The sequence below is a fragment of the Symphalangus syndactylus genome, chromosome 17, assembly GCF_028878055.3.
Source record: "Symphalangus syndactylus isolate Jambi chromosome 17, NHGRI_mSymSyn1-v2.1_pri, whole genome shotgun sequence".
NCBI lineage: Eukaryota > Metazoa > Chordata > Mammalia > Primates > Hylobatidae > Symphalangus > Symphalangus syndactylus.
This window is the reverse complement of record NC_072439.2, coordinates 76,140,173-76,428,530: the sequence shown is the minus strand read 5'-3', so window position 1 is coordinate 76,428,530 and position 288,358 is coordinate 76,140,173. Positions and strand designations below refer to the sequence as shown.

The 288,358-nt window shown below is 35.6% G+C and overlaps 1 long non-coding RNA gene across 1 annotated transcript; it reads right to left on the bottom strand.

Moving 5' to 3' along the window:
* Window positions 1–127,089: 127,089 nt before the first annotated feature.
* Window positions 127,090–286,757, bottom strand: LOC134733094 (uncharacterized). Its single transcript, XR_010116657.1, has 3 exons — window positions 286,658–286,757; window positions 168,621–168,689; window positions 127,090–127,804 (listed from the first exon to the last, which is right to left on the bottom strand). It is a non-coding gene; the product is annotated as an uncharacterized lncRNA (long non-coding RNA).
* Between the last annotated feature and the right edge of the window lie 1,601 nt (window positions 286,758–288,358).

Sequence of the window (288,358 nt, the reverse complement as noted above, 5' to 3'; positions counted from 1 at the left end):
GAATGCTTTCTATAACCATTTGACTTAGTCCTCAATTATAAACAGCATTTCTTGAAACTGGGCTTTTGCTGATTATCGGCTGTAAATGACAGACAGATTTAATATGTCCCACTGACAGCAAGACTGAAAAGAGGAAACCTGTTCTCCAGTGAAATGTGAGAATGCCTACCCATATTTAAATAGGCTTCTCAATCTAAGCCCAGGGATAAGTTAATGAAATATGTGAGTCTACCACCAACCAGTATTATCTTAAGAAATGAATCCTGGGCTTGTTCCATTAATGAATAAGTAATACTGATTATTTTAATCAGGTAAAACATTAGAAGCACATATAATTAACATATATACAATATTGTACCCATACAATTTCTAACCTTATGCAATATAACCTCTGATGAACCCTCTAAAAAAAAATGGTTGTAAAATATGTGCCTATATATCTAAAAGAACTAGCCTAAAAAAAATAGTTGGAAGGTATAACTAGGTGATATATTGAAAAAAAGTTTCCAGGATTGGTTTGGATTTGGATAGATGCATCTTAAATCTTTTTGTCTAGGCAGCAATCATATATAAAAGCCGATTGACTAATAAGGGCCATTTCCAGTTTTTTACCTTAAAAATTGTCACATGTTTATCTCAATAGATGCAGAAAAGGCCTTTGACAAAATTCAACAACTCTTCATGCTAAAAACTCTCCATAAATGAGGTATTGATGGGACATATCACAAAATAATAAGAGCTATCTATAACAAACCCACAGCCAATATCATACTGAATGGGCAAAAACTGGAAAAGCACTCCCTTTGAAAACTGGCACAAGATAGGGATGCCCTCTCTCACCACTCCTATTCAACATAGTGTTAGAAGTTCCGGCCAGGGCAATCAGGCAGGAGAAGGAAATAAAGGATATTCAATTAGGAAAAGAGGAAGTCAAATTGTCCCTGTTTGCAGATGACATGATTGTATATTTAGAAAACCCCATCGTCTCAGCTCAAAATCTCCTTAAGCTGATAAGCAACTTCAGCAAAGTCTCAGGATACAAAATCAATGTACAAAAATCACAAGCATTCCTATACACCAATAACAGACAAACAGAGAGCCAAATCATGAGTGAACTCCCATTCACAATTGCTTCAAAGAGAATAAAATACCCAGGAATGCAACTTACAAGGGATGTGAAGGACCTCTTCAAGGAGAACTACAAACCACTGCTCAATGAAATAAAAGAGGATACAAACAAATGGAAGAACATTCCATGCTCATGGGTAGCAAGAATCAAAATCGTGAAAATGGCCATACTGCCAAGGTAATATATAGATTCAATGCCATCCCCATCAAGCTACCAATGACTTTCTTCACAGAATTGGAAAAAACTACTTTAAAGTTCATATGGAACCGAAAAAGAGCCCGCATCGCCAAGTCAATCCTAAGCCAAAAGAACAAAGCTGGGGGCGTCACACTACCTGACTTCAAACTATACTACAAGGCTACAGTAAACAAAACAGCATGGAACTGGTATCAAAACAGAGATATAGACCAATGGAACAGAACAGAGCCCTCAGAAATAATGCCACATATCTACAACTATCTGATCTTTGACAAACTTGACAAAAATAAGAAATGGGGAAAGGATTCCCTATCTAATAAATGGTGCTGGGAAAACTGGCTAGCCATATGTAGAAAGCTGAAAATAGATCCCTTCCTTACACCTTATACAAAAATTAATTCAAGATGGATTAAAGACTTAAATGCTAGACCTAAAACCATAAAAACCCTAGAAGAACACCTAGGCAATACCATTCAGGACATAGGCATGGGCAAGGACTTCATGTCTAAAACGCCAAAGGCAATGGCAACAAAAGCTAAAATTGACAAATGGGATCTCATTAAACTAAAGAGCTTCTGCACAGCAAAAGAAACTACCATCAGAGTGAACAGGCAACCTACAGAATGGGAGAAAATTTTTGCAATCTACTCATCTGACAAAGGGCTAATATCCAGAATCTACAATGAACTCAAACAAATTTACAAGAAAAAAACAACCCCATCAAAAAGTAGGTGAACGATATGAACAGATAATTCTCAAAAGAAGACATTTATGCAGCCAACAAACACATGAAAAAATGCTCATCATCACTGGCCATCAGAGAAATGCAAATCAAAACCACAATGAGATATCATCTCATACCAGTTAGAATGGCAATCATTAAAAAGTCAGGAAACAACAGGTGCTATAGAGGATGTGGAGAAATAGGAACACTTTTACACTGTTGGTGGGACTGTAAACTAGTTCAACCATTGTGGAAGTCAGTGTGGTGATTCCTCAGGGATCTAGAACTAGAAATACCATTTGACCTACCAATCCCATTACTGGGTATATACCCAAAGGAATATAAATCATGCTGCCATAAAGACACATGCACACATATGTTTACTGCGGCACTATTCACAATAGCAAAGACTTGGAACCAAGCCAAACGTCCAACAACGATAGACTGGATTAAGAAAATGTGGCACATATACACCATGGAATACTATGCAGCCATAAAAAAGGATGAGTTCATGTCCTTTGTAGGGACATGGATGAAGCTGGAAACCATCATTCTCAGCAAACTATCGCAAGGACAACAAACCAAACACCACATGTTCTCACTCATAGGTGGGAATTGAACAATGAGAACACATGGACACAGGAAGGGGAACATCACATGCTGGGGCCTGTTGTAGAGGGGAGGGATAGCATTAGCAGATACACCTAATGTGAATGACGAGTTAATGGGTGCAGCACACCTGCACCTGTAACTAACCTGCACGACAACATGTACCCTAAAACTTAAAGTATAATTAAAAATAAATAAATAGAAAGAAAGAAATACACCAAAATATTAAAGATAAAAATTGTCATTGTTCTGAAATTAAAGGAATATCTTCTTTTACATGAAATACTGCTGGGTTAAGAGGAGAAGTGAGGCCAAGCGCGGTAGCTCATGCCTGTAATCCCAGCACTTTGGGAGGCCAAGGCGGGTTGGATCATGAAGTCAGGAGATTGAGACCATCCTGGCTACAATGGTGAAACCCCATCTCTACTAAATGTACAAAAATTAGCCGGGCCTGGTGGCGGGCGCCTGAACTCCCAGCTACTTGGGAGGCTGAGGCAGGAGAATGGCGTGAACCCAGGAGGTGGAGCTTGCAGTGAGCCGAGATCACGCCACTGCACTCCAGCCTGGGTGACAGAGCAAGACTCTGTCTCAAAAAAAAAAAAAAAAGAGGAGAAGTGAGACTGTTAATAGGGAACATATGAGTAGACCTTTCTTGAAATTATTATCATAGCATTAGGATACGTTAATAAGAGAAGCCAGACATACCCTTATTTATCCCATTAGAAATTATTAAATAATCTATCAAGATACCACTCAGACAAATCTAGGTTCTCAAGGTAGTTTTAAGATTATATTGAGAATCAATAACTCATCCAGTCTAGCTAATAATGAGTTTATGTTTGGGGACAAGGGTGAGACAGAAGTCAATCAGATCTGCAAAAGAAATTCATATGTTAGGCCAGGGCGCGGTGGCGCACTCCTGTAATCCCAGCACTTTGGGAGGCCGAGGTGGGCAGATCACAAGGTCAGGAGTTTGAGACAAGTCTGTGAAACCCCATCTCTACTAAAAACACAAAAATTAGCCAGGTGTGGTGGCATGCGCCTGTAGTCCCTGCTACTAGGGAGGCTGAGGCAAGAGAATCGCTTGAACCCAGGAGGCAGAGGTTGCAGTGAGCTGAGATCACACCACTGCACTCCAGCTTGGGCAACAAAGAGAGACTTTCTCAAAAACAAACAAAAATTCATATGTTTACCTTGAAATGTTCCATGCACTATAATAAAATACAGAGATACGGAAACCTCATGCAGAATATTAGCCTGAGAATCCAATGCTTGTGATTTACCAACAAACAAAATACATAGTCTGGACAGAATATCTAGTAAACTAAATGGTCTATAATTTGAGGAGAATAAAGATTGCCATTGAAGAATAGAAAGGACTAAAGTCTGATTTTAATCTGAAATGAACACACTTTGGAAGTTTACCCTTAAAGAGTAAAGAAATTAGAAAAGGCCAGAGCCAAGTATTTGAAATAAAATCCTTGTACTTTCCTGGAGATGGAAAATCTAGGCATTCTACTTACTTAAATATATGTGGAAGTGTAGGTAGGAAGCATAATTCTCCTGTTATTATGGAGTTAGTAAATACAAACAGGCTCCTCTCATAAGAACAGCTTTTACCTGCACGGAGGTGGGTGGAGGGATAGAAAATTTTGTATAAAATTTGATACAAGCTCACTCAAATGGCCTTTTCAAAATGTGGCTTCCAATGTTGTCTCTATAATCCAGTGACAGGTTTCTCATTAGTTTGACCAGTCTGAATCATCAAGGTGACTTGGGGAATAATATGTGCTGAATAAGGGAAAAGGCTATCTCTTTACTTCTGGAAGTGTAGTATATGGATTTGAAACCAGAGCTCCTACAGCCAGTTTTCCCCCAAGAGGAAAACATGGGGACATAGACATGAGAATTTCAGAGGAAAGGAGCCAGAACTTTTATAAATTGCATTGAAAAATCACCCTATCACTGGAATTTTCTTTGATATAGCTGTGTTGGATTTCCATTGCTGCATAACAAATTACCACAAATAGTGGCTTCAAACAAAACCGATTTATAAGCTCACAGTTCTGTAGATCAAAAATTCAGTGTAAACATCATACTCAGTAAATAGCAAGGCTGAAATCAAGGCTCTCGCTACGCTGTTATTCTCTGTAAACTCTAGGAAAAAATGCATTTCATCAACAAGAAGTTCATTCTTGTTGCTGGCAGGATTCAGCTCCTTGTGGTTGTAGGAAACAGGTCCCTATTTCCTTGCTGGCTATCAGCTAGGAATTTCTCTCAGCTCACAGAGGCTGCCTGCATTCTTTGCCAGATGGCCCCCTCCATCTTCAAGAGGGCAGTTTTGCCTGAAATCTTTCTTGTCCCTCATCACTAACTTCCTCGTCTGCAATCAGGCAGAGAAAAAATTTTTAAAGGCTCATATGAGGGTCGGAGGCAGTGGCTCATGCCTGTAATCCCAGTACTTTGGGAGGCCGAGGCGGGTGGACCACCTGAGGTCTGGAGTTCGAGACCAGCCTGGCCAACATGGAGAAATCCCGTCTCTACTAAAAATACAAAATTAGCCGGATGTGGTGGTGCACGCCTGTAATCCCAGCTACTCCAGAGGCTGAGAGAGGAGAATGGCGTGAACTCGGGAGGCGGAGCTTGCAGTGAGCCGAGATCACGCCACTGCACTCCAGCCTGGGCGACAGAACAAGACTCCGTCTCAAAAAAAAAAAAAAAAAAAGAAAAAAGAAAAAAAAAAAAAATGAAGGCTCATATGACTAGTTGACTACAGTCCAGATAGTCTCCCTATTTTAAGGTCAACTGATTTGAGATCTTACTTATATCTGCAAAATCTTTTCACAGCAGTACCTAGATTCCAGTTTAACCAATTAACTAGGAGACAATATACACCAAGGACTAAGAATCACAGAATATCTTCTTAGAATTCTGCCTACCATATAAGCCAGTACATTCACTTCAATTTTCAAATCAGTGTGAATCACATTCTCTGCCATTTATAAACAAAAGCCTTATAAATGATATACACCTTGAATGGACGGACACACACAATGTAGTCACATTCTATTTGTGAGAACACTGATTCATTACAAAAAGGAACAAATTTCCACCATACGGCCCTCCAACATCTGAGAAAGAACAGTAGCCAGTCCATCTTAACATTTCTGAATATTCACATTCTTTTTCCAAAACTAGCTACTGAAAAGTTCCAGGAGGTAAATATGGTTGCTAGTGTCTAGTAGTTTCTGCAAATAATATTAAAGCTTACCAGAATTGCTAATATATCAAGATTTTTATCTATGATATCTGTCTCCAGTCTATAAACATTTTTTTGATCTCTCTGATAAATTAGGTTTATGAAAGATGATTTGTAGAAACTAAAGCCTAGCCACTCTTCTATATGTTCTATATTATTTCCAGTGATCAAGCCATATCACCTTAAGAATACAAATTTTGATAATATTAACTTTAGAAAGCCAGAATCATCTTCTTGGAGTTGTTTTTCAGTGTTAGGCCTTCTTTAATTAAAGAAATTTGTCACTACAAAAAATTCATTACTATATCATCTGCCAGTTCCTGTGTAAAGCTCTCTATGAGAAATTACTTTGAGAATTAAGAGCTAGCAGTGGATATATTTTTATATTATAGCAATGAACATGATGAAAGACACAAAGTACTCTTTCTTACTTTGACTGCAAGGAAGTTCAGAGCCAAATTCAACTATCAACTATAATGAATAAGTCTGACCTTGGGACAGCAAGTTTGTATTTTTCTTTTACCGTGTCTGTATTTCTATTCTACTAATATTCCTTGTTCTTGACACTGTGTCCAAAGTTATCTCAAATCTTGTGGCAAATGAGGCTATATTTAAATAAAGGAATAAATACCTATATACATCAAGCATCATATGATGTTGTACCTATATTATGAATGCCTGAATTTTGTTTGGGGAATATAAAATAATTTGAATCATGTTGGGTTGAGAAGTAAAGATTAAGGACTAGGTCTTCTCCACTATAATGAGAAAAATATTCCAAAAGATCTGATTCAAAGAATGTACTTTATTTAAAAACTAAAATCATTCCTAGGCAAAACCCACTGGAATGAAAATTTAATCATGGAAAATTCCTTTCCTCTTCAATATTTCTAAGATGCCTCATTTAAAGTTCAAATTTTAACTCCTTTAAATTCCTAGGTCTAAACACAAGAAAATTGGACAAAATGCTATTAATTCAAGGAAACCTGAAAAGGTCATTGTAAAACGAATTCATATGTAAGGTAAGTCAAAAACCCTATTTCTCTTGACCAACATAGATCTATATTGAAGGACAAATTTACAAACAAACATAAACTATCTTTATAGCATTTGACTCATAAAATTTATAAACTTGAGTTTCAACATTTACAAAATATAATTTTATAATTACGAGTTCACAAACATAATGGTCCCTAAAGAATTACTGAAATTTCTCAGAAGATCAGCTTTACAGATTTAAATTTATCATAATCTGCATAAAATGTTTATCTAAAAAATGGAATAAATGATATATCACTCATTAATTCCTTAGTTCTCCAATGGATCAAGCATGCAAACTTCAAAGAAACAAACATATTGGCAAGCAATAAACTATGCATGTAAAATAACTTAAATAATATTCTGTTTGATTGAGGGGAGTTTCCCAATGGAAAGTCTCATTACTTTGCTAAATTGAGCTAAATTCTCATTTTGTCTCTTCCATTTACCATACCCATAGCTTCCCATTGACAGGTAAGGGGAGGTAGAGACGTAGGTAGAAAAGAGACAGGAAATAACATGAGTCAAACCATACAAACTAGTTATAATCACTGATTTATCTATATCTTTCCAAATGGCAATTGTTGGCAAATTGTCTATGGCTCCTTAGATTATGGATAATTTAAAATTATTAGAATGTTAAGCTAGAGATTTTTCTTATATTGATAGTAAAAGAAAGTGATGAAATGGAATGCAGCCAGCTTCCCACTAAATATTAGTATGTTTATGGAACTATCCATGTTTATAAAACTATTTATGTCTATAAATACATACTTCTTCATATTCCCTTACCAGATACATGATTTGCAAATATTTTCCCTTGTTAAGTGAGCTTTTTCTGTGTGTGAGCTTTGGACTTTCAATTTTGATGTCCTTTTTTTTTATTTTTTTTAATTATACTTTAAGTTCTAGGGTACATGTGCACAACGTACAGGTTTGTTACATATGTATACATGTGCCATGTTGGTGTGCTGCACTCATTAACTCATCATTCACATTAGGTATATCTCCTAATGCTATCCCTCCCCCCTCCCCCCACCCCACAACAGGCCCCAGTGTGTGATGTTCCCCACCCTGTGTCCAAGTGTTGTCATTGTTCAATTCCCACCTATGAGAGAACATGCGGTGTTTGGTTTTTTGTCCTTGTGATAGTTTGTTGAGAATGATGGTTTCCAGCTTCATCCATGTCCCTACAAAGGACATGAACTCATCCTTTTTTATGGCTACATAGTATTCCATGGTATATATGTGCCACATTTTCTTAATACAGTCTATCATTGTTGGACATTTGGGTTGGTTCCAAGTCTTTGCTATTGTGAATAGTGCCACAATAAACATAAGTGTGCATGTGTCTTTCTAGCAGCATGATTTATATTCCTCTGGGTATATACCCAGTAATGGGATTGCTGGGTCAAATGGTATTTCTAGTTCTAGATCCCTGAGGAATCTCCACACTGACTTCCACAATGGTTGAACTGGTTTACAGTCCCACCAACAGTGTAAAAGTGTTCCTATTTCTCCACATCCTCTCCAGCACCTGTTGTTTCCTGACTTTTTAATGATGGCCATTCTAACTGGTGTGAGATGGTATCTCATTGTGGTTTTGATTTGCATTTCTCTGATGGCCAGTGATGATGAGCATTTTTTCATGTGTCTGTTGGCTGCATAAATGTCTTCTTTTGAGAAGTGTCTGTTCATATCGTTCATCCACTTTTTGATGGGGTTGTTTTTTTCTTGTAAATTTGTTTGAGTTCTTGACAAACCTGACAAAAACGAGAAATGGGGAAAGGATTCCCTATTTAATAAATGGTATTGGGAAAACTGGCTAGCCATATGTAGAAAGCTGAAACTGGACCCCTTCCTTACACCTTATACAAAAATTAGTTCAACATGGATTAAAGGCTTAAATGTTAGACCTAAAACTATAAAAACCCTAGAAGAAAACCTAGGCAATACCATTCAGGACATAGGCATGGGCAAGGACTTCATGTCTAAAACACCAAAAGCAATGGCAACAAAAGCCAGAATTGACAAATGGGATCTAATTAAACTAAAGAGCTTCTACACAGCAAAAGAAACTACCATCAGGGTGAACAGGCAACCTACAGAATGGGAGAAAATTTTTGCAATCTATTCGTCTGACAAAGGGCTAATATCCAGAATCTAAGTGAGCTTTTTTACTTTCATGATACTGTTCTTTAGAGGACAAAATTTTAATTTTGATATTGTACAATATATCTATTCTTTCTTTTGTTGTTTGTGCTTTTGGTATCAAATTTAGGAAACTACTGTAGATCCCAAAATCATGACGATTCCTACTGTTACATTTTCTTTCAAATGTTTTATGGTTCCAGCTCTTAAATTTAGGCCCGTAATACATTTTGAGTTAATTTTTGTGTATGGTATGAGGTAGAGATCAATCTTCATTCTTCTGCACATGGATATTTAGTTGCCATTTTTTGAAAAGGCTATTCTTTCCCTATTAAACATTATTTTTTGAAAAGGCTATTCTTTCCCTATTAAACATTATTTTCATTTCTGTCAAAAGACGATTGATTGTGTATGTGAGGGTTTTATAACAAAATTTTTATTGTTGTTTTACATGTGTTTACATTAAGCTTTTACTAATACAAATTATTTCAGATAGCAAGCACTTCCTTTGGCTAAATTTAATTCTGTATTGAATTTATTTGTTGATTGAGTAGGGAGAAATTATAAAAGTGGAAATGGGGATTAAACAGAATTTGGGAACAGGAGTATTGTAATGAAAAGAACACCAAAGTAGGGATCATGAGACCTGAATTCTAGACTTTTTGCCAATACCTATATGCATCACCCTGGGAAATTACTTAAAACTGGATCACATATCCAACGCTCATCTTACCCAACACTGATAATTTAATAGACCCAGAACTGGAATTTTTAAAGGAATATTTCTTTCATGGGGAATGTGTCCTGGAATATATTGGAACTGTGTAATGATAAGTTATATGCATAGACTTAGATATGTCACAGGACAAATTATGCTCTTCAGAAGATAACTATCACAGATTCTCGAATAGCATCCATTTTATTATAATGAGAACAAACTGATTCTTACTAGGGGCTACGGTCTGTATGGTATTTGTACATTCTCCCCATGTCTGCGTGGATTTTTTCTAAGTACTATGATTTCTTCCCAAATCTTAAAGATGTGCATGTTAGGTTAATTGGCATGTCTAAGTTGCCCTAGTATGAGTGAGTGGGGTGTGTGTGTGAGTGTGCCCTGTGACAGAATGGCATCCTGTCCAGATCTGGTTCCTGCCTAGGACCCTGAGCTGCTGGAATAAACAACAGCCACCCATGACCCCGAACTGTAATAATTGGGTAAATAATGATTTTGCTTGTTTTTATTAATCTTTCTTAAATGTATGTATAGCTCACATTTATTTTATTGTTTAATATTAGAAGTGCTTAGAGATTTTATTTAGAATTTGGTGATGTTTTTGTGACCAAAATTATGCTGCAGGAACTTAAATCTTGTTTATATCAATTAGTGTATGGTTAAATTGACTTCTTTATACATTATTTCCATTAAAGTCACAGTTTTTAAGAACCTATCAATTATGTTAAGAGAGGACTTACTGTTCTATGATATGAATTGTTCTGATATTATCCAATTAATCCATGGGGTATGAATTGATAATATTTTCCCATACCTTGGGAAGTTTTTTATCTATTTTCCATCACATGGTATGTATCTGCCTGTATATATCTTTCTAAACTTGTCTCATTTATCCTCCAGCATTAGTTATTTTGTTATTATGAACAAATTTATTTGTATGAATTTATAATTAATAATTCAAAATTAAATTAAATTCAGTATTAATTTAAATACCAAATTAAAATACATTAATTTAAAATATTAAAATAAATATGTTGCTTGTAATAAGCTTTCTTCCTTCGAGTGAACATTTGTCATCAATTATAATAGAAACCCCTTGTCATACTGATATACCATAGAATACTGTCTGATTATAATCTTTTTTAAAGTCTATATTTGAAATTGCAGAAAACAGGAAGCTATAAGCAATTATTTCTTTCTGTAGTTTGTTCTTTCAAGGTCCTACTGTTGTAGTGAGTTGATAGCACTGGAACACTTTATCATATCACCAGAAAAAAAGAGAGACAGAGGGAAGTAACAGGACAAAATAACAACAACAAAAATCCCTAAATATTAGTGAGTGAGTGACCTTCACCTTAAAGCTTCCGTATCTCCTAGCCTATTCCATTAGAATAAATATTGTTAGGATCACATAGCCCATGTCTTCTGACTTTCTGAACTGATAGATAAAGTAGATTCTCCTTTTCTCCAGCAAGTTTGTACGGTAAAGCACTTAGCATTCAGTCCAGCATAGAGCATGCACAGACTGAAAAAATGTTCCTACCCTAACAGGCCAGAGTTTGTACTTCCCTAGCATTTCAGAATGTTGTTTCAGGTATCACAGGGTGAAGCAAAAGAAAAAGTAAAATTCTTAGAGCAGAGTAGAGTGTAAAAATGTCTGTAAGGTTAAAAATAAATATTTTAGTGGGAAACTCGGTCCCCTGTCTTGGTTTCTATGCTGAGCACTGTACCTTAACGAGGTTATAAAATCTAAATGATAATCTGGTGTAGCTAAAAATCCCACTAAGCTATTAAAACATGTTCAGACCATGCATTTATAGGTGATGATGATTTCTGAGAAGATTAAGATCGTCTAATTATATACTTCACTAATAAGTCTTTCAGAGGCATCTATGATCTGAAATAAGATGACGACCCACTTATTATCATGTCTGTGGTCAGAATAACATTACGTATCCTAAACTCTCATGATTCCCAGGAAAGTAGTCAGCCCAAATGGCGCAGCATTTTCTTGTTCTTCAAAAACTTAAATATTGCTGCTCCTCACCTCACTCATCATATCTCTTCATATTATTCATGTATTAGAAAAAATATTTTCACTCTGGATAACATAGTGAGACTCCATCTCTACAAAAAAAAACAAAAAAGCCAGGCATGGTAGCATGTGCCTGTCATCCTAGCTACTCAAGAGGCTAAGGTGGAAGGATCACTTGAGCCCAGCAGGCCGAAGCTACAATGAGCCAAGATCACACCACTGCACTCCAGCTTGGGCAACAAAGTGAGACCCTGTCTCTAAAAATAATTAAATTACATTAAATTAAAAGATTAAAAGCCTTAAAAAATCTTATCAATTCCCCAAATCCAAAAGTCCCACTGCCTCCAGGAAATCCTCTGTATTGACAGAGACTTATTTTTAATACTTTCTATTTCAAACTTACTTTCTGCTACAATATTTTTCAGCTCTTTGTTTTCTTTCCCAAGGGCAGTGTGAACTCTGAACGCTGAGGCAGAATCTTATGTAGCATAACATCATCTCTTAATCTTTTCCCTTATAGGAAGCATCCACATAAATCAATCATAAACTACAAAATACTAGGCCAAGGGAATACATTATAATGACAGTTATGCATTGCATAACGATGTTTTGGTAAACGATGGACCACATATACGAGAGTGGTCTCGTAAGATCATAATACCATATTTTACTGTATATTTCCTATGTTTAGATACACAAATAATTACCATTGTGTTACAATTGTCTACTGTATTGAGTACAGTATAGTAACATGCTTACAGGCTGACAGCCTAGGAGCAACAGCCTATATCATAGCCTAGCTGTGTAGTAGGCAATACCATCTAAGTTTGGGTAAGTACACTCTATGATGTTCACATAATAACAAAATTGCCTTATGACATATTTCTTAGAATGTTTCTCAGTCATTAAGTGATGTATGATCATACATTAGATTTTAATGAACTTTTTTTGTACCTGCTGATTGAGAGCAGGTACAGAGTCTCACTCTTCAATGTATCCCCAGTGCTTGAAACTTTGTAATTGCCCATTTATGTCATGATAATGGATGGATAGATTAATAAATAAATGATGCTAAGAGAGAATGAGAAAATAAAAATAAAAAAGATTATTCTTTTATTGTAATATCTGATACTAAGCCACCATTGCCTATTGATTAAAACAACAAAAAAGAAATTATTTGAACAAATGTTTAACCATAGAAGATATATGGATCACAAATAAGCACATAAGAAAGATCAACACCATTAGTGAATAAAGACATAAAAATTAAATAACAATGAGATATCACTACATACTTAGCAGATTGACCAGAATTAAAAAGACGGTCTATACCAAGTGTCGTTGGGGTTATAGAGGAAGTGGAACTCTCATACACTGCTGATGGGAATGAAAATGGTACAACTACCTTGGAAAACAGTTTGGCAGTTTCTTAAAAAGTAATAACCCAGACATTCTATTCCTATGTGTTTATTTAAGAGAAATAAACATGCATGTCTATACAAACACTTGTACACAAATGTTAAAAGCATCTTTTTTGTAATTGCAAAAATCTGAAAACAATCCAAATGTCCGACACATGAATGAATAAACAAATGGTGATATACCCTTCCAATGGAACACTACTCAACAATAAAAAAGGAACAATCTCTTGAACTTGCTACAACATGGATGGATGCTGGGCAAAAGAAGTCAGACTAAAGAGTACATACTGAGTGATTCCATTCATATAAAATTCTTATCTAGAGTGACAGAACTAATCAACAGTACAAGTTACCAGATCAGTAGTAACCTGGGATTAGAAAGGTGAGTGAGAAAATGGAATGAAAACAAGTCATGAAGAAATTTTTGTGGGTAATGAATATCTTATTATGTTGTAATGATGAATTCACAAATGTACACATCAAAACTTCTCAAATTGCACAATTTAAATATGTAGTTTATTGTATATCAATTTTACCTAAATAAAAATATTCAAAAAGATAGGCTAATGAATTCTTGAAATAATTTATCAGTCTACATTATTTGGTGAAAATGATCTATAAAGAGATATCATTTCAGATTTTTAATTAGCTCGTAACACCCCTTCCCTTCTCTGGCATCTGCTCAACAATTTTCAGTGCTAGGTGTTAGGTTCATATGAGATATAATTTGATATAATAATTACAAGATATTTATAAATATATTTTAAACAATTTTATACTATTTTGAAATATAATTATAAAATTATCAAATATTAAATATTGTTTATGATTATGAATTATAATATAAATATATATTACATGAATAATGTAAATATATAAAGAATCACTCATATTGTTGAAACTCTCTAAGGTCCCTTCCCTGCACTTAAAATATAATCCAAATTCTTTACTAAGGTTTTGAAATCTCCCTTCATGACTGTTTGTTTAATGTCTTAACACTTTTTTTTTTTTTTATTATACTTTAAGTTTTAGGGTACATGTGCACAATGTGCAGGTTTGTTACATATGTATCCATGTGCCATGTTGGTGTGCTGCACCCATTAACTCGTCATTTAGCATTAGGTATATCTCCTAATGCTGTCCCTCTCCCCTCCCCCCTCCCCCCACCCCACAACAGTCCCCGGTCTTAACACTCTTAACAGTGGATCACGATGCTGCAGTCAGATTGGCATTCTTTTGTTCCTCCTACAATGCTAAGCTCCATTATCCAACAGGACCATCGCACTTGCTGAGCCTTTGTTAGAATCCCTCTCCCTGAGCTCATCATCTCAATTTCTACCTCCTCAGGGAAGCCATCACTTATAATACAATCCAAATAGTCAGTCATACTCCTTCTAAGTCACTCTATATCACATAAATCCATTTTATTTCCTTCATTGCCCTTATTTCTAAATTTGTCCTATTTATTTATTTGTTTGCTTACTGTATATTATCTGACTTCCATCACTGGAATGTAACTACAATGTGGCCATGAACTTTGTGTTAACCTTTTTAACCACCAAGCTTAGAACATGCATGAAACACAGAAATATACAGAAATACAAAAAATACATTTTTTGTTTTTCTGAAATAAAGGAAAAGCTAAGTACTACAGTATATTCTGTGTGGTAAGCAAGCCTGGTTGCTAATAGGTAGGTTGTTTTCTCATGGCTGTCCCATGGAGAGCATTATACTGATTTTAAACGGTTAGCTTTGGAAGAATAGTTCCATCATAATTTTTGCCATTAAAATAGATTGATTCTAAGATTACAATGAGTAGATGTCAACATATTTCACATGAAATATAAAATTAAGTAAATTGAATTTTAGCCCATGTATTTTCAAAGCAGTACTATTTTTAAAACTTGAATTATTTACTAATTTATTTCCATAGTCTTACAGTTCTACGCTAAAAAAAAAAAAAGAAAAAAACTGTGGCAAAAAATCTACAAACTATGGAACTTCCACTTTCAGCCATTTGGTAGATTAAATAACCCTGAGGCACTTCCTCAGTAGAACTAGATCTTGCAGCAAATATATATCTTTTTTTCAGATCAACGCTTTCAGAATAATTAAAAGAAATCTTCAAATAGCCAAATAAACCAACAAGTAAGTAAACAAACACAGTAACTAGTCTGAAAAGACAAGAGGGAGAATTGAACCTGACACTTCCAGCAATGGCTATGCGAGAGAAAAAATTAAATCTGACCTTCCCAGAAACTACCTGGGACCCTAAAAGGGGAATAAGTTTCCCTAAGATCAGTAATTCCCCAAAAGTCTAAGCAGAAAAAAATATACAATCTTCTCAAAAAAAAAAAAAAAAAAGCATCTTAAAATGAGGGCCTTAATCCCTTTTCCACAGATTAAAATTAACCACATATGAATTCATATAGAATGCTTAGAAACACCACAAAAATGAGACCTCATAAGTTAGCAGAAACAACAAAATAATATTTTATACCAGCAAGGGAATTATATAGAATTACTGATAGATACATAAAACTATGTTTACATAAATATAATGTTATAAATAAGAACTAGCAACATTTTGTTATCAAAAATTACCAGGAAGAATTGAATCAAATTAAATATCAAACTGAGTAATAAAATATAATTGGTCAAATTAGAAATATATGGCTAAACACCATCTTAGAATTTTTTTTTTTTTTTTTGAGATGGAGTTTCGTTCTTATTGCCCAGGATGGAACGCAATGGTGTGGTCTTGGCTCACTGCAACCTCCGCCTCCCAGATTCAAGTGATTCTCCTGCCTCAGCCTTCAAGTAGCTGGGACTATAGGCATGTGCCACCACACCCAACTCATTTTTGTTTTAGTAGAAATGGGGTTTCACCATATTGGCCAGGCTGGTCTCGAACTCCTGACCTTATGATCCTCCTGCCTTGGCCTCCCAAAGTGCTGGGATTACAGGCATGAGCCACTGTGCCCGGCCCACCACCTTAGATTTAACTAAATTAAGAATAAAATAAGTGGATGATAAAGAAATTACTCATAATGTTACAAAGGAAGTAAATGTGATGCAGAATTTATGGAGTACTAAATATTTGCAGGATTGAATGTAAAGGTCCATTATTGATCTACATGGACTCACAGGAGAAGAGATTTAAGAAAAGGCAGTATTTAAATAACTATTCAGCTTTGAGTTTCCAAAACTGATGAAAAGAAATTTATATATATATATATATATACACACATACGCACACACATTCATACATATATAAATATATATACATATATGAAGCACAATAGATTCTAAATGAAATTTTAAAAATAAATAGGAGTCTACAGCAAAACAAGGAAACTAGAGAATCTCAAAAACAAAGAATATTTATAAGCCATCAAAAAGAAAAGACAGATCTATTGTAGTTTGCTAATTACCTTGCAGACTTCTTAATGGCAACTATGAAAGCCAGAAAAGAGTAGAATATTATCTTCAAAATCCTGAGAGGAAATGTCTCTCCACTTAGAATCACAGAACTAGTAAAATTATCTTTCAAGAATTAGGGTAAAATTAAAACAGTGTCAGATAAAATCTATGAGAGTTTACCACCAACATGTGATTATAAACTGCCATGTCAGGTAAAAAATACGGAAACATTAACTAAATAATCCTACCCAAAACTATATTTTTCTAGTATTAAACTTAATGATTTCTTCTCAGGAAAATAACATTATATATTACACAATACATTTATTTATTTATTTATTTATTTATTTATTTTTTTTTTTTTTTTTTTTTTTTTTTTTTTTTTTTTTTGAGACAGAGTCTCGCTGTCGCCCAGGCTGGAGTGCAGTGGTGCGATCTCGGCTCACTACAGGCTCCGCCTCCCAAGGGTTCACGCCATTCTCCTGCCTCAGCCTCCCGAGTAGCTGGGATTACAGGCGCGCGCCACCTCACCCGGCTAATTTTTTGTATTTTTTTTTAGTAGAGACGGGGTTTCACTGTGTTAGCCAGGATGGTCTCGATCTCCTGACCTCGTGATCCGCCCACCTCGGCCTCCCAAAGTGCTGGGATTACAGGCGTGAGCCACCGTGCCCGGCCAATACATTTATTTTTATCGGTTTTGTATTTATTGGTATTTATTATTTTTTTGAGACAGAGTCTTGCTCTGTCACCAGGCTGGAGTGCAGTGGCACGATCTTGGCTCACTGCAACCTCTGCCTCCCAGGTTCAAGCAATTCTCCTGGCTCAGCCTCCTGAGTAGCAGGGACTACGGGTACGTGCCACCACACCCAGCTAATTTTTTTGTATTTTAGTAGAGACGGGGTTTTACCATGTTGGCCAGGATAGTCTCAATCTCCTGACTTCATGATTCACCCACTTCAGCCTCCCAAAGCGCTGGGATTACAGGCATGAGCCACCGCATCCAGCCATTTATTGGTATTTATTTTATGGGTATATAAGAGCTTTAAGCTTTGGAAATGTATATTTGTTTCAAGTTTTTACATACTTATTTTTAATAAGAAAAATATAAGTGAAAACTAGGGGCCATGATGCATTGTATTTAAGGGAGTCACTGAAACAATTTAAAAATGATAAACACTGAACTTGAAAATCCCTCATACCTGCCTCAGTTCTAATATTACAATTTCCTTTCTATATCAATCATATTACGTGTCATTACCTTGTCAGCTTCAACATACCCTTGTATCTTGCTGTCATTAAGTCTGTTTATTGTGTGTGAAAAAAGAAGCACCCTTCAATCTTTCAGGAATCTGAACTAATGTGACTTATTGGAAGGCTTCAAATTTATCTCCGTTAGGTTTTCTAAGGGATATTACACTTCTGCAAGCATAACAATTTACTTTTAACAGAATTTTCCAGGCATAGGAAACGCTTAAGTGATTATGCCTTTTATGTTGTATACAAAGTTAAAAACTCCATATAAGCTTGTTTTTTGATCATCTTTCTAAGAAAATATCATATTTTGACTTTTCTCTCTGTCCTATTATCTTCCCAGAAGAGGCAATGATTGTTCCATAGTATAAACTCTTTAAGAATAAGTAAAATTATGGCATTGCTATCATCAAGATGCTTTATTTTCTATGTGTATTTTTTACTGCAAAGCCAGAGCCATACAAAATATTTTCCAAGTTTGTTCAATTACATATTTGCCAAACAACTGGCAAATGAGAAATGCTTTTACATTTTAAAATATTTTATATTTTACAATATTTCTTTTTGTATGAGTCTACTTGATTAGAAGATTTGCCTTGTTCTTTTTCTGCTTAAAACCAGCTGCCTTGAATTTTACACTTGTTGAACCAGAATTAAGCAAGACTTGCTAAGAACGGCTATTTTTATAACCCTCAAAAATCAAAGGATGCATGAACCATGTTGAGGAGTTAAACTTTAAAACACATTCAGAATATTATTTTTAATGAACTGGCATGTTTATTATTTTTCTCAGATATCTTTATATTTCAAATGAAACCAGTTACAAAATACACAATTATTTTTCAGGAAATTAAAGCAAAGAAATGCATACAACATGGTTTAACAATCCTAGATCAGTAACAGAAAAAATATATCTGTACTTCTACTCTGCCATTAAATAAGTAGGGCTTTTTTTTTTTTTTTTTTAGATAACTACACCTGCCTGATCCCTAATTTTTTTCAAAGATAAAATAAAGGAGGTGAGAAAAAGGTAAGGTAATTAATAAATGATAGCAGTATCAGTCAAGAATGTTTTTAACCATAGGTATTTGAAAATTAAACTGATAATTACTTAAACAACCAAGGTGTTTATTTTTCCCACGTAAGTCTAGCACTCATACAACAAGAAATGTGAATTATGTACATCAATAGACACCCAGGTGCTATCACATGTCTACTCTTCAAATTTGGCCAGTGGATTTTAGTCTTCCTTGATGCAAGAAAGCCACCATAGATCCAAGCATTATGCATATAATTGAGTAAATAACAAGTCACAGATGTCTACTTTATAATATTAATTTATTATATTATAAGTAATAATAAGAAGAGATATTATTTTGTACTGAAGCCTCCCACCACACTCTTCCTATAAGATACTTCCCATTCCACCTCACTATCCAGAATTAGGTAACATATCCAAACTAATTTAAAAGTAAGGTCGATTAAAAGGGCAATGTGATTATCGGGATTGGGTTAAACCAGTGTTTCTTACTGGAGATCTCAGGAGCATTTTAGCCTGGAAAAATCTTTGTTATGCAGCATCATTCTGTATATTCCAGGACATATAGCATCCATAGCCCAGGATCACTGAATGTCAATAGTATCTCTTAGCCCTTTGACAGTCCAAAATCTGCTCAAATATTTCTAAATGCCCACTAGAGGGATATTACTTTTGCAGGCTATGATTCATTGGATGAAACTGGGCATATTTTCACCCTGAAAAACCTGAAATTTTATTGCAAATTAAGAAGTGATATATGGTAGGAAACTGCATTGCTTACAATAAATTCTAAGTTCCTTTTCAGTTTTAATGTCTGTAGTTCTATGAAGATGCCTTAGGTTTAGACAAACTCATTTGATCATAAAAATATTTTGATATTCCAGCATTGTATGCTCCCTACCAATCCAATAATATACTGTTTAATATAAGCTTATGTATTTCTTTCAGTACAACACTGTTACACTCATCTAGTGACATAAAATTTAAAATATTCAGACATTTTGACATTCTTTTTGGGAAATTAGTGTTTTGTGTCATATTGAACAGAGAGAGAGACTCAAAAGGACAACAGAAAGCAGAAGAGTTACTGGTTATATAAAAAATGATCTTATGCTCAGGAGAAAGATGAGAATGAAAGAATCTGAACTCCTGTACTTACCCTGTATACTAAAATATCTACTATTTCATTTGCCATTGGTGGTTCTAAGTATGCTGCCTATTTTGTATTAAGTATAATGAAATTAAAATGTTCTCATTACATAAAATTCTAACAAACTCTCGACACATGATAACAGAGGTCTTATTCACACCTTTATGTCAAATGAAGAATGTAGCAAACAATGGTCAGTTAATGTTTATTGAATAAATACATTTCTGCTTTTGAATCTTATACCTAAGTGACATGGCAGCAAGAGGAAGAAAACAGACAATAAAATCCCTTTCTTTCTTAATAATATTTTGTATCACATTCTTATGTACTTAAAATTATAAATATATTCAAGCATTAAGCAAGTTAGACAATAAATTCCTTGCTTCTAATCTAGAAGTGGTGGTTTTAAAACTTTAGAGCCCTTGGAATTTTATAGAGGTGCCTCAAGATTTGGGAAAGGGCTTATTGGCAGCTACATGGAAGAAAGAATATTAATGGGCAGCACTTATCCTTTTACACCTGCTATAAACATGCATTCTATTTTAATATAGTTTATTTGTGTTCTGTGTAAAATTTATCATAAAAACACACTAAAAATACTTTGTGAAATACTAGTTAACAAAAATGGATAGGTGGTAGATTACTGCTCCATTCTCATGTATAAAGAGTCTCTTCGAAGTTTGCTCAAAGAAGTCTGCTTTCCAAAGAATATTAACAACTTCCCCAAAGCAAAAGTTACCTTGATGACATCCAGCAAAAATGAAGGCCCTAGAATCTTTTCTTCATTACATCAGTAACAATGCCCCCGAGGTACAAATTCAAACTGCCCTCAAAGTGAAGACTTTTTATTCAACATTCATTTTGACATTGTTCCAGGTACTAGGAAAAGAAATACCTAAGACATGATTTCTTCTCTCAAAGAGTTTACCAGAAATTACATAATAGATATGCAAAGATACATATCCATTATTATATCTGTATTTCTATCCTCGTCTTAGAGAATCAGGTCCATCTATGACCCTCTTAGGAACAGTCCAACATAACATAGGCTTCATTTTTTCAGCCGTAGTTACTAAACTAAAAACAGATGGCTTATACAAATTCAGCCATTTGTATTCTCTCTGTGTAGAATTTGGAATTAGGTCTCTAATTCTGACTCAATGTGGCATGAAGAGGAAGGGATAGGAAAATGTATGGCAAAAGAGAGTTAGAGTTGGCATTTGTGCAAGATAAAGTCACATGGCTGAAATTACAAAGGGAAAGGGTCTGAGGGTCTTGCAAAGATAACCTATTTGCAGAGGTGTATGGAAGACTTGTGGAAAGAAAGACACTAGCAGAAAAGAATATATGACCCTGAAGTCAGAGAGAAGAAACTACAGCTTTCCAGTTCCAATGTTAATTCTGGCAAATGGATTCTTTGATATTCCTCAGGATCCTTATAATGAACTCCCTTTACATTGTAGTTAGAGTGCATATGAGTGCCCCCTTTCTTCAGCTAAATGATCTGTGACTAGAAGAGGGAGAGTGGCATGCAAATTACATATGTACACACTCTCTATAAACCATGCAAATGTCATTATTGTTATCCATGCCACATTAACTTTTAAACTTTCCTCCCTATCTTCCATTGTTTATTCCCTGTATCCCTTGCCTCTTACTCCTCTCCCCAACATATTACTAATGATCAGTTGTATTCCTTTTCTTCCTTCTTCAATTCCACTCGCTAAATTGCAGTAACTATTTTTATCGTGCCTAAAGGCAATTCAAAGATATGTTGCAAAAGCCTTTTCATCATACTCTGAATTGAATTGTTTAGGCATATTTTTTGCCAGGAAGAAACAAAATAAAATTTGTATTAGCTTTCTGGTCATAGATCCTGAATACTGGAGTTGGAAAATTTCTTGGTAGTAAAATAAAGACCAAAAGATGAACAATTTATTTTCCAAAAAGCATTTAAGAAAACATTCCTTCATGATGCTTCCAGATAAATTGTGTTTTAGGAAAGATGCAACAACACCCTATAGTCCACTTCTACCAAGTAAAACATTTGAAAGTTTGACATGAATTAAGAAAAGTGAATGCAGTAAACTCTCCATGTCATAAAACAGGTTTTCATACACTCAAGCTGCATGGACTTAGCATTCAGTTCTAAATGAACCAAAGTTAAGCAATAATAATTAAAGCCAAGAACATCCTGGTGAATAGTGATTTAATACCTGATGGCCCTAAGAGCAGTACTGGAAGAACAGTGCCTACTGAGTCTTAATCCACAAGAGATATCATGAAATTAGACTTCTACTTTGATCACAGACTTAAAGTGGTGCAGAGGAATTAATTATCATTTATTATTTTACTGGTTGATATTTATATTCCGTATGTTGAATCTCAATAAAGGTATGAGTTCATATGGGTCCCTACAAATAGAACCATCTATACCAATAATTTTATTATCAAGTTGAATTCAGGAACAAAATGAAGTAAAATATGAAAGCTTGTTTAAAAGTGACAATAATGATTGCAATATTTTACACAGCATTTTTACATATATACTTCCTCCTAACAAGCATATGAAATATAAACAACACATAGCCAAATTTGTTATTGATTTCTTATGTGTCAGGATATACTTCATCTATTTTAAAGATGTAAATTCTGAAACATGAATGGGCTTAGTAATTTGTCCTAGTATAGAGGTTTCCAAACATTCTTTTTTGGTGGTACCCTTAGTATCTCAGAAATATATCCATAGTGGCCCGAGGCCAAAAGACTTAAAATACAGCTTCCAGAACAGCAGCATGAGGAGCTCTTCACACTCTCATCCCAATGGCACAACCATAACAACCGAAAAATTACAAAAAAAATAGCCAAAGTTTATGGAAATTGTTTCAAGTTTGTATAATAAAATGGAAATATTTATTTTAAAAAAATCTACTAAATCTCAGTAAGAACAGAGACTAATGCACTTGAGCCATAATTTGTTCTTTCTCTTCCCTCCTCTGAGCTCACTATGCGTGATCCCAAAATTTACATGGAAACCCAAATGTTAAAACAATCATAAACAAGAAGAGCAAAGCCGGAGGCGTTCCATTACTTGATTTCAAAATCCATTCTGCAACCCATAGGTTAAGGAGTCATTTCAAGTCTTATTGTTTAAGAAATACATTTTGTAAGGGTACAGCTGCCATAGATAGTGATTCCTCTGATTGAGCTGGGTGAAGGAAATTGAAAACTTTCTGTACAATATTCACCGTTCAAGATGCCATTAAGAACATTCATGGGAGGAGGTCAACATATCAATATTAACAGGAGTTTTGAAGAAGTAGATTTCAACTCTCAAGGATGACTGGGAGTGTTTCAAGACTTCAGAGGAAGAAGTAACTGCAGATGTGGTAAAAGTAGCAAGAGAAATTGAATTAGAAATAGGGTCTGAAGATATGACTGAATTGCTGCAATCTTACAATCAAACTTGAACTGAGGAGGAGCTGCATCTTATGAATGAGCAAAGAAAGTGATTTCACGAGATGAAACGTACTACTTCTGAAGATGTCATGAACAGTGTTGAAATAACAAGAGAGGATTTAGAATATTACATGAACTTACTTTTTAAAGCAGCAGACAGGTGTCAGAGGATTGACTCCAGTATTTAGAGAAATTTTACTATGGGTAAAATGCTATCCAACAGCATCACATGTTACAGAGAAATCTTTTGTAAAAGGAAGAGTAAATTGATGTGGTAAACTTTACTGTTGTCTTATTTTAAGAAATTGCCACAGCCACCCCAGTCTTCAGCAACTATGACTCTGGTTAGTCAGCAGCCATCAACCTTCAGCCAAGACTCTCCACCAACAAAAATTAGGACTTGCTGAAGGGTCAGATGATTGTTAGCATTTTTTAGCAATTCAGTTTTTTTTTGTGGGTTTTTTTTTTTAATTTTTTTTTTTTTTTTTTTTTTTTGAGACAGAGTCTCACTCTGTCACCCAGGCCAGAGTGCAGTGGCGCGAGCTCGGACCACTGCAACCTCTGCCTCCCGGGTTCAAGCGATTCTCTTGCCTCAGTCTCCCAAGTATCTGGGATTACAGGTGCACGTCATCACACCTGGCTAATTTTTGCATTTTTAGTAGAAATGGGGTTTCACCATGTTGGACAGGCTGATCTCGAACTCCTGACCCCTGGTGATCCACACACCTCAGCCTCCCAATGTGCTGGGATTACAGGCGTAAGCCATTGCACCTGGCCTAACAATAAAGTATTTTTAAATTAAAATATATACATTGTTTATTTAGATAAAATGGTACTGCACAGTCAGTAGATGGGTATATAGCATAACATAACTTTTATATGCACTGGGAAAGCAGAAAATTCATGGAAAGGAAAGTCATACAAGCAAAGTCAATTTTAACTATTCACCTTGATGAAAAGGGGCAGTGATGAGAAACATGAAATAATTTCCAAAGCCCTTCTGCTTACGATTGTCATGCCATACGTTCACACACATACATACACGCTACCCATTTAGAGCATCAATTACGGCATATTTTTAAAAAATTATTTGTACTAAAAGTGGATATTTACATTAAATATTCTACTCTGCAAATCTATTCCATATCCAAAATGGTAGGAGTGGAGTTCTCCTACTCCACCCTTTTATTAACAAATTACAGAACACACAAAATTAAATAAAAGGCTCACAGGCATCATTCAGTTCTTTGTCACTTGCATTTCATAAAAATGCCATTTCCATTAAAATGGCATTGCATAAAAATAGAATTTGCTGGGGGTATTTTTCAGCAGATTAGCTTCCTAATTACAGTTTGCGTAGGTTAATGTTAAATTAGTTTCTGTTCCCTAAGCACATATCAGCTGATAGCAGAGAGAAGCAGACTTGCAACTTTCTAGGTAATGGAAAGAGACCACCTACAATTTAAGATATGCTTAATTTAATCCAGACAGGTGTATCCAGTGTATCCAGACAGGTAAATGTTAATTAATGATACTCATAACACTTTTAAAATGTTGATAAAATTCTTGACAGAAAAATCCTACAAATTAAGTATGAAAGGGAAAATATCACTATCTAAAAATCATACACTGGAAAATAAAATTCTTTACAGTATATAATCATCCTACTTTAATCATAAAAAATTGTTGCTTATAGTTTTGTTCACCATTTTCTAGACAATCAAAACAAATGATAAACTGATCTGTTTAAATAATTTAATGAAATCACATCTTGATATTTACCAGTCATTTTTGGATGCACAATGCCTTACAGTTCTGTCATGACTTCTAATATCATATATTAAATATTTACAAGGATGACAAAGCAACCACATTTTGACTTAGTTATCTAAATAAATTCTTTGAAGATAAAGGTTAGATTCAAGATCTTTTTTTTACAAGATCAAGGATCTACAAAAATATTTTATGCATGCAAAGGTACAGTAGTAGTTGATGACCAAGAAATATTGATTAGTTGATGTGAGTAGTATCAATAATGAGTAGCTTTACTCTTGCTCTGACTTTAGAACATTCTTTCCTAACATTTAAGTTTTCCTAAACTGTATTTTCCTGACTTCAAAATACTAAAATTAAAACTCAATTCAACACCCACCAATTGAATACCGACTATGTGCAAAGCATTGAAAGATTCTGGGCCTTGTAGAGGGTATCAAGATAAGATGGAGCAACTCTCCTCTCACCATTTCCCAACACTCAAGAAGTTCACGACTAATTAGAAGAGCACTTCTCAAACTATAATATAGAGGAGAACTACCTGGAGATTTTCATCTAGGGTATGGCCTGGAATTCTACATTTCTAACAAGCTCCCCAATGATGTTCATACAGCCGATTCCCAGACTATTCTGAAGAGGCAAGGGATTCAGAGATTGAATGGGATAACAGAAAAGGAAAATGGAAGATGATCCATGACAAGCAGAAGTGACCCATTGCTCAAACTGGTAAAAAAGGTGAAGCACGGGGTGGAAGGGGATTTAGGCAGTAGTTCATGGAACAATTGGTATTCTTCTGGCTCTTGATGGCTGAGGGCTATTTCAATTAACAGAGATGATAGAAAAGGGCAATCCAGGCATAGCAAAAAGACTAACAGAAATATATCTAGGCTCTTGAGCATAGAAAAATATCTAGACAGAGTGAGCTTATGCCCTGTGCATATAAAAGTTATCTTCATGAGAGAGAAATAAAACAGGTTCGTAATTAATAAAAAATAAACATTATACTTACTGTTTTTATTCATGTTAAAAATCACACGGTCTATTATTGACTTGCCATATATAAAGAGTTCTCATATCTGCTATTATCAGAATGTTCCTGTAACAACTCTATTACATAAATTTTTGTTTTTGCTGATGTAGTAACCTATTTACAGACAAAGATTCTGAAGATAACATTTAATTGTCTTGACCAAAATTAAACAGCTACTAAGTGTTATATTCAAACTCCAAAATTAATTTTTTGGCACCACAAAATACCATCTCTAGTAACCATTTATAGTTTAAGAACAAAAGCATACTTTAACATCTACCAAGGCAAGTCTTTCCTTATCATTGCTCTTTATCTTAAAAGAAGACTTTATATAATAAGTTATGCTTCTAGTCTCTCCCTTAAAACAATACAATTGCTATTTTTATTTAACTGCATTAAATTTATAAATTAATTTGTATCACTACAATATATAGTCCTCCCACAGAAAGGTAAAATGTCTCTTCATTTTTTCAAATATTTACTGCAATTTCTCGGTTTTCTAAATTTTTATTGAGAAGAAGAATAACAGCCAATAGAAAGATACTGCTTTCTATATGCCAGATACTGTTATAAGAACTTAGTGTATATTAACTCATTTAAAGCTCACAACAACTATATGAGATAGGTTTAATTAATCTTTACACTATTTCTCATATTTACTCTGCCTTATGTGACTTATTGAATGTTTATATTTTTTATATTATTTTAATATTAAGAATTTATAATGATAATTCTAATAATAATAGCTAACATTTACAAACTGCTTACTATCAGGTAACTGCTTTATGTTATTAAATTTATCTTCATAATCATCCATTGAGGTGGTAACTATAATTAGGTCTGTTTTACATCTGAAAAGACTGAGATAAAGATAAGCTAAATGGTTTATCCAAGACAACAGATTTTACATATGGTGAAGCCAGGACTTAGTGGCAGGGACTGGCTAATACCAGCTTATAAAAGCCAACAGCTAAATTTTCAGGAATTTTGCAAATTACTAAACACATCTATAACTAAAATTACATAAGATGTAAAATTATGTATTAGTCTGTTCTCACACTGCTAATAAAGACATACCTGAGACTGGGTAATTTATAAAGAAAAAGTGGTTTAATGAAATGACTGTTTCACATAGCTGGGGAGGCCTCACAATCATGGTGAAAGGCAGAGTAGCAAAGGCACGTCTTACATGGCGGCAAGCAAAAGAGCTTGTGCAGGGGAACTTCCCATTATAAAACCATCAGATATCAGGAGACTTACTTACTACCATGAGAACAGTATGGGGGAAACTGCCCCCACCATTCAATTATCTCCACCTGGCCCTGCCCTTGACACATGAGGATTATTACAATTCAAGGTGAGATTTGGGTGGGGATACAGCCAAACCATATCAAATTATATTAACATAAATAAAATTAAAGAAATTGTATTAGAAACAAATGTAATAAATACTCAAAACCCATCACTTCCTAATTATTTTATTGCACTTGTCTATTTATTTTTGCCCCCTTCTCACCATAAGGCCAGTTGTTAACATTTACCAGGACACCACTATGTATGGCTAGCTAATTCTATTTTATTAGTTAGATACATTTTTTTTCTTGGATCCCCTAGTATATTGTAAGCGAATCGCCTCTAAATCCAATAGGCCAAAACACACATTACAAATAATAAACAAGTAAACATTTGATATACTAATGTGTTGAGTGCAAAAGATAAAAACATATTATGGTAAGAGGGATAGAGTGCATTGGGTAGGGTTGTGAGTCACTTTTGAATTCAAGGTGTTAAGGGAAGCATAGATACCTGAAGAAGATAAGAACACAATCCATAAATATGGGAGGAACAGTGAATTATAGGATTAGAAATTACAAAAGGCTCGAGAAAGGAGGGTTCCAGTGATTTCTAGGATCAGGAAGACTAACCAAGTTTGTGATAAAGAAATGAGAAAAGTTGATGGAGAGGATTAGGAGATAAAGTCAGAGGAATGGCAGCTATTCCATTGTACAAGCATTGTAGGACAGTGTGAGGAATGTGGCTTTCATTCTGGGTGGGACTGGAAGCCATAAGAGAGACTGGAGCAGAAAAGTGACATGACCTGATGTAATGACTAAAAAAATTTCTCTTTAGCTTTATTAGATCCTATTTGTCAATTTTTGGTTTTGTTGCAATTTCTTTTGTTGTCTTCATCATGAAATCTTTGCCCATCCCTATGTCCTAAGTGGTACTGCTTAGGTTGTTTTCCAGGGCTTTTATAGTTTGGGGTTTTACAATTAAGTCTTAAATCCATCTTGAGTTGATTCTGGCATATGACATAAGGAAGAGGTCCAGTTTCAGTCTTTTGCAAATGGCTAGCCAGTTATCCCAGCACCATTTATTGAATAGAGAATTCTTTCCCCATTGCTTGATTTTCCCAGGTTTGTCGAAGATCACATTGTTGTAGGTGTGCAGCCTTATTTCTGGTTCTCTATTCTGCTCCATTGTTCTGTGTGTCTGTTTTTGTACCAATACCATGCTGTTTTGGTTACTGTAGCCCTATAGTATAGTTTGAAGTGGGTAGCATGATGCCTCCAGCAGCCAATAATCATGTGAAAAAAAATCTCAACATACGAAAAAAGCTCAACATCACCAATCATTACAGAAATGCAAATCAAAACCACAATGAGATCCCATCTCACACCAGTCAGACTGGCTATTAAAAAGTCGAAGAATAACAGATGTTTCACCTCTTTTGAAAATGAAAATAAATAAATAACAGATGCTGCCAAGGTTGTGGAGAAAAAGGAACATGTATACAGTGTTGGTGGGAGTGTAAATTAGTTCAACCATTGCAGAAGATAGTGTGGCAATTTCTCAAAGACTTAAAGACAGAAATACCATTTAATCCAGCAATCCCATTATAGGGTATATGCCCAAAGGAATATATATCATTCTATCAGAAAGACACATGCATGCATATGTTCATTGCAGCACTATACACAATAGCAAAGACATGGAATCAACCTAAATGCCCATCAATGACAGACGGGATAAAGAAAATATGGCACATATACTCCATGGAATACTATACAGCCATAAAAAATAAACAAGATCATATCCTTTGCAGGAAAATGGATGGAAGCTAGAGGCCATTATCTTTAGCAAACTAACACAGGAACAGAAAACCAAATACTGCATATTCTCACTTATACATGGGAGATAAATGATGATAATACATGGACATACAGAGGGGAACAACACACACGGGGGCCTATGGAAGGGTGGGGGTGGGAGGAGGGAGAAGATCAGGAAAAATAACTAATGGGTACTAGGCTTAATACATGTGTGATGAATAATCGGTACAATAAACCCCCATGACATAAGTTTACCTATGTAACAAACCTGCAAATGTACCCCTGAACTTATAATAAAAGTTAAATAAAAGTAAACGGATAAAATAAAACACAGGCCAAAAAGCCAATGACTTCAGTGTAGGAGGATGGAGCCAAGTCAAAGGCCAGGTTATAACATCGTCACCAAACCCTCAGATTAGGTGTTCATTCTGCGCATTTCCATAAATGGCTGTCATTAAAAAAAATTTCTCTAGCTGCTCCATGAAAATAAACAGAAAAAGGGCATAGTCAGAAAATGGAAGAGAAGTTTGGAATCAACTGTGGCTTAAACATAGTGAGAGCAGTTGGTGGTAAGAATTGGTAGAGTTTTAGATACATTTTGGATAAATTTTTCAGAATTTGACAACAGATTGCTTGTAGATTGTGGGAGAAAGAGAAGAATCAAGATGATGATGAGATTTGGGCCTGGACAAAGGGAGGATGCAGCTGCCATTTACCAAGAGGCAAAGAACTGAAGGAAGACCAAGGAACATAGAAATCCTGTGTTCAGTTTTGGATCACATGAGATGTCTATTAGGCACTTATGTCAATTGATAGCTTATTTTAGGGAAGTTTTGGGGAGAGATCTGAGCATAGGATATACATTTGGGACCATTCAGGGAATAGCAGTTTTTTAAAACCATGACACTAGGCAAGCTTAACCAGAAAAGTGAGTGCAGATGAATAAAGATCCCTAAAAATAAGAACCAAGTCATTCCCAGTATCTAAAAGGTAAAGAGATGAGAGGAACCAGACAAGAAGATGAATGAGGACATAAGCAGAAAATCTACTTTATCACAGTGGCCAGGTGACAAGAAAACCCTTGTCTTTGTTTTTCCTCATTTTAATGAGAGTTCATCAAGTGTATTGTTGTTAAATATAATATAGCTCATTGGTTGGCATCAGGCTCCTTAATACTGTAAGGATGTCAACTTCCATTCACAGTTTTGTAATAATTTTGATCAGAACACTCTTCTGAATTTTAAAGGAACCACACATTTAATCAAAAACTGCCTGTCATATGTCATAGGACACAATCATAAAGGATAGTTTCTCTTCAATGAACTGTCAAATTAGTCCTAGAAAAAGTATTAGAAAACATGAAACACTGATTAACCTGATTATAGTTTACTTAAATAAGTATGGAAAAATTCATGAATCTCAGCAAGGATGTCTAAAATAACCAAAAAGTTTGAGTATTTTAAAGAAAGTCAATTATATTCCTTCTGATTACATGCAATTACTCAAATTAGCTTGAAAAAATTAAATTCAATTTTGTAAAGAGGTTAACAGACACTTATGGGAATAATTTCAATGAATAAAGGAGTTAAACTTATAAAAGGTATATTTGTAAACTCACATTTTGCAAGGGTTTATGGTTACTTATTCTTTTAATAATCTTGAATACCCATTCAGTCATGTTTAAATAGTCTGCAATTTGTTGATCAAGTAAAGAAAATGTTTATTATTTACTCCACCTGAATCTACAAATTCTAAAAGCATGAAGTATAAGGGTTCAATAATTGTATAAGTAAAACTATTTTAAATTTTAAGATTTTAATATTAGAGAGAAAAATGTGAATCTAGTATATACAAGGAAGTAAGGAGGGTGTGTCATTTTAACACAAAAAAGATTGGCTGAAATGCCAAACCTTTTTTAATAAGTAATCTGCACATGAGGGAATAAGAAAAAAGTTGAATCCTATATATTCCCTAAATGTGATGCATAGAAAACTAATAAAAGTTAAATTAAAAATTAAATGAACATAAATGTTTCTTTTAAAACTTTCCCTAATATAATCTCTAAAACCTAAGCTATTTTAAATAGCCTGCATATTATACACTCTGTAGCTCTGAAAAAATAGATTCTCATTTTCACTTTAAATTGCATGCACAGTGTGATAAATAATAGTAGTAAAGCAAGATGAAAAATTATCAAGTTGAACTAACATTTTCTTTTGTAAAAGTTATTTATTTTCTTCTCATTCTTCTCTTATATGTTGCAGGGCAAGGTTCCAGAAATTCCAAATGGTTAAAAATACATATACATTACACACACATACACACACACACACACGCACAAAGTTCTATTAATTTCTTACTCTATCTACCTAAAATCTATTTATCTATTATCTATCTATCTATAACAACTATATTAGTGAACTAAAGTTTTTATAGTATTTGATACTTCTCATAGTTTTTAAATTAGGTTTATTTCTTTGTAAATTATTCTGATATTTTAATTATATACAGTTTTTAAATAAAGCATACTAAAACTACAAAAAAGTGGTTATGTTTAATTTTGGCATTCTCACCGGTGGTACAATTTCAATTAATCCTGAATTTTTATTTAAATGGACACTGGGCTTCCTTCTACCCCTATCTCTCTCTATCTCCTCTTTAAGGTCAATAACTCTAAGACTTGCCCTTTTGAGCCTACTTCCTAGGTCCTGTAGGCACACTTCATTGTTTTTTATTCTTTTTTCTTTTGTCTCCTCTGATTTTGTATTTTCAAATAGTGTGTCTTCAAGCTCACTAATTCTTTATTCTGCTGGATCAATTATGCTGTATGCATTCTTCAGTATGTCAATTGCATTTTTCAACTGAAAAATTTCTGCTTGATTCTTTTAAATTATTTCCATCTCTTTCTTAAGTATATTTGATAAGATGCTGATTTCCTTCTCTGTATTATCTTAAATGTCTTTGAGTTTCCTCAAAACAGGTATTTTGAATTCTCTGTCTGAAAGGTCACATATCTCTGTCTCTTCCAAATTAGCTACTGGTGACTTAAATAGTTTTTTTGGTGAAGTCATATTTTCAGACGGTCTTGATGTTTGTGGATGTTCATTAGTGACAAAGCATCAAACAATAAGGTATTTATTAATATTATAGTCTTCACAGTCTGGACTTGGTTGTTTCCATCTTTTTGGGAAGGCTTTCCAGGTATTCTAAGGGTCTTGACCACTGTACTCTAAGTTTTTGGTCACTGCCATCACATCTGCATTAGGGGCCACCACAAGCCTAGTAATGCTGTAGCTCTTGCAGACTTATAGTACCACCTTGGTGGTCTTGGATAAGTTGCAGAAGAATTCCCTGGATTGCCAGGCAGAGACTCTTGTTTTCTTCTGTTACTTTCTCTCAAATAGTCTCTCTGTGCTGAGATGCCTGGAGCTGGGGGAGGGGTAAAACAAGCACCCTGTGGCCACCACAACTGGGACTGCACTGGGTCATATCTGAAACCAGCATGTTATTGGGTTTCACCAAGGCCTGTGGTAACCACTGCCTGGCTATCACCTAAGTTCACTCAAAGACCAAGGGTTCTATCATCAGCAGATGGCAAAGCCAGCCAGGCTTGTGTCCTTCCCTTCATTGTGTCAAATTTCTCATAGCCTACATGAATGCAGAGATGCTGTCCAGAAGCCATAGCCAGTAGCTGGAAACCTCGGGAAACTCCCTCATGTTCTATCTACTGCAGCTGAGCTGGCACCCAAGCCACAAGACAAAGTCTTTCCCGCACTTTTCGTTTTTGTGACTGAGCTGGTATCCAAGTTGCAAGACAAAGTCCTCTTCACTCTTCCCTCTTCTCTCCAGGCAGAGGGAAGGTGTCTCTCCCAGAGCTGTGGGCTGTGCTGCCTTTGGTTGGGGGTGAGTTGTACAAGCACTCTCCCCACGGCCACCACTGCCACAAGTGTGCGGTGAGTACTGCCTGGCTACCACTTATGTTCACGCAGGGTACAAGGGCTCTTCAGTTAGCTTGTAGTGAATGCTGCTAGGTCTGGGGCACTGCCTTTCAGGGCAGTTGTCCCCACCTCCGGCTCAGGGCAGGTCCAGAAATGCAATCAAAGAGCCAAGGCCTGGAATCGGGGACCCAATAAGTCCACTAGTTTTCTACCCCACTGTGGCCAAGCTGGTATCTGAGCTGTAAGACAGTGTCCTATTCACATTTCCCTCTGCTTTTCTAAAGTCTCTCCCTGTAGCTACCAACACTGGAAAAGTGGTAGGTCACACCTGAAGCCAGCACTTCTCAGAGTCTCACTCAAGGATCATGGCGAGTAGCCAGCAAACAATGAATGCTGCCAGAACTGGATTCTTCCCTTTAAGGTAGCAGGTCCCCTTCTGGCCCAGTGTGTGTCCAGAAATGTTGTCCAGGATCTATAGGGCCTGGAATGGGGGTATCACATTTCTGATTGGAGTTCTATCCTTTTGTGATTGAGCTACTATCCAAGTTGCAAAACCAAGTCTTCTTAACTCTTCCCTCTCCTCTGCAGGCAGAGGGAAGGTGTCTTTCTCAGAGCTGCGAGCTACGCTGCCTTGGGTTGGGGGTGAGTTAGTACAAGAACTCTCTTGGCCACCCCAGCTGATGTCTCACTAGGTCATGTGGCCCCCAAGTCTACTGGCTTCAAGCCCAACATAGCATCAGCACTTGCCCAGGAATTATAGCACTTGCAGCTTAGACTACCTTTTGAGTTTATTTTGGACCCCAGAGCACTTTAGCCTGTGGTAGTGAGGCTTGCTGGGACTTACGTTCCAGTTGCTGGGATGGGTGATACCCCTCTGGCTGGGTGCTGGTGTAATTGCTCCCTCCACAGGCATCAGCTGAGTTCTGCCCAGTGTTTCTTCCTGCTGTGACAGGGCACCACTGGGTTCCCAATGCAAAGTCTCGCAATTAGTACACTCTCCCTCCTCCAAGCACACAGATTCTGTCTCCACGCAACACAGCCACTGTTGAGGCTGGGGAGGAAGGGTGGTGTCACCAATTCAAGATGCTCTTTCCCACCCTCTTCAGTGTATCTTTCAGCAATATGAAGTTAAAACCAAGAACTGTGAGTGCTCATCTGATTTTTAGTTCTTATGAAGGTATTTATTTGTGTGTATAGTTATTAAATTTGGTGTTCCTGTGGGGAGGACAATCAGTGGAGGCTTCTATTTGACCATCTTGCTCCTCCTTCTCCTAATTTTCTAAGCAGCATGTCACTACTATGTATTTTTAAGTCTTTAGAGAAGCAATCTTGAACATGGCACAAAATATCCAAAAGCAAAGGCTGTCGTTGTAGTTTGGACTTCTGAATTTTAAAGAAAATAAAGAAAATGAGATAAACTATAAAAATGCCACTTCTTTTCCATAAAATGGTGGTGAAGTAATTTGTAAAACTATAATTATTTGGATAAAATCAAAAGTTCCTTTTGGAATTTTTGTTTTCAGATAAATGCCAAAACAAAACCAAAAAGTAATAAAAAACAAAGATACTTAAAGTAGTGCCATTCTATGTGGGAGTAAGCTTCATTGTGACAAGAGACACTGCAACATGCTTGAGGAATGAAATAAGAAAAGTCACAGATCAAAAGATTGTCAAAAGCAGTAGTCATGACGGAGCACTCAACATTGATGAGATTATCTAGCTCTTGGGACCTGGAATTTGAAAAGAAAATGTATTTCCTTTCAAATGTTCAGGTACTTTCAAAAGTGAATATTAACTTAAAGGCTAAATATATATTGTAAATTACATAATCAAAGGTATATTTAAATCTACTGAGAAGAAACAAAACCAAGTTTCAACAACATTTTGAGAAATTGTCAAAGAAATTGCTAAAAAGTGTTTTTTAATTATGAACTCATTTTTTTTTTTTTTACAAAATACCTGGTTATATTCTTAAGTTCCTAGTGTGTGTCAAAAATAAAAACACATTTTGATATGAAGAAAAACACAATACCAACTGATGAAGTCAAATGATATGCCTACAGCTAAAGACCATACTCTGAAGATTGGGCACCCTCAATTTTCATGCTTTTCAAAGAATGTATATATATATATATATACACACACACACACACACAGTCTCACACACACACACACACACACATGCCATGGAAAACTACTGAGCCATAAAAAGAGTAAAATAATGCTTTTGCAGCAACTTGGATGGAACTGGAGACCAATATCCTAAGTAACTCAGGTAGGGAAAACTAAACATCACATATTCTCACTTATAAGTGGGAGCTGAGCTATGGGTACACAAAGGCATATGGAGTAGTATAATGTACACTGGTGACTCTTAAGGGGGAAGGGTGAGAAAGGGGTGAGGAATGAAAGATTAACTATTGGGTACAATGGATACTATTCAGGTGACAGGTACATTAAAAGCCCAGACTTCACCAGAATACAACTCACCCATGTAACCAAAACCACTTGTCCCCTTGAAGCTATTGATATGAAAAATGCATTATAAATGTTAGATAATTTAAAAAATAGGAGAATGTTGATTTGTGTACTTAGGTGGCATACACACTTTTGCAAAGCTGAAAAATGTGAGCATATCATGAGAGTTTATAATGTGTTTATCGGGGAACCTGCCCCGATAGTCACGTTGGTTCTTTTCTATTTTCCCTAAGTGTCGGCCGGTTTGAGAAATAATGGGACAGAGAACAAAAGAGACAAATTTTAAAGCTGGGCGTCCGGGAGAGACATCACATGTGGGTAGGTTCTGTGATACCCCCACAAGCCGCAAAACCAGCAAGTTTTTATTAGGGACTTTCAAAAGGGGAGGGAGTGTGCGAATAGGTGTGGGTCACAGAGATCACGTACTTCACAAGGTAGTAGACTATCACAAGGCAAATGGAGGCAGGATAAGATCACAGGACCACAGGACCGGGGCAAAATTAAAATTGCTAATGAAGTTTGGGCACCATTGTCATTGATAACATCTTATCAGGAGACAGGGTTTGGGAGCAACCAGTCTGACCAAAATTATTAGGCTGGAATTTCCTCTTCCTAATAAGCCTGGGAGAGCTATGGGAGACTGGGGTCTATTTCACCCCTACAATTTCGACCATAGAAGACGGCCACACCCAAGGATGCCAGTTCAGAGATCCACCTTCAGGGGCGTATTCTCTTTCCCAAGGATGTTCCTTGCTGATAAAAAGAATTCAGCAATATTTCTCCCATTTGCTTTTGAAAGAAGAGAAATATGGCTCTGTTCCCCCCGGCTCACCGGCGGTCAGAGTTTAAGGTTATCTCTCTTGTTCCCTAAACATTGCTGTTATCTGGTTCTTTTTTCAAGGTGCCCATATTTCATATTGTTCAAACACACATGCTCTACAATTTGTGTGGTTAATGAAATTATCACAGGGTCCTGAGGTGACATACATCCTCCTTGGCTTACCAGATGACAGGATTAAGAGATTAAAGTAAAGACAGGCATAGGAAATCACAAGGGTATTGATTGGGGAAGTGATAAGTGTCCATGAAATCTTCACAATTTATGTTTAGAGATTGCAGTAAAGACAGGCATAAGAAATTATAAAAGTATTAATTTGGGTAACTAATAAATGTCCATGAAATCTTCACAATCCATGTTCTTCTGCCATGGCTTCAGCCAGTCCCTCCGTTTGGGGTCCCTGACTTCCCCCAACATGTGTTAAATTTTCTTTTCCTTTTTGTTGTTAGTTTGTTCCTCTAACCATCTGATTTACATCAACAAGCCAATCCATAAACTTCATATTTTTTTCTGTTGTGATAAAATTAGATGTATTTATTTTTAAATTTATACATTTACTCATTTTATGAAGTTATTTTGTATATGTTTATTAATAAGATCCTAATATACGGTTTTCTGCATTTTGATTTTCTTACACAAAAATGCCACATGGAAGTCTCCTATATCAATAATTAAGGCTATATTTCCTATTTCTGTGGCTATATGTTAAATTGTGTAGTGTATTCATTATTCTGTCACCCACTTCCATCAATACATTTACTATGCTTCCAAATTTTGCCATTAAAAACACTGCCACGATAACCATCAGTATACATATATAATACATGTACTTACTGCTTTTTCTCTGTGTGATAGAGTTCCTAAGGTGCAATTGTGAGACATAAGTTTATATCTTTTTTATTTTAATAATTACTTTCAGAACACTTTCTCAATAATTGTTAAAATTCACATTTCTCGAACTGCTGTGTGAGAATCTACTTTTCCCACCTTTTGATGACATATGCTATTCTGTCTTTTTGGAATATCTGCCACCACATAGTCATGTGACATCAACCTCACTTCATTCAGATTTCTACTGAAATGTGCCCTCATCTGTGAGACCTTCCTTTACCAATTTATCATAAATATCCATTCATCCCTCCAATAATTCTCTATTACCCCACCTTGCTTTATTTTTCATAGCATGAAATAATGACCTGATAGTTTATTAGTTAAATATGTGTTTATAAATATATTATCTGTGTTCAAGTCGGCATCTGCTTGTCCCTCATATAAGAGAGAATTCCGTCCCAAGTAAAGACATAAGGGAGTTTATTCAGATCTGGTCCTTGATCATGGGTTCCCTGAATCCTTCTATTTTGTTCCTTTATCTCATGATCCTGGAAAGTTATATAAATGCTAGAGTAGTGATGGCAGCAGTGGCCCAACTGGAGCAGCTGCTGAGAAGACACCAGCTGCAGCAGGGAGGCGCAGCCAGGGCAGCATGCTCCACGGAGCAGGCAGAAGTTCCACCTTCCGAGGTGCTGCTGTAGCTGTCCAAGCCGTGACTGTGAACCCAGGCATCTCTGCACTCTCAGGGCCCAGGAAGCCTGGCCCCCTGACCCACAGGCTCAGAAGTGCCTGCTCCCACTGCCTGACCTCTCCCTGCCCCCAGCACCCACTCTGATCTTGGAGCAAAGTTGAGACTGAGCTCAGGTGCTACTGCAACCCAGCAGAGTGTGTGTAGGCTGAAGGCAGTGCTGATATGCCAGCCCCCTGTCATCAGCCAGGCACCCTCCAGACTTTGGACACCGACAAGCATGGACAAACTTTGGACACTGACAAGCATGGGAGGGAGGCCAAGTGGGATGCTAAGGGCAGCCTAGCACAGGCCTCTAGGTGCCCCTCCACACAGCCTGGGTGACAGCAGAAGGCATACAGGCTCCTGGCTGGAAAGGGGTGGGTCCCTGGTGAACCCCACCTTCAAGCCAGGGATGGCCTGAAGCCTGGGGGCCAGGCTAATGGACCAGAATAAGAACTTATGGTGCTGTTTTCAGTTCTGTCCATGGCCACCCATGAACCAATCAGCACGTACTTCCTCCTCTCTGAAGCCCATAAAAACCCTAGACCCAGCCAGCCTCACACAGATGTTGGAACTACCAGCTACGAAAAGGAGCTACCTATTCCAGGGTCTCCTCTCTGCTGAGAGCTGAACACTCGTCAGGATAACCTAACTGTGGAGAGAAAGCTACTCCCTATGAGCCTCCTCTCTGCTGAGAGCCAAACATTTGTTGGGACAACCGGCCTACAGAGAGGAGCTACCAACGGCGGGTCTCCTCTGAGCTGTTCTGTCACTCAGTAAAGATCCTCCTTACCTTGCTCACCCTCCACTTGTCTGCATACCTCATTGTTCCTGGATGCAGGATGAGAACTCAGGACCCACTGAATGGTAGGGCTAAAAGAGCTGTAACACAAATGAGGCTAAAACACACCCCTTGCTCGCAACGTTGTGGGCTACAAGGAGAGAACAGAGAAGGAGAGAATAGCTGTGGCCCTTCAAGGAGCCCAGACCTAGGAGGTCCCCAAGCCAGGGCTGTGACACCCTCTCACTGGGGCTCTGTGATTCCTGCTGTCTCCAAGCTTTTGGGCACCACCACTTTCCCCAGTACCAGCCATGGAAGCTGCTTGTGGTACACCTGGTCCAGCCACAGCCTTGCAGGGAAGCAGAGCATGTGCTGGTGCCTGGAGCAGTCCACCCCACTGTAGCCAGCATGCCTAGCTGTATGCAGTGGGCAGCCCACACGCACACTTGCTCACACACCCCTCACTGCTCCAAGCCTGGCTTGCCCTTGGCAGGCATGAGATTCAGGCCAGCAGCAGAAGCCAACACCAACCTTCCAGCCAAGTGGGCAGAACGAGCCCAGTGGACATGAGTAAAAACTCAGGCAAAGGTGCCACTGGCAACAGAGGTTTCTGCTGTTATAGGAACACCCCAAAGATCCCATGACAGTAGCAATATTCAACAGAAATAAAATGTGAGCCACAGATGTAACCCCCATACATAATTTAATGTTGGAGTCATCAGACATGGAATATAAAATGTTTAACATGTTTATAGAAATTGTATATAAAAAGAGATTAAAATCTATATTGAATCAGTATAACTGTAAGAAGACCAAGCAGAAATTCCAAAATTAAAGATAAAATAATTAAATTTTAAACTCCTTAAGTTTCCATACCAGTTTAGACATCATTGAAGAGGGAAACAGTGAACTATAAAATATATATAAATATAATATCCACAGTGTAGTGCACAGAAAGACAAGGACATGGAATATGCAGAATGGAAGTTCAGACTTAGAGGGTGAAGAAAGAAAGTCAAATAAAGTTCTACTGGAATGACAGACAAGTGAGAGACAGACAACGTCAGAAGAGACAAGCAATGAGAATTTGTCAGAACTTATCAAAGATACCAGTGCAAAGTTTGGGAAGCTCAATGAAGCCTAGCAGCGTAATTAAACAGAAATTCATATCTAGACACAGCGCGGTAACAACAAAAACAAAGATATTATCTGCAGAACAAAAAGAAAGACATTATCTTAAAACAGCCAAAGAGAAAAGTAGATAAACTTTAAATAAATGGCAATTAAGGTAATAAATAGCTGACTTCTCCAGGGCAACAAAAATTGACCAACGTTTGTGATTTGCTGGGAGAAAATAACTGTCAACTTAGAATACATGACAAACAAATTTAAACTAAATATATAGAGGGTCGGTATACAATAATAATCGATACAATCTACCAATGGAATATAACAATTCTAAACTTTTGTGAACTTACTAATATAATATAGCCAGCCGGTAATACCCCAATGGCAAATTAACAAAACATTTTCACAGGCTTATCATACAAGAGGAATGTGTAATGAAAATATGCATAATGGAAAAGTACTCAAACGTTTCAGTGATTATTGAAATGTAAATAAAAATCAAATGGCATAAATGAAGAAGTGTGATTACATCAAATACCGGTAATAACATGAAACAATCATAACACTGGTGATGTGGAATGCAAATTTGTACAACCACTTCAGAAAAAAATTTGGCATCCTACATGTAAAGTTGAAGATAAGCATAAAGTATAATTGGGCAATTTAACACAGCCTTTAAACTGGTGATTTCAGGGAAAGCACATACCTTAGATAACTGTTACACCTGTTTACTAAGAAAAAGCTCTGCAAAGTGTGTTCCATAAACTCACATTATCAGCATCACCTAATAGCTGGTTAGAAATTCAAATTCTCAGGCCCAGCGCCAGACCTAAATCAGTATCTCCAGGAATCTGACTTTTACCAAGCTCTCTAAGTCATTCTTATGCAAGGTAGTGTGTGTAAAGCAGTAAGAGACATACAATTGATCCTCATTATTCATAGCCTGTCCTTGTGAATTCACCTACTCACTAAAATTTTTTGTAACACCAAATGATGCTCTTTTGCCATTATTCACAGATGTGTGCATGTGCAGAGTGGCAAAAATTCAAGTTCTCCCACAAGAGCTGAACAAAGAGATGCTCTGCCTTCTTAATTCAGCTCTCATATTATAAACAAGTGTCCTTTTGTAGTCTATTTATTGCTACATTTTTTGCATTTTTTTTCTTTTTGGTGATCTTGCTCTCTAACATTGCCCCCAAGCATAGTGCTGAAGTGCTGTCTAGTATTTCTAGATGCAAGACGGCTCTGATGTTCCTCATGGAGAAAATGCATGTTAGATAAGCTTCATTCAGGCATGAATTACAATGCTGTCGACCATGAGTTCAGTGTTAATGAATCAACAATATTCATTATTAATTAAAGACTCTTTAAACAGAAACACACATAAAACAAGGTTATGGATTGACTGATGTATAAAAATGTTGTGACTAGAGGTTTGCATGAAGTGAATGCTGTATTTCTTCTAGGCACAGTGATTTACTATTCACAGATTCAGTGTTCTCTTTGACTTCATAGAACATAACTATTGTGAATAGTAAGAATTGACTGTATAAAAGAATGTTCACAGAAGCACTGTCATATTAGAAACACAAAATGAAAAAATACCAAATGTTATTGACAGAATAAAAAGTAACTCAATAATCGTGTATTCGCATGATGAAACATAATACAGCTGTAAAAAGTAACTACAGCTACAATGATATGAATGACATAGTAACATAATGTTGAGTGAAAAAACAAGTCCCAGGAGAGGACTTTAAATATGATGTTAAGTCCAAAAGTGTGCAAAACTAAACAATATATTGTTTAAGGACACAAACATGTGTCAAATGATGATGGTTAAAAGCAAGGAAATTATAAATGCCGAACTTGGATTAGAGTCACTGCAGAGCCAAAAGAAGGCAGACAGATAGATATGATAGAGGTTAGTAAGCATTTACACAGATACAAGTTGAAAAGTAGGTACAGTATTCAGGATATTATTAAAATATGAGAAAAAAGAATGGATAGCTAGCTAGCCAAGAGGTATACATGATAAATGATAACTGTGTCACGAATCAATACTTTTGATGAATCTAATTATATATACCAGGGTTTTTTAAAAAGTAACAGCAATGATATAATTATTAAATTCAGTTCATTATTCATTTTTATAAATATATTTCCTTATTCACTAAGTACATGATAAAAATTTTTAAAATAACTTATAGAAATTTATAACATTTTGTTTGGAATGCAAATCTGAGAATTATTAACTTGAGGTAAATGTTACTTAATAAAGACCTTTGATGAAAGATGACAATAAATATATACTAATATCATTAAAGAATGTTTATTTTGTGAGGTAAAGTTTATACAACTCCTATACATATATTGTCTCACATAAATCTATTCTAAAATGTTATTACTTATAGATGAAGAAAAATCTTTAAGGTGTTACAAAAAAGTCAAAGTGCATAGTTGTAGGACTTCAGATTCCAAATCTAGTGTTCTTTCAATTATACAACTACAGCTATTATAATCCCTAATGTTTGTATATTTAAGTAATGGTTTACAAAATATTTTGGAATACATTGAATAGACACTTGATTTTATATGACCTAACAATATAAAGCTCACATAGAATTAATACTGGCTATGATAAAAACCAAAAACAATATATGCAAATTGTTCATATAAAATGGCTGAACTAATTCCAAAGATTACCATTTTCCCATTCATTGACTAAAGCCTTACCACAATGAAGCCGCCAATGTTCCCACACTTATACTTCCTGTTTTAAATATTTTTAAATCATCAAAGATTTCATTTAGCCATGAAACTTCAATCTAGTGAAGAGCACTTTGAGTGATCTTCACAATTGGTCAATTACCAAGAGTGAACCTTCAATGCTAAGTGTTTCATATGTGGTATAAATCTAAGACCAGCTTCAAAAACCAAAGTGGCTATCAACTTGATCAAATAATTAGATGACAATTTTCTAGTTCATCATGAATCAAAATGCAAATCTATTGCTTTGAAGACACTCAGCATGACCAGACCACTATACTTGAATAAAAATAAAGGAAATTTTTATTTCTGCTTAAATTAAAACAACGTAAAGAGCTATCTACTATTTCCAATTCTTCATTTTCTAGGAGGTTGTCTGTGGACATTGGAATTTACTATGCTAAATATATTGTTCTCAGTAAAAGCCTCAATAAATTGCTGAAAACATTGGAACATAAAATCAAACTCAGTAGACTTACTGAAAATATTTTTGTCCTTCACTTAACATGGTTATACAATGTGTCAATTATCTAGTCACTTAGAATTCTCGGGAAGAAAGAAACAACTTTCTCTATAGTGAATCACTTGGCTTTCATAATACTCAGAGAATATTTGCATAATAACACTGCTACAGCTGCAAGGTTAAATCCATTAATTTATTGGGAACAGAACAGTCTTTTCTGGTTGGCTGTTGCAAAAATTGCTTTTTGCACTTGTCTTTTTTACCATCAAGTATTTGCTGTGAGCACACAATTACTGCAGCAAAGCCTATGTTGCCAAGCGAGGAACCTTATTTAACATGGAAAGTGGTGAACACTTCACTTTCTGAAAATGAAAAAAATTACTCTTGAAAAGCTTCCTAATTAACATTTTCTCTTCACCAGTTGTTTCATAGGATAAAGTAAAGGGTGACAATTCAGATGAAGGTTAACTAGATGAACCCATTTCTGCAGCAGCTCTCAAGTGCAAATGTCATCCCTAAATAGTCACATTTCAAAACTAGGAATAATCTCAAAGCTCCTTTAAGTGTGTTTCCCACTAAACTGGTAAATTTAAAAGTGAAATACTTATTTCCAAAAGTTGCTAAAGGAACAAACCATCTCTTGAGGTTCATATTTATATACTCAATAATTGCCATTTAATATAAAGCAAATATATATTTCTATTAATTCACAGCAGAAACCATTAAAACAAGAAAAGGTTAGGTTAGACCAAAAGTTACATCACATCTTGAAAACTAGTGGCATTCAGTCAAATATCAATAATGTATATAACCTATAACTAAGGTGAGAAACATTTTCTTATCTAAGACTACCGAATAGCAGAAAACAGAAGTTGAGAACACTCAATTTTTTAAAAAAGTAGAAAATTTATAAATTGTTTCACTGGTTTAAAAATAAATAAAGTCAGTTATAAGCCTAAATAACATATTTAAGCATTTTATGAAGGTCATTGAGTAGATTCTGGGATGAGAAGACAAAGTCAGAAAAAAACATACAAAGAGTGAAGGGAGAAAAGAAGTAAAAAGGCAGGGAAAATGATAGTGTAAAAATAGACCCTGTTTCCTCATCAGCTTCAATAATTTGCCTCTTCCCGCACCAGCTTTAGGCCCAATAAAAGGATGGATACATATGTAACAAACCTGCACATTGTGCACATGTACCCTAAAACCTAAAGTATAATAAAAACAAAACAAAACAAAAAACTTTAAAAGCAGACTGCATATTCTTTTTTATAACCTGCTGTTAAAATCAACAATATGTTGTATATGTTTTCTCATTTTATTAAGCAATTTTAATAAATGTTATAATATTTAAAAAAAAGGAATTATTTCCACCAAAAGCTAAAATTCAACAAATATTTTCAGTATTATGTGGAAAACCCTTTTCAAAATACAGACTACATAAAGATAGGTGGAAAAAAAAAAAAAGAAAGAGTGGTTGAGTAGAAATGGAACATCATGCCTTGAAACAAAGAAGCTCCGTTTCATAATATTTGTAGGTTTTCAATACATACAATGACAAGACATATATGGCTTGGAATGGCTGTCTCCTCACCTTTTAGACATGCTGATATGGTTTGGATCTGCGTCCCCACTAAATCTCAGGTTGAAATATAATCTACAGCGTTGGAAGTGGGGTCTGGTGGGAGGTGTTTGGATCATGGGCGGTGTATCCCTCATGACTGGCTTAATGCTATCCCCCTTGGTGATGAGTGAGTTCACGCGAGATTTGGTTGTTTAAAAGTGTGTGGCACCTCATTCCTCACTCTCTCTTCCTCCTGCTTTTGCCTATGACATGTCTGTTCCCGCTTCTCCTTCCACTATGAGTTAAAGCTCCCTGAGACCTCCCCAGAACCCAAGCAGATGCCAGCACAATGCTTGTTCAGCCTACAGAGCTGTAAGTGAATTAAACCTCTTCTCGTCATAAACTGTCCAAATTAACATATTTATAGCAATGCAAGAATTACCTAACACAGCTGCCAAATTTTTTATTTTTTATTAATACATAACATTTGTTCAAATTTATGTGGTACATGTGATATTTTGATACATGCATACATTGTGTAATGATCAAATAAGGGTATTTAGCCTATCTGTCACTTTGAGGATTTATCATTTCTTTGTGTTGGGGACATTTTAAATCTTCTCCTCAAGCTATTTTGAAATACAGAGTATACTGTTTTTAAGCATAGTCACCCTATTGTGCTAGCCAATGCTGTAACTTATTCCTTCTATCTAACTGTATCTTTGTACTTATTAACCAAGCTTTCTTCATCCTCTCACCCCCCAAACACACTCCCTTCCCAGCCTTTGGTAACTATCATTCTACTCTCTACCTCCATGAGATCAGCTTTTAGTTCTTACATATGAGTGAGAATTTGTAATATTTGTTTTTCTGTGCCTTCCTTATTTCACTTAACACAATGATCTACATTTCCATCCATGTTGCTGCAAATTACAAGACTTCATTCTTTTTTTATGGCTGAACAGTATTCCATTGTGCACACATACCACATCATCTTTATCCATTCATTAAGCCTGCCAATTATCTATTATTACTTCAAGGCCCATAGCAAATGTATTTCCATGTATGAGGCTGTCCCAGATTCTCAGTCTAAAATACATGTTTCTGCTTCCAAGTTCCTATGTATTTATTCTTCTTTATAAAATTTAATTTTTATTATAGTTACATCATGAGTTCCTTGAAAAAAAGAAATGCTATCAGTTACCTGTTAGTCCCAACACCTTGCCCAATGTCTTGCATAAAGTGAGCTTGTAAAAGATATTTAGTGAATACCTTTTGAATAAGTTGAAATTATTCCAGCTGAAAGTATTCCATTGGCCTAATTCTCACACTTGAAAATGTATCTTTTCTTTATTTTCTCTATTTCTTTCTTTAACAACACATCGCATAAACTTAGATGGAACTTCCCTTATGTAGGCTTTAATCAACAGAGCAGCCAAAGGGATTTTGTGAAAATATACATCAGAATGAGACATGCCTCTGTGTACAACCCCACGACAGTTTCCCCTTTCACTCAGAGTACAAGCCACAATCTTTATAATGGCCTAGGATTTCCATGACCTTGCTGACTTTCTTTGCTTTCACTCTCTTCCTTACCCCTTCATTTGAGTTACAGTGACCTCCTCACCACTTCTCAAACACACTAGGCTTCTCTCACTTTAGGAACCTTGCACTTGCTGTCCTCAAGGCCTGGAATACTCTTCTCTTTAATAATCACATGGTTTACTCCCTGAGCACCTTCAGATCTTTATTCAAAAATCACTTCCCTTAGACCTTTCTTAGCCTATCTTCTATAAAACTGTGCTCCCTGACACTTCCTATTCTACTTCTCATTAGAAAGTATTTCAGCCTAACATATAATACACACATCCCATTTTCATCATAACCATCACCATATAGATATTATCTTATACTACATTAATTTATTTACTTATCTTGCTAGAACATAAGCTCCAGAAGGTCAGGAATTTTTATCTGATTTGCTCAATGTTCTATTTCCATATGATAGAATAGAGCCTGACCCCATAACAGGCCCTCAATAAACATGTACTGAATGTTGATTAGATCAGTACAATTTTCTACACATCTTTTGGCAAAGTGAGTGCTTCTGAGTAGATAAAAAATTCTTATTGGTATTTGTAGCCAAATACAAATTTGTTTCACTTTTAAACTTTTTACAAAAATAAATAGCTATATTCCAAATATGAAGTATAGAGAACCAAAGTTTAGCTATTGTCCCAATGTGGGAAAGAAAAAAACTAAACATTGAAATGCATTGTGCTAGGGCAGCAAAATCACACAAGGGCAGAGGAAATGTGAATCATAGGTGTCTCTTGCCTTACCTTAATCAGTTAAGGATGTTTAGCATATTCTTAGTTTAGAATTTAGGCAATGTATATCCACACATTACATTACTCAGAAATACTTACCTAGGATTATAGAACAACTTGAAACAATGCCATCATCACCACTGTCATCATCATCACAGCAGTTAACATTTCTTGAACTAGACACTTCACTAAGAACCTTGTAGGAATTATTTCATTTGACCATCAAAGAACCTTATTTGGTCAGAAATGCTGAAATCTTCATTTTCACATATGTGGACATTGAGCTTCAAGTTTGCAGCGCCAAAAGCAGAAATGCTGGGCTTCAAACCCAGGTTCCTATAACTCCAAAATCTATGCTAGGAACCTCTGACAAGTGTAAATGTTTTAACCTAAAGAATAGAAGGTGAGGGGGTAAAGGGACATGAAATCTGTTTACTCATATTCAATGGATTTTTCCTGGATAGTATTTTTGACATATTTTCATATGTTTTCATTAGTCTTCAAATTCGTCACATCATTGTGCCTAATGTTTGAAAGAATATGATTTGGGGAAACTGTGTTAAGGACAGAAACAGTTCCTCCTGTTCTCTCCCTCACCACATATTTTCAGTGGTCCTAACTAAGCCCCAAGAGTGCAGGGGTTGTGTCTATCTTTCCCACATTGTTTTTTCTAATATCTGTGAGAATACTTCATACAAAGTAGGTAATTAATAATTTTTATAAAAATGATTTCACTAGGACCCCAACAATGGACATTACCAAGAGATAGCATTTCACTTAATATAAGTTACAGAACTTCCTTGCACTCTGACCGTCATTGGAATAAACTACCTCATAAGTGTGGAAATTCCCCTCATTAACGGTATATAAACAATATGTGGTTGAGTGTATTAGTCCATTCTTGCATGGCTATCAGGAAATACCTGAGACTGGGTAATTTATAAAGAAAAGAGGTTTAATTGGTTCACGGTACCACAGGCTGTACAGAAAGCATGATGCTGGCATCTGCTCAGCTTCTGGGGAGGTCTCAGAAGTTACAATCATGGCAGAAAGCAGAGGGGAAGCAGCCACATTTTACACGGCCGAAGCAGGATAAAGGGTGAGAGAGGGAGGTGCTATATGCTTTTAAACCACCAGATCTCACTATTGTGATGACAGTACAAAGGTGGATGGTGTTAAACAGTGAAAAACCACTCGCATGATCTAGTCACCTCCCACCAAGCCCCACCTCCAGCATTGAGAATTACATTTCAACATGAGATTTGGGCAGGGACACAGATTCAAACCATATAAGGTGTTAGAAAGTATCAGTTCACTGCTAAACAAAGGGACAAAATGACTTTAAAGTTAAGCAGAATATATTATGTTGAATTATATGAAATTATTATTTCATATAATTATTCATTATTTTTAAAGATAAAAATCAATAATTTCCTACAGTTCAATTCACAGAAAAATCAAGATTGAAAAGACTTGATGATAACTCATTATCTCTTTTTAAATGGATGTCTTGCCTCTTGAGCTTACCAAAGAGGACTTTCAACACTACCAGGAACCTTTTTAGTACTTAATAAATTTGTGTTGATTATTGAGTCTGGGAAGAAAAAAATAAACAAATTACAAACACAAAGAAATAAACTAAAAAATAAGTAATAGGAAAGACAAATTTATCAATGGAAAAAGAAAAGTACAGCCAACAATAAAACTCTTGTGGTTTTCATTCTAAACTCAGCTGCAAAAATGTAGCTAAAAAGGTAATTAAACACTTCAAAACAATAATGGGTGTATGTGAAGGATGTCCACTCCTACCACTTCTATTCAAAATAATACAATAAGTCCTAGCCAGAGCAACTAGGAGAAAAAAAATAAATAAAAGGTACCTAAATTGAAAAAGAAGAAATAAATTCATCTCTGTTTGTGATGATATGATCTTATATGTACAAAACTCTTAAGTTTCCACAAAAAAACTGTTAGAAATAATAAGGAAATTTAGCAAAGTTGCAGGATACAAAATTGACACACAAAAATAAGTTCCATTTCTACACTGACAATGAAAAATCTGAAAAATAAATCAAGAAAACAATTTCATTAACAATCAATCAAAAAGAATAAAACACTTAGAATTAAACTTAACCAAGGAGATAACAAAGAACACATACCCTAAAAGATAGAAAACATTGTTGAAAGAAATTAAAGAAGACACAAATAAGTGAAAGGACATTTGTGTTCATGGATTGGAAGGCATTATATTGTTAAATATTCATACTATCTAAAGCTACCTACAGATTCAATTCACTATCAAAAATCACAATGGCATTTTCTGCAAAAATAGAAAAAAAATCCTACAATTCATATGTAATCTCAAGGGACCCAAATAACTGAAACAATCTTGAAAAAGAACAAAATTAGAAGCATTACACTTCCTAATTACAAAATACAGCAGAAAGCTACAGTCCTCAAAACAATGTGGTACTGGCATAAAGACAGAAATATAGACCAATGAAACAGAATAAAGAACCTAGATATAAACCTTCACATATATGGTCAAATTATCTTTGACAACAGTACCAAGACCACATGAAGAGGAAAAAGTCTCTTCAACAAATGGTGCTGGGAAAACTGGATAGCCACATGTAACAGAATGAAGTTGACCCTTACATGATATCATATTAAAAAAATTGGACTCTAAATGGATTAAGACCTAAATATAAGAGTGAATAGGCAACCTACAGAATGGGAGAAAATTTTTGCAATCTACTCATCTGACAAAGGGCTAATATCCAGAATCTACAATGAACTCAAACAAATTTACAAGAAAAAAACAAACAACCCCATCAAAAAGTGGGTGAACGATATGAACAGATACTTCTCAAAAGAAGACATTTATGCAGCCAAAAGACACATGAAAAAATGCTCATCATCACTGGCCATCAGAGAAATGCTAATCAAAACCACAATGAGATACCATCTCACACCAGTTAGAATGGCCATCATTAAAAAGTCAGGAAACAACAGGTGCTGGAGAGGATGTGGAGAAACAGGAACACTTTTAGACTGTTGGTGGGACTGTAAACTAGTTCAACCATTGTGGAAGTCAGTGTGGCGATTCCTCAGGGATCTAGAACTAGAAATACCATTTGACCCAGCCATCCCATTACTGGGTATATACCTAAAGGATTATAAATCATGCTGCTATAAAGACACATGCACACATATGTTTATTGCAGCACTATTCACAATAGCAAAGACTTGGAACCAACCCAAATGTCCAACAATGATAGGCTGGATTAAGAAAATGTGGCACATATACACCATGGAATACTATGCAGCCATAAAAAATGATGAGTTCACGTCCTTTGTAAGGACATGGATGAAGCTGGAAACCATCATTCTCAACAAACTATCACAAGGACAAAAAACCAAACACTGCATGTTCTCACTCATAGGTGGGAATTGAACAATGAGAACACATGGCCACAGGAAGGGGAACATCACACACCAGGGCCTGTTGTGGAGTGGGGGGAGGGGGGAGGAATAGCATTTGGAGATATACCTAATGTTAAATGACGAGTTACTGGGTGCAGCACACCAACATGGCACATGTATACATATGTTACTAACCTGCACGTTGTGCACGTGTACCCTAAAACTTAAAGTACAATAAAAAATAAAAGACCTCAAATTATAAGATTCCCAGAGGAAAACATAGAAAGCAAAAATAGACAAATCAGACTACATCAAATTTAAAACTTCTGGGCATTGAAGGACACAATCAAGGGAGTGAAAGGCAATGTATGGAAAGGGGAAGTATCTGCAAATCATATATATATAATAAGAGGCTAACATCCAGAATATACAATGAACTTCTATAACTCAACAACTACAAAAAGTAGCCCAATTTAAAAATGCCCAAAGGAATTAAACAGACAAAAGAAGACATACAAATAACCAGCAAGAATATGAAAAGATGCCAAACATTACTAATCATTACAGAAATGCAAATCAAAACCATAAGAAGATATCACCTCACACCTACTAGAGTAACCACTGCAAAAATAAGAACACAACAAGTTTTGCAAGGATGTAGAGAGAATGAAACCCTGGTGCATTGCTGGCAGGATTATAAAATGGTGCAGCCGCTATCATAAAAAATATAAAGATTTCTCAAAAAAGTAAAAGTAGAATTCTCACTGAGTACCCCCATTTTTCTAAGAAAAATAGAATGAGTTACTATTTTTAAAAAAATAAAACATTGTTATTTTCTCTTCTTTTTTCCAATTCCTCCTGTTCTCCACTTCCTACTTATTCCTTTAGAAATACAATTATAACCTTTAACCTCCCCTTCACCAGACACTTCCTATAGGACAAGTTCATCTAATTATGAGCTTAGAAGCTCCAGAGCAGAACTCTCACCCACCAGGAGATTGCCTCAAGAGATAACAGTCAATTTACAACCCAAAGTATGCCTACTATAAAACTCTCACTCACCAGGAGACGGCTTTGAGAGGCAACATTACAACTCAAAGCCTTGCTATTAAAAAAAAAAAAAAAAAAAAAAAAAAAAAACAAACAAAAAAAAAAAAAAAACTCTCTCCCATCTGGAGAGTTTTCAGCCACCTCTACCTCATTTCTGCCCATGAAAATGCCAACTCAACTGCGTGGTAGATAAGGCAAAAAGCTAGCATGTGGACCTTCCACCTGCTCACTTCCTCCCCTGTGTATCATTCATGATAAGACCCCTTTAAAAGTGCCCCCTTTCTGCTCCAAAATCAAAGCAGTGCCCTGAAAGCAGGAAACCCTTGCTTCTTCCCTCAGCTAGCTTTGGAATAAAAAGTCCTTTTCTTTATACCAGATCTCGCTCTTGTTAATTGGACTCCTCAAGCAGCAAGCAAATAAACCTGCATTTCGCTTACAGAATTACCAAATGATCCACCAATCTTACTTCTGGGTATACATACAAAAGAACTGAAAGTAGGATCTTGAAGATATACTTGTTCAATGCAGCATTATTCACAGTAGCCAAGAGGTAGAAGCAACTCAAATGTCCATCAATGGATGAATGGATAAAGAAAATGTGGTAAATATATTCAATGAAATATTATTTAGCCTTAAGAAAGAAGGCTATCTTGTCATATGCTACAACATAAATAAACCTTCAGGACACTATGTTAGATGAAACAAACCAGTCAAAAAAAGACAAATACTGTATGATTCTACTTACATAAACTGTCCAATATAGTCAAACTCATAGAAACAAAAGGAGAATGGTGGTTTCCAGGGGCTGGAGGTTGTAAAAAATGAAAGTTGTTGTTCAATGGGCCCAGAGTTTCAGTTTTGAAATATAAAAAATTCTAGAGTTTTGTTGAACAACAATGTGAATATACTTAACACTACTGAAATGTAGACTTAAAAATGGTAAAGATGGTAAATTTTATGTTATGCATATTTTACCACCACTAAAAAAGTATTTAAAAGTGGATAGCTGTAGCTATGCAGTGGCACAAATTTGTATCCACAAATGAATATTTGTTCTTTCAATGGCTGGTTGCATGCACTGTTTTCATGTTGGTATGTTTAAATAAAACAGAAACTATGCCCAAATAAAATTATGTAGTGATAATCGAAGCCTAAGTTTTAAACCACACTTCAAGGAAAATCATCTGTATAAAAATTGACTTCTTAAAAATTATAATAAATTTTATGCTAAGATACAGCTATTTTTAAATTAGAGAAGATAATATAGTTGTTTTAGAAATAACAATTCAACAAATGTAAGTAATTCATACAATTCGTGCTTGGTGTTTGCAATAGCTGAAGAAATAATTTTGGTTTGTGCTGTTATCTATGGCAACTGTAGTATATTTATGATTACTGCACAGGCCTAGCTTAATGAGAATATTAATTATCAAAATCTATTTTTGACTTAATAGAAATATCTGATACATGCTATTTTATGCTTCTATGATAAGTATATCCAGATACAAGTAAGTGTGTATTATGTTTTTTCCAGTTTATAGACATGGATTAACTACACCCCAAAAAATGATATGTTGACATCCTAATCCTAGGTACCTATGAATGTGACCTTATTTGGAAATAGAGTCTTTGTAGGTGTAATCAGAATAAGACAAGGTCATACTGGATTAGGGTGGATGGACCATACATCCAATGACTGTTGTCCTTATAAGAAAATAAAATTCAGACACAGAAAGAATGGAGAATGCTACGTGAAAACTGAGTAAGAGAATAGGGTAATGCATATACAAGTCAGCAACACCAAGGATTACTGGTAAGTACAAGAAACTAGGAGAGAGGCATGAAACAGATTATTTTTCAGAGCCTCCAGAAGGAACCAACCCTGCCAACAACTTTTAGATATGTAGCCTCCAGACTGGGAGAAAATAAATTTCTGTTTTAGCCAATTCGTGATATTTGTTATAGCATCCATAGGAAACTAATACAAAACACACGTGTGCATATATGAGGAAGCAAAATTTTCATGAAGGAACATCAGATTGCAGTTTTGCAGTGCAAACCTGGATTCAAATCTTGCCCCAGTGATTACTTGCAGTGTTATTCTGAACACTTATTCTCTCTGACATCCATTTTCTCCTGTGAAACTTCAGTAATTGCATTGTCACAATTCAATAAATAAATTACAATAACATGTAATGACCAGAACCTGCCACATGATAACAGCACTACAAATAATAAAGGTAGTAACACTTAACATCAGAGTTGAGGTTGCATGCAGCACACTCGATAGCACCAAACAAACTGTCTTTCCTAAAGTAAATCAACAGCTTGACACAGAGCCAGGCCCAGAACCCAAGTACCTGATTCCATGTACAATGTGTTACCTCTACATTAGAAATCTAGGATTTCTCTAATTTATTCCCTATTTTTCTTAGGGCTGTTTGGTTTTTCCCCCTACTGTTGGCAGAAAATCTCTACGTAATGCTCATAATAATTCCAAGGAAATGTTCTTCTCTTAATTTGTGGCTCAAACAGGTATAATTTGTTCTTTCTCAAGTCTGCTGAGAAGTACTGCATCAATGGTCAGGACATGGACACAATTTCCAGAAGACTGAGTTTAGAGTCTACCTTGAAATGAAAAATGGATCTGATATTTAGAAAATGAAAAATAGCAAGCTAGCCTGTGGCTAAGCAACTAAATGTTCCACTCTGGCACAAGTTGCTTGGTATGCTGAAAATCCTTCCATCTTAAGATTTGAAAGACAGAATGAAGACCTAAGGGACTTTGTTGGTTCCAGTGATCTATCAAGTAACTTCAGGAAACCTGCAAAATTTGGATCATTTGGCATGTATAATGCTGGACACATTCAAACCAGTGAGATAGTAAATCAACATTCCCTTTAAATTATGAGACAAAGTAGCAAGCACAGGAGCACAGCACTTGCCAGAATAAGAGCACCCACCAGAATTATCATTTGCACAAAATACCAGAAACTAAATGTTCAGACCATTAAACTGCCCATCACAACACTCTGACTGGATAATCACAAAAACATATGTAGGTATGTATACATTTAAAAACACATAATGTATTTAACTGATGCCACCAAGAAAGCACTCTATTTTTAATACAATGTCAAAGAATGAAATATTTATGACAACATCAATTGATGCCAGTAGTGAAATCAGTCATTAAAAAGTCATTAATTGCTTATTGGTATGTGACCCAATGCTTCTAAAAACCCCATAAAAAGATTCTCATAGTTCATGATTTATGCATTAGTAAAGTATTACAGTCAATGTGAGACTATTTGTTTAGCCCAAATCTGGCTATCCTTCATGCAATATGTCAGATCGCTATAAGAATATGTAATAGAAGGCCATTAATTGTTCAGTATTAAAATGCTTTAGAATTATGAAGAAGCAATATCATTTACCAATTGTTTCAAGCTTAAATTGTACATGTATTTTCATTTAATTAAAACTACTATTTTTGATTTTGATATTTTCTCAGCAGTGGTATACTTCTTGCTTGTCATATTGCAGAGGGGTTGGCAGAATTGCAGTTGGCCAAGAAATACAGTTGAATAGCCAGGCATGGTGGCTCACGCCTGTAATCCCCACACATTGGGAGGCCGAGGCTGGTGGATCACCTGAGGTCAGGAGTTCAAGACCAGCCTGACCAACATGGTGAAACCTCCCTCTCTACTAAAAATACAAAAATTAGCTGGGCATGGTGGCACATGCTTGTAATCCTAGCTACTCGGGAGGCTGAGGCAGGAGAATCACTTGGACCCAGGAGGCGGAGGTTGCAGTGAGCCAAGATCACACCACTGCACTCCAGCCTGGGTGACAGAGCAAAACTCTGTCTCAAAAAAAAAAGAAAAAAAAAGAAATCCAGTGAATATAGTAAACGAAAGTCTCTATTACTGACATAGTTTGGATATTTGTCCCCTACAAAATTTATGTCAAAATTTGATCCCCAATGCTAAAGATGGGGCCTAGTGGGAGGTGTTTAAGTCATGAGAGCAGATACCTCATGAATGGCTTGGAGATACTATCTCAGGATTGAGTGAATTCTCACTCTTAGTCCTCTCAAGATCTGATTGTTAAAGAGTTTTGAACCTCTCTCCCCTCTGTCTTGCTCCTTCTGTCACCCTGTGACAAGCCATCTCCCCTTCCCCTTTCTGCCATGACTAGAAGCTGTCTGAGTCCATCTCCATAAGCAGATAGCACTGCCATACTTCTTGTACAGCCTGCAGAATTGGAAGCCAAATAAACCTCTTTTTCTTATAAATTACCCAGCCTCAGGTATTTCCTTTATAGCAATGCAAATAGACTAAGACAATTATTATTTTCACAGCTGGGTACATATTACCTTTAAACACTCATATCTACAAATATTTTAAACTCATTTTATGTTATTTTTGTCATCCACTTTTCAAAAGAAACTGAGATAATATCAACGGACAAAACATAGTTTTCTCCAATTATTCACTAGTATATTTATATAAATATTTAATTTTCCCTTTTTCAAGTAAATTTGTTTTTAAACGCCAATGGAATATATTTTTAAACAATACTCATCTACATTAAAATAGAATATAATGCTTTGTAAACAAATGTTACATTATCTAATACTAAAATTCCCTACAAAAAAATAGATAAATAATACCTAATATGGTTTTACACTAAAAACCTCTCTGCTTTGTTTGATAGATGAATGTCATCTATGTAAAATAAGTAAGATTTCAATACATAATAAATACAGACCCACTGATAACATCATGAAGACTGTGCTCTGCACAATTTCAGGAGGTGTCACTGACTTCCTGGCTTTTATGAATAGCCCAGTTATTATGGTAGCACAGAGCATACCCAACATAGCCATATGCATTGGCCGTAAATAGGCACCACAGCAAGTAATCCAAGTATAACAAGAATATCATAGACAAGCTACATTTTCTATGAAAGGAACTTATGTGCACATGATAAAATTAGGATTGTTTGTTTTCATGCAGATCATCTCATCATGTTAAAGTTTTTATTTCTCTATTCCTAACTTTTCTTTCAACAAGGATGCTTTTATTAACTCTGATCAAGTTATCTTGCCTTACTTATCTCCCTGTTGGGGCAAATTTTCCTTTGCATCTCAACAGACTTCAGAACACAAACGAAAAATAGTTGATGCTGTTAATAACCATGAGTCAGCTACGAAAGCTTAAATTATGTTTTTAGTTTTCTGAATAAATAGGAAAGCAAGTTTTTGATTAAGTTGTTCAAAAGTTTCCCCTATGAGTTCTCATACAGGAGACACTCTAATTTTAATAATATCCTTAATAAATTTTATGTAATGAATATAGAAGCAAAATTTCATACTGCTTATACTCTCCAAGTTGTAATAAGATCAAAGAGTTCAGTAAAAGTACTTCTAAAAGAAAACAGCTTTATCTGAGCTAAAGTTTATAACAATATTAGCTACAAAATAATAATAATTGATAGCATATATTTTACAAGGGCCTGTGCTAGGAGATTTAGATAAATTTTTTTTTATTTTCAAAATAACTTCGTAATGTTGTTTTATTTTTATCCCACAGTAGAGATGAGGAAACCGAAACTGAGGCTATCTCTGAGGTTGAGCTATATAGCTTATGTCATCCTAATCACTATGTCTTCATTACTTCTCAACTTCATCCTAATCACTATGTCTTCACTACTTCTCAACCTTGGAAGAAGTGCAAAATACCATCAAGAAAAATCAGAACATGCAGTATTTTGCTTTCTGTTTCCGAGATGTTTCTCTTAAGATCATGGCCTCTAGGTGCATCTGTGTTTCTGCAAAAGACATGATTTCACTTTTACAGCGCGTGTGTGTGTGCGTGCGCGCGTGTGTATACGACATTTTCTTTATCCGTGGACACAGAGTGTGGAATAGTATTCATTGGAGACTTCTAAGGCTGGAAGGATGGGAAGGGAGTGAGGGTAAAGAAATTACTTAATGGGTACAATGTTCCATATTTGGGTGATGGTTACACTAAAAGCCCAGACTTCACCACTACACAACATACCCAGGTAACAAAACTACACTTAAATTTATACAAATTACAAAAAAGAAAAAAGGAAGAAAGAAGAAAGAAGAAGAAGAAGAAGCATCAGTGTCATTTGCAAGAACTATACATGCACCCAATATTCAGATATGTCCTTTTTAAGTAGTGTTCCTCCTTCTAAGTAACTATAGTAAAAAGTTATTAAAGAATGTTTTATCCCTTGGGTGTATCAGGTAAGAAAACTGATTGAATCAGAACTAAGAGCCTGGAATAATTAATAAACTGCATATCCTTCAAACAATTCTTCTTTAATATTAATTATAAAAACTATTCAAAATACTGGGCAGTTATGAGTTGAGTAATAATATTTTCTAAGAATGGAAGCCAATATTCTGTTATTGATGAAAAATAACATCAAGTGGATAGACTCTGGGGTTGACATTAAAGCCTTTCAGTCAAAACCCATCTGGCCAAGATTTCCTCAGAAATAATTACAGGCGTATTCCAATCCCAAACAAATGAACAATTTAGTTGCCAAAGACCTTAATGAAGCTGAACTTTTAATTTAAGCATTTTAATCGAGAGTAAGGCCTCTATATACATAGTGGCTATACTTTTCCCTATTAACCATCAATAATGATGTACCATTTTTTACCTTGTACGTAAGTGTTTCAATATGGATTTTCTTGGCAGTTCTCAATAATGCTTTCCTATTAATAACCCTGAAAGAAATAACAGACTCAAACATAATGTATCTTTTAGGACAAACTAATTATATTTGTAAAAGGTACTCTGGGTCAATGGCTTTTATTTAGCACAAAATATTATTGCCCTTCCTCCAAAAATGAATGTACTTTCACAGCTTTAATAAGGCAAAAATTATGTTCTTGTTGTTTATTTAAAAAGTACAATGTATTCCTTTTCAAAAAGAACTTCCCAGAAGAAAATTACTATTCAAGATAAATTTATCATGATAAAGGCATAAAGAATAAGTCCAATAATTAACTTTCAAAATTGTACACAACATTTTTGATAAATCATCCTTTCATATCCTCAGAGATGCAGCATATTGTTATTATATGAAAACGGGACTCAAGATCTTTCAAAAGTGAGGTTCAAAATCAACCTACAAATTTTTAAGAAATATTATGATTGTGAACAAATCACTTTATATCTTGGTGATTTAACTTTCTGTATCTAATGAATAACCTGTGCAAATAATAACTTTCCAATGTAAAGATAACCAATCATACGGTATCTGAAAATTCTGTCATGAAAAAACTTAATATTTTAACACTGAATAAGTTAATCTTATTCAGCGAAAATTGCATTTTGTCAGTTGAAAAGGATAGCAAACATCATCGGCAAAGTTGAGGCATCTGACTAGCTTAACTAAATTTGCAAATGTAATCATTATAATAAATCTTTCTTCTATTAATATTTTTGAATAAAAACATATTTCCTACTATAAACATATTTATGAATATAAAATTGGAAAATATTCCAGAACAGTAGCTACATATTAAATTTGTCATGGCTTATAATGTACAGCACACATTCTTGTATTGTCTTTTTAAAAATAAAAGTGTTTACTATATTCTGCATATTCAGATTCTTACATTCATTTCAAAATTTTGCCTCAAGAAAAACTGAATATGAACTGTTTGAAGTGGGGTCCCAGAAGTAAACAAAGGACACATTCAAAGAGAGGTGAGGGCAGGGCTAAGGGAATTGATGATGAAGCACCAGGGTCTAACTACAATGGGAAGCTTCTGGTCTTAGAGGGTGGGAGGACTGGGCAGGATTACAGTAAGAGCGGGAGCTATTAAAAAACGACCACATGATGGGAGACGTGACCATGGGTAGACGGATTTGTTGCCATCTATCAGACATAGCCCCAGGGAAGTAGGGATAAATAACCTGACCTCTCTTCCCTTTCACTCTCCACAATAGCTTATGCCCCCCACTGGCTGAATCCAGGAGAGATTAGAAGACCAGGGAGTTCGGAAGACGCAGTTCATTAAGATTGACCTTACAGGGATTACAGCAGGGCAGAGAGAAGGAGAATGAATCTAAAGAGGAAAAAAGGAAAGAATCAGCACAGTTATCTGTGATAACCATTTAGGTGGATCCGAGAAGATAAACATGAGTCTGCTATTGCCCCTAACCTTTAAGGGTTCAGTCTTGTAAATTCTTTAGCTATCTATCTTTCAAATACACGTAGCAAAGACTATGAACTAGATCTCAAATTGAAAATAACATTTAGACATTTCTACTATATTCATACAGAAAAATTCAGAAAACAAGTTATTTTTCTCTTTGCTTCTAAGTTATATTAATAAACATCATATAAACAATAGTAATACAACTAAATGAGGGTACATAGTTTGGATTTCAAGGTTTAATGGCACTAGTTCCAAGAAAAATTTAATTAGCCATCAATAAAGTGTCATATATTTGGATGAAGGAATTGTCCTTATTATTTCCACATCATAACTACTCAGATAATACAACAAACACAGACCAAGTAAGGATATAAACATTAGTATTAATCACTACCCTTAACTCTAATTTTGGAGAAATCTACACGAATAACTGTGTACACTAAAGTTAGAAAAAGAAAAAGGAGACCATCAATTATTTCCAGATCAATACAAGGTAGAAAATTGAAATATAGTGTAGTGAGAGACAAGAGTGGGGTCTTAGAATGATGCTGGCGCCGAGACTGCATTTATACATATTTGTTATTCTTAACAGTGTATTTCATCAACTCCAAGATACCATTAGTTGCAGATGCACCATTTCTTTTGTACCAGTAGAAAAATAAGAAATGAATATCAAACCATTATAAAATGCTTTCTTATCACTTAGAATTTTTACTCTATATTTATTGAAAACACTACTATTTAGGCATACATTTATAACATATTAATATGGCCAAATATTAAAAGTAAAGTATAAGCTAAATAAGTGTTAAGGTAAAATTTCCCACTTTCAGAAGCCAAATTTGAATTTCTTCCTACTCATAAACATCTCGAATTTTCCACACAGTGTTCTGTACTATCAAAGCTAATGATGACTGCAAAAAGACATGTCTGGAAACATACTTATACAAAATATAAAAAGAATTTTCTAAAAACTCAATAATAAAAAATGCTGATTTAAAAAATCAGCCAAAAACCTTAATAGACACCTCACCAAAGAAGATACACACATGGCCAATAAGCATATGAAGAGATGCTCCACATCATATGTCATCAGGGAAATGCAAATTAAAACAACAAAGATATACTACTATACATCACTAGAATGATGAAAATGCATAACACTGGCATCACCAAATGCTGGTGAAGAAACGGAGCACAAAGAACTCATTCATTGCTGGTGGGAATGCAAAAATGGTACAGCCACTTGGGAAGACAGTTTGGTGGTTTCTTACCAAATTAAACATACTCTTACATACAATCCAACAATCATACTATTTATCCAAAACAAATGAGAACACATCTACACAAAAAACTGAACATACATGTTTATAGCAGCTTTATTCATAATTGCCAAAAATTGGAGGCAACCAAGATATCCTTCAATAGGTGAATGAATAAACTGTAGTATATCAAGAAAGTGGGCTATTATTCATGAATTAGATGGCACTAAAAAGAAATGAGCTATGAAAATACATGGAGGAAATGTAAATGCATATTATTATTAAGCGAAGGAAGCCAATCTGAAAAGGCTACATAGTGTGTGATTCCAACTATATGATGTTCTGAAAAAGGCAAAATAATGAAGTCTGTAAAAAGAGTAGTAGCCAGGGGTTAAAAGGAAAGGGAAATGAATAGGTAGAACACAGAGGGTTTCTAGGGTAGTGGAAGTACTGTTGTATGACAGATACTATAATGTTGGATACATGATATTATTAGTTTGTACAAACTGTTAGAACATACAAAATCAAGAGTGAATCCTAATGTAAATTATGCACTTTGGGTGATAATGATATGTTGATACAATTGTCACAAATATGCCACTCTAACTAAAATATTGATAGTGGGGGCGGCTGTGCATGTGTGGAGGCACAGGCATATGGGATATCTCTATGCCTTCCTCTCAAGTTTTCTGAGAACCTAAAATTTCTGAAACATAACGTCTTAAAACATTTTTTTGTGGCCGGGCAGGGTGGCTCATGCCTATAGTCTCAACAATTGGGAAGGCCAAGTCAGGTGGATTGCTTGAGGTCAGGAGTTTGAGACCAGCCTGGCCAACATGGTGAAACCCTGTCTCTACTAAAACTACAAAAATTAGCTGGGCATAGTGGCAGCTTCCTCAGGTTCCTGTAATCCCATCTACTCAGGAGGCTGAGGAGACCAGGAGTTCGAGACCAGCAACATTGTAGCATGGCAAAACCCTCTTCTCTACAAAAACAAAAACAAAAATGTGGCCAGTGGTGGCATGTGCCTGTAAACCCAGCTACTAGAGAGGCTGGGGTGGGAGGATTGCTTGGGCACAAGAGGTAGAGGTTGTAGTGAGCCAAGATCACACCATTGCACTCCAATCTAGGCAACGGAACAACAACAACAAAAAAAACGAAGGAAAAGAAAAAGAGAGAAGAGAGGAAGGAAGAAAGGAAGGGAGGGAGGGATGGAGGGAGGGAAGCCCTTATCTCTTAAGTTATAAGTTTATGAATGAAAGCATATGATGTTTAAGATTTATTCTAACTTACTCTTTTGGAGATGCCAAAACAAAGTGGGGTGAGGTAGAAAGTTTAGATGAAACAGACCGGCCTTATTTATGTTGATAATTATGGAAGCTAGGTGATGTGTACATGGTAGTTCACCATACTACTATTTTTAGTTTGGAAATTTCCATAACAAAGAGTAAAAATTTTTAAAGGAGGGGTCAGAAGAGACAAAATAAAATGGAAACAGCAAGCAGATGCTTTATAATGTAGTTTTAAATAATAATTTTAGCAAAGACCGTATTGACCTGCTTTTCATGTCCTTGAAATACTAAACAGTTTAATCTGGAACCTTAAACAAAAAAAGTAATGGTGAAAAAAACACTTCTGAAAAGAATGCTCCATTTGTCTCCAGGATTTTCTTCTAAGTTGCTAATACCAATTCTGTGAGTTTTGAGGCTGACACTTCTCCATTTGAGAACACTCATATTTTCATTTTTTCTCAATTAAATCATATCTTGCTGGAAATAAGCTTCTTTAAAGTCTTTAGGAAGTTTTTTGAAAAGAAGTTCAACAACTTGCACAATGAATGCAGTCATACTAGAGTGTCTGCTATGAAATTTGTCTATTTTGGGAAATTTGGCAATTTCTCTTTCCTTCAGTTCTGTTTCTCTTTGCATGATGGGGAATTCTTTTGCGGAAATCTTAGTAACAGAATGTAACAGAGCTTCACCTACTTCAGGGTATTCTTTACTGGTCCATGTAAAATATTTGATTGTTTGCTGTGGTTCTTCCTCCAGTAGCGGATATTTGCTTCATTGATATAAAATGTTTGCTCAGTTACTCTTCTGCCAGGCCCTTCTGTGTATACAATAACTTTTCATTTCAATGCCAAAACATACTATAATATTTTAGAAGACATTTTAAACAAATATTAAACTCAGCATGTGTAAAGTACCATTGATACACATAACTCACTTAAAGTGATACATAAATAGCTATTTTAAGTTTATGTATCCACTGGTAAGAACAATATCACTCCTACCTGAATCCTAAAGATTTTAACACACCCTTGATAGTAGGCAATGTTCTGATTTCGGAGATGTTAAAATGTGTTTTAAAACTTTTGTATGTGAAAACTGATAAAGTAAGGTAATTTAAATTCTCTTTTTTAGTTAATGGTATGTTTAATAGCTAAATATAGACAGTATGTTTCTAATATAAAGAAAGTCACTTTAAATTATCTAAATTATTCCATTTTTCATTTTAAATCCATGTTATATTATAGTTATTATTTTTTTTTTGAGATGGAGTCTCACTCTGTTGCCCAGGCTGGAGTGCAGTGGCGCAATCTCGGCTCACTGCAAGCTCCGCCACCTGGGTTCATGCCATTCTCCTGCCTCAGCCTCCCTAGTAGCCGGGACTACAGATGCCCGCCACCACGCCCAGCTAATTTTTTGTATTTTTAGATAAATTATAGAAACTTTAATACTTTAATTTGGTAAAAATATTCAAAGGGATATTAAAACATAACAGCTAACACTCATTGATTATTTGCTATTTATCGAAGTGCTTCATTATTAACTTCTGCCATGTAACATTTACAGAATCTTCTTATTATCACATGAAAAAAAGTTCAAAATCATCTTTGAGAGGACACATATTGAGGCTTATCTAGTTTAAGGTGGTGGCTTAAAGCACATATTCTTTAACAACAACAGCAGCAAAATAATTTAAATGACTGTTGTTCATGTTCCAAATATTTATCCAGTATTCTAAGAATTTACCCTTTGTTAGCTACTACTATTTTACAATGTCTTCACAGATAACAATTCCTTTTAATTCATTAATGTAATTAATTTTTAATTCTAAAAAATAAATATGCATGCAGTCACACTGCAGTACAAGGTTTGGTTAAAAATAAAGATAAAATAGGCCAAGCACGGTGGCTCACGCCTGTAATCCCAGCACTTTGGGAGGCCGAGGAGGGCAGATCAAGAGGTCAGGAGATTGAGACCATCCTGGCTAACATGGTGAAACCCCGTCTCTACTAAAAATACAAAAAATTAGGCGGGCGTGGTGGTGGGCGCCTGTAGTCCCAGCTACTCAGGAGGCTGAGGCAGGAGAATGGCTTGAACCCGGGAGGCAGAGCTTGCAGTGAGTGGAGATGGCACCACTGCACTCCAGCCTGGGCGACAGAGCAAGACTCCGTCTCAAAATAAATAAATAAATAATAAAATAGGTAATTTTATGACAAGGCTCATAAACTGGTTCTGAAATCAGTTCAAAAGTGAAGCACTTCCAAAAACATTTGTGCTAAAGAAAACATGGCAGCAGGTAACAGCCTGTGTGCAGGGGAACATGAGAGCAGCTTCTCAGTTTGAGCTTTTTGAGTGACAGCTCTTGCTTATACATAAATTTCTGACATGCTTACTAAAATATAAAGATTTTTTTTGCCAGATCTCATCTATCTGACAATTATTTTTGTGGGATAATTATAGCACCTGAGAAAAAGAAAACTCCCTAGTAATGTCAAGATAGCCCTTTCTAATTTGCTACCAGAAAACAAGATTCTTAATTTAAGAATCATTGATTTCATTATTATGATCTCTAATTAATCTTTATTTTTAAAATCAGGAAATAAGAGACAGCTTTGAAAAGTCAAATGTCATTTAATATGTATTGAGTACCCAAGTACACTTCACTAACTCTAGAGAAACTGTGGCACACACTCAGACCTTAACACAATTTTATGATTTATCAAAAGCATAGCAGAGTATAATGCAAACAAATGGGTTTGACCACTTTCTCCTTTTTTCTATGCCAAGAGAAATTTAGCCAAGGATATAAATTATGTAAACAACATTTCTAACACACACACACAAAGCCATCTCATTACTAAATATTATGACAAACCAAGAGAGGAAGTCTAAATAAAATAAATCCTGAGATAAGCTGCAGCTGTTTTCCTGAAAATAAGCGAGTAGAAAATATTTGTGTTTTCAATGCATTTCTCAGACTCACAGAAGCTCAGAACTCTAAAGTATCAATGAGATTAGGGAGAAAAACTTGGAAAGAAGAATAACATGACTTTGTGCACAGGCCTTAAAATTATAAATCAATATTTTCTCTATATTAGTACTTCAATTTACATAAGTTTATGAATTTTTGGATAATGACATTATAAGGCCTTCCAATATTGTTCACAAATACTTGTCAAGTTTTTTTGTTGAACAGTTCCCTAAACTCTAGCTACACTGCCATAGTCCATATATATGAATCCTATTATCAATTCAAGAATTAGCTCATATCCTACTTCCACTAAAACCTTACCTTGCACTACCAGTACAAAAATTACCTCTGTGCTAAAATCATAGACCATGAGTGCCAGCCTCTCAGCTCGTGACACATTATACTTGAAATTAAAGTATTTATTTTACATGTTTTTCTCTCCTACTAAATTGTAAAGTCCCAAAGGACAAAAATCTTTGCATTTATTCCACTCCAGTGCCTGCTTTACTGATTTAAAAGAAAACCAGACAGAAACATGAATATGAAGAACAAAAGCTCAAAGATAATGAACACACAAAAAAAGAAAGAAGCACTTGTTTACTTTTATTACTTATAGCATTCTATTGTATGAATTACCATTATTCATTTATCCATTCTACTGTGGATGGACATTTGGGTTGACTCCAGTTTGGGGCTACTATATGTATGATGCTGCTGTGAACATTATTGTACATGACATTTAGGAAAAATATGTATGTTGGAACCTAGAGTATGTGTATGTTCATCTATAACAGATGCTGCCAGTCTTTCAGAATGGTTTAATTTACATATCCATCAGCATGCATGAGAGTTCTAGTTGGTCCATATGAATGCCGACATGTCAGTCTTTTTTATGTAATCATTATAGTTAGTGTATAGTGTGGCATTTTAATTTGCTTTTGTTTGCATTCCCTTGATAACTAATGAGAATGAGCAATTTTTCATATGATTACTGGCTCTTTAGATATTCCATAAACCACCTATTAAGTCTTTTGCCTATTTTTCCATTGGGTTTTTCTTTTTGATTTGTAGAGATTCTTATATTTGTTATCTATGTGCCCTTTGTGAAATCTGTATTATAAATATCTTCTCTCAGTGGTTTTCCTTCTGTCTTAATGATGTCTTTTGATTTATAGAAGTTCTTAGTTGAATATAATAGGATTTTTCCACTTTATGTGATATGGTTTGGCTGTGTCCCACCCAAATCTCACCATGCACTATAGCTCCCATAATCCCCATGTGTTGTGGGAGGGACCTGTGGGAGGTAACTGAATCATGGGAGTGGGTTTTTCTCATGCTGTTCTCGTGATAGTGAATAAGTCTCACGAGATCTGATGGCTTTATAAAGGGCAGTTCCCCTGCACATAGTCTCTTGCCTGCTGCCATGTAAGACATGCCTTTGCTCTTCCTTCACTTTCTGCCATGATTGTGAGGCCTCCCGAGCCATGTGGAACTGTGAATTGATTAAACCCCTTTCCTTTACAAATTATCCAGTCTTGGATATGTCTGTATAGCAGTGTGAGAACACACTAATACATTATGGTTGGTGTTTTCTGTGTCCCATTTAAGAAACCTTTATGAATAACAAAGTCACGAAGATATCCCTCTTCATGTCACTGTCTTCACTGTCACTGCCTTCACATGTCATGTCCTCACTGTCATGGCCATGGATTTCTAACTTCACAGACTATAATTAACTGACAGCTCAGCTGTTGCACTCTAAAATCTATCACTCTGTTCAGAGGCCACAATTCCCATTGTGTTCTCCCAGCCATTGACTGAGTGCTGCGAGGATACTAAGGCAGGCCTTGTTCTGGGAGATGTGAGACTCTTTGATGGGTAGGTTTGGCTGCAGGACTCCATCAGCTTTGCTGAACTTTCTTAGAACTAGAGCAGTCTAATATTTTCCCACCCAATTCTTCCTTCCCTAGGTCTATTGACTGGGCTGGGTATGGGACGAGCTTCTAGGGTGCTGGTAATATACTCTCTTTTGATTTGGGTGGTGGATTACATGGTTTTGCTCATTTTGTGAAATTCCACTGAGTTTTAAACATAGGATTTTAAGTTTTCCGTATATACGTGTTATATTTCAATAAGTAAGTTTAGTTTAAACTTCCATTTAAAAATAAAGAAGGGGGCAGAAGCCAGTAATTCAAACTTTGAGTAGGCAGTTATTAGAAAACAGAATATGCTCTTTGCCTATGATTTGAAGCACATGAAACCTTAACTTTACAGAAAAGCACAAATGGAAGGTTAGAAAAAATATCTCGTCTGAGCTCTGTTCCTTTATTAACCACATGATATTAATAAAGCCTAAGTTATTGTTTTTATTTGAAAAAAAGAAAGCAATTATATAGCCAGGTTTTAATAAGTGCTGTATAAAGGCAAAGAATTATTAGTAAAAGATGCTCAAAAGCTGCTTTTCAACTTTCTTTCAATGCCTTTTCTTAATATTGTTCGTCCACATGCACAAAACAGACTTTACTACAGGTAGCATGTATCCACTCCAAGTTTTGTTCGGTCCTCAAATACATTACATAATAAACAGAGTTGTCCTCCTCAATTGTTAACTTTCTAAAAGCCAATAGCCTAGATGAAGCTAAAATAGGCATTAAGCAGCAATTGTGTTGGTAACCAAGGAACTTAATTACAAGCACTGATAACAATGCAACAGAAAATTTGGGGGTCAATGATAACATGTGAACATATCATCAAATTCCATGAGCAATAGTTTTCAAATCATATTCTAAATGATAGCACAATTTTAGAATAATGGAAAGCTAAAAATAAAAATAAGAGGTGTGAGCAGAACTTACATGAGGTAGAAGGGTATCATTTTTTTCCTGAAGGAGGTAAAGGAACACCAGAGATATTAAAGAGCCTGGAAAGTTGTTCTCCTAGTAAAGATAAACTAAGTGAATAGGACCAAATTCACAGGGAAAAGATAATTAGGCTAAAGGCAATAAATTATTTTAACATAGATTTACTTTCACAAGGCATCATAAATCAATCATGGATAAATCTATAGAGGAAAATGCAACTTCATTGAAGCCTGGCATGTTGAGGCATTTCTGTTTGTCTCTTCATATTCTGCATCCTAATTTGTCTCTTCATATTCTACATCCTAATATGTCTCTTCATATTCTACATCCTAATTTTTCCATTGTTAATTTCCTCTACAAATAAATGAGCTTTCTCTACTCACATTTCCTATAATATAAACTCATTTCTCATCAACAGTTAACAATTATGACTGTAACTACTGATTTGCTGTTACAGCAACACTTAAAAGGAAAACAAAAATTCTTAAGATGAATTCCATATCTTTAAAACTTGTTTTTAACTAATGTCTTCTGAACACTAGTTGTAAATAGATGTTGACGCAGCTATTAGAGGAAAAGGGGCCAATGGTCAAATAATGCAGGGAAATAACTGGGTTAAACTACCTTCAATAGCATCTTAACATACTAGTTGGCATACTGAGAGGCTTTAATATGCTTACATAAGCTGTGGATTTCTAAGAAAAGAAATGGATATACAGTGTTTTGCCTACTTATTTGATCACCTTTTCCATGGAGCATTATGATGAATTGTATTTGAGAAACAATATTTTATAGACATTCAATATCCCTCATAGCAATTTAAATGACAAAGAGACACACACAAGTAGGTTCTTATTAGAAGGTAACTTTGGATTAAGGTTAAAATCTGCTACCCAATCCCTGAACCCACATTTCACCATCATCTGAAGGTAAAGTTTATTGCACATGATGAATAAAAAATGAATTTGTTTAAACAAATGTATAGCTATTATTCTCTTATTATTGATGACTTGCCACTTATATTGAAATAGCTTTATAAAAGTGGATTTATAAATTTTCCTTCATCTATGTGCTTTCTAATACATCTACTTCTCAAGAGAAGTGCAAGAAATGCTTTGTTGTATATAAGATAGATATGAGCAATGTCTTGCCAGAGAGATATAAAAAGATTTTAATACTCAGTCTAAAACAATGTACTATTTATTACCAGAAGAGATATAAGAAATAGGAACCCTATGTCTCATCTTCAGCTTGCACATGAATTCATTCTGCCACTTGAGAAAAATTAGGCTAGGTTATATTCCATTCAACTATCTGTGTGTGTGTGCGTGTGTGTGTATGTATAAAGGAATTTGGGGATGGTATATTTCTTTCTGCTATTCTTTCCCTCTAGCCTATTTCCAATATTAGAAATCATGAAAACTTGTTTTAACTCATTGTATTACTCTCTATGACTTGTCAGAGAGTTCAGAGACTAATTTGATACACAGTCTTAGAAATTAGATTAGCATACATGTAGTTTTCAAATACTGGAAACAGGCTAGAGGGAAAGATATGCATGACTTTTCAGAGTATTGAAAATGAAGAGTAAAAATAAAATGAAGAGCAAAGAAATCCTAAACATAAGCTATGCATAAACATGTAATGGAAAGGTATATAATATAAAGGTATATATATGTATTTTATATAACTAGAAAATCAGAAAGAAGGACAAGAAAACTGCATGTATGCTAATCTAATTTCTAAGACTATATATCGAATTCATCTGTGAACTCTCTGACAAGTCATAGAGAGTAATACAATGAGTTAAAACAGGTTTTCAGCTGGGCTTAGTGGCTCACGCCTGTAATCCCAGCACTTTGGGAAGCCGAGGCAGGTGGATCTCCTGAGGTCAGGAGTTCAAGACCAGCCTGGCCAACATGGTGAAACCCTGTCTCTACTAAAAATACAAAAATTAGCTGGGCCTGGTAGCCTGTAATCCCAGCTACTTGGGAGGCTGAGGAAGGAAAATCATCACTTGAACCTGGGAGGCAGAGGAGGCAGAGCCAAGGTAGCACCATTGCCTGGGCGATAAGAGCGAAATTCCAACTCCATCTCAAAACAACAACAACAAAAACAAAAACCAAAAAAAAACAGGTTTTCCTGATTAGAGAATCTCATCAAATGATATAAAACCAACCTCTCTCTCTCAACACATACATACACATACTGACACGTATGTGTTATCTCTACAGACACAGGCATGCAAAAGTTAAATATAAATAATTTCAAGCTTTAATCTATTATTCATTTAATATATTCATATTTTCAAAGAGCAAGTATATCTTTCAATAAAAGTAGAGTGTGAAAGCTCTTTGTGGCATCAAGTAATAAAAAATATTAAAATTGTGATTAGAAAATACACAGATTCAGAAAAATCAAGGTTGGGATGAAATATTAAATGTTCAATCTAGTATTATTCTAACTGCCCAAGAATAAGATAGTGCTATACTGGAAACCATAAATAAAGTAACGTTTTTCTTTTGAGGGTTGTCTATATTATAAGGAAGAGTTGTATGGAACCATAAAAATATATACTTAGCATAGATTTTTGTTTACAGTAGCCCCCTCACATATCTGCAGAGGATATGTTCTAAGAACTGCAGTGGATGTCTGATACTGCCAATAGTATCAAACAGTATTTCTACTAAGTTTTCTCCTATGCATACATAGCTATGAGAAAGGTTTTTCTGGGGGAGGGGAGGGGGGTTGTTGTTGTTTTGAGACAGAGTTTCGCTCTTGTTGCCCAGGCTGGAGTGCAATGGCATGATCTTGGCTCACTGCAACCTCTGCCTTCTGGGTTCAAGCGATTCTCTTGTCTCAGCCTCCCAAGTAGCTGGGATTGCACAGTAAGAGATTAACAACAATAATAAAATAGAACATTATAACAATATAGTGTAATAAAAGTTATATTAATGTGGTCTCTCTCTCTGAAAATATTTTATTATACTGTACTTCCCCTTTTTCTTTTTGACCATAGGTAACTGAAACAGTGGACAGTGGGAACTTTTGTATTTACACACCCACATAAGACCCTTTAACCTTTGCATAACAGGACTATAGTTTGCATAGGAAAATGCATTTTTAAATGCCACCTTCACGGTAAAGTTTTTTATTTTGCTTCCAACCCTTCCTTTTGTACTGCCTTCTAGAATGTTTTGGGATGAGACTTCTGAGCAAACACTATATGATATTCTTCTTTGCATTACAGTGCCAAGTGCATGGTTGGCATACAGTATATTTGGGTTAAACAAATGAAAGAAGAAACAGTCAATCAGAGTCAAGTGAAAAAGATCTGTCACTGAATACTTCCTTAGGGTCATAGATTCTGGGTCAATTCTAGAGAAGAGGATTTAGATCTCTGTCACTGCACAACAGCTCTATGAATAGTCAGATTCCCCACGCACACTGTAAATTGGCAATGGCACTGGCTCTCAGATATGTCTTGCTTAGACCATTTCTTTCAACTTTTTCAATTAGTTGCCAACATTAAAAACAAAGGCATATCACATAAAATTTAGAATTTGAAATTGTCTCAAAAAATCAAAAGCCTGGCCACACTATGCCCAAAGTAGCTCAAACCAACACCAAGTTACATCAAAATCCTGTTGCTCCCTACAGACGAGACATGTTTTCCAGTTCACCACTTCACTCCCCTATGACTTGTGCTCAGTCTTCGCTCATATACATTCATTCCGAGGCCACTGCAGGCATCTGATTTTATAACTTCTGTTATTCACAAACCAATTTTAACAATGAGACCAAGTCTCAGTTTTGATAATTACTAACAATGCAACCTTCAGCAAGTAATTTACCTTCATGGAGTCTAATTTCACCACCTATGAATCTGTGAAAGTTATCCCCTACTACATTATAGTGTGGCTGTGAGAAGTCAATGACATTGTATAAAGGTTTTGTTAACTCTAAAATTCATATATATAAAGTAGTATTATATTTGCTATTAAAACTATAGTAAGTAAAAAAGTGATCATCTGTAAATTATATTTCTAAACAACATTGAAAACCCTTAGATTAATAAGTAGGAAAAGAAAACATGAATGTTAACAGTGAATTAGATGTACCATTAAAAACTGGTGAATATTCAAATGCAAGCAGAGAATATGTCTTCAGACTTGGGGCTGTTTTTGTCCAATACACTTATATTAAAATAATTTAATCAAATGTATTGTTATTTAAGAAAAAATAAGGTCATGTTACTTTATTAAAATGAAGACTACAGGGCAGACAGAATATATAAATATTTTCATTAGTTATTCCCAGCTCATCTATAAAATAAATATTTGCTTTCAGCATAAAAGAGTAATAATCAATTTTAAAGACATTTAATTTTTAAAATGTCATAAATAAAAGTTACTGTGCTGAAAGTAATTTTATAATACAGAATTATAAAATTGAAATTGAAATATCACTCTGTTATCTAAAGTTTATCTTAAAAGAATTCTTAATTTTAAATGAATTTTTGTATTGTTTATTGAGATTGTTTTTGTTTCAGCCAAATTCTCCCTTGGATGGCTAAATTAATATATGTTAATATGTGCACATATAAAATATGTGCACACACATGAACACATAGTCATGCCCTAGCTTTTAAAGTATCACTTAGTGTTTTCATGCATTCCTTCAGCCAAACTAGAAAGCAAAATAAGAGGGAAAGCCTCTATTTCTATTTTCTATTATGTATATCTATTTTTATTTTATACTATCCCATGACTTAATAAAGCAATGTTTCTCAAACCTGGTTTTATTTTAAATTTGAAATCTGTTTTCAGATTTCAAAGCCATACCAGAACTACAGAATCAGGCTTTTTGAATGGTCCTGCTCAAGAATTTTTTTTTTCAACTGCCCAGTTATTTCAAATTATAAATCTCTTTGGGAATCACTTTAGTGTTTTATTTGTTGTGTAGTCTCAGCTGAATGCTGATAAGCTGATTTTTAAATTTATCTAACAGAAAGACTGTTGAAAGACCACATTATAACTTTCTCATTAAGAAATAAACATATTTAGGAATAGAAAAAGCTTCTAAGATTCCTTTCCACACTGACTAATGTAACATGAAAGCTTGTGTTACCTGTCATCCATTATCTAGACCCTTGTGATTAGCAAAAGGAAATGAGATATTCATTCCATACCTAAAGACTTTATAAGAACAGCATGACTCCAGAAAATATAATAATCACCATTTGATCCATAAAATTTGATGGCAATATCATTATGAATCCATCCTAAACTGTAATTCTCTTTAATATATGCATGAATTACACATTCCAGTCACAGTACACATGGCTGAAACATGCTTAGTCAAGTGGATATTGGAAAATACACCTATTTAACTTATGAGAGGCTTGCTAGAAAAATACATTTAAATCGACCCAAGATCTTCTCATATATATGTGAAAAAAAAACTTACAGAAAAATAAATTACCTTTGAATGTTGTAGAGCACATTAAAAAATTATCTTTCTATGGGGAAAACATGGCCTCTTTGTAGGGAGAAAATATTACCAATTACATGGGCATAAGCCCTGAAGTTTGTCCTCTATTTTTCACATAAACATTAAGTACACTTTAATATACAACTCTGAGCAATTCATTTTTGTAACCAAAACAACAGCATCAACAGAAAATGCCTATTCCTCCGAGCTTTTGTTGAAACAAAGCTGAAACTCCTTAGTATAACATTAAAAGTCAGTAAAATCTGACCTCCAACTACTTTAGGGACTACCGTGGCCACACAGTATTTCAATTGTTTATTACAACAAAGTCAAAATTACAAGCCACTAAGACACTGAGATGTGTTTCACTCTCTATTTATGCTTTCCTCAATGTGGTATACAATAATGCCCAGATTTCCCTGGTACCTTTCCTACCTGCTACCTGAAGTTGGAGTTCTCCAGCTGTATGAAATTAGCCCTAGACCAGGAGCTGTTTACTCTGCAATCAGGAAACAGCTAAGGGCTGCCCTTGCTTTGGAACCCAGCCTCTGTGAATCTGGCAAAGTAAGAAAGAAGGTGTTCTCATCCTTTCACTACTTTGCCAGTGGCAGAGAAAATATTCCCTCACGGCATCTACTCACAACTCTTAGGTATCGCATCATGCTCTTTCAGAAATAATAATTTTTAAACAGAATTTTTAAAGCAAGTATAATTTTTAAACCAAGAGGTACTTTCAATATGGAATTTACAAATGATGTTTGTTGTACAGTCTTTTTGTAGGCATGCAGTTTATCTTTGAGAAGAGGCACAAATATCTTGAAAAACCTTGCTTAAAAACAACAGATAATACTCATAATCTTTTAAATCCCATCTGCAACTCATAAGAAAAAAAAAATCATTACACAGAGGGTCTCAGGCTCCACTTGGGGATATTCCTGAGGTCTCCATAATATCAGCTAACCTTTCCCAAAGTTTTTAATGCTACAGTTGACCCTTGAACAACCTGGGTTTAAACTGCATGGCTCCTGGGTTTAAACTGCATGGGTTTAAACTACATGGTTTAAATCTACATGAATATGCAGATTTTCTTCCACCTCTGCCACCCTGGACATAGCAAGATCAACCATTCCTCTTCCTCTTCCTCCTTAGCCTACTCAGCATGAAGACAATGAGTAGGTGATCCACTTCCACTTAATGAAAAGTAAAAGCATTTTCTCTTCCTTATGCTTTTCATAATAGTATTTTCTATTCTTTAGCCAACTTTATTGTAAAAATATGGTATATAATACATGTAACATACAAGTTAGGTATTGACTGTTTATATGATTGTTAAGCCTTCTGATCAACAGTAGGCTTGCAGATTGCATACTCTTTGTCAGATTCTAATCTCTCTGAAAGCAGAAATCTTGCATCATTTTTCTTTGTCTAACCCATACCAATATCTCATCAATTTTTAGTGAATAAATGAATAAATGTTAGACAATGATTCACCTCCTAAAAGGCTAATCTTATTGAACTGATTTTTAACATGAGTGGATCTCTTTGGTTTAAAATAAAACAAAATTATACAATAAACTACTGTGGTAGTGACCTTAAATTTAACACATTTTCATAAACTGAGTTAAAGAGAAGTCTCTACTATCTGTAACATAATAAAAGAAATACAGGATCTTTTCCGTCTTCCTTCCATGTATTTTTTATTATGTATTTTTCTTGCATCAATTGCTGTTAGGTTTAGGGTCTATAATTATTAGGTCTTCTGTGACTTCACTGTTGTATGTAAATAACAATATGATATTGCAACAATTAGATACCAAAAACATGGAGTCAGCTTTCAATTTTGATTCTGCATGTTCAAAATGGTATTTCCAAAAGCAATGTACAAGCAAGGAAATTAAGCCACCATATGGAAATTTTTTTGAGAGGGAGTCTAGCTCTACTGCCTAGGCTGGAGTGCAGTGGCATGATCTCGGCTCACTGCAACCTCTGCCTCCTGGGTTTAAGCGATTCTCCTGCCTCGGCCTCCTGAGTAGCTGGGATTACAGGCGCCCACCGCCACACCCAGCTAATTTTTTGTATTTTTAGTAGAGACAGGGTTTCACTGTGTTGGCCAAGGCTGGTCTCGAACTCCTGACCTCATGATCTGCCGGCTTCAGCCTCCCAAAGTGCTGGAATTACAAGCGTGAGCCACTGCACCTGGCTGGAAAATTTCTAATATTCCAAAATCAATATATTGTAGTCATTCTCTGTTCTCCCTTCTTCAAACCATGATCTATGATTATCTTATTCACGTATTTGCTTGTTTATTGTCCCTTCACCAATATCCATCCAGCCACCCCATTGCCACTAGAATGTAAGCTCTATGAGAGCAGGGACTACTATGTGGGCTGAAAATAGTGTCTGGCATTATAAGAGCGACTCAATAAATCTTGAACAAGTGAATAGTGTCATTAGCCAACACTTTTCTTGCTTAAAATTATATTTTTGTGGCCAGATTTGGTGGCTCATGCCTGTAATTCCAACACTTTGGGAGGCCGAGGTAGGAGGATTGCTTGAACCCAGGAGTTCAAGACCAGCCTGGGTAACATAGTGAGACCCTGACTCTACAGAAAATAAAAGATTAGCTTGGTGTCGTAGCATGTGCCTATAGTCCCAGCTACTCAGGAAGCTGAGGTGGGAAGATCATTTGGGCCCATGAGGTTGAGGCTGCAGTGAGTTGTGATTGCACCACAGTACTCAGCCTGGGCGAGAGAGTGAGATCCAGTTTCATGAAAAAAAAAACACATATATATGTTTTTTAGTCTAAAGTCACACAATATTAATGTTTTTACTTGAAACAAGCAACCAAGACTGCAAGAGGTCTCTGACAATGGTTCTTATTAGCCCAAGGAAGAGAAAGAGGAAACACAAGGAGCTAGTAGTGTACACTGTGCAAGTGATCCTGATTTAGAGAGCCTAGACTGAGGGATAGATGCCATGTGTGGCAACATGCTTCCCTCCCCCCACCCCGCAGAGACCGAGTCTTGCTCTATCACCCAGGCTGGAGTGCGGTGGCGCGATCTCAGCTAACCACAACCTGCGCCTCCCAGGTTCAAGAGATTCTCGTGCCTCAGCCTCGCGAGTAGCTGGGATTACAGGCATGTACCACCATGCCAGGCTAATTTTTGCATTTTTAGTAGAGACAGGGTTTCACCATGTTGGCCAGGCTGGTCTTGAATTCCTGACCTCAAGTGATCCACACACTTCAGCCTCCTAAAGTGCTGGGATTACAGGTGTGAGCCACTGCGCCCGGAAAACAACATGCATTTTTTTTTTTACAATAATTAATTTTATTGAAAATGGGTTTCCTTCACATAAACAGAATGTAAAACCAGTCTTTAGAAAGCATTGTGTGTCTCACTGTCATTCATGTGAATATTAAGGACCATGTCCTGTAAAACAGAAACAAATCCAAGTTGGCCAGGCAGTGGCTCATACCTGTAATCCCAGCACTTTGGGAGGCCAAGGCAGGAGCATGGCTTCAGCCCAGGAGTTTCAGACCAGTCTGGCCAACATGGTGAAACCTTGTCTCTAAAAAAGAAATTTAAAAGTCAGCTGGGCGTGGTGGCTTATGCCTGTGGTCTCACCTCCTCAGGAGGCTGAGGTGGGAGGATCACTTGAGCCCGGGAGGTTGAGGCTGCAGTGAGCCATGACTGTAACCACTGCAATCCACCCTGTGTGACAGAACAAGACCCTGTCTCTACAAAAAATATTTCTGAAAAAAGGATTTCTTTGAGAAAGTCACTATTTGGCTTAAACAAGAAGTTGTGCTGGGGGCCTGGCCTCTCATCTTTGATGTCTAGTTGACTCCCAGTACTTTCCATGACAGCAGCTGAAGACTGACTCTTAGGATCTCAAGTCACTTACTTTACCAGGGACAAGTAGATTGATGTGTTGAATTCCCAGCGTCACTCCACCAGTTGTCTTCCTCCTCGCAGCCTTGAGGACATCGTTAACAAGGTGTGTGTCCTTGATTCTGTCAGCTGGTTTCCTTTAGACTTCATGCATTTTCCTGTTGCTAATTCTGCATCGATTTTCACTATAGTAAATCTTAGCCACGGTATGATGACAGGCTAAGTCCTGTGAGTCCTTCTAGTGAAATCACCAAACCTAGGACTTGTCACCACATGGCTTCTGTGTAGCAGGAGTCCAGGGGCTGCTGAACCTCCACTCAGGGCCTCACAGGCTACGCTCAAGCTGTCAGCCAGGGCTGGGATCTCAACCAAGGCCCGCGGTCCTCCCCCGAGCGCACGTGGTTGTGGGCAGAATCCATTTCTTGCAGCTGTGGAGACCCTGGCCGTTTGCTTCTTTGGCAGCAGGAGGGGGCGGCTCTGCAGCTTCCAGCCTCTTAAAGGGCGCACCTGAGCAAGCCAGGCCCGCCCAGGTCAATCTCCCTTATGATTAACTCCAAGTCACCTGCTCTGGCCCCACCAGCCCCTGGGTTTGCCTTTGGGGCGCCCATCCTCGCCTGCAGGGGAGGGTGCAGCCCCAGGGGATGGAGCGGTCTCTGCTACCTCCCTCGGTGCTTCCGGGAAAGAGCACAACACGCATTTTTAATAGTTCCTCCTCAGGTGACTTTTTTCCATGGCAGAATCAGAATTTGAAACCGGAGTCCATGCTCTCAACAATGGAATGCCCTCTCCTATAACTAAATCATCCCAGGCTTTTAGTCTGCCACTAGCAGCAAGCAATGCCAGCCCCAGCAATTGCCTTTTCTATGCCTCAAACCCATACGCAAAATCCAGCTCATGCAGATGCAAAGGCCCGGCCCTGGCATCAGAAAAGCTAAAGGCAAAAAGACCCCGAGGGCCAGACACGCTGGCCAGATTGGCTCTATCCAGGCCCTCCTGAGGTTTCTGGTCCTAAATGGAGCCCTGGGCCAAGTACCTTACCGGCTTGGCCTGGCTTGCTGGCCCACATTGCCAAGGCTAAGAGAGGAGAGGAGGGCCGAAGTCCATCCTGTAAGGCTCCCCTGGGTGGAGGTGGACTCTCTCCCATTTTCCCCTTCCACACACTGATCAATCTTCTATAAAATTGATCTGGGGAGCTTGCCAGTTTAAAGATATCATAGACAGCTGGAGATTAGCTCTTCAGACACATTTTACCAGGATTCCCAGGGATCACACAGCCTTTAAGGGTTGGACACCCTTTAAACCTCTCCTTTGAGGCAGAGCTAAAGAGGAACTAACTCCCTGTTTTCCCACTGGGTTCCCTCCAGCAAACATTTGCCTACATGAGAAGCAGTTAAGGGCAGGAGCTAAGAACATTAGTCTGGGAGCGGAGCTGCAGCTCAGGTGATTCTGATGGGCACCCATGATTGAGAAACGCTGCAGGCGCTTTGGCATTTCTAGGCTAAATAATTATATACCAAGCTTCCCTCCCCCTAACATGGATTTAAAGCATTACAAATAACAAGCTAACTTTGGGAGGAGGTTACAAGTTACAAAACACAGCCTGAGAGGTAACGGAGGGAAAGTAAGCAAAAACACTTCAGAACTTCTAAACACCAGTTGCCTAACATGAGTTCTAGCAGAAAAAAAATGACGCAAATTTTCCAGTTGCTTAAAAAAACTTGATTAAGTATTTAATATAGGCGGTGGTTGGTATCAAATTATTATAATATTTATATCCCACTGGATGCAGTTAATGACATTAACAAGATTTAGCAGAAATTACATTTGCAACAATAAAACATTAATAAGTTTAGGTGTGATTTTTAAAATATGCAAGAAGGTACAGACTTTTTCAAAATTCTTTTCGGAGGTACATGAGCAAAAGCAGCTGTAGATCACTGGACTGCATGCAATATTCATTTCTCCCTGGAGGCTGAGCCTAAGAATCAGGTTTTTAAAAAGCTCGCAGAAAGGCAAGTCCAGTGGTATGTGCTGATAAAGGTTTAACCACCACTTCTGGAGGGGGAAAGGAAAGACAGTCAGGAAGCCTTAATTTGTAGCTTTTGCAGCGATGTAATTACTACTACTAAATCTGATTTCAAACTCCCAATGTGATGTCACTAAACACAAAGGCACTCTGCACAAAGTTGGGCAAAGACTCACAATAAGGTCTAGCCACCTGGTGCCAAACAGCTCCCATACACTCCTGGGTCTTAGTTTGATTTTTCTTTGACTTTATGATATGGAAAGTTCCATTACATTGAAAGGACTCAATAACAAATGAACATACAGGTGAACAAAGTTTTTGTATAAAGCATTTAAGTTATTTAGAATTAATGTATACCATGATACCACACAACCTTAATTAAGCCAACCAGAAAATAAATAACAGAAATTCTTAACTAGCCAAAGGAACTGTCAAAAATTCAAAAGTTGAGTAAGTGAAAGGTGCTACCTGAAAGAAGAGCTAACTAGAAACAGGTACAGAACTCATCACCCAGAGAGAGACAAGAGATGACAAAAAGAGCAATCACAAGAATTCAAAAAGTCAGAGCAATCCAGGGCCATTAAAATAAAGGGCAAAGAGTTCTAGCTCTCCAAATCGTCTAGAAAGACATGCTTGTGTTAGAGCAGAGAGCAAAATAGGTATTTGATAATTATACCAACCTCAAAAACTCTTCGAGAAGCAAAGCAGTAAAGGGGGAAAAACATGTTCTTTACACATGGTTTAATGAAGCAATAAAATAGTGAAAAACATCTTTCTCAAGAATGAATACATTAAAGTGTCTCTCCCTAAGTGTTTATTGGAAAATTAACTGATGTGGAAAAATTCCTTCACCAATTTTTCTGAATACTGTTAATATGCAGCATGCGAAAGCATATTTTTATAGTTGCCTTTATTATGTCTCTCATCTGAAAATCTTAGTCTTCTTAATTGATTATATTCATAGTGTTAACATAATATTATCAAGTTTTTTTAAAAAAAACCTGACCCTCCTTCTTCAACATCTCCTATGCCATAGTTATACTTCTAGTTATGCTATTTTCTATGTGCAAAAGGCTGTTTACCTCTACTTCATCCTTGACTGACATTTCCAGCTTCACCTCAGATGCATCAATCTGTTTAGCCTTTCATGACAAAGTCCAGCCAGAGTTAGGGTCCTTTGTCCCACAGCTCCCTATGTGTGCCTCTATTACATTAATAATGAAATACTATATTGTAAAATTGGTCTTCACTAAATTCTGTTTCTTAACAACACAAAAACATTTCTTGTTCTTTTTGTTATCTCCATGGCCTACCAAAAAGCCTATATAAACTAGATACTCCATAATTACCTACTGAATGAAGGCCATGCAGAAAAGTCTTAAAATCTTGCCATTGTGATTACAATAAGACAATAAGCTCATATTGTGCATTTTAATAAGCAAAAACACAGTAAATATTTTTATTTAAATTATATCCACACGCAATAAAAGGCAGTCTATTTGAAGGTGTGAAATTCAATCATCAGCCTATTACTATGATATTATTTGCAAATGCTACTATTGGTGCATTTCATTGATACTTATTTCTTTATTTTAAATAAATATGAACACTTTGAATATCTGAAATGTAAGGATAGATTACCCATTTAGATTATTTCTGACACCCTACTCATAAATCACCAAGCTATTGCAACAAAGCCATATTTTTGTAAACATGACTTGAAAAAAAATACAGTTTTAGCAGAGGAAATCAAGACTTGGCTTTATGAAATCCCTACATACAGATATACATGTGTATTTTTCTATAAATGAAAATTAGATCAAAATAAATGTACCGTTTTGTATTTTTAACATAGAATTATATTGTGAATATTTCTTCTATCCTAAACTCGTGAAATGTCCTGAAAACTTGCATAATGTTCAATATATAGATATGCTTTCCATTATTTAACTGTTCTCTTATATTTGGACAGTCTTCACAAAAATATTCTTCAGTGAACATTATGAATTTTGTACATCATTCTGACGATTTAGGCTAAAAATCCTTTTATTGCTGTTTTATTTTTTTTCTAACCAGTTGGGCAGTTTTTATTTTTAATTTCTTTTGATACATTCACTATATTTGTATATATTTATGGGGTACAAGTGAAATATTATTAAATTCATCAAATGCATAAGTATTCACTGAGGATATTTAGGATATCCATCAACCAAGTATTCATCATTTATATGTGATGAGAACATTTAAAGCCTTCTCCTTTAGTTATTTTGAAATATACAATACATTGTTGTTACCTATAGTTACCTTACTCTGCTATAAAACATTAGAACTTATACTTTGTATCTAACTGTATGCTTGTACTCATAATCAATCTCTTCTTATCACCATCCCCACCTACAATACACCCTTCCCTGTCTGGTATCTATCATTCTACTCTCTATCTCCATGAGATCAACATTTTTCACTCTCATATATGAATGAGAACATGTGATACTTATGTTTCTGTGCCTTGCTTATTTCATAACATAATGACTTCCAGTTCCATCCACGTTGCTGCAAATAACATGATTTCATTCTTTTTAATGGCCAAATAGTATTCCATTGTGTATATATACCACATTTTGTTTATCCATTCATTTATTGCTGGAAACTTATGTTGAGTTCATATCTTTGTTGTTGTGCATAGTGCTGCAGTAAACATGGGAATGCAGTTATGTCTTTGACATGTTGATGTATTTTCCTTTGGATAAATACCTAGTAGTAGGATTTCTGGATCACATGATAGTTCTACTTTTAGTTAGTTTTTACTTTTTTGACAACTCTCCATATTGTTTGCCATAATGGCTGTACTAATTTATATTTGCTTCAACAGTGTGTGAGAGTTCTCTTTTCTCTGTATCCTTGCCAACATCCATTATTTTTCTGACTTTTTAATACTAGCCATTCTAACTAGGGTAAGATGATATCTCCTTGTGGTTTTCACTTATATTTCCCTGATGAATAGTGATGTTGAGCATTTTTTCATACACTTGTTGGCCATTTGTATGTTTTCTTCTGAGAAATATCTGTTCATGTCCACTGGCCAGTTTTTAATGGTATTATTTGTATATTTTTACTGTTGTTTGAGTTCCTCGTATATTTGGGATATTTTCCCCCACTCAGTAGGTTGTCTTTCCACTTTATAGATTGTTTCTTTCACTGTGCATAATCTGTTTAGTTTAATATAGTCTCATTTGTCAGCTTTTATTTTTGTTGCCTGTGCTTTTTGAGGTCTTAGCTATAAAATCATTGAGTAGACCAATGTCCTTCAGAATTTTCCTTATGTTTTCTTCTAGTGGCTTTATAGTTTCAGGTATTATGTTTCAGTCCTTAATACACCTCGAGTTGATTTTTGTATGTGGTGAAAGATAGGGGTCCAGTTTCATTATTGTGCATATGGTTATCCAGTTTTAAGCATTTATTGAAGAGAGGGGTGTCACTCGAGTATTTTCTTCAGCCTTCAACACGGAAAAAAAATAACACTTGCATTTCCATATTTTTCTGGCTATTTTTGAGTCATGGTATGAATATTATGGACAGTAAAAGAAATGATCTGAATTTTCAACTATTAAATCACAAAAACTTAAGACAATAGAATTCTAAGGGTATTATCTAGATCCTTCTATGTCTATCTCTCACATCACATATAAAAATGTCATCAATAGGTAAAGACTTCCCAAAGAGACTGCAAAAAATAGTATCATTTAGTAAACAATAACAATGTGAATATCGTCTGGATGTGGTGGCTCATGCCTGTAATCCCAGCACTTTGGCAGGCCCAAACAGGCACATCACCTGAGGTCAGGAGTTCCAGACCATTCTGACCAATATGGCGAAACCCCGTCTCTACTAAAAATACAAAAACTAACTAGGCATGGTGGCACATGCCAGTAATCCCAGCTACTTGACAGGCTAAGGCAGGAGAATAGGAGAATTGCTGGAACCCGGGAGGCAGAAGTTGCAGTGAGCCGAGATCGCGCCAGTGCACTCCAGCCTGGGTGACAGAGCAAGACTCCATCTCAAAATAAATAAATAAATAAATAAACAAACAAACAAATAACCACCACCACAACAACAATGTGAATATCAAAATTTAACAGTTTCAAATAAATTTTAGTTTTAAATAACACTACTTAATGGCTAATAACTTGTAAAAATAAGTTAGTAGATAGCACTTAAAAACATTTGAGTAACTATTATCAAGGCACTTTCAAAGCTACAGAGAAGAAAAAAATAGAATCCTTACCTTTTAGAGCTGGAAATCCATGTAATGATTAAGTACTCTAAAATTAGCTACTTAGGTTAATAACAGATGGTCAGTACACTCCAATTTCTATACGATGCCAATGAATATATACCTGATGTTCAAAATGAAGATGACTGCCATGGAATGAAACAAGTATTGGGCTTAGAATGAGAAGGCCACTACACAAAATAATTAAGATACAAATGTTCAAATGTTTACATGTTCAAAGATTAGTGTGTTTGGGAATGTGTACCATAAAACAATTTGAAGCAAGATCACATTTTTGTCAATATTGTTTAAAATATCAAAATAGTATTAACAGGAGAAACCAAAAACAGTACGTCTGTTTAAAAATCCTACTAATTAAAATTTTCTAGTGATTAAAATCTCAATAAATACAGAAAATAACACTGCTTATATCTATAACAACTTGAAACACTATTATAAACATTGTCATATTTAAATTCACATCCCATCAAAAAATGACAAAATTATTTTAATAAGGAGTAAAAAAGTTAAAAAGTAAAACTGAATCATTTATGAAAATACACATCTATTGTGTATCTATCCAAAATAAAGAAATTAAAAAGTGAAGAAGCATACAACTAATTTTATTTTCTAGTCATTGGTCCACTTTAGCCTATTATCCTACAGACCACATAATAAACACCTCTACAAAGAGAATATGAAAGTCTTATATTCTAAGGTTATGATGGGGATCTGTCATGACTGCCATCCAAAAGCAAGTAAATTTGCAATAATATGTAAATAAGTGTATTTGAGAGTAGGGTATATTCAATAGTTGATTTTTTTTTACATCAAATGCAACTGTTCAACTGAGTAGAAGTTGCATTTTTAAAATAGTGGCATTTAAATAGGCCCAAACTCTGTCAACCAACTCTATGACTGTGCACAATAGTATTGATCTATAACTCTGCTCTCTTACATTTACTAGATGATTTTTAAAACTGGACAGACATTTCACACACAAAGATTTGTGGAGGTAGAAGCTTAATATACAGCCTTCAAGTAGAATATGATCTTCTGGATCACAAACTTTATGATTTTTAAAAAGTCAAAGAAGAGAGGGAACAGGAAAGGGTATTAATATTTTCTAGGTGCCTTATATAACAGCCATAGGAATTGCAACACCTATTCTGAAAACTCAACAGCTAAACTTACACATTTGCTTCAAACTTGAGATCTTTAATTCATCTGCAAGTAACAAATATGTATTTGTTGGCACCAAAAAATAAAGTCCAGGTCTTTACATAATTTAATCATCTCAGCAATTCAATAAAGTTAGTATTATTACTTCTGTTTTACAGGTAACAAAATGAAATATTTAAGGACATTAGATAATTTATCCAAAATCATACAATTTACTGGGTAATAGAGTCAAATGCAGAGCATCTTAGCTTCAGGTCTATGATCCTTACAATGCACCCTACTAACTCCCCTATGGAAAAACTGCACTTGGCAAGACTCTTCATTTAATGATGAATCATGGACAGAAGAAAAGCAAACTCTTTTCTGGTATCTAAAGCATTAAGATTCAGTAGTCAATCACATCACATCAAATCTAGCAACTCCGGTTTTTCACTGAGGAAACCCTGGCTTCTGAGAGTAAGGTAGCAGATCCCAAAGTAATTTGCCTCTAAAAGGAAGGAGTCTACTACCTTGCCTTAAATAATGCAGCATTCAGTTATTACTTCCTGGCAGAGTGACAGTTTAAGCACAAGGCATTAAAAAACTGTTTTCTCCTGTTCTAGCTATCTGTTATTTATTGCCTCATACACTACTTGTCTGGAAGTGATGAATAAATATTTGAAGGGAAAGATGTATCATTCTGGATGCTCCATGAAATTCAAAATGGATAAAAGTCAATGTTTCAGGCTCATCTATTTTTAGCTTTCTCCCAATAATAAGGTAAAACAAAGCTTTAAGTGTTTTAAAAGACTCTTCTAATAAAAACATAAAGGCTTTATCCGTTTCTGTATCAGTTTTTAAAGAATAGTTTTGATTCGGGGGTGGAGCCAAGATGGCCGAATAGGAACAGCTCCGGTCTCCAGCTCCCAGCCCCAGCGACACAGAAGACGGGTGATTTCTGCATTTCTGCTTGAGGTACCGGTTTCATCTCACTAGGGAGCGCCTAACAGTGGGTTCAGGACAGTCGGTGAAGCGCACTGTGCGCGAGCCGAAGCAGGGCGAGGCATTGCCTCACTCGGGAAGCGCAAGGGGTCAGGGAGTTCCCTTTCCTAGTCAAAGAAAGGGGAAACAGACGGCACCTGGAATATCGGGTCAGTCCCGTCCTAATACTGCACTTTTCCAACGGGCCTGGAAAACGGCACACTAGGAGATTGTGTCCCGCACCTGGCTCGGAGGGTCCTATGCCCACAGAGTCTTGCTGATTGCTAGCACAGCAGTCTGAGATCACGCTGCAAGGCAGCAACGAGGCTGGGGGAGGGGCGCCCGCCATTGCCCAGGCTTGCTTAGGTAAACAAAGCAGCCAGGAAGCTCGAACTGGGTGGAGCCCACCACAGCTCAAGGAGGCCTGCCTGCCTCTGTAGGCTCCACCTCTGGGGGCAGGGCACAGACAACCAAAAACTCAGCGAGGACCTCCACAGCCTTAAATGTCCCTGTCTGGCTGACAGCTTTGAAGAGAGTAGTGGTTCTCCCAGCACGCAGCTGGAGATCTGAGAACGGACAGACTGCCTCCTAAAGTGGGTCCCTCACCCCTGAGCAGCCTAACTGGGAGGCACCCCCCCAGTAGGGACAGACTGACACCTCATTCAACCGGGTACTCCTCTGAGACAAAACTTTCAGAGGAACTATCAGACAGCTGAATTTGTGGTCTCACGAAAATCCGCTGTTCTGCAGCCACCAGTGCTGACACCCAGCCAAACAGGGTCTGGAGTGGACCTCTAGTAAACTCCAACAGCCCTGCAGCTGAGGGTCTTGTCTGGTAGAAGGAAAATTAACAAACAGAAAGGACATCCACACCAAAAACCCATCTGTACATCACCATCATCGAAGACAAAAAGTAGACAAAACCACAAAGATGGGGAAAAAACAGACCAAAAAAACTGGAAACTCTAAAAAACAGAACACCTCTCCTCCTCCAAAGGAACGCAGTTCCTCACCAGCAATGGAACAAAGCTGGATAGAGGATGACTTTGATGAGTTGAGAGAAGAAGGCTTCAGACGATCAAACTACTCTGAGCTACGAGAGGAAATTCAAAACAATAGCAAAGAAGTTAAAAACTTTGAAAAAAAATTAGAAGAATGGATAACTAGAATAACCAATGGAGAGAAGGGCTTCAAGGAGATGATGGAGCTGAAAGCCAAGTTTTGAGAACTACGCGAAGAATGCAGAAGCCTCAGTAGCAGATGCGATCAACTGGAAGAAAGGGTATCGCTGATAGAAGATGAAATGAATGAAATGAAGAGAGAAGGGAAGTTTAGAGAAAAAAGAATAAAAAGAAATGAACAAAGCCTCCAAGAAATTTGGGACTATGTGAAAAGACCAAACCTACGTCTGATTGGTGTACCTGAAAATGATGGGGAGAATGGAACCAAGTTGGAAAACACTCTGCAAGATATTATCCAGGAGAACTTCCCCAATCTAGCAAGGCAGGCCAGCATTCAGATTCAGGAAATACAGAGAACGCCACAAAGATACTCCTCGAGAAGGGCAACTCCAAGACACATAATTGTCAGATTCACCAAAGTTGAAATGAAGGAAAAAATGTTAAGGGCAGCCAGAGAGAAAGGTCGGGTTACCCACAAAGGGAAGCCCATCAGACTAACAGCTGATCTCTCAGCAGAAACTCTACAAGCCAGAAGAGAGTGGGGGCCGATATTCAACATTCTTAAAGAAAAGAATTTTCAACCCAGAATTTCCTATCCCGCCAAACTAAGCTTCATAAGTGAAGGAGAAATAAAATACTTTACAGACAAGCAAACGCTGAGTGATTTTGTCACCACCAGGCCTGCCCTAAAAGAGCTCCTGGAGGAAGCACTAAACATGGAAAGGAACAACCGGTACCAGCCCCTGCAAAAACATGCCAAATTGTAAAGACCATCGAGGCTAGGAAGAAACTATAGCAACTAACGAGCAAAATAACCAACTAACATCATAATGACAGGATCAGATTCACACATAACAATATTCACGTTAAATGTAAATGGGCTAAATGCTCCAATCAAAAGACACAGACTGGCAAACTGGATAAGGAGTCAGGACCCATCAGTGTGCTGTATTCAGGAAACCCATCTCACGTGCAGAGACACACATAGACTCAAAATAAAGGGATGGAGGAAGATCTATCAAGCAACTGGAAAACAAAAAAAGGCAGGGGTTGCAATCCTAGTCTCTGATAAAATAGACTTTAAACCAACAAAGATCAAAAGAGACAAAGAAGGCCATTACATAATGGTAAAGGGATCAATTCAACAAGAAGAGCTAACTATCCTAAATATATATGCACCCAACACAGGAGCACCCAGATTCATAAAGCAAGTCCTCAGTGACCTACAAAGGGACTTAAACTCCCATACAATAATAATGGGAGATTTTAACACCCCACTGTCAGCATTAGACAGATCAACGAGACAGAAAGTTAACAAGGATATCCAGGAATTGAACTCAGCTCTACATAAAGTGGACCTAATAGACATCTACAGAACTCTCCACCCCAAATCAACAGAATATACATTTTTTTCAGCACCACACCACACCTATTCCCAAATTGACCACATAGTTGGAAGTAAAGCTCTTCTCAGCAAATGTAAAAGAACAGAGATTATAACAAACTGTCTCTCAGACCACAGTGCAATCAAACTAGAACTCAAGATTAAGAAACTCAGTCAAAACCGCTCAACTACATGGAAACTGAACAACCTGCTCCTGAATGACTATTGGGTACATAATGAAATGAAGGCAGAAATAAAGATGTTCTTTGAAACCAACGAGAACAAAGATACAACATACCAGAATCTCTGGGACACGTTCAAAGCAGTGTGTAGAGGGAAATTTATAGCACTAAATGCCCACAAGAGAAAGCAGGAAAGATCCAAAATTGACACCCTAACATCACAATTAAAAGAACTAGAAAAGCAAGAGCAAACACATTCAAAAGCTAGCAGAAGGCTAGAAATAACTAAAATCAGAGCAGAACTGAAGGAAATAGAGACACAAAAAACCCTTCAAAAAATTAATGAATCCAGGAGCTGGTTTTTTTGAAAAGATCAACAAAATTGATGGACCGCTAGCAAGACTAATAAAGAAGAAAAGAGAGAAGAATCAAATAGATGCAATAAAAAACGAAAAAGGGGATATCACCACCGATCCCACAGAAATACAATCTACCATCAGAGAATACTACAAACACCTCTATGCAAATAAACTAGAAAATCTAGAAGAAATGGATAAATTCCTCGACAAATACACCCTCCCAAGACTAAACCAGGAAGAAGTTGAATCTCTGAATAGACCAATAACAAGTTCTGAAATTGTGGCAATAATCAATAGCTTACCAACCAAAAAGAGTCCAGGACCTGATGGATTCACAGCTGAATTCTACCAGAGGTACAAGGAGGAACTGGTACCATTCCTTTTGAAACTATTCCAATCGATAGAAAAAGAGGGTATCCTCCCTAACACATTTTACGAAGCCAGCATCGTCCTGATACCAAAACCTGGCAGAGACATAACCAAAAAAGAGAATTTCAGACCAATATCCTTGATGAACATTGATGCAAAAATCCTCAATAAAATACTGGCAAACCGAATCCAGCAGCACATCAAAAAGCTTATCCACCATGATCAAGTGGGCTTCATCCCTGGGATGCAAGGCTGGTTCAACATACGCAAATCAATAAATGTAATCCAGCATATAAACAGAACCAAAGACAAAAACCACATGATTATCTCAATAGATGCAGAAAAGGCCTTTGACAAAATTCAACAACCCTTCATGCTAAAAACTCTCAATAAATTAGGTATTGATGGGACGTATCTCAAAATAATAAGAGCTATCTACAACAAACCCACAGCCAATATCATACTGAATGGGCAAAAACTGGAAGCATTCCCTCTGAAAACTGGCACAAGACAGGGATGCCCTCTCTCACCGCTCCTATTCAACATAGTGCTGGAAGTTCTGGCCAGAGCAATCAGGCAGGAGAAGGAAATAAAGGGTATTCAATTAGGAAAAGAGGAAGTCAAATTGTCCCTGTTTGCAGATGACATGATTGAATATCTAGAAAACCCCATTGTCTCAGCCCAAAATCTCCTTAAGCTGATTAGCAACTTCAGCAAAGTCTCAGGATACAAAATTAATGTACAAAAATCACAAGCATTCTTGTACACCAATAACAGACAAACAGAGAGCCAAATCATGAGTGAACTCCCATTCACAATTGCTTCAAAGAGAATAAAATACCTAGGAATCCAACTTACAAGGGATGTGAAGGACCTCTTCAAGGAGAACTACAAACCACTGCTCAATGAAATAAAAGAGGATACAAACAAATGGAAGAACATTCCATGCTCATGGGTTGGAAGAATCAATATCGTGAAAATGGCCATACTGCCCAAGGTAATTTATAGATTCAATGCCGTCCCCATCAAGCTACCAATGACTTTCTTCACAGAATTGGAAAAAACTACTTTAAAGTTCATATGGAACCAAAAAAGAGCCCGCATCACCAAGTCAATCCTAAGCCAAAAGAACAAAGCTGGAGGCATCACGCTACCTGACTTTAAACTATACTACAAGGCTACAGTAACCAAAACAGCATGGTACTGGTACCACAACAGAGACATAGATCAATGGAACAGAACAGAGCCCTCAGAAATGATGCCGCATAGCTACAACTATCTGATCTTTGACAAACCTGACAAAAACAAGAAATGGGGAAAGGATTCCCTATTTAATAAATGGTGCTGGGAAAACTGGCTAGCCATATGTAGAAAGCTGCAACTGGATCCCTTCCTTACACCTTATACAAAAATTTATTCAAGATGGATTAAAGACTTATATGTTAGACCTAAAACCATTAAAATCCTACAAGAAAACCTAGGCAATACCATTCAGGACATAGGCGTGGGCAAGGACTTCATGTCTAAAACACCAAAAGCAATGGCAACAAAAGCCAAAATCGACAAATGGGATCTCATTAAACTAAAGAGCTTCTGCACAGCAAAAGAAACTATCATCAGAGTGAACAGGCAACCTACACAATGGGAGAAAATTTTTGCAACCTACTCATCTGACAAAGGGCTAATATCCAGAATCTACAATGAACTCAAACAAATTTACAAGAAAAAAACAAACAACCCCATCAAAAAGTGGGCAGAGGACATGAACAGACACTTCTCAAAAGAAGACATTTATGCAGACAAAAAACACATGAAGAAATGCTCCTCATCACTGGCCATCAGAGAAATGCAAATCAAAACCACAGTGAGATACCATCTCACACCAGTTAGAATGGCCATCATTAAAAAATCAGGAAACAACAGGTGCTGGAGAGGATGTGGAGAAATAGGAACACTTTTACACTGTTGGTGGGACTGTAAACTAGTTCAACCATTGTGGAAGTCAGTGTGGCGATTCCTCAGGGATCTAGAACTAGAAATACCATTTGACCCAGCCATCCCATTACTGGGTATATACCCAAAGGACTATAAATCATGCTGCTATAAAGACACATGCACACGTATGTTTATTGCGGCACTATTCACAATAGCAAAGAGTTGGAACCAACCCAAATGTCCAATAACGATAGACTGGATTAAGAAAATGTGGCACATATACACCATGGAATACTATGCAGCCATAAAAAATGATGAGTTCGTGTCCTTTGTAGGGACACGGATGAAACTGGAAAACATCATTCTCAGTAAACTATCGCAAGGACAAAAAACCAAACACCGCATGTTCTCACTCATAGGTGGGAATTGAACAATGAGAACTCATGGACACAGGAAGGGGAACATCACGCTCCGGGGACTGTTGTGGGGTGGGGGGAGGGGGGAGGGACAGCATTAGGAGATACACCTAATGCTAAATGACGAGTTAATGGGTGCAGGAAATCAACATGGCACATGGATACATATGTAACAAACCTGCACATTGTGCACATGTACCCTAAAACCCTAAAGTATAATAAAAAAAAAAAAAAAGTTTTGATTCAATTTTTAAGGAATAATTATATTTTTAAGTTTCGGAAAAAACATAAATGTATCTGAAACAAGCAAATTATCTTCCTGAACACAAGATTTTAAGACTGGTTTTTTTTGTTCTCTGGATTATGTTTTTACATGTCAAAAGCCAAAAAGAAAGGCAACCAAATACTGGCAGTATCAACTCAGTCACATGCTATTTCCATGATCACAAAGTGAAATAACAAATTTAATATCAAAAAAATCTCATTTTAAAACCAAAATTATTTATAACAATAAACATTCATTAAGCACTTACTGTACTTTAAGCCAGCAATTGCCCTGATTTTCTTTTTTCCTTTTTTTCTGAGACGGAGTCTTGCTCTGTCTCCAGGCTGGAGTGCACTGGCGCGATCTCGGCTCACTGCAACCTCCACCTCCCGGGTTCAAGTGATTCTTGTGCCTCAACCCCCTGAGTAGCTGGGATTAGAGGCACGCACCACCACACTCAGCTATTTTTTGTATTTTTAGTAGAGATGGGGTTTTACCATGTTTGGCTAGGATGGTCTCGATCTCCTGACCTCGCGATCTGCCTGCCTCAGCCTCTGAAAGTGCTGGGATTACAGGCATGAGCCGCTGCACCCAGCCTGCGCTGATTTTTTTTTAACAAGTGTCAGCATTGAATGTTATTGTTCTTCCTCCTGAAATCTATTGCCTATCCTCACCTCCTTTGGGTCTTCGCCCAAAATGAACCCTCAATAAAGAGTTTCCTTATCAACATACTTAAAATTACAAGCCTCATTTCAGCATTTTATCTTGTAGTTCCTTCTATTTTTTGCTTTTATATTATTACCATTAAGCATAGTATATATTTTACAAATGTATTTTATTGCCTATTTCCCCAAACTTTAATGTCATCAACGTGAGGGCATGACTATTTTAATTATTTGCTTATTAGTTATTTAAAACTCCTTTCTTTAGTGCTCAAAGCCTGGATAGAGCATGGTCAATAGTCAGTACCCAAAAATGTTGGTCTATTGAACGCGTTTAGTGTTTTTAAACAATCCTTTAAGACAGTATTAACCCACTTCGTTGAAGAAACTAAGGCTGAAAAGTCATAAAGCAAATAACTACTCAGGCAGGTTTGCGGACTCCCAAGGTCAAGCCTCTATTCACTACACTGCTTCTCAATAAAAGACTCACCCCAACCAAAGGTTGTCTATTTTGTTCTACAGATTTATATCTTTGAATAAATTATGAACATGTCTAGAAGTTGCAGAAAGGGAATATATCTTTTAAATGCCCTTCATGACTGATCCTCTTTCAGAAGGTTATTCACTTTGAATGAGCATGTAAGTCTGGAAGGGACACAAATGGTGTGGTAAAAGAGACAAGAGATCAGCTCAGACCATCTGTATCAACCCTGGAAATCAATGTGTTGACAGATGTCACAGCTAGTTTTCTCTCAGATCCAGTAACCTGAATGTCATGAAACATTTGCTGAGACAAGAAAATAAGTTATACATAATATTTAAGCTTATGTAAGGACTTTATTTGAAAGAAAAAAAATAGTGAAAAGTTACAGCTATTTGGAGCCTTCACACCTCATACAACATAAACTTAATAGTACACATAGCCACTCTGCAATATATATTTGTCTTGTTTTTTTTTTCCTATATTTCTTGTCTATTTGGAAAATAAAATCAAGCAATTCCATTTTCCATTACACCAACACATATACCCACTTTTATTATTTTCCTGCTTTCAAACAATAATGAGAGCCACAAGCAAAGATTAGTTAACATTTCAGGAACTTGATGGGAAGAATGCATTTTGTCATTGCAGAACAGAAAGAGATTATTAAGTTCAGAAAACACCAAATTCAAAAAAGTATCTTAGCTACAGGGAATAGTGAAAGATCAATAATCATCCAGCAGATCCTACTTTTCCTACTCACTATTTTCTTCCCACCACTCATATAGACTACAGTGAGAAGGTTAGGATAATGTTGGTAAAGATTTTAAGACTGGAACATTATAGTTAATATACTTAAGTAACTTTCTAGAAAGATTGCCTGAACTGTTTTGTATACACTGTAAATGCTTTCTTTATTCTTTATGATCTATGGAATAAGTCAGAAGCAAGATTTGACCACATAGAGTAAACAACATGTAATCATGAGAAACAGAATCTGACCACTAAGGGATAATAATAATATGTGCAGAATCTACAGGAAGTAAAAATTGTTACTCCCTGGACTTTACTAGTCACACAAAAGAATATCATGCCATGACAGGCTCTTCTGGAGTGGTGTGTGAAAGGTAGGGCAAAATATGGACCCAAAATCCCTTCTGAAAGTGAAAGGAGGTTGAATGAACTGATTCTTTACCCAGGGTAACTGGAAATTATTTAACTGGCCCCAAAGAGGTTCTACTAGGAAGACTCTCATTTAGCTTTACAAGCTGACAGATCTCACCTGAAGCCAAGGTGACTGTAAAATATGTAATGTAGTGACATGCTGGATATAGGCTACAGCTTTCAAAATCTGTTGTAATTCACCTCCATCTTTCTATTTGACAAATTCCTTAGCAAACATAGACAAAGCTGTTGAAGTGATAAATGTAATCATTTATAACCCTTTCTCACTCCCCTAACTGACTTCTTTACCAATAAATTTGGAATAAGTCAAAACCTTGGCAAAGGTAGTGGTTGAGAATAAAGAAAGATACAGCCTGAAAAGGTAACCGTGAACCATGATGCAAATGTTTGAACATTTTATTCCACTCCTGTTTTTTTGAATGGGGAAAATATCAGGAAAAGTAAGGATAAATTGTGTAAGCATAAACATATCATAAATCTATGCAGAAATCATATTAGCTTATAAATGAGTTTTTTAAAAATTTTCACATTTGGTTATGAATTATGACAAAAATGTATGACCCAGGTTTTCTCTCAAACAGGAGAAATAAAGTGCTCTTATGTACTCCAATTAAAGAGCCATTCTTTGCCCTTTCTCAAAAAGGCAAAAATACCTACTAAATATCTAAGTAGTGACTTCAAAGAAAGTCAAAAAATGATAAATAATGAAAATCATAATTTAATGGTGTTATTAAATAATATTGTATTTTAATCAACAAAATGAAAAATTATTATATTTGTGTTTCAGAAATATGTAGTTTAGTTTTTACATTAGTAAGCATTATAGATATAATGCATTACCTTTCATTTATACTATGGGAAAGATATTAAAAAGTAAATACTATGCCATAATATACATAAACCTGCCCCAAATGGTATATTATGTTGAAAGTTTTAGAGTGACATCAACCAAATATCTTTATGCACAACATTGCGCTAATAAGCTACCCTTTCAACTTCAAAATTCCAAAGCTAATCAGTCATTTGTGGTCCAGGGCAAAATTGCTCATTTTATTGCCCATTTATCAAGAACTACATACTTAGCTGAATATTGGCTTTGTGTGCACAGGACTCACATAGTCTCTGTAACATACGCATACATACGTGGGTAAAAGTCAGTGAAGGAAGAAATAGCTAAGCCCCTCAAGAAAAGCTCAAATAGAGATGAGGACAGGCCCTGCAGAAGGGAGCCACTTGTTGAATATGAAAAGATATAATGGTATCAGCCAGAAATAGATCATCTTTAAAATCATTTTCCACTCTATGACTTGTATCTTCAAAGACTTGAGGAATTAAGCTTTCTTTCTTAACAACAATTATGTTTAATTTACATTTTTGTCGATTTAGGGTTACAAATACACTTGTGTTACATGGATAATTGCATAATGGTGAAGTCTGGGCTTTCAGTGCATCCCTCACCTGAATAGTGTACATTGTACCCAATACATAGTATTACATCCCTTACCCCTGTCTCACCCTTCCAGCTTTGGACGTCTCCCATGTTTATTATTCCACTCTGTGTGGCTGTGCATACCCATTGTTTAGCTCCGACTTATAAAGGAGAATGTGTCTTTTTTCTGTTTCTGAGTCATTGAATATGGCCTCCAGCTCCATCCATGTTGCTCCAAAAGACATGATTTCATTCTTTTTAATGGCCAACTAGTATTCCGTGGTGTATGTGTGCATGTGCCTACACACATCACATTTTTAATCCAGTCATCTGTTGATGAACACAGGTTGATTTCATGACTTTGCTATTTTGAAGAGTGTACAAAAAAGATACACGTGCAGGTGTCTTGTAATAAAATGATTTCTTTTCCTTTGGATAAAACACAATATGCAGTAGTGGGATTGCTGGATCGAAGTTGAGTTCTATTTTTAGTTCTTTGAAAACTCTCCATACTGTTTCCCACAGATGTTGTACTAATTTACATTCCCCAAAACAGTATATACGTGTTCCTTTTTCTCTGCATCCTTGCAGATGTCAGTTGTTTTTTGACTTTTCAATAATAGGCATTCTGATTTGTGTAAGATGGTATCTTATTGTGGGTTTAATTTGCATTCCTCTGATGATTAGTGATGCTGAACTTTCTTTTCATATTTCTTGGCCACATGTACTCTTTAAAATCATTTTCAACTCTATGACGTGTATCTTCAAAGACTTAAGGAATGAATGTTTTCTTTTTTTATATATTTGTTGGCTATATGTACTCTTTAAAATCATTTTCAACTCTACGACATGTAACTTCAAAGACTTAAGGAATAAAGGTTTCTTTCTTTACAAGAATATTATTTAGGAGAACACTTTCTTCAGACTTTCTTGAAATAATTTATTCGCTGCTCCATTACTTCAAAATACTATTATACTACAGATATCTGATAGATTCATACTTAATATTTTGCACATAAATATAAATGACTTAACTTTTAGATCCCTAAGGTCACAGACCATGAACCATAAGTATCCAGTACTAAAAAGTCTCAATAAATTGGTACTGCATGAATGAAAGAATGAGAGTATAGGACAATGGGTGTTAATAGTTTTATGAATAAATGAATCATCTTTGTAAACTATCCACATTTTAATAATCTGTATTTTTAACTATCAAGTATATAGGGACATTATACATGAAAAAATGTGTGTCTCATATCAGCTTAAGACCATTATTCTAAAATTGGTATTAAGAATCCTGAATGTTCATTGGAAATAAACGAAAAAGCGCACTTTCATTTCTTGCTCTATACAGCCAAATAAATTCTAGAGAGATCAAAAATTTTACTGGAAAATAAAACTTTAAAATACAATAATAAATTATTATAGTAAATATTTTGTATGCTCTTTAGCTAAAGGTGCTGAAAGCCTGTTTTACAACTATGAAGAAGGTTGATACATTTGGGTGCTTAAAAATTGTAATATCTATATGGAAAAATGTTACTATATACAAGACTTTAAAAATAAAATGGGAAAATGAGCACACCTGACAGACAGGGTTATTTTTTCAAGACAAAAAAACTCTTGTAAACCAATAGGTGAAAACCCAACATACTAATAAAAAATTAAGCAAAGGCATAAATAGGTAAGTCATCAAAAAATGCTGGTCAATTAATTATAGTTCAACTTCATTACATCCAAAGAAATGAAACTGAAAATGGTAATAATTGTTCCTATTCCTATGAGGTAGATAAAGATGAAAAATATGACAACATTCAGAATTATTGAGGGTGTGAAAAAAATCATGCACAATTGGCAGAATTTTTTATGACACTGTATAGTATATTTGAAATTAAAACTAACTCTACCCTTTGACCCGAAATCTCATTACTAAATCTTTTCAAAGGAAATTGGATAGTAAATTACAAAAATATCCAATGCAGTGCATGATACCCATTTTGGTCAGATTACCCAAAAAAAAAAAAATCTATAGTTATACATATGCATAGGAATATCTAGTTGTGCACAATAAATATATTTGAATTAGTGAAATGAAACCATTTTATTTTATATTTGAATACATTTTAATTATAGAAATTTATAAAATATGTAAAAGCATAAATGATAAAATGACTGAACCTGTACTCCACAACTTAAAGATATTAACATTGTGAAGAACAGTCTTCCAGTATTTTTCAAATGAAGTATGTACATGCGCACAGGTGTGAATATTTCTATAAACCCCAATAGCAATTAAACGTGTATATAGTTCTGCATCACTTCTCAACATAACATATTGTAAACATTTTTTGTTACAAAATATTCTTTGAAAGCATTATTTTTGAGAGTTCGGTAACATATAGACATAATGTCAATTATTTAACTATTCCCTTCTACTTGGACATTTTTCACAAGTATAAATGTATTTCAGTGAACAATAGGTAATTATTTTGGGTACATTTCTGAGTATTTAGGATTTTAAAATTATAATATATTAAATATTTTATTTCAAACTAAAATGTTTTGTATCACTTGGATTTTTTTTAGGTTAGTGTTATTTTACAAAAAGAAAATGTTCTCAAAAGAAAAAAATGCCAAATTTTCAGTATTTTATGGGTTTTTGTTTTTAGTCATAATATGATTATCACAGAAAGTAAAAAGTAATGATTTGAATTTTCTTTGTACAGCCATTACATCAAAGAAACTTATAGGCCAGGCGTGGTGGCTTATGGCTGTAGTACTAACACTTCGGGAGGCTGAGGTTGGCGGATCACTTGAGCACAGGAACTGGAGACCAGCCTGGCCAACATGGTGAAACCCCATCTCTACTAAAATACCAAAATTAGCTGGAAGTGGTGGCGTGTGCCCATAGTCCCAGTTACCTGGGAAGCTGAGGCAGGAGAATCACTTGACCTAGGAGGTTGAGGCTTCATTGAGCCATGATTGTACCAGTGCACTCTAGCCCAGGTGACAAAGAAAGACCCTGTCTCAAAAAAAAACAAACAAACAAACAAAAAAGAGACAGAGAGAGAGAGATAGCAATAGAATTCTGAGGACATTATCTAGATCATTCTAGATCACATGTACTACCTCAGACCCTGCATGAAAAAGCTACCAACAGAAAAAGACTTTCTAAAGAGAATGCAGAATATAATTTTCTTAAATTAAAAATATCAATGTGAACATCAATATGGAAGTGTTTCAAACAACCTACTTAATTTCAAATAATGCTTATTATTGGCTAATAGCTTGAAAAAGTAAATAAACAGCACTGAAAAAATTTTTGAGTGACTACTAACAAGGCACTTTCAAAGTTACAAATGAAAATGGTAATCCTACCTTTTAGAGCTTGCAATCTAAGTAACTATTAGTTATTTTGAAATGAACAGTTTTTAACATAAGATCAGAGTAGTCCAATCTCCACATGCTGCCAACTTTTTTTTTTTTTTTTTTTTTTGAGATGGAGTCTCGCTCTGTCACCCAGGCTGGAGTGCAGTGCTGTGACCTCAGCTCACTGCAACCTCCACCTCCTGGGTTCAAGCAATTCTCCTGCCTCAGCCTCCCAAGTAGCTGGGATTACAGGTATGTATCAACACTTCTGGCTAATTTTCATACTTTTAATAGAGATGGGGTTTCACCATGTTGGCCAGGCAGGAATTGAACTCCTAACCTCAAATGATCCACCCGCCTCCACCTCCCAAACTGCTGGAATTACAGGCGTGAGCCACCGTGCCTGGCCCCGATGCCAACATTTGTATCTCTGTTGCTAAATATGGAGAGGACTGTCATGTAATGCAATGTGCACTGAATTTAGAAGACCAGAATTAATATTATAATTCTAAAATGGCCTGTGGGTCCTTGAGCAGTTTTTCTTACTTTTCTACCATTTTTTTCAGTGTATAAGCTTACAGAATTATTATTATAAGGAAATGAGATATGATGTAGATGTAGAAATGTTTCCTCAATTGTAAAATTTTAAGCAAATGTAAAACATTTAAAAATATCTTAAAATAAGACATATGTTTTCTGAATGATATTTTATTTTTATTTTTATTTATTTTTTTTATTATTATACTTCAGGTTTTAGGGTACATGTGCACAATGTGCAGGTTTGTTACATATGTATCCATGTGCCATGTTGTTTTGCTGTACCCATTAACTCAAACAATGCTTGGAAAAATATTATTGTAAGTGAATTTCATTCTAATTTTCATTATTTCACGTTAAACATAATGCTAATCCAAATATACAACTAAATCGATCGCCCTACTTTCCAAGTAACTTTGGATGGATTGCACTTTATAAGGTTTTATATAAAGTAAATTGGCTCCTATTTACATGGTAGAAGGAGATTCTGTATCACCTTCTATAAAAATCCATTAATAAGATTTCTGAATTTATGTGGTTTCTGATAACAAAAGCATCAAAAATATTCAAGAAGTTGACTATACACTTAGAAATCAGAGCAATTTAAAGAGACAACATAGTTGACCCTTCAACAACATGGGTTAAACTGCATGGGTACACTTATACACACATTTTTTTCAACAAATACATTGCAAAATGTTTTGCAGATATGCAACAATTGGAAAAAATCTCACAGACGCACCATTTATTTAAATATTTATAAATATTTAAGTATTTTAAAAATATCTCTAAATAGCCTAGAAATATTTTTAAAAATAAGAAAAAGGTATGTAACAAATGCATAAAATACATGTATATACTAGTCTATCATTTAGTACCATAAAATATATACAAATCTATTATAAAAAGTTGAAATTTACTAACTTATACACACAAACCCTTACTGTATATGGTGCCATTGGCAGTCAGAGAAATGTAAACAAATGTAAAGGTGCAGTATTAAATCATAACTGCATAAATTAACTGTAGTACATATTATGTAATAATTTTGTAGCCCCTTCCTGTTGCTATTGCTGTAAGCTTAAGCGTCCCAAGTATCTGATTAAAATGCTGTGGATGCTAATCATCTCCATGTGAACAGTTCATCTCTCCGTAAATTGTGTATCCCAGTAAAAAGTGATCTCTTGCAGTTCTTGCATATTTTTCATTGTGTTTGAATAACACCATGGGACCCATATGAAGTGCCCCTAGGGATGCCCATCATTTCAGACAGATGATTCCTCTTATTAAACGAATGACATAAACTTACAATATGGATAAATCAGTACAGTACTGTAAATGCATTTTATCTTCCTTTGGTTTTTTTAATAACATTTTCTTTTATCTAGTTTGTTATAATAATACAGTATATCATACATATACAAAATAGGCATTAATTGATGGTTTTGCTAGCAGTAAGGCTTCTGGTCAACAGTAGGCTATATTAGTAGTAAAATTTGGAGGGATTCAAAAGTTATATGTGGATTTTCAACTGCATTAGGATTGGTGCCCCTAACCCCTGTGTTGTTCAACGGTCAACTGTAGATGCTAAATGATACCTTACAATCTAAACATAATGTTCTTGTATTTCATTAACAAATGATTACTTTGATAGGCACATATAATCTCACTTAATCATTTTATCAATCCAAGAAAACAGATATACTTAGTTTAGAGGTGAAGAAATAAAAGTTTCATATTAAATGAATAATATTTAGAGCAAGAGACCATGAGTTGCCTATCCTCCTCTTCATTCTAAGAAGACCCTGTAATAGGGCTCTGTTTTATTCCAGAAATCCATTTGCCCAGCTAAAAGGCAACATTTTCTAGACTATCTATGCATGGCCAGGTCATTAAGTTACAGCAAAAAGAATAGCAGCCAATTATTAAATATAATCTTCAGGAAACCTCATCTAAAGAATCATAGATAGCTGTCACATGCTCTCCTTTTCTTTTTGCCTTTCCTCCTGCTTCCTGTATCCAATCTGAGTGTGATGGCTAGAGCTTAAACCGGGATGAGATCTCGAGAGTCCTTTGTTAGGGATGGTGAAGCAAACACATGAATGCTAATGAAATTATGAAACCACCTACTGGGTGAAGACTGCAACTTTTTCACATGTTTCTTACAATAAATAAATAAATAAGCTTCTATTTTTTACATTTCATTAGTGACTCTTTTGCCAACAGTCAAATGTGACGCATTGTACTTATTACATACAAGGCCCTGCGTAAGTATAGTATTTTGCCTGGATTGTCTCATTTACTCCCTCCTGCAACGTTCTTTTCTAGCTGTGGAAACACAGAGTCAATGGGGGTAAAATAATAAGTTTAAGGTCGTATTTCTAAATAAATCGCAGAAACAAGGGTTGGGTCCTGATTCTTTCTTCTAAATTAAAGTGATATTTTCTATAATGCCACCAAACTCTTCATTACATGAGGTCTATATATATAGACCTCAAGGGTCATCATTTATTTCATGTATATTATTTTATCCTAGATATATTATCCCTAATGGAGCTTTCATATTTTCTCATCCTTTAGTCCTTCACTTGATGACAGGAATAGTATAGTTAAATCTTAGCTCTAAGATGATGGATCAAGTCCCAGTGATAATCTCTCTAATCTGTCAGAAAATGATCCAACTGCTATTTTCCATTGATTCTTTTTTTTTCCTTGAAAGCAGACTTGTGCAATAAAAAATTTTCCTCTTGTCAACAAATCCTCTTAGCATCACATAATCATCTTTTCATGAAAAAAGTAGCTAGGGAAACATTGCTAGCAATTTCAACATGCTTCAAGGCCTCAAATTACTAGAGAAGCTTGCGGCAATTCTGAACTAAAGGAAACTAGAAGTGTGGAGATGTTAGACTGTCAAATACATCTCTCCCTCAGATTTACAGTTATTTTTCTGTGAGATGTCTACCCATCTGTTGAGATGTTATAATTATATATTCTTAAGGTGACAGCATAATATGCTCTTCCTAGTCAGTACATTCAGTTTACCTAAGGTTAGAAGCAGTAAAATAAAGTGTCAAAAATGCCATCTTCAAATGTAAGATTGATAGCCTATTATGTTTTTATTATTTAAACATAAGCCAAATCATGTAATTAGCTCACTCAAAGTGTTTTGACCTATTTCCTAAAAATCTTTCATAATTTGGATTCAAAATAACTCAAGTTCATCAAAATAAGATTTATTTAAATATCTTTGTGAGTAAAATACATAAGTATTTATGTGTACCCAACTTAATATCACTTTCATAACCAGTTTCACAGTCCCATTTTGATCTCCTGAACCCTTGGTACCTACAAGATTTTCCTAGTTCAGTTTTGTTTAAGGGTTCTTTAATTGCTCTGATAAAAATATGAAACATCTTTCCTTGGGCCAGAGATTCCTAAATGTTCTCTGTTAATAGTGTCCTTAGTAATATTTTTCACAATATTCTAGGCCAAAAGAAATCTGAATCAGTTCTGTCTTAGTAATATTTTTCACAATATTCTAGGCCAAAAGAAATCTGAATCAGTTCTGTTTATTAAATGAGTAGGTCTAAACAATTCCACAAGTATTAATGCCCTATTAACTTAGTAGCCAGTTGAAAAAAACAAAACAAAACAAAACAAAAAACACAAATAAATTGAAAGTAGTTCATGTAATATCCAGTAGGTGTTGCTGTGTTTCCCATAAAAATTTTAAATATTTCACAGCATCCTTGTGCATTTACAATGGTACATCGGGGGACTCAGTTCCCATTTTGATATTTATGGTTGTAGGTATTGTTATATTTTATTTAACTCATCTGTAAGCATCTCAAGGACAAGAACTGGACTCATTCATCCTTATATTCCCAGAGCCTTCCAAAGTGTCAGGCACATAGTAGGTGTTAATTAATATTTTCCAAATGAAAGAGGACGGCTATGAATAAATGACCAAGGAGATTAACGTTGACTTAAGTAAAACAGTTACCTGTGGATCGGGGTACTTTGTAATATAAAGTGGTGACACAGCACAGTGATAGAGAATAGGGGCTCTATCGCTTTTTAGATACATGCTTGTGCTTCCTTCATACATAAGATGGGAAGTAATAATAGTGTCTACTGTATAGAACTGACAAGAAAATTAAATGAAAAATACATGTAATTCACCTAGCACAGTGCACAGTATATAATAACTATTTGATAAATACTATTGTTATTATTATTTTGCTATTTTACGTCATAGATGACAACACACTGAACTCTGGGATTGGTTGGGAGAAATAAGAAAATAAAGCCTAAAAATATTAAGAAGACAATCAGGGAAATAATTATTTTCAAAAAGAAAGCTGTGGTTATAAATAGATTAAGAAAGCACAGTTAGGACGCTTTGAAAACACATTCAAACAACAGGTTTTTTGTGGCCAGACTCAGGAAGCTGAAGTGTTACTGAAATTTGCCGTTTGCCAAAAGTGAGACAAACTAAAATCCCTTCATTTCATGGCTTGAAATTGAAGACCAAAAGCATCTCTTATTTGTAATCACATTCCTAATTACAGAAACAGGCTAGCACCCCTGGTGTAAAGGGGCTGCCAGTATTTCCATTATCAGTTCCCATTTTCAGGGCTTATTACTAAAATACACTCTCTAGGGAGATTGTTGGCATAGAGGATCTCAGCATGGAAGAGAACATGTTTTACAAAATTTGGCATCAACCTCCAACTGTAAATACAAAGAGATAGAAAGGCAACAATGAAAAGTCAAGAAAACCCAGGGTGCTGGGATTGAAAAGGTTGTTCAAGCTAATTTCAAATGTAATGTATAAATGAAAACCCTGCTCAGACCATTTAAAGGGAAAATAGATTTTTAAATTTACACAACTTCACTAAACATCTGTAACAAGAGATTAGAAGCAAAGTGATCTACCCATCTGTCTCCTATTAGTAAAAACTGACATAAATCTAATTTCAGTATCTATGAGGATTTACTTCTGCTTCAACCTTGACCAATGTAAAAAGGTAACTTGTTGATGTTAATTTGAACCATCTCTGCATTAATTTTTTTAAAGAATTAGACTCAGACACATTATTTATTTGTAAGCTTTCTGTCATAATCATTGAAAGGTTCATGTACCTATGTTAGCCTCAAATATCCTTTGCTTTGAATGTGGTTTTACTAAAAATTGTTGTTAGCTTCTAAAACTGTTGTTAATAGAGGAAGTTGTTACAATTACTTAAGATAATGTATACTTTTCTTTAAATAGTTACAACCAAAATAACACTTATAAAATTAAGTCTTAAAGTAGCTGGGAGAAGAAAAGATACTATAAATAATTACATTGAACCATTCAACTTATATATAAGTGCTTTTGAACTTATATTTGGTTGTGATCACCAAATAAAGTAGAAGTTATAAGGAAAACTTCAGTTTTGTCTCAGAAGAAAATTTCACTCTTTCTCAGCCTGTAACACTGCAGAAATGGTCACGTGATTCTTGATTACTTTCAGTAGATCAATCCAAGGCTGAGTTCTGAGCTTGTTAGTTTCTGTACTCCAGGGCGGGAAATAACTGCTTTAAGCCAAAAGCCTTTTCTTATGCTGTGTTATAGTAAACAAAATCTTATCTATGTTTAGAATACTCAATTAAGCAGAGTGAATGAAAAAAAAATTAAGGCCCCACTGTATGGAGATAACAGAGACTTGACAGAATTTAATACTTTGATTCTTTACTTGTATCTTTTTGCCACAATACAGCATCACTGAATTTATGAGAATCTTTATTCAACCTTCTCTCTAGGAAATATAGCAACTTACTAAAAGTGGACAAGCAATTTATGGAACAAATTTTTAAATAGGTAATGAAAGCACAGAATTATGGAGCAGTACTGACCTCTGGATATCATTTTGTATATACCCTTCAAGAAATGGCTATATCTAAACCATCTATGTTGAGTTACTATCTGTTACATTCTTAAAAGGCATCCAAAAAGAAAAATTTGAAACCTCTTTAGATAGTCAGTACTGGTTTTAATGCCGTCAAGAATTTCTTCTTCATATCTAAAAGAATTTCTTCCTTCTACAATTTAAGATGCTGTCTTCTTCTTTTAACCTCAGTGAAGATGGAGAATAACTAGTTATGATCCTTTTTAGAGGATAAGTTCACATATCATGTATTCCCATCTTAGAGATTATATAACATAAAGCTAGATCACATTTTAAAGTATGTAAACATAATTACACAGAAATATTTTTAAATTCCTTTAAAAGGAAAAAAAATAAGTCCATTCCCCACCCAGTTTATAAATTATCCTTGGTAAATCAGCTCTAAATCTTGCACCTGCTAAATCAGCACCATTTTATGCAGCAGCACAAATGCCTTTTTCATTTAACTCTTCAGTGAACAACAAGCTTTATTATTATCTATCATAGAAGAAAAATGACTCTGCAGATGTAGGTCTAATTAAGAATGTCAAGATGATCTCTTTTGGACTCTGATCAATTCCTTTATTTACATACAGTTTGTTTTTGTTACTTCCCAAAATTGAATTCACAGGTCAAATCAATCCCATGCAATATAAAAATTCTTTCCAATATAAAGCATATTTTACTACCATATACTTTCTTATATTAAATTGTACAATTTGTCTGTAAATGTACCATTTTTTCTTATTCCCAATAAAATCTTAAGTAAAATGGGATTTGTAATGAGATTTCTATGACTAAATTTATGATATATTTTCTTCTTTAGTGTTCTTTCAAAGGACACAAGTAGCACAGAGTTTGGCAACTAACATACATAATTTATTTTTAAAATGTTAAGTGAATTATTTCTGTAAGTATACAAAAATTTTCTGAGTTAGATAAGAAAATTTGAGCTGCATTTTGTCAATCAAATTTACCTGTTCGACAAGCTAAACTAGTTGACTAACAGCCTTTTGCATTAGATTTAGTACCTTAAAGCAGTAGGTATGTTTCATTCATCTTTGTATTCCTGTGTCCCAGCAGGGTATTTAATACCCAGACAAAGTTAACTAAGTGAATTAAAAATTCCAAATCATATTATTTTAGTCACTTCCTTAACCTTGATATTAAGACCAACTATGCTTACTATTTTCCATACTATTAAAATTTAATGACTATTAAAACAATACAACAGGTATATATAAGTATGCATAATTCAACTTATAAAAATGTAAATGTGTATGTACTGAAGTTTTAACTTTCTATACAAGTAATCAAGAATATCAAGATACCAAGAATAGAAACCAGATATATTTCTATTATAAAAAACATCTAATTGTTATATTACATTCAAATATCTGGAATTCACTTTTTCTATCATAGATGCAGCTTGCCCTTACTGCATCGGCTTTGTTAATGGAAGATGTACTAGTATCTATTTTTTTTTTTAGCTGTTCCCAAATAGAGATACAGTAGATAAGAAAACTCATGTGATTTTGGCATCAGAATTAATATTCAACCAGTGTGTATTCAAGAAATTAACAAGAGTAGTACACAGCTTCCTACATTATTCTATGAGGGAATATACATACATTTCTTAGTACTAGAAATTGCAACTGCCAGCTTAATTCAAAGTGGTTCTGAATGAATGTTCCCAAAATACCAGTGAAAAATGTAACTAGATGCATAAACAGTTGGTCATCATTCAGAGCCTGTATCAAAAAAGTACCTTCCTATTCCTAATTAAATAACAACCTAAAATTACAATAAGGTATAATGTTTCAAAAGTCTTCAGTGTGCTCCCAACTTTACTTCTAGTACCTTATATTTATATATATCTGTCTCTTTCTTAAGTGTAATCCAAAGTATTTGGATAAATGCCATAATAAAAAGCAGTATTAATTATCATTTTATATTTCCTATCTGATCTATTATGCCTTTAACAAAACATATTCTTCCACAGATTTACAACATCAACGATTGTGTTGAAGACCCTGTGGCCATTCTAAAAATACTCTGAGACTGATAATCTGGGTACAGGTGGGCAAATTAGGTACTCTTTTAGTAGAAAACTAGTCCTCTTATATTCACAGGGAATTTATGTTGCTAAATAACGGATTTAAGTGCAAATAAGTTGTTCAGATTTACTTCTGTGCTTTGGAGTTAACCTTCTATAGAACATTTTCAATGTACTGTATAATAATTTAATTTCATATATTCTAGATGCCCTTTATAAGGTATAGCACTACAACTTGAATTAATAAAATAAAAACTATGGATTCGTTTACTCAGTTATTAAGTAAACTTTAAGTGCCTCCTACATATTATGCATTTCTCTCACTTTAAAATTTATAGTTAAACTCCTAGTACTGATCCCAGAGTTAACAGGAAGGGAGAAAGGGAGAGAGAGAGCAAGAGAAAGAGACAGAGGCAGCAAGAAGAAGAGAAAAGAGGGAGAGCGAGAGAAAAAGATCATATACAAAGGTCACTTTCAGGTGACATAAACGTTGCTAAAATAATCAATGATATAGATCCCTAAGAAAAGCAAACCAGATTCTCCTGCAACTTTTTCCTCAGGCTCATTAGAAGAAGGTTTAAAAAAATCTTCCTTAATACCCCAAGCAATACTCTTCTAAATCTTCCCAATGATAATGCTACTGCTTTGTGACTGTTTCCTGCATTCCCTCACTCTTCTAATCCATTTTGGTTAACAGAAGGAATACAGGAAGAAAAACCACCTCTGTCAATTGCTGACACAACTAACACTTCAAAGTGAACCATCAGCAGAAAAGCTTGGGGCAAAGAGATTTGTGGAACACTGTCTAAACCATCACTAGCAGGTGGCTCTCTAACCTGAAAGAAGGATAGATCAGATCCAGTTCCCAGTCTTTCTTAAAAGTAAGGATAAACATGTCAATCTTTAAAGTAATCTAATAGCTACTTCCACGTGTAAAATGCAGCTGCCTGTGCAAGCCTTTCTGAGTCCACTTTCTAATTCATCAAAACTTTCCTTCTTACCACAAGATAATTTTCCTTGCCCTATGGAAACCTCACCTAGAAAACGGCCTACAGCAGAAAAACAGTCACCTATGTGAGGTAAATGCACTGTTACAGTGCACTAAATTATTTCAAAATTACTGCTTTTAGGTTTCTAATTGTTAGCTACGTAATTTGTGGAGTTAATGAACTTCAAACTGGAGAACAGTTCTTTATAGTATAAAATTTCCCCATCTCAGTTGAATAAAATTCTTCCCCATCTTCAGGAGATTAATTCAGAGTTTAGACACTCTAGGAAAAAGGTAATACACTAAGAATTTCTAAAAAAACAACAATAAAAAGCTGAAGCAAGGTGGCAAAATGGAAGGCTTCACCTATCATCACCCCCACAAGAACACCAATTTAACAAATATCTACAGATAAAAATTTTTTAAAAATACCTTCATAAGAGCCAAAAATCAGATGAGCGCTCAAAGTACCTGGTTTTAAATTCATGTCACTAAAAGAGGTACTTAAGAGGTAGGACAAACAGTCCTGAATCATCAATGCCACCTCTCCCCTATCCCTTGACAGTGGCAGTGTGGTGTAGAGAGACAATCTGAGTGCATGGGAAAGGGAGAGCACAAAAATGGTGAGACACTGCATTGGACTCAGTGCAGCCCTGTTTTAGAAGAAAGCAAAACTAGACCGAACTTAACTGATGCTCACCCATGGAAGAAGCATTTGAACCAGCCCTACCCAGATGGGAATCGCCCATCCCAGTGGTTGGAACTTCAGTTCTTGCAAGCCTCTCCACCACAAGACAAAGTGCCCTGGAGTTCTAACTAAACTTGAAAGGTAGTCAAGGCTACAAGGATACAAGGACTGCAACTCCTAGGAGAGTACTAATGCATAGCTGGGCTCAGAGCCAGAAAACGGGGGGAGGGGAACATTTCAACTACACCAGTTGGGGCAGCTATGTGAATGCTGGTGCTAACCCTCCCCAAACCCAAGCCTGTACTACTCACAACTCTAAAAAAGACCGTTTCCTTCTGTTTGAGGAGAGGAAAGGGAAAGTGAAGAGGGCTTTGTCTCCTATTTTGGATACCAGCTCTGCTACAGCAAGATAGGACATCAGTCAGAGTCCTGAGACCCCCTTTCTAGGAACAAACTCCCACATGACATTTCTAGATACACCCTGAGACAAAAGGGATCCTGCTGCCTTAAAGAGAAGAACACAGTCCCAGCAAGATTCATCACTTGCTAACTAAAGAGCCCTTGAGCCCTGAATAACCAGCAGCAATACCCAGGTAGTATGATGTGGGTCTTGGGTAAGTAAATGAGATTTTGTCTTATACCTTAAGTACCAGTTTGCAACAGAAGGGTAGACTACCAAATGGACACTTGGGCCCTGATTCCAGGCCTTGTCTCTTAGATGGCATTTGGGGACCTGTCCTGGACCAGAAAGGAGCCTACTGCCCTGAAGGTGAGTCTCAGGCAAGGTAGCACTCACTACAAGCTGACTGAAGAGCCCCAGGGACTCAAGGGAACATCAGCAGTAGCCTGGCAGTTGTCCCCATTGTCCTATGGTGCCAGTGGTCATGGGGTGAGGCTTCTCTATCTTTAGAAAGAAGAGGAAAGAGTAGAAAGGATTGCACCTTGTACTTTGAGCGCCAGCTCAGCCACACTACAATAGCACACTAAGTAGACATCTAAGGTTTTTTTACTCTAGTCCCTGACTCCTGGACAGCATCTGTGAATCCAACTGGGGCCTGCAGGAACTCACTGTGCTGAAGGGATGACACAAGCCTGGCTGGCTTCTCAATCTGCTAACTGTACAGCCCCAGGGCCTTGAGAAAACAGAGATGACTTTCAGCAGGCCTTGGGCAAGACCCAGTACCATGCTGGCTTCAGGTCTGACCCAGCACAGTCCTGGTGATGGTGGCCACATGGGAGCTTTTGTCCCTCCACTCCCAGCTCCAGGCAGCTCAGAACAGACAGAAAGGCTCCACTTGATGGGGAGAAACTAATGGAAGAGAATAAGAGTCTCTACCTGGCAATCCAAAGAATTCTTCTGGATCTTGTCCAAGACCATCAAGGTGTATCTGTACAAGTCTGCAAGAACCACAGAAGTACTGGGCTTGAGGTGCCCCCTAATGCAGATACAGCTTAGGTCATAACACCCATGTCCTTTCAAATATATGGAAAGCTTTCCCAAGTAGGATGGGAACAAACAAGCCCAAACTATGAAGACTACAATAAATATCTAACTCTTCAATGCCCAGAAACAGATGAACATTTAAAAGTATCATGATCATCCAGGAAAACATGACCTTACCAAACGAACTAAATAAGGTACCAGGGATCAAGTTAGGAGAAACAGAGGTAAGTGACCTTTCAGATAATTCGAAATTGCTGTTTTGAAGAAACTCAAAGAATTTCAAGATATCAGAGAGAAGGAATTCATAATTCTATCACATAAATTAAACAAAAAGATTGAAATAATTAAAAAGAATCAAGTAGAAATTCTGGAGCTAAAATGCAATTCAAATATAGAAGAATGCATCACAGTCTTTTAATAACAGAATTGATCAAGCAGAAGAAATAATTAGTGAGCTCGAAGGTAGGCTATTTGGAAATACACAGAAAAGACAAAAGAAAAAAGCATAAAAAACAATGAATCATGCATACAGGATCTAGAAAATAGTCTTGAAAAGGTAAATCTAAGATTTATTGGCCTTAAAGAGCAGATAGAGAAAGAGATGGAGTAGAACGTTTATTCAAAGCGGTAATAACAGATAATTTCCCAAACCTAGAGAAATATATCATTATTCAAGTACAAGAAGGTTATAGGACACAAGCAGATTTAACCTAAAGAACACTACCTCAAGACATTTAATAATAAAATTCCCAAAGGTCAAGGATAAAGAAAGGATCCTAAAAGCAGCAAGAGGAGAAAAACAGTAACATACAGTGGAGCTCTATTACATCTGGCAGCAGACTTCCCAGTGGAAACTTTACAGGCCAGGAGAGAGCAGCAATACATATTTAAAGTGCTAAAAGAAATAAAACTTTAAACGTGGAATAGTATATCCAGTGAAAATATCTTTCAAACATGAAGAAGAAATAAAGATTTTCTCAGACAAAGAAAAGCTGAGGGATTTTGTCAACACAAGATCTGTACTACAAAAAAATGCTAAAGGGAGCACTTCAAGAAAAAAAAAGATATTAATCAGCAATAAGAAATCATCTGCTCAGGTGCGGTGGCTCACACCTGTAATCCCAGCACTTTGGGAGGCAGAAGCAGGTGGAACTCAAGGTCAGGAGTTCGAGACCAGCCTGGCCAATATGGTGAAACCCCATCTCTACTAAAAAAAAATACAAAAATTAGCCGGGCATGGTGGCATGCACCTGTAATCCCAGCTACTTGGGAGGCTAAGGCAGGAGAATAGTTTGAACTGGTAGGCAGAGGTTGCAGTGAGCCGAGATCACACCACTGCACTCCAGCCTGGGCGATGGAGCAAGACTCTGTCTCAAAAAAGAAAAAAGAAATAATCGAAGCTACAAAACTCACGGGTAATAGTAAGTGCACAGAAAACCAGAATATTGTAACACTGTATCTGTGGTATGTACACTATTCTTACCATAATTAGAAAGACTAAAAAACGAACCAATCAAAAAAAGGACAACTTTTAAAGACACAGACTATACAATAAGACATAAACAGAAAAAACAAAAGTTAAAGAGCAGAGGGATAAAGTTAAGTTGTAGAGTGTGTATTAGTTTTACTTGTTTGTTTATGCAAACAGTGTTATGTTGTAATCAGCTTAAAATAATGGGTTATAAGATGGTATTTGCAAGCTATATGGTAAACTGAAACCAAAAAACATACAGTGAGCCAGGCATGGTGGTTCACACCTGTAATCCCAGTACTTTGGGAGGCTGAGGTGGGTGGATCACCTGAGGTCACGAGTTCAAGATCAGCCTGGACAATATTGTGAAACCCCATCAAAATCAGCCAGGGGTGGTGGTGCGTGCATGTAATCCCAGTTACTAGGGAGACAGAGGCAGGAGAATCACTTGAACCTGGGAGGTGGAGGTTGTGGTGAGCCAAGATCATGCCACTGCACTCCAGCCTGGGCAATAGAGTGAGACTCCATCTAAAAAAATAAAAAAAAAAAGAAAGAAAGAAAAGAAAAGGATAAAATGTACAATGGATACACAAAAATAAAAATTAGATTACATCACCAGAGAAAATTACCTTTAATGAAAGGAAGACAGGAAGAAAGGAAAGAAGAGAACACCACACATACACACACACAACAGAAAATGAGTAACAAAATGACAGGAATAAGCCCTTACTTATCAACAGTAACATTGAATGTAAATGGCTAAACTCTCCAACCAAAAGACAGAAGTAGCTGAATGGAAAGCAAAACAAAAAACAGGACTCAGTGATCTATTACCTACAAGAAATACACTTCACCTATAAGGACACAAATAGACTGAAAACAGAGGGATGGAAAAAGATATTCTATGTCAATGGAAATGAAAAAACAGCAAGAGTAACTATACTTAAATCAGAAAAAATAGATTTCAAGACAAAGACTAAAAAAGACAAAGAAGGCCACTATATAATGATAAAGAGGTCAATTCAGCAAGATGATATAACAATTTTAAACATATATGCACTCAACACTGAATCACCTAGATATATAAAGTAAATAATATTAGAGCTAAAGAGAAAGATAGACCCAAATACAATAATAATAGACCCACTATCGGCACATCTCAATTTCAGCACTGATCTTCCAGATAGAACATCAACGACAACAAAAAAATTGGATACAAATTGCACTATAGACCAAATAAACCTAGTATATATTTATAGAACATTTTATCCCATGGCTGTAGAATAGACACTCTTTTCCACAGCACTTGGACCATCCTCAAAGATAGACCATATGTAAGGTCACAAAACAAGTGTTAAAACACTCAGAAAATTTGAAATAATATCAAGCATCTTCTTTGACCACAATGGAATAAAAGTAGAAATCAATAACAAAAGGAATTTTAGAAACAATGCAAATACATGGAAATTAAACAATACACTCCTGAATGGCCAGTAGAGAAAAAATTTTAAAAAAATTCTTGAGGGGACAAATGAGAATGGAAATACAACATACCAAAACCTATGGGATACAGCAAAATCAGTACTAAGAGGGATGTTTATAGCTATAAGTGCCTATACAGAATAAGAAAAAAACTTCAAATAAACAACCTAACAATGTATCTTAAAGAACTAGAAAAGCAAGAACAAACCAAACCCAAAATTAGTAGAAGAAAAAAATAAATAAAATTGGAAAAAATACATAAAAGATAAATGAAATTAAAAGTTGGTTTTGTGAAAAGTTAAACAAAATTGATAAACTTATAGCCAGACTAAGAAAAAAAGAGAGAAGTCCCAAATAAATAAAATCAGAGATGAAAAAAGAGATATTACAACTGATATCACAGAAATTCAAAGAATCATTAGTGGAAATTATGAACAATTACATGCAAATAAATTGAAAAATATACAGAAAATGGACAAATTCCTAGACACATACAACCTACCAAGTTGAAACCATGAAGAAATCCAAAACCTGAAACAGTCCAATAACAAGTAATAAGATCAAAGCTGTAATAAAAAGTCTCTCAGCGAAGAAAAACTTGGGACCTAATTGCTTCACTGCTAAATTTTACCAAACATAAAGAAGAACTAATACCAATCCTATTCAAACTATTCAAGAAATAGAGGAAAAGAAAATTCTTCCAAACTCATTATATGAGGCCCACATTATCCTGATATCAAAACAAGACCAAGACAAATAAAAAAAATAGAAAACTACAGGCCAATATCACTGATGAATATTAATGCAAAAATTCTCAACAAAATACTAGCAAACTGAATTTAACAATATATTAGAAAGGTAATTCATCATTACCAAGTGGGATTATCGCAGGAATGTAATGATGGTTCAACATACACAAATCAATCAGGGTGATACATTACATCAACAGAATGACGAATAAAAACCATATGATCATTTCAATTGATACAGAAAAATCATTTGATAAATTTCAACATCACTTCATAATAAAAATCCTTAATGAATTGGGTATAGAAGGAACACACTTCAACATAAGAAAAGCAATGTATAACAAACCCACAGCTAATATCATACTAAATGGGGGAAATATGAAAGTCTTTTTTTAAGATCTGGAACACAACAAGGATGATCACCATCATCACTGTAATTCAACATTGTACTAGAAGTCCTAGCTAGAGCAATCTGACAAGACAAAGACAAAGAAATAAAGGGCATCCAAATTGGAAAAAAAATCAGTCAAATTATATTTGAAATATAATTTTCAAATTATATTATCCTATATTTGGAAAAACCTACAGACTCCACAAGAAAACTATTACAATTGATAAACAAATTCAGTAAAGTTGAAGAATATAAAATCAACATACAAAAGTCAGTAGCATTTCTATATGCCAACAGTCAACAATCTGAAAAAGAAGCCAAGAAAGTAATCTCATTTACAGCAGGTACGAATAAAATTAAATACCTAGGAATTAAGTTAACCAAAGAAAGAAAGTTCTCTACTATAAAAACTGATGAAAGAAATTGAAGAGGACACAAAAACACGGGAAGATATTCCATGTTCATGGATTCAAAGAATCAATATTGTTAAAATGTGCATACTACCCAAAGTAATCTACATATTTAATGCAACCCCTTTCAAAATACCAGTGAAATTCTGCACGGAAATAGAAAAATAAAACAATCCTTAAATTTATATGAAACCACAAAATACTCAGAATAGCCAAAGCTATGCTCAGCAAAGCTAATGAGGAGGAATTACATTACCTGACTTCAAATTATACTACAGAACTGTAGTAACCAAAATGCCAGGGTACTAGTATAAAAACAGACACGTAGACCAGTGGAACAGAATAGAGAACCCAGAAATAAATCCACACATCTACAGTGAACTCATTTTCAACGAAGTTTCTGAGAACATATACTGGGAAAAGGACATTCTCTTAAACAAATGGTGCTAGAAAACCTAGATATCCATATGCAGAAGAATGAAACTAGACCCATGTCTCTTGCCATATACAAAAATCAAATCAAAGTGGATTAAAGACTTAAATCTAAAACTTCAATCTAAGAAACTACTACAACAAAACATTGGAGAAACTCTCCAGGACATGGGAATGGACAAAAGCTTCCTAAGAAATACCCCACAGGCACAGGAAACCAAAGCCAAAATGGACAAATGGGATCACGTCAAGTTAAAAAGCTTCTGCATAGCAAAGGATACAATCAACAAAGTCAACAGGCAACCCACAGAATGGGAGAAAATATTTGCAAACTATCCATCTGAGAAGGGATTTATAACTGGAATATATAAGAAGCTGAAAACAAATCTATAGCAAAAAAATCTAATAATCTGATTTAAAAATGGGCAAAAGATCTGAATATTTTTCAAAAGAAGACATACAAATGGCAAACAGGTATATGAAGAGGTGCTCAACATCATTGATCATCAGAGAAATGCAAATAAAAACTACAATGAGATAGCATCTCACCTCAGTTAAAATGGCTTTTATCCAAAGACAAGCAGTAACAAATGCTGGTGAGGATGTGTAGAAAAAGGAAACCCTCGTACAACTGTTGGTGTGAAAGTAAATTTGTACAACTGCTATGGAGAACAGTGTGGAGGTTTCTCAAAAAACTAAAAATAGAGCTACCATATGATCCAGAAATCCCACTCCTAGGTATATATTCAAAAGAAAGAAAATCAGTATATTGAAAAGATATCTGTACTTCTATGAAATAACTAAAAGAGTATAATTGGATTGTTTGAAACACAAAGAATAGATCCTGGAAGTGATGTATACCATAATTACCCTGATGTGATTATTATGCATTGCATGCCTGTATCAAAATATGTCTTGTAACCCATAAATAAATATACCTACTGATATAGTTTGAATTCATGTCCTCGCTCAAATCTCATGTCGAATTGTAACCCAGTGTTGGAGATGGGGCCTGGTGGGAGGTGACTGGATCATGGGAGCAGATTTCCCCCTTTGGTGCTATTCTCACAATAGAGTTCTCACGAGATCTGGTTGTTTAAAATTGTTTGGTGCCTCCCCCATCACTCTCTCTTCCTCCTGCTCCAGCCATGTAAGACATGCCTGCTTTCTTATCTGCCATGATTGAAAATTTATTGAGGCCTCCCCAGCCATAGTTCCTGTACAGCCTGTGGAACCATGAGCCAATTAAACTTCTTTCCTTTATAAATTACCCAGTCTCAGGTATTTCTTTATAGCAGTGCAAGAACAGACTAATACACTTGCCATGTACTCACAAAAATTAAAAATTTTAAATAAGAATTATATCTGACTCTTCAAAGACAAACCTTAAATTTTAAATTATAATCCAAGACTTTAGAGAAGTTAGGGAATTAGAGAATCAATGTATATATCTGATAACCATATAGCCATATATTGAAATACGTAAGTCACTGAAGGTATATTGTAAACAGTCATTTGGCCAACTGTATTTGACCAACTATTCTTGAACTCTCTAAATATAATTGTTTTAAGATTAAAAAAAAGAATTCCTCATATACTACCAAAAATGTACTTAACCCTCATGCTAAAGGTTGAAAAGCTGAGTACAACTTAATTTCCAAATCTATATTATCAGTTTTATCTGCAAAAATTGTATTCAGAAACCACATTGAAACTTTCTTATTTCACTAAAGTGTGGGGAGGCATAAAAATCCAAGGAGACATTGTAAAGGATTATCATATATTATAAAGGATTAATTTTTTTGAAAAAAATAGAGTACAATAAAGAATACTGTAAACTATATAGAATATTATAAATAATGCTATTCCTATCTAAGTTACTTGAAGCTAGCACTGAATTCTTAAACTTTCTATCAAGTCTAATGCTCAACCTTGTAAACACTTCTGTCCTTATTTGTCTTCTTCAAAGACTTACTCCATTATTGATAATGCCCAGTGATGTTAGATAGAATATAAAAACTGCCTAAAAATTGAGCACTAAGGCTTTCATTGTTTTTCAGGTCAAATACCAGGGATTTGTTGATGAAAGCAGTCTTTGTAATACCTAGAGAAGAATTATCATACATAGTTCTGTTTTGCGGCAGGGGAAGGAGAAGAATAAAGAAACACAAGAGTTTAATACAATGCATAAATGGCATAAGAAACAGCCTAAATGGATCATCTATTTAAAAAAGAAAAGAAGTAAAAGTTATATTTCCTCATATATTTGAAAATAATCAGGTATCAGTATATCTAATGATCTAGCTTTGCTTAAGATATTGAAGGATACTGATTTATTTCCTCTTAAATATACTCTGACATATTAGGGAACATGTAGCTTTTATGGCACACACACTTACAAGTAGACATAATTATTCAGAGACACACCCTTCCCATATTTATGTCTTTTGTACCAAGAGCCTATGAATATGTGTTGGGGAAGAACCATCAATTACTTCACCATCTAAAAAGTCAGTTTTCTCCTAGTTAGGGACAGATTTGCAGTCTATTTAGAGTAAATAGCCATTTTAAAAATGTGTTGAGATAAATTATGTCTGCCTATCATAGCTATCAACCTTATAGCCACTCTACTAAAACTATGAGATCTACTACCTGTTGATGAGTGAAAGCACTCAGTCGAGCAATCCACAACTGGAGAGGATTAGCTTACAACTGCTGCCACTATCAGCAAAACAGCAAGAAGCAGGCAGTTCATTTTACAGAAACTTAATGGAGTGTATGGCTCTGGCTGTTTAATACAAGCACTGTCAAGGCATCTAAGCAAAAAGTCTCAGCTGTCATCACTGACAAGCTGAGCAGAATTACTTGTCACAGTAGACTAGAAAAGGCACCATTAAAATGGTACATGGGGCTGTTACCATACATCTGCATATTGTAGCCACAGAGAGACAACATGCTTATGGTTGCCACAGACATATGACAATGGTATATCCACAAAAGACTTTTCAACACATAATAGATATGAAAGTTAAATATTGCACTCTTAGCATTTCAAAAATGATAGCAACATATGATGGCTAAATATATCTTCCTAAGTACATCCCTTTGCTAAACTATCTATGTACTTATTTTCTATAGTAATGTCTGAGTCAACTTCTCTTTGGTTAACTTTTGCTGTCCAAATCTAAAAGCCCTTAATTTTACTAAGTTACTACTGGAGACCTGATAGACACTAAAAGCTGTCTATCATGAACAAATTATACATTTTCATAATTCTCTTTTTCAGGATACTGGGAGTATGTCTTTGCTTGACTGATTTAAAAACACACCAGCATACCACTTCAGAGAACTAATTAATTAATAATAAGTGTCTGATACCAAGAAATAACACGGTTTCTTTGGCTGAGGAGAAATCTACCATTTTCACTTAATCTTAAAAATAAGTTCTGTGTATATCATTTAGCACAGACCTAATTAAGTGACAATTCCACTGAAATGTGGTTTTAGGGGAGAAAACGAATATAAAAGTCTCTAAATAATTAAAAATTGATGCAGAGTAAAACAAATACACTTAATTCTAGTCACACTAACTCAAAGTTTATGACCAGACCTTTTAAAAATAAGGACTCGTAATTAATTTCCACTTGAATTCCTATTAGGTTTCCTTTAGTTTATCAGGATCTTTATTTTAAATGATGTTTACCAATGGCTACTAAGAAAACTAGGTAAGTAACTTTTTCAGAATAAAATACAGATCATTATTTTTCATTTTTATTCAAGTTTATTCAGTTCTTCAACATGGTTATTGAAAGCTAACTGGCAAATACTGAATTACTGGAGATTAATTTGAGGAATAAAGAGAGAGATTATAATTCAAAGAACTTATAATATAGAGGTGAGACATGTACAGAAGAAAACTACAATACAAGAGAGAAAGTGATGTGCTATGAAAAGAAAACTTAAATTCTTAATTCAGTTCAAAGTCAGGAAAGATCAAATCTGTCTGATATATGAGCTGTGGTGAAAAGAGGGATTCTCAGCTACAGAATTCAGTGGGAAACTCCTCTGAGTCCTAATGTTAAAATAAGTGGGTGAATAGCTCACATTAAAAATTCAAAACATTAATTGCTATACAAATTATGCTCCCAAAGACTTCTCCAAATGAACCCTTTTTATTTCATTTATCAAGAACTAGGAAAGATGCACTGCAAAGTGTTTGAAGCCAAGGATGGATAAGACCAGATTTGCATTTTAAATACCTCATTCAGCTACAATATGGAGATGAAAATGAGAAAGGAAAATATTGTATATGGAAAGGCTCACTAGAAGGTACAGAAAATGGTTAACATAAAAGGCCTGAGATTGCTATCCTTACAAAAGACCTGCTTGCAAGGTTGGCCCTTGGCTGACATCTAGGAACATAGATTTCAGGAGAGTTCCAAGCATTCCCTGATAAAAATAGTTTACTATGCCTGAACTGTGTATGCAAGCAATATAGTTTATGTTGAACACCTGCTTTCTTTCTGGAAGACTAAAATGTTGCTATGTGTTAGGCAATGGGTACCTATGTGATCATCCTACAATGACAACCCTGGGCAAAATCTCTAACGAGCTTCCCTACTGGACTCCTGTTGTTACAACTCATTGCTGAAAGAATTAAGCATGTGCTGTATGAATCCACTCAGAGTAGACTCCTACACTCGGTTTCTTCCAGACTCTGCCCAATGCACCTTTTGCATATATTGATTTTGTTTGGTATCCTTCCACTGTAGTAAATTATGGCCATAAATACAACACTATGTAGAGTCCTGTGAATCCTGCTAGAGAAACACTGAACTTGGGGTAGTGTTGGATGCCTCCAACACAGAAAGCTTCATCTTCCCAGAGACAAAGAAGGTCCAAACTAGAGAAATCATAAAAAGGATGAGAGCCCAATAGAAGTTAATGGTTAAAATCAGGGGCATTCGAGTCAAACAGTCAGGATTCAAATTTCACCTCCGTCACTGACTGGCCATGGGCAAGGCATTCCTTTGGGACATTTAATGAAAGATGTCTAGCATACAGTTGGATATCCTCATCTATTGGCCATGACGTCACAAGAGACAAACATTTTTAGTGTCAGATGGTATAAGCCATCAAAACCATAAAAAGAGATGTATTCATTTAGAAACAATGTACTTAGCAAGAAGAGTTAAATTACAGACCAAGTTACCAGTTAAGGGCAGGAAGTAAAAGAGGAACTCAAGAAGTTAGAGCAGTATATTCTTGAGGTGCAGTTCTGAGACTAGAAGGATCACTTGGAAACTTGTTAGAAAAGTAAATTTTCATTCTCTACCAAGACCTACAGAATCAGAAAATCTGGGCCCAGTAGTCTGATTCAACAAACCCTCCAAGTGGTTCTGATACAGCTAAAGTTTGAGAACCACTGAAATAGTGTGTAAAAAAAAAAACAATGAATAAGTCAGAGACTAGAAATATAGTCAGAAAGCTAAAGAGAAGCAGGTCAATAATATACATAAAATTGGGTGAGAGAAGATAATCAAGAAATTATGGATTAGCAGCATCAATGGTAGTAGAGAGGCCCAGTAAGTTAAGGAATTTGTTGTGCTCATTGCATTTGGCACCTTGGCTTTACCAGAAGCAATTTCACTGAAGTAGTAGGGCAGAAGGAAAATGGTAAAGGGTTAAGATAAAAAACAGAATATGAGGAAGTGAAAACAAAGAGCAAGCTACTCTTTCCAGAATTGTAAGTGTAAAGGAAGAAGATTTTATAGTGACCTTATAGTGATTTTATAGAGAGTCATGGCAGTTTTGTTATTAATATTGTTTTTGTTGTTTTGTTTTTGTTCTGTATTTTTTTTTTTTTTTTTTTTGAGACGGAGTTTGGCTCTTGTTGCCCAGGCTGGAGTGCAACGGCATGATCTCAGCTCACCACAACCTCTACCTCCCAGGTTCAAGCGATTCTCCTGCCTCAGCCTCCCAAATAGCTGGGATTACAGACATGCACCACCACACCCAGCTAATTTTTTGTATTTTTAGTAGAGACGGGGTTTCGGCATGTTAGTCAGGCTGGTCTCAAACTCCTGACCTCAGGTGATCTGCCTGCCTTGGCCTCCCAAAGTGCTGGGATTACAGGCATCAGCCACCGCGCCCAGCCTGTTTTTGTTGTTTTCTTAAGACAGGAGAGAGTTGGCCATGTATTAGGCCAAAGCAACAGAGGGAGAATTTGTCAATTTATAGTAGAAAGAAAGGGGATAACCAGTTACCTCTTTTCAAAAGAAAAGGGAGAGCATGCAGAAAGATGAGCTGAAGAAAAGGATTGATAGGAAGTGGTGGGAGTTCAACTGAAAGTGTAAACCACTGATTTCCAGGATAGCCTTTTCTCCCCCCAAGTTGCATGATTTTCCTTCCGTGTAACTTATCTGGCCAAATACAAAGCATACAGACTGAACTGTAAAAAGCTATTATGCATTTCTGATATCTGACACAGTAGAGATTCAGTAAACATTTTACAAAACAATTAATGAAGAAATGATATAACTTATTCTACTTTCTCTAGAAAGTAGCCCTACAAATAAGACAGACAGAAAGGGAGGGAAATAGAGGGGACACAGAGGAAAAAACAGACAAGAAGCAGGCAGAGGGAGAGGAGAAAGAGAAAACTGATGGATGTGAGGTGTGGCTAGAAGGAGTGGCTCCCTCCAGCTCATGAGACCTAAATGTGTACATCTCTTCTCAACTGTGCATTTAGTGACTGAATATTGGTAGCTAGAAAATGGCCATGATGAGTGTTTTTATGCCACAGAAATAAGGAAAAATAGGGCTTGCTATTCTGGAGAGTTGTTAAATATTACCAGCATACATCTAGAAAGTGCTAAGACATGATCAAGTAATGAAGAAAGGAATTGGCCACTTAAAGTTTACTTACTCTGGACTCCATCAGCAAAAATATAAGAAAAGGAACTAACATCTGTGTTAACCACCTACAAACTAGGACACAAAAAGCTACATCAACACATAGCTGTTGATAAGTGGCACTAGGATTTCAACTCAGATATATCAACGCTAAAACTTATTTCTACATTTCCCCTTATCATTGAAATCATCTGGATCTCTGGCTAAAACATATATTTCTATGCCCCACTCTAGGCCAGCTAAATCAGAACCTCCCAGGAAAGGACTTGGAAGTCTATACGACCTATTATGTGATTCTTATTAGCAGATCTGAAAAATACTATGCTATATCACAGTCCCTCCAGGCCATTCTTTGGTTAGCTAGTCTGGGTCACTAGCATAAGAGCACTCACAGCCACAACTCTGTTGAGGAAAGTTGAGCACTGGATAGTACTATATGTTGTGGTCCTTATGACATATGTAAAGTATGAGGAAGAAGAACAGCCTATAAAAAATGTCAGAAAGAATTGAAAAAATGCTCATCATCACTGCCCATCAGAGAAATGCAAATCAAAACCACAATGAGATACCATCTCACACCAGTTAGAATGGCCATCATTAAAATGTCAGGAAACAACAGGTGCTAGAGAGGATGTGGAGAAATAGGAACACTGTTACACTGTTAGTGGGACTGTAAACTAGTTCAACCATTGTGGAAGTCAGTGTGGCAATTCCTCAGGGACCTAGAACTAGAAATACCATTTGACTCCCCAATCCCATTACTGGGTATATACCCAAAGGACTATAAATCATGCTGCTGTAAAGACACATGCACACGTATGTTTATTGCAGCACTATTCACAATAGCAAAGAGTTGGAACCAACCCAAATGTCCAACAACGATAGACTGGATTAAGAAAATGTGGCACATATGCACCATGGAATACTATGCAGCCATAAAAAATGATGAGTTCATGTCCTTTGTAGGGACATGGATGAAACTGGAAACCATCATTCTCAGTAAACTGTCACAAGGACAAAAAACCAAACACCGCATGTTCTCACTCATAGGTGGGAATTGAACAATGAGAACACTTGGACACAGGAAGGGGAACATCACACTCTGGGGACTGTTGTGGGGTGGGGGGAGGGGGGAGGGACAGCATTAGGAGATATACCTAATGCTAAATGACGAGTTAATGGGTGCAGGAAATCAACATGGCACATGGATACATATGTAACAAACCTGCACATTGTGCACATGTACCCTAAAACTTAAAGTAGAATAATAATAATAATAATAATAATAATAAAACCTGTTCAAGAAGTTGAACCATGAAGATCTCAGTAAAAAGGTGTTACAGCCAGTGGAGTGAAGAGTTTGTTTTTGTTGTGTTGTCTTAAACTGGACTACTCCTTTATTGATCCTTAGCACCTTATACAGAGCAAATGTTCAAACCTTGTTGAGTGTTTGACTAAATAGTCTATGTCTCATAAAAAAAAAAGAAATTGCTTAGAGATTATTCTAAGCATCATTCTTTGATTAGAGGTATGAGGCTTTGCAAATCTTCCCAACGATGTCATAAAATAATTTCTATTTGACAGTTGAGGTAAATAAGGCTTGGAAGGAGTTAAGAAATTGGCATGAAAACACATTGAGCAATGAAGACAGGATTTAAACTGGGTGGTACCATGTTCCAACCACTTCACCAGTTTGCTTTTGCATCCTGTCATGGATTAAAGTTTTACGAAACAAATTTGGCATATTATTATGCCAAAGTATATTGGCAATTATTATACCCAAGTATTATTCATGAAAGTAAACTTGTATAAGGAATTTTTCCCGGTTAAGTAACGCAGCTGACTAAAGAAAAAAATTCCTCAATATTATTAGCTATTTGCAATCTTAAACAAGTGAACCATTGAATTTAGACATCTGTATTCTGGAACCATGTAAATGTCACAGGAAAATCAAAAAGTCAGTAAACTATTTAATAAACCACAATAGCAATGACCATTTAACATGCTAGGGCTCACAGAACTCTGCCAGCATCTGGTAGCAATTTTCATTAAGCATCACTGTTAGTCTCAATTACTGCTTACCCATCATTACTCTTCAGGGTGCTAACATGCTGCTAACATGCTGCATATGATTAGTGTCTTACAAAAATTGGACATCTACCCTCCATCAAACCAGAAAAATAAGTGTCAGGTGAGGAGACAAAATTAGTTCATGGTCATAAAAATCCATGAATGAGAAAATGAACTACTCCAAAATAGGCTATATACAAGGATTTCTGATACCAGAATTTGAGTGTTATAATTAACCATCTGAGAGTAAAGTATGTGGTCATTTTAACTTACATCTCTAAATAAGAAGCATTACTTACTATATAAAAATCAGCTTTCTCCCTTGTTTTTAGGAAAGCAATATAGCCACACTTGTTAAGAGAGTAGGTTCTGAAACCATACTGACTTTGAATTCCAGCCATGTCATTTAACAGCTGTGAGATCTTACGCAAATATACAAAAACCTCTTTGTGCCTCAATTTCCCCACCTTCCAAATAAAGATATGAATAGCAGTGCCTTCCTCAAAAGTGAACACTGAATTAACTAAAACTCATAAAACACTTGCAACAGTGTCTGACATATACTAACCACAAGGAAATATTCGCTAATATTTACTCTGTTATACATTTCAACTCTGTCCCTGAATCTATACCATATTTGAGTTAGACAGTTTATGCTGATAGTAAGAATAACTTATTTAGCAATTTAGAGTTAAATTAATTCATTAGGAAGGTTAATATGGAAATTTCTCTGTATTATAATTAGCTACCATAGAAGATCTAAAGAATATATTTGACTATTCTGATTGTCCTACAGGAAAATTTGAAAACCTTGATTACAGTGAGTCTGAACAGTCTGCATGCTCATTATCTGACTGGTTAGTTGGATCTGGGAAAAGTGATAGCTAGGAAAGCTGAAAACCTCTGTCTCTTTCTCACTCTCTCTCTACCTCTTCCTTTCTTCCTCTTTCTTTCTCCTTTCCCACTCTCTCACACACACACATACCTTGTATAGCAAATAAAGTCAAACTTCAACACATTAAATTCAAATCTGTTGCTAAACAATTTATCCTTGCAAAAAAAAAAAAAAGTAGGTCTAGGTCATAATAGATCCTATGTAGGGGATTAGATTTAGTTCTCAGGGCTTAAGGAAATTGTTGTAGGGGCATTGTTACACAGATTAATAATGGAAACAAGAATTTATCTGAAGTAAATATTTCTGTTAGTGAGGAGCCAAATTAGACAACAACTTTGCAGTTCTAAAATGATTTCTTCATATGTTGTAATTTTAAACATTCTCTCTAGATGGGATGTAAATGTATTCACTTTAAATATCTAATTGATCATCTAAAGATGAAAAAGATTCTAAGGGAAAGTCCTATAATATCCGAATTATGTAGATCATTCCTGAGCACAGGTCCCAATCCTTACCTAACTACTGATTCTAATTACTTTCTCAGGTATTGCTCCTTCAGGATGGCCTAAAAATAAAGCCTACTATCTCATCTTTAAAAAAGAAATACTCCATTCCAAAATTAAAGTTCCATCAGCCTGTATGACATAAAATACTAGGCCATCTTTCTTCACAATAAATTACTGAATAACATCTCTCAGTCAGTTTACACTGGGCATGGTTCTATTATACCTATTTCATGCTGAAATCTCATTTTAAAAAAAACTCACACACGTATGACACTTCTTAAGCCTGTTATTAAAGCAACAATAAAATTTTATAAGTCATTTCTGCCAAGAAAATAAAAATCTTGAAAATTGGTGACCTATGTCTGATAGGGTATTATGGCAAACAAACAAAAACCTTACTAATGAAACTATAAAAATAAACAAAAATCCAAAACAGCAAAACTCATAAACCAACAAACCAACTAAATAAACAAAAAACAAAAGAGAGGTACTCTTTATAGATGTCTCTGCCTTGTATACTATAATTTCATTCTAACTTCAGAATCGGAAACTCACAACTATAAAAAGACTGAAATTTATCTAAGAGAGAAAAGGCACAACATGTATTTTATTATGGCAAGTCTTTAGATAGTATCAAAAATTTCTGCAGTGGCCTTTAAGTGTGCAAGGTGAACTTTGTATTTCTGTTTTGGTCCATTTAACTAATCCAAGCAAGCATCAGGTTCCCTTCTAAGAAAGATGATGGGAAGTTTTCATTTCATGCTCCATCCATCAGGTGTGTTACCAACTTCAGATGACAAGTTTTCCTTTACCCGAGTCAATAGGGATGCCCTCTGAACTCATTATGCCATACCAGATGGTTATATTGAATGCTCATACTAACACATTACTGTAGAATGATAAATTCAGAAATATTTTTGTAGTCTACTGTGATCTTATCTAACATGCACCGTTCTTTTCTATTTGTCCAGCCAATCCAAACACAATTCCCTATTTGCCCTTCTCCTCTTTAGGGACCTAGAAAATACATATGGAAGGCCAGGTTAGAAAAGAATATAATTCAAGGCCGTATTGCCAGAAGAGCATTGGAAGGCTTATGGAGCTTTGTCCATCTCAAGATTAATGAGCAGTCTGTCTCCAGAGGATCAGCCAAGGTTCTTAGTCTATCAGTCTCCTTCCCAGGCTTCAGATAATGAATAATGCCTGTTGAATCAGGGGGTCCCCTCTTGAAGAGATGTTAGTTGTGGTTTCTCCTCAGTCACAGCTGCTGTTGCTGTGGTTGTATTATTAGGGAGGGGAAATCTGTTCACCTCTGGATTCAGTATCAGCAGCAACTGTGGAGAAAGGAAACATGTGATACTAATGGAAGCCTCTCTTCAAGTTTTTTTTTCCTTTCATGTCACTGAAATAGCTAGTATTTATTGAATGTCTATTTCTCGTCAAATAGTAACAAAAGTTTCCATGCATTATCTCAATTAACCCTCATACCAACAACAACAACAAACTAAAGAACTATGAGATTAGTACTGTTACTGTGCCTGTCTTACTGATTAAGACATTGAGGTTTAGATAAGTTATATGGCTTGTGCAAGAAAATAGTGGGGTTAAAATCTGCACCAAGAACTTAAGAGCTTAATGTTATACTACTGAAAGGACTATACTCACTGCTCTATTCACTTATGAAACCGTGGATAGTGTTTTGTTGACATTCAGTAAGGCCACTCTTACACTTTAAAATTTAATACTAATAAGAGGGACACTATCAGTAAAAAAAAAATTTAATTATCTTTTCAAGATAGCTTTTAAAACATTTAGATTATTTGTATTTATACTTGGATTCACAATTTTACTCTAAGCCAAAAAAAAAAAAAAAATCCATGCAAGCCTTATACGGTATCTTTTAAAATATTATCTATTGCGTAGATGCTAAATGCTATGGTATTTTAAATACCAGGATAAAAGGCAGAGTTATAGCTATATACTTCTATATGGTTCAAATAAAGAATTAACTGCATAGTTTTTTCATGTTTAGGATGGGACAAGAAGGATCCAATTGAGTTGATTACCAAGATATCCTTATAAAACTTTGCATATAACTGTACGGAAAAAAAAAATCTATGGTTCTGACTGATCAATTGAGAAGGACCACGAAAAAGAGAAAAAGGGTGAGATAAGTCTTATAATCACTGGGAAACTTTAGAAAATAAGCCTCATTTCTACAAAAAGAATTCTGCTTTTCCTCCTTAATGCTACCCTCTTAGGCACAGTGGGAAAATCTAGCATGGACCTAAAACAAGAAGTTTTGGCCCTTGATAATTAATATGTAAAGATATAAAGGACACACCTTTAAATGAAAGAAATAACAGGATGTTTTATTTATGGCATTTTCAAATACATATATGACTTTTTTCAAAAAAAAAAAAACACAGCAACAACAACCCTATTACTAATAAGGGTTTAAAAAACATCATGGGCTTGAATATTTAATAATCTAGTATTCCACTTCTTGAAAGTTTACCAAAAGTTAATATAACTTAGTAATTAAAATTTTTCAAGTGTTTTGATTGACAGCTGTTTATTGGCTCTTCCTACCTAATGAATACTACAGCTTGGTATACAATGTTCAAGTTATTCTGAAATTACTAATGCTTCAGTCAACTAAATTTGCTCAAGATCTTTGCCTTCCATTCTCATTCACTGTTGGTGTGACCATAAATGGCACAGTCTCAATGAATGGTAATTTTCCAGTAAATAAAAAAAATCTCAGACTTGGTTCTGAGATGGCCGAATAGGAACAGCTCCAGTCTACAGCTCCCAGCATGAGCGACGCAGAAGATGGGTGATTTCTGCATTTCCAACTGAGGTACTGGGTTGGTCTCCCTGTGGCTTGTCGGACAGTGGGTGCAGCCCATGGAGCATGAGCCGAAGCAGGGCAGGGCATCGCCTCACCCAGGAAGCACAAGGGGTCAGGGAATTCCCTTTCCTAGCCAAGGGAAGCCGTGACAGATGGTACCTGGAAAATTGGGACATTCCCACCCTAATACTGCACTTTTCCAACAGTCTTAGCAAATGGCACACTAGGAGATTATATCCCACACCTGGCTCAGAGGGTCTCATGCCCAAGGAGCCTCACTCACTGCTAGCACAGTAGTCTGAGGTTGAACTGCAGGGCGGCAGCGAGGCTGGGGGAGGGGCGTCCGCCATTGCTGAGGCTTAAGTAGGTAAACAAAGTGGCTGGGAAAGTGGAACTGGATAGAACCCACCGCAGCTCAAGGAGGCCTGCCTGCCTCTGTAGACTCCACCTCTGGTGGCAGGGCATAGCTGAAAAAAAAGCAGCAGAAACTTCTGCAGAATTAAACATCCCTGTCTGGCAGCTTTGCAGAGAGTAGTGGTCCTTACAGCATGGAGTTTGAGATCTGAGAATGGACAGACTGCCTCCTCAAGTGGGTCCCTGACCCCCGAGTAGCCTAACTGGGAGGCACCCTCCAGTAGGGGCCGACTGACACTTCATACGGCCAGGTGCCCCTCTGAGACAAAGCTTCCAGAGGAAGGATCAGGAAGCAACATTTGCCGTTCTGCAATATTTGCTGTTCTGCAGCCTCCACTGCTTATACCCAGGCAAACAGGGTCTGGAGTGGACCTCCAGCAAACTCCAACAGACCTGCAGCTGAGGGTCGTGACGGTTAGAAGGAAAACTAACAAACAGAAAGGACATCCACACCAAAACCCCATCTGTATGTCACCATAATCAAAGACCAACGGTAGATAAAACAACAAAGATGGGGAAAAACCAGAGCAGAAAAGCTAAAAATTCTAAAAGTCAGAGCGCCTCTTCTCCTCTAAAGGAACGCAGCTCCTTGCCAGCAACAGAACAAAGCTGGACGGAAAATGACTTTGATGAGTTGAGAGAAAAAGGCTTCAGACGATCGGTAATAACAAACTTCTCCAAGCTAAAGGAGGATGTTCAAACCCATCACAAAGAAGCTAAAAACCTTGAAGAAAGATTAGAGGAATGGCTAACTAGAATAAACAGCATAGAGAAGACCTTAAATGACCTGATGGAGCTGAAAACCATGGCACGAAAACTATGTGACGCATGCATAAGCTTCAGTAGCCGATACGATCAAGTAGAAGAAAGGGTATGAGTCTTTGAAGATCAAATGAGTGAAATGAATTGAGAAGAGAAGTTTACAGAAAAAAGAGTAAAAAGAAACAAACAAAGCCTCCAAGAAATATGGGACTATGTGAAAAGACCAAATCTACGTCTGATTGGTGTACCTGAAAGTGACAGGGGGAATTGAACCAAGTTGGAAAACTCAGGATATTATCCAGGAGAACTTCCCCAACCTAGGAAGGCAGGCCAACATTCAAATTCAGGAAATACAGAGAACGCCACAAAGATACTCCTCGAGAAGAGCAACTCCAAGACACATTAATTGTCAGATTCACCAAAGTTGAAATGAAGGAAAAAATGTTAAGGGCAGCCAGAAAAAAAGGACGGGTTACCCACAAAAGGAAGCCCATTAGTCTAACAGCAGATCTCTCGGCAGAAACTCTATAAGCCAGAAGAGAGTGGGGGCCAATATTCAACATTCTTAAAGTAAAGAGTTTTCAACCCAGAATTTCATATCCAGCCAAAGTAAGCTTCTTAAGTGAAGGAGAAATAAAATACTTTACAGAGAAGCAAATGCTAAGAGATTCTGTCACCACCAGGCCTGCCTTACAAGAGCTCCTGAAGGAAGCAGTAAACATGGAAAGAACAACCAGTACCAGCCACTGCAAAAACATGCCAAATTGTAAAGACCATTGATGCTAGGAAGAAACTGCATCAACTAATGAGCAAAATAACCAGCTAACATCATAATGACAGGATCAAATTCACACATAACAATATTAACCTTAAATGTAAATGGGCTAAATGCTCCAATTAAAAGACACAGACTGGAAAATTGGATAAAGAGTCAAGACCCATCAGTGTGCATATGTATGTTTATTGTGGCACTATTCACAATAGCAAAGTCTTGGAACCAACCCAAATGTCCATCAATGATAGACTGGATTAAGAAAATGTGGCACATATACACCATGGAATACTACGCAGCCATAAAAAAGGATAAGTTCATGTCCTTTGTAGGGACATGGATGAAGCTGGAAACCATCATTCTTAGCAAACTATCTCAAGGACAGAAAACCAAACACTGCATGTCCTCACTCATAGGTGAGAACTGAACAATGAGAACACTTGGACACAGGGTGGCGTATATCACACACCAGGGCCTGTTGTGGGGTGGGGGGAGGGGAAAGGGATAGCATTAGGCGATATACCTAACGTAAATGAAGAGTTAACGGGTGCAGCACACCAACATGGCACATGTATACATATGTAACAAACCTGCATGTTGTGCACATGTACCCTAAAACTTAAAGTATAATAATAAAAAAAAAAAGTCTCTGCAAGTTGCATACCTTTTGATATAGTAGATGCACCTCACAGCAATAACTTAAGCATACCTTGAGAAATGACCCTATATGACAGAAACATCTGAATATGTGTTCAGAGTTTCAAGTATGGCCAACTCAGAGATTCATTCCTTATCTATGAGGAACATGTGAGCCCCTGGCCCAACCCACAGAATGTTTGGGTTAAATGAAGGTTGCCAAGTGGAGGCTGTTGGGGGAGGATGTTAAGTGAAAATGCTATGTAAATTACATGTTTCCTGAAGGCACCAGCAGTTCTGCTATCCAGCCAACTGCCACTGGACCACTGTATGTAAGTTCTCAGTAAACCTTATGGTCTTGTCACTGGTTCTGGTTCTCTTCTTCAGTCTGTTGAACCTGGTGCCATCCATACTGAAGTTAGCAGGAGTCCAGCACAACACCTTTGACCCAGAAACTTCTAGAAATTTGTAATGAATGTACACACATAATTACCTGTAAGGATATTCATTGTGGCCTTATTTATCTTATTTTTAAAAATGAAAAAAATAATGTATACCACTAGGGAGTTGGCCAAATAAAATGCATTACAATCTGTACAACTGAATACCATCTCTAAATAAGTTAATTTAAATGTATGGTGCCTAGCACACAAACAGTGCTAAATAAATGATTGCTTCATCCATAGATGAACAAATATCCATTGAAATTTTCAGTAATAAGTTGCCTGAAGTGGTTTTATCCAGTATTTGTTAACCATATATTTGTTTACATATATAATAATTTTGCTAATACCTGTAAAGAGCTTGCTATGTACAAGCCATTATTCTAGAAACTTTTCATATATTAATGCATTTAATGTTTATAACAGTCCTATGGAGAATATAGTATTATTAGTGCCATTGTACAGACCAGAAAATAGAAGCATAGGGCAGGTAAATAACTTGCCCAAAGTTATGGAGTTCATCACTAGCAAGGCCAGGATTTAAAAGTAGGCAATATGTCTCCAGAGTCTGTGCTCTTAACCAGAAAATACACTTGTCTGGAAGACTATTCAACATGTTTCTGGTTATCAGATCGTTATTATTAATATTGCTTTTGCTTATCAATTTTTTCTCCTTTTTCTACAATAAATGTGAATTAATGTTTCATTCTTTAAGTAAAAAAAAAAACAAAACTATCTTTTGATTCCACAATGAGCTGGAGACAAGAATGCTATGAAGGTTATGACTGAGAACTACTAGCACAGATCCAGGGTAGAAATTCTGATATTTCACAGCTCCACATCTTTGGATGTATCCAAATTGAAAATGAATTTAGGCAATGAGTTCTTCTGAACCTTGATATCTTACAGGGTAGAAGAACAATACTGTTCTAATCCATCAACATTGTTCTCTTGCTCTCATCCATGTGAAGTCATGCTACTGATATCCATTTTTTTCTTTAAGGTTAACACAAAGGTTTTATGCTTCAGCCCTGCCTTTCACTAGCAGAAGACTACAATCAATATTTTAGGAGCTTTCTACGATATGATGAGCTCAGATGGTACTCCTACAATATAGCCCAATGCAGTGGTTCTCAACCTTGGCTACTGGATTTTTTTAAAAAACTCCACAAATTATTATGATGCATATCCTAGGTTGAGAGTTTCTGCAGTATATCTATTACAATACAGCTCTGATCTTACTTGTAATATTTCAGGGGTCAGAGTCACAGTATTGGTAACTGCAACTGAGTAACAGCCAATTTCAGAGTATGTGTTATTCTTATATATACAAATAAAAAGAGCTTTGTAATTTCATTTAAAATGGGAAAATAAACATGAATATTAAGAATGAGTTACTAAATATACATTATCATGTCTGACTGAAATATGAGATTTATAAAACAGCATGAGGGTAAAACGGTAAGTGCAAAACCAAAATCTGATAAAGGAAGATTGTGAAGTTGACCAAGAGAGTGCATTCGCAGTGAATAATCAGTCTCATTGATCAAACTGGAACTGTGTTCTAAGTGAAATCATATTGGCTTGATAAATAATAGAGCTTCAATTTATACACAACAGAATCCAGGATTTAGTAAAAATTCACAAAGGACCAGCAAAACTCATAGTAGCAAACCAGATTAAATACTTGAGATGGTACTAAATAAAAATTTATGATATACTTCCCCAGGATAATTAACTATCATGCATTATGGAGATTTGTACTTAAAAGTTAGACCTAGGGAATCTGACCATAATTTTTTGAATCAATATCGATAAAAAGAAAAATAAATTTTCATATAAAAGCAACATTTGAAAATAATTTTTTGTTAGTCTATGTGTAGAAAGTTGAAGCACACATACCAAATCTTTAACACATACATGATAAAAAGAAAAATAAATCTGATGTACTAAAAACTAAATTTGAAAATAATTTTCTGGATTTCACTTGTAGAAGGTTGAAGTACACATACTTAATCTTTAAAACATGCACTGCATCTGCTAGTATTTGCTCTACACCCTACACCCAGTGACCTCATACCTTTATGTGTATGTGATTATTTGCTTTTGTTTCACTTCGACATATGTTTTCTGGATAAAGTAAAATTTCTCTGATTACCTCCTTCTTGAACATATTCTTCCATCTATGAACCCACACATGCCTGATTCTTCAATTCCTTTACCAGTCATTCTTTCTCAGTCTTTCTCAGGTTTCTCTTATGAATTATACTTTATATCTTAGCCTGTTAGCATCCAGCTGACAGTAATTGTGCCTATTAATTTATCAGATAAAGGACTATCACTTTATTAAAATATGCCCTTTTTAGATAATGATAACAAATCAATGAACAAAATGGTGTGACAGAATAGCTGAGTTGAAGTTTTCCTATGGGAAATATAAAACATTTTGCTGTTCATTAATTTTGAAGGTGGGACTCAGAAAAAGTACATGTGGTTCTTGTGATGAGTCCCTTGTGTCTAAAGATCTAAAACATACGGAAAATTATTCCCCTTTCTGTAATATCCCACTATTTTTTCTCTTAGACTATGTTCATTTCAACCTTTGAAATGAAATTCCAAATATCCAAATAAAGAGGGATATAAATTCTTGCTTTTCCAAGCAGTGTATGGATTATAGAGAAAAGCTTTAAAGGAGAGGAAAAGAAACAACATAATAGCATTGAACCTCTTGTGTACCCAAGAGACTGAGACATTATCATAATGCCTCTATTATGGCAATTGCTGAAATTAAATGCCTGTAGATTTGACCCTAAGGAATACAGTTCAGTGTTTGCTGTAATAAAACACTTACTGTAAAAGCTTAACCTTGGATAGGTTCTATATTAATATAATTCCACAATAGCAAATTTGACACTGTCACTATATGTGTAATAAATAAGCCATATTGAACCATCCCATGTTACTTTTTGGATTAACTAAAATATCTTGCTTCCTTCCAAGTCTGTATGGCCTTCCAGAATCTTTAAGACTACATATACCTTAAACTAAAAATGGCATGGTACTTTGGTGATTATCTAAAATTTAAAGAACTTAATGGACAAAAATTATTGAGGGAGCAGCATGTTTAAAAGTGCAGACAGGTACAGTTTGATAGGTTATATATGATTCAGAATGAAACAGTATAATTGGCAGCACTTACCATATTATAGATTTACACTGGACTTTGCCATCATTTTGCATTAGTGTTATCTCAGCTGGTTGCTATTTAGTAACCTTGTATTAAGTTATTATATTTCATTTACAGGTGGCAATAAAAAAGGCAAATATGGCTTTCCTTGCCTTTGCAGTACAACTATAATGCACGTTGTGTCTATCCAGCAGTTTGAATGACATTTGCATGTTAGATGAACTTAGACATTTCCTGTTTCATCTCTTAAAATATCAAGTTTAGAAAACCAGAAATGTTCTGAAAAGTATCAAAAAAGAAATGAAGTCTGGGCTGGGCGCAATGGCTCACGCCTATAATTCCAGCACTTTGGGAGGCCAAGGCAGGTGGATCACTTGAGGTCAGGAGTTCAAGGCCAGTCTGCCCAACATGGTGAAACCCCATCTCTACTAAAAAAATATAAAAATTAGTCAGGCATGGTGGCGTGTGCCCGTAATCCCAGATACTCAGGAGGCTGAGGCAGGAGAATTGCTTGAACCCAGGAGGTGGAGGTTGCAGTGGGCCGAGATCACACCACTGCATTCCAGCCTGGGCAACAAAGTGAGACTCTGTCTCAAAAAAAAAAAAAAAAAGAAAAAAAAAAAAGAAATGAAGTCTAGAAATAAACGATGAATTTCTGTCATATAAATTAAAGACAGAATTTGTAAAGAAAATCAGAAACTACAGTTTCTATATTATCCAATGAGAATCCTTCATTTCCCAAGATTGTTGGTATATTCAAACTATTAAATGCAGTCACAGGTTTTTTATTTGCTTGTTTGTTTTATTTACTTCACTTTCTCATAATATACTGTGCAAATTTTGTAAAAGAAAATAGAAGCAAGTATGTTTATATTTTGCAGCATAAGATATTCCATAGCCAGCCAGTCTAATTCATGCTATTGATTTCAACATTAGATGTCTCCACTTCTTTAACCCCATATATTCTACAGTCCATTCTATGTACTTTGGTTCTCAAATATTCCACTAAAAACTTCAAGATTTCTTGAAGATCACAAGTGGCAACCTAACTACTAAGTCCAAAGGATAATCTTTTATACAACTCATTAGTCTAGATTTCTCTCTGTCCCTCTTTGTACTGTTGGTAAATCACAATACGCTACTGATTCGATTGCCTTAATATCTGTCTATCTCAGCCATTCTTTTATTGCTTAAGCCAATCAGATCAATAGCATATTGTGCTATGCAGTATCTGTCTCAGCCATAAAAGAATTAATTGTGCTACAGAAACAAACAACTTCCAAATTGTCATGGCTTAACACGATAGAGATAAGTTATTCAAAGAAGCAAGTGATGGAGTATCCACCATACTGACTTTTGCCTATCACTATGCCGGAGGGAACAGAAAGCTCTGCAGAATTTTGCATCAGCACCAGGCCAGAGATGACATGCATCAGTCCTTGCACAATTCACTGGCCAGAACTAGTCATGTGACTACCTAACCAGGAGGATCAGGAAGTATAGTCCTATCATATGCCTGGCAAGAGAATTAGGAGAGTCTGTAAAAATGTGGTAGATAGTACAAACTGCAACATATCACTGCTCAGAATTTTTCAAACCTCCTTACTAAGACAAGATGAAATATATTATCCTATGCATCAATTCTCCTTTCTCTCTGATCTCTTCCCTTCTCAATTCTTTTTATCGCCAACACTCAGTGTTTGTGTTCCAGTGATAATAAGTTGCTTGCACTTTTTTTTAGAAAATGGCATGTTCTTGAATGCATGGACATTTTATACATATTATTAATCTGCTTCTCTGGTATTAGGAAACTATTCATATGTCCAGTTTTATCTCAAAATACACCTTTCCTCTGAAGTCTTCCCTGACCCCACCCAGATTTTATTTCATACTTTGCATATAGTTTCCCTGACTTAAAATAAATACGTTTTGAATAATTTGCCCTTGTCTCCCCACTGGGCGGTAAACAATGAATTCAGAGAATACATTGTTTCCAATTTAGGTTCTTGGCACTTGAGATTAAAACATAAACTCAAAAACATGTGTAATGACTGAATCCTGGCTGATTTCTCTGTCACCTAACCTATTATTAGATAACTTATTTTTTGAAACAATTTCCACATTTGCTTCCCATGCCATCATTCTATGCAAAGCCACAATGAGGTACACTGTCATTACTATAATAGCCAAAATTAAAAACACTAACCATAACAACTATTGGTGAGAATGTGGAGGAAATGGAATTTATATACTGTACACTGCTGATGGAAATGTAAAATGGCACAACCACTTCAGAAAACATTTTGTCAATTCCTTAAAAAGTCAAAATATACTTAACATTATGAGCCAACCATTTCACTCTTAGGTGTCTTCCTGAGAGAAATGAAAGTGTATGTCTGTAAAAAATTTTACACTCAAATGTTCATAGCCCAAAGCTGAAAACAAGCCAAATTTCCTTCAACAGGTAAATAGATAAACAAATTGTGGTATACATACAATTTAATACTATTTATAAATAAGAAGGAATGAAGCATTGATATATATTACATAGAGACAGAGAGAATACTATATGAATCAATTGATATCAAATTCTAGAAAGTGTCCATAGTGACACAAAACAGATTAATGGTTGCCTGGAAACAAAAGGTGGCACAGGAAGTGATGGGAGAAAGGGATTAAAAAGAGTTATGAACATGTTCATCTTCATTTTAGTGAGAATTTGAAATGTATATACATGAGTTAAAACTGCACAATTGTACACTTTAAATATGTTCAGTTTATTATATGTCAAGTATTCCCCAATAAATTTGTTTATAAAAAGATGAGTGGATTTCTAACATAAATTATTAAACTTAGCCATATGTTTTTTTCTCATCTTGAAAATATTTTTGACATAATTATGAGAGCAACAGCAATTATTAAGAACTAAAAGCCTTTCCACATGAAAAAACTTACAAATGTTCAGAAGTGTGTAACTTTTTGTTACCATGACTACTTAACAGCTTCATAAAATGTTTTATGTCAAATGACCCTTTTCTGTTATATATTTCTGCAAGATTAAAAACTTGTATTTATATCCTTACACATTTTTCCTTATTTTTTTTTTCAGGAAAAAAACAATGTTAAAACCTCATCAATTTCTTAAACAAGCAAATTTTAAAAGTCCAATAATTTTAAAGTCTCATTTATTCACTTGATGACTTCAATAGTAACTGTATAAATTTAAATACTTCAATAGAAATTATTAAATGATCCATATAGAAATTAAATTTAATATCTAAAATTTAACTTTTTGATTCTTTGGATTTTATTTGCTTATAGGGGAAATATATATATTGGTTTACTATCTCAGAATCATTCCCTAAAGTGAAGTGTCTTTTAAAGGTTATATACCTTACAACTAAAAATTGGTTCTTAGTTAATTCATGTTAATTATTTTTATTTTATTAAAAATAGGAAAACAGCCTCATCACTATGGCAAAAACAAAGTTCACTTGGATTATTTCAAGTTCAGCACCATTCTCACAGGAAAAACTAAAATGTGCTTAAAAATTGGCACCTTAATGTTTAAAACTTTATACATGCAATTGTAAAACCTGGATTAAATTCAAACAAGTACTGTACCTCTTTTAAAGAATAAAAATGAACTACTAAGAATAACTGATGCTATATCATCTTAATTTTTTAAATAATTCTCAACCATGAGTCTGGGTTGAAATTAGTACAAGAGTAACAGTAATAATTGATTAATTCAGTTGCCAGTTCTGAAGCAGATTGACTAATTTTTAGAATTAGCATGATTTATCAATTGACTTCTGCACAGGTTAGTTCCTCATACAACCACGATAAATCCATGATAGAATCAGACAAAACTCGTGACATCACATTCTGCACCCAATCCTCCCGGTCCTCACAGCTCATCACTGATTTAGAGATAGCAGTGATGATTCTCACTGCTGTCTTTTAAATTAAGTGGGCAGAGAGACAACTAATTTATAATGTAGCATTTTAAGTGTGCTTTTTTTCAACTAAAACAGCTTTAAATTTTCTGTGAATATTAGATAATCATCTTTAAAAAAATAGCAATTTCTTATTTTTTTTCCCTCTCACTGGGCATATGATCACAAAGTAGAACAAGGTATATGAAATCTCCAGGCTCCACACAAAGTAAATACTATGTCTACATAAGCACAGTTGATGAAGCCACCTGAGAATGTGAGCTAAGGCTACCATCCAACATACAGGTGGGTTTAAAATAGTCATACATGTATACCCAGTCACTGTGACAATTCTGTAGCAATCACACTTTAATGCCATATCTAGAAGGATGTTCAACATTCTTTTAGTTTGTTTGCATTTTTTAATGTAAAGTTTACAGTGAAATACAAAAATCGTAAGTGTACAAATCAATAAGTTTTGACAAACACATTTATGTGTATAATTAACAAATGTATCAAGATAGGAACACATTCATCTCTCCATAAAGTTTCCTCATGCCCACTCATGTATTCCTCATTCCCATTTCTCTGTGCAATCATTTATTTGTAGACTTCACCACAGATTAGCTCTGCACATTCTATAATTTCAAATAAATGGAAGTAGACAATATATACTCTTGGGAGTCTAGCTTCTTTTCTTCAACATCATGTTTCTGACATTCACCTATGTGTTACTTGTGTTAGTATATTTATTTTTATTCCTGAGGGGTATTCCAATGAATGAATATGGCACAAATTGTTTATCCATTCTCCTCTTTATAGATATCTCTGTTGGTTCCAGTTTAGGTCCATTATTGGTAAAGCTACTATGAAGATTCACATACAAGGCTTTAGGGAGACATATATTTTTATTTTTATTGAGTAACTGCTTAGCAATTGCTAGGCCATTGGGCAATTTATAAGAAATTGCTAACTTTATAAGAAAATGCTAAGACTTTTTTGAAAGTAATTGTACCATGTTATCCGTCGATCAACAATCAACATTTGGTGTCGTCACTTCATTTCCATCATTCAAGATGTTAGTGGTCTCTGTGTGATTTTTATTCTTATTTCCCTGACAATTGATTTTACTTACTTATATGTGCATATTTTTCTTTGTGAAATGTACAATCAAATCTTTTGCTGATATTTTTAGCTATACTTTTTCTTTCGTTGGATGATGAAGCCTTTGTGAAATATATATTTTATAAATATTTTGCCCAGTTTGTGGCTTATCACATTCTAAATTGGGACTTTATATTCAGTTTTGATGAAGTTTAATTCATATAATTTATATTGATGGAGTTTCAAGTCCTGACTATACCCAAATTATGAATAGAATCCTCCTATGTTTTTATATGACTGTTAAAGAAATTAAGACAATTTTTATATAATTACTTGCATAGGTAACATTTCTGCCACTCTCTGTTCCTTCCCACACATCAAGGTTACCATCTGTTGTCAATTTCCCTCAGTATGAAGAATTTCCTTTAACATTTCTTGTACTATAAATCTACCCTTCAAAAATTCACTCAGTCTCTTTTAAGTAAACATAACTTGCTTTCAGCTTAAAGTTGAAGAATATTTTTAATGGATGCAGAATTTGAGATTTTTTTTCCTTAAATCACTTTAAATGTGTTGTCCCATTGTCTGCTGATCTCCTTTGTTTCTGATGAAAAGTCAGTGCTAACTCCCATCATCTTTTCTCTATATATAATGTAATGATTTTCAATATTTTCTCTTTACATTTGCTTTTCAGGAGTTAGCTTACAATACGCCTAGGTATGGTATTCTTTATATTTATCCTGTTTTGTTTTCCTAAAATTTTTGGATATAAAAATCAATTATTGTCACAAAAATGAGAATTTTTGGCAAGTGTATTTTCAAATTATTTTCTGCTCCATTATTTCTCTCCTCTTTTCCTGAAATAGCAAATACAGATATGCTAGACTCATAGTATTGTTCCACAGGTCACTGATAATATGTTAACTTTTTAAAACCTTTTTTCTCTTTGTTCTTCAAATTGAATAATTCCTATTGATTTCTCTTCACCTCCATTAAACATTTCTTCTGTCATTCCTAACCTGCTGTTAAGCCCATCCACTGAAATTTTTATTTTAAATTTTGTACTTTCTGGTTCTAAAATTTCCATTTTTAAGATACAGTTTCTATTTCTCTGCTCTGATTCTCCATCTTTTCACTAATCAGAACCATGTTTTTCTTTAAGTCCTTCTACAATAAAAGCACTGTATTAATGTTCTTGTCAGATAGTTTCAAGATCTGATTCATCTGAGTAAATTTATGCTGACCTTTTTTTCTTAATTATGATTAATATTCTTCTGTTACCTCACATGTCTAGAAAATTTTGATTGGGCAATCTAAATTGTGGAGGATACCTTGCAAACACTCTGGATTCTATTATCATCCTCTGAAGAGGTTGATTTGCATTCCAGTAGATAGTTAACTTGGCTAAATTAAAATTCTTATCTTCCTTATATTGGGCAGTGGTTAAAATCTCTGCAAAGTCCTTTTAGTATTCAGCTGTCATTTTGCATAGTCCAGAGGTCAAAAAAGGATTTGGAAGAATTTACACACGACTTTCTTATTAGATTCCAGCCATCTGGCACTATGCATCACTGGGTGGCAAACCACACAAATGCAAGTATCCCCAGTTTCTGTCTACCTCTCGTCACTGTACAATCTTTCCAATACTTGCTTTTCTTTATATTTGACGTCTGCTGGCAGGTTAATCAATACACTCTTCTATAACAGTATCAGTAAAGTTCCAACATTTGTTTATAACATTTTAACATTTCTCAAATATCCCTCTAAAATAGTGTTATTTAATCAGATATTTGGTTTTTTAAAAGAGAACATAATAACAGAGGATAAAATTATTTTTGAGATGTCCCATTATTCAGATTGTTTGCATCAAATGTGTTATATATGTAGGCATCTAAACACTTGAATTTTTATTTTTCATCTAGACAGTTGATTGCCGAATCATGGGCTAATGTAAGTCACCAAGAGGAACTTAAGCATTTATCCTGAAGCTCTCTGTAACGTTTAATATCTGCTAAAATGTTTTTATACTTTCTTTATAACAGGCATTGAAAATATCTCTCGTTTAGAAAAAAAATCAGTCTCTCCAGATTAAGAAGCATTATATTTTACTCTATCACACTGCAGAACGCAATTGACTGTCATAGTAAAGGAAATGGCATACCAGTGAAATGAGAACATAATTATTTTTTACTTTTCTTAAAATATGAAGGAAGCTATCATTTAAACCTTACTTCAGTGTATTACATTCAACAAGTTCTCTTGAAAGAGTGGCAGCAAAGCTATTACGCTGTCAACCCCGACACAGAATGGCCGTGTTCCCTAAGGGTTTGTTTAAATTTAAAGTAGATAAGAACAGTAAAGAAATATAATGTAATCGAGTAAAAAATGTTCAACATCACTGTCATCCATTCAGTAGTAAATACATATAATGCAAAACTACTGCAAATTGTGTATATAGTATGCAAAGTTAATATCTAAATAGAAATATTAGATATTAGTTCCATTTCACATGTTTATATTTTAATTCTTAAAAAGCTCAAAACAATTCTATCATTTATAAGAAAACTTCACACAAATGTGAAGGAAATATATCTATAGTCCCCTCATAGTGATTTAACCGAAAAGTATATCTACATACATTCCATACAAATCAAAAGTATCCTTTAACCACAGTACTCTCAGGCAATTTTCCTTCTTAACATTTATTTCAAGTTTTTATAATTTTTTGTCTGTATGTCTACTTCTTTAATTTCTGTTTATTCTATTTTCCATTTGGCTCCTAGAGTTTAGAAACCATATCTATTTTGTTAAATAACATATACCCAGGCTGGGCACGGTGGCTTACATCTGTAATCTCGGCATTTTGTGAAGCCGAGGTGAGTGGATCACCTGAGGTCAGGAGTTCGAGACCAGCCTGACCAACACGGCAAAGCCCTGTCTCTACTAAAAATACAAAATTAGCCAGGCATGGTGGTGCATGCCTGTAATCCCAGTTACTCAGGAGTCTGAGGCAAGATAATCACTTTAACCCGGGAAATGGAGGTTGCTGTGAGCCGAGATCACACATTGCACTCCAGCCTGGGCAACAAGAGCAAAATTACACCTCCAAATAAATAAATAAACAAACAAACAATATATACCCAATGCCTGGCTCAGTGTCGGGGGCATAATAGGCATCTAATAAATATGTATAGAGTAAAGAAATGACTAAATTAACAATTAATAAATATACAGCTGAAATGCATACCTACCTTTTTTCTTACACATTCCTCTTCCAAATACACTTACTATAGAATTTTGATCATACAAAGTATATGTAACTTCAGTGACTGTCACTAAATTTAGAAATTTCACAATGGAATATTCCTTAAGATTTATAACCAGGTTTTTCCTCATAGTTTCTGGCCACTGTTACACAAAATCACCAATTTACGTATCTCTTGACAATATTCATGAATGCTTTAAAATTAGACCAAGGAAAAACATATTTATAATAATTGTCATCATTGATAACCTAAGAATTTTTTGGCAAATTCATCACTAACTAGGAAATGTTTGGGCTTTAAACTGAGTAGTCACGTAGTCAAATAGTAAAGAATTGCTCACAAAGTACCAAGTCCACTGAAGATGCTGAATAACTAAGGAGAAAGTCAGCAATGTATATTTTAGGTAGAAATCTTTTAAGTGTTTACTGCTTTCATAATTTGCCAGAGACTTAATTTTGTTGTCTACAATATAAAATTAGTAAGATTCATAAAAATACTACTTGATTCTCATTTCTTCATTATATCCTGCAATGGAGAGTTGATCAAGAGAAATATGAGTACTTCTAATACCAAATTATTTAAATTTTTTTTTTAAATTAAACAAAATGGTACAATCACTTTGTTAAAACCATTGTCAGTTTCTTAAAAAGCTAAATATGCAGCTACCCTATGACACAGCCATTACATTCTATTTTATTTTCCAAAGGAATACAAATATGTATCTACAAAGAGTCTTGTATAAAAATGTTTATAGCAGCTTCATTCATAACAGCCCAAAACTGGAAATAATACAGATATTTATCAAGAGAGGTATGGATAAATAAACTCGTTTTGCTTTTACAAATTGTATCAGAAAATAAAATACACCAGTTTATTGATACAAGCAACATCATAGATAAAAAATTACACTGAGTGAAGGTAGCCAATCAGTACATAATGTCTGATTCTATTTATTTGAATTCTAGAAGACACCAAATGAACCTGTGATAGATACTTGCTTCTATAGGGAATATCAACTGAAGAAGGACACAAGAAAACTTAATGAAGTGAGGAAAATGTTCATATATTAATTCACATATACTAATCAATCTGAATGATGGATATGCATAATATTTGAGTATTTCACTATATATATAGTTCAATTAAAAATGTTATTCAGATAATTGCTTAACAGAGCATCATTATTGCAAGATCAGAAATTTTTATATCATGACATCAAATATAACATATGTTCATAACATACTTTTTATCTATATTATACTTAGGGAAAAATCAAACATCAATTACTACTTACTCTGCTTTAAAAAAACAGAACTATCTAATTTTCCAGAAAGAGCAGCTGAGGCAATGTTGAAATGTTTACAAGTTGAAAAATATAATGTATATGAAAACACAGTATAAGTTAGAAAGTTTTAACATACATTATGAATGTAGTTAAAAATTTTATCAAAATCTACAAAAAAAGTCAAAAATTCCCTCTTCTTGAATTTTCTTTTAAAAGGCTCTTTAGAATATATCTACTGGAATTCAGAAAATTATATCAATTGACCCAAATTAGTTTGAAGATGAGTAGAAGTTATATAGCAGAAACTACCTAAGTAAACACAGAAAACTATTCAAAATTTAAAATTCACAGATGAATATACATTCTTTAAAGGGATGCTTTAATTCACAAGGGAATTAACTTGTAAATTCTAAGTCTAGTGGGGCCAGCTTGCACTGGTTCACAAGAACTAAATGTGTACATCTCTTCCCTATGCTAAATGATGTCACACTGGTAGCTTGAAATTAGCTATGGCGGGTGCTATGGTTTAGATATGGTACATTTAGTTTCACCACGTCTCATGTTGAAATCTGATCCCCAGTGTTGGAGGTGGGGCCTGCTGGGAGTGTTTGGATCATGAGTGCAGAACCCTCATGAATGAATTGGTGCTATTCTCATGAGTGTGAGTGAGTTCTCAGATCCTGCTAGAATTAATTGCTAAAAAAAGTGTGGCACCTTCCCTCCCCCTCACCTTGCCCCTTGCTTCTGTTCTATCACCATGTCATCTCTGCACAAACCTGCTCTTGCTCACTTTCTGCAATAGCAGTCTGAGGCCCTCACCAGAAGCAGATGATGGTGCCACGCTACTTGTAAGCCTGCAGAACCATGAGTCAAATAAACTTTTTTCCATCATAAATTACGCAGCCTTAGATATTCCTTTACAGTAACACAAAAATGGACTGAGACAGTAGGAATATTTACACTATGCAATCAGCAAATTTTGGCCAGGTGTGCTGGTGGACACCTTTAGTCTCAGCTACTCAGGAGACTGAGGCAGAAGGCTCTCTTGAGCTCAGGATGTCAAGGCTGCAGTGAGCTATGACTGTGCCACTGTACTCCAGCCTGGGCAACAGAATAAGACCATATCTCTAAAAATTAACAAAAATAAGAAGAAAAGGAAAGAAATCAGCAAATGTTACAGTTCAAGACTTTCTTCCCCAGACTGCCAGCTGTGAGACATTTACCAGCACACCACTGTCTAAGCCATGTTAAGGGAGTATAAAATAACATGAATACAAATAATTGAATGTAACTTCTTAAGAGGTCCATGTGATACATATACATATAGTAGGTAGTGATGCGGTGGCAATCTGTGATGAGCTGTTGGTTGAGAGAGTAGATTATGGAGCCATAATATCTGAATTTGAATCCTGCTTCTGCCTTTACTAGGTGTGTGACCTTGATCAAGTTACTTAACTTCTCTGGGTCTCTTATTCTTATATGGGAAATTAGGATCATACCATTGCCTACCTCATAGAGTTGTTTTAAAGATTTAAATGAGATAATATACACAGAAAAGTTCCTTGCATTCCAAACATTCTAGTAATTATCACTGTTATTATTTGAATATGGACTTGCACTATTAAAGATTTAATCCTACACTTTAAGCCTGTATTGCTATCAGGAATAACATTTTTAAACTTACATTTTCTAATTGGTTGTTGTGCTATATAGAAATGCTACTGATTTGTTTACATTGATCTTGAGTCCTTCAAAATTGCTGAACTTTTTCATTAGACACAATGGTTTATAGGTAGATCTTCTTGAATTATTTGTGTAACAAATAATATCCTTTTTAAGTAATAATATTTTATTTTTGCAAATTTTTATACCTCATTTATTTTCTTTTTTATTGCTTTGGCCAAAAGAAATGATGACTGCATCTTTGTCTTGTTTCTAACAGTGAAATAAACATTTCTCAAATTCATCATTAACAGTGATGCTTACTATATGATTTTGACAAACACTTTTTACAAAATTAAGGGAAGTTGCATTCTGTCATAACTTTCTAAGATATTTTACTATAAAATGTTATTTAATGCTATCAAATCTTTTTCGACCTCCATAGCAACTACAATATTTTAGCCAGGTGTGGCGGCATGCACCTCCAGTCCTGGCTGCTTGGGAAACTGAAGTGATCACTTGATCCTGGGAGGGAGAGGTTGCAATGAGCCAAGATCACACCGCTGCCCTCCAGCCTGGACAACAGAGCGGGACTCTGTCTCAATAACTAAGAAGAAAGAAGAAGGAAGAAGAAGAGGAGGAAGAGGAAAAGGAAGAAGAATTATCCATATGTGTTCACTAGTGAATTTGGCCTCTAATCTTTTCCTTGTCCAGTTTTGCTATCAAGGATATACTACCTGCAGTATCATAAAAAAACAGGGTAGCTTTCTTCATTTTTATTTTCTAAAAAGTTTGCAGGCAATGGGGTTATCTACTCTTTGAAGGTTTGGTAAAACTAATCTGAAGAAATATTGGGATCTAATACTTTATGAAGTTTTTGCTGAGTAGTTCGATTTCTTCAATGTTTCCGGGTCAAATCAGACATATTTTTTTCTTGAGTCATTCCCTACCCACCCAGCTCCTTATAAAACATATAAAGTGTTTTATTTGTGCTTCTATAACCTTATCTTTGCTTCTCAGTAGGTAAGCAAGTAAAGCCAGACTTCATCACCCAGTTTAATTAAAGATATGGGCCAGTAGCAGTGGCTCACACCTGTAATCCCAGCACTTTGGGAGGCCAAGGCAGGCAGATCACCTAAGGTCAGGAGCTCGAGACCAGCCTGACCAACATGGGGAAACCTCGTCTCTATTAAAAATACAAAATTAGCCAGGTGTGGTGGCGCATGCCTGTAATCCCAGCTACTCGGGAGGCTGAGGCAGGAAAATCTAAGCTTAAACCCAGGAGGCGGAGGTTTTGGTGGGTGCAGATCGTGCCATTACACTCCAGCCTGGGCAAAAAGAGCGAAACTCCGTCTCAAAGAAAAAAAAAAGAATTTATATGCATTCATTAGTGAATTTGATCGATATGTTTATTTATACTACTGTCTTTGCCCTGTTTTGCTATTAAGGTTACAATAGTCTCATTAAAAAGACTGGAATGATTTTTCTGTTTTTAGTTTACCCCAATTTTTAGCCTAAAATCAGATAATATTAACAAGTTGTTTCACTTCCTCCAGGTGTATTTTTTGCCATGTACAAAAGACTTCACCCATATTTTCCAAAAGTATTGTATAATTCCTTGCTATTCAGAGATGTCTACAGACCAGCAGCACCAACATCACCTGGATGCTTACCAGAAAGGCAAGATCTCAGGTCCAACCCAAGACATACAGAATCAGAATTCACGATTAACAAGATCACCAACTGGTTTATAGGTAATTAAATTTGGAGAATCGCAGTTATAGATCCTTAGATGCATCCGATTATAAGTAAGCATTGATTAAATAAGGATTCATGATCAAATATATTAGGAAAATGCTGAGTTAAAGGAAGTTTAACAGTGTCTTTACTATGGGGCTTACCAGGACCAACTAACGTTTCTGAGAAGGAAATGTTACAGAATTAGTATTATCCAAAATGCACCATAAAATCACAATGCTAGTTAGGATGGAAATATAATCTCTAGAATCAGGGCCTAAAAGTTATCTTTACAGCAGGTTTGAACAGCCATGCCATACCAAATGGGAAAAGGAAAATACAAGGGATCCTACTTAAGGTTGTGATCCTTAAGCTAGAATATACAGAGGTTTTAAGGCCCTGAAAGAACCCTGTGTACATTTGTGTACATTTAACTGTAAGATACTTCCTACTGTTGAACCCCCTAGCATGCCTTCTATTGGCTTACATGTCTACTTCTCTCACTACATTATTTGAGAAAGGACTGTAAAGATTCCAGGATTATATTAAAACTTTTATGATTTTAAAATATAACAATCTAATAAATTGTTTATATGAAATACAAATCAACCTGTAATGTCCTATTTATTTCTTAATTATAAGCTAAATTTAACCCATATTTCAGGTAGCTATACAAATGTTAATAACACTCATTTATGTACAAAATATATGTTTAAATTTTATAAAAATCTAATGCTAAGCTTTTGCTGCAAGACCTGAAAAAAAAAAATAAATGAGACCAGACTTGCCCTCCCATGGGTATAAAACAAAGCATAAATAAATAAATAAATAAATGTACTGGAACAGAGATATAAAACAAATTGTTTTCAGACATGAAAACAAGCAGTGCAACACTATGATCCCTGGAAGAAAACAAATATACATATGTGATCCTAAAATCATTGTTGCATTCTGACTGGAAGTGCTTTCCAGACGCAAAGCAAGAAGTCTCAGAGTTGAAGAAAAAGAGATAGCACTAGGGGAAGTTTGAGAAGCTAAAATTTGCAGGAGAGAGTACCACAGTTGATGAAGCCATACAGAGAAACAGCTAGAGGAAGCTTCACAGTGTGGGCCCTGAATTGTTTGCCTAATAATAAGTAGTTCATATATATGGTGAAACTATGAGGCTGAGCAAAAACAAGCAAGGGAAGCTGTAGGCTAAACAATTCCCAAAACTCTAGCCAGGATGTAGAGACATCCTTGAACATTTAAAGCATTTGCATGTTAACCCAAAAGTGTCATCTCTTGGCAGTACAGCTAAACTAGCCTAGAATAAACTGTATTTTAAACCTAACATAGCTGATCATAATTTAACTCCCTGCTAAAACAAAATTCAACAAACTTTAAAACAAAAAACTCAGGCACTCAGTATTGTAACACTCAAACGCCCAATCAAAGTTATTAGACATGCAAAGAAGCAGGGAAATGACACTCATTACCAAGAGAAAACTCAGACAATAGAAAGAGATCCTAAAATGACAGAGAGGATGGCAATAGTAGATAAAGACTGTAAAACAGCTGTTGTAAATATGTAGTGCTAATGGGTACACACACTTGTAAAAATTCATTGAACTGTACACATAGGAAGGGTGCTTTTCATATGTAAATTAATCTTTAACTGGGTAGTTTATTTAATATAATGCTTAAGTTTTTAACTTCTATACTATTCTTACATTATTAATTTTATAAATTTAATAATGTCCTTGGATCGAGTCTCCTTATTCAAAGCAATTATTTCTTATAGAAAATGATATACAAATGTTATTACTCCTCCAAAGTATAGTGTACATGTAATACACTCTCTTCTGCAACTTTTGTTAGCTAATCTTACAATCTTTTCATTTTTAAATATAATTCATAATATTAATGAAAGCTATAATATGATCAAACAAGTATGACATATTTTGATGGCTGAAATTTTGAAAAATTCATTATTAGGCCATAGAGATACAATATAATCATATATATATTGAGAAGGTATAGCATGCATTGGACAACTTAGCTTTTATATGGGTAAAATGTTAGGAACCTGGAAATGTGGCAGTATAGATTTAATTATGGTATAATTTAAAGAATATTCTGTATTAAGGTAAATTCAGTTATATTTTAGAAAATATTCTTTCTAAAAAAAAAGAATAATAATAATGAATGTGGAATAAATCCACAAACACCTTCAGCAATTGCACCTAAGGTTATATGGCATGGGGATTCAGAAAAATAAAAATATTGGTTCCTACCCATATGGGCTTACAATCTCAGTGGCTAAGAAGACCGATAAAAAACAGACCTATCCCAGATATATATACATATATCAGTACTAATAAAATCACAAAAAAAGATACAGCTTCATTCACTGAATAATTAAAGCATGATTTTCTGTGTGGCTCATTCAGCAATTAATCATGCATTGCCTTCTTACAGCCCTTTCCCAGTTGTCCTTCCTTTTTTATTTGTAATGATACTAAAGCGCTTAATTCAATATAGCTTTTCATATATGTATGTGTTATTCTCTTTCTTCAGGACAGGAACCATATTTCATGGGCAAGCAATATGGTGTGGTGAAAAGACTTTCTGAAACAGATTCAGAAATAACTGAGTTCTAATTCTAAACTGAGTTGCTATTCCACTAACAAAACTATCTTCTACTTCTAAAAATTATCTCATAATAATGAGATCACCTGGAATGGTGATCTTTACAAAATACGTATGCAATTAATATGTATGTAATTAATTAAGTTATTAATTTGTGATATCAATAAATAGAAGTTAGCGTTGATAGAAGACAGAAAAACAGATTAGTATGTCTGCGAACAATAAATCCAAACAAATCTATTGTTTTTCCCAAAGAAGAAATAAACTATGGCTCACAAATGACATGAATACTTAAAATATCCTCACAGGTAGACACTACCTACATATAATTCTACTATTTTATGGATTTATGCCTGAAAATAGCTATAAATACTCATTTCCAACACATAGAAATAATATTGAACAAATAGAGAGGTGGTAACTTTTATTTTATGCTTTGCTTTCTGTGGTAGAGTTTCTATGACCTTCTAATGAAAACATTCAAAAGATAAAATCTTGCAACTATCTCTGTATTAATAATAATGATAATAATAACTACCACTATTTCATTTTTTGGGAGACTACTCTGTATCAGGTACTACATAAGATTCTTTTCTTTCCATTTAATACTTACATTAACACTATTATCCTCATCTTATAAATGACAAAACTGATATTCAGAAACACTAAACAATTGATATATGATCATATCGATTTATTTAGTTTTAAAAGGAAGTATGATTTAAAACTAGGCCTGAGTCATTTGACTATAACAGATTGCCTTCTGATACTATCATAAAATTTGTAACTCATTTTGTATTATTGAATTAAATAGGTAACATTCTCAAAACAATTACAGGTATGATGATACTTGATATGCACTAAAATTTGCAAGTCAGGTAGGTATAAATAATATGATTAGGGAAAATGCTCTAATTAGAAGTTCAGTGCCTAATGTTTAGATATAATTGAAAAAAAAATTATATTGAAAAAATCTGTTTATAAACAAAAAGTCTATATCTACTTTTAAACTGCTAATGAGTATTTAAAAATTAAATGTTATGCAAATAAATCCAATATTGACTTTAAAGATATGAACTATTATTTAAAGTTACTTAAAATATGTATATATGTACACATATTTCCCATTTTATTAAATGTAAAACATAATAAAAATTTTAATAACATGAAATGTCATAACTCATGTCAAACCAGAATATCTATTATCATCTCTGACGATGTAGCTAAAATATTGAATTATTTGTGTCATAACCTATCCCTGATATGGATTATTTCTGCTATGTCTCTCTTGCATTCTGGAATGAGAACCTAAGACATTATGTGCATACTAGTATGATATGCCCAATTTTTCAATTTAAAAATTAGATGACTATTGAAATGGCCACAACAGTGTCAGCATCTTTGATATGTACTTATCTAAGTAGAATTTAAAGTTGGGAAAAAAGCCTATCATCAATAAGACATACATTGTTTTCTTAAAAAAATTAATCATGGACCACTCAAATGCTACAACAGACTCCCCAAACACCAGCGATTTGAAAAGAAAAAATAAACAGAACTTTTAGAAATAAAAATATAATAATTGAAAATGAAACAAGAGGAAAACTTTTAAAAACAGATTAAACAGAACTGCAGAAAGAATCAGTGAAGAGAAATACAGTGAAGAAATCAGGTAGTTGGAGCACAGATCATAAACAAGACAGAAAAATAAGGGAAAAAATTAAAGACATAAAATATGGAATGAGGGAAGCTAAGATAACTTTAAACAGACTAGAAGTGGAGTGTGAAAAAAAGGAAGAACAGTCTATATATGAAGAGAAATGACTAAAAAATGTCCAACTGGTGAAAGCAATTAAAAGAATACATGCTTAGGCACATCATGGTAAAACTGCAGATAACCAGGTAAAAAGAGGAGGTGAAAAGCAGCTTAGAGGAAAAAAGCCAGATCCTCTACAAATGAAGCCTCACCTCACTGGTAACAAACTCCTTCACATCAGTAATAGAACTCAGAAGACTACAAAATATTATCTTCAAAGTGCTGAAACAACTGTGTCTGAATAAACTGTATTTCTAGAATGAAAGTTAAATCTACAAAAATATCTGTATTTAATAATTTCTAAATGGTAGAGATTTTATTGAAAAAAGAAAATAAAAATATTAAGTCACAAGAGTGATCAGATCCAAGTGTTCTAAGATCCTAGTACTACAATTTAACTTTAGTCTTCAACTATATATGGTACATTTCAAGAATGCCCACTAAAATAATAGTTATAAAGGGCATAAATTCCAAAACAGAAGATGGAGAAAATGGAATAAAAAACAAAGACATGCAAAATTTGGTCAATCCAAAATGAAGAAAAAAGACACAAAAAAGTAGGGCATATACACAGATAAAAAAGACATAGTAAGACAAATAACAATAGTCAAAATAAATATGAATGTAATAATTCTTCAGCTATACAAAAGAAAATGTCTGACGGGATATTTTTTAGACTCTAGTTATACTAAAATCCAAACTGACATCACCAAATGCTGGTGAGGATGTGAATTAACAGAAACTTTCACTCACTGGTGGTGGAAATACAAAATGGTACAGACACCTCAGAAGACAATTTAGCAGTTTCTTACAAAACTAAACAAAATCTTAACAAATCCAGCCATCCTAATCTTTAGCATTCACCCCAAATGAGTCGAAAACTCATATTCACACAAAAACCTGCACATGAATGTTTTTCAGCAGCTTTATTAGCAATTACTAAAACTTGAAAGCAACCAAGATATCCTTCAGTAAGTGAGTGGATAAACAAACTGGAACACTTATAAAATGTAATACTGCTCAGAAATAAAGATAGATGAGCTATTAAACCATAAAACGACATGGAGAAACCTTAAGTACATATATCTAAATGAAAGAAAACAATCTTAAAATGTTACATTCTGATGATTTCAACTATATGATGTTCTGGAAAAGGCAAAACTATGGACACTAAAAAAGATCAGTGATTGCCAAGGATTTGGGGGAAAGGAGGCAAGAATGAATACGTAAAGCACAGGAGATTTTTAGGGGATCAAAACTATTCTGTGTGGTATTACAGTGGTGGCTACATGTCATCATACATGTTTCAAAACCCATAGAATGTACAATACAAAGAAAATCCTAATGTACTCTATAGACTTTAGTTAAGATTAATAATACTGAATCAATACTGGCTCATCAATTGTAACAAATACATCATACTAATACAAGACATTAATAATAGGGCAAACAACGGGGGATGGTGGTGAGGTTGTATATGCAAACCCTGTATTTCCTTCTGAATTGTCCTGTAAAATAGGAAAATTCAGAAGAAATTGGAGTTTGCATATACCCTCTAAAACTGCTCAAAAAACAGTCTATCAATTTTCTAAAAAAACTGTAAAAATAAATAAATGACATTTTTAATACCAAAAAATTCACCTATAGAGACTCAAAACAAATGTAAAACATACACTTTTGAAAGTCTGTAGAGAAATGGAAAAAAAAAGATATATAAAGCAAATGCAAACCAAAGGAAATCTGAAATACCCAAATACATTTCAGACAAGATAAAACCAAATTGCTACTAGAGATTAGAAGGACAATTTTGTTATAATAAATCATTAAATTCATTAGGAATATATAACAATTCTCAATTGTATGTACATAATTTAAAAGTCCCAAAATATACAAAGAACAAGCTGAGAAAAATAGAAAAATTAATAAATCAAAACCATTAAAAGAGACTGACACTTTGAAATACTATTAGGTTACTTAGACAAAACTAACGGTTATAGGAATGTATAACAATAAAATTAACAAAATTAATTTCATATACATCACTAAACCATACAATCACTAATTAGAGAATACACATTCTTTTCAAGCACTGTAGGGTCCCCCAGGTTTCCACGCCCAACAGGTCCTCCAGGTCTCCATCCCTACCTTGTTACCCTCACTGACATCCTCCTCCTTTTATTCTGTGTCCTAACTTAGAAAGATTAAATGCCTTGATTATTCTGTGACCTTGCCAGCCGCATGTTTTTTCCCAAAGGATGTAAACCAATCCAGAGCCTTGAACAGTCCCAGGCACTGATAAAGCTATTCAGGTTGAGGCTCAAAAACACTAAGAGATTAAAATCTTGCTAAATATGTAGAAAGTACCCCTCCAACCCAACTAGCCCCCGGCTACTGAGCCAAAATCCTTAAACTCATATGAATCTTATATGAACTCCATTAACCCATTACCAACTCCCTAACGTTGGTCGGGGATACCTAGGTAGAACATCTTTGCCTTGCTATCTGCCTGGAGGACTGTGCAGCATGCTGTAAGTTTCCCTGTGCTTTGGACAGATCACCCTAGTGTTCAGTGCTTCTTTGGAATTCCAACCAGCCCCATCACGGAAGGTTTAAAGCAGTACTTTGCAGGAACTCTCTTGCAGCCAATCTTGGGGTGACTCTTACCACGGGTTTAGTCAAAGAGAAAAAGCAAACATAATATTAATGAATATTGACCATATTCTAGGCCAAAAAGTAAGTCTTGAAAAATTTCAAAACGTATAAAGACAGATCACCTTCTCTGATCAGAATGTAATTAAATCACAAGTTTGTAAACACAAACAAAACTACCAACATACATTTTAAAAACACATAGTTAAATAACTTAGGGATCAAAAAATAAATTAACCATAATGGAAATTTTAAAATACTTAGAAGCAAATAATAATAAGAATACTACAGATAATAACTGGTAAAATATCATTAACTTAGTATCTAGAATGACATTGTAAGTTTAAATGCTATATTAGTCTTAAGTTTTGTCTAGGTGCCTCTGAATAAACTAATCCAAATAAATCCTGCTGCTCTTCACAATAAAAACTCCCACATTTTTAAGAGTATGATTTGAGTTTTATAGTTATTGATGGTTTATGAAATCATATTAATATATTTTAATTTTTATCTCATAAAATTTCTAAGAGTTCAAAGAAATTTCTAAACTTCTTTGTTCCTGAAATTTTTCTTTGAAAGTATTTTTGATATCACCAAAAGTTTATACTATATACTTACAAATATCTGCAGAAGAAATAAACATGCTAAAGATACATTTAATAGCATCATAAAATTATTGTAGGTTGAGCATTTATAAACAAGAAACTCATCTTCAAATAAAAGAAAAAAACCTTAATTTTATAGATACTCTTTCATGTGGAAAATCCAGTGGAAAATGAAGAAACTTAACAAAATCATTTCAGCCAAAACAATATATTGCTTAAATGACTACTTAAATCTGCTTTGAAAACTGCTATGTCACAAAAAACTAAATTGTTGTTACATCTTGAAGTATTTATTACTGAGTTATCCAGAAATATAACTTTGTGTTCATGTGTGAAATTTAGCTAGATCTGAAGATAAATACTTTGAAGAGTTACTTTTAATTCCCAACTATTTTCAGAAAGGTCAAATGGTGAATCTTTATAGTGAGCACAATAAAACAACTTCCATATTATTATTACTAAATATAATGTTTACATATATATCAACTTTTACAGAAGGTCTTGTGACAGAATATCAAAATTTTGTCAAGATGCCAAACAAAATTGCATGCTCCTGTCATAATTGCTTCTCCTTACATAGTTCCAGTAGACAATATTTACGCAGACTACAATAAGAAATGGAGTCCAGCAAGGTATGCAATATTGTGGTCCTGCTCATAGACAACTATGCAAAAAAATGCCAATATAAGACTGATTCAAAATTAATAAAGTTAAAGCACACCGATATAAACATAAATTTAAAATTACAGTTCTACCATAGTCTGGATATCTTACTCTACCACTTTGTCATTTCTATAGCTCCACAAAACAATTTTTCTTATTTTTCACATATTATTCCTTTTCTATCCCCTCTGTTTTAAATCAGTGCTTCAAAAATCTCTTTAAGTGATCTAAAAATATTACCATATCAATAGCACACCTTTAAGGCTACTGGTATTTTAAATTACAAACTAATTAACATTTTCTTTCACAATCTCAAAGCATCAAACTTGTATGAATAGGTTTAATCATAAAACTCCAAATTACTTGGTGCTTTAAAATGCCTTCTTCCTATAATGCCTAATAGTTGAGTTAAGCAGAAAATTATAAATGTAATTAGTTAAATATAGTACTGAAATTACAAAGATATAATTTGAAATGATAGAATCCTGCTGTCAACACACAATATTTTAACTATGAAATATTTCTGTATTCACTAAAATGCATCTTTTTAAAATAATTTAGTAGGTTCTTTTAATATTAAAAATTTAGTTATAGTGATTATTTTTCACACAGCTCTAGAAAAATATTTTGAAAATAGGATTATTGAAGAATTCTCCAGAATTGACAAGGAACTTTTTTACAAAAATAAAATTTCCGAAATGCACTTGAAGAGCTATACTTTAAGTCCAACTTATTAAAGAGAAAATATCAGCACAGGATATATATAAAGCATTTTAAAAAATAATGTGACAGCATCATAATTCTCTTTGATTTGTAAAAGTAATTGAACACATTTTCTACCAGTGTGGCCACTGATCTTCACCGAAAATGGCGACAAAGATTCTCTGCTTGGCATCTCTAGTCAGGCTTCTGATTCTTCTGCTACGCCCATCTCTGCACTTCCTTCCAAATCCAGTTGCAGCAAACAACTTTGCTAAGTCAGTTTAGCAAGAATCCTCTACCTTCAATATCTGATTATCCTCTCTACTTGATCAGGTTCCTCAACCTTCGTCACTCCTTAGGTGATGTCTGACCACCCTGGCCTGAGTTAAGTAAGAACCCTGTGGCCCGGCACAGCGGCTCATGTCGGTAATCTCAGCACTTAGGGAGGCCAAGGAGGGCAGATTACAAGGTCAGGAGATCGAGACCATTCTGGCCAATATGGTGAAACCCTGTCTCTACTAAAAATACAAAAAAATTAGCTAGGCATGGTGGCACGTGCCTGTAATCCCAGCTACTTGGAGGGCTGAGATAGGAGAATAGCTTGAACCAAGGCGTCAGAGGTTGCAGTGAGCCAAGATCGCACCACTGCACTGCAGCCTGGTGACAGAGAGAGACTCTTTCCAAAAAAAAAAAAAAAAAAAAAGAATCCTATTAAGTCAGTTTAGCTAGAATCCCCCTTACTTCCATATTTCCTCTTAGTAATTTTCCATCCACTGATCACCCTGCTCTTGGGTTATAAATTTACCACTTACCCATTCTGTATTCAAAGTTAAGCCTAATCTCTCTTCCCCACTACCAGACTCTGCTATGGTGGTTCCTATAGCTATCACGATTGTCCTGAATTAAGCCTCCTGTGCTTTAACAGGTGTTACTTAAAAGTTGTTTCCTTAACAATGGTAAATTGCTTTATGTTAGTCTATTACAGGATTTCTTTGAAATGGTGCTGTTTGAGAGCTTTTATCTCAGTGATGGTTGCGCAGGGACAAAGAGAGATTTTTCAGTGTTCTAGACCAGAACGGCACCTGAAAGCAGACTAAGATACCAAATAAAAAATCACAATTTACCAGATAACCTTCAGTATGGAGAGGGAGAGGACATAAATTGCTAGAAAAAAGGCACACAGTAAAGTTCTAGAGAAATAAATAAAGTCTCTAACAGCCAAAGCCAGGTCCCAGGTGAACTGGAAACACTAAAGGTAATTACAAAAACCATCAATCAAAATACAGTAGAATATTAAAGAATTTTTCATAGCTACACTCTCAAAAAGGTTTGCAAGTTTATAAAACTATTATCCATCTAAAAATTTTTGAGCTACTCCTGTATTCCAGTCACTGAAGATAGAGCATGAAGAAAAAAGTCAGTATCTGCCCTCAAATAACTTTCTGTTGAGTGATTAGAACAACTACATTCTTTTTAGGCTCTACTTTGCATTAGCTGTACAGACATTTACTAGTTACTCATTTTCTCTAAATTATCAAGTCCTAGTCTGTTCAATGGGAATTAAGTACTTGCCCTGTCACCTTTTGTATCTATTGTCATTAAGGCTATGCAGTCCATGACTTAATTTCTCCTTTTGGATTTTTAATTAAGATACAACTTTATATTTGGATGTGAAAATTGTAAAATCAGGAAAAATCAAAATGTAAGTACCCTAAGGGCAGTAACAGTCTCTACATCTCATCTATAATGTATCACTATTGAAGGCTAGAGACAAAAGTAATTAAAAAGAACCTCATTGATCCACACAGACCAGGAAACATCTATCTAAAACTTAAAATTCTAATAACTAGATAATTAAAAATTATTTCTGAAATTATATAGTACATCTTCCTACTTAAGATTTAAGAAAGAAGAAAACTCAATTTTGGAAAGGTAAAAATGATTTGCTCAAAGACACAACGTGTCAGTAGTAGAGTCGGAGCTGATTCCATGTACAATGCATTACAAGGTAGTGCAATGGACTGAATGTTGTGTCTCCCTCAAAATTCATTCCTTGAAATCTTAATCCTCAATATGACAGGATTAGTAGGTAGGGCCTTTGGGAGGGAATTAGGATATAAGGATGGAGCCCTCATAAATGGAATTACCACCCTTATAAAAGGGACCCTCCTGCCTTCTTTCCATCATACAAGCATAAAACAAGAAAATGGCAGTCTCTAACAAAGACGAGGGCCCTCACCAGAAGCTAATTATGCTGGCACCCTAATTTCAGACTTCTAGCCTCCAGAACTGTGAGAAATAAATTTCTGTTGCTGATAGGTCACCCAGTCTATAGTATTTTGTTATAGCAGCCCAAGCTAAGGCACAGCGTGGAAGCTAAAGCAACTCCATCTTGCATGATAATCTGCCATGCTGACTTCTGATTAACCCCAGTTTCAGGAGTGCCTCTAAAATTTCTACTTTATCTACTGTTAAGAGCAGTATTTACCATAAATCCTGCCCTTAAGCAAATTACTTCAATTGTCTTGCAAATTCCTTCTGAAGCACATGTAATCTTTCACAATAGTATGGTGGGGGTAGGGGGTGGTAATGGTGCAGGGATTCACCATCTTGTCTTGCCAACACCAAGGCATGGCTTCTGTTTGTAAGTCCCTATTAATTGTTTGAGAAACTGGATTTGTCAGCCTTTTTCTTTGGCCTCTCAGTTTCCTCTTTGGGATTAAGTTTGCATAGACCTGCTCACCATGAAATACACAGGGTCTCCCGATATCTGATTTAGCACCCTTTCCAGGGATAACAAGAAAATGGTCTGTCACAGTCCCTTTCAAATCCAAGATAAAAGTCACTAATCTTTCCCTTGGGTTACATGAACCCAAGCTTTATGTAACAATCATTCTGAACTGAATGTCCCAGGGAGCCACTTCTGATTGATCAGATTTGAAAGGCAACTCTATTTTATGTCATATTTTCATGTATACAGAACTGCAGCAAGTGGAGGGGAAGCAGTTGTTTCTTTCAGCATATTCTCCAAAAGTCACAAATTTTCAGGGATTTGGGGAAGGTAAGTGTTGGCAAAATGTTTGCTAAACTAATCAAATTGCGTTCTAGCAGAAATCCCCAACCCTCAGACCATGGACCAGGATCAGTCCATGGCCTGTTAGGAACAAGCCACACAGCAGGAGGTGAACAGCAGGTAAGCGAGCAAAGCTTCATCTGTATTTACAGCCCCTCCCCATCGCTGGCATTATGGCCTGAGCTTCCCCTCCTGCCAGATCAGCGGCAGCGTTAGATTTTCAGGGGAGCGTGAACCCTATTGTGAACTACACGTGCGAGGGATCTACATTGTGTGCCCCTCATGAGAATCTAGTGCCTGATAATGTCACTGTCTCCCATTACCCCCAGATGGGACCGTCTAGTTTCAGGAAAACAAGCTCAGGGCTCCCACTGATTGTACATTATGATGAGTTGTAAAATTATTTCATTATATATTACAATGTAATAATAATAGGAATGCACTTGAATCATCCTAAAACCATCCCCCCCGTACCCAGTCTGTGGAAAAACTGTCTTCCACAAAACTAGTCCCTGGTCCCAAAAAGGTTGGGGACCACTGTGCTAGAGGAAACAAGCACAGTAGAAATTAGGAGACTGCAGGAAAGAGTTACCCAGCAGGCCTAATTGCTATCCCTTGAAAAGCCTGCTTACAACTTTGGCCCTTGACTGGCATCTGGAAACTTGGATATCAGAAGTGTTCCCACTATTCTTAGAACTTGAAGGGGTGGGCTCACTGTGCCTAAACTGATTGCATAAACAATATAGTTTATGCTGAATACTTGCTTTTCTTCTGAGAGTCTGGAATTTTGGTACATGCCAGGCAGAAGGTGCCTCCCTGACCACCCCCCAGTAAAAATCTTGGGTGCAGAGCCTCTAAGAAGTTTCACTGGTTAACATTTCACATTTGATGTCACAAATCATTGCTGGAGGAATTAAGTGCTTCCTGTTTGACTCCACTAGAAGGCTTTGGAAGTTTGTGCCTGGTTTCCCCATACACCCTTTCTTTTCACTGTAATAGCTCATAACATGAGGATGACGATATGCTGGGTCTGGTGAGTCCGCCTAGCAAATCATCAGACTTCGGGGTGTTATTGGGGCCCTCCTGACAAAGATACATTTAAAGAAGAACACAAAAAACAGCTCTAGTAGTGCAGACTCCTCCAGACGACTACCTCATGATGTTAAAAATCAGCTAGGAATGGTAGTAACTAGATGAAAATATTTCTCCATGAGCAGATTAACAAACAAGAAAAACTAGTTGCATATTTACTGAAATCCTAATACAGCTGTACCTCTTAAAGGAGTCTATTATATTAAAAATTTTCCACTGCAAAAAAAGAATTCAAGAAAATGATCTGCAGAGTTTAAAAAGATACCTCAAATATTCACATAGGTATTTATGATATTAATAAAACACATCAAAAGTGTAACAGACCTCTGAGATATTAAAAAAGTTTTTCCAAAAGATATTTCATGAGATGAAATGACTAAAAAGCAGCTAAATTTTTATGTTCACAGTGCTATATAATATTCATAGTAGTTTAAAAATAAAGTTGTATTTTTTTAAGTCAAGGTTTTTCTGGCATGTAGGTCAACTATTTCATGTAGGTCAATGATTTAGAAAATCAAGTTTTTGTTATTAGAGTAAAAAGGCCAAAACAGAATGCATAATTTGTAACATGTTTTAATCATTATTAATATTCTAACAACTATAAAAATACACAGCTTTAAATGTTGTTTTTGTATAACAATTACAAGTTGTCATATAATAAAAATATATTTCTGTAAAAATGTAGCTGGGCACGGTGGCTCATGCCTGTAATCCCAGCACTTTGGGAGGCCAAGGAGGGAGGATTGCTTGAAGCAAGGAGATCAAGACAAGCCTGAACAATTCAAGATGAGAACCCATCTCTATAAAACATTAAAAAGAAACTGGTGAAGCATGATTGTGTGCACGTGTAGTCCTAGCTACACAGAAGGCTGAGGCGGGAGGATTGCTTGAGCCCAGGAGTTTGCAGTAAGCTATGATTGTGCCACTGCACTCTAGCTTGGTTGACAAAGCAAGACTCTGTTTCTAGAAAAAAAAAATGAATTTTAAAATCTATTAAAGTTATCCAATGTCTGGCTCTTTGCATTTCAAGAACACATATTCTTAAAAATTGAGCTTCACAGTTTGCTCTCCTTAATGTAAATTATTTCCTGAGGGAAATAATGCACAATTCTATAAGTTGTCTATTAAGAAAGATAACTGCTAGATTTTAAAGCCAGATCAATATTTTCCAACGTTGTTTATTTTTTTTAAACCAAGAGAATGCATTCTTTTCTACTTAAGAAACATGTCAAAATGTTTTTCACAATGAAAGGCAGCAAGCAAAAGAAAAAAAAGAGTTACCTCTTTTTCTGATGATATTAAATATGCAAGTGGGAAAGATTAATACTTTGAAAATCTAAAGCAAAAGAGCAGAACTGCTACATATACTTGCTAAAGATGCGAAAAAATTCAGCATCAGTCTCCTAGATATCCAGGATCTTTATTCATATAAGGATAAAACAAGAGTAGATAGTAAACTCATTTAGGTGGCAAATCATTCCACTTCCGATCATGGCCCATGACAGGGAATAGAATAATGAGCAGTTTGAGGTTAGGGCTCAGTTCACACAGAGATTCCTTTTCCTGACATCTAAACTGAATGTAATCACCCAGCATCTTAAATTTGTGTGATATTAAAAGAAAAGTTATGGTTTTATACCAACATGTATATCTGTATGTATGAATTCTAACCATTATAGATAGTACCACAACACACACACACACACACACACACACGGAGGATAAAGCTTCTCTCTAAGCATATACCAAAAGCAAATAACATCGATGGGATGGTGGAAAACACAACCCCCAAATACAGCACCTCAGAAATTGAGAAAATAGCGGAAACAGGAAGGTCACACTATGACCTCTCACACTTTTCCTCTGAGAACTGGCCATAAAAGAATTATCTGACCTGAAAGTAGGTAGTAAGATCCTGATTCTAGAGAAGTCATCCCCTATATCCAGAAGGATGGAATGGCTTATAGAAAGGCCAAGAAGAATCTGAACAAAGAGGTCTTGCTCAGTTCCTCCCCAGTTTATTACCATCAGATCATACCCTTTTGTCCTCCAATCATACTTCTGCACAACTGTTCAAAAAACTGAATTTTCTGCCAGGCGCGGAGGCTCATGTCTGTAATCCCAGCACTTTGGGAGGCCGAGGCCGGCGGACCACCACAGGTCAGGAGTTGGAGATCAGCCTGGCCAACATGGTGAAACCCCTTCTCTACTAAAAATACAAAAATTAGTGGGGTGTGGTGGTGGGCACCTGTAATCCCAGCTACTCGGGAAACTGAGGCAGGAGAATCGCTTGAATCCAGGAGGCGGAGGTTGCAGTGGGCCGAGATCACGCCATTGCACTCCAGGCTGGGCGACAAGAGTGAGACTCTCTCAAAAAAATAATAACAATTTCCCTGTGGCTTTGGGTCTTTCTGAAGATTTCAGTGTCTCATAAAACTTATATTAAATAAATGTGTTATGCTTTTCTCTTTTTGCTCTGTGTTTCCTTATAGGGGTATCAGGCATGAAACTTGCAATGAGTAAGGAAAAGATACTACTTTTTCTCCCTCCTATGGTCCGAATATTTGCATCCTCCCAAAATTCCTATTTAGAAAGCTAATCTCCAGTGTAACAATAATAAGAGCTGGGCCTTTAGTAGGTGACTAGGTCATGAGGGCAGAGCCCTAATGAAAGGGATTATACCCTTGTAAAAAGAAACTCAAAGGAGATTGTTTGCTCCTTCCACTATGTGAAGAAACATAGAAGACACCATCTATGAGAAATGGGACTTCACAAGACACAATCTTCTGGCTACTTGATCTGGACCTTCCCAGCCTCTAGAACTGTGAGTAAAAATTTCAATTGTTTATAAATTGCCCAGTCTAAAATATTTTGCCCCAAATTTACTAAGACAATTCCCTACAACATAAAGGAAAAAAATTATTGGTAGATATGACTACAAAAAATTTTTTGAATTGCATACCATAAATACAGAAGTGTGAATTGGTACAATCTTTTATGGAGAAAAGTAGAACAATACTTTAAAACACCCTCACAAATGTACACATTTTTTAATTTATCAGTACTATTTCTATGAAATTATTTTAAATGAATAATAAATGACATGCTTCATAGATTTGTTTTTAAATTGTCACATTTTTAACAATGGAGGAAACATTAAAAGGTGGGAAAGAAGAAAGGAAGGAGGGGAGAAAAGAAGGAAGGAGAAAGAGTAAAGAAGAAAAGGCAGGGCAGGGAGGGCAGTGAAGAGAAGGGAAGGGAAGAAAAAGAGAAAGGGGTGTTGATGTTCAACAATAAGCAGTTAGATAAATTGTATAATTCATTTCACAGTATATATATTAAATTTCACCATTAAACTATGTTATAAATGAATATTTAATAATATTGAAAAATATTCATGATCTATTATTACCTTTAAAAAAATCAACTTACAAAACAGAGATATGATACTATTTTATTTATGTATAAAGCTTTTATTAAAGGCTAAGTACACATAATGGCTGGTGGAAGAATGGTTAATTTTTCATTTTTTTCTTTTGTTTTCTAGACAAAATATAAATAAAAGATATTTATAAAATATAATGTGAGCATTATCTAAAGACAAAAGGCTAGTAGCCACATCCAATTGTATAATTTCATCAACAATGTCAGTTCTGACTTCTTTAAAACAGAAATTTCTACTTTACCTAGAAACTATGACATGGAGAGCATTATTAGCTAAATTAAAATGACCACATTTAGCTAACAGTTTATATTACTTCAAGATAGAATTACCTAACACTCATCTGAAAGCAGCACCTTTAAATGTAAAACAAAAAATTACCCATTACTAAAATGAATGTACAATGGAAAGCCCAGATTGTTCATTTCCTGAATTAATCACAAGAAATGGGAAACGACTCTAACTCCAAACCACATATACTCAACTTTTTCGAGAATTTTTTCATTCCCAGATGAAATCAAGGGAAGAATTTTTCTTCTTAATGTGCTACTTGAAGTACCATGGAGCTAAGTGTCCTAGATGAAGATATATACATCAAATGTTAAAGATGATTATAACTCATTAAATCTAATTCCCACCTAAACATAGGTGGTATGAATTAAGACATGGAACTAAGTTTTTCACTGTCTAAATGTAATGAAGACATATGCATTTACATTAAGCATCGATATAAAGCAACATTATCTTGCTTAATTATTTTTTCTTATAATAAATTTTAGCACATTGTTGAGAACTCATTATAGTCCATAATTCATTTAAGAACAAAAATGCAGTTTTACATAGCTTTAGATTATAAGAAACCTATGGTCACTTACAGTTTTCTTCCGGATAAACTATTAACACCTTTTGGGAGTTTAATTGACCAAATATACAAATCCAGATTTGTTTGGTTTTGCTTTCCTACACATGTCATTGAACTTACGCTTCTAATTATTATAACATTTGCCATTTAAATACATTTTTGTCTCTCCTACTCCCAAGTTTAAAATCTATAAAAGCAAGGAATTTGTCTTGCTTCATTTTGCATTTCCAACAACATCTACTTTTAAACATAAAACTTCTCCTGTAAGTGCTGAATGAAATAGAATTTAGTTCACTTAGGTAAAACCTGATATATAAAATCCATAGTCAAAAACAACATTGGAGACACAAAAGTCCACCGTTTATTAATCTCATCATCTTTAGCAAAACACAGCCTCTTTGGACTTAAAAGTTTATAATGTGTAACATGTGTCTATAGTCACCTATCCTGCCCCTACTGGTGCCTCAACTAATTAAAGCATGTAAAAAAAACACTCAGGAAACTATAAATTACTGTGCAATTACAAGGAATTATTCGGTGCTAACTCCATACATTATTGATTTTTTTTTTTTTTTTGAGGCAGGGTCTCAATCTGTCACCCATGCTGGAGTTCAGTGGCACGATCTCACCTTACTGCAGCCTCAACCTTCAGGGCTCAAACGATCCTCCCACCTCAGCCTCCCGAGTAGCTGGGACTACAGGCCTGGGCCACCACATCCAGCTAATTTTGGTATTTTTTGTAGAGATGGGATATCGCCGTGTTTCCCAGGCTGGTCTCAAACTCCTGCACTCAGGCAATAGGCCTGCCTCAGCCTCCTAAAGTGCTGGGACTAAAGGCATAAGCCACCACACCCAGCCTATTATTGATTTGCAGTAAAAACTAAATTAATACCTGGTTTCTAGGAATTTATCAATCTAAAAATTTTAGGCCAAATAGATATGTTTGTCATTAAGAATGTGAAATTAAAAACTATTAATGAAAAACTGATATTTCTTGTATAAAGAGCAGAAATTCTAATATTAGACAATTAGGTTCACATTTTTACTTCATCATTTACTAGTCATGTCAATTAATCTCCCTGAGCGTTACCTTCCTGAATTGTATACAGGAGATGCCAACAATAATAAGATCCTTCTCTGAGCTTTCGGAAAGATTATATATGTTATATTTGAAAGTTTTCCAACGATTGGAAGACAATATAGAAAATTTGCTATTATTATTGTCTTACATAGTTAATTATTATAGATTACTGGTATTCATAATAGCCTTCGCTAATACGATTAGTAGCCACAAGGCACTAGAATGTTCTATGTATATTTTTATGAATCTTCAAAACAACTGTAAAAGAGGAATATTATTCTACATAGAAAAAAACTGAAGCTCAAACACTTAAGAAACTTCTCCAAGTATACATAAATGTAGCAGTGGCAGAATTTGACCCAAGGACTGTGGATACCAAAGCCGATGTTCCTTCTACCATATCAGCCTTTCAAAATAGATTTCAGGTATCTTCCACTGAATATCAGTAAAACTCAGCATGAAAAAGCTAACCAGTTTTCTATTTCCTGTTATATTAAATGGAAAATATTAGTATGTGTTACACACTAACCTCAATATGCAATTGATTTCATAAAACACATTAAAACTCTAAGTGGCAAACTACCTTATTAGGATATTAGTTATTAGTAAACTGCTTAAAACATTGCTTTCTGATCACCAAATAATATGGTAGTTAACAGTTGATCTGGATGCAGTGGCATGGGCTCTCTTAGCCTCCACTACACTCAAGAAGCACATGACTTTTGTCAGTCTGAAACATGCCTTTTGGTAAGGCTACACCTGATTCTAACATTCTAACAACTATATCCAGCTCTTTCTCATGAACCATTTTATTTAAAATGATGTGATGGGTTTAGATAAGTAACATTTTTCTAATATAAACAATTACCTGAAAAACTTATGTGAGGAATATGTACAAAGTCCACAATATCTGGTAATATATTAGCCATACACTAACCATAGAGTAGCCTGGGGGATGTTTTTACAGGGGATGCCTTATACGTCCTACATTAGCAAACAAAAACTTGGTAGTATCAAATAAAGCACCAACAGAAAACTGAATGAACTTATTTGCATTTAAACACAAGAGCAGATTGAAAAAATTTAGACTGCTAGCTCATCAAAAACAAAGAAAGCATATAATGTTTAAAATGCACATACACTATGGAATCCTTTACTATTCAAGGCATGTTTTTAGAAGCAATCCATAGTTAATAGATAAAAATATAGAGAACATATAGCAGTCACTTTATCACATACATTTTATGATTATTTAAAATGCTATAAAATTATTAGATTGTTTATTTTAAAAGGAAAATAAGTAACAACTGCCCCCAAAAGATAAACAACTCAATAAACTTTCCTTTCTGAAACAGAATACTCAATTGCACATATTGCAAACATACTTTAAACATTCCCTATACCTAATTGTAATTAAAGACTTGGTTGAATCTCTGCCTTTATCCTGGATAAAATATCTAAGATAAAAACCTACCTTGTTTTTAATCGTTTTCTTTATAGAAACTAAATTTCATTTAAATTATCCTTTTCTTCCCTCGGCCTCCTAAAAAACAAAAAAGGAAAAAAAAAATGCTTATTTAACAAAGGTGTAATATTCTAGCCAAAAGAAAACAAGCCTGTGGCTTTAATTTAATCACTTCTCTTAACTATGCTGCAGAATAAGACCATCTAAAAACATCTTTTTTTTTTTTTTTTGCTTTGATAATATAAACGAAATCTGGGGACTGATTCAAAGCCTTGAGAGATTACCAGATGGAAAAATAGAGTCACAAATAGGATTTGGGTCCAGGAGGAACCAAAGTATGTGACAACTTTTCAGCATATCAGGAGCTACAATTAAGAAAAGAAAGCTATACCCTACAGCAGTGAGGACATTTATTTGGTCCTCCTCATTTCAGTGAATGAAAATGTAAAGTCGTATGAGTTAAATATAAAATATTAAAGTTAAAAGCACCCTTCCACAACTGTAAATTAACACACATGATAATAATCAATTTAATTCGATCAAACATAAGATTCCTTAATCTATTGGGAAGAGTGGCAAAACTAGATATATTTGTATTTTTAATGTACTATACTTCATTATTGAAGCTGTGCCAAATATAACCTTTGCCTCTGACCTTAAGCACTATTTTAACATTGTTGTTTAATTACTGCAGTCTTCCAAAATTTTATAATAATCATATCAAAAACAGCCAATATGTTTTATAATTTCATTTTAACAGAGTGATAAGGCTTTGCTCCTGGATGCTTAATGTTTGCATATTGACTACCGAAAAAAAACCAGCATAGTTCCATCTCTTGAATATTCAAGAACATAGTATTTGCTATGGTTTGAATATTTCTCCCCTCCAAAACTCATGTTGAAATTTAATCCCCAGTATGGCGTACTGAGACATGGTGCCTTTAAGAGGTGATTGGGTCATTAGGGCTCCTCCTTCATGAATGGATTAATCCATTCATAAATTCATGGATTAATGGGTTATCATAGGAGTGCATCTGCTGGCTTTGTAAGAAGAGAAAGAGAGACCTGGGCTAGCAGGTCTCCTCATGGAATGCCCCGCACAGGCTCAGGACTGTCACCAGATGCAGCCGCTTAACTTTGGTCTTCTCAGCCTCCACAACTTTAAGAAATAAATTCCTTCTCTTTAAAAATTACCCAGTTTCAGGTACTCTGTTACAAAAAACAGAAAACAAACTAAGACAGTATCCACTGCCCCACCTTACAGAGATTTATTATTTAATTTAACCAAATTATCTGCACTTTGAACTTGAAAATATATATGTTTTTAAATATTAATTTGAAAACATTCTATCATTAAAATTATACTCTCAAAACTGACAGTGATGCTTATATAATTTATATTCTAAAAGAATTTGGTGTAGCTGAAATTCATAAAAGTAAGTAATATCTAGATCCCACCCATTTCATTCCATTTCAACAACATCATGCATGCATTAATTTTTCTTTTCTTTTCTTTTTTTTTTTTTTTTTTTGAGACAGTTTTGCTCTTGTTGCCCAAGCTGGAGTGCAATGGCGTGATCTCGGCTCACCGCAACCTCCGCCTCTGGGGGTTCAAGCAATTCTCCTACCTCAGCCTCCCAAGTAGCCAGTATTACAGACATGTGCCCCCACGCCTGGCTAATTTTTGTATTTTTAGCAGAGATGGGGTTTCACCATGTTAGCCAGGCTGGTTTGAACTCCTGACCTCAGGTGATCTGCCAGCCTCGGCCTCCCAAAGTGCTGGGATTACAGGCATGAGTCACTGCTCCCGGCCAATTTTTATTTTCTAAAGAGTTTTACAGATAGTGAAAAGGAAGCTCAGGTGTTTAAAATCACTGTAATTAGTAATATTACATAAAAATGACTTTACTTAAAAAAAGTCTAGATACTATACCAACATTGATTACAGGTAATCAGGATGACTTTTCCCCATATTTTTTATTCATAAAACCCAGTTACACACCTCTAACTTTTCTCATATATAACATTTGTCACTAGGAAACCATTTTTTTTTATTTTGGAAAAAATCTTCATTTTGGTGGGTAACTTGAATTATTAATATAAAATAAAATTAAGGCATACAGAGAAAAGGCACTACAAAATTAACAATGGGATTGCTTTTCATTAACATTTAAGCAATCTGAAAATTCAAATAAATATGAACATTACACTTGTAAAACAAAGGCCAAACTTAGTAATAAAATAATGTGATCTCAAGAAATTGTCCTGATCTTAGTATAAATAACACTGTTGACAGAGTTCAACTTCTATCAAATGTTTTGGGTATTCTCACAATTTAGACCAACAGAAAGTATTTTTTTCTTTAAAAGAGACACTAGAAAAAAAAACACTGTTATGGAATAAATGCTCCCCATCACCAGAACTGTTTGAGTAGAGGCTGGGTTTTGCAGTAAGAGGGGGTCCTGAGAGAGAGGCTATGTAACCTGGATGGGGAGGGGATTCCTCCAGTTTGGGGATACTTTTACTCTAATCCCAGTTGTCAATGACATTTCAGTTTTTAAAAGCCAATGATTACCTAAAATTGCTTTTCCCTTACTTCATAAAAAGTAACATTTTAAAACATCATTGCTGAACTTTCAGAGTTAGCGTACGCCATAAAATAAGTAACTGTTTGCCCATGTTCCTCCTAGATCGTGACCTCCTTAAGGATGTTAATTTAGTATCTGACATAGTAAGTTACAATTATTGAATAAACAAATGAGAAAGATTCATTCTATTTATTAAAAAGGATAGATTTGTATATTTAATTGACACCAGGTGATTTTATATCAAGCTATCAATTCCCAGATAAAATCATTGGCACAGAACTTTGCCATAGGCCAAGAAGTCTACATCTGGCTTGGTCATCCTGCTAAACTATTCGCATTTGATTTTATTTTCTAAGTGATTTCACATATCTTACGACAACTCCATCTCAGCTACTCCAGCTCTTATATATGTCAGATCTGCTCTGTAGTACTAAGAAACCTTTAACAAATGTTTTAAAAACATTTGAAAACAGTTCCATTTTCTTTAAAGTTGCATTGTAAATAAAAATACATAAATTTACAACATGCATTAGCAAGCCAGATGTGGTAGCTCACAACTGTAATCCCAGCACTTTGACACGCTAAAGCGGGTGAAACATTTGAGCCCAGGCATTAGAGGCCCCCCTGGGCAACATGTTGAAACCCTGTCTCTACAAAAAAAACACAAATTAGCCGGGCATGGTGCTGCATGACTGTAGTCCCAGCTACTCGGGAGGCTGAGGTGGAAGGATCACCTGAGCCCAGAGAGATTGGGGCTGCAGTGAGCTGTGATCGTGCCACTGCACTCTAGCTTGGGCAACAGAGTGAGACCTTGTCTCAAATAATAATAATAATAAAATATATATTAGCAACTTAAATCATATGACAGTTCAACAGTCATGTTTAAGGTGTAGAAGATGGGAGAGTCGACTCAGGTAACTGAAGAAAGGAGGCAATAAAAATTATAGGAGTCAGTGCCTTTTCCTAAATTAGAAAATTGTTAATAACAATCCAGTGCAGTAAACAGAGCAATTCTATCCTGTTAGCACCGTTCACAGATGATGATACGAAGGTAGGGAAGAACCAAACAACACTTAGCCTTACTTATTGTCACCAGCAAACTAATGAGATTTTTTTTTCTGTTTTTCTGTCTAAGTGTTTTTAAAGACTATATGCTTTTTGTATTTTTAAAGTAATACATACTTTAGAAAATCTAGAAATTGTAGATAAGCATTAGTGAGAACATTTAAATTGTCTGTAATTCAATAATGCAGAGACAAAACTATCTGCAGCTTGGTTTAATTTTTCTAGTTTTTTTCTGTGCATATGTACATTAATTTGAACCCACTTTATACTGTACTGTGAGTCCAATTCTGCATTCTGTTTTGTCACTTAACACATCAGAAATTCCATATGATGTGTTATGTACCCTTTAAAAACATAATATTTAAGAGCTATATAATACTCCATCATACAGTTTCACCAAAATTTATTTAAAGTTCTCTGACTGTATGAATTTAGGTTGTTTCCAATTTTATGTTTACACAGTTCGTAATGAACTAAATGTGGTTTTAACATCTGGTTTCCTTCTTTGGAGAGAACTCTAAAATTAGGTGTCTAGATCAGAAGGCAGGAACTTTTTAAAAGCTGTTGATACATACTCCAAATTGCTTCCAAAAAAGATTGCACATATTTACATTTCATTTGGCAATTTTTTAGAGGTGGTTCCTTTTCACCTCTAGCTTTATGCTGCAAGAACATGATGACATCAGTGAGGTACAAATTGGTGAAGCATTTTAATTCTTTTGTAATTTACTATTTCAACATTTTGTGAAATGCCGTAAGTTGAAAGGCTTCAGAGACACATCAAAATATGCTCACAATTATGTTAACTTTTCTTTAATCAGAAGTTTAAAGAGTTATAACTATTCTCACCAAACTATGTCCCAATGTCACCTGACTCAGAACTATTGCTCTAGGAGGATAAAATAAAGATAAAAATATATATAGAAAAATGATATCTTAGGAAGAATGTAAGATTTGGTCATATGGACCTAAGGAATAAAATAGAATACTGAGAAAGGAAAATAACTTTTATGTGTAGAATGTGAATACTTATTTTTAGGATTCACATTATTAGGCCCAAAGAGGCATTGAAATGAGAGAGTAATCATGTCCTGCTCACCACCTTCATGTCTTGAAACTTCTTGCTATTGCCACAAGTAGCTATAAATTAACCTACTAATCCCACACAGGACACTATAATCCACATCCTCTAGCTTAACAATGTATAAGCAATCAATACCTTATATTATTTTAATGTAAATTACTGGTAATCAACCCAGAAACTGCCTCTTCATTCCCCTTAAAAATCTACTTGTCACTGCTGCTAATCAGAGTGTATATGCAAGACAACTTATGTGACAGTGAATGCCACATAGTTGGTACTCATTTAGGCTTATTATCATTTCATGATTATGTTACTGCTATTCTAATCGGGCCAACATGATCTAGAGAAAACTTATAGAAAGAAAATATACACCTTTGAGTCCCACATTATAAAATTAAGTTTGTGAACCAACAAAAACTAATCAATCTAATGAATAATATAATGCCTTACTCTTGTCTTTGAAAATAAAGAGTTAATTTCTAGTTAAATACATATTTATCTCTTCTCCATCCCCAAATCCAACTAAAATAAGAATTGGGAAATTTCAAAAAAAGTACTACACACGAAGGCAAAGAGAACAGGAAACAAGATACAATATTCAAGAGATTTACATATCTGTAAACCAACCTGGCCAACATAGTGAAACCCCATCTCTACGAAAAATTTAAAAATTTACCAGGTGTGTTGGCACACACCTGTAGTCTCAGCTACTCCAGAGGCTGAGGCGGGAGGATTGCTTGAGCCTAGGAGGTCAAGGCTGTAGTAAGCCAAGATCGCTCCACTGCGCTCAAGCATGAACAACAGAGCAAAACTCTGTCTACAAAACAAAACAAAAATAAAAACAAACAACAAAAAACACCTGTCATAAGACAGAAAAAGGGTAAAAGAAGTGTAACTGAATTAGCAGAGCACATGGTACAACATAAGAGTCTGCAGAGGAAGCCATCAATAAGAAATGTCAGTCTGTATCACAGAACCCCTCAGGGGGTTCAGCAAGTGGCATTATCAGGTATTATGAAAATCAAGGGAAAACTGCAGCAGTTAAGAATAGGACTCCTTGAATGTTTGAATAAGGTCTTCTTCTCTGACTGTAGAACCAGAAGACTGGTCCCTCTTCTCACCTCCTCCAAACAAAAGAGCGGAGGTACATGTCCTAGAAAGGCTGAACCAGAATATCTCAAACTTGGAAATACCAAGTGCAAAGTTAAAACAACGGAATTAGGTAAAGTTTACATACTGACTTGTGGGAATTTCATACTCTTCCTGTCCCAGATCTACCTTCAATCAGTTCCTTCTACCCCTTGAGAAAATATCACCAGATAACTAAACATGGAAAGGCCTTCTCCTCATCATTTCATAGTGAAACCCACCAAAAAACAAATCCTACCTAAGAGGTAGCATATGGTTATCAACTCCTAGTGTTTCATTCTTAAAATTAGTATTTAACAATTATTAAGTACATGAGAAATGCCTCAACATGAAATAGACCAAAACAAACAAGCAGAAAAAAAGGAAAACAGGAAGAAACAGAGACAATGCAGAGTAAGATTTCAACAAAATATAAATATATAAAATATATAATTTATATAATTAATAAAACAAAAACAGAATACCATACAATAGGAATCATCACAGAATAAAGAGTTCCTAAAAATTATGAAAAAATACTAAAAAATAAAACTAAGGAACTCATCAGAAACAAAAGGAAATGGGAAATCACAAGATATAGAGAGAATATCAGAGAATCAATACAGGATGGCCACCATTTTTCTGATAGAAGTTTCAGAAATGAAGACAGAAATCACAAGAAAGAATATCACAATAGTAACAATAAAAATAAAACAAAAAAAAAAATACCAAGCTGAAAGGCCAGTTTGAAAAGGCATATAGATATCCAACAAAGTGATCACAAAGTTTTCTGAGTAAAGAAGCACCAATCATCAGCATGGACTCTGATTTGTCAAAAGAAATACCACAAGATAACAAAGGCTTTGAAGTTCTGAGAAACAGCTGCCTATGTTAAATCAAACGATCAATCACACAGGAGAGTAGAATAAAGACATTTCAGGCAAGTAAGAAGTAAAAAAACTTTCCCAGGCACCCTTTCCTAGGAAGGTACTGAATGCAGGTAACACAGAATCCTAATACAAAAGTGTAAAAGAAAAGTTCCAGGATGACAGTTACCTGGCCTAGAAATGACAGTTAAAATTGATGCAGGAGAATAAAGGGATACAATAGGAACATTATCAGGCCCAAAAGAAAAACAAAAACAAAAAAGTTTAATGTAGCTAAAGGGTTATTTTATGAATTCGACCATTTAAAAAGGTTATTGAGGCAAGGCACAGTGGCTCGGGTCTGTAATCCCAACATTTAGGAGGCCAAGACACGAGGATCATTTGAGCCCAGGATTTCAAGGTCAGCCTGGACAACATGGCAAGACCTTGTCTCTACAAAAAGTTTTTTAAAAATTAGTCAGACATGGTGATGCATGCTTGTGGTCCTGGAAACATGGGAGGCTGAGGTGAGAAGATCACTTGAGCCTAGGAGGTCAAGGCTACAATGGGCCATGTTCATACCACTGCACTTCAGCCTGGGCAACGAAGCTAGACTCTGTCTCAAATAAATAAATAAATAAAAATTAAGGCCAGGTGCCGTGGCTCACGTCTGTAATCCCAGCACTTTCAGAGGTTGAGGCAGGCAGATGAGAAGGTCAGGAGATCGAGACCATCCTGGCCAACACGGTGAAACTCCATCTCTACTAAAAATACAAAAATTAGCTGGGTGTGGTGACGCGTGCTTGTAATCCCAGCTACTTGGGAGGCTGAGGCAGGAGAATCACTTGAACCCAGGAGACAGAGGTTGCAGTGAGTGAGCCAAGATCGCATCACTGCACTCCAGCCTGGCAACAGAGTGAGACTCTGTCTCAAAAAAAAAAAAAAAAAAAAAAAAAAGAAAGAAAGAAAACAAAAGAAAATTAAAAGATTATTGATAGCCATTTAGTACATCTGTGATGGAACATTTGGGAACAAATAGTGAAAGATTTACTAAAAACTAAACAAAAAAGGAAAGAATTCTAGGACTTTTTTAATGTATGAGAAAGAAAAAAATCATAATATATGTTTTGGTTCAAACAATATTCACATAGTTATAAACATTCACAGTTATTATAAATGTAAAAACCACTAATTTAACAAACACATGTGATATAACCTTGTAATTAAAATGAAGGAAAAATATTTGAGATTGCTGGATGTCAGAGCTAGAAAAACAAATTCTCAATCAATAAAACAAGAAGTCAGTGGGTAATATAAACAATTTAAAAATCAAGAAATAACTTTATAAGCATAGAGCTATCAAAAGAAAAAACTGGAACAGTTGGAAATGGTTGCCTCTTAGAAGAAGGACTGGATTGGGGTGGGAAGAATGAGAGAAGTATTGGAGGGTTGCTGTGGTTTTTTGTTTTGTTTTGTTTCATTTTAAGCCTTTTTTTCTCTTTTCTTTTTTTTTTCTTTTTTTTTGAGACAGTCTCACTCTTGTCACCCAGGCTGGAGTGCTTTGGCATGATCTCAGCTCACTGCAACCTCTGCCTCCTGGGCTCAAGTGATTCTCGTGTCTCAGCCACCCAAGTAGCTGGGATTACAGGTGCACGCCACCACGCCCGGCGCATTTTTATATTTTTAGTAGAGACAGGGTTTCGTCATGTTGGCCAGGCTGGTCTCGAACTCCTGGCCTCAAGTGATCCACCCACCTAGGCCTCCCAAAGTGCTGGGATTACAGGTGTGAGCCATAGCACCTGGCCAGCCTATGTGACTTTTAAATTATGTTTACATAATACTTCCATAAAATCATGATTATTTTGATTGATTTTACTTCAGTAAAATACACCCTAAAATTTTGTCCTTTTAGAAGGGAAAGTAGGAAAAAGTGGGATAGTGAAAATGGGCTGAAGTAGGGAGAGGGAGAGGGAAATAATAAAGGAAAAGCAAAAAAGAAATGATATAGACTATAAAACATCTTAGAAAGCAGTTTTCTTAAAATGCTGTTAATTAAATGTAAAAGAGGTAATCAAAGTAATTTAACCTGATTGCTAATTACTGTCTCTGGAATGAGTTAATTGTTGTACTATATTTGTAAATAAGAAATAAGTATCAGTGAAATATAGCTTAATTACTTAGACTGTATTTCTTCATTCACTCCCCCATTACCACTCCCATTCAGCCAACTTCAACTAGTGCATAACGCCCACAACTCTCTCCTAGCCAATCATCTTGCCTCTAATCCCAGATCAAGTTAATTCCTCAGAAGATGATATTATTATAACGGCACTTCCAGTTCAAGAACTTGCAACAGTCCATCGCCTAGGTTTAAAGCTGTACCTGCTTCTCACATCCAACAACTCTCCAGGACAAATCCTCTGTTGAAGATAATGTCTCCTTCTTGCATATCAATCTCCCCAACATTACCTGCTAAAGTACCACCTCTATGGTTCCTGCTGTTGGGTAATCCCACAAAGTTTTCTGTTTACTGCTAAGCCACCCAAATTCTCCCCATCTGTCATAGTCCAGCTCAAGCCATATCACCTCTAAAATGCCCTCTCTGAAAATTCCACAGCACACATATTTAGCCCTTCTCTAATTATTCTCATAATGAGGCAGGAGACCAGCAGGACTTCTTTCCCAGTCCCAACAGGATGAAATGAAGAAACTGGCCAGAGCCAGCAAATGGTGCTGAAGGCAACATGTAGTCGCCCTTGCTGTTCATCAGCATAAGACATTCCCATCAGTGCCATGACAGTTTACAAATGAAATGTCAACACCTGTATGTTATCGCCACTTTCCTAGAGATTTCTGAATAACTCGCCCCTCTATTTGTATGTAATTAAAAGTGGGTATAAATACTGCCAGCCAATAGCCCATATGCGGCTACTGGGTGCACCGCCTGTGGGTTAGCCCTGCTCCACAAGGAGCAGTCATTCTGCTGTACACTGTCACTTCAATAAACCTGCATACTTCCACCGCCAGCTCACTCTCAAATTCCTTTCTGAGTGAAGCTAAGAACCCTCCAGGGCTAAGCCTCTGTTTTGGGGCTTGGTCTGCCCTGCATCATCTAGTGCTCAAATGTGTGGCTCAAGAAGACCAAGAGGTGGTGGTGAAACAGCAAGGTGAAATCAGCAATAGAAGCTGCAGCGATGTAACACAGAGGCTGTAATACTAAAGAGCTGCTAACACAGCACAGCTGTAACACTAGCCAAAGACTCATTTCAGAGCCATCATCTTTCAGGATGCTTTCTACTGTCCCCATGTCTAAGAAGGACCTCTATCAGACACAGAAGCTTCTCTCAGTTTAGCAAGAGTTCCATTATTTTCCCCTGCAAATTCCCACCTCCTGTAGCAAAGCGTCCTGAAAGTGGATGATAAGAAATGAGTGGGCCATAGATGACTGCATTCTCCAGTGAACACAGTATGACAAAATATGTATTTTTATGTACGCAAAGAATAGAAGAAAAAGTGTAAATACAATGAAACTAAGAAAAGAATATGCTGTTATGGAAAATTATAAATTTAGGGTAGAAAACAAGAAAAGGCCAAGACCGAGAATTCCCTAGGATGAGACTTTAACCCACAATCCTAGACAGAATGCCAGTGCCAAAAACCCTGGAATATGCAGGGAATGGCCAACAGTATCAAATGCCAAGAAGCTCAGAGGACCTGAGTATTATCTAAGGAGAGTTCCCATACCAAATGCAGAAAGTTCTGGAGCATCTGGGGGACAGGCAACAGTGAACCCCAATGGCCAAGTCGGGGTCAGTGAACAATGTGACTCTGGCATCCCAGAGTCAACAATAGGGGACCTCTCACAACCAAGTGCCCTGCCTTAAATAATTGCACAAATACAGTTAGCAGGGAGCCAAAGCAAAAACTGCAAACAAAACATGTATTTCATGGTGGAAGATAAAATAGTTGGTGGAAAAAACAATGACATTAGGGGAGAAAGGACTGAGAGAATGGGGGACAAGTACATAGTTGGTCAGGTGTGCTTCTGTCCAAGGCACCCAAATGGCAGGGACTTTGACCACTTAGCCCGAAGATTCATTTCCTGGTTCACCCAATACCCAAGGGGGCACAGAGAGGACACTTACCCATCACCAGGAGACGAAAAACTCACCACTATGGTGCCTTTTAGGCAACTGGAGAGAATTTAAATTACAATGCTTAAAAAGAAAAAAAATTTCTCTTTATAGTATCATACCACTTTACAATTAGATGTGCTTTGTAAAAAAGAAGAAAAATGGGAAAAAGTTTCTTATTTACAGGCTTTCATGGTCCTCTACTATGATCCTGACATAAAGGAGAATTGTAGAATGTGTCTGACTCATGTTTTTCCCAGGCACAAAGAAGCCATGCCTGATATCTTAGGTGATCCCCTCCTAGCTGCTCCCCCTAGAAGACCCATGCCCTCCTCATAGCCTGCTTAGTATTCCAATCCTGAGGTGAGATTCCACCAGTTCTCTAGCAGGGGATTCCACCCTAAAGTCATCAGGCACCCCTCCCCCTTATCCAACTAGCCCCTTCCTCTTGCTGCCCAAGGAAGTAAGCACAACCAGTACTATCAGGAGTGGGGCCCTAAATAGCCCCCAGAATAGAACCTGTGTCCATTGTGTGAGGTAGGTGACAGAGATGAGGGGACAATCAGAGTACATGTACCTTTTGCTATGTCTGATTTAGCTTTTAGCAAGAAAAAAATTGGCCAGTTTTCAGAGGATCCGGAGAAGTTTATAGAGGAGTTTGTTAAGTTGATCATGTCCTTTGACTTAACTTGGCATGACTTGCAAATATTATTGTCAACCTGCTGTACTGTAGGAAAGAAACAAAGGATTATGGGTAGTGCCCATAAATATGCTGACAGAATGGCTGCTCCTAACCAGGGTCATGCCATTTATCACATGGGTGAAGCTGTGATCCCAGATCTAGACCCCCAGTGGGATTATCAGAAGGGATCCCAAGATTTCAAACACAGAAATCACATAATGATTTGTTTAACAAAAGATATTAAAAAGTGTGTGTTTAAACCAGCTAATTACAACAAGGTTAGAGAAGTATCTCAGGAGAAGAACAAAAATCCCTCTATGTTTCAGGGCCATTTGATTAAGATACTCAGAAATTATACTAATGCAAACCCAGACTCCCTGGAAGGGCAAGCACTCCTGGGTATGTACTGTATCATTCAATTTACCACTGACATTAGGAGGAAGCTACAAAAGGCAGAAATGGGAGCTCAAATCTCTATGAGCCAACCATTAAACATGGCCTTTAGAATTTATAACAATAGGTACAGGGCAAAAGAAGTGGAGGGAACCACAAGAAACAGCCCAAAAGCACAATTATTAATGGCAGCCTTAAGTCTCTCCACCAACTCAGGATTACCCATCCCAAGGAAATGTCATGAGATTGATGTCCCAGATGTCCAGATGAGAGCACCTGACTCGATGGCCCACAGGCCAGAATCGGTGTGTCTTCTGTAAGCAAGATGGCCATTGGAAAAGGGACTGTAACAAGCTTCACAGGGGGCCTCGGCCAATCAAGCCCAAGACTGACAGGGCCTGAGGTCCACCAGGAATCCCACTGAACACCTTACCATCTCCACAGAAGAGCCCTGGGTAACCCTTCATGTGGCAGGTAAAAAAACAAATACCGAATTAAGATATATTCTTATTTAGAAAAAAATAATTATGTCTAATTTAGAAGTTATCTAAAGGTTGATTCAAGCTATGAACTTGAAAAGGCTAGTTATGAAACCAAGTAGCAAGGAACCAGTTAAGAAGGGGAGAGAAATGTGAAGAAAGTTATAGATGTGAAGATATATTTCTGGTAAGAAAGGTTATAAATAAAAGAGAATAACTGTATATGAAAAAAGATCTTGTATGGTAAATTATTGTCCTAAGTAAAATGACTGGTTATTTAAGGAATAGGTACTGTAAGATAAGTCAGAAAGTCTAAGCATGTTATAAATGGTCTGTGTAAGTTGTGATAAAGTTTGTGAAGGGAAATTTATGAGAAATGTTGTATGTGATTAAGTTGGCTGTCATTAAAAGGGAATTGTTTATAATAATTTTTCTAAAAAATGGTCTTCTATGCTAAAACAAAGTTTTCTTAAGGTATTGAGAAAGCCTGAGTTGGTAACTCTCTCCTTCAGCTTTTTCAACAGCTTCTATTAATTTTTTTCTCCTCTGGTTCTTACTGTTGTTATGAGTTGATGCTGAAATATTTTATCTTAGAGGTCTATAAAAGCAATGTTTTCCTCCAGTATAACTTGATTCTATACTCTTGATTTTTCTTAGTGGGTACCCATATTTGTGGCTTTTGGTTTTTGATTCTTATATTGCTTAAAAAGGGTTTTAAGGGCTAGTGGATGTCCATCAACTTCCATTCCCATCTGGCCTAAAGCATTTAATTTGCTATAAGAAACCTGGAAAACTAATTCAAGACATGATGGAAAACAGGGGGTTGAACATGCCTCACTATGCCCCCTACTTTAGAATTTAGGTCAGATTCAAAAGACCCTTCAAAAATATGGAAATTTAAAATATTGCCATTTCCTACAAGGGAAAAGAATATCTTCCCTGTTCAACCAGGAGACTTAGTCCTATTAAAAACTTGGAAAGAAGGATTCCCCTAGGATGAATTCCAACTATGATGGAAAGGCCCTTATCAAGTGTTGTTGGGTACTCCTGCTGCTGTTGGGCTTTGAGGGGGGTCACTGGCTGGATGCACCTGTCCAAGATTAAATTTGCTTCTTTTAAGTCCCCACAGGCATAGGAGGAGGATACGACAACCTACACCTCTGGAAGACCTCCTCTACCTATATTTAACAGAATCAACACTCAGCCAAAAGTGGTAACATAATGCTATGGGGGGGCATAGACACAATTTTTCTCTTCTTCCTGATTATAATAGTTCTTTTCTATTCCTTTGGCAAACTGCCTTCTCCTAGGAAACAACTCTTTTGTCCATTTTGAGTGTAGAGGGCACTCTAAGACCCAACTGGACACCATGTTGCCTCTGTTAATCCTCTTTGCTCTCCCAATTAATTTAATCCAGTGTGGGTGGGAAAAAATTCTGTAGCAAGTATTTCAAAAATTATAGTATCAGGAAATCATCATCATGGTTGCTAGATCTGTCATCAACATCCCCAAGATAGAGAATTCCACCTTCTGTCACATCCAGAAAATCTCATGGCCATCTCCTCAGATCCCCTAATTTTCCACAGTGGTCCCAAAATACCCAGTCCCCTACTTCTTAGGTGGAACTCTCTCCCACTTAATAAATTCTACTGAACTTCTCCTGCCCCTGTTATCTGGACCTGGAAGATTGGTACCTGGATCTCCAGTGCACTAATGATACTATCTTTTGCACCCATTGCTGTGTTAATGACATGAAGAGGGAAGATTCCTAAGATGCTCTGATCCAACGCTAGTGGCCAAGTTCCCAAGGCCATGGAAAAGGAAATCAGATTCCACTTGTAACTGAAAAACCATATGTGGTGCCTCCTCCCACATCAGAACCTGCAAGGGAAAAACAACTGCCTAATCTCAGAAGGTGGTAGTACCACAACTTTGTGTAAAACAAGGGCGGTTTTACAACCCTCATTAGAGCAATGGAAAAATATCTCCATAAACCCAACTTGGCAGCGGAGTATAGATGTCACACCCCACAGAGTCTCAACTTGTGACCCCTCCTGGGGTCACTGCTTACAACCCCATAAGACCCAGGAATACCAGAAATAAGCAACAGTATTAATTCTGGTGGGAATCAGGGCAAAAGTAGGACTGGAAGCCCCCTAGGGTGGCTTAATCCATCATGAATCAACCCTAAAAAACTTGACTCAAACCCTATAGTCACTGGCCAAGAACACAGGTCAGGCATTAAAGGGAATTCAATAGTCCCTAGACTCTTTGGCAAATGTAGTCCTTGACAACAGACTAGCATTCAACTATTTACTAGCTAAACAAGGTGGAGTCTGTGCAGTTATTAATAAGACTTGCTGTAACTATATTACTAACTCTGGACAAGTGGGGATTAATATTAAAATATATACATATATATATATTTATATATAAACAAGCTACCTGGTTACATAGCTATAACCAGGGAATTGACCCCAACTTTCTGGCTGACTATCAAAAGCACCCTCTGAAGTCTTATCTGGCTTTTACCTTTCCTGGGACCTTTGATACCTAACTTGTTACTGTTAATTTTTGTCCCTTGCTTGTTTAACTTCTCACTATAGTTTGTGTCTTCCAGATGGTAAAGTTTCCATATAAAGAAGATGCTGGCACCAGACTTCCAACTCATCCCATCTTCTGACCCAGGAAATAAAGACGTCTTGCCTTTGGGCCCCTTAGATCAGGCATCCAGAGATGTTTACTCTTCCAACACTAAGCAGAGCCCATGCCCATAAGATCAGCAGGAAACAGTAACAGAAGAGAGACCTCTGCCCTTTGCAACTGCCTTAAACTTAAGGAGGAGTGTATATTCTCTGAGGGGTGAATGAGGTAGATTAGTAGGACTTCTTTCTTGGTCCTGACAGGATAAAATGAAGAAACCAGCCAGAAGTGGCAAATTGCTCTGAAAGCAATTTCTGGTTTCCCTGATGTATATCAGCATAAGACACTCCGACCAGCACCATGACAGTTGACAAATGCCACAGCAACACCTGGAAGTTGCTGTTGCTTTTCTAGAGAATTCTGAATAACCCATCCCTTAATTTGCACAGAATTAAAAATGGGTGTAAATATTGTTGGCCAACAGCCTATACACAGCCTATACTTTAGGCACACTGCCTATGGGTTAGCCCTGCTCTGCAAGAAGTAGTCACTCTGCTGTACACTGCTGGTTCAATGGACATGCTTTCTTCCACCACTGACTCACTCTTGAATTGTTTCGTGAGTGAAGCCAAGAATCCTCCCAGACTAAGCCCCAATTTTGGTGCTCATCTGCCCTGCATCATCAGCAGTGTCTTTATCTCATGATTAGCAAATATTAAATACTTAAATATGTCCCTAATCATTGCCTATTTTATTTTTTACTGCCTATTTTGTTTTCCTATAGTTGGAAAGAGTTGTGTAGGAAGAAACATACTGAATTCTACATTTCACAATGATAAAAATCATAAATGGAGCCAAGTTAATGCTTTTTGATTAACTGCTTTTAAAAAATGTTTCATAGCATCCAGTGTATTTTCATGCACATACTACACACTTAGAATATGTTGAATGATTGATTAACCCACTTTCAATTTATTAAGTAAATATGTTGTACTTATAAAGCTGTCAAATTCCTTGACTATTAACCTTCATGTTACTTAACCATCACCTTTCATCTTTCTGACACTTGTGCTTTTAGCACATATCAAACTATGTTGTCACACATTCCAATTTTCTGATTTAGAAGAACATAAATTGGAATGTAAAAATTTTTAAAAACATCATTCAGATATATGGCAATCAAAAAAATCTGTTAACAGAATTTGTGAGAAAATTCTCTTGATAATTCATATCTCACTTCATTCCCAATTAAAATTAAATTGAATGTGAAGTGTGGCATAATAAGTATTGAGAGAAAGGGGCTTCAGAAAAGGCTTCTTTGAAATTAATGTTACCTAAATTTTAATATTTCAGGGATAAATATTCAGTTTAAGAGTTTGGAGTTAAAGAAGAGCAACATGGTAAGAGGAAATAATGTGAGAAAAGCTCTGTTTCTACTGGATACAAAACTTTACTTCCAGTAGATCTAGTATGTTCCAAACAGGAACTGTGCCATCCCTGTTTTGAGGAGCATTTTAATTCTCCCCTTCTACCTCCATATGGCAAAAAGTACATAGTTGGGCAGTAGCTATTAAGATAAGAAAATCCCACTGAATCTTATATAGATAAATTAAAAATACCTATCATTAGGAAAACTCACATGTAAAGTTCTTAGTCTCCAAGGCAAAAGGTTGTCAAGAGTCACATTGTATTATTGGGAAAATGCTTTGTCCTAATGCAAATCAACTGCTTTTTTCTCAGTCCCTGGAAATCTGCATAGCTTTATTAAAAGAAAACAGAAGTCAAATAGGGCATGTTAGCATGAATGAAGTGAGGTAAATTTATGCCCCATTGTAGAGACAATAAAAAATTATTAAAGTTTTTCTTGTCAACAAGCCAGTTTCTAATGTAGTGTGTAAAATTCAAAAGAAGTCCTCCGGCTAGTAGTATAGTTGACTATTATAGCCTTCATAGAACAGTTTTGTTTTATCCCACTTGCTCTGAAAGTTTTTTAACAATTACCTTTAGTAACTTAAAGAGAAAACTTGGCACAGAGAATTTGTTAAAATGTACGTTAAGGCTGCCTGCCAAAGTAATATTATAGAACAGGTGCTGTCAGAATGAGGAGGTGGAAGCAAAAGAAGGAAACCAACAGAGAGAATAAGCACAGGAAATGACCCCAAAACAAGGGAGTCTCTGCTGCATACTGTTACCAACACCTGGCCCAGCCAGCAGCTAGCCAGAAGCCAGCCCTTGACTGACGCCTAGCTCGCAGGTGTTTACACATCCTACTGGCAGACCTGGCCTCATCTGCTTTTTTTCCCCCTCTTACTAGAATAAATTCTATTTTGTGAACTTTTGGTTCAACACTTCCCAGTTCTATTACTTGTTTCTGCCACTTTTGTACTCATCCATTAGGCTTTTTAATATTTGACCATTTTTACCCTGTATTTTAACTGATAGCCAGATAGATAACAGATAAATGCCCATTATTTCAAAACATCAGGCAGCTTTTTTTTTTTTTTGGTCCAGAACTTCCTACTTCTCTCTTGGCAAAATGTTACAATTACCCTGTGGACAACAGGGCAATCATCAGTTACTCTGAGGTTGACAGATGCTCTATGTTTCTTGGCATCTTTGTTCATGTTTTCTTTATTGCTTGAATATTCTATATAGCCAGGTTTTTAATTTTTAAAGAAATTTTCATTTTGGAAAACAATGCTTTAAGTGACCTACCAAAATTATTGGATTTATTGAAACTATTAGTTTGTGATCCTTAGACCAATTTAAAAAAATGAGAGCTGATATACTATTCTGTGCCTTGGATGAGTGTTCACAGTCCTTTCAGAATTTGATGTGGCCACAACAAAAATAAATTCGCAGAAATGTTCTACTGCTTTCAAGGACAAATCTGTAAAAAAGGTGACCATAAGATAGCACATTTTAAAGAAATAACCCCAGAAAGGCAGGTCATAGGTAAGTCTCTAGAACGAAGAACTTAACAAAGGCAAGAAAGACAGAATCCACATTGGGTTAAACTAAACCAAAAGTGTCCACACTATAAAATGATATATACTATTAAAATAAATAATTTTGTGATTTGTGAATTATAGTACCATAATTTCTAAAGGCTCCTCATTAAACAATTTATTATAAAATCAAATTTATCTCCTTGGTACATTATCTTATAATATATGATTAATTTAATGACAGTTATCATTTCATCTCTCTGTGTGTAAAAGAAAGCTTTTGTAATGTATTTGAATATATATTTTCTAGAGTTAAATATTGGACATACTGGTTATTGCTTTTGCTGAAAATTATTTTCTTTACTTATTCTTAGTTTTATTCAATTATTTAGTTTGTTTACATAGATTTTACTGACACATATTATCAAATTGTTTATTTGAAAAATTGCATTTTATGTTGATTTTCTTTGACGAAGACTGCAAACAAAAAGGTATCTAAGACAGATCTCAATAAATCTAGAAGTTTGTTTTGCCAAGGTTAAGGACATGGCTGTGACACAACCTCAAAAGGTCATGAGCCCAAAGTAGTCAGGTTCCAGCTGGGTTTCATACATTTTAGGGAGACATAAGGCATCAATCAATATATCTAAGATGTACATTGGTGCAGTCCATAAAGGCAGGACAACTCAAAATGGGCCCTTCCATGTCAAAGATGGATTCAAAGATTTCCTGATTGGTAATTGGTTGAAAGAGTTTATCCAAAGACCTGGAATCAATAGAAGGGAAGGTCTGGATTAAGATAAGGGGTTATAGAGACCAAGGTTTTTATTATGAAGATGAAGCCTCCAGGTAGCAGGCTTCAGAGAGAATAGATTGTAAATGTTTCCTATCCAACTTAAAAAAAATGCCAGAATCCTAGTTAATTCTCTCCTGGTTCAGGAAAGACACCTGAAAAGGGAAGATCTTTTTTCCTTTCCCCTTCTGTCCCATTAGGGACAGCTTTGCAGAGTCATTTCAAAATATGTCAAGTAAATTTATTTTGGGTAAAATACTTTGATTTCTTTTAGGACCAGCTGTCATGTTGGTATCTTATTGCTACAAAGAGTCTGTATTGTCAGTCTCGAGGTCTCTGCTTGAAGGTTAAATGCTGGCCAGTTGTACATAAATTCCAAAAGCTGGATAATATAATGAGGCAGGTCCAACCACTTCCTATCCTGGCTGGAACTAATTTTTACGGTTAACTTAGGAATGCCATGGGCCAATAGGAGGGGTCCATTCAATTGGTTGGGGACTTAGAATTTTATTTTTGGTTTACAAGACTCTCATTCTGAATCTAAAAGTAAAAAGGAGATGTGGAAAGGAATTTTGCCATTTGTGACAACTGATCAGTGATAAAAAGAGTATATAGTTATAAATAGTCAACCTTTGAGGGAGCCTCTGCTGGGGCAACCTATCCATTTTCTAGATGTCTACATTTAATTTTATCATTCCACCCTATAAATACTAAGAGCCTCTAAGTGTAAAGTACTGCAATAGATCCTGGGGAATCAAAGAAATTAGACCAGGTTCTTGCTCACAAAGCTCTTATATTCTAGGAAATATATTCCATTTATATAGCTGTGAAAGAGGAAGAATAGCCTGCTTTCCTAGTTATTAAACATGGTTAGCTGGCTCTGTGAGAATATCACCAGCCCTTGTACAATATTATATGAATCTTTCCAGTTTAACTGCCACTGTACATGATTATATCTGAATTCTTAAATATGGCTTATGAGGACATTCACAATGTGTCCCTTTCTTCAAAATTTAATTATTCTTCCACATTCTACTGCCACATCACTCCCCGAGTAGCCATACCTAGCCTGGCTTAGGTGGCCACATCATTTCTCGTATTGTATTCCACGATATCGCTGTTGTTCCACTTATCACACTATGTTGTACTTGTATGTTTTCCTGACTCTCACTAGACTTTAAACTCTTCAAGAGTAGATACATATTCTTCACAATCACATCTTCAGTGTAAACTACCTGGCACGTAATAATGCTCAATAAATATTTGTTGAATGAATGAATTGCTTAAACCTCTATTTCAAAGAGAAATAGAATATTGTTAATTGGTCCATTCCAAGATCTTTCAAGTCAATGGTAGCAAGCTAAATAATCACAAATGATAGCATGATCTATAATTAATTATACTGATTAAAATCTCTTACAGTACAATTATATGAAGATTTGCTTCCCTTTAATATCAATAATAAAAAACAATTGCTAGCAATTTCTAATTAGTTGTCTTTTTTCCAAATCCATTATTAGTTTAGGATTCAGACACCCTTGTGATACATTTCTACAATACATAGAATTGTTTAGCAAAGCATATGGCTCAGTGTAAGTCTTCAATAACATTAGTATGATGGCAGTAGTGTTGGTGGACTGGTTTATAGTGATGGCAACAATGAATGTGTATCATTGATATTACATATAAATCATATGACTTATTTATTCAAGATAAATTTAGACACTTGTTGAGTTCTTTCAAAATACAGGAAGAACTTTGCCATGTCTTATTTACAAGTAATATTTTTATTTGCATTATTGTTAAATTAAGCATAATAACAAACCGTTGTATTGGGGAAGAGAATGTGAAATACTATTATAAAATTTTACAATGTTTTGTAACGGAAACAATTCCCCCAGATGACCAAATATGTATGTAAACAATTGACATCTGGATGCTATTTTACAAAAACAGCAGTTACAGAGAGAAAGAGTTTTCATTTTCTCTAACACTTCAAACAGCTTTACAAATATTTATAAAAGGTCACCAATAGAGGGCTTACCTAGGGTCGAATAAAAGACGCCCTAAGACATCAAAAGCTATTTTGAACATCCCGCTGAGAGATCTAAAACAGAGAGTAGCAAGGACAGTTTGTGATAAAGCTGACACACAGTATTCTGAAAGGAGTGAAATCAATTGTGACATTTTTCATTTATTTGTAAATGCCTCTTTGGCAGTACACTCACTCAAAATGACAGTTGCTTCTTACAGAATAGGGGAGGTGATGGTAAAATAGAGGAATCCTGACAGTTGCTTTAATGAGATCCTGCATTAGGGCTATTCTAACACTTTCACCCAACAAGAAAGTTGCCCTTCATTTTCAATATCGTTATCTCAGTAATTTGGAAAATGTTATCTCTATGAAAAACTAAACTAGCCAGTCCTGAATAGCCATGGCCCAGTTTATTTTCCCCTTATCTTTCAATCAGTAGAAAACATTCTAAATCAAGCATCTAAATAAATGTCAGCTGTTCAGACCAATTACCTGTTCTCATTAAGAATGCTGTTTTTATTAAAAACAGTAATATGGAGTGTCAGAACAACTCAAGATATACATACCAGAAACTCAGTATTTGCTTGAAAGTATCTGGGAGTATACTTTAAGCTGCATTTTAAAAATGCTTTTATTTTTATATTTGATGTTCCTAAGGAAAAGCAAATTGTTGGCAAGATAAAATTTCATTAGTCTTTGTAATATGAGCAACTGCAAATTATCACAATCTAAATATTGAATTCATTTTTTTCATTCAATCGTTCTTTGATCAGATGTTAAGTGTTTGGTGCAACTGCAAATCAACTGCTGTAAACCTACTTCTTAAAGAAAGAAAAAAAAAGTAAATTATAATGTAGAGGGAAAATGCAATCCAATCCAGAGCCTAGCCCAGCACCTATCAGCTATTAGTCAACCAATAGGTATTTGTTGAACTGATAAACTCAACAAATTATACATGGCAATGTAACCCACGGCATTATGGGCATATCCAGATCCCAGATAAATGAACTAATGAGAGACACTGGAGGAATAATGAACTCTCTGAGTTCCAATTTCCTTATCTGTAAAGTAATATTTACTTTATAAGAGTGTCATGAGGATAAAATAAAAGTTGGGGCAGGAATAAATCACCTAGTACAGCTCCCGGTTCATAGCAAATTGTCAATAAATGGTAGCTATTATAAAGCTTTGCTTTAGCTAAAACAAATGATATTTCTCAAATACAATAACAAAATTACTAACAACAGAAGAATGAGGGAACCCTGTCTGTTAGGATAATACTATTAGCTTTGGTTCTGTCTCTTCCACTAAGAGCCACTTTGCAAATCAGTTTCTCTCACAGAAATGGGACTAATACTGTATTCCTATATTTATATAAAACTAGAACTCAGGTTGACTATAAAAGTTGTCTGGGTACTTTAAGTACCCTAATATCATACATTGTTGTAATAAGTACCATGAATATGGCAGTGAGCACCATTTCAGTTTGGCAAATTAACTGTGGTCTACGATCTTGTGTTGGTAATTTTGCCCTGCTAGTTAATGGTTAATTTTCAAGTAATGTTCAGTAGAGCTCATAAGCAAAACTGCTTGAGAAGCTAAATGTGTGCAGATTCATGAATGTTTTTGTCTCTTTATTCTATTTTTAATTTACCTAGAGCAGTGGCTCTCAAACTTACACATTAAAATTACCAGAAGGATGTGTTTATTGCCAATAGCTATAGTGTAACTCCAGACCAGTTAAATCAATATATTTTTTAACATTCCTCAGATGATTCTAATGTGCAGCTAAGATTGAGAACCACTGGCCTAAAGTCTGATACAATTTTTCTCCAAAAAACACTGTTGGCTTCCCAAACAAATCACTTTTTTCTCTTCTTCACAAGTTCCTGATTCATCTTCCATGTCTTTTTTCTTTCCAAGCAACTCTGGAGAGGGTGACTATATGCACAGATTTAAGACGATCCTGATTAGACTCAAACATAATGGCGCCATTACTTTTGCCAGGGATTGATTTAGGGCTATACATGTTATCCATAGCTAGCCAGTCAGATGGTAGGAAAGGTGTTTTTGGGGCTTCTAAGTTTTCCATCCTTCTGAAAAAATCCTTTGTTTCCTGTTGTTGTATACAGATGTGATGGCTAGGACTGCTCTGGACATCTTGGGAGCAGGGAGGAAGTTAGTCTAAGGCCAAAGCCAACATCGTGAGGATGGCAGAGCAGAATGACAGAAACAGAATCTGATAATGTCATTCAGCTGCTCAAATAATTTGCCCAATATCTGGAATTATGTAAAATAAATGCAGGTAACATCAAAGCATTTTGAACTTAAATAGCATTCCAAACAAATGAAAAAATGGACTAGATCCCAAGACTAACTTTAGGTTAAAAAATTTTTTTGTTTATATTGTGAAACATTTATGAATTAAACCATCTGGTAAAAATGCGTTACTTTTCCTTAGAAATTAAACAATGTCCTAGTTTTATGTAAATGGCTTCATAACACATTTTACTAAGAAATATTGTGTTGGCTGGGCGCGGTGGCTCATGCCTGTAATCCCAGCACTTTGGGAGGCCGAGGCGGGCAGATCACGAAGGTCAGGAGATCGAGACCATCCTGGCTGACACGGTGAAACCCTGTCTCTACTAAAAATACAAAAAAAAATTAGCCGGGCAAGGTGGTGGGCACCTGTAGTCCCAGCTACGTGGGAGGCCGAGGCAGGAGAATGGCATGAACCCTGGGAAGCACAGCCTGCAGTGAGCGGAGATCGCCCCACTGCACTCCAGCCTGGGCGACAGCAAGACTCCGTTTCAAAAAAAAAAAAAAAAAAGAAATATTGTGTAGTATGTACACAGACATAAGAAATGTAATAGTAGATTTTCTGCCCTTTAAATATTTTATAAGTACTAATTTGTTCCAATTTTTATATACACATAATGTGCAATATTAAAATATATTTTCTACCTCCCACAAATACAAATATGTGCATTTGCTTTTTAAAAAATTGCCAAGTTTATAGAGAAAAATGAGTTTTTTAATATTCAACCACAACAATTGCATGACTTCCTAATAATCTTGTTTTTAATCGATTCTATAGATAGCTTGCATTTCTTGCCAGTTGTATGTCTTATTCTCAAATGTCAAGACTACAGTTTTGTTTCTGAAATGTCCTCTCTTTTCTTTAAGCAATACTTTCCTGGACCAGGAAATAATGAGGATACTTTGCAATGATGCTTTATTGTCAACTACACAGTTGGAATGAGACTAATCAGAATTTTGCTGTAAGATCTATTATGGAGCTTTAAGTGACATACACTGTAATCACTATGCTCCAATTAGACACTTTAAATCTGTGGGTTTTTTTTTTTCCAACTAATTTCCTTTGTGTTGCTTCTTCCTCTCTCCACCTCCTCTGTGGTTCCCGTATTGTTTATTTAACAATAAGAATAATTTCAGAAATATTCACCAGCATTTTTGTGGAGAAGGAGAAGACTAGACTACCCTTGGTGGATAGGATTTGTTAGGTGAGTCAGAAAACAACATGTATTAGGAGCTGTAGCTTTTGAGAGACAATAGAGATTAACAGAGAGGAGAAAACAGGAGTTGAAGCTGATAAGAGGCCTCAATGGTATGATCTCTTTTCCTATGTTAGGAATAATGCTCAAAATCCTAAGGAAACTGAACACTCAAACAAAGGATTCTTAGCAAACAATTTCACTTCTACACAGAGGGGTGCCTCCTTGGCCAGTCGCCATGAGAGCACACCTGAACAAAGGGGCACGAGAGCCTTTATTCCTGATGCAAGTCCTGCCCCTGTACCCTTTCCCCATTGGCTGGGGTTGGATCATACAATCTAAACGAATCCAGGTTGGCTAAACATTTGATTTTTTTAGATAAGGTGGGCACGTAAAAGAAAGAGGAGAGGAAAGGGGAAGAGGTGTCTGTAATGAGCTAGAAAGTTAATCCTCTTTCCAAATAAGGAAAGGAATGTGAGCTGGTACTGATTATACCTGGTACTGTGGTGTGCCTGGCATCTAACAAAGGCAAAAAGGAAAAAAAGAGAAAAAAGAGAAAAAGGAGAAAAGGAGGGGGAGGTACTATGAATTCAAGAATAAAAGATTGATCAGGTTATTCAAAGAGAAACCTCATCATATCCCACAGCTATGACCCACCAAATCCTCAATAAATTTATAACTGTCATGTTTTGCTTAATGTGATAGATTTCCTGCAAAAGTCAACAGGGAATACAGTTTGGTGAAGTTGAAAGTGAGTAAAAAGGTTGAAGCTAAGAACGTGCAGTAAGGAAAAGGGTGCTGAAAAAAAGAAAGGTGGAAATTCTTAGAGCACATTCTATCCAGAATAGATCAGGTAGTGAAATAGGGGCTCAATCGAATTTTCCTTCAGTGTAGCTTGGGAAACCAGTTATATTTTTTTCTCCCTCACTACTGTATAAGCACCCGAGAACAGTACTCTTTGAACAGTACTCTTTGAGTTCCATATAGAATCCAATGATTAAATTTGACTCCAGTAGGACACCTCCTCCTAAAAGGGCCTTTGTCCCTCTTACTCCTAAATTTAGGCAATTTCCATACCCTCCCCCTTTCCTTCTCTACTCAAATATTTGTAAGACTGACCTCTCAACAGTGATAAGAACTTGGCAGAGCTAGAAATCTCATGGCCTGAGTTTGGTTTGGGATCATCTCCTTATTTCTGGATCACTTACTGCTTTTATGTTATAGTAATGGATCTTCATACTCTAAAAAAAGTTATAGGTGCTCATGTCTGTCTCAGTCCTCCTCACCCAAAGACAGGGATCTGACTTCATCTCTACATCCTTTCCCCTTCCCCCACAAACTGAAAAGGACCTTCACAAAGTAGAGACTTAATAAATGTCTGATGCATTGAACACAATTATAAATGAAGTACCTATTTTTTGCTCTGTTTATATTTATACTAAAACTGTACTTGCAATGATTTCATCTCCCTTTTGGAGCATTAAAGTACAATCATTGGGGTCAGATATTTTATTTCATTAGTTCAAATCAATACTGATTTAAATAACTCTAGGAATTTTTATGAGGACTTTAATATTTTGAAATGTATTTCTGGAGGCAAGTCCTTATTTCTTGTGAATCCCATTTTATTCACAGAAATATGAGATGTCTTATGAACCACTGGTATTTCTATTGTAAATATTAAGGAATGTTGTATGACAATGCAGACAGGTAATCCGTAGGCCCAGCAGAGAAATAATGATTAACACACGCAAGAGGGAATACACATTTTAATAGAATCACTCATAAAATCCATGTTTCAAAGGTTACAAAACAGAATCGAGTTTACCAAAAAGCAAATAAATCATCTTACTTTGGGGTTTCTTCTTTCATTTCTGATTTTTAAATAATAAACATCATTTCCCCAGGGCAGGTAAACTATACTTACCTGTAAATGAACGATAGGAAGTTCTAAAATCCTCACAAAAGATTTACTCTCAGTGAACTTTGCTCCTGATAAATTCTACCCATAATGTTTTTTCCAATTTACTTTTAAAAAGAGAAAGCAGACTTTGGAGAGGTGGCCTTTACATGGATTTTATTTGCTGATGATAATGATGATGCACAGTGCCTCTTCACAAGATTACATGAGTTAGAAGGTAATCCCACTATCACTCTTGCACCGATGAGTGCTCTACTTGAGTGCTGATCCCAATTTTTGACTCCAAGCTAAGACAGAACCAAAATAATAAAAAACAAAAAATGCAGAGCCATGGAAATAATGGCTAAAAGGACTAAAAGTGAGCAAATGTGAAAGAAAATGTGATAAAAATTGACTAAAAAATAAAAGAAATAGAAACACACACCATGCATAGAAACACAGGGCCAAATAAATGAAAATGTCAGTATCAATAACTAGGCTTCTTTTTAATTACACTAAATTTGGGCTAAGTAGATGATGTTCATTATAGCTTGTATATTTGTCCTAATGCTTTAATACGGTATTTGTCTTCTTCAGAAGTCATATGAACTGTAGGTCAGTGTGCTTAACCTCAATAAATTGCTTCAACAAATTTGTTCATAGTTTCACAAAATAATATGATCATACAAGAGATGAATTATTATTATATTCAATATTTTAAGTCACACTTCCTACTTTCTGTGTGTATAGGTTTTTCGTTTTGTTTTGAGATGGAGTCTCCTTTGTCACCCAGTGATATGGTTTGGCTGTGTCCCCATCCAAATCTCAACTTGAATTCCCATGTGTTATGGGAGGGACCCAGTGGAGGGTAAGTATTCACCCACTCAGTGGGTGAATAAGTCTCACGAGATCTGATGGTTTTAAAATTGGGAGTTTCCCTACACAAGCTCTCTTCTCTTATCTGCTGCCATATGAGACATGCCTTTCACCTTCTGCTGTGATTGTGAGGCCTCCCCAGCCATGTGGAACTGTAAGTCCAATAAACCTCTTTCTTTTGTAAATTGCCCAGTCTCGAGTATGTCTTTATCAGCAGCATGAAAACGGACTAACATAGTAAATTTGTACTGGTAGAGTGGGGTGCTGCTGAAAAGATATCCGAAATGTGGAAGCGGATGGAACAGTTTGCAGGGTTCAGAAGAAGATAGGAAAATTTGGGAAAGTTTGGAGCTCCCTAGAGACTTGAATGGCTTTGACCAAAATGCTGATAATGATACAGACAATGAAATCCAGGCTAAGGTGTTCTCAGATGGAGATGAGGAACTTGTTGGGAACTGGAGCAAAGGTGACTCTTATGTTTTAGCAAAGAGACTGGTGCATTTTGCCTCATCCTAGAGATTTGTGAAACTCTGAAGTTGAGAGAGATGATTTAGGGTATCTGGTGGAAGAAATTTCTAGGCAGCAAAGCATTCAAGAGGCGACTTGTGTGTTGTTAAAGGCATTCTGTTTTAAAAGAGGAACAAACCATAAAAGTTTGGAAAATTTGCAGCCTGACAATGCGATAGAAAAGAAAATCCCATTTTCTGAGAAGAAATTCAAGCCGGCTGCAGAAATTTGCATAAGTAATGAGGAGCCAAATGTTAATCACCAAGACAATGGGGAAAATGTCTCCAAGGCAGGTCAGAGACCTTTGCAGCAGACCCTCCCATCACAAGCCTGGAGGTTGGGGAGGAAAAAGTGGTTTTGTGGGCCGGGCCCATGGTCTTCATGCTGTGTGCAGTGTAGGGATTTGATGCTGTGTCCCTGCTGCTCTAGCCATGGCTGAAAGGGGCCAACATAGAGCTTGGGTTGTGGCTTCAGAGGGTACAAGCCTCAAGCCTTGGCAGCTTCCACATGGTGTCAGCCTGCCAGTGCACACAGGTCAAGAACTGCAGTGTGGGAACTTCTGCCTAGATTTTAACAGATGTATGAAAATGCCTGGATGTTCGGGCAGAGTTTGCTGCAGGGGCAGGGCTCTCATGGAGAACCTCTGCTAGGGCAGTGCTGAAGGGAAACATGAGGTCAGAACCCCCACAGGGTCCCCACAGGGGCACCACCTTGTGGAGCTGTGAGAAGAGGGCCACCATCCTCCAGACCTCAGAATGGTAGATCCACTGACAGCTTGCACGATGCACTGGAAAAACTGCAGACACTCAACACCAGTCCATGAAAGCAGCAGGGAAGGAGGCTTTACCCTGCAGAGCCACAGAGCCAGAGCTGCCCAAGACCATGGGAACCTACCTCTTGCATCAGTGTAACCTGGATGTGGGACATGGAGTCAAAGATCATTTTGGAGCTTTAAAATTTGGCTGCCCCAGTGGATTTCGGACTTGCATGGGGCCTGTAGCCCCTCTGTTTTGGACAACGTCTCCCATTAAGAATAGGTGTATTTACCTCATTCTTATACTCCTATTGTATCTAGGAAGTAACTAACTTGCTTTTGATTTTACAGGCACAAAGGCAGAAGGGACTTGCCTTGTCTCAGATGAGACTTTGGACTGTGGACTTTTGAGTTAATGCTGAAATGAGTTAAGATTTTGGGGAACTGTTGGGAAGGCATGACTACTTTTGAAATGTGGGGACATGAGATGTGCGAGGGGCCAGTGGCAGAATGATAAGGTTTGACTGTGTCCCCACCCAAATCTCATTTTGAATTCCTATGTATTGTGGGAGGGACCCAGTGCGAGGTAATTAATCTTGCCGGCAAATCTTTCCCATGCTGTTCTCATGGGAGTGAATAATTCTCATGAGATCTGATGTAAATGGGAGTTTCTCTGCACAAGCTCTCTTATCTGCCACCATGTGAGATGTGCCTTTCACCTTCCGCCTTGATTGTGAGGTCTCCCCAGCCATGTGGAACTGTAAGTCCAATAAACCTCTTTCTTTTGTAAATTGCGCAGTCTCAGGAATGTCTTTATCAGCAGTGTGAAAACTAATACACCCAGGCTGGAGTGCAGTGGCACAATCTCAGCTCACTGCAACCTCCACCTCAGGTTCAAGCGATTCTTGTACCTCAGCCTCTCGAGTAGCTGGGATTACAAGTGCATGCCGTCACACCCAAATTTTTTGTATTTTTACTAGAGACAAGGTTTCACCATGTTGGCCAGACTGGTCTCGAACTCCTGACCTCAGATGATCTACATGCATTGGCCTCTCAAAGTGCTGGGCTTACAGGTATGAGCCACTATGCCTGGCGACTACATTTGTAATATTTTATATTTTATATAAGAAGGATACTCTTATAATGCAATGCACACTATGAAAGTTTATAATCTAAATGAAATGGAAAAGACTAACATATATGAAACAATAGGCATTTTTATTCACTACTATTGCTGCTTTGATTAAATCTAGTGGAGAAAATATTCTCAAAAGAGACAGTACATAACACAAAGTGGAAGAAAGCTCCTATGTGTGAATTTAGATTGACAAGCTTTTTATAATAAAATATATTAATAGTAAATATTTTTGGCTTTTCTGGCCACACAGTACCTGTTGCAACTATTCAGTCTGCTGTCGGAATATGAAGCTGTTACTGACAATATGTAAATGAATGTGCATGGCTGTATTCCAGTAAAACTTTATTAACCAAAACTGGTGTTGAGCCAGATTTGGCCCGGGGACCATAATTTGCCAGCCCCTGGTCTAGTTCATCAGTTTCAAAGGGATACATCCCCTTTCCAGTACGAAATAGCAAGAAAGGGACCAAGTCCAGGTAGAATTTTTGTAGATAACCCTTGAAATCCCAGAACATAAGAAACACTTATGTTTGAATATAATTTCAAGCAAATATGAAGGATGTTTTATTAATATATTGTTTTATATTATCCATGTAAATTTCTGCCTCCATTAGACAGATTCTTTAGACTTTCCCAACTAGACAAATCTCTTCCTAAGCTCCCTGTCATTAAATTTCCTTGGCAATTGAGATGGCTTTGACAAAAGTCTAGACATCAAATTTGGGTAATTAAAAGCTTACTTACATTTAAAAAGAAAAATAAAAGACTTTTTTTTTTTTTGAGATGGAGTTTCACTCTCGTTGCCCAGGCTTGAGTGCAATGGCGCAATCTCAGCTCATTGCAACCTCTGCCTCCCAGATTCAAATGATTCTCCTACCTCAGCCTCCCGAGTAGCTGAGATTAGTCATGTGCCACCACACCCAGCTAATCTTGTATTTTTAGTAGAGACAGAGTTTCACCATGTTCTCTAACTCCTGACCTCGTGATCCACCTGCCTCAGCCTCCCAAAGTGCTGGGATTACAGGCGTGAGCCACTGAGCCCAGCCAAGACCTTCTTTTCTATCACTGATATATGTGTTTTCTTAACTCTTTCCTAGAAATCCAAATATTTTGCTACATTAGAAAGTAGAGCAAAACAAATTATTGAATAAGTGCATCTTCACCACAACTTAAACATTGTAACTTCTTTTCACTCCACCCTCTACTGTGTAGATATATCACAACACATTCAAAAATGTGAACAGATAATATTAGTAGCTGCAGTATGACCTTAAGTTATTTTAGTGATAAACTACTAATAAAAAATTTCAGGCCGGGCACGGTGGCTCACGCCTGTAATTCCAGCACTTCGGGAGGTGAGACAGATGGATCACTTGAGGTCAGGAGTTTGAGACCAGCCTGGCCCACATGGTAAAATCCCGTCACCAATAAAAATGCAAAAATTAGCTGGGTGTGGTGGCACATGCCTGCAATCCCAGTTACTCGGGAGGCTGAGGCAGGAGAATCACTTGAACCTGGGGGGACAGAGAGTGCAGTGAGCATAGATCACACCATTGCACTCCAGCCTGGGTGACAGAATGAGACTCCATCTCAAAAAAAAATAAAAACAATTTCAGTGTTACAAAATACAATTATTAAGTTAGCTGGCTATTTTTTAAATTAATGTACTAATACTTCTCTAATATTCTTTCCCACAGAAAAATTATAAAAGTGATTCATCAATTATCATGATCCAGTTACCACAAATAATAGTCAATATATACTATATGCCAGGCAATATGTAAAGTGCTATACATTTATTTAACTATTTACTAGTCAAAGCAATTCTTTATAATGTAGGTACTATTATTACTCTCATTATACCATGATGAGAAAACTTGGCCACAAGAGTTGTAAAGCATGCCAAAAGTCACGCAGCTGGTAAGTAGCAGAGCCAGAATTCGAAAGCTGGTGGTCTAGTTCCCAATGCTAATGAGGCCAAAGCCATGACTGTTTACACAGAAATGCTAGTCCACTGAATTGCCAGTATGCCCTACACTATGCCTGCAAAATATCACCACTGGCAAAAGGGATGATGAAACGAAAGTCAGAGGTGAATACAGAAAAGTGTAAGCCTCAACTGGTACGTGAGGGAGAAGCACCTGAAAATTTATACCTAAGGACCCAAAAGTCATTATTCAACAAATACTGTAAGTCAGTAAATCCTCCTTATAGACATGGCAAACACATTTATTTCAGGCTTTAGGATCAGATTAGCCTACATTTAGATCCTAGTTCCACTACTTACTAGCTAGTTTTTTGACTAATTAAAATCTATGAAACTCAGACTACTCTTGTATAAGATCAGAACAATAATCCATGCTCCTCCGTTATTATGAGGATTAGAAATGCTCATGGGGGACCAGGACATAGTGGGTGCCCCCCAAAATGGTATCTCTTATTAGTCAAAGTTTTGTTTGTTCACTTTTAAGTACAGAAATGAAAGTATTGCTATGATAACAGGTTGAAGAGATGCTAGAGATCTGAATAAAGTTGAAAATCCATCCAAACATCTGAAAGACTTGTCTATATGAATTTTTGATTTCACATAATTTACGGATTATCTAAAAACATCATTAAAAATACAGCTATGATTAATCATTGCTATGAATATTTGTGCCCTCCAAATCTTACTGTGAAATGTGACTCTCAATGTTGGAGGTGGGACCTGGTTGGGGGGTGACTGGATCACGGGGGTGAATCCCTCATAAATGGTTTCACACCATCCCCTTGGTAATAAGTGAGTTCTCACTCGGTTCACACGAGATCTGGTTGTTTACAAGTCTGAGACATCCCCCTTCTCTTGCTCTTGCTATCGCTCTGGCCATCTGACATTCTGTCATGATTGTGATCTCCCTGAGGCCTCACCAGAAGTAGATTCCAGCATCATGCTTCCCGTACAGCCTGCAGAATGGTGAGGCAATTAAACCTCTTTTCTTTATAAATTACCTAGCCTCAGGCATTCCTTTATAGTGACACACGAATGGACTAGCACAGTCATAAAGACAAATTCTCTAGAAGACTGTCTCAATTTTTCATCTGAAACAACTACATCTATCCAATTACAGTCATGTGTTGCTTAATGACAAGGATATGTTCTGAGAAATGCACTGTTACGTGATTTTGTCTTTGTGCAAACATGATAGGTGGTATTTACATCTAGACTGCACAGACTACTGTACACACAGACTATATGGTAGGGCCTATTGCTCCAGGCAACAAATCTATACAGTATGCTACTCTACTGAATACTCTAGGCAACTGTAACACAATGCTAAGTGTCTGTACATCTAAACATATCTAAACACAGAAAAGGTAATACTTTGTGCTACAATGTTAGGATGGCTATAACTTTACTAGACAATAGGAACTTTTTAGTTCTATTATAATCTTATGGGCTGCGCATGGTGGCTCACACTTGTAATCCCAGGACTTTGGGAGGCTGAGGCAGGAGAGATCAGCCTGAGCAACATGGTGAGACCCAACCTTTACAAATGTTTTCTTTTTTTTTTTTTTTTTTGCCCAATTAGTTGGGCATGGTGGCAGGTACCTGTGGTCCCAGCTGCCCAGTAGGAGGCTGAGGTGGGAGGATGGCTTAAGCCCAGGAGGTCAAGGCTGCAGTGAGCTATAATGATGCCACTGCACTCTAGCCTGAACAACAGAGCAGGACTCTGTCGCAAAAAAACAATGTTTTACGGGACCACCTAAATATATGTGGTCCCTTGCTGAATGAAACATTGTTAGTAAAGTGTATGACTGTATTAAGACATTATTTTAATTCATAGAGCTTCCTGCCTTGTCTGTGGCTACAGTATATTGTGAAGATACCTTCAAGCCTGGGCAAGCCTTACAGGACTAGGACAGGCTGAACATCCACCTGCCACCCCACTCTCATCTGCTCACTTTCAGTTTAACGCAACACCCACATCTATTTTCCCCAATGCGCTACATAAATATTATCATTTCATTATTTTCTATGTGAGCCTTGATATATCAAAGATAGGAAAGAATTGTATTACTGGATGCCATCTGATATATTAGTCATTAAATAAAGAGGTAGTGGCAATCATACTTTAATGTAGCTAAATTATACTTCAGTAAAAATTTTTAACACATGACATATTAATTACATGACATTATGCACAATCAGAAAACATAGATAATATTTCAAGGAGGTGTTGTTAATTCACAAGACCAAAAGAACAGATAGAAAGACATAGATACAAGCAAAAAAAAAGAAGAAATAAAGAGACCAAGTATATTCATAAAATTTTTTTAAATTTCTAATTTTCTCTAAGAGAGATAATGGGGCACACATCACACTTGCTGAACCCCATTCACAACCTGAATTTTAAAAAGAGGAAAAAGCAAAATAATGTTATACAACCATATGATTATGATGACTAAAATAATAAGACACATAATTATGTTGCAATATTTAAACACAAATTGGCAATGATCTGGCAATTTAGGAGTAGTGAGGTCATAAATAAGGAAAAAGACGTATCTCCACAGATGAGATAGGCAGCAGAAAGCCTCAGGTAGGTTAAAGTTAGTGAGATTAGTTCCAGCAGGCAGCAAATTTCAACTGTTTTCTATTCATCCAGGTAGTACTAAGCAATTATTCTTCGTGTAACTCCATTGTTGCCACTATGTGTTAGGTTCTGTTTTCAAATTTAAACCAACCTATTACATACCTTTATTACAGGAAAGCTTAACAAAATGCATTTGTGTAAGAGATGTAGAGACAAACTTCAGAATATTCATTTGTTAACCATCATTGATCTCTGCTTTGATGGAGGTGATTTTTGATGTAAAATAAGCCGAAATCACACTTAAATAATGGGAAAAGTTATGAATATAAAAATTCGAATTTATTAAGTATAACCAGAATATACATATATAGATTGTTTTCTTTATAGGAGACTCTACATTAGTTCTAATGGTACTGCTATTATTTAAGTACGTTAAATAAAACAAATGAGTTTCTTAAACAGCAGTCTCATCACCTAACAAGTTTAGGTGTCTACAAGTTGATGATTACCAAAACCATTGTCTCAGTTCACTCAAGCTGCTATAATATAACAAAATACTATAGACTAACAAGACATTTATTTCTTACAGTTCTGGAGGCTAAAAGAGCAAGGTACCAGCAGACCTGGTCTCTGGTGAGGGCCCATTTCCTGTTTTATAGGCAGTGCTTTCTTGCTGTGTCCTCACATGGTGGAAGGGGCAAGAGATCTCTAGAGTTTCTTTCTCTTGTTGTTGTTGGTTTTTTTTGGTTTTTTTTGTTTTTTTTGTGAGACAGAGTCTCGCTCTTTCGCCCAAGCTGGAGTGCAGTGGCGAGATCTTGGCTCACTGCAAGCTCCGCCTCCCGGGTTCACGCCATTCTCCTGCCTCAGCCTCCCGAGTAGCTGGGACTACAGGCGCCTGCCACCGCGCCCGGCTAATTTTTGTATTTTTTAGTAGAGGCGGGGTTTCACCTTGTTAGCCAGGATGGTCTCAATCTCCTGACCTCGTGATCTACCTGCCTCGGCCTCCCAAAGTCCTGGGATTACATGCGTGAGCCACCACGCCCAGCCTTTCTTGTTGTTTTAAGACACGGTCTTGGTCTGTCGCCCAGGCTGGACTGGAATGGTGTGATCATGGCTCACTGTATCCTCACTCCCACCTCAGCCTCCCATGTAACTGGGACTACAGGTGCACACCACTATGCCCATGTAATTTTTTTTCTTTTTTTTGGAGAGATGAAGTCTATGTTATCCAAGCTGGTCTCAAACTACTGGCCTCAAGCAATCCCCCCACCTCAGCTTCCCAAAGTGCTGAGATTGAGCCAACAAGCTCAGCCCTTGCAGTCTCTTTTATAGGACACTAGTCTCATTCACGAATACTCTTCCTTCATGACCTAATCACCTCCCAAAGGCTCCATCTCCTAATACCATCACCTTAGGGGTTAAGATTACAATGTATGAAACCAGGAGAGACATAAAACACTCAGTCCATTGCAAGTCAATTCAATTTTTGGCTATGTTAATACCAGAACAAAGCAGAAGAAATGTAAGACAAATATCCCACTAAACTCCATGAGACATGTATTAACAGAATGCCACTGTGCATGGCTTTATTTTTTTCTTTTGAGACAGAGTCTCACTCTGTTGCCCAGGCTGGAGTGTAGTGGTGCAATCAGGGCTCACTGCAGCTTGGAACTCCTGGACTCAAGTGATCCTCCTGCTTCAGCCTCCCAAGTAGCTGGGATGACAGGTGCATGCCACCACGCCTGGCTATTTTTTTTATATAATTTTAGATTCAGTGAACATATGTGCAGGTTTGTTACATGCATACATTGTGTAATGGTGAGGTTTGGGCTTCTAGTGTACCCATCACCCAAATAATAAACAATGTATCCAACAGATAATTTTTCAACCCTCATTCCCTTCTCCTTCTACACCCTTTTGAAATCCCACTGTCTATTAATTCAATCTTTACGTCTATGTGTACTCATCATTTAGCTCCCACTTATAAGCAAGAACATGTGGTATTTGATTTTCTGTTTCTGAGTTATTTCACTGAGGATAATTACCTATAAGCCTCCAGCTCTATCTGTGTTGCTGCAAAAGACATTATTTCTTTTCTTTTTTTTTTTTTTTTCGAGACAGGGTCTAGCTCTGTCGCCCAGGCTGGAGTGCAATGGTACAATCTTGGCTCTTTGCAACCTCTGTCTCCCAGGCTCAAGCCCAAGCCAAGCGATTCTTGTGCCTCACCCTTCTGAGTAGCTGGTACTACAGGCATGCATCACCATGCCTGGCTAATTTTTGTTTTTGTTTTTGTTTGTTTGTTTGTTTTTGAGGCAGAGTCTCGCTCTGTCGACCAGGCTGGAGTGCGGTGGTGCAATCTCGGCCCACTGCACGCTCCGCCTCATGGGTTCACGCCATTCTCCTGCCTCAGCCTCCCGAGTAGCTAGGACTGCAGGCGCCCGCCACCACGCCCAGCTAATTTTTTGCATTTTTTAGTAGAGGCAGGGTTTCACCATGTTAGCCAGGATGTTCTCAATCTCCTGACCTTGTGATCTGCCCGCCTCAGCCTCCCAAAGTGCTGGGATTACAGGCGTGAGCCACCGCGCCCAGCCTATGCCTGGCTAATTTTTGTATTTTTGGTATAGACGGAGTTTCACCATGTTGACCAGGCTGTTCTTGAACTCCTGACCTCAACTGATCTGCCTGCCTCGGCCCCCAACATTTCATTCTTTTTTATGACCAAATTTTATTCAGTTTTATTTATCCATGCAACTATTGATGGACACTTAGGTTGATTCCGTGACTTTGCTATTGTGAATAGTGTTGCAACAAACATTAAAGAGCATGTGTCTTTTTTGTATAATGATTTCTTCTAAGTAGATAAACAGCAGTGGGATTGCTTAATTAAATAATTCCATTTTTACTTCTTTGAGACATCTCCACACTGTTTTGCACAGAGGTTGTACTAATTTACATTCCCACCAACAGTGTTTGTGTTCCCTTTTCTCTGCATACTTGCCTGTTGTTTTTTTTTTTGACTTTTTTAATAGTAGCCATTCTAAATGGTGTGAGATGATGTCTTATTGTGGTTCTAGTTTGTATTTCTTTGATGATTACTAATGTTGAGCATTTTTTCATGTTTCTTGGCTGCTTGTATGTCCTTTATCCACTTTGCAATGGGGTTGTCTATTTCTTGTTGAGTTCCTTGTAGATTCTGGATGTTAGTCCTTTGTTGGTGGCATAATTTGCTAATAATTTCTCACATTCTGTAAATTGTCTTTTACCTCTACTGGTTATTTCTTTTGCTGTGCAGAAGCATTTTAGTTTGATTAAATCCTATTTGTCTATTTTTGTTTTTGTTACATATGCTTTTGATGACTTCGTCATAAATTCTTTGCCTAGCCAATATCCAGAAGAGCTTTTCCTCGGTTTTCTTCTATAATTTTTATAGTATCAGGTTTTACATTTAAGTCTTTAATCCAACTTAAATTTTGTATAAAGTGTGAGATAGGGGTTCAGTTTCATTTTTCTGTATACGGCTAGCCAATTTTCCTAGCAACATTTATTGAATACAGTGTCTTTTCTTCATTGTTTATTTTTCTCAACTTTATCAAAGATCAGTTGGTTGCAGGCACATGGCTTTATTTCTGGGTTCTCTACTCTGTTACATTGATCTGATCCTACTTTTGTACCAGTACTATTCTCTTTTAGTTACTATAGCCTTGTAGTGTAGTTTGAAGTCAGGTAATGTGAGGGCTCCAGCTTTGTTTCTTTTGCTTAGGATTGCTTTGGCTATTCGGGCTCTTTCTTGATTCCATACGAATTTTAGGATTGTTTTTTCTAATTCTGTGAAAAATGACACTGGTAATTTGACAGGAGTTGCATTGCATCTGTAGGTTAGGCAGTATGGTCACTTTAACAATATTGATTCTTCCAATCCATGAGCAAGGAACGTTTTTTCATTTGTTTATATCATCTACAATTTCTTTCATCAGTGTTTTGCAGTTCTCCTTGTACAGATCTTTCACCTCCTTGGATAAATGTATTCCTACGTATTTTACTTTCTCTGTGTGTGGCTACTGTAAATGGCACTGTGTTCTTGATTTGGTTCTCAGCTTCAATGTTAAATCCTTTCAACTTTTTCCCATTCAGTATGATGTTGGCTGTGGGTTTGTCGTAGGTGGCTCTCCTTATTTTGAGGTATATTCCTTTTGATGCATAGTTTGTTAAGAGTTTTTATCATGAAAGGATGCTAGATTTTATTGAATGCTTTTTTTCTGATCTACTGAGAGGAACATATGATTTTTGCTTTTAATTCTGGTTAGTACAAGGCATTTTGAAAGAGACATTGAAAACAGAAGGGTAAGAGAAGGGTAATAAATGAAAAATAGGGAGCATTAAAAAGAAACCCTGGCCAGACGTAGTGGCTCATGTCTGTAATCCTAGCACTTTGAGATGCCGAGACGGGTGGATCACCTGAGGTCGGGAGTTCGAGACCAGACTGATCAAGATGGAGAAACCCTGTCTCTACTAAAAATACAAAATTAGCTGGGTGTGGTGTCGCATACATATAATAATCCCAGCTATTTGTGACGCTGAGGCAGTAGAATCGCTTGAACCCAGGAGGAGGAGATTGCTGTGAGCCAAGATCACGCCACTGCACTCCAGCCTGGGCAAAAAAGAGTGAAACTCTGTCTCAAAAAAAAAAAAAAAAGGAAACCTTAATTCATTCACTTGTTTGAAAAACTTTGCTGAGGGCTAATCTTAATCTTAATATTGAAGCTTTTAAATTATCTTGTGTTTCAAAGATCTCTGAGAAAATTATTTCCTTTGACAATGTTATCCCCATGTTTAAGAATATAAAATCTGTATATTGAGCATACTTACCAAATGTTGTTTTGAACCATTATTATTGCTTCTAATAAAACTCTCATTACTATCTTTTATATGTTGAATGTGTTTGTCTTGCAGGTGGTAGGTGATGGAGACAGAGAAAGAGAGAGAAAGAAATACAGAGAGATACCTTGTTAACTCAGAGATATTATAATAAATTTTTGTAATGTCATCAGAGATTTTTCTACTCTGAATAATTCAAATAATTGAGCTTTTGCCTTAAAAAAAATGCAGAATACAAAGAGACTTATCATGTGAGTGCAATTACTTCTGCTTTCTCAAAAGGTTGACCAGGCTTATGGTCTTTGATAGGGCAACTGAGATAACCATGTGCCCAATACAATTAGAATATATCTAAACTTTTTAATGGTTTACCTATCTTCTTTTTCACACATCAAGTTGCATGGGTAGGGAAAGAGGCTTATAAACAAGAGAAAACCTAACTAGCTATTGAAGGAATTCAATCTGGCTAAAACGTGGAATAGAAAGAGGAACGGCAAGAGATGAAGTTACATAGGCCAGATAATAAGGGTCTTACAGGTCATGTTAAGGTGATTAAATTTTATTCTGAGGTTAATGAAGAATCTTTGAAAGATGTGAAGCAGGGCTGTGATTTACTTTATAGTAAGATCATTCCTCTATCTGAAATGTGATAATGGACTTGGAAACACTACAAGCAAAGAGATCAGTTAGGAAGCAGCGGCATTAATCAGCTAAAAGATGAGTTTAAAAAGTTGGGAATCAAAGACGTATTTAAAATTATTTTATGTAAAAAACTATCCCTAAGCCTCCCATTACTGGACAGAAAGTATTAAACAGAAAGTATTAAAGACAAATCGTTAAATGATAGATCCTAAAGCAGTTTGCTTGTATGTAGCTGATGGCCAATGTTGGTCCAGACAGTATTTTTAAAAAATTTGCCAAACTTTAAAAATCAGGAAATTACACACACACACAGGCACATACATCCAGATTTGTAGCTTCTCTAGATAACAGGAAGATCTTGTAACCTGGGCCATCATTCCCACATAGTAAAAATTGACTACAGCTGGTTAGTGATTACTCCGCTTAAATAAGGCATATATTCTCCAGTTGTTTCGAGTCTGCGCAATTTTTTACTTTCTTACCAGCATGGATACCATCTGTTAATTACCATTGATCACCTCTACACTTCAGTCGTCTATTTCACCTACATTGCCTCTACAGGCATTTGAGATTGGGACTTGTGTATAAAAGAATATGTAAATACTTAATTTTTAAAAATGACATTCTGTTTTTAGGAGGAAATCAGTGAGTGACAGAAACACAATATACTAGAGATTTCTGAAAGAAACATGTAAAAGGACATGAGAAAGTTAACAGAATAATTCCTTGTATCATCAATGTAAGAGTAATCACAGACCTTTATTTAACTTGGTACCACATATCACTTGGTGTCACTTTGGTCTTATAACAACTCAAATCTCTTCTCTCCAAAAAAGAAAAAGTACATTTTAAAAGTTCAACTTGGATTTAAAACTTCTCAAAATGAACCAAATACAGAATCAGCTATTCATTAGCTAACTACCTCATCTAGATTTTCTTCAGATAAAATTATTTTAAAAGTGATTAAGAAAGAGAAAGAATACCAAAAGTAAAAGCAGAAACACTTGCCATTTTAGATTACATTACCAGAAAAGTATTCTAATATTTGTACCAACGCTATTTTCAATTAAATCTAATAAGCAAATATAATTCCAAGGATATGAAAAGGAACTGCTAAGATAATTATTCTGAAAGTACTCCAATTAAAGATGAAAATACATAATGCTTTATTTTGGCAAAAGAATGATCCAGTGGCACAGACAAGCAGTCACTTCTGTAACATTTAATAATCTGTAGACGAAATGCAAATAGCAACAACCCCCAAAACCTCTATAAATATAAATCTTAATCAGAATATAAAACTGTGTTCATTTTCTCTTGTAGAAAATAAAACAAAAAAAAATCTTTACAACACAACCTACGTTGTTAACCATACGTTTTACTATATGAACATCTAATTCATTTTAAAAATTAATATTAAAAGTAATTATAGCAAGGGAGCTTTTCACAATTTATTCCTAGCTAATATTACATTTTAAAATATGTTTTTAAAACCTAAAGAATAATTTAAACTATAATACCGACAAATATTAGACTTTGAAATTCATTTATTTGATTTTTTCCAAAATTATTTTTTCAAATTTCAAAATCACTATTCTTTGTATATATAACAACATTTACAGAAATGACTTGTGTGAATTTTTTACCATTCAGCATAAAGACATGTCATTCATAATTTTCTTTTAAGTGAAAAATTAATAAAAATTTAGTAAAAATAGTACTATATATCAGAGTTGTTCCACAACTAACTTATGATTTTAAGCAAAAGTAATATAAAAATGAACCACTTGTATTAGACAAGAGTATACAGATCAATTTTTATCATCTTTGTTAAATGAATAATTTCATAGAAAGCCTTTCAAATTCATTCAAATGAATACCAAGATACATATTAAATAAGCTGATTTTCCTAGGGCAACTGTAAGAAATGAATTGCCAAGTCCAGTCAATTTCTAAACGCCCTGTGAGCTCTTCTAAACCCAGGTCTAGGTTAGTAAAGTAGAATTATCAGGCAGAAGTGGAATGTCTACAAACAGAAGGTGAGTTACTGTGTGTACTGACGTCAAAGTAGTAAACTCCTTACTCCCCCAAGACATGAGGAAAAAACAAAGGTCTCATTAAGTAGATAGTATTTCCTTTCATATATACAGCAGTGGGTCAAATGAGGAGATGCATAATTGATATCTGAACAAAGAAGATTTTAAAGATATAATGACTAATGTCATTAACAAATGAAATTGCTCTCAGAATACTGAAAAGATGCAATGAGGAAAAAATGTGCTATTAATGTTTCAGAAGTGCTTGCCCTGCGAACACAACATTTACAACTCCACTAAGAGAAAACAAAGGGACGCAGTATGAAGACCATGAAATATAAACAAGTTTTTGTTTGCCAATGCAGTTGTACAACAGTATGAAAATCAACAATAAATACTTTACGCCATTCTGGTGGCAAAAGAAGCCAAGCACTTGGGTCAACCTGCCATTTTTTCTCTATTCATGTTTTGTTACTGCTTTTGCTCTTTCCTCCTAATCTACAACTTCTTATCATTTCTTTTCCCTTTTGCCTATGTTTAATGTCTATTGTTACCTAAGACTGTTATTACTACTCATCTAAAGGGTTCTTTCCTTTTTCTAGGCACTGTATTGAGAAAATGTCTAAACTGGCCTGAGATCACCTTGAATCACTGTTGTCAATAACGTTGCCAAACATAATTCCATGATTCAATCCAATTATATATTATCTAAACTTTACTCAGCCTTTAAGGGTTTTTTTTTTTTTTTCCCAATTGTCAGTTCTCTGATTTCAACCACTTTTCCTAAAAGATTCTCTAGTTTGGCCAAATATTTGTTCTATAAAACTTGATCACACATCTATAATATTTATTAATATAGTACCTGATATATTAAAAGCTGCCCCTTCAACAGTTTATAGCCTAGCAAGAGTGACAAGCCCTGTAAAATGTGCTAAGTAGTTTATAATGAAAACACATACTGAAAGCTATAATGTAATTAACTAGCAGTTACTATTTGCCCAACTCCATGTTAAAGACTTTTCAAGACACCATTTCATTTTATCTTCAAGGAAGAAGATTTTGCCCCATTTTTAAAAATGAGAAATGGAGATTGTTCAAGGACACATAGCCAGTGCATGGCAAAAGAGAATTTAAAGCAAGATTTTGTTAATTCCAAACCTAGGGGCTTAACAGTTACAAGTCTTAAAAGAATAGTGAAGTATGAGCCCAGCAGAAAAGGGCTATCCTGTGTTTATACTGTGTTCATATCCTCCTATATACATGCGTCTCCCCACCTGAATGTCTTTACTGAAATATTATTTTTCTCTCCTTTAGAACTTGCTCGAAACTCACCTCATGATTCCTTCCTGATAATATTGCTTCACTATAATTGCTCCCTCAGAATCTTTGTTTCATTTCTGAAATACATTTAGAGTATTAAATTTGAACTCATTTGTAAACATTCTTTATAAGTAATTTCACAGGTGCGTATTCTATGACCTCAACTAGGTATTATCACACTTGCAAGTAGGTAGCAAGCCACTATTTCTTTTTTACCAGCCTCGGGTACCCAGTAGCAAGCCACTATTTCTTTTTTACCAGCCTCGGGTACCCAGTGTAGTAATTTACTAATGGTGACATAAAAGTAATTCTTGGGGGGAGCACAAATCAATGATGAAAGAGTTTTACTGAGTAAAAAGCAGTACTGTTATTTTCCAGATTGTCTTTAGTTATACTCTCCAGAGGCTGATAATAAAACATCATACATTAGTTCAAAGAAAAATAGAAAAAAATTTATAAAATTTTGAGGAAAGAACAATAACATAAAAGCAAATAAACTTCTATGAAAAAAGAGCCCAAATGTGAAATAGGATCTACAACATACAACTTCATCTATTCATGTGTACAAATATTTCCATTTCCTTATAGAAAAGACTAATCACTGTTTAGTAATTAGTCAACTCTCTTGATAGTGAAACAAATAAAAATATACATAATCCTTGATTAGATTCATGGATATAACTGAATATAAGCATTTCATATTTTATGTCTTGAATTGGGAATTTTATATAGCAATTGGTTTTCTATTATAGATATTTTTCATATGGCTTTTTATATAATCATTTTTCCTTATGAAACATATACATAGAGACTTTGTTGTTGCTCTTGCCCCAGACTATGTTTAAGGCAGCGAGTGGCATGTGAAGTGCGACCACAGCCATTAAAACTAGGAACAATACACATTCACAATTTTAAAACATTAAAATATAAAATTAAAGGGCAAAATATGGAGCATCATTTTTACAAAGGTAGTGGGTGGAAAATTCATTATCTTAACAGTGAGCAACAGAATCATTCTCACAGAGGGAATTAATTTAGAAAAAAAACATTGATAATTCACTTGGGGTGAAAATTGGATCAAAGAGCCTGCTATGTTAGGTTCCAGTATATAAATAAGGATAGCTAATCTGCTTTGCATCATAAATGATCAAAAATGTACGGATAGGTGGGTACAGAGAAGAGGGCTGACAAGGCGAAGAGACAGAGAAAAAAAAGACATCAGTAATACTGAATTAAACAAAGGCAAGACATGACGCTGAAGGAAGTGGCAAAATTAAAATCCGGTGTTAGAGTAACAAAAGGACTTTCAAGAACAGATGTCTCATATTTCATATGAAATTCTTTGTTAGTACTACACTGAAGTGCTGTACCTCCAAATCCAGATATTTATAATAAGGTGTAATTTTTTATGTCTTTTATGGGTAGATTTTGTAAATCAAGATGAATTTCAAATCTGGAACAACACAATGGAAAAACATTCAGCAAGCATAGATGACAAAAAGATCTCTAAACCGAATTTATTCAGTAAAAGCAAGAGCTCACAGAAAGCAACAATATTGACAATATGAAATTCCTCTTTTACCTTACCTCTGCAAAGGATTTTGTAATTCCAAACGAAATAAGAGTCCAGTAGATCTTACCAATCTTTGGAAACAAACAGATACAGTCTAAGGAATATTTGAAATTTACATGAAATTAGAAAGATGCCAGTTATATAATTATAAACTATAATTTAAATGTTGATATTTATTAAAAATAGATGAAATAATTAAATTGGTATGTACGGGTGAAAAAATAAATCATTAAGCGAAGTAGATACTTAGAATAAATTATCTAGATGGAGATATATACAATACCAGCATGTCATTAAAATTCAAGCTTATGGCTGGGTGTGGTGGCTCACGCCACACCCAGGGAAGTGTAATCCCAGCACTTCAGGAGGCCGAGGCAGGTGGATCAGGAGATCAGGAGTTCAAGACCAGCCGGACCAATATGGAGCAACCCTGTCTCTACCAAAAATACAAAAGTTAGCCAGGCGTGGTGGTACAGGCTTGTAATCCCAGCTACTCAGGAGGCTGAAGCAGGAGAATTGCTTGAACCTGGGGAGCAGAGGTTGCAGTGAGCCGAGATTGCGCCATTGCACTCCAGCCTGGGCAACAGAGAGAGACTCCGTCTCCCAAAAAAAAAAAAAAAAAAAAATTTCAAGCTTATTTGCTGGCACTGGTCATCTTTGTTCGAAAGAAACTATAGGTTTCCACTTAAATCAAGGTGAAGTAACAGATACCAGGCTTTATGTGCCCATCTTATTAAGAAAACCAGAATAACTATATAAAAACACTGTTTTCAGGCAATGAACAAGAACGCTGAACTATGACTCTGAGCGAAGGGAAACAAGAAAATCAATCCCCATGCAGTCTCCAAGAGGTAGCAGAGAAAGAAGGAAGCCACACAGAACTTTGCTATCTCACTGAGAGTTGGGGAGACAGAGATCCGTTTGGGGAGGCCAAGGCAGCTAAAATTTGTGGGAAACAATACTGAGGATACTAAGGCTATCCAAAAATAGATCTCTAAAGATCTGCATGGAGATCCATTCCAGATATTAACTCACAATTATCTGCCGACGTGTGAGTAGAAATCACTTAAGACCAGGAAAAGAATCACTGGAAAATTGTACAGCAAACAATTTTCAGAGTTCACAACAGTTCAGAAGACAGATTTCCACCATTTATAATGAAGAGACACCCAAGAACACTGGGGACATTCAGAAGAGACCCCAGAGAGTCATGCTTTAGTGAGTGCAACTGGAGAAAAAAAGACATATCATCTACAAGAGAACAAAGATGAGAATTACAGCCAACTTTTCATCAGAAACTATCAAAGACAATGGAGCATACTTTAAAACACTAAAATAAGACAGTGAAATCATTAATTTACCAATCTAAGCCCAACAAAAATATCTTTTAATAATTAAATACATTTTTCAGACAAAAACTCGAAAAATTATTGCTACTACATAAGAAATGATAAAGCAAGTTCTTAAGGTAGATGTAAAATTACATAAATAGAAATTTGCATCTATACAAACAAAGTTATAAAAATGGCAAATGTATGATAAAGCATGTAAGGATCTCAGTTTAAACACTTTAAAAATAATTGTTTAAGGCAAAAATTATTGTAGGGTTTAGTAAACTTATAAAAGTAAGAAAACAGGGAAGAGGAAGGAAAATGGAAGTATACTATCTTAAGATTCTTATACTTTTACATGAAGTGGAATAACATTATTCGGTGGTAAACTCTGAAAAGTTAAACATCATGTTGTCAACTTTGGAGTAAACACTAAACAAAAAAAAGGCGCACATGCTGAGACAAGAGTGGAAACAAAGTATCATACAATATGTCCATTTTATCTAAAAGAAAGAAAAAACAGGGTGACAGTAACAAGAAAAAAAAACAGATAAGAGAAATATAAAACAAACACCAAGATAGATTTAAACCTACACATAGAAATAATTACATGGAAAATAAATGGTCTAAATGCTCTAATTAAAAGGTAGAGCTTGTCAAATTGAATTTAAAAAAACTATTTACCATCTAACCAGAAAAACTACTTGAAATATGAAAAAATAGATTAAAAGTAAAGGCTGAAAGATAAATAATATGCAAACACTAACCAAAAGAAAGCTGGAATTTCTTATTAAATCAGAAAAGAAGTTCTGAGAGCAATGAGTAATATTAATACAAAGAAGAGAGTTACAAAGTGATAAAGGGGTCAATTCATCAGGAGGACATAATAGTCCTAAGAGTTCATGCATTTAATAAATATCTTTAAAATACACGAAATAAAAGCTTACAGAACTTAAAGAGAACTAGAAAACACATAAATTAGAGACTTCAACATGTCTTTCTCAGCAATTGATAAAACAAGTGGAGAAAAAAATTCAGTACATATACAGAAGACTTAATACCATTAACTGACTTGATCTAATTAACATTTGTAGCCCATTCCGTATTTATAAAGTGCATGTGGAACAATCACCAAGATGGATCACATTCTGGGTCATAAAAAAATCTTAATAAATTTAAAAGTTTAAAATTATACAAAGTATGTTTTTCTCACCATAAGAGAATTAAATTATAAACCAATAACAGAAATATATATGGAAAATCCCAAATATTAGAATCCCAAAACTCTTTCAAATGACACATGGATCAACAGAATTATAATAGAAATTAGAAAACATTTTGATTGAAAGAAAATGAACACACATCCTGTCACAATTTATGGAAAGCAATTAAGTCGGTGCTTAGAAGTAAATAGGCTTAAATGCTCATGTTAGAAAAAGAAAACTCTTAAATCATCTTACTTAAGCTTCCACCTTAAGGAAGTTAAAAAAAAAGTAAAAAAATTGAATCCTAAAATAAACAGAAAGAAGAAAATAATAAAGGTGAAAGCATAAATCTATGAAATAGAAAATGGACAAATACAGAAAATCAATAAAACCAAAAGCTGGTTATTTAAAAGAATCAATACAATTGGTAACCCTCTAACCAGATTTATCAGGAAAAAGAAATAAGAGAGAAGACATCACTCAGATTATACATGCATCAAAAGCATAAGGAGAAAATATTATGAAAAACAAATGCCAATATATTCAATAACTTAGATGAAACAAAAAAAATCCTTGAAAGGTGTGACTCAACATGAAATAGATAATACAAATATTCATTCTCAAAGAAAGATGTTAAACTTAAGTTTCAAAACTTTCTCAAAACAAAATTTCAAGCCTATCATAGCCTCACTGGGGAATTGTATCAAACGTTTAAGCAAAAAAACAAAACAAAAATAAATTGATTCAACGTAAACTTTTTTCAGAAAATCCAAGAGGAAGGACATTTCCCAACTCATATGATGAAGCCAACATTATACTAATTCAAAACCAAAAACATTACAAGAAAGGAAAACTACAAATCAATATGTCTTATGATCACAGACATAAAAATAAGTCCTTAATATTTTAGCAAATTTAATTTCCCAATATATAAAACACATAATAATAAAACATGACTAAGTGAATGCAAGATGGACTTATGATTCAAAAAATATGTTATGTAGTTCCCCATAACAAACTAAAAAGGAAAAGAAAAAAAATGATCATCTCAACAGATGTCAAAAGGCATTTCACAGAATTTGACACCTATTCATGATAAATATTTTAGGCAAAGTAGAAGGGAACTTCTCAATCTTATACATGGCATCTGTTAAGGACTGCACTGCATCCCCCCAAAATTCATAAGTTGAATCTCTAACCCTCAGACTGTATTTGGAGATAGGGTCTTTAAGGGCATAATTAAGGTAAAATAAGGTAGCAAGAGTGGAGCCCTAATCTGATAGGATTAGTGTCCTTATAAAGAAAGGAAGAGACAGCGGTGCTCGGTGGGTCACGCCTGTAATCCCAGCACTTTGGGAGCCCAAGGTGGGCAGAGTGGGCGGACTACAAGGTCAGGAGATCAAGATCATCCTAGCCAACATGGTGAAACCCCGTCTCTACTAAAAATACAACAACAAAAAAAAATTCGCTAGGCATGGTGGCAGGCACCTGTAATCCCAGCTATTCAGGAGGCTGAGGCAGGAGAATCACTTGAACTCAGGAGGTGGAGGTTGCAGTGAGCAGATATCATGCCACTGCACTCTAGCCTGGCAACAGAGCAAGACCCTATCTCAAAAAAAAAAAAAAAACGAAGAGGCACCAGAGCTCTCTCTCTCTCCCCACCCCCTATGAGAAAATAAATTGCCATTATTTAAGCCACCCTGTTAGAGATATTCTTTTATAACAGCCTGAGAAGACTAATAAAGCATCTCTGAAAAGCCTACAGCTAACATCCTTCTTTACATGGTGAAATACTGAAAGCACTGAATGCTTTCTCTCTAAGTTAAGAAACAAAAAAGGATGTCTGCTATTGCCACTTATATATTCAATATTGTACTGGACACATAAGCCAGTAAAAGAAGGCAGGAAAAAGAAAAAAAAAGGCATACAGTTTGAAAACAAAGGAAAAAAATACATTTTCAGGAAAGAAAAATTGTCCATAATTGTCCATGCAGAAAACGCTGAGGAATCCACATGAAGATACTAGAACTAATAAATGAGCTTACCAGGTACACAGGATACAAAGTCTACATAGAAAAATCAAAAGTGACATTTCTATATAATAACAACAAAAATTAGAAATTAATTGTTATTATATAGTTTTTGAGATGTGTTTGCCACGTTACCCACGCTGGTGTCAAACTTGGGAGCTCAAAGACATCCGTCCACCTCGGCCTCCCAAAGTGCTAGGATTACAGGCATGAGCCACTGCACCCAGCCAGAAATTAAAATTTCTTTAAGTGCCACTTCAAATGACACCAAAATATGAAATGTTTAGGAATGTTTTAAATATGTGCAAGTCTTGTGCCCTGCAAATGACAAAACTTTGCTGACACAAGTTAAAAATGACATCAATAAGTGAAAATACAACAACTGAGTCTTTCAGTTTATGAAATACTCAATATTGTTACAATGTCAATTCTCCCCAAATTGTTCTATTGACCAACAAAATTGCAATTAAAATTTCAGCAGGCTTTTTTGTAGATGTTGGCATATTTTTCTTATACTTTATGTGGAAATACAAAGGACATTAGTCATTAAGGAAATGCAAGTTAAAACCACTATATACCCAGGGACCAGGTGCAGTGGCTCACACCTGGCACTGTTGGAGGCCGAGACGGGCGGATCACAGGGTCAGAAGATCGAGACCATCCTGGCTAACACAGTGAAACCCCATCTCCACTAAAAATACAAAAAATTAGCCGGGCGTGGTGGCAGGCACCTGTAGTCCTAGCTACTCAGGAGGCTGAGGCAGGAGAACGGCATGAACCTGGGAGGCAGAGCTTGCAGTGAGCCGAGATCGTGCCACTGCAGTCCAGACTGGGCAACAGAGCAAGACTTTGTCTCAAAAAAAAAAAAAAAAAAAACCACCATACATCTAATAGATAAAATTTTAAAAACTGGCCATACTAAGTGTTGGCAAGCATGTGAAACAACTAGAATTCTCATACATTGCTAGTGGAAATGCAAAATGGTTCAGACATTTATAAAACAAGTTGGCAGTTTTTTATTTTATAAAGTTATACATATAAACATATACTTACTTCAACTCATTAATCTCACTTCTTTTTAATTTACCCTAGGAAAATAAAAACTTATATCCATGCATGGACCTGTATGAGAATGTTCATAACAGCTTTATTCACAAAAGTCAAAACTCAGCTTAATTCATGATACCTAAATGTCCATATGTGGATAAACAAGTTGTAGGATAGCCATAAAACTGATTACTACTCAGCAATAAAAAAAAAGAAACTACTTGAACGTGAACAACATAGATGAATCTCACAAGCATTATCCTGAGTGAAAAAAGCCAGACATAAAAGACTATCTGCTGTAGTCTTTTATGTAAAACCTAAAAACTGTTGTGTAGAAAGCAGATCAATAGTTGTCAGAGTTCAGCAGTAGAGGAGGAGGATTGACTGCACAGAGACGTGAGAAAAATTGTTGTGGAGAAGGAAATATTCTCTATTGAATGTAGTGGGCTATATACCTATTAATGCATGTATACAAATTGTACTTCAATAAGGGTGATTACAAAAATAAGAAGAAACTGTATTGAAATGTATTAAAAAAATTAGTGAGAAAAACTCACAGGTATTTCACTGGAGATGGAAGGAAGGTAAGAAGAAAACCCCATTCATTTAGTTTGTAGCTCTTGAACAACATCCCCAACATAGAATACCTAAACTTCCTCAGAGCATAGTTTGAAAACATCTTTTATAAGTGAAGCATTTTAAATCAATAAGGAGGGCTGTGCTATTCATTAAGGGTACTAGCCATTGGAAATAAAACATTAAACTTTTGCCTTAAATCATATATAAGAATAAATTCCTTATAGGATTAAACATAAGAATCAAACTTCAAAAAGCAGCTGAAGAAAAATTTAAATAATTAATCTTATAACTTTATATAGGAAAAGCTTTTGTAAGCATAGCTCCACAGCCAGAAACCAGAAATAAGGACAAGATAAACAGATATTGAGAAGAAATAAAAATAAAATTAAAATTGACAATTTGGGGGAAAAGGCTAAAATATAAATGAGACAAATTACTAATATCCTTAATAAATACAAGGAGTTACTACATAGAAATAAGAAAAAGAGGCCCATACTAATAAAAAAATAAGAAAAAGATATAACCAAGATATTCACAAAAGAAGTGCAATGGCTACTAAACATTTCAAAATGTATTCAATGTCAATAAATAAACCAATGCTGAGATACCAAATTTCACACACCTAGTTACTTGTAAGAGTGTGATAAAGGTGCACTTTCAAATATTGCTGACAGAAGTGTAAACTTACATCTTTCTAGAAAGTATTTTGTAATAAACACCAAATGTCTAAAATTTTATCATTTTTAATTTTAAAATTTATTCTATAATCAGATAGATATTAAAAGCCATTTCAGAATCATTTACATGGTGAAAAGCTAGATATTCTAAATGTTTATCAATATCAGATGCCACAGACAGCATTTTTAATGCAAAGCTGTTAAAAATGAAGACATAGACCGGAGGTAGTGGCTCAAGCCTGTAATCCCAGCACTTTGGGAGGCTGAGGCAGGTGGATTATTTGAGGTCAGGAGTTTGAGACCAGCCTGGCCAACATGGTTAAACCCTGTCTCTTCTAAAAATACAAAAATTAGCCGGGTATGGTGGTGGGTGCCTGTAATCCCAGCTACTCGGGAGGCTGAGACAGGAGAATCACTTGAACCTGGGAGGTGGAGGTTGCAGTGAGCCAAGATCACACCACTGCACTCCAGCCTGGGAAACAGAATGAGACCCTGTCTCAAAAACCAAACAAAACAAAAAGATATAAACCAATAATTATTGACATAGAAAGATGTACGAAGCAAGTTGCTAGATTGACATAGAAAGATGTACAAAGCAAGTTGCTAGATAAAATACAATTATATCTTCAGAGTAAACTTATTGAAAAAAATCCATCATCCTACTCATCTCAATGATGATCTCATCTCCTCCCCTCTCTGAACACACATACGTGCACACACACAGACACACACATGCTTGCACACGCAGAGACACACCCATGGGTCTGGAAAGTATACACTAAAAGATCAATACAAGTTATCCATGAGTGGTGAAATTAGGAAAAGTTTTATTTTCCTCTTTATATTTGTCTATATTATCTAAATTATTTACGTGTAATAAAAAAGATCTTTACGGACTATTTGTAAGTTCGAATTTCAAATTTGGCAAAAGAAAGTAAATTTGGAAGCTTTCTAGAAATTAAAAAATGAGCTGTAGCTGGTCATCATAATCAAAGTTTACATAAAATACAATCTACGATGATTTTTTTTAAGTGTCAGAATAAAATACTAGAAAAATGCCTTGAGGAGTTCTTTCCCACATGAAATGCTACTTAAGGACCTACTAAACAGTGTCCTTTCACTACCCTTATCCCTCATGCTTTATGTTATGATGACTTTATAGCTCCAACAAAAGATAGCAGAGGCTTTAAGTTCATTTCATTTAAAATTATTTCTCAGCTAGGTCTTAAGAAAACAGAATGAAACTGTGGTTTGTGGCTTATTTGAGAAAGATAACCTTGAATCTTAAACCTTCTCTGGCATTTTCTTGATCTTCACTAACCATGACCAAGGTAGAATGGTCTCATCTGCAAATTACTAAAAATAATCAGCGCTTAGAAGTGACCTTGGATGAAGCATGTTAAATTGGTCAGGAAATTTTTTTGAGGCATCACTATTATTAACTCGCAATTTTTTCATTTCACTCTGCCACTGATGCTTGGCAGGTTATAATTTTTCATTTTTGCACCTGGATGAAACTCAGTGAAGTACAGATTATGGAGATAGTGGTGAAGAATTTTTACAATGGGATTTTCCCCTCATTCCATAATATTAGGTTACAAAATCGATCTCTATTTGAGACAACTTATCAGCTGAAGATACATAATCAGACTGTTAAATAACAGTAATGATCTATAGTATATTTTAAGTTTTTTAAAAGTGCTGCCTTCTATTTTGAGAGTTGATGTTATGACCAATTTGTGTACTTGGAAACATTTCCATTAGTGGAGATGGTTTAGGCTGATTATCCTTTTGACATCTTGATGCCTTCATGAGATAGTATGCTGGAGTTAAAGAAAATGACTATAAAAACAGAAAACACTTCTCTATACGAGATGTCTAGTGACATAGCTTGAAAATAAACTTGTACTACTACTAATGAAGAAGAGCTCATCTTAAACAGGTGGCAACTATTTTTTGTGCATTCTTTCTCCTTCTTTATTTTCATAAGACCAGTTCCAATGCCACTAGTCAAGTCTGGTGACATGTATCTATACCTATATTCTTTCAGAATCTCCTTTCAGGATGCTACTTACTCCTGACCAGCATATAATAGGCAGTAAATAGAGGTAAACTCTCATTCCTTTAAGTAAGAGAGGGTAGAAATTCCTTTAAAAATCAAGAATGATTCTCTGAAACAAGACAATGTTTAAACAGATAGTTAGGATGGAGGCCTAGAGACCAGTCTCTTCTACTCTGCATAAACTAAGAAATGCCCACTTAAGTCTCCAATTCTCTTATCTCGATTTTACCAGTAGCATCTAATTGCATGTAGAGCCATGTCTGGTTTGAATACCAAACTAGAAACAACTACTTCCTAGAAAAACCATTTAATATTCCCAGTGTATCACTCCATATTCCTTAATAAGGAAACTAAATTGCTATTCTCCCCCCCCAAACATTTGCACTGGGGTATTGGCTCTAACTGTAGAATAAATATTCTATTCTTCTAAAAATTTATATATTATTTTACCATAGAATATGATGATGCCTTCACAATACAATTTAGATAAAAATGAATCTTTTACCTGATCTTTATTTGCCCAACCACTGGCAAAATATATAAACTGACAGAATAGCTGCATAGTTAAGCACTCTCCTTTGAGTGCCTACAATACCTGAGAATTTTTTTTATTTTTTTTATTTTATTTTTTTTTTTTATTTATTTTTTTTTTATTATACTTTAGGGTTTTAGGGTACATGTGCACAATGTGCAGTTTTGTTACATATGTATCCATGTGCCATGTTGATTTCCTGCACCCATTAACTCGTCATTTAGCATTAGGTGTATCTCCCAATGCTGTCCCTCCCCCCTCCCCCCACCCCACAACAGTCCCCGGAGTGTGATGTTCCCCTTCCTGTGTCCATGAGTTCTCATTGTTCAATTCCCAACAGATCATATGCTTTTGTAGAACAGCTTATAGTAACATTTTGTTTTAACTAAAGTTCTAGAATAATATGCAAAAATGAAATTAACCATACATCCAGGTGAAGCTGGGCCTCTAGTCTAAATGTATTTTAAAAACAACTGGTAAAAATCTAGTATCAAATATGTACATTTTCTCTATTAATCTGTGTATTTTATTACAAGAATCTTTGAAAGAAGGGTTCATTACATTTCAATAAAAGAAAAATTCTGACCCAAATTTGGAAATCTTTGTGTATTTGTAAAATTATTAAATGTTTAAAGGAAGTCTATATTGTTCTTCTTGTATTAGAAGACAACCAAGTGAAATGTCTACCAACTCCAGATTATTTCCTTTGTTCTAAATTGCAGGCTTTTAGAATTTTTTAGAATGAATTGCATGCATAGCATTTCTAGTATTAAGTGAAATAAGCACAAATCTCAGTGAGCTATTTTAGTCTTAAGTAGTCAAATAATTAAACAATATTTTTAAGTATTTTTGAAAAACCATAGATCTTCTCATAAAAAATAGAGTTTGGACAATTATATTTTTATCTGTAAAGTATACTAAATCAGATCTCCAAAAATAAATATTATCTGTACCTTAAGAAAATGCTAATTTTGAATAACTCCTTTTTTAAAAAAATTTTTGTGTTATTTTAATTACTGACTGACATAAGCATAATAAGATGAAAAACATAAATGGTTAAGTTATGGTTAGGTTTTCTTAAGGAAAACATATCATGGACTATTTGTAGCAACTGGAAAAGACTTATGTAAATTCAGAAACATGGCAGACATTTTCTATATTAGAGTACTCAGGCATACTACCTGGGAGGTGCCAGACACTGTCTCATGTCCTATATGTCCCTTGATGCCTTACAAATTTTATCTTCAAATCTCAGAAATCTAAGCATAGCCAAATAGCTCATTCCAACTTGCCTTGTTTCCAAATTGAATACCTCATTCCTTTTACATTGTCAAAGTTTTCTGAAAGTAGTAATATGAAAGATAAGATTTTTTTTTTTAAGATGGAGTATCACTCTGTCGCCCAGGATGGAGTGCAGTGGCGTGATCTCAGCTCACTGCAACCGCCACCTCCCAGGTTCAAGCAACTCTCTTGCCTCTGCCTCCTGAGTAGCTGAGACTACAGGTGCGCACCACCACGCCTGGACAATTTTTATATTTTTTGTAGGGACAGGGTTTCACCACGTTGGCCAGGCTGGTCTCGAACTTCTGACCTTGTGATCCACCCACCTCTGCCTCCCAAATTGCTGGGATTACAGGCATCAGCCACTGTGCCTGGCAAGATTATCTTTTATTCGTATCAAGCTTGCTACGTAACACCTTGGAAACACAACAGTTAGAAAAGTATAATGTTGCTGAAAATTTGGAAAAATTATTACTCTCCCCTATTAACAGGTTCCCTTATTCAAAATAGTCAGGTTTAATATCATATATCTGAATAATACATAAATATTCAAATGAAAATAACTGACTAATAAAAATTACACTTTAAAAAATAAAAGATTTGAGGTAATTTAATGACCATAAATAATGTGTGTCATAATGCTATATCAGTATTTATCAGGCCATTGCAACACAGCTATTAAATGAGAATGATGCCTTTCAAGAGTAGAAGTACTGCAGGTAGTTAGGATAGCAGAAGAAATTTTGTGCAGTAAAAAAAATTAAAAAGTACCACAAGAATGTAAATTTGAAGTGAACTATAACTGTTATATTTTCTAACAACAAAAAAATTCATTTAGAGCAATGCTTTTTAAGCATGGTTAACCTGAAATTAAGAGAATGTATACTTTGCAAATCAGACAGTATGTCTTATTTAACAGATGACTGCTTTCAGGCTATCATGGGAAAATAATGGAAGGGAAAACACCAGTCTTCAAGCATGCATTAAAGTCTTCTATTCTGCTCCAGAGGAGAAAAGAGTAACTTTCGCTTAAGCTTCAGTTTTCCTTCTTAACCTATAAAATAAAAAACTAATCCAAGAAAAATAAACTCAACATGATCAACAAATAGCTCTTACATATGCAACTTTTAATTCAAAACTATAATAAACTACTCTTAAAAAAGAGAAAAAGAACAGAAAATTATAAACAAGTAAAAGAAATGAGAGAATATATTAAAAATTAATGAAACAAAAAATAGAAAACAGTGGAAAGTTCAATGACATCAAAATATGATTCTTTGAAAGAATTAGGTGGAGAACAATAAACTTCTAGCCAGATTAATGAGAGCAAAAAAAGAAAAAAGTTATAAATTACCGATATAAGAAATCAGACATAAGGCATCACTCCAAATGCTATGGCTATTATAATATTAAGAGAATATTATGAAAAATTTTAAGTCAATACATTCTACAACTTAGATGAAATGGAAAAAAATTCCTTTAAAGACACAAACTGCCAAAGCTCATTCAAGAATAAATAAATAGCCATTTGTTGTCCTATACCTTTTAAAGAAATTGAATCTGTAGTTAAAACACTTCCCGCAAATAAAAATCCAGACCCAGATGGCTTCACTGGAGAAAATTCCTAAACACTTAAAAAGCAAAGTCTCAAAAATCTACCAGAAAACTAAGAGGAAGGAATATTTCCCTACATTCTATGTGGCCAGCATTATCCTACTACTATCTTAGTATAAGAAAAAAAAATTGAGACCTATATGCCTTATGTAAGTAAATGTAAAAATTAAAATAAAATTTTATCCAATACAAGCCGGGTGTGGTGGCGGGCGCCTATAATCCCAGCTACTCGGAAGGCTGAGGCTCAAGAATTGTTTGAACCCAGGCAGAGGAGGCTGCAGTGAGCTGAGACTGTGCCACTGCAGTCCAGCCTGGCCTACAGAGCCAGACTCCATCTCAAAAAAAAAAAAAAAAAATTATCCAGTGGAATCCAAAAATATAATGACCAAGGTGGATTTATCCATTTATCCCAGGGATGCAAGGCTAGCTTAACATTTAAAAAGTAATCAATATAATTCACCATAATAACAGACTGATAAAGAAAAAATATGATCATTTCAATGCATGCAGGAAAATTGTTTACAAAATCCCATATCCATTCACGATAAAATTTCTCAGCCTACTAGGAATAGAAGGATAGGAATAGAAGGAAACTTCCTCAACCTGATAAAGGTATTTTAAAAAAACAATGTCCATTTAACATCATAATTAATAAAGAAAGAATGAATGTTTTCCTCCCAAAATCAGGAAGAACACAGGTTGTTTGATCTTCCAACTTTGATATAACATTACACTGGAGGTTCTAGCCAGAGAATTGTGTGCATCTGTGTTTGGGGAGTGGGAGGAGGGGAAAAAATAAAAGACATTCAGATTGGGAAGGAAGAACCAAAACTGTCTTTATAAATAATCATATAGGACATGATCATCTATTACAGATGATCCAAAAGAATTTACAAAAAATAGCTATTACAAATAAATGATTTTAGTAAGGTGGTAGGATCCAAGATCCACATATAATACATAAAACTATATTTTGTTATGCTGGCAACAAATAATCAGAAATTCGAATTTAGAAAAAAAAAGTCATCTGAAATCACATCAAAATTATGAAACATTTAATGATAAATTTGACAAAAGGTGTACAAGACCTATAAACTGAAAATAAAACATTTTCAAGAGAAATAAAAAAGATACATGTAAACAGAGAGGCACACCTTTTTTCAAGGGTCAGAAGACTCAATAGCATTAAAATGACAATTGTCCCCAAATTGATGTGTATATTCAGCATATCCTGAACAAAATCCCAGAAGGATTTTTACAGAAATTTAAAAACTTATTCTAAAATTCATGCAGAAATCCAAATAACCTAGGCTAGCCAAAATAACTTTGAAAACAAAGAACAAATTCGCAGTTGGGCTAACTCTACCTGATTAAAAGACTTATTATAAAGCTATTGTAGTCAAGAAAGTACAGTGTCAGCTTAGAGATAGCCAAATAGATCAATGGAACAAAAGAGAGATTCCAATGACAGACCCACATATACATGGACAACTGATTACCAATTAAAAAAAGACAATTTAGTAGAAAATGGATAGTCTTTTCAATAACTGATGCTGAAACGATTAAAAATCCATATGCAAACAAAAAGAAAAGGCAAGCTGACCCATAATTTAATACATAAAAAATATTCAAAATGGATCACAGATCTAAACTTAAAACTGTAAAACTTTTAGAATAATACATACAAGAAAAGCTTTGTGTGCTTGGGACAGGGATAGGCAGAGCTGTCTTAGTATAATACCATAAAGGAACACTCTATAAAAGAACAAAGTGGAAAACTGAATTGCATCAAAATTAAATACTTCTGCTATTTAAATGACACTGTTAAAACAACGAAAAGACAAGTCACAGGATAGGAGAATATATTTGCAAATTATGTATCTGATAACTTGTATCCAAAATGTAGAAGGAACCCTTATATCTCCACAACATAAAGAACTTTCAAAACTTAACAAAAGCCCAATTGAAAATCTGATAACAGATTTAAACAGACATTTCATCAAAGAAGATACAATAGTTCCCCTTATCCAGGGAGTATATGTTCCAAGATCCTCAGTGAATGCCTAAAACCACAAATAGTACCAAATCCTACATATACATTTTCCTATACATACTGCCTATAATAAAGTTTAATTTATAAATTAGACACAGTCAGAGATTAACAATTGTAACTTATAAAAAAGATTAATTGTAATAATATACTTTAATAATAGTTGTATGAGTGTATTCTCTCTCTCTCAAAATAACTTACTGTTCTAGAATTGCCCTATTTTTTGTTTACTGCAGGTTACTAAAACCATGGAAAGTGAAAATGAGGATAAGGGTGGACAATTGTAAACGGATGGCAAATAAGCAAATGTAAACATGTTCAACATCAGTAATCATTAGGGAAATGCACATTAAAACCACAAAGGGATACCACTATGCTTCTATTAGAATAGCTAAACATAACCACACCATAGGAAGTGTTAGCAAGATGTGAAGAATGTAGAACTCTCATACACTGCAGACCGGGATGTAAATGTACACCCACTTTGGAAAATAGTTTGATAGTTTATTTAAAAGATAAACATATATATTTTATATATATATATATGTTTATATATAGTTTATCTTTTAAAGAAACTATAATATATATATTATGCAATCCAGCAATTCCCCTTATTTTCTCAACAGAAATAAAAGCACAGGTCTATACACAGTCTTATACATGAATGTTCGTAGCAGCTTCATTTGTAAGAGCCAAAAACTGGAAAATCTCAAATGTTTATTAACAAGGAAAAAGATTAACAAATTGAAGCTTACTAAAGCTTATCTATACAATGGAATACTACTCCACAAAAATATTTTTAAACATAAATGATTAATATACAATGATATGCATGAACCTCAAAACTATGATTAAAGAAGCCATAAAGAGCATATACGAAATGATTTAATTTACATAAAATCACAGAAATGAAAACTAATATATAATGAAAGAAAGCAGATCAGTGGTTGCCTAGGAACCAGGGGAAGGGCAAGAGGTAAGGATTACAAAGAGGCATCAGGAAACTCCTAGGGGTGAGGTACATGTTTACTATATTGATTGTGGTGACAATATCACAGGTATAAACATATGTCAAAACTTCATAAATTGTATACTTTAAATATATGCCCTTTCCTGTATATCAATTATACTTCATTAAAGCTGTTAAAAATTGAAAAAACAGAAAGAAGCATTCTAAAATGTTAGGATTCACTAATTTTCACTTGAACCATTTAACTATTTAACCTGAACCATGCTTGTACTGAAAATATTTTGCTAATTTGAATTCCAAAGATACCACTTATCAGGTATATCTTTCAGTTTTTTACATTAACAACTCTAGTACTGACAAGCATTAGAATTAAATATATTGTCACATATTTTAGTCTAAGTCCTCTAATTCAAAATTATCACAAGCAATTAACAATAAATTGAACTATCATTTATTCATTCAAAAGATATTTATTAAGTGTTACAGTCTGCGCCAGCTTCAAAAGATAAAAAGATAAATAAGACTGAGTCTCCACCAGCAAGAAGTCATGCTCTACTAGGGAAGACAGACATTTATAAAGATAATTTTCAAAAGATGTGGCAATTGCAATAATATAATAATAATAATGTGGCAATAATAATAGATGTAGAAGTGTGTTCAGGCATAACATGACCAAGGAGGAAGTATACCTAATGAATCTGGAGCAAGAAATACAATAAAGGATAAGGAATGAAAGGTTTCTTTTCATTTCTTTTTTTAAATAGAGATAATATCTTGCTATGTTGCCCAGGCTGGTTTTAAACTCCTAGGTTCAAGCCAGGAGTTTAATCCTCGGCCTCCCAAAGTGCTGGAATTATAGGTTTGAGCCACTGCACCCAGCTGTGAAAGCTTTCCAAAGGAAAATCTTCTAAGCTAAGTGTAAAGTAAGTAGCAATATTATAATATCATGAAGACAACAAGTTCTTCCTCTGACCCCAGTGACACAAGTTCCAGGACTACACAAATTTTAATATGAATATGAAGGTGAATATATGAGAATGATACCCCTGTAGAAATAAAAAAAAAAAGAAATGATTCTGAAAAGTATTACCTATTTGCATATCATCTACGCCTCCAAGATATTAAAATGTTTTGGCAAAATAACTGATGGGCAAATGCTACAAGACTCTAGTTAGGAATTTAAAGGTAAAGGTTTTTGTAAATAGCTTTAAATGTAATTACACATCTTTACTGATAAGCAAGTAAAGGAACAAGTAAATTATGGGGTTAGGACAGGGAATGTATCAGGATGCTGGCTATGTTATTATTTTTATCACTTACAATGAATTAATGCATTAATGAACACATTCAGTCTAGATCTTATTGCTGATAGGTTCATGTTTAACTTGTTGGAGTGTTATACCCCTCAAGGAGTTCCACAGAAATTATGGAGGTTATAAAGGTAAATAAATAGTTTTGTAACTGTTCTAACACAACTTGAGTTCACTGTTATTTCATTATTCTATTATTTCAGTACCCATCAGAATAATAAGCTGTTGGTCATCTCATCAAGGTCAAGGGTAGCAGTAAGATGGAAACTTTAGATTTTAAAACACTGGTAACTGAGGGTACTTAAAAGAGTAATAATCCCAATCCCTTGAGTACTAAACAGATAGTAACATATATATGTGCAAATCCTTTCCTTTATCCAATTCTTTTATATATATATAAAATATGTAAATATATACATACACACACACACACACACACCCCATAAGCTGGCATCAATGAATACATATCTTTAACATTCAGAAAGAATTCACTGTCCTATAATCTGGGCGAAGGAAAAGTGAACCCCTAGAATTATGACCACAAAAGTATCTGAGAAATGAGCCAAAAACATTGCCAACATCTAATGTCAACACAAAGATAGCCAAAATACTAATGGAAGTTACATTTTCTCCTTAGCATATTCAGTGCTTTAAGATGTGTCTAGGGTATTCATAGTAAATCAAACAAAAACAATTTCAAGGCAGTAGAGATAGCATGTGCACAGACTGAGCTGGGAAATAGTGACGGATGCTTAATGAGGTCACAGAACAAATCAACACAGCTGCCCTGCTGACTGTTCATTAGCCACCCTGGAAGAGCCAGAGGTGCCCCACCTAGCACAGCTGCCAAACCAAACGAAAGCATTGCTGAAGTTCAAGAGCACAGTCATACAATCAAAAAATTTTAGCTGGAAAGGCCTAGGAGGTCATATAGTTCAGTGTATACAGATCCATAGGTTGCTGCTGCATTTCAATGGCTGTATGAACATCCTGAAATTATATACCAAGTTTTGTGTACGCATGCATAAGAACTACTGATCTAATTCAGTCATTCATTTAACGGATGGGGAAACAGTTCCACTGAAATTGAATTACAGCTCAATAGTACTAAATTAGAAGTAGAATCTCTTGAGTCTCAGCTATTTATTTTTTTTTTTATTTTTTGCTATCACACCAAGAAGTCTATTAAGTACTAAAAATTTTAACTGCAGCAGAAAAAGACATACAGCTGGAATCCCTAATCCTTGATTTTCTAAGAGATTCAGTATCCCCTGTGAACCTCTCAATAAGCTCTCCACGAGTCCATTTACATTGTCCTTCGTTGGGAAAGTTCCAACATAACCTCTGTGATATATGTGTTCTGGCAGCCTTGTAATTGAAACAATATCCAAAACAAGTAGCTCATGCCCTTGTGGTATGTGAGAAACCAAAAGCAGTCTGTCACAATACTCAGGGAGAAATGAGAGGACATAAAAAGGTTTGGGAATAAACGTGTTCAAGAACAGGGCTATTTAGTTACTTACAGAGCCTAGTAAATAGTTGATGCTCATTAAATGTTTTTTGAACTGAACTGAATTGGTATATAAGCCATCTAAGAAATCATTCCCAAATGAGGAAGAATTCTTGCTCAAGAATTGCCTCCCTTATGAATGCAGTAAGGTGTTTTTTTTTTGTTTTTTTTTTTTTGGTTTGTTAATATAAGCTTTCCTTAAGCAACTCTACACATATTGCTGAATCGTTCACTTATTCTAAAATGGCTCTGAATTTACAAATAGATGGCAGGACTTTTATATGCTCAATAAATAATGTGAGACTTTCTCTCAGTGTTGCTGTTATTTAAAAAAATTTCTCCAGTAGATATTTTGGCTAATGAATAAGAATCTCTCATCAAATTAATAACACTATTAGATTCACTTTCAGATGGTTTAACAGTGGTCTTTGGTGTATAACAACATATTGCTGACCTGGGCAAGCTGCCACTGGACTGAATATAAATTTGCACAAAGCAAATTTTCCATCTGAAAATTCCATAATTACCTCAAACTGATCATGCCCCAATCTAAATAAAGTGCTTTCCCCTGCAAACCCTGCTTCTTTTCCCATATTGCCTATTGTGATTAGCAGCATTAAAATCTATCCCTCCAATGTAAAAAGCTTATTGAACTGTCCTCTCCGTTGTCTAAAACATCCAATGAATAATTCAATCAAATTAAATATATCTCATAAATATCAAATTCATACCTTCCCCTTTTTCTTAGGGCTATTACCTTGTTATAAGCCCTTATCACCTTCTGCCTGAACTAAAAACTCCCGACTTCTTTTTTTTTTTTATACTTTAAGTTCTAGGGTACATGTGCACAACGTGCAGGTTTGTTACATATGTATACATGCGCCATGCTGGTGTGCTGCACCCATTAACTTGTCATTTACATTACTTTTACCTCCTAATGCTGTCCCTCCCCCCACCCCACGACAGGCCCCGGTGTGTGATGTTCCCCATCCCGTGTCCAAGTGTTCTCATTGTTCAATTCCCACCTATGAGTGAGAACATGCGGTGTCTGAAAACTCCCCCTACTTCTAACTGCTCTCCCAGTACAGTTTTTCCGTAATATGACATTAGAATCAATGTTGTAAAGAGCAAATCTGATTATTTCTCACCTCCTGCTTAAAACCTATCAGTGACTTCCTACTGCATTCAAGTAAACCCATATTTTCCCTTTAAAATAAGAGTCTTTCGGTTCTCATCTCCAAGCGACACCTAACATTTCCCAAGAGGCTCCTTAAACCTCCTGCCTTAGAGTCTTAAAGTTTCCCCAAGTGCAACCTGATTTTATTATTCCCTTAACTTTGAGCACATACTCTACCCAATCCATGAAATACTCTCCCTGATACTTTCTCTACTTGGCATAGAAGATAACCTTCCTGCAAGGCTTAAAAGCACTTCAAAGGCTGCAAAAAAAACTTTTTGTCAGACACACGTGAAGTTGACTGTTTGATCTCTAATCCAGCACACCTTGTCCGTATCTCTATCACAGCACTTTTCAAACAATATTTTAATTATCTGTTTAGTTGTTCATCTCAATCATTAGAATCTGATCTCTTCAAGGGCATAGACTATATTAAATTTATTTTTGTGCCCATAGCACCTAACAAAATACTTAATACATAATAAACATAAATATTGATTGAGAAAATAAGGAAACGAATGAAGGAAGATACGGAAGAGCTAGGTTCCCTCTTCTGTTGTATATGTAATTGGTTCAATCACATGAATTTTTTTCCCTTTTACTTTCTAGGCCTTTCAGAATATATTTGTTCCTAACTACTCTAGATCCATTTAAAGAAAATTCATTGTATTAATTTGCCAAGGCTGCCATAACAAACTACCACAGACTGTGTGGCTTAAAAAACAGAAATTTACTTTCTCAAAATGGAATTTCTATTATCAGCATAGTTCCTTCTGAGGACTATAGGGAATAACTTACATTGAATTTGTTACAGAAATAACACGAGCATTTATTTAAAATGAAGAAATTAATATAAATTCAGGTTTCTCTCGACTAGATGGCTGTCTTCTTCCTGTATCTTTATATAATCATGCCTATGTCTGTGTCTATATGCAAATTTATTCTTTCAATAAGAACACCAGTCATATTAGATTAGTGTCCACTCTAATAACATCATTTTAACATTATCACTTCTAAAAATACCTTGTATCCAAATCAGGTTACATTCTGAAGTACTGGACATCAAGATTTCGACATGAATTCTTTGGGAGAGAACATAATCCAGCCCTTAACACCTATCCTCACTCAAGTAAAAAAGCTGGGTTCTAGTTATGTTTTTCAAAGTTTTCAGAATGTTTCTAAATAATGATCCAGATTTTTCAGAATATTTTCTATTACCTATAAAACACTGTATAAGAAAAAAATCCCTAAAGTCTCTAACAGTGGTTTTGAAACCTAATCCTTTCATTACAGTCAGCAGTAAGAAATGGAGCTAAAGAAGAATAACTGAATTGATTTTAGTCCATGCTCAGGCATTAACCATTGAATTTGCCCTGGGCACAATGGTTAAATAACTGGTGCTTCAGTTCTTCACTTGAAAAGGAAAGTGGTCAGATTGACTCCCTCTGCAATTTCATAAGATCAAAATCTCTGATTCTACATTGTCTTACTTTGTCATAGTAATGAGCACTGTTGGAAGTGACCTAGAAATAACACAAGAGCATTTATTTAAATGGAGAAATTAATATAAATTCTGTTGCATTTGGAAATGTTTACACAGCTGAAAACCACAGACCTTCCAGACTCTTAAATAAATTTCATCCATTCTCTGAAGACACTGTTTTTGGAGTTATAAATGCATGTGGATGTTGCTTTCAGCACACACACAAAAAATACCTATAGTAGGTGTCCCTCAGGGCAGTACATTATGCTACTCCAAAATTATATTCAAGTTTAAATATTCCAGCAGTCTTTGTTTTCTAAAAAATTAATGCTAAAAAAATAATACCGATCACAACAGGTTATAGGATTTATGTGTTAATTTATAAAAATTCTCATTGAATTCTATAATTCAAAGCATCTAATTGTGCACCCAGTAAATGGTGTCCAGATTCTCTGAACCAATCAATTTGTTTTTCTTTTTTTTTTTTATTTTTTTATTTTGAGACGGAGTCTTGCTGTTGTTGCCTGGGCTAGAGTGCAATGATGCGATCTTGGCTCACCACAACCTCCGTCAACTGGGCCTCCCGAGCAGCTGAAATTACAGGTGCTCGCCACCACACCCGGCTAATTTTTGTATTTTTAATAGTGACAGAGTTTCACCATGCTGGCCAGGCTGGTCTCGAACTCCTGACCTCAGGTGATCCACCCACCTTGGCCTCCCAAAGTGCTGGGATTACAGGCATGAGCCACCGTGCCCGGCCTGAACTAATAAATTTTAAAGTCACACATCACTGTATCTATTTTTTAAATACATCAAGAGCAAGATAATCAAGACAATAAAATCATCTTTATTGATGGAGAAAAAATAAACATTCATTTGAAAAAGAGTTCATTTGTCTTGACAAAAGTGGTTTTATCATTTAGCTACAGAACGTAATAAATAAAAGTTCTGGGAAAACGTTGATAGAGAATGATTCATATAAACACTTCCTTTGAGAAGTAATCATGAAATATTAGAACATAAGATTATATGATATGTTAGGAAAATTTGATGCAACATCAATGTTGAAAAAAATGGCAATATTTCAGAAGATAATTTAAGACATAACAAATTCCTTTGATGGCTCATCCATTTTAAATTACCAGCTGAGACTAATTCTTGAGGATACTAGCTATATACTAAATTGAATTAATTTATTTAAACATAGAGTTGACAATGGAGCACAAGTAAACTGACATGAAACACTTGGCAATAATAAGGATAAATTATTCACAGAGTACTATCAATATAAAATACTTCCAAAGAGTATTAAACACAATTTGTTTAAAAAAAAAACTATGTAAACGAACAACCTCAGAGTAAATGGGAGCTTTGACTACTCAACACTTCCATGAACTACAATTTTTGCTCAGACTACTGCTCTTCTGGATAGTCAAAAGACACTGTGGATTATGAGGAAGATGGCTATATAATCACGGCCTGCAGTTATAAGATTCAGTAATTTATATAATGGTAAAAATGATACAGGATTGAATAGAGAACACCAGCAATATTAATGCAGGTCATGGTGATCTGAGGTTCACAGTGTACTTTCAGAGAGCATAGTGTTCACCCCAAATTGATAAAGTAATTCTTCCATTTAAGTAATTTCTTGAAGGATGGTGTCCCAATGTTCTCATATGGTGATTCACTTATGGCTAAGTTCTCCCAGAGAATGGTTTACTCATTCTTGCTAACAATAGCTCTGGATAAGTATTTTATATACCTATAAAACACTCTTAAAGTATGTATCTCTCACTTTCATCCCATAATTCAAACCCCATTATAAGTTTTAATTAAAATTCATGGTGGTACTAAATATTTTATAAGCATGAGTCTAAATACAAAGAGATCAACTGGCCAGCTTATCTTGCTAGTCATGAAATAGAAACCCACTAACTTCTCCTTCACCCAATAAAATACCCAAACAAAGGCTTTCAAAAGAGTGCTCTTTGAATAGAAAGGCTCTTCCCACCTAAGAGGAAATGAAATCGCCCCTACTTGTTTACTTCATTCCATTGTTTTCAATTCATCTAAGATTTTTCTCCTCCACGTGTTCCATTTTTTTTGAAAGCTATACACTGCTGCTTTCATTTAAAATTGAAACCAGGAGTTCTTGACTTTTTAAAACAGATCTTTATTGAGATCTAACTCACATACAACACAACTCACCCATTAAGTCTATGATTCAGTGGTTTTTAGTATATTCACAGGGTTGCAAAAATCATCACAATTTTAGAACATTTTTGTTCTTTCAAAAAGAAACCCCATGCCCATTAACAGTCATTCCCATTCTCCTTTCTCCTTCCCCTAGGAAATCAGTAATCTACTTTCTGTCTCTGTAGATTTACCAATTCTGGACATTTTATATAAATGGAAATCACACAACATGTAATCTTTTGTGGCTATTTTTTTCCAGGTACCATGTTTTTAAGGTTCATTTGTGTTGTAATACGTATCTATACTTCATTTTTTATTGCCAAGTAATATTCCATTGTACAGATATACCACTATTTTATTTATCCTTGCATTCATCAGTTGATGGACAATTGTGTTGTTTTCATCTTTTAACTATTATTAATAATGCTGCTATGAATGTTCATGTACAAGACTTTGTGAGGACATATGTTTTCATTTCTTTTTTCATATATAGCTATAGCTAGCAATGGAATATCAGGTTCATATGGTATGTCTTTTTAATGATTTGAGAAATTGCCCAACTGTTTTTCAAAACATCTGTACCAGTTTACATTCCTCTCTTCTACATAGAAGCGTTCCCATTTCTCTACAACTTCACCAATATTTGCTGATACGTATAAGGGTTACTTATAAGGGTTACATATAAGGGTACAATACTTGCTATATATAAGGGTTCCCATTTCTCTACAACTTCACCAATATTATCTGACTTTGTGCCACCCTAGTGGGTGTAGTCTCTCACTGTGGCTTTGATATACAATTCCCTGATGTAAAATGATGTTAAGCATCTTTTCATGTGCTTATTGGCCATATGCATGTCTTCTTATTCTGAGAAATGTCTACTCTGATTCTTTTTTTATTTCATTCTAGTCTGAGTTGTAAGAGTTCTTAATATATTTTAGATACAAGTCCCTTGTTAAGGATATAATTTGCTAACATTTTATCTCATGCTATGGGTCACCTCCACATTTTTTATTGTATAATTTGCAAAACAAAACATTTTTATTTTGATGAACTCTAATTTATCTATTCTCTCTTTTGTTGTTTGTGCTATTGATGTCATCATATTTAAGAAACCATTGCAGAGCCCAAGGTCATGAAGATATATTCATAAATTTTCTTCTAAGAGTTTTATAGCTTTAGCTCTTATATTTAGGCTTATGGTCCATTTTGAGTTCATTTTTGCATATAGTAGGAAGTAAGAATAAAACTTCATTCTCTGCATGTTGATATCTAGTTGCCTCAGCACCATTAGCTAAAAAGACTCTTCTTTCCTCGTTAAATTGTTTTGGCACCATTGTCAAAAACCAACTCACCATAAATCTGAGTTTAATAATATAGAATTTGAGAGAAAAATATTGCCTGAAAAATTTCCAAGATATCATATTATCATAATCTGGTAAGATTTAGCCAGCAACCAGCAATGAGGTAGAGAAATGGCTGACCAATATCCAGAGTACAGATACAATGTGGCAATGAAATGCACACTTTATCCATATCAATATCAATACCAATGGTGATAACATGTTAGAAAGAAGAGTATGCTGCAATCTCACAACTGGGCAATGGTATCTGTGTTTATAAGCCGTTTTATGACCAAAGCTCAAGTAGGTGGCTATGGAAAGATTTTAGATGATCTAGTTTAAAAATGTATGAGTAGTAGCTTCCAAAGGTTAGGTGGGGTGTCTGTGGGTATGAATGGCAGGAATTAAGCAGGATATGAGAACCGCTTATTTAGTAGGCTGATTTAGTATAGGGTTTAGATCCAATAGATGTTGTGAAACAAGGAATGAAGGTGGAAACCAAGTCATGCAGACAAAGTGAATATGACAAAATTTGGAGGAATTCCATGAGATTGTAAAAAAAAAAAATAGCCAACTAAGAATTTATCCCAGATACCCAAGATATGAAATTGTGAAGTCTTCCTTTCTTGGTTAAAAAGAGAATTTTTACATACTGCATCCTTAGTAAGGACTAGCTTATGGATTTGTGAAGTCTTGTACAGCACATTAAAAGCATCAGTGCCTACAACTAAGAAGTATTAACTGAAACCTTGTGCTCAGGCACTCTATCCTAGGCATTATCTCAGTTGACTTATATATATTATTTTACTTAATTCTCATGAATACCGTAAGAAGTTAATCCTATCATATTCTTATTAGAGGTGACAAAACTGAGATCTAAAAAAGTTAAATATCTTATCCAAGCAGTTAAATAAAACAGCTGAATCTGGATTTAAAACCAGATCAAGCTGACTTCAAATTATGTGGTCTTTGATTACAGCAGTGAAGAGGAAGAAAACTGTATTAGGACCAAGCTTAGTGTTTTACGTAAACTAATATATAAGCAATATGTGACTTTGGTGCTAAAGGCAGGAGGTTGATAGTATTTCTAATCTTCAGTGATTATTAATATTACCAAAATTCTGAGCTATCTCCAATTTATTCTTCTCCCAACGTATCATTTCTACCTGACATCCATCTCCTTATTTCCATTTAACTCTCACAGATCTATTTCAGTTCATCATTGCTCATAAACTCGACAATTTTAATGTCTTCCAAACTAATCTTTTAATATATTGGCTCTTGCTACGTAAATCCTGGTGACTACTGCAGAACTATCCCGAAATGCAGCTCTGATCATGGCATCTCTATGCTCAAAAGCAGTTAATCTCTCTATTTATGTCACCAAATCAAATACATCTAACTGGCCTTTGCATTCCAGGACCTCCACAATATAGCCATTGCTTCCCATTCTAGTGTAGACGTGTCTACCTGCCTACAAGCAATCTGTACTACTTACTATTGTTAAAAAAAAAAAAAAACACTCTTACTCCATGCTTTCTAAACTTAATGCCTTTATTAATTCTTTTCTCTGGGACTGGAAAGCCTCCCCCATCTACCTGCTGAAATCCAATCCATATCAAATGCCACTTCTTCCATGAAAACTATCCTAATTTCCTCAACACAGTTGCTCTCTCTGTTAACCACTTCATAATTTTTCTTGTATACTTCACGTGACATCAAAGTATTCTAGGTTTGTGGACTTAACTAATCTCCTCTTCTAGACTTCACGTTCTATTAGACCAAAGCCCAAGTATTACTTTTCTCTGAATTCCATGAATACCTAGGAGATTCTTTGAAATAATGGGCATTAATAATAATTATTGGACTAAATTATTGAAGTCAAATAAGTACAGTGATATATTAGAGACAACTTGGTTGCAAATGACATATGATCCATTTAGCTTAGACAAAGAATTGGCTTTGGCTCATATGAACAAACTATGGAAAAGAATGACAGAGCTAGCCTCCAGAATGACACAAATACTGCCAGGACTTTCTATGTTTCTCCTTTGGGTTGGTACTATTTGTAACTATTACATACTGATTTTGTCTATGCTACCAGAGACACGGCCACCAACAGCTTACCAACTTCCATTGTCTAAGCATCAGGGCCAGAGAGAAATTTGCAACATCCACCATTCCCTAGCACCTGTTTAAAAAAACACCAAAAAAAGGCATCTGATAGACACAGCTTGGATCATGAATTAATGACTATGGCCAAAAGTTGAGCATAAGAAGGTGGCAGCTCTTGTTTAGGCCACATGGATAAACCTAAGTATTCATATGTATGTGGTTTTTGGAGAGCTGGTTTTCTCAGAAAATGAGGGAAGGAGTATTATATGGACAGAACATCTGATGTCCACCACAAGTGGCTAAAAATTTCAGTGATATAACTAATTAACTATTGCATAGTCAAGTTTAAAAAGAAAAAAGGAAAGGGGACTTCTAATTTCTTACCCAGCATGTAAGGAGCTTAGAAGTCACCACTCCATCCTAAAAAAGAGTAAAAAGCAGAACAAACTGAAAAATCAACAACCCCTCTTAGATCCATCAAAGAAGTGACATCACATGCATGGCAAAATTCTGTCCTCAAAAGTGGAGAGAAAGACAGGTACATATGGAAAATCGCAATTTACCAGAGTGGAAATTCACAAGCAGGAACTTCCCCAAGAACTAGTGGAGTAGGAAAACCTGAAGCGTAATTGACAAATTTTAAGAGGGTCAATGTGGACAAGTTTGAGATTTTAAAAGCACTAGGGGGACCCAGCCATCCAGGGGCCCCATACATTTTTATGGAGCTCTATCAGGGTCTCACAGTGAAAACTGAAGAAAAACCTGCTCATGCTCCAAGAGGGAGAAGAAAAGGAATGATTTTGAAATACACTAGATAGAGCATTCTGCTCTTCTCAACAACATATATCCTTAGGAGAAACTATTTAACCAGAGCCTAACCTCTGAGGTTTTATCAGAGCCTAACTGACCTGGGAGAAGGGAAATACCCACTTGCAGTACCCTATAGCCCTCCATGTGGGAAAAGGGAAATACTCAATTCCAGGTGTCTCCAGGCATCCTATCCCACTTAAGAGGAAGTGGGAGGAACTGAGAAGCACTTGGGTACATACTCATTAATGGGACTGCTGAGTTGAATGTTATTTCTGTTTTTAGGTCTTTGAATAATCATCCCTATTCAATAAATGGTGCTGGGATAAGTGGCTAGCCATATGCAGAAGATTCAAACTGGACACCTTCCTTAAATTATATACAAAAATCAACTCAAGATGGATCAAAGACTTAAATATAAAACCCAAAACTATAAAACCCTGGAAGACAACCTAGACAATACCATTCTAGACACAGGAACGGGCATGCATATGTTTATTACAGCACTACTGCATGAACACATGCATGCATATGTTCACTACAGCACTATTCACAATAGCAAAAGACATAGAATTAAAATAAATGACGGCCGGGCGCGGTGGCTCACGCTTGTAATCCCAGCACTTTGGGAGGCCGAGGCGGGTGGATCACGAGGTCAGGAGATCGAGACCACGATGAAACCCCGTCTCTACTAAAAATACAAAAAAAAATTAGGCGGGCGTGGTGGCAGGCGCCTGTAGTCCCAGCTACTAGGAGAGGCTGAGGCAGGAGAATGGCGTGAACCCGGGAGGCGGAGCTTGCAGTGAGCCGAGATTGCGCCACTGCACTCCAGCCCGGGCAACAGAGCGAGACTCCGTCTCAAAAAATAAATAAATAAATAAAAATTAAAAAAAAATAAATGACCACCAATGGCAGACTGGATAAATAAAATGTAGTATATATAGACCACGAAATGCTACGCAGCCATGAAAAATAACAAGATCATGTCCTTTGCAGGAAAATGAATGGAGCTGGAGATCATTATCTTTAACAAACTAATGCAGGAACAGAAAACCAAATATCTCATATTCTCACTTATAAGTGGGAACTAAATGATGAGAACATATGAACACATAGAGGGGAACAACACACAGTGGGGCCTATCAGAGAGAGGAGGGTGGGTGGAGGAAGATTCAAAAAAAAAAAAAAAACTAATGGGTACTAGGCTGAATACCTGGGTGACAAAATAATCTGTAAAACAAACCCCCATGACACAAGTTTACCTATATAACAAACCTGTACATGTACCCCTGAACTTAAAGGTTTTTAAAAACTTGCATAATATTTGCATATCACCTATGCACATCCTCCCATATACTTTAAATCATCAGTGGATTACTTATAATACCTCCTGCAATGTAAATGCTAAGTGAATAGTTGCTATACTTCATTTTTAGGTTTATATTATTTTTTATTATTTTTCCTCTGAATATTTTTGATTCACTATTGAATGAATACAAAGATGCAGAACCTGTGGCTATGGAAGGCCAAATGTATACTTGATTAATTCTTTAAATATGAAAGGGTATATTATTTTATAATGGAGAACTGTGTTCTATATTTTTGGGACCCCAATTATTTATGGCTCCATTGCAATGTCCTAATTTTAGAATATCCATTTCTACTCTTTACAATAATAAATGACACAACTACCTGCTAAGCAAATACTACCTATAGGAGCTATACTATAACGTAAATCACACTCAACACATTAAATCCATCATCTCATGTATTTTTCTCTTTGCAATCTGTGACAATCATTGCTCTCTCTGTAAGAATAGAAAACTGAGGCTCAGAGAAATCATGCCATGCCAAACATGTGTAGCCTGTTCTACTGGCTATTATCTCTGAGGTACATAGCTCTATTATCAAAAATGTCTTTCTTGTTTTTTTTCTAGTCTCAGGTACCTTCTTGTCCTACTATTTTTACTGATATTTTTTGCTTTTATACTATTACACCTGGGCTTTTATAGCCTCTGCCTAAACAGAAAGTGCTTCTTGTCTTTTGATGAACAAATCAGTCCATCTATTTTCATGTATTTTTTGCTCAGAGCCTTTTGCTTCATTCACTTTTCTCCTCATTCTCCTTTTTAAATTCCAACTTAAGTATTCGAATTAAGATTTACATTATTTCAGATGGTTGAGGCTGCCAAAGAAGGCTGATCCTTAGTTACCTGGAAGTTACTTTACATTGATTGTACTTTATTCCTTACTTTTGTGATTTTATATTTAAGGGATACTTACTTTGCACAATGATATGGTTAGGCTTTGTGTCCCCATCCAAATCTCATCTTGAATTGTAATCCTCATAATCCCCATAATCCCCGTGTGTCAAGGGAGAGAACAGACGGAGGTAACTGAATCCTGGGGGTGGCTTCCCCATGCTGTTCTCATAATAGTGAGTTCTCACGAGATGTGATGGTCTTATAAGGGACTCTTTCCCCCTTCACTCAGCACTTCTCCTTCCTGTCACCTTGTGAAGAAGGTGCCTTGCTACTCTTCACCTTTTACCATGATTGTAAGTGTCCTGAGGCCTCCCTAGGAATGTGGAACTGTAAGTCAATTAAGCCTCTTTCCTTTATAAGTTACCCCGTCTTTATTTCCTCACAGCATTGTTAAAACGGACTAATACACATATATAATTATTTTCATTGCCACTAACCTTCTACCCTTAGTTACCAGGGTAACTGGTAACTGTGGCCTAAAGTCACACCAGTTTTTACTCAAGAAGGGGTTGGTACTGGATGTATTTCCATCAGTCACAAGGAGTAACACAATCTAATGTTGCTAATAATAAAGCACAAATATTTTAAATGGATGACAAATTATCACTTAAACACATCACTCTTGATCACGCCTTATGATTTCTTGAGTGGGAAAGAAAGAGGCAGTGATATGACTAGCATAACACAAAGCTTATCTTATAATGCTAGAGCCATTATTCTGAAGGCGAGCATGAATATGTGTTCCATATATGAGTGTTACATGTCACATATGTCTCAGACAATCAAGGTTGAAAATGATTGGTTTAGTCAAAGGATAATCAATTCAAATATATCTAGGGCCAGATGGAGCTGTGGTATATATGAAGCTCTTGGCAAAAGGAATAAGACAGAGGGGTTGGGAGGGGAGAGTGGTGAAATGAACAGTGCATGTGCTAGTTCAAGACTTTAAATCCAGTTTTGTTTGTGTTTTAAATACTGGAAAAACAAAACAAAAATCTATAAACCAGATCTGGACTGCTGGCTCAATAAGGAACATGTTCATATTATGCTTGAATTAAGTTCTTTAGCATCAATAATTAAAAGTAAAATGAAGCAGTACTTTATTTCTTTCCAACTGTGCAGCAGCAAGAGCCTCTGCAGTGAGCATTCATAATATTTTCAGTGCTCAGCACCTGAACCCCCTTCCTCTGATTAGGAAACTCTTCTCTCATGAGTCTTGGTGGGAGCAGAATTCACCTTTTTCTCAAGCTGAAAATGTCAGGAACTCACTTGCTGGGCCTTTCTGCAGTAAGGGTGTGGCACATAACCTAAGCTTCATCAATCAGACACATTTTCCCAGAATTAGGGGGCCTAACCAGGAACACTGTTGGCAGCAGAGAGGTCAGGAAATAAAGTTTCTGGGGTAACAGCAGCAATGCCATCTGTGTTCACAGAATAAGAACTGCATTAGGTGTTGGACAGAAAAGAGTTAATATAGCAGGTATGAGAATGATACCCTTAAAAAGGTCTGCCCATGAAGTCAGACCTTGGCTGGTATCTAGGAACACCGATCTTGGTGTTCCCTAATAACTCACTGTACCTACATTGTGTGTACACACAACATAATTTATGCTAAATACCTGTTTTCCTTCTAACAGTCTGGAATTTTGGTATGCACCTGGCAGAGGATGCTGACATGACCAGCCCCCAATAAAAACCTGGGTACTGAGTCTCTAATGATCTTCCTTGGTAGATAACATTTCACCTCTATTGTCAAAACTCATTATAAGAGAAATTAAAAGCACCATCTGTGACTTCACTAGGGGAAGACTCTTGGAAACTTGCACTGGGTTTCTCCCAATCATTGTTCCATATATACCTTTTCCCTTTGCTGATTTTGTTTGGTATCCTTCCACTATAATAAATCATAGCCATGAATACAACTATATGTTGAGTCCTGTGAATTCCTCCTAGCAAGTCACAAAACTGGGTGTAGTCTTAGGGGCCCTCAACACAGGCATCAATGGCAGTGGTATCTTCCACAGTCAATTTAGGTAGTATAATTTGGCTGTGTAGACTTGAATCTGTTTCCTAAACCTCCTGGCAATTTTGTGAGCTATCTAGCATTCCTTATGTAAACACTCTTCCCCTTAAATCAGTCAGAATTGATTTCTGTTGCTTGCAACTTTAGAACCACATCTGATACAACCTGCAAGTTGGCTTAGGATGTCTTCACTCTTATTCACCTTTATGAATGCCTCTCATGTTACTCTTTCCCACCTCCGGAATATATGGCGGCTTCACATTACCTATCCAAGAATCTTAACATCCAATTATCTCTAGCAGTTAGAATTATAGTACTAATGCTATTGCACTCTTCTACTCCTGAACACCATTTCTCCACTCCAGCCAAGTTTACCTGCTAAACTTCCCTATAATCTCTTCCTTCTATCTGCCTTTTGCTCATGCTAGCCAGAATCTACCTTCAGTTTTATGCGGTAAGTCAATCTCCAAACAAGCTGTAATTAATTAATTGATTTTCTTATAGGCTTACTGGCTGGAGAATAATCTGGACCCAGGATTGGTATCATCTTCTAGTGTCCTTATTGCTGATGATTAATATTGACTCTCCTATCTGCCCATCTCAGACCCTGACCTCCTGCTGGCATTAATTTATGACCTGTCGGACCTGTACGTACAAGGAGTACTTATCTACTCAGCTTCAAGATTCAAATAATGGGCATCTACTTTAGTTGGAATTGCCTGGCTCTCACAATCCTGATACCTATCTGGGACCTCTTCTGTTCTATCACCATGTAAAGCCCCACTATAAAAATTCTGTTTGCTCCTCTCACTTTTACTATCAACAATCCACATTTTCTTAGCTGATAATAGGTTTAGATTATTAACTGTGAAGAGTAAGGAATAACATATTAAGAATGTGTATGATTAATAAAAATGTAAGGTGATAGTGGAGAGAGATGTGAGAAACCATCAAAGATGACAGGGGATACTAACAAATATATTCTAAGTATATTTTGGAGATTTACATATTCCTAGAGTAAAATCATATATTGTATTAAATAAAAGCTTCTATAAAGGCAGGGACACCAAAAAACAGAAAAAGGAAGAAAGGGTAGCCTTTTGAAGCAGATGGGTAGGGTGGGACCATTCCAAGAGTGAAAAAGAACTGCCACTTAAAGCTAAATATCTGTCTATGGATATCCCAATTCATAGCTATACTCAACAGAATGGTTTCAAGAAATGCACATCAAGGCAATTCTACAGCAGATTTCTACCACCAACTCCCATGAGGAGCCTTCTCTGATATCACTTCATGCTCAGGCAGACAAATGTATTTTTCAATGGCAGAGGCTCTGTTTAGTGTTTGCTTGTTTCTCCCTTACCTTGGACCTCATCCTCTCATCCTTGCTATTTTTTAGGTGAAGAATAGGAAGAAACAATAAACCCTAAATCTGTAAAGGCAAGCCACACACCTTTATTTCTATTTAGACTCAGTTCTTTGCTAACTGGTTTTATGTTGTTGCAAAAATTAATTAGTGAGTGAATTTCTTTTCAAAACTCACATATTACCATGTCTTATCTCATTCTATTAAAATATGTGATTTTTAAAAATTCCATCATAAACTTCTTTGATTCCCAAGATAATTCACCATTCCCAAGATAAACCATTCCCAAGATAATTAACCAATGTACTATCATGTTTCATCTTTTTAAATTTTATAAACTATTTTGAGAAAAAAAAAAACCTGATTCTTCTACATACCTATATCTTCCACAATAAATAACACAAAGGTAAACACATAGTAGGCAGTTAATGGAAAAATTGTTTAACAATCATGATCTACAGAGCTAGAAAGAAAGGAACCAGCTAGCTTACACTTGGTTACCAGAACTAAATAACTTTATGCAAGAAAATACAATCGCATATACTAGTGAGTAGACTCAATGAGGCATTTAGGAAGTGTTAGATACACCATCCTTATCCGCAACCTGCACCCGCCTGCCCCTCAAAAAGATTTTCTAAAGCTGTTGTGCATAATGGATAAGAGGTATGGATTATAGAGTCAAACTGCCTGGCCAAATTCTGACTTTCAAGCTCAGTTATGAGATCTTCAGTAAATGTCCTCAACCCCCTAAGCCTCAGTTTTCATATATGAAAAATAGTGATAATGATGTTCTCTTACAACCCTATTTTAGTGAATAAATAGGGTAATACTTAGCATATTACTTGACTCAAATTAAGTACTCAGTAAATATTATTGTCAAAATGTTTGAGAATTAGTCATTCATTTAGAGTTGAGGCTAGGAGGGAATAAAACATTAAACTTCAATTAAATCTTAGTCAACTTTGTACTATCTCAATACTTCTATCACCCCACATGTATGAGCATTCAAAATATGACTATGAGATGACTAAATGTATCATAAATTTGTTTCATCTTGGTATAAACATCTTTATAAAATATTTTTCAGTATAAGTATAGAGAGTATGTAAGGTGGTAAAGCCTGGAAAGCTGAGGAACACAGTACATAAAGAATTTGAGGCTGGGCATGGTGGCTCATGCCTGTGATCCCAACACTTTGGGAGGTCGAGGCAGGTGGATTGCTTGAGGTCAGGAGTTCGAGACCAGCCTAGCCAGCATGGCAAAACTTGTCTCTACCAAAACAAAAATTAGCTGGGTGTGGTGGCACAAACTTGTAATCCCAGTTACTCAGGAGGCTGAGGCACAAGAATCACTTGAGCCCAGGAGGCAGAGACTGAAGTGAGCCAAGATCCTGCCACTGCACTCCAGCCTGGATGACAGAACGAGGTTCTGTCTCAAAAAACAAAACAAAACAAACAAAAACTGGACATACAAAAAACATGGTATCTAGGTAAAAAATATCAAAATATGTTTTAAAACATAGAAAAATATATTTATTAATTACCCATAAATACTGCCATTTAATATATTTTTCAACTGATATCTAGTACATATCTGTTAATATATTCTATTGAGGCTATCAATGAGCACTATATTTTTATAGAATTAGGGGGAGAAATTCCAAAATTAAATCTGATTTCTAATACTGACTCACTTTCCATAGTTTAAGCAACTGATATCATAAACATTATTTTATCTATATATATATATATCATGCATATAAATAGCAAATAGTTTCTAGGTATTTGTGTATTTGCACAATATGTAAGATAGCACTGTCTTCTAATTCTTAAATTCTCAGAAACATTGTTAGAGGCTGTCACTAGGTGAAAGTCTTGCTATCTAGAGGGTAAATTTAAATTACCATAAATCTTACAACTATATATTCCTATAAACAAAAACATACCAGAAGATACAACCAAAATATAAGACAAATATTTCCTTCTAAATCAGTCGTCAGTTTCTAAAAACACAACCAGTCAGTATTTGTAAAATATATTGTTAAAAAGTAATTTTAAATTTTGTATCATAATTGGATCACATGTAAAATGGAAAATGACAAGCCATATGTTACCTTAAAAAACCAACAACTGAATATTGGTATTTTTCTTTTTCACTAAATGTAGTGCCACTTAATTCCCTATTATACTCTTCCTTCATGGATACAACAAATGACTTTTGTCCATTAATGTATGAAACAACCTTTTGTTTTCACTCTTTGCACTACACTTGTTAACAGTTCCCATAGAAATACTCACGGCTAACATTGAAAGAATAGTACTTGTATAGTTGCTTAGGACAATTATTCACCTATGTATGATATTTGTAAACCAAGAAGCTAATTCTGCTTAACTCACTGACTTCCCAGTTTTAATCCTTCCCCAGAGGAAATCTATGTGTGGGTAATTTTTGCCCTAGGGCACTTGCAGATTTATTCCTGATAATAAGAACTGAACAGCTAAGCTACAGCATGCAAATTCCTGCTCCAGAAGCATGATTTTTAATGGTGTATTATTATTTCAAAAACAAATTAAACAAGGGAGTTCTGTAGAAAGCCAATTAACCAATTTAGGCAGCAACTTAATGCAAATCACTGCCCCTCACTTTCACCCAACATGATGTTTTGTGATTCTAAGTTGTCAATCTCTAAGTGTACACCTATAGCAAGTGGCTGTTTAAAGTTGACTCAAAGTTCCTACACAAGCTCCACTGGGATGCATATGTTAAGTATGGGTTTTATTTTCATTTCTTGCCTCTGCCACATGGTTTTCTTCCATCCGGCTTTATGCTTTCATACTATTAAAAACAGAATTGAATAAATGTGTGGAAAGAGCTCAGGGCTAGGAATCATAAGAGTGAGATTCTAACCCTAGCTCTATAGCAAATGAATGATATCTGGCCTAAACCCTAGTTATAGGACAAAATGGTCACAAGGAAAACTATTTCATAAATTCAAGATTTTATGCACATTTCAAAACAAAGCTAATGTGTATAGATGATTTTTCTGTTCATTTTTTTCCTTTAATTTTCTTTTTTTTTGAGACAGAGTTTCACACTTGTTGCCCAGGCTGGAGTGCAATGGTGCGATCTCGCCTGGCTTTTCTTTAATTTTCATAGATTTTAATCCTAATTACAAGTCATTAGGGGTCAATTTCAACAGGAAACATTTAGAGACCTACCTCAAAAAATGTCTAGTCCGAGTCTTTCGCACTTCCCTTAGATATTTAGAGTTTTCTCCATAAGTCCTCAGAAATTCTCATTTAAAATACTTTGATTTGTTGCACAAAAGTTCAATTGGGTATAGTGCCTGAAATCACTTAAGCCAACACATAACTACATATCCTCTCATAAGAAAAAATAAACGTAATGGATAAACATCAACACTGATGGGTAGGTAGGGACTTTATTAGAATTAATCCATTTCTGAGCATTTTTAACTATTATCTAAAAATTAACCTTAGCATTTCTATAACATGAAAGATGTATACTGTATTTCAAAGTTTATATAGCACACAAGTGTACTATAAGAATCGTACCTATTTCTGAGTATTTACATATACTTCTGAAAATTATTTTAAGTGCAAAAATGAATAAGCCATTGAATAAGCATTGAAAAAATTAGGATACTATAAGGAAACATAAGAGGAGAGATCAAATTAACTAGAAAACTAAAGAAAAGAGAGGAAGGCTGAAAACAAGAAGAGTAAAACACCACAGGACAAATAAATAACACTGTCAAACAAAAATAACAGCACAACACAGGAACATGTCATAACTGATCTATAAAGTTCTTTGAAAGACTATTGCGCTGTTTTTAGCCTTTAAATAACCATTAACAAATTACAAGGACAGATAGTTAGCAAAATCTGATTACACCTTAATAAATTTTCGTGGGGTCTTTGAGAAGTTATGATGTTATTCTCACAAATATTTGATTCTCTGATTATTTCATTCATTAGATGTTACATTTGGAAACAACAACAACATTTTAAGTTGTGTTTAGAATGTAAAGTTTGAATAAAATGCATTAATATTTTGGTGTTAATTTTTAAGATCTAATACAGTGTATGTTTTCCCCTCATAAATCCAGAGATATCTATTCTCTGAATGGCACTTATCCTTTGTATCTCTTAACTACAGTTTCCTCTGTTCATCTCCTTGACTGAATTCCTTAATGACATAATTTCATTTTTTTTCTTAATATCCCCACAACTACCACAAGGCCCAATACATTCCAGGAACTCATTAAATGTGTTTTGGATGGACAGACAGTAGATATATTGGTGGACTAGACTCACCAAAGGAAGAGAAGAGGACAGAGGAAGAAGTCGTGTTCTACTCCTAAACTTGAATCCCTTGAGAAAAAGCTCTTTTATTATTCACAGTCATCATTTTAGCAGTTACTACTGTGTCTGATATATATTAAATCTTCAAATAATATCTGCAGAATGAACGAGTGCTTGATTAATGGTGGAATTTCAGAGTATGTGATTCTTACACATGTTACAGTTTGCAAGATTAATTAGAAATTTAGTGTTTTCATAAACTATTCTAACTTTAGTTCCTACAAATATATTTCTATGAAACTAAAAAAAAAATTTCACAATTACATAAAATTAAACTCATTATTTTTATGGTCATCCCTTATACATCTAAATCATTGAGTAATCTAATATATTCTCTGAAATGTATTCTAAGTATGATGCAACATCAGTATTATCCATTTTGTTTTCTACAAATAGTTTTTTCTTTCACTTTTAATTATTTTATGTAAAGAATTATTTTTATTTAATCAAGTCAGTTCATCTTTTCCTTAATGACCGGTTCCCTTTCTTTTAGACTTTGAAATTCCTTTTCTTTCCAGATATTTGGTAATATCAAATTTTTTTTCTAATTTACCAGTGGCTTGATTTTTTATTTTACTATTTCCAGTTGGGACTTTTTTCTCTAAGCTGTTAGGTAAGAATCTGAATGATTTCCTTCTCCCTAAGAAAAATTCCAAACACCATTTATCAAAGATTATCTCCCTCCTCACAAATCTGAGTTGTCTCCTTGAAGATAGCTTTATATTATTATATATAATCACGTCTCATCTATCCTAAGGGCAATGTCTACATCAGATTAAGAATGACTAAGAAGAGAATTTGCCCGTTAACACTCTGTGTTGCACCAATATGATGGAATAAACTGCTAGGCACTTAATAATTTCTTTCTAATAACAAAATTCTCAATTGCTTTACCTGCTCTGAGATTTAAATATAATGCATATCCCACATGGTTAGCACAGTGTCTAACACTGAGCTCAAAAAGCATTTACTAAAATGAACTAAATTATGGCAAGGCTGACAGAAAGCCCCATGAGAAGAAAGACGTTTTAAACACAAGAAGGTGGAAGGTTCTTCCAAGTAATGGAAAAAGTTAAGTGGTAACAGGAGAATTTTACAAGAAACACACAACTAAAAAGTACAGATTTCATAGACTCTCTTCTTACCAATTACTATGTAAATATTACTGATTTTCAAGTAACTCCCCTTACAGTTAAGGTTAGTTTACACTTTCAGTAATGACAAAAATCACACTGACAAAATATACTTTAATTCTCATTCTTCATTAACACATACTTAGTTCTTCATTGAGAAACTCTCATCTCTATTATGACATGAGAATGTTTTATTCATAAATGAAAATTGGTGACCCTAAATTTCAAACTCCGAAACATTATGACTACATTCAATGTTTTCAAAGGAATCTTAATTTCAACTTTGTTCATTAAAATTTGTGAATCGATGGCCTGAGGAAATTTTCAGTAGAAATATGTTAAATTCAGTAAGGCATTATTTAAAGAACATGTGTAATTTTCATTAAGCTGAATAGTGAAAAGATGAGATGCTATTTTATATTGGCCTCTGATATCGTTTGGCTTTGTGAACCCACCCAAATCTTATCTTGAATTGTAATACCATAATCCCCACGTGTCATGGGAGGAACCCCATAAGAGGTAACTGAATCAGAGTGAGTTCTCACAAGATCTGATGGTTTCATAAGCATCTGGCATTTCCCCTGCTGGCACTCATTCTCTCTCCTGCCACCCTGTGAAGAGGTGCCTTTCACCATGATTATAAGTTTTCTGACGCCTCCCCAGCCACACAGAACTGTGAATCAGTTAAACTTCTTTTCTTTATAAATTAACCAGTCCTGGGTATTTCTTCATAGCAGCACAAGAATGGACTAATACAGCCTCAAAATGTGAATTTATCAGGAAAACATTCTTCATTTCAAATAACATCTAATCAAATAGTGAAATCCATAATAAATGAACATATTTTATATTTTTTAGTCCAAAGACAATATTGTTACCATCTCTCTCCTCTTCCTCTCCCTATGAAAAAAGACCTTCCAACTTTCATATTCTCAATAGGTAAGGCAATCTCTTGATTATGAATTTAATATATAAGACTCTTAAATATGTTTAGGCATATTATATCTTTTTAATAAGAACAACTGGTTGACAAGTAAACGGTAATCATGAAAGGGAAAGGCAAGTCTTTCAAGTTTGAAACCAAATTCCATTAACATAGAAAAATAAGGAGCATTCACAGGAAGGAAGTTTTTAAGTTCAGATGATTCCCAGAGGAGGATGAAAATATGATGGTGGCTCTTGACACTGAAAAGTGAGTATGGAGATAAATGATCCTTTGTAGGGTTGATGTAGTTAAGCAAAAAGTGATTATTTTCTTGGAGCAGATCATCTATGATTGTCACAGAGGTTTTCAAAACTTAATAATCCTCAAACAGTAACCAGGTCTATTGATCCAGGTTGGCAGGGAGGGCAGGGAGGAGTTTGGGATACAAAAGAGATAACTACATTCACTGCGACAAGTATTAGTAGCCCATCTTACAAATATGAAAATTTTGGTTTGAAGATTTCAAGGAACAGGAAAAATTACACTGCTAACTGGAAGACGTATCAGGGTTTAAACACAAATTTATCTTCTTCCAAACATTATTCCCTCTTTACTATACCACATCAACAAATGCTTCTGTCAGAAGAAATCTACGAAGTCATATATAGAAAATTATAGGATAATATAACCTAGGTGATATTTTCTATCTCCTACTCATTGAACGTAATGATACTGCACAATAAACACAAATATGGCAAAGAAAAAGCTGGTTGTGACATGTCTCTACAAAGTGCAACATGTGGTTCTGAACAACGCTTGGGATTCAGTCCACAGTGAGAGGCAACTTAGGCCTAGTGGTGTAGACTGAGAATATTACAGCCGGCAAGATACTAGCAAAGTAATTTAATACTCGAATTTGACTGTAAAATTAAAATTCCAGATGATGAAAAAATATGTATAACAATGACAACAAAAAAAATAAAATTACAGTAATAGTAATTATCAGGAAACAAATTTGAGAGCAATAATTTTGTCCTCACACTTGATGAAATAACATAGTAAAGCAAAGACACAAAGTGATCTTGATATTTTAAAACAAAGGGAAATGTTGTAAATGGAATTTTGTGATCCCTCCCTCTTTTGTTGACACTCACCAATTCCCCCTACACACTCTCACCAACACACATACACTCACACTCATATTGGTACTTTCTGAAGACAAGTACTGTTCCCAGGGCCATCTTTCTTCAAGCACTCACAGCAGTGCCATAAACTTAGCTGTTCAATAAATGGTTGCTGAATGAATAGAAACAAATGACAGAGAAAGTGGAACTACTCAATTCCTATTTAGTTCTATCAAGGAGAATGATCCTTAAACTGGAAAAGGTATAGTAAACATAGTTAAGAGCCAACTGAAGCCTAAGAGAGATGGAAAGAAAGTGTACATGTCTGTCTTACATGAATAATTACAACTCCTCAGTCCTAGACAAATTATAACCCAGAATTTTCTGATGAAGTACAGATATGATCACTGACTATGACAGAAGGATGACATGGAAAAATAAATCCTGCTTCTCAAGGAGTACAGAAAATAGAGAATGGAGACAGTCATGTAATTTCCTAGACAATCTTTAGAACACATTCTTTTAAAAATTATTATTTAGATGATTTGTGAGATCATATAAAAGGAAGCACTGATACAGCTATCTAAGTTCATTAAAAGGTCATGCCATATTTTAATTTTTTATTAAAATTACTAACCTGTAACATTTGGACACCCAAAGTTATTGACAGGAATAGCCAACACTCACTGAACACAACTTTATGTCAAGAATTAAATATTTTTTATTTAATCCTCATAATAATGTTATGAGAAAAAAATATTATTGGACTTTTAAAGATGAGGATACTGGGGCATACAAAGTTAAAGCAACCTGCCCAAGTTCATGGAGCTAGTCAATTATGGGGCTAGGATTCAAACCCAGTACTCTCTATTCGCAGAGGCCTTATTTTTATAAACACTATGCATACCAATTAATACAAAATCTCTAAAAAAAACTGATAGTCTCACGGAATTTTTGTAGAAAAAAATGGAAAACAATAGGCTGGATGACCTCTCAATCAGGTAGGTTCAAAACAAACTAAACAGTTGCCCAAGACTCTAATTTATTAGAAGATCTTTATTAATGTGGAGTAACTGTTTCTAGTACCATGCGTCAGGATTCTATATTTGGACTCAAACTGTTTATAACATTGTTATCAATGAACTGGATGAGGACATAGTAGGCTTATAACTACATAGGCTTACAAACTGCATACATCTTGGAGTTATAATGTTTCTTTTAGAAGACAGGGTAATTTTAAGGGACCCAAAGGGACTTACAGAAAAACTTACATTTATAGGTTGAAATATAAAAAAAAAAAAAAAAGTAAGGTTTTTTTTTTTTTTTTTTTTTTTTTTTTTTTTTTTTTTTTTTTTTTTGAGACGGAGTCTCGCTCTGTCACCCAGGCTGGAGTGCAGTGGCGCGATCTCGGCTCACTGCAAGCTCCGCCTCCTGGGTTCACGCCATTCTCCTGCCTCAGCCTCTCCAAGTAGCTGGGACTACAGGCGCCCGCCACCACGCCCGGCTAATTTTTTTGTATTTTTAGTAGAGACGGGGTTTCACCGTGGTCTCGATCTCCTGACCTCGTGATCCGCCCGCCTCGGCCTCCCAAAGTGCTGGGATTACAAGCGTGAGCCACCGCGCCCGGCCTAAAACCTTAAGTTACAATTATAAAAGTCAATTTTGAAAACAGAAATGAAAAATACTAACCTATCATGTTTTAACCATCAAATTAATAGACACTGCAGATCGGAGCACTGCTGGAGGGCACTTGGGAACTTTCTACGAAAAGATTTTAAAATATACCTGCCCTTTGACCTACCAATCCTACTTCTAGGAATTCTTCATAAGAAAAAAATAAAAATAACTAAGGATGTGTGAAAGCATTCCTCTGACTTATTTATAATAGCCCAAATTGAAAACAACCAAAATGTCCAACAAAACAGAAGCATTAAAACAAATTACAGAATCAATAAATGATGGGGCATCTATACAGTAGAATACTTTTCATTTAAAATGCAGAGACCCTGAAATAAAATCAGAGATCCCTGAAATAAAGCTGCACACCTACAACCAACTGGTCTTCAATTAAGTTGACAAAAATAAACAATAGGGAAGGATACCCTATTCAATAAACGGTGATGGGAAAACTGGCTGCAGAAGAATGAAACTGGACTCCTACCAGTTAAGATATACAAAAATTAACTGAAGAAGGATTAGAGACTTAAATGTAAGATCTCAAACTATAAAAGTCCCAGAAGGAGACCTAGGAAATACCATTCTAGACATTGATCTAGTCAAAGAATTTATGACTAAGACTTCAAAAGCAAATGCAACTAAAAAATTGACAGCTTCTGCACAATAAAAGAAACTATCAATGGAGTAAACAGACAACCTACAGAATGGGAGAAAATATTTTCAAGCTATGCATGTGACAAAGGACAATTATCCACAATCTCTAAGGAACATTAACAAATCAACAAGCAAAAAACAACCCCATTTAAAAAGTAGGCAAAGAACGTGAAGAGGAACTTCTCAAAAGAAGATATAGAAGTAGCCAACATACATATGAAAAAATGCTCCATATCACTAATCATCAAAGAGATGCAAATCAAACCCACAATGAGATACCATCTCACACCTGTCAGAATGGTTATTCTTAAAAAGTGAGAAAATAACAGATGCTGGCAAGGTTGTGGAGAAAAGGGAATTATACACTGTTTGTGGAAATTCCTGTATGGATATATAGTAAAGTGTTAAGAACACTGTAACTGAGTACAATTTAGAATTTTCTTTTTGCTTTTAAAAAATTTAATTTTTCTGTGATGAGTAAATGAGAAATACAAGAATACTTTAAGTAAAAACTTTCAAAGTAATATAAAGATGGTAATTGTAGAGACAATATAATAGCAGTTTGTGTAAAAAAAATAGTGGTTCATGTGAAAAATATCTACATACTCTGATGAACCTCAAATTCAAAATGAGACAACAATGTGTCTTAGATACCAAAGGAACTGATATGTTTTAGAATTAAAACACACACACACATACACAAACCTCCATTTAACACAAACCAGGTGAGAGCTTCACTATCCTTAAAATATTCAAGGCCGGGCACGGTGGCTCATGCCTGTAATCCCAGCACCTTGCGGGGCCAAGGCGGGCGGATCACGACGTCAAGAGATAGAGACCATCCTGGCTAACACGGTGAAACCCCGTCTCTACTGAAAAAAACAGAAAAAATTAACTGGGCTTGGTGGCGGGCGCCTGTAGTCCCAGCTACTCGGGAGACTGAGGAGGAATGGCGGAACCCAGCAGGCAGAGCTTGCAGTGAGCTGAGATCGCGCCACTGCACTCCAGCCTGGGCGACTGAGCAAGACTCCATCTCAAAAAAAAAAAAAAAAATTAGCCAGCCGTGGTAGCACACGCCTGTAGTCCCAGCTATTCCGGAGGCTGAGGCAGAAGAATCGCTTGAACCCGGGAGGCTGAGGTTGCAGTGAGCCGAGATCACACCACTGCACTCCAGCCTGGGCGACAGAGCGAGACTGTCTCAAAAAAAAACAAAACAAAAACAAAAAGACCCTGTCTGGAGACTGGTGTTTGCTTCTACATACCACATTTCTAATAAATGATGTCCAGAGGAGAAGCAGTATGATCAAGCAGTATTATAAAGGAAATTATATCCTATGAAGGATAGTCAAAAGAACAAAGAACCTTTATCCTAACGTCTCTTTCTCAAATAACTTAAAGGCTTTTATTTAAATAATGGTCACAGAATATAGTTAGGCCGGGCACGGTGGCTCACGCCTGTAATCCCAGCACTTTGGGAGGCCAAGGCGGGCAGATCACCTGAGATCAGGACTTCGAAACCAGCCTGGCCAACATGGTGAATCCCCATCACTACTACAAGTACAAAATTTAGCCAGCCATGGTGGCGGGTGCCTGTAATCCCAGCTACTCAGAAGGCTAAGGCAGGAGAACAGCTTGAACCCGGGAGGCGGAGACTGCAGTGAGCCTGGATCACGCCACTGCACTCCAGCCTGGGTGACAAGAGTGAGACTCCGTCTCAAAAAAAAAAAAAAAAGAATATAGTTATGATCCAATACATATAAGTCAGGGAAGAGGTAAATCTGGGTATACTTTAGCCTTATATGAAAATGAATTCTGACCGGGCACAGTGGTTCACACCTGTAATCCCAGCACTTTGGGAGGCCAAGAGGGGCAGATCACATGAGGTCAGGAGTTCGAGATCAGCCTAGCCAAAATGGTGAAACCCCATCTCTACTAAAAGTAAAAAAAATTAGCCAGACATGGTGGCAGGCGCCTGTAGTTCCAGCTACTTGGGAGGCTGGGACACAAGAATTGCTTGAATCCAGGAGGCAGAGGTTCCAGTGAGCCAAGATGGTGCCACTGCACTTCAGCCTGGGCAAGAGCGAGACTCTGTCTCAAAAAAAAAAAAAAAAAAAAAAAAAGAAAATGAATTCTAACACTACTTAGCAACGGAATACACTGGCTCAAGTAGAAACAGTGAACTCTCTTCACACTCACATTCCTCATAACAATCTGACCCCTTATTTCAAGGAAGCAATTTGAATTTTGAGTACCTCTAGGCTAGTAATACCCAGTTACCAGATTGTGTCCTACCTTAGACAGATTTTCTTTGGGCTTTCTTTTTGTAACTAAATGAACAAAACCGCCTACCTGATAAGTTAATCAAGTCCCTATCAATAGCAGTGTTCAGACATCAGAAATATCCAATTTGTGGGGATACTGTAGAAGACAGCTTTTGCATAAGAGAGAATTGGACTAACTAAGCAATAATGTATTTTTCTAAAATAAACATCCCACAATTTTTGTCTTAACCTTTACCATATCAAAATATACATAACGTTAATAAGGATAACATTAAAATTCCTAAGAGGGAGTTTAGAGCATTATTCCTAAAAAAAATTTTTGTTCAGCCATATTTATTAATTCTGTTAGAGATATTTTATGTGATATAAACATGAATATATTTTATTCCCTTCTTTTTATACACAGGGCATCTTATACATATTGTTTTGCAGTTTGCTTTTTTCACATAAGAATAAATCTTAGAGAGTTTTCAGTTTAGTATTTAAACAGTTTTATCATCATTTTATATAGCTATATAGTATTCTATTTTATGGAAGTATGATTGTTTATTTAACCAATTTTTAGTCATTATTCAGGTTGTTTTTTTTTTTTTTTTTTTTTTTAAACTGAGACGGAGTCTTGCTCTGTCACCCAAGCTGGAGTGCAATGGCGCAACCTCAGCTCACTGAAACCTCTGCCTCCCGGGTTCAAGCAATTCTCCTGGTTCAGCTTCCTGAGTAGTTGGGATTATAGGCGTCCGCCACCACACCCAGCTAATTTTTGTATTTTTAGTAGAGATGGGGTTTCACCATGTTGGCCAGGCTGGTCTCGAACTCCTGATCTCGTGATCCACCTGCCTTGGCCTCCCAAAGTGTTGGGATTACAGGCATGAGCCACCACACCCAGCCTCAGGTTGTTTCTAATCCTTGCTATTACAATGTTGCAAAAGTAATATTATAAATCCATCATATCTCACATATAAAAATATCTGCTGAAATGAAAATGTTATGTTAAAGGGTGTATATATGAGAGTAATTTTCATGACTACTAATAAACTGCTTTCCAAAGAACTGATACTTTTTACTCCCATTGGCAATATATGAGTACTTGAAGTCTCTCAGTCTTTGGAAAATACAGAGTTCCACAGTGTTCAATCTGAAAAGACTCATTTCAAGATAGACTACATAAACCATAAAAAAAAAAAGCTTCTAATAGGTCCTGTATTCATTTGTCTAAGAGAGTGCAGACAGTGGACAATATTCTAAAAGTATCATCATGACTTCACCAAAAGGAATTATAACTTCACCAAAGTGCTGTTAAAAGGAAAAATGAAGCAAGCTATAACAGTAACATTTAAGTAAAGAACTAGGTGTTTAAATATGGGTAAACAAATGTCTCATGTATGAAACCCAATCTCTCTTTAATAAATCCCTCCCCCCCAAAGTTTGTTAAGGTTGATAATGAAGAGAAAGTCCTCATATGGGGCAGGGGTCACCTGGGCCTTGAGCACAACTATCATTTCCTAAGATTCAATGTTCTCATTGGGGGGTCACGGCAGGTGCATTCCAGGAAAACGGGAATACTACATCTTTCCCTTGATCCTTTAATTGTCTCCTAGTACAAATGAGACAGGACTATCAAACAACATGATACAATTTAAATGTGTCATAGCAACTACTAGTGGTCACCTGAAATCCATTTTCCCCTGCTTCACAGTAACAGAGTTTTAGCTGAATGAGTGGCCGCTCTTAGAGAGATTGCATTTCTGGCTTCCCTTGCAGCCATATGTAGCCATGGGACAAAGTTCTAACCCAGGGGGTTCCAATCTTTTGGCTTCCCTGGGACACACTGGAAGAAGAAGAATTGTCTTGGGCCACACATAAAATACACTAGCGTCAAGGATAGCTGATGAGCCAAAAAAAAAAAAAAAAAATTCTCATAATGTTTTAAGAAACTTTATGAATTTGTCTTGGGCCACATTCAAAGCCGTCCTGGGCTGCACGTGGGCCACAGGCTGGACAAGCTTGTTCTAACCAATGGAATGTGAAAATGTGTAACTACTGACTATGTGCTGAAACGGAAATTACTTCTGTTCTTTCCTCCCTTTCTTAAATTTGGATCATAGGAGAATGCAGAGCAGAAAGAACTTGAGACCTGGTAACCTTGTTTGAAGCTAACCACTTTGACAGTCTGGACTACTCTACCACCACTGTGTGAAGGAGAAATAAGCTTCTACCTCATTTAAGCCAATGTAACTGTTGAGTCTCTTTGGTATGGCAATTTTGGTTCTGCAAACAGGAACAGACACACACAAACACACAGACACACATTAAAGACTGGCTAATGGAGGTATTAAGAAAATGGAGGTATTAGAAACTTTTTTAGTAATACTAAAAAAAAAGTGTGTATATCTTTAGTTATAAGGGTGTAAGACCACAAGTAAAAAATAAAGATGAGTACAAATACATTAACAAAATATTTGAAAGCTGACTAAAATAGAAGATTAATATATTTTCTATGCTCAGAAAATGGACATAACATTACAAAAGTATTAAAAGAAAATCTACGCTGTAGTTCAAACATCTTATTTTTATGCCGTAGTTCAAACATCTTATTTTTTATTCAAATGGTTACTTATCACAGCAGAAAATCAGAATAATTCAAACCTAACAACTATTTGGAAACATTTAAATTCATTTAAACTTTCAGTGATTTATATAACAAATTTGGTATCTTAGCTTGAACTAAATAGTAACAGATAAGAATTTATAAGAAAAGATGTTGAAATTCATTCAGTAAACATAAGTGAATATGAACTCTGTATTAGACAGATACCGGGCAGGCCTTTGGGATACAAAGGTGAATAAAAACAGTCCCAGCTTGGGAGACAATCACTAGCAAATTTCATTAATTGTGCTGATATATACAGATAAAACTTTTCAGTTCAATTGTGTCAAAATTACCTTTTTTCAATACCAATTACTCAATTATTTTTAACACACACATGCAAATGCACACACACAGAGAATCATGCCTATATACTCAATCTCTTTAAGGATCCTTCAAAAAAAAGTTTTCATTGTGCATAAAAAGGAGTTTCAAAATTTAAAAACATTAATATAATAAATATTCACATTACATATACTTTAAAATTACCAATATATTTTAGTCATTAAAGCATTGTTCCTGAAGTAAGATACCAAAGTCTTTAGGCCTTTATATATAAACCATCTGCTTGAGAAAGATGGTAAAATGTTTAAAAATAACAGCATGGGCCGGGCGCGGTGGCTCACGCTTGTAATCCCAGCACTTTGGGAGGCCGAGGTGGGCGGATCACGAGGTCAGGAGATCGAGACCACGGTGAAACCCCGTCTCTACTAAAAATACAAAAAAATTAGCCGGGCGTGGTGGCGGGCGCCTGTAGTCCCAGCTACTCGGAGAGGCTGAGGCAGGAGAATAGCGTGAACCCGGGAGGCGGAGCTTGCAGTGAGCCGAGATTGCGCCACTGCACTCCAGCCTGGGCGACAGAGCGAGACTCTGTCTCAAAAAAAAAAAAAACAGCATGGCCACTAACTGCTTCCTTTCTATTCTGAATGAATTTATTCTAATTATTAGAGGAAGGAAAATATGGTCTAACATTTGGATATTATATTTCAATAAACATTTTTACCTGAAGAGTGAATCCTAATAGGACATCTTAGAGTACTGTTATCTACCTGAAAATGATAAATATTTAATCTAATAAATATTTAATGATAAATTAAATATTTATTAATAAATTAAATAAATTTTATTATTTATTAAGTATTTTAAATATTTAATAAAATATTTGAAATATTTAAATAAAATATTTAAAATTTAATAAAATATTTAAAATATTTAAATAAAATATTTAAAATTTAATAAAATATTTAAAATATTTAAATAAAATATTTAATATTTTATTTAATATTTTATATTTATATATTTAAAATTTATATATTTAACAATTTATAAAATAAATAATAAAATATTTAAAATATTTAAATAAAATATTTAATATTTAATAAAATATTTAAAATATTTAAATAAAATATTTAACATTTAATAAAATATTTAAAATATTTAAATAAAAAATAAAATAATAAAATAATTATTTAATAAATTATTAAATAAATTTAAAAATATTTAAATAAATTAAATAAATTTTAATGATAAATATTATTTAAATAAAAATTATTTAAAGATAAATATTTAATCTAATAAAATATAAACCACTATATGTACTGTATGTTAATCTAACATTCAATTAAAATATTGTCAAAAATCAAACATTTTATTAGCTTTAATTAACTTTAATGTATTCAAATCCTGGAGAAACTAGTTGTTATACTAGACAGCTAGTTTCTGCCAAATAAAAACATAATTATAACAAATTTATTCATTTTAATAACCTATTCAAAGCTTACAAACTACTCTATCACTGGACTATCCCACCACTGTTATGTGATGGAGAAATAAGTTTCTATTTTATTTAGGTAAATACTTTAATGATAAGACCACTTTCCCATCCCCCCACCCCCTAGAAGTTACTATTAACAAGTTAGGTAAAATTGCACCAAAAAAAAAAAAAAAGAATCCAACAACTAACTTTAAAAAATGATCATTTCAGAGTGAAACTTACGGTAAAGTTTTTGTGCTACAAAAACTACTACTGTTTATGCTTAAAAAATTAGATACAGATTGGAATAAGGTTAGAATACCGCAGTCTCATGTGTGTTATTTTTTAAAACATAAAACACTTTTAAGGGGACTTAAACATTAGTTCGTGAAATCAGTTTCCAAACGAAAGAAAATAAGGCCTGTATTTAAAAATGATAATAATAAAGGTTGAAATCAAGAAATACTATAGCTCAAAAAAATGAAATGGTTTTCTGGAATTCCTTATTTTCCTGACCAATATGTTTATCAGCTTCCTAATTTATAAGTTTACCTTTAACTTCCAGTGATTCAGTGTATTTCTTACTTTACTTATGTTCTTCAATCACTTCTTTTTAAACAGGCACTTAAGAGAGAAAGCAAATTTAAAAATCTGAATACAAAAGAAAAACAGAAAAAAGATAATCTTGGCCAAGCCTCGTGGCTCACGCCTGTAATCCCAGCAGTTTGGGAGGCCGAGGCAGGCGGATCACGAGGTCAGGTGATCAAGACCATCCTGGCTAACATGGTGAAACCCCGTCTCTACTAAAAATACAAAAAATTCGCCAGGCGTGTTGGTGGGCGCCTGTAGTCCCAGCTACTTGGGAGGCTGAGGCAGGAGAATGGTGTGAACTCGGGAGGCAGAGCTTGCAGTGAGCCAAAATTGCGACACTGCACTCCAGCCTGGGTGACAGAGCGAGACTCCATCTCAAAAAAAAAAAAAAAAAAGATAATCTTTAGAGTATAGCATTAAACGTAGTATTTAGGATTCTCACAAAAAGAAGTTGAGATATGCCTACAAATCAGGTATTCTTCACTCAACCTATGGCTTTCCTTCCTTGCAATTTGATAGCTATTTCTGAAACAAATAATTTAAGAAAAATCATATTCATGTATCTAACAACCCTTCAACTTGATTCCCAGTCTTCTTGTGAAGCTTGACTATAAAGGTCCTTCTCATGTAGATTTTATTTTTCATAATTCTTTTATCATTTTCTCTCACTGTTCCAACATTATTACTGTTTCCAACAAGTGGAAGGCTTTCTACATAGCAGAACAAAAGTATACTGAGCAGAGATAGTTGAGGACCATAAGCAGTCCTGCTGGTTCTTCCCCACAGGATATAATGTAGTATAATGCAGATTTTGCTTGATTCTCTGCAGGATCTCACAAAATCTGCAAATCTCCCCTGCAGATCCAGTAACAAAACTGTATTTTCTTAACTGTCTACTCTGTACAATGGTTTGTTTTACATAGCATTCTTCTAAAGAAGGTGATTCACTGCACACTAGTTATCAGAGGCTATGCAATTACTTTTACTTTTAAACTCTGCATGTTCCCATGGCTAATTAAAGCCCAGAGATACACAGACTGCTCATAAATTGCTTTATAATGATATGACAGAACTCTGACAATGAAGCAAAGAGGATTACTGAATTATCATTTTTATAAAGTCTACTAGCACCTTTATTTTATAATCAGTCTATCAATTAAAACACAAACAATTAAAACCATAATGTTGGAAGACCCTTCCCGATTCTAACTCTATTAACATGAACTGGCTTACTTTAGCTAGTCGCTGTATGCTAATACCTGTTTAAACGGTCCTTTCACCTTTTCCTACTTTCACTTCAAGAGAGTGCCATGAGAGCTACTATCTCAAATTCAAAGATGCATATCTTGACACATCTCTACGAACACTGACTTAATTCTCTAAATTAATTCTTGTCAATTTTGAATCCGGATCTATCTTTATTTTTCAGAGTATCAGCCATTTTATAGAGGAATAACTATGATACTGAAGATTTTTCCACTTCGTCTTATGTCCCTAAAAATTTCTTTATAAAAATACATAGTATTTGCAACAAATGTTATATATTTTGAGAATTGCTCTACTATTAAATCAACTTTAAAATAATCATAGAGAGGAGAAACTCTAATTCTGATTTCAACAGATTTGTCAAAACTAATGGTTATGTATTCTGATTTGATTTCCATTTGGAAAGAAGGTGGCCACATCATTATACACAACGAAGCTGCTTTTGTGTTGAGTTCTGAAGGATTTTGCAACAACCAAGGACAAATGTTCCAATAACCATACCTTTGTGGAAATACGGGATAACATTGAAAAAGAAATATTTAAGATAAAATATTTAAAAACAAAAATCAGAATTCTCATATAAGCAAACTACTAATCTCATTCTTCCTATATTAAAAATATATTAAATGAACAAAATATTTTCAAATAGAATATTAAAAATAAGAAATATTTTTTAAAAACCTGAGGAAGAATAAATCATATCCTATTATAAGACAAATTCCTAAAATAGTCTAAGTAGAATACAACCATAAGAACACATAATATCCATCTCAAATTGTTATTTTAATGAGATGTGAAATTCCTAGTATATAGATGACAGATAAGTTACTTGTGTTTAAAAGTGATTTTCACATACAGATACTTGAAGAACAATAAACTCACGCACATTCACATGCATACACACACACACACACAGGGTGGGACGGAAGAAAGAGAGAGAGTACTGTTGTCTTAGAAGTTCTTTAAATATATAAAGGCACTATAGTATAGAAATTCCAAAGCTATCAAAAGCATCATGTTAAGTGCAGACCTTGGTTAATGATCATATTTTATGGCTATTTTCAGAAATAACTGTAACATTAAATTTTATTTCACATTCAGTTGTAATATGTTACTATAAAGTTTGTAAAAACGAATGTTGAGAAAAGGAAAGTTTTCAAAAGAAACACATGTAATTTTGAATAGCAATCTACTTCTATCTAAAGTAGTAGTATTTTTCCAGTATGAGTAAAAAAAAAAATCTTAAACCAAGGAAAAATCCACAAAGCACTCAAGGGGGCTAAAGGTGCAAGAATTTTGTTCTGCAGTCTTACCACAATACTACCCATCTTTTCCTACAAACTGATAAACTTTATTGAAAAGAATATGATTATTAAATCTAGATATGACCCATATAGCCAATAGAATGTTTATGAGAAACCGCTGTTATACTCTTGAGACTAATAAAACAAATAAATTACACATAAAATATCAATACTTAATTCCTGCAGTCATCAGTATTAATATTGGCATAAAACATTCATTTCGCATACAACTCAGGTAAAATGCTTGATACTAGAAAAAAATTAAACTGTACACTGAATGAGTACTATTTCATTCCCTACATTCTATTTAGATCTTCACATATATTATCTCAAAGCATACTTATGGCTCTCAAGCTGCATAAGGACCTTTTGTTGAAGTTCATTGTAACTTGATGGAATGAGCCATATATACTTTGCACAACTGCAGGGCATCCATTACAAGTAAGCTGAAGCTGCCATACTAGTACGGAACAAGGGGTTTTTCAGATTACAAAGAATAGGGAGGGAAAAATTCCAGGAATTAGCCAGCTTCTAATTGGGGGGATGGAAGGAGGAAAGAAAAATCTAATCTTAAGTAAAGTATTTTAAATAAGCTTACTCAATTGAAGAGGAAAGCCTCAACAAAACAAACTCACACTAATTTAAAATTTTAATATTTTTGCAAACAAATGTTCAACAACAGAGAAATGGGTAGGTTTATTATGGCCCAGCCAGATGATGTAGTATAAAGTCAATAAAAATTACGTTTATAAAGTTTAAAATAATACTTAAGCTGTTCTCTATATGTTGAAAAAGCAGAATATTACCATTTGTTATTGTTTCAAAACTGTAAGAAAAAAAAGAAAAATGAAGGAAAAAAATGCCTAGATTTAACATTGCTGCTCTAGGTAGTAAATTACAGGCGTTTTGTTTTTCTATTTCTTTATATGCTTCTAAGCTTTCTGAATATTCTATAGTGACCATTATTGTGATTAGAAAAATGTTTATAAACATGTTTCTTTTTCAAAATAGAATAGTTTTAAATAGTTGTACCTTTCTATCAAAAAATGACACAATAAATGTCTTAAATATGCAAGACCTGTATCACTTGGTTCTATCTAAACTCCTTCAAATAGGAATAAATGCTAAATGCTTCAATTTTTCCCATACTGTTTTAATACATGAACAGACAAGCTAACCAAATATAAAACTCGTATTTGAATTCTTTCCCTTTCTGATCCAAGAACAAAACACATTTAGGGTTTATATGATATCAAAAGAAAATACTACTACTTTAGACAGAAGTAGATTGCTAAAAAATCTTAGTATGCTTTAGTCTACATGTTTAATTCCAGATGCCATGACTCTTAATGTACTCTATCATAATCCTCTTGCTGAAAATTATTTATTGGATGTATTGAGGAAGAGAAGACTGTTTTGGGTTTAGTTTGCTTTTTCATTTTGAATTAGCAGCATGTATTTATGTTCTCATAAAGTCATATAATCTATAAAGTAGGTTTCCTTTTAATCTCAGCAATGTTTCCCGCATTCTATTAACATGTTAAGACAACTTTCCAAAAACTTAAATAACTTTTTCACATCACTTCATAATTATAGAGCACATACAATATAACATCCAGGTGGTTTTAAAAACATGAACAAAAGGCAAGACAGGTGTCTGTCATTGGGAGTTCTAATACTACTTTGTAAAGCTTCAGTTGAATCCCATTTCAAAGACTGCAACCAAGTGAAGAAACTATCTGAAGCTTACAGTGGTATACTACATTTAAGGATCCTAAAGTGCTTTAAAAATCCGCATTTGTATCCCCATTTTGAGGGTGAAGAACTCAGCAATTCTACAATCTAGCTAAAATTACTGAATAAATCCAGTGTAGACTCCCAGAATTCCAAATAAGCATTCCTCCAAGTCAGTGTCCAGTGCATGTTCACATGCAAACCTCACTGACACTGAGAAAGCCAACTAAATAAACAGCCTTCATTTCATTTCCCTACTTTCCCACTATCTTCAAACCGGACATCTCCTCCATTGTAAGACATACTAGTCTCAGCTTCTCTCTCATCCCAGGCAGCTAGTCCCTCATATCACTCAGTCTTCTAGTAACAGGCTTCACCTGGGCCTTTTCTCTTTAACCAGCACTGCAGATACTGGATGAGCATTTCCTACACTATCAGATTTCATGGACCTGTAAAGTTAAAAACAAAGCAAAACAAACAAACAAGATATAAAAGGACTACCAACCTTTTATTCTGTCAATAATGTTCTTAATATATAAAAGAGTAGAACAGATATAATCAGAATAAAATATAATGAAAAAGCTCACTGCATAATCTTTATTTTCCCATTTTGTCAAAGACCAGTGAAAATTTCCTAAAGAACTTGGGAACCACATTTCTGGATCATCCCTTTTCTCCAACTCACCTCCCCCTACTCTCTTGCCCAACCTCCACCCTATAAGAAGGCTAGCTTGCTACTTTGATCATGTTAGTAACCCCAGGAAACATAATAGAGGCTTGAAGAAAAAACATTAACTAAATTAGGAAGCAATCCTGAGGGACAGGAGATGAGGCTATAGTCTAATAAAAGGCTAATTGCAATCAGCCTTATTCATTGGGATTTCAGGTTTGGCTTCATCCATAAGGCAGTGAAGCAGCCACGACAGATTACATTAAACAAAAGTGTAACAGTATTAGATGAGCAGATATCAGAAAACAGTTGATAGATGGTAACTTCTAAAATCTCCCAAGTCTTTCACTCACAAGAAAATTCCGTGAATAACCTGGACAAAGACTTCACAATCCTACATTATTGATTCCCTTGACATACCTTGGAGCTTGGCAAAGAACAGAGGCTTAAAATGGTTTCATCATAGCCCATAATTGATCTTACAAGGTTCCCTTTAGGAGAATGAGAAAATGATGAAAAGGGAGAGGGAAAGAAAAGGAAAATAACATTTATTAAGTATTGGATACCAAGCAATACAACACGTGCTTTACATACATAATGTAACTTCAAAATAAGTTTGTGAAATAGGAAAAATCATTCCCATTTTAGAGAGAGGAAAATACAGGTGAGCCAAGTTGTCAGGAATCACAGAGAAATACAACAAAAACAACGATTTTCCTTCTTGTTTTTCAGCTATATCAGGTCAGTTACACTGAGGTAGAAAACTGCCATTTAAACACAGACTTGACTAACTCCAGAGATACTCATGTAATGTAGGATAATGCAGTTTCCCACATGCTACATTTTTCTTACAATAACCCTTATACAGTGAACTATTAATAATACTTTATAAATAAAAAAAATTTTTCTTTTTTAACTTTTAAGTTCAAGGGTATATGTGTAGGTTTGTTATATAGGTAAACTTGTATCAAGGGGGTTTGTTCTACAGATTATTTCTCCACCCAGGTATTAAGCTTGGTACCCATTAGTTATTTTTTCTGATCCTCTCCCTCTTCCCACCCTCTACCCTCCAGTAGGCCCACGTGTCTGTCATTCACCTCTATGTGTCCACGTGTTCTCATTATTTAGCTCCCACTTATAAGTGAGAATGTGTGGTACTTGCTTTTCTGTTCCTCTGTTAGTTCACTAAAGATAAAAGCCTCTATGTTCCTGCAAAAGACATGACCTCTTTTTTGTTTTGTTTTTTTTTTTTTGAGACGGAGTCTCACCCTGTCACCCAGGCTGAAGTGCAATGGCACGATCTCAGCTCACTACAACCTCCACCTCCCGGATTCATGCAAATCTCCTGAGTAGCTGAGATTACAGGCGCACGCCACCACACCCAGTAAATTTTTTGTATCTTTAGCAGAGATGAGGTTTCACCACGTTGGCCAGGCTGGTCTCAAACTCCTGACCTCATGATCTGCCCGCCTCAGCCTCCCGAAGTGCTACGACCACAGGCATGAGCCACCGCGCCCTGACGATCTCACTCTTTTTATGGCTGTATGGCTGCATTGTATTCCATGGTGAGTATTTACCACATTTTCTTTATCCAGTCCACCACTAATGGGCATTTAGGTCAATTCCATGTCTTTGCTATTGTAAACAGTGCTGCAATGGACACATGCATGTGTCTTTTTTTTTTTTTTTTTAGACGGAGTCTTGCTCTGTCACCCAGGCTGGAGTGCAGTGGCGCGATCTCGGCTCACTGCAAGCTCCACCTCCCAGGTTCACGCCATTCTCCTGCCTCAGCCTCTCCGAGTAGCTGGGACTACAGGCACCCGCCACCACGCCCGGCTAATTTTTTTGTATTTTTAGTAGAGACGGGGTTTCACCGTGGTCTCCATCTCCTGACCTCGTGATCCGCCCGCCTCGGCCTCCCAAAGTGCTGGGATTACAAGCGTGAGCCACCGTGCCCGGCCGCATGTGTCTTTATTATAGAATGATGTATATTACTTTGGGTACATAAACAGTAATGGGATTGCTGGATAGAATGGTACTTCTGTTTTTAAGCCTTTGAGGAATCACCACTGTTTTCTACAATGGTTGAACTAATTTACACTCCCAACAACAGTGTCTAAGTGTTCCTTTTCCTCCACAACTTCACCAGCACCTGTTATTTTTTTACTTTTTAATAATAGCCATTTTGACTGGTAAGAGATGGTATATCTCATTGTAGTTTTTATTTGCATTTCTCTAATGATCAGAGATGTTGAGCTTTTTTTCATATTCTTATTGACCACATGTATGTTATCTTTTGAAAAGTGTTTATGTCCTTTGCCCACATTTTAATGGGATTATTTTTTCTTGTAAATTTGTTTAAGTTCCCTGTAGATGCTGGATATTAGTCCTGTGTCAGATGCACAGTTTGCAAACATTTTCTCCCATTCTATAGGTTGTCTGTTTACTCTGTTGATAGTTTCTTTTGCTGTACAGAAGCTCTTTAATTAGTTTCCTTTTGTCACTTTTTGCTTTTGCTGCAATTGCTTTTGGTGTCTTCATCTTGAAATCTTTGCCCATTCCTGTGTCCAGAATGGTATTGCCTAGGCTGTCTTCCAGGGTTTTTATAGTTTTGGGTTTTACATTTAAGTCTTTGATCCAACTGGAGTTGATTTTTTTTATATGGTATAAGGAAGGGGTCCAGTTTCAATCTTATGCATATGGCTACCCAGTTATCCCAGCACCTTTCCCAAATGAATAGGGAGTCCTTTCCCCATTGCTTGTCTTTGTCAGGTTTGTTGAAGATCAGGTGATTGTAGGTATGTGGCCTTATTTCTGGGCTATTTTGTTCCATCAGTCTATGTGTCTGGGTTTATACCAGTGCCATGGTTACTGTTGTCCTGTGGTATAGTTTGAAGTCAGGAAGAGTGATGCTTCCTGATTTTTTTTTTTTTTTTTTTGCTTAGGATAGCCTTGGCTATTGATTCTCTTTTTGGATCCATAGGAATTTTAAAATAGTTTTCTAGTTGTGTGAAGAGATGTCATTGGCAGTTTGATAGAAATAGCATTGAATCTATAAATTGCTTTGGGCAGTATGGTCATTTTAACAACATTCATTCTTCCTATCCATAAGCATGGAATGTTCTATTGTTTGTGTCATCTCTGATTTCTCTGAGCAGTGTTTTGTAGTTCTCATTACAGAGATCTTTCACCTCCCTCGTTAGCTGTATTCCTAAGTATTTTATTCTTTTTGTGGCAACTGTGAATGGGATTGTATTCCTGATTTGCCTGTTGGCTTGACAGTTGTTGGTGTATAGGAATGCTAGTGGTTTTTGTACACTGACTTTGTATCTTGAGACTTCACTGAAGTTGTTTATCAGCTTAAGGAGCTTTTGGGCTGAGACTATGGGGTTTTCTACATATTGAATAATGTTGTCTGCACACAGGAATAGTTTGATCCTTATTTGGATGCCCTTTTTTTCTTTCTCTTGCCTGATTGCTCTGGCCAGGACTTCCAATACTATGTTGAATAGGAGTGGTAAGAGAGAGAACATCCTTGTCTTGTCTTGGTTTTTAGGAGGAATGCTTACTGCTTTTGCTCATTCAGTATGATGTTGACTGTGAGTTTCTCATAGATGGCTCCTATTATTTTCATGTATGTTCCTTCAATACCTAGTTTATAGAGAGTTTTTAACATGAAGTGGTGTTGAATTTTATCAAAAGCCTTTTCTGGGTCTACTGAGATGATCATATGGTTTTGTCTTTAGTTCTGTTTTTGTGATGAATCACATTTACTGATTTCTGTATGTTGAACCAACTTTGCACCCCAGGGATAATGCCTACTTGATCATACTGGGTATGTTTTTGATGTATCGCTATATTCAGTTTGTCAGTATTGTGCTGAGGATTTTTGCATTGATGTGCATCAAGGATGTTGGCCTAAAGGCTTCTTTTCTGTGTGTGTCTCTGCCAAGTTTTGATATCAGGATGATGCTGGTCTCATGGAATGGGTTAGGGAGGGTCCCTCCTCAGTTTTTTTAAGAGTCTCAGTAAGAATGGTACCAGCTCTTCTTTGTACTTCTGGTAGAATTCAGCTGTGAATCTGTCTGTTCCTGGAATTTTTGTTTGCTTGGTAGGCTACTTATTACTGATTCACTTTCAGAGCTTGTTATTGGTCTGTTCAGGGATTCACTTTCTTTCTGGTAGTCTTGGATGGGTGTATGTATCCAGGAATTTATCCATTTCTTCTAGATTTTTTAGTTTGTATGCACAGAGGTGTTCAAAATATTCTCTGGTGGTTATTTGTATTTCTGTGGGGTCAGCGGTAATATCCCCTCTGTCATTTCTAAATAGCCTTTATTTCTATCTTCTCTGTTATTAGTATAGCTAGGGGCCTATTTTAGTAATTTTTTTCAAAAAAAATAAAAACAACTCCTGGATTCACTGATCTTTTGAGTGCTTTTCTATGTCTCAGTCTCCTTCAGTTCAGCTCTGATTTTGGTTATTTCTTGTCTTCTGCTAACATTGGGGTTAGTTTGCTCTTGGTTCTCCAGTTCTGTTAGTTGTGTGATGTTAGGTTGTTAAATTGAGATCTTTCTAACATTTTAATGTGAGTGTTTAATATTATACATTTCTCTCTTAACATTGCTTTAACTGTGTCCCAGAGATTTGGGTATGTATCTTTGTTCTCATTAGTTTCAAAGAACTTGATTTCTGCCTTAATTTCATTATTGACACAAAAGTCATTCAGGAGCAGGTTATTCAATTTCCATGTAATAGTATGGTTTTGAGCAAATTTCTTGATCATGATTTCTAATCTTCTGCTGCCGTTGTCTGAGAGAGTGGTTGTTATGATTTCAATTCTTTTGCATTTGCTGAGTAGTGTTTTGGGGCTGATTATGTGGTTGACTTTAGAGTATGTGCCATGTGGTGATGAGAAGAATGTATATTCTGTTGTTCCAGCGTGGAGAGTTCTGTAGATGTCTACCAGGTCCATTTGATCCAGTGCTGAGTTTAGGTCCTGAATATCATTAATTTTCTCCCTCGATGATCTGTATAATACTCTGAGTGAGATGTTGATGTCTCCCCTTATTATTGTGTGGGAGTTTAAGTCTCTGAAGGTCTCTAAGAATTTGCTTTATGAATCTGGGTACTCCTGTGTTGAGTGCATATATATTTAGGAAAGTTAGATCTTCTTGTTGAATTGAACCCTTTATCATTATGTAATGCCCTTCTTTGTCTTTTTTGATCTTTGTTGGCTTATAGTCTTTTGTCTAAAATTAGTGTGATAACCTCTCCTTTCTGGTTTTCATTTGCTTGAAGATTTCTCTCCATCCCTTTATTTTAAGCCTGTGGGTGTCACTGCATTTGAGATGGGTCTTCTGAAGACAGCATATAATTTGGTCTTTATCCAGTGTGCAACTCTGTGCCTTTTAATTGAGGCATTTAGTTCACTTACATTCAAGGTTAGTATTGATATGAGGGAATTTGATACTGTCATCATGGTGTTAGCTGGTTATCATGCAGACTTGTTTGTGTGGTTGTTTTATAGTGTTGTTGGTTTGTGTCCTTAAGTGTTTTTGTAGCAGCTGGTAATGATCTCTCCTTTCCGCATGTAGTGCTTCCTTTAGGAGCTCTTGTAAGGCAGGTCTGACAATAATGAATGCCCTCAGTATTTGCTTCTATGAAAAGGATCTTATTTCTCCTTTGCTTATGCAGCTTAGTTGGGCCTGATATGAAATTCTTTGTTGGAATTTATTTTAAGAACATTGAATATTGGCCCCCAATAACTTATGGCTTGTGGGGTTTCTACAGAAATGTCCATTGTTAGTTGATGGGCTTCCCTTTGGGTGACCTGACCTTTCTCTCTAGCTGCCTTTAACACTTTTTCTTTCATTTTGACCTTGGAGAATCTGATGAGTAAGTGCTTTGGGGATGATCTTCTTGTGAAGTATTTTACTGGGTTCTCTGCATTTCCTGAATTTGAATATTGGCCTCTCTACCTAGGTTGGAGAAGTTCTCATGGAGGATATCCCAAAATATGATTTCCAAGTTGCTTCCATACTCCCCATCTCTTTCAAGGACAGAAATAAGTTGTAGATTTGGTCTCTTTATGTAATCCCATATTTCTCAGACAGTTTTTTGTTGTTCTTTTTCATTCTTTTTAATCTCTTCTTATTTGACTGTCTTATTTCAGAAAGCCAGTCTTCAAGCTCTGAGACTCTTTCCTCAGTTTTCTATTATGCTATTAATACTTGTGATTGCATTACAAAATTCTTACAGTGTGTTTTTCAGCTATATCAGGTCAGTTACATTCTTTTCAATACTGGCTATTTTGTCTATCAGCTCCTGTATTATTTTACTGTGATTCTTAGCTTTCTTGGATTAGGTTTCAACATACTCCTATATCTCAATAATCTTCATTCCTATCCATAGTCTGAATTCTATTTCTGTCACGTCAGTCATCTCAGCCCCAGTTCAGAACGCTTGCTGGAGAGCTAGTGTGGTCATATGGAGAAAAGAAGATACTCTAGCTTTTTGAGTTGTAGGAATTTTTGCACTGGTTCTTTCTCATCCTTGTAAGCTGGTGTTCCTTTGATTTTTAAAGTTGCTGTCCTTTGAATGAGTTGTTTTTTTTTGTTTTTTTTTTAACTTTTATGCCAGTTGATGACCTTGAGGGTTTGACTGTGGAATGAGGTGGATTCAGTCAACCGGTTTGACTTCTGGAGGATTTTAGGGGGTTGAGACTAGCTCTCAATTCCTGGACTGTATGTTCTAACTCTGGGGAACTTGTATCGGGCCTCAATTTTGTTCTCTGGCTCCTCAAAATTAGGAACCCACTGTGTTGGCAGGGGGTGGGGCTAAGGTACTCTCAGACCACTGGTCACTACACACTAATGGGTGGTGCCAGATAAAGCATTTTGTAAGATGACAGCAACAAGATCTGTCCTCATTCACACATACCAGAAGCAGCAGCAATGCAGCAGGGTACACACATGTTGGGTGCAGCAGGGTACTAGCAGGTGCCAGGGTGGGTGGGTGCCTGCCTCCATGTGGGTGTTCACAGCAGTGGCGGAGTCAGCACACAAAATTAAAATTCTTAAAGGTGGTCATACATATAACAAGTGGGTTAAGGAAGAGATAAGGTGCAAGACAAAGATAAAGCAGATGCCCTAGCAAAGTTTACAACTTAAAAGAAAGCTACTAAAATGCAGACACCAAAGTGACAGGTATCTGTTAGTCTGTCTTCTTTAACACTCCCACTATTGGCCAGGCCTAGTGGCTCATGCCTATAATTCCAGCACTTTGGGAGGCCAAGGCAGGCAGATCACTCGAGGCCAGGAGTTCGAGACCAGCCTGACCAACATAGCAAAACCCCATCTCCAGTTTAAAAAAAAAAAAATTAGCCAGGCATGGTGGCACACACTTGTAATCCCAGCTACTTGGGAGGCTGAGGCATGAGAATCTCTTGAACCCGGGAGGCGGAGGTTGCAGTGAGCCAAGATCGTGCCACTGCACTCTAACTTGGGTGACAGACTCAGACTCTGCCTCTAAATAAAAAAAAAAAAAAATACTCCCACTATCCTTAGCACTACATTAATTAACAATTTTTATTGATTTTGATTATTTTTGTCTTTATATCAAAGTGAAGGAAGAGCTATGTAGTCAAAATGTGTTTTGTAAAAATGAGTAAAGGATTCTTTTTCACCTCCAAAAAATACATAAAGCGAAAAGAAGGCACATGAATAAGAGCAATGTCTTTAAATAATCAGAGATATAGACAGTATAATGGCAAATCCTTTTTTAACCAAACATTAATTTACAGGTTTTGTAACTATTTTGTCCTGAACACAATGTGATGGGTGTTTTTTATTATAAAAATGCTTAGAGGTGTTCGAACTGGATACATGCTAAGAAAATGCCTAGATTATGATACAAACATATCAAGTTTCTGTTATGTAGTTTTCTCCTTGCTTCAGAATTGAATTCTTGATAACAATTATATGAAAAACCGCACAATTAGATTTTTATATTTGATACTGAGCAACTAAAAGAACAGCCGTCTTTTTAAAAGATATAATCAGGCAGCAATGAAATCAAGAGCAAATTTCTCCATTCCAGGAAAGAATGAGTAATGGTAAGTCACTTGAATATCACTGTCATTGTCTCTAATATTAGCAATAAATTAAACCCTCAGTACTTACAGGATCCACAGACATATCCTCAAATTGAGGTTCATACAGAGGATAGAGACATATGTCATTATACCATGTTATTCTCGTTGAAAGTAAAAACCAGGCAACCCTTTCTGTACAAACACAATTGCAGTTTTTGTGTTACTCTTAAAAATGTCCAAGATTGAATAACCGTTAAAATAAATTTATTTTTTCATTCTAAGTAAAATTAAAAATTTTGAAAAAACATTTAAAATTGACTCAATTGTCTCATAGAACTGATGTTTATGGTTTCTGCAGAGTAAACATAAAAACTGACCCTCCCAGTCTTTTTTTTTTTTTTTGAGACAGAGTCTCATTCTGTTGCCCAGGCTGGAGTGCAGTGGCATGATCTCAGCTCACTACAACCTCTGCCACCCAGGTTCAAGCAATTCTCCTGCCTCAGCCTCCCGAGTAGCTGGGATTACAGGTGCCTGCCATCACATCTGGCTAATTTTTATAGTTTTAGTGGAGACGGGGTTTCACCATGTTGGCCAGGCTGGTCTTGAACTCCTGATCTCATGATCCACCTGCCTTGGCCTCCCAAAGTGCTGGGATTACAGGCGTGAGCCACCGCACCCTGCCTGGACTCTCTCAGTCTTGAAACTTCAGAAAATTACATTTGCTCTATCTGAGTTCCTTTCTCAAGAAACCAACCATCAAGGCTTCCAAAGAGTAGCAAGAATCTGAAACTTACCAGATCACTGTATCTGGACAATGAGATGTCAGACCACTCACCTACCATAACTGCCTAGGCAACCACCTGCTTCCTATTAACCAGCCCCTCTTCCTTGCGCCTCCCTATTTTCCTACACGTGGTTACATTTCTTCTCTGCTATATAAACCCCTAATTTTAGTTGGTCAGAGAGGATTTAAGACTGATCTCCTATATCCTCAGGTGCAGCACCCAATTAAAGCCTTTCTGCTGACAAAACTCATTGTCTCAGTGACTGGCTTTCTGTGTGGCAAGCAGCAGGACCTAGACCAAATGCTTGGTGTTTTGGTAACAAATTCACATTTTTTTCAAGTGGTGAGATCAAATAAATCTGAAAACATAAACACACTCACTCTCTGCCTTGCCTTGTTATGTACTCAACTCAAAATAAGTATAGCAAATGAAAGGAACTATATATGTGTGTGTGTGTGTATATGTGTTGTGTAGATATATGTGTGTATATATATGCTTTAACTTTCAAAAATTGGTAAGACATATACAACGAAGATGACAATGATCTGGAATTAATGTTTAAATATCATTACAATAACAATATCATGTGGAAAATTTAGATAACAGAAAAAAACTGAAAAGAGAGGAGGAATTATTTGCTTAATTCAGGTAACCTAAAAAGAATAGAGAAGGACTAATGAAAAAGTGGCTATGACTATTATAGTATAAAATTTCAACATTATCTCCAAACTTTCAAACAGACTTTAATGCATTGCTTGCACAGCAAAAATAAAAAGACAAAAGATATCTATTTCATATATATATAAATCATAATTTTCAAATAAATAAACCTAAAAATATCTTGTAAACTATTAAAACTAAGATGCATGTAAACTGTGCTTTCACAATACATTTATACTGTTTATATAACATATGAGACTAAAATCTTGGATCATGATTGTCTGGAAATATTTCTGAGAAAAATCTATCAAGAAGGATTTCTCAGACACTACTAATAATTATCCTCATGACATATTGGTTAAATAAAATAAATCATCTTAATGTAGGTGTTAAAGACATTAACACCTATAAAATTAAATATGGCACAATATCATTAATAGTGCTTTTGTTTTTTGTTTTTTAGTTTTATTGCTGAAATGTTTTTTGTTTTTTCTTCCTCCAATTCTAGGTTTCACAAGAAGCTAGAAGGCTGTGTGGGTACTTAGGAAGTTCAACAAGACCCCTCTATTTGCCCCACCATTTTCTCTTTAAAGTTTTATTTGGCTAATTCCAGCACATACACAAAGATTAGTTACACAGATGGATGAGACTGCATCATATCAACTGGTCCCATTCTTCAAGCACATGAATGTCTAACCTTCAAATTATCAAAGTTCTTAATAATTTGAAACTGAGCCTTCAAGAACTTATTTCACAGATGACAGTATCTGTTATAACAACTATTTAAGCTCTTGAAACCAGTCCAATTATCCTATAGAACTGATGTTTATGGTTTCTTTGAATTAACATAGATATTGATCCACCCCAGCTTAAAACTTGAGAAAGTTACATTTGTCTTATCTGAGTTCCTTTCTCAGGAAACCAACCCCCAGGCTTACCAGACAGTAGCAAGAAAAACCAAAACTTACCACATCACTACATCTGGGCAGTAAGACGCCAGACCTCTCACTCATCATGATTGCCTGAACGGACTACCTGCTTCCTGCTGACCAACTTCTCTTCCTTACTCCTCCCTAATTCCTGTTTTCCCACACATAGTTACATTTCTTTCCTGCTATTTTAGTCAGGGAAGATATTGGATACTGATATCCCATCTCCTCAGGTGCAGCACCTGATTAAAGCCTTCTTCCCTGGCAATAATCATCTCATTGATTGGCTTTCTGTGCAGTGAGCAATAGAATCTAGACTGAACCCCTGGCATTTTGGTAACATTCTCCTCCATTCTAAAAATAATACAGTATTTCATCTTTCTCTTTCATGATTCAAAATACAAAAACATCTACCATTTGCATAAAAACTACAAAACTTAGAAGAAAGTGCATAATTCATTTGCTCAATTAAATATCTCTGATTCTTTCAGTCCCTCTTTTGGAGGGTACTGTAAGAAGGATATTTGTGGTGATGAAATAGCTTTATATCTTGATTATGGTGATGATTACATGAATCTACATATGAGATGAATGACACAGAACTATACACACACACTGTATCAATGTCAATTTCCTAGTTTTTATATTGTACTATAGTTAGGAAGGTGAAGCCAGTGGGGGAAACTGGTTAAAGAGTAACACAGTACCTTTTCATACCATTCTGGCAAATTCCTGTATGTCAATAATTTCAAAATAAAACGTAAAAAATGAGAGAAGGGAAATGGAGCACCTCACAGAAATCATATCTCAATCCAGAGGAAAATAAAGAAGGAAAGTTTTCCCACAAATCTAAAAGATCAGTGTGGGTAAACACCAGGAAAGCAAATCAAACCAAAGCAGATAGATAATAGCAATAATCAGTATTTTGATGAATGTTAAGTTTAACAAACTATCTACCTTTATGCTAATCTATATCCTTTCCTGGGGTCAGAAAATATAGTCTATGGAGACCTACTACAAGTAAGAAGCTACTTTGAATTTTATTTATTATTTTTATTTTATTTTTTATTTTTTTTTTTTTGTTTTGAGACAGAGTCTCACTCTGTCGCCCAGGCTGGAGTGCAGTGGTGTGATCTCGGCTCACTGCAAGCTCCGCCTCCCAGGTTCACGCCATTCTCCTGCCTCAGCCTCCCGAGTAGCTGGGACTACAGGTGCCCACCACCACGCCTGGCTATTTTTGTATTTTTAGTACAGACAAGGTTTCACCGTGTTAGCCAGAATGGTCTCGATCTCCTGACCTCATGATCCACCCGCCTCGGCCACCCAAAGTGCTGGGATTACAGGCACGAGCCACCGCACCTGGCCAAATTTTATTTTTAAAATCATGTATTTTGCACTGGATGTCATATTCACATTCAATAGTGGTTCTAAACATTTAATTTACCAGTTAAATTATTTAACTACTTTCTCCAAAATATAGCAATAAGTTTTACAAAAGAAGATGGCCATATTTATCTATGGCTCGGAGCCCTCTAACATAGCTCAGAGTACCCCAGTTACAGAAGCATCATCGTGTTTTCCAGCTCCTAAGGGTTAATTTACAAATCATTCAGACTGGCCTATTCTGAGGGAGCCATTCATCCCCTAGAGACTAGGGTCTCTTTGGAAAAATTCTTAGAAAACAGATGACTGCTGGCACTCTATATTCAAACTATGACATATTACAAAAGGGCTGATGTAGGAATTATGTAAGTCCTGTAAACAGAGCCTCTCTAGGATGTATCTCTCACATTGTCTTATCTCAACAAATGCCAGTAACACAAGTATTTTCACACACATATAAAGGCAAGAGTAGGTTTCCTGCATAATTAGTAGCCATTTTACTTGAAGATACCTTGTTATTATTTTTAAAGTTTTCCAAAACTCTAGCAAAATTAAATGCAAAAAGGGGGTCCAGAACCACAAGGTTTCTTAAGGTTGCTCCTATCTTCTTCTCATCAGATCTCTCCATCCAAGAAGATAGGAAAAAAGGCTTTTATCACCTGAAGGTGATCAAAAATTGCAAGCTGGCTTCTACAACCAGCATTTCAAAAAGGTGTTATAGTGCCCCAGAAGATGTTTACTTTGGTTTGAGTAAGTTCTGAGAGTTCTATGACCATGCAGGAAATATGTCACAGGTTTGATTCCAAAAACATGAATCCCCCTGCCCCCAGGTGGAGACTAGGATACAGGGCTTGTTAGAACTGGATGCCCCAAGAAACTGTCAAATTACTGAGTACCATATTAAACTGAAATGAAAATACACACACACACACACACACACACACACACACACACACACACACAATTTAAAGAGATAGTATGATCACTTAGGGATGCATTATATGAAGTGACTTTATCACCAATGATAAGTGTACTTGATGAACAGGAGTACAAAAGCACAGACTATGCAAAGTATAAGGTTTGACCAATATAACAGATAAAATCCTAAAACTAAAGAATTTCATGAGTAATTTTATATACCAAGATTGTAAAAGAGCAAAAAGCCATTAGTACTACTTTAAAAATTCACATGTGATATTATATACAAAGAAAATAAGTTTGAAAGTATGAAAGTTTCACTTTGTTTTAAAGGATTCATAGCACTTCTAAAGTTTTTCATGACTGACCATCTGAAAATTAAAATATCTCCAGTACATTCCTATCAAATTGTACCTTGGTAATTAATACCCAGAGCATAAATTCCCAATATGATGAAAGTCTAATTTTTTAGAAACCACATTTATAAACAAGCAGTTACGGAAAACTCATGCTGAGCTCGAAATATGAGGTTTCTAGGCAAGATAAATCACCTTTCTTATCTGAACTGCTCAAATCAAAATGTCAAAACAATTAAATTACAATTTTGTCTGACATCAGTATCCCATGCAACAGTGCAAAACAGAAAACCTTGATTTCAGGAATACTGTTTGCTTTTAACTGGCAAACAAATTAAGCAATGAATCAAATTTTGTTTGGTAAAACAAGCAAACAGTGAGACACAATGCAGGTCAGGGCAGATCAGAGAGGTCAAGGACTTCATCAAGACTCACTTCTCATACAATTGCATGTTTTTTGGCTCAAAGGGAAAAAATATCTATTCTGTTACACAAATAGAAAACACACAAACATAAGGTCATATATTTTACTCCTATATACCAAATATCACTATAGATTTTAATAAACCACATAAAAAACACATCAATTTTATAGTTACATCATATGTGCATGCTGACATCTAATAGTTATATATGCGTGAGGAAAGAGAGGTAGAAGTGGTGCTTAATTTTTCCCTTAACAAACCTAGTTCTCCTGCATAGCTCTCTCATTTATTTCTTTGAATGTAACATGTAAAAAAACTATACAATCAAAATATTTTTGAACTGTAGGAAGCCTTAAAAATGATCTTGAGCTACCTCCTCATTTTTCAGTAAAAAACTGAAGGCCAGGAAAGACACGGGCACAAAACTACCTGGGGACATAACTGGGACTATAATTCTAGGCCCCTAACTCCTAATCTTTTGTATCAATCATGAAATATACTAACGAGACGTACTCCTGAATATACTGGAGTTCATTATACTATTCTACCTTTGCGTGTCTGATAATTTCCATAATAAAAGAAAAATGTTTAGAAACCTAACAACCTAAAAGCATTCAGTACTCTTCATAAGGCATTTATCAATTGTATTGCAATATTTACCTATATTCCCTTCTCTTCACTCTACTAAAAATGGTAAATTGAGGGCAGAGATGATGTCATTTACATAGTGGCTATCACCATCCCCTGCCAAGACTTTACACAGAACCCTGTTTTATGGTAAGAATTCAAGAAAAAAATGGTCCCTAAATAACTGAAAAAAAAAAAAATCATCTCAAACAAGGTTCCATTTCCAACTCTATCAATTCTCTCCATCTTGTCAAACTGCTCAATATCTACGAGTAACGCTGTCAAAATTCTACCATACATCTACAACCTATGTTGCCAATCCAGTCTTTTTCATATCATTTACAAATGATATTTGTTGCCAATCGTCATTTTTCACATTTTCAAAATCCAATCTGAAATCTAATCCTAGCTAACATCTCTTCCAAGATTTAACACCACCATTCTATAATTAGACTGACCACTGGTGACAACACTGTTCTCTATTTGATCACACTTGGTACTTAAACAGAAAAGGGTTTGTTTGATAATAACGGTAATACTCTTAGAACTTTACTGTAGTTATAAGCTCCACGGGAGGTGAGATTCAATGTTGCTAACTTCCTCATCAGATCCCTTCTCAGGGATTTCATCATATGATTTAGCTTACCTTATTTCCTCCTTTTCCCCTTTTCTCTTGTAATCTCAACTTTCTCTTTAAGTCTTCTCCTAAGCAAAGCTCAAGGTAGAAATCCCCCCTTTCTGTCCTCAACAATGCACAAAGTTTTCTGTTTCAAGCAATTCTCAGAATCTCAAAGTATTCTTTCATCAAATATTCCTGACCAAATGGAAAAAATGGTAATGATTCCTACAAATTTCTCATGTACCAAACCTGGCTCTCATAAACAATGAGAAAGAGAAGGGATCCGAATAGAACATCCACGTTCCCCACCTCCATCTGTGCCCACACACTTTTCCTTCTCTCATTTGTTCTAGGTAAATAGCTCATAACCCTAGCAACAGATAGTCTCTCTTGTTGTATACATGTATCCTTTCTTACCTCCTCATGAACACCGTTCCCCTCTGTCTCCTGCATCGTCAATTTTTTCTTCTCTATTGGCTCCTTCTCATTAGTATCACAACATGCCATTGTTTCGTACACTTTTAAAAACTCTCTTTACATCATCTGGTCCTACAACTAACGCTCCATTTCCTCCCTCCCTTTTCAATAAAAAATATTCAAGTGATGTATACCATCACCTTCTTCAATGTCTCTCTTTCTACTCTGTCAAACACATCACAAACAAGCTTTCATGCCTACTTCCTCCATAAAAACTGCCAACATCATGGTCATCAATGATTTCCTTTGCTAGACTAATTCTCAATCCTCATCTTTAAAACAAGTGACCAGCCCTCTACTTCTTGAAACACTTCCAGGATTCCATATTCTCCTGCTTTCCCTTTTACCTGGAATGCAGCTCTTTTTCAGACTCCTTTTCTGGTTTCTCCTCATCTCATAATGCTGACGTACACCACTACGTACCAGATTTTATGATGTAAAGTCTGGTCCCTGGTCATCTTCAATATTCTAAACTCACACACTTTTGATGCATTGAATCTCTTTGCTTTCAGAAGCCGCTCTATGGTGAAGAGTCCTAAATGTATGCCATTAGCTTGCTCTTTCAGCTAACTGCCTGCTTGACATTTCCATTTGGATATCTAAAACCCATCTAACACCTAACATACCCAAATCCAGATTCTTAATCCCAATTACCACATCTTCTTCCTGTTCTTTCCAATCTCAGTTAACAGAAACTCTTATCTTTCCAGTTGCTTAGGCAATTACATTCTCCTTAATTTCTTTTGCTCTCACATTCCATATCCTATCTCTCAGCAAACCCTGAGGAATACACCCTCAAAATATATATACAGAATATGAACTACTCACCACTTCCACTGCTATCATCTAGGTCAAAGCCACCATGATCTGTCACATGAATTATAATAGCCTAACTGTTATCCCTGCTTCTATCCTTGCTTTCTTCAGTCTGTTCTCAACACAGTAGGCAGAGTAACGGTGTCAAACAGATGTGTTAGATCATGTCATTCCTCTGGTCAAAAGGCTCCAATGGCCTCCAAATGGCTTCAAGTAAAGGTTATCATTACAATAGCTTAGCAAACCATGTAGTACTATCTGGCCCCTATGACATTTAAAATCCCATATCCTACTTCTCCTCTATCCTCCATTCCACTTCAGCTACACAAGCTTCTTTGCTGATCCTTGAACACAGCAATGTGCCTGGCCTCTGCACTTGCTATTTCTCTGTGCCCGGAAAGCTCTTGCCCCAAATATCATATGGCTTACTCCCTCATCTTCTTCAAGTCTACTGAAATGTCACTTTCTCCAGAGGACTTCTGGTAAAATCCTATTTTAAATTACTAAACACACACACTCTTTTTCTTGCTTTATGTAGTAAGTCCATAGCACTTATTATGGTTTCACCTTATATTTTTCTTATGTACTACATATACTGTCTCCCTCCACTAGAATGTATATTCCAAGAAGGCAGAAGTTTCTTCTTTGCTTTATTCCAGTGTCAAGAACACTGCTTGGCACGCAGTAAGCAATCAACAAACAATTGTTGACTAATAAGTATTGAGTGCTCTACATAAATCTAATAATGCTTTATGTAAGCAATTAATAAATTACGTTTCATTCTTGTTAGTCGTCCTACATTAAAGGTCTTTAATACTCTTTTTATGGTATCAGGAATGCATTACGTCATCCTTATTAAGAGGAGTTACTTTTACACTTCCCATAAGTCTTGAGATCAGACATTACTGCCGATTGTAAAGGAGAAAAAAAATGTCTAAAAAGTTAAAGGTGAAAGTATTGTTGAAATAATTCCCCTTTCCATTAAGAATTCTTGGGGTGTGGGAAAAAATGGTGAAAATCCTACTTAAAATACCAAAAATCCAGTTTTAAACCCAACTCTTCCTTTTAAGCTTTTCCTCCCCCATTCTCCCAGAGCACTTCGTAGGATTACGCCAGTGCTCACCATGGTCCCTTCTCCTGAGGACAGGAACGGAATCTCTTCTCTCTTAACCCGTCACCAGTTAGCACAGGATCTAACTCATAGATGACAAAGAACCGTTACCAAATCGAACTCACTGGAGTGGATACTACAGGATCCTATGACATAATTTTTAATGTTTGTCAAGATGTATTCCTTCAACAGAAGCAACACCATTATCTTAAGGTTTTCGGGTGGTTAAAAAAAAAAAAAAAAAAAAAGTCTTTCTTCTCTGTTCTGCAGGGATAACTGCAACACAACTTTCAGTCCAGCAACTTAATCCACAGTTAATTAATCCTTTACACTCCTCAGGATGCAAGCCCTAGTTAAGTAAAGACAGCTTAAGGACCATAGGTTGAAATGTAAAGGCTACTGTATGCTATTCAATTGCTAAAAGTGAGGGGGAAAAGAACACGAGGCACCAAGAGACGCAATACAAAGCAAAAATGAAAAAAAAAAAAGCAAAGAATGTGGGGGAAAACAGGGAGGACGCGTTATAAAGCAATGTAACTGTAGGGCAAATGTGGTAGTAAGCCAGACGCTAGAGTAGAACCAGCAGCGCAGGCTCTGATCCCAGGCTGCTCTTTCCACGGCTTCTCAAAAACTTCCTTGAGAGCCATCCTGCGCGTCCTCTGAAGCGGCATTTCACGCGCGGGGGCGGCACTGTGCTGCGCGCCATTTCGAACGCGCGGGCCCGCGGCGCCGCTCTTTACCTGCGCTCCGCTAGCGCGCCGTGGCGGGCTGCCTGGCCGGCGTGTACTGCATACGTGTGTGAACGTGTCAGAAGCGGGGACTCGGAGCTGCTACGCTCCTCTCCTAAGACAAGGGCTTCGGGAGGTGGGTGGGGGCCTTGGAGCGGGGTGGGAGCTCCTTCGGCCAGCGCGGCTCGCGGACTGCCGGAGCCAGGTGCCCCGCGCGCCACCCCGCGGAGTCGCTCACAACCCGCCGCAGGCCGGGCGCCCCTCCGCCCCCGTACTTCACGCCGGGTCGGCGCCCCGGACCCCGCGCAGGGGTGCGGCCAACAGCTCAGTCGCGCCAGCTTGGGTAGGAGGGAGGAGCAAGGAGACACGGACCGCTCGTCCGAGGCCGCGCCGCCTCAGAGCGCGGAGCTTGTTTTGGCAAAACTTTGAAAAGGGAAGGACTCCGATTACCTGAGCGGCGCGGGCGCGGGCGCGGGCGCGGGCTCGTCTGCGGTACGGCTGCCGGGCCGGGTTTTCAGCAGCCGTAAAGCGGGAGAAGCGGGCGCGAGCCGCGGCGCGAACCCTCGCCCCCGAGCGGCGGCCCCGGCGCCTCTGCCGCGAGCGTCAGCCGCTTGGCAAGGAACGGGCTGGGCTGAGTCATAATAAAAGATGCGTTTGTCGAGCCAAGTGGGAAGAGGAGCCGTGTTCAATGGCAGAAGCCTCAAAAACTGGGAAGGATTTTTTTTTTAATGGGCAAAACTGGAAACTTGCCCCCATGGTGCCACATCAAAAGATACGTTTCGTTTATAATTTGCATATATTTTATACATAGTCTTTGAATCTAATAAAACTTTTAAAAGAATTTTTAAAGCCCATTGCTTGCATAGCCAAATTCCTGGTTATAGCTTCGTGACTTATGCAAGTTACTTGAATTCTGTGCTTTTTTCATCCATGAAACAGGATAATAAAGGTACCTCCCTCAAGAGAGACTGCGAGAGAGCTTGGCATCTTGCCTGCACTTAGCACTCGCTAAATGTTAATTGTTATTTTAAAATAGGAGGGAGGATATTAAGAGGAACTTAGATGAACAGTTTTGAAGGGAAGAAGATACAAATATAAATCAAGATTTTTCTTTTTTCAAGTGGAGTAAATTAGACAAATTACCAATGGAAGAGAAGAAAGTGGAGCCTGGAAGGAACAAATGGGGCTAAGAGAAGTAGCTGAAGCGAGGGAAGGAGGAAAGAAGAGAGGAGAATAGAAAGGGAAGGAGGAAAGAAGAGAGGAGAATAAAAGCCTCCAAGGAACAAACGAGGCTGAAAGATGTGGCTGAAGGTAGGGAAGGAAGAAAAAGGGAAGAAGAAATAAAACCAAGGAAGCAAGAATAAAACTAGGCTGCGTGGGAAGAGGGGAGGAGGGAAGGAGAGAGAAATTCAACTAAGCTCAGTGGCCAAAATGCTGAAGTGTGTCCTGCCGGAAGGGGGTGGAGGAATATGTTTACTCATTGTTTAGAAATGCATGACAAACTCCATCCGCTGAGAGAGATTTTTACAATATATAAACAGATAAACAACTGTCTAAAAATGAGCCCCAAATGAGGAGCCTTTGCTCCAGTGAATGAGATTTGGCAGTTCTGCAAAATGAGGAAATTCTCCTTGTGCGGCGTCTTGAAGGGTTGAGTCATGAAACCCATGGCAAATATTAGTGGGCTGGATTCCTGAAAGGCATGCCAGATGGACGCATTCTGGTTAGTTTTACTGTGTGATGTTCCCTTCTGTACTTCTGTCAATTTTAGAAGAAAGGAGTGTGAATAAAGATTTGAGAAGTGAACTTAAAAATAAAAGCCAAACTAGTTACTTAATGTACGACTATCCACCCACCAGGAGCTTACAGTTACAGATTCCAAAACAAGTAACCATTTCTCCCATTTTCATTTTCCCTCCACTTTGTTTCTACTTTCACCGTATTGCTTTTTATCCACTTTTATAATATGATTTTTTACAGTGGAACCGCCTACACGAAAGGTGCTTTTAGTTAATACGAAAGAATGGAAGGAATTTTAGCTAGGCCTAAGAGAGTAAAGCTTAGTGAAAGAAAGGTTTTTTAGCTGAAGTTTTAATGAGAATGAGAGTAGTTGGCAGATGTGAAATCAGAAGTTTTTTCAGACAAACAGGA